General features: G+C 35.8%; 3 protein-coding genes and 1 long non-coding RNA gene across 7 annotated transcripts; 1 reads left to right on the forward strand and 3 right to left on the reverse strand.

Annotated features, from left to right (window-relative positions):
- Nucleotides 1-4921: 4921 nt before the first annotated feature.
- Nucleotides 4922-122363, reverse strand: samd12 (sterile alpha motif domain containing 12). Of its 3 annotated transcripts, none has more exons than XM_015356818.2 (5): nucleotides 121536-121994; nucleotides 96208-96386; nucleotides 84485-84614; nucleotides 75804-75944; nucleotides 4922-7132 (listed from the first exon to the last, which is right to left on the reverse strand). In XM_015356818.2, exons 1-5 carry the CDS (start codon nucleotides 121597-121599, stop codon nucleotides 7110-7112), a joined length of 537 nt encoding a protein of 178 aa, XP_015212304.2. In that variant the 5' UTR covers nucleotides 121600-121994; the 3' UTR covers nucleotides 4922-7109. The 3 variants fall into 3 exon arrangements, with proteins under 3 accessions (XP_015212304.2, XP_015212305.1, XP_015212303.2); XM_015356819.2 differs by lacking the exons at nucleotides 4922-7132; nucleotides 121536-121994 and adding exons at nucleotides 50973-54000; nucleotides 122201-122363; XM_015356817.2 differs by lacking the exon at nucleotides 4922-7132 and adding an exon at nucleotides 50973-54000 and having other exon boundaries at nucleotides 121536-121998.
- A 16065-nt stretch (nucleotides 122364-138428) lies between these two features.
- Nucleotides 138429-142367, reverse strand: abrab (actin binding Rho activating protein b). Its single transcript, XM_006635641.3, has 2 exons — nucleotides 141565-142367; nucleotides 138429-139008 (listed from the first exon to the last, which is right to left on the reverse strand). The coding sequence occupies exons 1-2, from the start codon at nucleotides 142260-142262 to the stop codon at nucleotides 138525-138527; spliced, it is 1182 nt and encodes a 393-aa protein (XP_006635704.1). The 5' UTR covers nucleotides 142263-142367; the 3' UTR covers nucleotides 138429-138524.
- A 40690-nt stretch (nucleotides 142368-183057) lies between these two features.
- Nucleotides 183058-185252, forward strand: LOC107078563 (uncharacterized). The gene is made up of 3 exons (XR_011190784.1): nucleotides 183058-183324; nucleotides 184191-184234; nucleotides 185163-185252. It is a non-coding gene; the product is annotated as an uncharacterized lncRNA (long non-coding RNA).
- On the reverse strand, nucleotides 185149-284880 carry angpt1 (angiopoietin 1). Of its 2 annotated transcripts, none has more exons than XM_006635640.3 (9): nucleotides 284084-284880; nucleotides 225805-225960; nucleotides 225334-225455; nucleotides 221871-222103; nucleotides 217373-217503; nucleotides 216398-216499; nucleotides 210201-210367; nucleotides 191124-191254; nucleotides 185149-187736 (listed from the first exon to the last, which is right to left on the reverse strand). In XM_006635640.3, the coding sequence occupies exons 1-9, from the start codon at nucleotides 284399-284401 to the stop codon at nucleotides 187576-187578; spliced, it is 1521 nt and encodes a 506-aa protein (XP_006635703.2). In that variant the 5' UTR covers nucleotides 284402-284880; the 3' UTR covers nucleotides 185149-187575. The 2 variants fall into 2 exon arrangements, with proteins under 2 accessions (XP_006635703.2, XP_015212314.2); XM_015356828.2 differs by having other exon boundaries at nucleotides 216398-216502.
- Between the last annotated feature and the right edge of the window lie 3478 nt (nucleotides 284881-288358).

Consider the following 288358-nt stretch of genomic DNA (forward strand, 5'->3'; position numbering starts at 1 on the left):
CTTTCAGAATGAATTGGGCTCCTAAATCATTCCATTTATTGTTTTGGACATTGAGAGCAGAATACAGGGCTCTCACGTACAGTATGCAAGTTATTCCTTGAGAAAAGTCAAGTTATCAGCTTTGATGACGTGGCTAGGTAGCTTGTTCCAGGCCGCCACAACTTTTAATGTAAGAACGCTCAGTTGCAAACGTACCTACTCATTGTTTCGACTGCTTTGGTTTTCACCATCTGCTGTAAATCTATACTTTTAACCATGCAGTATATCCTAACATTCAGTTTGTTCTTTATTGCTTCTGTTTTCTAGAAGATGTAAATGATGTGTCTACATAAAGTCCTGCTTAATGTTCTTCAAGGCTTCTTCAAGCTAAGGGCTTCTTATCTTATATTTATTAGCTTATATTTATGTTTTTGCAACCTGCATGAAACACAACACACTTGTTTACATTCAGTGTCATCTGGCAGATGTTTTCCCAGTCTTGAATTAATCTGAATCTTTTTGAATTTCCTTTTGCTGCTGCTTCTGTAGTGTTGACTAATCTTCCTGTTTGGTACCATATGTGAAGATGACCAGTTTATTTACTATTCAGAATCTGGATCAGTGATATAAATCAGGCAAATCAGCAGATGTAATACCGATCCTTGTAGTATTCCACTAGTTACATCATCCCAATATGAATATTCATCCCTTATCTGTACTCTTTGCTTTTTATCCTTTAATCAGTTCTCAGTCCAAACACATATTACCTTGAATGCTTATGTCTGTAACTTGAGAATTAATCTTTCATGAAGAACCAAAATTCGAAATACTGTATATCACATTTGTGCCTCTACTTACTCCAGCAAACTGAGAAGAATCCTATTCTGGCGCATAATGGCTGCCATCGCATCATCCAGGTGGATGCTGCACATTGGTGGTGGTGGAGGGGAGTCCCCATTACCTGTAAAGCGTTTTGAGTGGAGTGTCCAGAAAAGCGCTATATAAGTGTAAGCAATTATTAATTATTATTATTATATTTTCTTTGATAATTAGTCACTGGGTGATACCTACAGGCTCTTGTGTCTGCCTGCATATACTGTGCTTTCCTTACTATATGGTGACTGTAGATTTGAAGACAAGTTCATTGAGTGCCAATTTCCAACCTGTTGACAACTCATGTTTGATCATCCCCTCAGTGTTTCTGTGCTCAGTGGATTTTAATATGTGATGTTGGAATTAAGGGCATTAGGTGCTGAGAGTGCCTGTTCGAACTGGAAATGTTAAAGTACTAGAAGCAAATGATCATATAACACCAATCCCTGCACTGGGCCAGGGAGACAAGCTTTTAAAGAGTGTCTTCAGACACAGGCTTGAGGGAAACCACACATCGAGTGCTCAGAAGCCCAGAAGCTTGGATTGCTTTCTGATTTGAAAAGTTTTTACTCACGCTGCTAATTACATTTACCTTCAATACTTTTTTGCTTGTTCACCTGAAATAAACATCCTTGAACAACCCCTTATTAAAATATCAATGTAACAGAACAGAATACACCTTGCATGGACAATCCAGTGGTCCTTTAAAAGAGTACTATATTGGTGTGTATAAGTTATGATTGATTTTAAAAGTAACTTTAGAAATGTTGAATAGTTGATGAATGATGTATGGAACAATATTGTTTAGTAATATTCTGTAGAATTGTGGATATTTATGGTATGCAACTGACATTGTGAATATTTCCACAATATGTAGTGTTGTTTACACAACAAGCCAAATGTGAACTGTTTGGCTGTTTACTAGTTGTATATTCACAGGGAAATAAACAAATTAACAAGCAAGCAAAACAGAATGCGGACTAAACAATTTCCAAAATTAAAATCTTTTCACAAAAGATATTGGGCAGATATAATTTATAGTCCGTGTACCCTCAGGAAAAAACAGGGTGAAAACAAACCTGGGTGTTGTCAAAATATGCTACGTTATGTCGACTTTTCTTAATTAATTGCTGACTAAAACGCCTTTGGAAACTGGAAATTTGCCATTGTTTTTGTATGAATGTGACATCACCTGCAGCTCATAGATGGGTATTATTTTCTCTCAAGAAATTGCTGACTTCACTAATAAGGCACATTACATTAAGATAAAAATATAATATTATAACTGAATGAAATTCTATTTCTTCAAATTATCCTTTCATCCCTTGTCGTCTGAAACCTCATTCATATGCATACGTAGTATGTTTTATCTTGTCACATTTTAGTCTGTTTTCAATATATGACTTTTCTTTTGCATTTTCAATCTACAGGGTAAACCTCATTGCAATACCCAATGAAGGTGAACAGACTGTCAATAATAATATCTGAGTTTTAAGCTTTGCCTTAACTGATCAATCATGAGAAAAAACTGTTTTAAATGATAAAAGTGCACGGCTATTAACATACTTATTACTAATTGTATACTTTGCAGATTTAAGTGCTGGAACATTTCTAGAGGTTGAATAAAGGTGTCTGCTCTACATAGGAAATTAAGCTCATTAGGTACTGGTAAAGAAATGTGAGAGCACTGATCCACACAGTGGCTGACTGCTAATAACAGCATATTGTAGCACAGGAGTTCGCTGTTTTCAAATCTCTCCAGATCATAACTGGTAGAGCATAACAATTAGAGCCAGTCTGGCATTTTGATTGATTAAGGAAGTGCTGAACTGTGGAGTTATTTTTAAATTCAATAATTGATTCCTATGTTATTTTAAACTGGTATTGTTAACCTACCCTTCTCCCTTTGAAAAATGGCTAGATGTAGCACTTCTCTGTGAGAATGTCATGATAATTCTTTTCTAAAAAAAATGTTTCACTTGACTTTAGAGTATTAAACACAGAAAGTACGATTTAATGCATTAGGTGTGCACTTGATTTGACTACAAGACTTTCACAAGGTGAAGTAATACAGTGCCTTGCAAATCTTACTCAGATTCCAACTATGGTTTCCTATTTTGTGAAATGACCAAGTGGTGCACACACATTTTTAAATGTAATAGTTCTAAATAATAAGGCTCAGACTGAAGCAAATGAAATAGGTTGATCGTATATCAAATCACACAAGTGAACTCATTATTCATTATTCAGCAGAAGCACCTTTAGCAGTAATTTTAGCTAATGTTTAATATTTTGGGGTAAGTGTCTTCATTTCCTCTTGGCATATTTGCTCAAACAACAATCCAGTTGCATTATGGTGGCAGTTTTCAAGTCTTTCCACAGATTCTCAATAGGATTCAGGTCAGGCCATAGACAGACCACTCAAGGACAACTACTTCCTCATTCTCAAGCCACTGCAGTATACATTTGGCTTTGTGCTATAGCAGGCTTTCCTCTAAGAATTGTCAGTACTGTGCTCGATCTACATTCCCATCGGTTTTGACAAGCTTGTCAGACCCTGCTGATGAGAAGCAGAACTTTAACACGCTGTCCGGTTGCTGAGTTTGAAGGGACAGCCTGACCTAGCTAGTATCTGGGTGTGTCCCATTTCTTAATGCTCTGCTTCACCATACAATTTCATAATAAAGAGATATTAAGGATCTTGGAATTATTTTTCTAGATTTCTCTTGATCTGTGCCTTTCTATAACTTTATCTCTGAGCTGTTTTGAAAAATCATTGGCCTTCATGGTTGCATCTTTACTTGAAATATACGACCTGATTGATTGACGTCACAGAGAAAGATCAATTCATTGAGAAATCATATGAAAACCTATTTTTGCTCTTTGACATAGGCAATACTAATTGTGTGACTCGGTAATTTTGTGAACCTAAATTAATTCAGGTTCGCCACAGCACAGTGTTTGAATACATTTGCGATCATGATTTTATATTAAATATCTACAGGTATGTATTTATTTATTTTTGTTTTTTGCACATGTAACAAGTTTTAAATGCTACTTCTAAGTGTCATGACAGCAAGCTTTAAAGCAACAACATTTGAAAACTAAGCAGGGGTCTGAATACTTTTGCAAGGCAATATATGCACCTAAAGATTCACACATAGAATCCTGACAGATTTCCCAACAACACTTCCACACCATGGTATAAACATTTTGCTGTATGCAACAGGGTCTGTATAATGCACAAGGCCAAGCTATCAATTTCCGATGTATTTTTGTTTTATGTATTTTCTTTTATGCCTTTTGATTTGTTGTAAGTGTCTTACCATTATGTGAAGGGAAGAATACAGGAGTGTTCTGTACCACGTGAGACAGTGTAGCATACATGGACAGAACCTGCATTTGACTTTCCCAGAGGGAGAAATTTGTTTTTACTCCTCAGCTGGTCAAACCTGAACCAGCTGGAACATGCTCTTTATTGTTAATGTCTAGCACTGCATTTTTCAACAGACAAATATCCATCTAACCAAAGCCTCCAGAGAAAACCCAAGCAAACATGAGGAGAACCTGTAGAATCCACAGAGAAGACACTCCAGTCTTGACTCAAACCCAGGACCCAAAAGCTTTGATGCAGCAGTAGTGGCTTTAGAAGTTCAATAATTCTGTAGTGGCTGTTCTGAAAGCACAACATTCATGAAGTGCTATAAACCAGTCTCTAATCTTTTCTCCAGGTACGAGGGCCAGGCAGACTCAAACTCAAGCAGAAATCAGTTTCCATGGAAAAGGCTCTTTGATAATAAAAAGGATCCTAAAATTGTTTCCTTAAAAACACAATCTTGAGAAGCGTTTTTTTAAATATAACCTTTAATGTTGTAATCATGTTTGCGAAACCAGATAAACTGTTTGGGGGTGTTTTGCAAGTAAAATACACATTAAAAAAACAAATTTGCAAAACAGGTTTTAACTTCACAACAGAAGTCGCATATAATCATTTTTTGATTTTATGCACTTTTAATCAACAACACAAGTTTGTCGTTTCAAAAATAGAGAACCATATCAAAGACATCACTTGTCTGGATAGATAACATTTATTTTGTGATTTTCTGAGATCAACATAGTGAGGTTCACCTGATGTCACACATGATACTTCTGTTTTTCTTGTTTTGTACCCATAGATTAACAGTAGGATTAAAATTCATTCATAGGCACCTGTCACAGAATTTGACAAACAGTAAGAATTGTGCAGCCTAAGAAGGATTTGTATGCATGCCAGGATAATATAAAACACCATAAAGAAATAGAAAACATGCTGCAATGTCTTTCGTGGCCAAAAATATACATTTTCAAGTTGATTTAAAGGACACAATGGTTCTTGTGTCATGTTTTTATTTGTTCTTTTTTATGAGTAATATGTAAAAAGTACTTAAGTGCATTCCATATACAGTACCTGCCATTAATGACATATATGAAATACTGGATATTGCAGGGCTACCCAAATAGTATGCTGGGTACATTTATAGAGTGACATAGCGTACATGGAATTGTGAAACAAATCTTGCTCTTATTCAAAATATATTAACATATATTATTCACATTTACAACCCTTAGGTGACCTGTGTTATCAGTTCTAGATTGTACGTGTCAGTGTCTAAGATGCCTATCACTTTGCTGGGAAGTGTCTACATTACGAACTATTCTACTAAATCCTTTCTAGTCAAGTCTGGCCAAATAACATAAACAGGACCAAATTAGAAGCGCTAACTGAAAATAAAATTCACTGAAACTCAGAAAAACGACACAGTCTTTCTCTTCTTTTAAAGATAATTGTTTTTGGATAAGGTAGTTGAGAACAGGAAACAAATGTAACCTATATCCTGCAAGATTAAAACCACTTGTCGCCTACAGTCTATTCTGCATGAGCACATTCATTTGGAAACTACTTTGATTCTGTATCTGTGATTGATGGACTTCTCTATATTCTGACGTCCGCTGCATATATTCTTCATTCTAAGCAGTGAATATCTTTTAGAGGTGTTTGTTTATGTTGAAAAATTCAGAAAAATGTTTTTTTATTCCTAATTTCATCTTGATGTCATGCACTATAGAATATGTTTCCTGCTGCAACTGTTGCCGAGTTTGTTGTTGAGCTGAAGGCATTTTTTAAATGTGATTCCAAGTTATGCATACATTTTAATATGAAATATTACAATAATTGTTGATTTACATTTCTTTAGACAAAGCACTAATATAACCGGTCATCAGAAAATCCAAAAAGACGTTTTAAAGTGCCAAAGACAATGCTACATATGGGTGTGTATATTTATCACTATAGTCAGCAACTTACAGTATGCTTGCTTTTCTCATTCTGGTAATTCATAATCATTTGACAAACCTAAGCATTAATGCACACTGATGTGCTTTCAGCTGAAAGTGATAAATAAAGAATGTCTTAAAAACAGTGTACCATAAACAGTTTTCAGCCTCTTCAATTTCCAGTTCTTGAATAAGTTTTAACTGCCTTTTTAAAACTGCATTTAATATCTAAAAATATTAACAAACAGCAATATGAGCTAACAAGCGTATCACATTTTAAATAAAGCCAATTGCCTCTATTTCCATGGCCCACGACACCTAACATTCATCTAAATGATATGGATATAACATGGTCTGAGGTGTTTTCCCTGTAGCAACACAGATTACCAGTCCATTTAAGACATAAGGTTGGAGTCACAGTGAACTTTTCTAACGCATATCAGTTCTAAAAAATACTGGAGACTCAACATTATACTTAACAAAGAAAACCCAATGACTGCCAGCACATTCTACTGCAAAGGAAAGAAAACATACAAGTGCAAAGAATTGTTTGCTGTGTTATCTGTGGTCAGGAAAGAAACAGTATCAAAAGAAAGGCAAATACACCTGATACAATGCAGGCCTTAGACCTTAGTTTCACCGTAAAACTGGTAAACCATAATGTCTAACTGTGTGCTGCATGAAAAATTTTATACCTGCTGGATAGTGCTTAGAGGGTATTTAAAGGAGATAAATATTTAAAGTGCTACTTTGATTTGAAGTACAGTGTTGAAGTAGACAAAATTGATTAATATTGATTTGTCTAAGTACAGTATCTTTCGAGACTTTTTTCTGGTTCCTTTTTGTTCTGCTGTAATACAGTTGACACCTGTTTGAAAGATGGATTCCTTGTGGCGTGTGAAAAGACGCAGTCAAGAGTCTCATGCTCTTCTGGAATGTTCTCGTTAAGGTGAACTCTCCAGTGAGGCTGTAAAGAGAAGACAAGAGTGCACATCTTTAGGACATGAAGTCTAAACACGGCAAAAATAACCTGTTGAGAAAGGAGAGTTGTGTGTCATCTATAATGCCCTGTATTACAAAAATTGATAAAATTATGTTATTTGGAAAAAAAAAACCCAACTGACTCTTTGAAGTTTGCTTGGAAGAGACATCTGATGTTAGTGCCTTTTCTTTTTTATGTTCACAGAATATTGTCACATGCAAATTACCATTGATCATTATCACACTGTAAGTAGGACACGGCAAAACAGAAAAAGATTGCTTGAGAAGATGTCATGAGATGTCTATATTTGTAAGTTATATTGCTATGTTTATTTTTTCTTCCTATAATAAGAGATAAGAGACTGGATAAATAAATAGATACATATGGTACCAGCTCTCTTCAAGGTAGGGTTTTTGATTCTGGCAAATTAGGTTTTTGCCTTTCCTGCTGTATCTGAAAAATTATTAAATTGAGACACACTGCTGGCCATGGCTCCTTTATGAAGATTAAAAAAAGAAAGTTCTCAAGAGGAGACAGTTTCTACAACTCACATTCTACATCACCTGAATTTGAACGAGAATGGGAAGAAATAATCCCTTTAGGTCCTTCAAACTCTTCCATTGCCCCTATCATCATCCTTGCAGCAGCTCCATGGCTCCTTCAACCTAGCGGGGGATTTCTGATAGCTTTTTCTTCATGGCCATCTTGTCATTCTCTCAGCCAAGTGGCTTAACTACCAGCCAATTTTAACTATGCAACCTTGGCTCATTTCACCAAGCGGGAGGGATTTTCGAAAGCTTCTTTTTCATGTCCAGGCTGTAGTTCTCTCAGCCTAGTGGGTGAGTTATCAAAACATAACAATCCAATCCAGGCTTCACCACATACGTTAAATTATAAGGTTGTCTGAAACTACAGAAACAGAGCTTGGCAGTAAAACAAACAGAAAAATAAATTAATTCTGAAAAGAGCAGGTCATATGAGCTTTAAAAAAAATCATACTGCTTCATTTGATTCTATTATGGCTCACTTTGAACTCCAGAGTTTCATCTACAGTATATGGTGAAATGAACATGTCTGTAAACCTCCTGTGAAAATATTACTTGCTTCTTTCAGTAGTGTTAGCTTAACATAAAACATTTTCACTGCCTAGTTTCAAGTTTGAGAAATCTAGAAGGTAGACTCTCCTGGTCTCCTATCCAGCTGCAAAACTGCTGATAACGAACAGCTTGTGAAGTATGCCAAGTCATGTGTATTGTGCATCAGCTCTAATTTGCTAAGGTGATGAAAGCTTTTGCTATATCTGGACGCTAGGGTGATCCTATACATGTAAATAACAATTCAATAAAAGTTGAATGGAATCTAGGTTAGGATAAAACTGTAAGGATAAAAAGGGAGAAATGTTCTAGGTTGTAACTCCCCTCACAAGAGGTATAACTGTTGATGCACAAGATTCTTGTATATTGCTGAAAGCAGCAGCAGGCCGGGCTAATGTGTCAATTCAGACAGCAAGGTTCAATTGGCTGCAGTTGTAAATAAAAAATAAAACCACTAAAGGAAGCACAATTCAAGCCGCAAGAAGATACTGAACTGCCACCCTCATCTAATGCACATCTATGTCATCTGCTTTCAGCTGTTTGGTCCCATTACTCTAGGGACATTTGTGAACATCTAGAGAAATCCATACTGATATGTATTGTTGATGAATAGCCACTGCAGATGGATTTGCCCACTATTCTTTTAGGTTTTGTTAGGGAATTGTATAATATCAATGTTGTCACCAGAGGTGTTGCTTTAAAGTAAACTCAGTATCTTAAATTTGCTAGAAAGTGTGTGAGAAATGAATTGTGCTTCAAGGCAAGGACAGCTTTATCATGATAATAAAGTTCTCTGCAATGTGAGGGACAGGAAAATAAATGCAAAATTTTAGTAAACTGGGAAAAGGCAGTACAAAAGAATCATGTGTTGGGTTCAGAGTATGTACTGAATATAGAAATTGAGCTTGAGGTGCTTTTCTTTGGCAATTCAGATTAAGAAACAGCCTATTTAAGACAATCTCAAAGTGAACTTGCCAGAAAATACTGGTCTTTGAAAAGGCTGGAAACTCACTAGTGTTTGTCTAGAGAAAACAGACAGTGAATGCTACACTAAGGAATACAAATTGAAAAAGTATGTTGCACACTGTTGTATCTGTGGACTACTAAAAGACAAAATATCGAAAAGGTACAACCATATGTGATAACAACTCTTACACAATAGGTTTAATTTTAAACTAGTCCAAAAAAAAAACTTTTATCTTTTAGGTAAGCAAAAAAGTAGATAACTGGCATTGACCATCACAGAAAGGCAATTTATTCAAGAACTTGTGCCTGCACTTTGTGAGGCACCCTTTCTGACTCTGAATGCATTGGTAAAAGAAAGATAAAACTGAAATATATTCTCCTTCCTATCTGAAAGGATGTTTTTCTTTATAGCTGTTGTACAATAAGAACACATGTCCTTCTTTTTACGGTTTTTCAATAGTTTTGGAAGGAAAGACAGTCAGGACAAAAGATGGCAGTGAGAGCCTATATATAAAAAATAACTTGGAACCTAGAAGGTAAAAGCACTTTAGAATCTGTGTGGGTTATACAGTATGTTCTAAGTTTTTAATAGTTCTATACTACAGACACCCTATGTGCACATAGATACAAGTAATAAGTAATAGGTTTATTCCATGCTGAAAAGAGAAGAAAGAAAACACAACGTTTTGGCCGTGGAGCCTACTTGAGGTGTGTCACTTCTCTTGCCAGCATGGAATAAACCTATTACTTGTTCCTTTGCAGCCTACGCATGCTGACGCAGCTACCCACCAGAACTAGATAAAAGTAGCTTACTATAAGATGATATTAGGAAGATATGTAGCAAAGGTGATGTTATATTAATGGGAGAGTTCAAATTTCCACATATAAACCACGATATTGTGACTGAGAAAACAGCATCTGAAACTGATATGGCTGGAATTGTAAATGAGTACTTAACCCAGTTTGTAAAAACACCAATGAGCAAAGACAAACTTATTGACCTAATCTTTAGAAAACAAAAAAACAGGGTATAATTATAAAAACAGACAAGACAGAGCCACTGCGATTTCATCAGCATATTATGCAACCTCTAAAACATGAGCCAAATATCAGGATTTGAATACGGAGTGAACATAAAAAGAATCATACTTTAAAAATACAAGTTAAAGACGCAGATCTAAAGATCAAATCTAGGAAAGTATGATCATACTTCAAAAATTTAAGTTAAAGACTCAGATCTAAAGATTGAATCTAGAAAAGTACAGTCTACATGTTTAATGAAGATATTAAGAAAAAAAGAGTTAGTAGTAACATACTGTAGCTATTACTATTACTAGAGTATTGTGTATTTAGACATTGCCATACAAGTTAAATAAAATAACAATAAATGCATCAAACTGAAAAGAACACACAACAGGGATTTATTTTTATTGCATTTCAATATTGGACGTGAGATAGGGTACTGTCTGGCATCTGGCCACCTTTTGCAATATCACCTGAAACTAATTACAACATCCCTAAATGCCAAGAGACTATCATTTCCCCTGGCAGAACAAAGAAAAAGTGAAAAGATAAAGTTTGAAATGACACACCGAGGCGATTCATATTTCCATTTTCTCATTTGATGGAAAAATTTGCCAATGCCTCATTCTGTACAATTTTACATAGTGAAAGAGCTGTTTTTCAGATAAGAACATAAGAAAGATTATAAATGAGAGGAATGCGTTTGGCTTATCTAGCTCATTTGCTTGCTAGTAGCCTAGTGATCTAGGGATCTTTTCCAGCTCTGACTTGAAAAGAACCAGGTGCAAGCTTTGAAAACATGACTGGGGAACTTGTTCCAGACTCCCACAACACTCTGTGTAAAAAATCACATCCTGGTCTTAGTTTTAACCTGTTTTTAATCACTTCCTTTGATTTTTCATACCTGTCTTCTGACTCGTCAACAAGAAAAGTCCCACTCGGACAAAAAAAGACCGCGAGGTAACATACTGTATGGGGACATTTTCAGAATCAACAGTGAACTTGTCAACTTCACTGTTGATTCTGAAAATGTCCCCATACTGTATGGTTCCTCTTGGTCTTTTTTTTGTCAGAACAGGACTTTTCTTGAAGCCAACACATTCTTCCTGAGACGTGTATAAAAACCAAAATGACGTGTAAACAAAAACTGAAAAGTAGAACATTTTGTGATGCTCAGCATTTGCGACTTAAGATAAGCAGGTTATGTTTCAGTTTCAGCATCTGCAGACTCTGGACTCTTCTTAGTTCTCTGCATCTTAAACCTTTTCCCCAAGGTGCTGAAAACATTGAACCAAACCTCTCACTGACCATCCTTGTATCGTCCCTGATGAGATCCATTATGTTTACATATATATGAACTCATTAAAAATGTTAAAACTTTGCATGCTTTACGAGTGTAATGCTAGAAATTGGTTAAGTTTGGCAACTCTTTCCATTCATTATTTTCACATTCTCTCTCCTATCCAAGCTCTTGTAATAATCTTGTAATAATCTGTCTCTGTTTATTCACACTGTCAATTACGTTGTCATATTTTGCCATTCCAATGGTTTGCCACTTAATTTTTTCAAAACCTACAGGGCCTTAAAAAGTCTTGTCAAAATTATTTCGACAGAAATTGTCAAGGGCTTCCCAGTAATACTGGATCACATCACAGATCACAAATATGAGTGCATATTTTAAGTACATACCACAGTCCAGTGTTACTGTAAATGCTTTTGCAAAAGTTTGGTGTCAGTCTTCAGTGTAAATTGTCCTCATTAACTAAGCAGAATACTAAAAAGAGATTTAGTGGGCAAGTGTGAAAAAAAAATATTACAGTTTTTCACTTTTCAACAGGAAATGAGGATAATAATGAGAGGCAAGACATTTGTTTTCCTTCATAATTCTAAGGTCAAGGTGTCACAATTCATATCTGCAAAGGCAACACAGTACTTCTGTGATGGCCTTGAAAATGAAAAGATTCTATTAATATTAGCACCACCACAAAAATGTAAACAACCGTCCTATAGTATACAAGTGTGTCACAACATTTGCTGAAGGTTTGCATTAGTTCAGAAGAAGGCCTTTTAATATGTCTAAACAGGAAACAGGAAACCACATTCAAAAGGATAACTAGCTGTGTGATTTTTTTCAGTATCTGCTCAGCTCAAGACGTCCTCTTAGCAATAAGCCTGTGGGATAAGAAATATCCTAGAACTTTGCTTGATGGCACTTAATTTTATTAGCAATTGATCATTATTTGTGCATAAATAGGTTTTTCAGATGGCTGTATTGTGTATTCGCCATTCCAAAAATTACATCAGCGTAATAAAATTCACACTAAACACTGGATACACATACAGAACAATATGTAATTATATTGGTTTTAAAGCTGCAACAATGTCTACACTATGTCTTCTTACTTAGCATATACTGTAGCTACAAAAATGAATAAACCTTGTTTGAATAATTATTTGTAAGAATCTAGTAGTCCATAGTGCTGTTTTGATCACTGACTCAGACTCGTCTGGGTAGTGTTGAGTCATTCATTGACACACTCAGTTCAGTAGGACTGTTTCGTTCAAGTCACCCGGTGAATCAAATGCCTGAACCCTTTCAAACGGTTCATGCAACTGAACTGAATTCAATCGCCTGGTGAAAAAGAATAGAAGCTCAGCTCTAGTGAGAAATGTTCAGTGCTTGTTGTAGAAACTGCAAAATATAATATTGTGAAGGAATTTTCCAATAGAAAGAGAACAGGTTAATGCCGAGATGTATGAAGGGTGAAGAACAAGGGTTTGCTCTCAGCATAAAGAGCTTGAGATCTCAGGTGGACGAAGCAGCTTCAGACTCCAATTCATGCTTAAGGAACCCTGTTAGGTTTTGACAAAACCCAGATTAGGGCAAAACCATAATTCCTAGCGACCAAGCCCAGAGACCCCCCACTACAGTTATATATACTATACACACATACCTGTATGTTTTGAGTTATCCCAATCACAAGATAACTGTGAAGAGATGCATTTAGATTAATACAGAGCAAATACATTAAAGAAATGAATAAAACAATATCATGTGGGTCATTACATCACTGTTCCCTTCACTTTTGAAAGCCTTTTTCATTTGTACCCTTTCTTCATTCCAGCAGTGAAAGATTTCACAATATGGAAATGTGTCAGTCTCAAAAAGTGTAGCCTAGTTAAAAATCTTTTTTTTTTCACCCGAATCCTTTCTGTTCTAGTGAAGACAATGAGATAAAACAATCCTGAAGATAAATAGAAGCTGTCCAAACATATCCTGCTCAAAAAGTTCCCTTCATTAGAAGATATATCTGTAAAGATATCAATTACTTTAGGATGTTATAAGGCCTTTATAACCGAAATACAGTTACTACTTCTATACTTAAAGCATGGATACCTAAGGCAAGATAAAGTTTCTCTACATTCCCTACATTTATTTCCTCCTGCATATTTATTGAACAAACACATCTTGACATCTCTGCTACAAAGAGTTTTCCAAAATGCTTATGCTCCTTAAAAAGCCGAAGAATCCATGAACTGTATGTCACATAAAATAGTGTTCATTCCACCATTTGATAATTACAGGAAAAAATAAATGTACGATTTAATGTAGAATGTTTAAAGAAAGGAACAATGCTCTTTCCTAGCTAGCAGATAAAATGCCTGTGACTTTCAAATGGGCTACATAGAATGTTGACAAAGTGAATGAAGTGGTTCATGTAGCCAGCTACGAGTTCATTTAAGACAATTCATAAGACAAAAGCCCACAGCCAAGTATTTATAATGTCATGTTCCGCAGCACATTTTCTTGCAAGACAGCTCACAATGACTTCTTTTTTTCTCGGGCTCCTGACATTTGAAATCATGAATTCCATTCCAATTAGTTGGGAAAAGGCAGGAGTAAAGTTTGGGAAAAAAAATTGCTACATGAAAAGTATAAATATCTAACAGCTAGAAGGGAGTCATCTGTGCTCAGCAGTCATTTTAATTCATAAAGAGCCCTGTTCCATATTTGCTTTAGTTGGATGTCGGTTATGTCATTCTGCAGCCAGTTATAGGTTTTCAAGTTTCATGCAGCAGATGTGGAAAAGAAAGCTGGAGAATATGAGATGGATCAAGATGGCTTTAACAAGGGGAACAGAAAACTGCACGGCTACAAGTTTTGTGAACAAACACAATGAACACTGAACAGAAGTGGGAGGATACCGTCATTGTTTCTCCCATATTTATTAGATGTAGTTCTGTGTGTGGACTTTTTAGCTTTGGTTATATAGCTGCTTATCAGCAACTATCTTTTAGGATGGCTGCCAAAACCCAAAAATAACCATCAAAATAATATTGCACCCCTGGACACAGTGTACGATTGAATAATTGAATTACTGCATAGTGGACTCCTCACAAAGCAGACTTACAGCAAATATAACTTTCATTCGTTAGATTTGTTATTTTATTTATCTTTTCTGCATATATGTGTATGCTGCAAAGTAGGATGACATACCATGCTATTTTACAGTATGTGTTTGTTATCCTATGTATGTTAGATAAATGTGTGTACAATAATATACACTTGTTCGGTGTCAGGTCAACTGGAAAAATTACACACAGATGTTATGAGAAATCCCTATTTTCATGTGAATCTTCCCCCCATCCCAAATCTCCTTACATGCACATTTCAGCTGTTATGAAAAGTAACTCCTGAAATTTGAGACGTTAAAAAAACAAATTATATCTCAGACAATGTCATACTACTGTCATCACAGGCAAATCTATTTTATCATTTCCCCCCACGGTACACTTGCTAGGTTAAGCATGTTATATCAATTCCAGAAGCTGGTACATACAGTACATACTTTTCAATTCCTGAAACCTGTACTAAAACTGATACACTGAATCTTAATGGAAGAACTGGAAAATAACATGACACCAATTTTATTTGAAATAAAAAATACATTTAAGCAATGCTAAAGTAGTAAATAATTCCAAATATACAGAATAACCCCACACTTAAAAAATGTAAATCTGAATTTTACTAAAGATCGTATAAAACATAACAAAAATTATGTTTTTCATTACTTACTTTAAGCCTGTTCAACTTAAGGCTTAAAACATAAATACATTTGTTATAGGATCACATTATTCTGAACAGATCTCTTTTTATTTCCCACAAAGTGCTGACAACTGGAATTCATAAAGTATCTCTCTTGCTTGTCTACAATTTCCTTGAGTGACAATTAAGGGGTTAATATCTGTGCTTTGCCTAAAAAATGATCTTGCTCGATCTCACAGGCAAAGATTCTGCAGAGTTAAACATGTGACGTATCATTAACTTATAGATATTTCAGGGTCATGACATCAGCATCAATTATGTGCAGATTAGTTTGGTTTAGAATATTTGGATGTTAATAAAAAATGTACATCTCATGTGAACATGAAGATAACCAAGATAACTCCAAAGTATGAGAATACTGATGATAAAAACATTTACTTTCATCAGCTTAACCTGCATTTGAGTGTGTTTTGGCAGTGTTTGAACATTTTGGGGCTGCAGCAGGAAATAACACTACAAGGTACCACAGTGGTTTGTGAAAAGGAAACTAAAGAGCCAAAAATAAAAAAAAAAGTTATGAAGAACGGCGTGAATAAGAAAGCACATGCAATCTCAAAAACGAAACAAAAACACATGACAACAAAGCCATCTGCCTTCTCGTAATGTGCTACCTACTCATTTCCTGATGCCTGTTGCACAAATGCCTTTGAAATTTGCCCTGCTGTTCTCATGTCAACAAATACAAGTTTGCTCATATTCCCTGATTCCTGGTATCTTATCTGATCCTTGTCCCATAAACAGCACTGTTGGGCATTTTGTACACCGATTACACAATCTGGATGTTGTTGACAAGAACGTTTCAGCTCAAACACTGATGACATTTCAGTTTAGGAGTCCAGGCGATAGTATGACCCCTGAGATTTGCTTTCTTTAAACAGGATGGTCAATGTATTTAGGGCCATTACCAGGACATCTTTAAACGAGTGACCATACATTGTAAACAGAATGGATTTGCAGCATACAAAGGGGTTTATAGAGCATTATTATAGTATGTGGTATAGTATATAGTAAAACAATGAATTTAAGGAAAGCAGATTATGTAGTAATGAAATGGAGTGGAGAATAGAGAGTGACAATTTAAAGAGAAGTTAGTGTAGACTTGATAAGGTCTCAGAGCCACAAAGATAGCCTTTGGACAGAGCTGGAAAAGGGCAGACAAGAGACGACTACCATTACCGAGCTCCAGTCCAAAGTGTCCAATGCAGCCAGGAGGTCACAGGTGGAGATTCTTCAGTTCCAGCTCAATCAGATTCGTTACTGAGAAGAGATATCTGCACAAGAAGACTCTCTCTGTAAAGTCCCAGCTAGAGGACAGCCAATGAAAGGAACATTGGAGAAAGAAATTCTCCAACTGAAGGAAGAAACTGAACAACAAAATAGGGAAAAATACAATTTTAGTCTGAAAAGCAGGGACAGACTAGCATCAGTCACAAAAATGTTCAGAGAGACACCGATCTTGCTTCTGCAGCTCCTTCTTCATGTCCAGGCTTCACTACTATGAATTTGTAGAGTGACAAAGCTCTGTGAAGGAGAAGGGATCCTTGGACACATACATACAGTACACAAATGCAGCAATAAGGCGCAAGAGTGTTTTTATTTACGGCGCAAAAGAAGATAACCGACTAAAACAAACAACAAAAGAGTAGCTCTCTACACAAACCTCTTCCTAGTTCTTCACTCTACCACTGCAAAGTTGTTTTTTACTGGCTTCCACAATACCCAGCCAAACGAGAAATATCCTTTACCTCTCCCTATTGCTCAAACTCTCTTCAGAGCCAGCGGTCCCTCTCTCTCTAGCCCTCTCACTCATACTGGCAGGGTTCCATTTTCAGGCAGCAGATTCCTCAACCTCTCCTCTGGAGAAGTCTCGGTTCCTGGATTTTTATACAATTGCATGCTATCACTGGACAGTTAAGATGATGACGGATAACCTAGGTCATCCCCCAGATTGTTCTTGACCCTACTAAATTACATAAACGTAGGTGGGGTTTTTTTTTGTACTGTGGGTTAAAAGGGCTAACTAGATTATAAACGAACTGTTCATTGTAAAGTTTACTTTACCCTATGTTTGTTTATGAACTGGGAAAAATAGTGGTTTAAGACAAATGTCTCTTCAGTCTCACTCTATGGACAGGGGTTAGAGATCATTTGCTAGAGTTTTACTCTTTTGGTCATTTAAAATGGGTTCTACCGATAACAAACAGAAGGTCTGTATTAGTCACTGACAGAAACAAATGACTCACTCTGGTAAAAAATGAATTAAAAGAGAACATTTTAAGTCAGATTTACTGAGTGGCTTCAACACATACTGACAACATGGTCAATGTCTATAGTGTAGACATCATAGGATTAGGTAGGAGGTACACAATGTTATCAGATAATTGTGACTGGTACTGTATGCTGCAAGCAGTGACACATCTACAGTAATCCCTTGCTATACGTGAGTTTACCTTATGTAGTTTTGAGTATCCGTGCAGATATTTCTGTAAACTGTTTTACCTTGAGCAACCCCTACATTTTGAGTTTCTGTTAGGTGGAGAAGCATCCTTCAGCTGTGATGCGTATTGGTGAGAGAGTTCTGTTCATGATAAGAGATGACAAAGAGCAACCATGAGGTCTGATCTTGTTCTTTCTCAGTCAGCTTCCTTTGCAAGCGGATGTGTCCGCAATTTCTATTAAAATTGCTCCCAAGCGAATAAGAAGGGGTGAAGAGTTCAGTGCTGCTAAGCGATCTAGATCCAAGACGAGCTTAGAAGAAAAAATGAAAGTGCTTGATCAGTTGTTTGAAGGACTAAGTGAAATGCTGTTGGTCAGTTGCTTGGTGTAAATGAATCTACAATTCACACAATAAAGAAAAGTGAGGAAGCTATCCTATTGAGTGTAAAACGTGGAACAGACACAAAGGTCTCGTACATGCCACATAACCTGATCAACATGGTCAGGTAATGGTCACACTAATAAAGGTCAGAATTATGTCAGAAACTCATTTAACTCATTTAAAAACTGCACAATATTAACTGCACAATATATTGTTAATTTTTATTTACTCTGATGTTATTGTTTTTTTACATTAGAGGTGAAAAAACGTTTGAGGGATTTTAATAGTTTGAATAGTGGCTTTGGTTCCTCTGACCATATTTGTCCCATGAGGTCTTATGTTTGCAAGCGTTTTCAGGAAAGTAACTCTGGTTAGCAAGGAATTAGTCATTATACTGTAGTAACTGTATATAATTTACTTAATAGCTATCAAAGGAAGTATTTCATTCCAGAACAAACCTATGGTTTGCATACATTTTATAATGTCTGATTTCTGTATTGTGATCGTTATTACAACAGAAAAAAGCAAGAAAAGTAAAGAAAATATTGTATGTTCCAAGACATCCATGGGAAAACTATGGAAAATGAACAAACCTCATTTATTTTGAGATGTGCTTTTGCAGCCCATCAGCCCTTCTGTTAAATTGATTATTGCATTTACACTTTGACTTAAAATAGCACAGTGATAATTTAACTTCAGCACTGAATCATACTCATGTTAGAGAAAATATCTTCCTTCTGCTTCATCAGAATATCTTCTTCAGATTCCAGATATCGGAAAGCAAAGTAATCTACTATACCAGAAAATAAAAACAGCTCTATGTAGTTCTTTATGCTGATCTCACACACAAGTTATCTGCTAATGACACCTTGTCCTTGTCAGCATATTTTTTATTTATATATTGCATGAAATTAAGAACATATATTCAGTATATTGAGAAGACCTGCTAGATAACCAATAAGAATTAACACTATATATTGCTACAATTTATTTCTTGTGGTTCATTTAATGCCAAATGAAATATAAGCACAATACAGTGCACTAAAGTTATTTTTATTAGTTATTAGTCAAGTTATTGACTACAAATTCAAATCTGTCATTTCTGCTTCTCATTCAAGTAATTTCCTGTACTGTGCTCCAGCTATTTTTCTTCAATTATAACAATATTTACAGGGGATTTTTCCCATAGCATGTTGCTGCCTTGCTTGACTGTAGGGATGGTGTTGACTGAGAGATGCACTGTGTTGTTTTGCATGCAGCATACAATGTTTGTTGTAAGACTTTGCAATTACTCCAAACGGTTCAATTCTGGCTTTCTGTCATGCTTCCAGAATCACGTAAATGCTTTCTTCCAAACTACACGTTGGATTTGAGAAAAGATGGGCATTCTGCTATAGAGGCCAGCTTTGTGGTGTAACTGGGATATCGTTGACTCATTGATATCTTCTCCAATCTCTCTAGATTTCTGTAGCTCTCTCAGAATTATCGATCGTCTCACAGGGGCATTCCTCACCAGCTTCCTCCTTGCCTAGATGCTCAGTTTGGAGGTTGGTACGGTCAAGATCCTACACTGCATCTTCTGTTTCCTGACATTTCAGTAGAATAAGTTCCTACAGAATTCAATATTTTTGTTCCATTCTCCTAATGTGTACTGTTAAAATCCCTGACGCATTCTTATTATGTAAAACATGTGAATTTAAAATGTAAACGTTTCTAAGATTTCATCTGATTATAGAAGGGCACAGCTATAGCTTTTATGGTACAGCTGTCTGAACAGGCAAACTGACTTTTTTAGCACCTGATCTAAGTACACGTAGATCCAATCATATTTTTTTTACTTAATTTCACAGTATCACCTCACCGCTGCAAGCCACTCAGTTTCAGGCTGAAGGACTCAAGTTTTGACATGCAATTTGACTCACACACGTACCGTAGGACTCGTTTTGAGACAGTTTGTTTAATTAGGGTCATTGCTGGTACTCTGACATGAGAAGCATGTTGTTTAAAGGAGAATAAATCAATCTGGTAAAACAGGAGGCAGAATAGAGTGGTGAATTAACATAGCTAATTATCTTTTAATCTCAGGCATCCTTCACGGCATTGTGCAATTCCCCAGTTTCAAAGATTCGTCAGTGCAATCAGTTACCAGTCATGATATTGCTGCGATCCTCCCTTATTTGCTGTATCTGCAAGTGAGGAAGGAGAAACAGGAGAGCAGATCTGCTGACGCACCGAGGTTTACTGTCCTTTAATGGTTAGCAGGTCATGGGGGGGAGTGGACAGTAAGAGACAGAAACATCCCCAAGTTTATAAAGGGGGAAATGAAATCAAAACGAAAGAAGAAAATGTTCTAATTAAACACCACATATAGAATATACCGTACTTAAAAATATACACACAGCCAATAAATGAGAATTAGTTTAAACAAAATTTTAAAAAACCCTGTATATCCCATTATCCTGAACTGTCCTGTTTCAGTAATTAAAACACACAATACTGTACGCAGCAAAAAAGTGATTCGCTTAGGTGTTTCCCTGACATGATTGCAATAAGGATTCCACACAATTTTCAGTGAAAAAGAGCGAGATAACATGCAGCAGTTTCCACAAGTGCACAAAGGCAGAGCAACACTGAAGTGAAACTCTCCCTACCTAGAACATTTTCATATTGGGACCCTTGGGAAGGTTTTACAGTACATCGCCTTGCACACCTCGGGACAGGGTGCAGTTCTCATTCATGACTGAACCCTGTCAAAATGGACTAAACAGAGGTTTATGCTTTCACTTAGTTGCACTGTTCCTTGATATGGGATTCATCAATAAAAGGGCCCCCACAACTTGAAGGTTTCATCTCAACCAGACTTCACATTATTCAATAGTTGTTCACTTTAAGCGTTAAACATAGCTGTTTTCCCAGGGTTTAGTCATTTGCTATTTTAAAGTATACAGGATTGCTTTTAGGAATGGGTTGATGACTTGTGCAACAAATTTTGTGCACTGCAAAACCACAATCACACAATACATTGCAAACTATCAAAAGAAATAGTTTATCAGCAAATGATTGCTTATCACAATCAATAATAAATAAAAAATAAATTAAGAAAAAAGATTTCTAGATCATATCATTCCGTTTTACGGTTGTTTCCATTCAAAAACAGACTTTTACAAAGCGCAAACCTTTTCTTGAAAACTTTGAGAAATTAGAAAGCTACAGTAATTATGCTTTTACAAACTCAGCACCAAGTCACCACGGCGCTTGCATTGGGGCTGGTTGCTTGTTTGGTCGCTGTTATTTAGGGGCAACGAGGTGGATGAAAGATCATGGAGAGTTAAGCTATCCTTTCTCATGTAAGTGACACCTAATTTACGAACATAAGAAAGATTACAAACGAGACAAGGCCATTCGGCCCATTTTTCTCATTTGCTTGCGAGTAGCTTATTGATCCAAGAATCTCATCTTGCCAGGTCTTGCAGGAGTGCAGGGAATCTGCCAGGCAGTTTATTCTATACTCACATACTGTATATGTTTGTGTACAGACCTATAACCAGTTTCAGCCCTCAATACAGTAGACATCCTCCAAGTCTCTATTTGTGTCATACAGTATGTATCAGTCACCTTATACCTTTCTTACTTTCATTCTTTTAAGACCAGGAATAAACCTACCTGTAGGTAGGTTGTTTGACTTAAACTGTCGTAGTGGGGGGACACTGAGGAAGTGATGGTTCAGTTTAGTGAATTACAATATTGAGAGTGAACAGCAGCATGCTGATGATTTAGATGTCTCTGCTTATATATTTGGTGAAACTGAAAAATGACTACAACACTCACGTCTTCCCAAACGTTTGCTAAAGTGTCCAGATATAGTACGTTTCTCTAAAGAGGGACTGAGATCAGGTGCGTAAATCCTTCTTTGTGATTCAATAAACCTACTGTATATTGCAGACATCTTCAGGAGCACATAACCAAATCTCTGTCAGCATCTGCTCTTGCTGACTGCCTGTGAGCCTGTTTACTGCAATGTGACTCAAGAGTTGTCATCATACTCCAAAGGAATGCCAGTCAAAAATAGTGCTGTTTTCGTTTTTAATACACTCTTATCATATGTTAGAGTATTTTCCCTTCTGGACACTTAAGTAATATTGGAGAGGTTCAGAAATAGCATGGCTGCTAATTTGTCAGGGTGTTGTGATCCCTGGGTAATGAGGCCTGAAGGGTATCATTAATATTATTCTGTCTAGTTTCTTACGGTTGACATTAGAGAAGAAAAAAGTAAAGCATAAAGGATAAAACAGTTAAAACTCTGCTGCTCATATGATCAGGATTACAAAAATAATCTTTTCCGCTTTGTAAAAGAATGAATCTGTATACTTTAATGGTTCTACTAGTTTTGTTACAGTACATGACTCTTGAAAATGAAGTAAAACAACGATGTTGGTACTATTAGCAAAAAAAACAGAGTAGTACTTTTAAAGAAAGAGAAAATGTTTATTAAAAAAGTCACAGTATGGATTATGTTTCTGTTGATGCAAAGGGCAAACATTTTTGAGCATTTGTGCTTTTAAATGAAAAATCTGACTTTTTCTCATTTAGGCCTGCTTAAATATTGACTCATATCAAAATGTTTCAACATTTGGATTAATAATTTACCTAAGTGATGTGCTTATGTGAGCTACATGGCAACATAAATAAGCACTTTCCACAGATTCATCAATTTTTATTTTCTCAAAATGAGAAATAGCTTCAGGCAAACAATGTTGCTAGTGTCAGAATTAAAACAGCATTTCACTTACTGGTGGGCGCTGCCTATGCCGAGAGCTCTTTTTGTTTTCCTCTTAAAAAAATTAAAATTAAAGAACAGACAGAAGTTGCATACGTTATTTTGCAATGAGCTGTACCATTTGTGCTACTCTTTATTTCCACTTGTAGCTTCACGTAGGTCTGTACATGAAAGGATTCTGGAAATTTTCTGGACATTTTCTCATTAAACTGAACCGTTTTAAAGTTGCTTTAAGCTCTTCACCTTTTCCACTAGTTAAGGTGATGCTTGTGCACAGGATATTTTAATCCGACACTTGAAAATAGTAAACCATGTACAGTACAGTACATACCCAAAATGAAAAATTGTGTTATCAATTCATTGAACACAAGCTTGAACACTCCGTACAGCATTTGTAAAACACTGCTGTGTGCTACACAAAATTAAAGTACCAACTTGCTTATCTGTGCAGAGCCACTGACTCCAGAGACCAAGGGCTTTCATAAAAATGCTGTGGTAGGACTTTCGCATTATTTCATACTTGACTCCTCTAGGACTGAGTAAGCAGGTGAACTCTTATTGTGTATAGAGGGAGCCTGGTCACGTGGTTAAAGATGACAGGTTATGCTTTCATGCGCTATTAGGTAATTAGGCATTAGTAGTTAAGTCAAGGGTTGGTTACAGAACCCAATAAAATAAACAGAACAACAAAATAAGGTGACAAATTTGCTAAGTGGTAAGTAAAAGAAAAATCTTAACAAAGGAAGACCAGATCAATGACAGACTAATTGTATTACTCACCTTTTTAAGAAAAATAGGGTTAAGACAAACCAAGGTTTTGCGCAGCACATAGACATGATTATACTTATCAGCATAAATTCCAGGTTAAACATCCTAAGCTCTGCCCCCAGCTTGTCTAGATGGACAGGTGAGAATCCATTTGAACCAGAATGGAGTCAGGGTCCATGCCCAAACACAAAATTAGCAGAACAGATGACAAACAAGAAACATGTCAATGAAAAACATTGTGGATCCCCACTCAATTGTGTATTCAAACACTAATAACAACAGCGACAATGAATATGACAAATAAACTAAAAATAAGATGTAATTTTCTTTACATGCATTCTGGGATGATGGATGATGGTGAAGGAACAATGAATATACAAGTATGAAAGACCTCACGAGGGGTAATGCAACAAAGGCATGAAACAGCCCTTGGTCACCAGTACATTTACTTTTACGATCCAGAAAATACAATCAAGCAAAAAGTGGAGTGACTACTAACACACACAAACAGTAACTACCTGAGGGCCATACAGTATGCATTAGGGAGGTACTCTGCCATTTTGTGTTAGGCATGATAATTCTTTTTATTTTTTAGAATAGATTGAATAGGACAACTGAAAACATTTCATTTGACATCTTACCAAGCTAGTCCAATATTGTTTCACCAAGTAATAAATAGAACAGAACTGTATGTTAAAGATACACATGAATGTTAGAATGTTATACTTCTGAATAAAATTATGGTGAGTCCATAGGTTTTACACGTGATTTTCAGATAGCTGGCAAAAGAATGTAATCACTTGGAATAGATACTTGGAATCATTTGCTTGGCGAGATTACATTTTTAGCATAATGAGATACACTTTTGCAGCAATGCAATGTGTATCACCCCCCCCCCCAAAAAAAAAATACAAAACAAAATAAATTTTTATTAAACTAGATATACTTGCATGGCCCATAACTTACCTAACACGTGCTGAACATTACTTGGTTACAAATTACAAATTGGCATGCATCATCCCAGAAAATGTCCTTTGATGTCTTAATGGTTAATGAAAACTGCAAATGGCAGACGTTATTGCTGTGTATCATTCATTCCAAAGGCCCATACTTATTAATCAGTCATCTTGATATGATATGTCATGGGCAAACGAGAGATCTTAAAAGTACTTTTTTTCCTAAGGGCTATGCCAAGAACTTCAAAAATCATATTTTTACATCAAAAATGCATATCAAACACCTGAAAAACTTCTTGAGGAGATTGCTTCCAGATGCTTAAACTCAATCAGTAGAGAAAGAATATGGATAAAAGACTTTCCCCTTCATTATACCTGCTCTACTGCACCTGCATGACATTGTTAGTGATTAACAAGTTAAGACATGCAAGTATTTGTAATATATTAAAAGAAGAACCCCAAACAGGAACAACTTGATTAACCTGGTGTTCTCACGGGTTAGATAAAGAGAACATATTGAGTTTTGGCTTCAATCCCTTCTCTGTCGGTCATGGAGAACTGTGTTAAGCAATGGATGCCATTCACCTGTGGCCATGTTGTCAGGTTACAGCAAGAAACTCTTACTGTATGTATGAGTGGCCACCAGCATAAAGCACCATAATCTAAATTTGTCCTTAGAAATTTAGAACTGTTAATTAACATTGGCATTACAGGAAGATGCCAAACACAATTAAATTAACACTGTGGTAAACTGAAATACTGTACTTTGCTTATGTTGAATAATATATAATATTACATCTAAAGGTGTGTTTTTGCAATTAACCAAAGACCTGTTACTGAGAGTTGTCCAGTGTCTAGATAAGGGTTTCCCTGGTCTGGAAACTGTTTAGCATCTTGCACTACATTTTAAATATTAACATCTTCTGGGATATGCATTAGAAGTGGTAAATAGTCTTGCAACATATGTAAACAGGAAAAAAAAATAAAATAATTTTCAGAAAACAGTTGAACCTTAATAAGATAAGAGAGATAAGATCACTTTATTGGCCATTTACAATTTCTTGTATTAGGAGTTTGTCTTTTCGCATACCCCAACTTGCTCTCCATGAGACACACAGACAGGGAGAGAAGCTGGGGGTCAGAGCACAGGGTCAGCCATTTATACAGCGCCCCTGGAGCAGCTGGGGTTAAGGGCCTTGCTCAGGGGCCCAATGGAGTAGGATTCCTCTGCCAGCTGTGGGATTTGAACCAGCAACCTTCCAGCCACAGGCTCAGCTCCTTAGCCACAGTGCCACTGCTCACAGATGCTTTTTTGTGGGATTCTATCCCATTCACCTCATGTAGCCTGAACAAGTACAGTATGTGCCCATTCACCGATCCCTAAATCTTAGACGCTAACCATCTCATCTCACAAATGTTCAATGGAGCATACATCAAATGATTAAGGCTGTCACGGCATAACTGATATATTATCACCTGCAAAAGAAGCCTTTTTACTGGAATAGTATAAGGATATGCATTGTCTTGTCCTGCTGTAATAATGTCATGTTAGAATGAACCTGAAAGAAGGTGAGTTTCCAGAAATTGATCACTGTACTGCTGTGCAGTCAACAGAAATTCCTGCCAATGAACTTTTTTATGTGAAACCTGAGATTTCTATTCATTACTTCACTAAGAGTATGACTCACTGTGATATATTTTGGATATTTCAGTGTTACATAATAGTTTGGTTCTGCTCTTCCTCCTATTTTACTGAATTAAAGATTTTTTGTTTTCTAAAGATTAAAGAACATTATTGAGTTTGCCCCTGAATTAATAAAAGTTTCAATGGCATTGTCATAACATTAATTAACAGATGTAATGTAATGTTAATTACCAAAAATCAAATTTTAGTGGGGACTGACTGAACACCCACACTACAGTGATTAGTCACTGAAAGGGAAATCTAGCAAAATTTTTAAAGTACAGAAATAAATCCATATAGCCTAAATTGCCAACCAATAGACCTTTTCTCATTGAGTTTAACTTGTTCGCCTCTGAAAATGCTGACGCAAAGACGTTTCACAAATTTGCATAAACACCCACACACATCCATCATTTCCTAGTCATTCAGGTGAAACTACTACAGGAATGTTCTGTTTTTCCTCAGCAAGAAACACACATACAAGTCCAATTAATAATTGTGTGCAATTTACTTATTGTAGAAATCTGTATAAAACAGAAAACAAATTCAAAGATGTTAAATATATAGATTGTGGAACTTCATTTTTCAAGATTATCTGCTTGTTACTATTTGGGTGACTTGGTTAGGCCTGCCAAAAGGAAGGTGTCGCTCCTTCTCTGTCCTGTCCCTATTTCCCCTGTGCTTTGCTTGTCCTTCCAGTTTGTCTTTGTGTGGGGCTATATATTTCCGGGTCACCCTTTCTTCCTTGCTCAGCATTGAGGGATCGGATGTCTTGAGACCCACCTACAGTAGCAGCAGGTCATCTCCTCTGCGGCCTGAGGGCATGGGTTTCTACCCAACATCATCTGACCTCCTGAGCCCTGGCTAACCCCCGTTTTGTTGCTATGCATAGGGTCTTTATTGCTCTCCTGGCCTTTCAATTCTTTAGGAACTGCTGGCCTTTCAATTCTTTAGGAACTGCTCTATGATAAGAATCTCTACCATCTGTCTGACAGTTTTGGCACTGGATTTGATCCACTTATTAAAACAGTTCCCCTAACCAATTGCAGACCTCTGGAGATCCCTCAACATCTACTATATATATCAAAAGTTGTGGAACTGTTGCCTGCATCTTTCAACATTGATACCATATCTATTCACAATTATGTTTTTAATGTGATATAGTCATTATTATCCCTCTCTAGAGATTCTTAACACCTTTGTAATTAAGTAAAAAGCAAAAACATCTTGTCAAAATAAAAAAGACTACCTTCTTACACCACTATATAAGGACATGATAAATCTTTTGGTAAAGGACTTTTTAAAAAAAGCCTTAAAAAGAACTTCACCAATCAAAATGAGTGTTTTAAGAGAAAATACACAATATTGCACCCAGCAATGCACATCACCAAATAAGCCATGTTGATTTAGAAAGTGTTTGTGGCAATGAATAAGAGCTATTTTTTAAGAACATGAATACCTATGAAGGACAAAAGGATGAAATCCCAGCTGTATTAAATGAAAAATGCTACATAAGAAAGTGCACAAATTATTTCCCTAAACATGGGTTAGAGTCCAGTAATCTTCAATATTTCCTCTTCACGTTTTGATCAGCCACAAAAAAAAATGATTTATGGATACACTGTATTATATGCACAATACAGAAAATTACATGTACACACATGACGACATTGATTTTTTTTACAATATTGTTGTTGTTATTACATGTCAAAGGATTAGAAAGCTTGTGAAAAAATGACACGATAGATCTTAAAGTGTGCAGCATGTGCAATTATATGATACACTTCAGTCTCACCACATCTTTGTGACTTCATGGATAATATTCTGGGTTGCTCTTGGGGAGATCTTGAACAGAAGACTGGTCCTGAATCCCGGCAGTGGATGGGTGGAGCCCCAAATGTTTAGAAATGGATTTGTAATCCTCAACAGACTGAAGAGCATCAACTACTCTTTTTCTGAGGACTTCTGACATGTCCACTAACCTGTACAGTGAAGACAAAACTCTCATATATGCTGATCACTACATAGGACAGGGATGACCAATCTCAGTATCTGTCTGCTTACCAATTATTTAATCAATCAACCTTTTGTTTGTTACCCAATTATTGAACCACCTGACTATAATTACCCTTTAAATGTGCTACATGAACTAGGGGTTATTTCTCATAATCTGATTCTTTATTACTCACTTTCTTCACTTCATACACTGTAGCATATCAAAAACATTAAATTAGGAAATATAAACCTTTTTGTTTAGTTAAGAAAGGACTGGTTTCAAATAAACAAGGGCATTACGGCAAGAAATATAACTCCCATAATTATATCGGAGGTTCCCAAGTTTTTCTTAGCACTATACTATATGTCATGAGTTTGACCACTTTAGCAGGAGCGTATAAAATAAAAGTTGATTAATGTTGTGTAGTCAACTAGCCCTATGAAATCATGGATTGGGATATTTAAGTTGTCCATGGTTTGCCCAACAGACTGTACACTGCTTGAAGAATAATGACAGAGAGGTATCAATTCATACAGCATTGAATTCTGCACATTCCTATTCTCACTGCCTTCGAATCACGTACACATTTTCCTATTATTATGCTGTGTGAACAGTAATTAAATTGGAATTTGCACCACTTTGTCTCTTTTGTTTCACCTCATACTTACACACAGACAAATGAGGGTTTCAAAATGAGACTTTGACAATGTGCTATGCTGAAAAAAGACACAATTAAATACCTCTGTGATCAATTTTAATTAAAACGTTCTCTCTTCAGAGACCTTGCTCATTGACACCACAGTATACTCCAACAAATCAACAAAAACTTTACTTTCTACTTAAGCACCAATGATAATTACATATTTTTCTCCACAGATTACTGCCTCTCTCACATTTATATAGAATGAAACTGAAACATTAGTTAGGGTTCCTATTTTCTTCTGCATATTGGAGAAATGTGAGGAAATAGTTTTGTACATGTTATAATTTTAGACGAACATTTTATTTTTTGGCACAAAAATAGAATCATAGTCATTTCTTGTTAATTACTTGAAATCATAACATTCATTAAAAGGCTGCCCAATAGAATGTTTATATAAGTATCTCAAATATATGCTGTGTATATTAATAATATATTTCCTAACTGACAGTTTAGATACAGAGCTATATAAAGGAAAGAAAAAAGATCTAGGAGAGAATGAAAAGAAGCACAGCACATGCTAAATAAATAAAAAAATGTATGTTAGAGTTCTTTGAGCAAGCAACAACTGTAATGAGGAGACCTAATATATGAAATGGTACCTTTGGAATTTCAAAAGGCTTTTGATAAAGCAGCTCTTAAGAAACCAACTCTCAAATTGCAGGCTGCAGCTCCTTCAAGGTAATGTGATTGAGAACTGATTAATGGATAGAAAACAGAGAACACAGAGAAGGGGTTAATACTCCAGTTAGGGTGATGTAATTAGAGTCCCACAGTATCTGTAGTTGGGTGACTGTTCTTCCTAATTTATATCAATGATCTAGATTATAATTAGGCAACTAATGGGGTTTGCAGGTGATACCAAAACATAAGGGTTAGCAAATGCTGGAGAAGCTGCAAAGGAAATTAAAGGAAAACAATATTGAGACAGAATTCAAGATTGGGCAAACACATGAATATAGAACTGTGCAGAGTTTTACATATAGGTAGCAAAACTATGAAGTATACTTGGATATACATAATTATGATATATATAATGGGAAATAACAAGTTTCAAGAATCACTAATTAAGAAGATGGATATTTATGTTGCACATAATTTAAATTTTCTAAACAATTCTGGACATTCAATCTAAACAATTTTGGCTCTAGCATAGCAATGTGGGAAAGCAATTTCAATAGTGAAGGGTTTATAGCTAAAATTACAGAATTTAAATCAAGGGATGTTTTACACAAATTGTACAATTTACTTGTAAGACCTTATTTTGAATACTGTCTATAACATGGTCAAGTTTCAGTCCAAAGAAGAGCAAGCAGGTATATTCCCATTTGACATGACTGTACAACTCTGACAGGCCAAAAGAATATTTTAGGAAAACAGAGAATACTATCAGGAGCCTCAATTCAAGTACTCTAGTCACAATCCACAAATGTATTGACAATGTCAACCCAATGGACATCTTCAGAACTGTAAAATATGAGCCAAAGGACATAAATGGAAACTGCATGGAAGCACGTTTAAAATTGAAAACATGAGGCAGTTTTTTACAGAAAGTGGGATTATGGAACAAACTACCAAGACACGTGGAAGTAGATACCTTGGCTTCTTTGAAGAAATGGTGGGATGAGATCCTTGTATCAGTTATTCATTTGTAACCTTTCTTCTGCTCTTACAGTACATTCAAATATTTTAACACCCTGACTACATATCCTTCAAGGAGAAGTCATTTAGTGCTCGCTTTATTGAATTAATAATGAGCATGTTTTTGATGAGCCCACATTTCTCAGAGAGATCGGTGGCAGGCTTCCATCTCCAGGGTGTTAACATAACAGATGACTCCTAACAGGTCAGGGGCCCTCACTCTGAATACCCAAAAGAAAAGGTAGGGGCATTTTTAAGTGCTGATTCAAGCAGCAATAAATCCATTAGGGGGAAAACACATTCAAATAAGGCCTTTTGTTTCTTATCCAGCAGGTGGAGATACGGCAGGAACGACAGAAGCCATTAGTCTTTCTTTTACTGCTCCCCAAATTTGGGAGCTGTATTAATCATGGAGATGACAGCCTTTTCAGCAGATTCATTAAGCAAAATAAACCAGTCAGACCCAATCAGAACCCTGCGGGTTTTACTAACTGAACTTCAGCACCTCAGCAGCTCCTCTCAGTCCTAAATTAGTCCCACAAAGCTGTCAATCTGGAAACAACCACATAAATCATATCAGCATTGGCTCTGTGTCCAATGAATAGGCCAGGAACATTGAAATATATTTGTCTTTTGCTCTTCAGCTTAACTCTTCAATTACCTTTCATTTTCAAGTACATTGTAATGAGCAGATTCATTCCAATTACTCAAATTTTCTCCATTTACAATAATCACTAACTTGCCACTTGCATTTAACTCAGTTTAACCATTCACAACCAACTTTCCCTATCTTCAGTTTAATAAGCACTCACCTTCCATAGTGAAACACTGGAGTCTTCTACACTAGACAATGGAGTATTCCGCATTCTTTTCACAAATCATCTTTCCCTAATCATAATCCTTGCCAATCCTTCCTTCTCACTGTTAAAACTTATCTAGTTGTTGTCCAAATTCAAGACATTCAAGAAATACATTCAGTCCACTTTTATGTAGATCAGCTGATCCTGTTTGGCCAGGGACAGGTATCTCTGATTTTATTAAAAACCATTTGTGCCCCTGACACAGCAGCAGCTGCTTTGATGATTTCTCACATCTATCACACTCTCTATTTCACAGAGACCACACATGTTCTCTGGTATTACAGCACAGAAGAACACAAGATCTTCACCCATGCTAGCTAGTCTCACTACACTCACTTCAGAGTTCTAAATCTCCTTCCATTTTTACTTTTCCCTTTTCCTCCAAGCTGTTCATATACACCATCTCACAAATCCAGTGGAGTGACCAATTACACACATAACCAACCCTATTTGTTCTTTTCCTCATGCCGCTCCCTCTGAATGCCAATTATCTAATTAGACCTGGTACATCTTATTTTAACCTACTTTTCTCCTACAGGTAGCTTATAGCTATCTTTCAAATAACGCCATCTTTCACTGCCTCATACAAATTGTATTTCAGTACAGAAGATTCACATACTGTACTGTAGTAATAACTATTTTGACTGCTTGCAACTGGAAATGTTCAAAGCGTTAAGAGAAGGATAACTTCTGGAACAAGTCCAACAGGAACTCTTGTAGATTTAAACCCCTAATAAAACACTGTCAGGCCAATGTTAACACAGCAATAAAAAATAATAGGTAATTTTATCATAGCATTAAAATTGAAAGTTACGATGAAAGGACAGTTCAGAAATCAAGCATGTATAGTAAATACAGTATGCAGGAATGCAGTAAATAGCTGAAACTATGAAAAACCTTGTTAAACAAACATAATAAAAAAGCACATTTATTTTAAGAAGAGAAGTTGGATTTTCTTTGGATGTTATACAAATGGATTTCTGGTTGCTGAAGATTTCTGGTTGCTCCACAACGGCAAACTGGGAAAAAAAAATAATTTTAAGTTTTGTTACACTTGTTTCTAGCTTCTACGGGATTTTGCATATCTAGACACTCTACACTTCACATTCTTTTCTTTTAAATGAGCAGAGAATATTTGCCAGATGTCCCCTTGCCTATCCTTCAATGCCAGCTAACCCTCAGTGTGATGAATGAAGGGGAATGGCTGCAATAGTAGCAACCAAAGGATTCAACAAGCCAACTCTGCCACAGATTGGAACAGCAGCTGTTAGTGAAATACAGTCCATTAATAGCACCTGAAATTGGTGAGGCATCCAGTAACTAAAGTTGTTTTCAGAAAAAGAAATTTAAATTCAAAGCTCCAGCAACCTTAGTGGCTAACACCTGGGACTAGTCTACATGCTCACCTAAATTGGATTTTAAATGTGCTCTTTTCTCTCCTTTTTTCATTGTGTTCATGTGGTTTTTAATTTGGGAAAACTCTTTCCTTCTGCTGGTGCTGCAGAAATGCTGTAGCTGTACCAGAATGATTGATAACTGTAAGTGATGTGTGTTCACTGCTTTATTGCCATGATTAATAGAGTTACTACTGGGAAGAAGTAACTGCAGTTTTTCAGAAGGTCACAGGCTATTACCGACCAATGTCACACATACTAACTAGTTGAAGTTGAGTAAAGGCCTGGGTTATAGTTAAAAAAAATTACATTTGAAAATACAGCTTGTGAAATCTCTCCATACTGAGATATTAAATCTGCAAAATGACGTCACTGTCATTCCTGTGTTTAATAAAGCCGTAATGAAAACATCTGGAAAATTAAAGATTAACAATAAAAAAGAATGAAAAAATAGAACCATAGGTACAGATGTATCGGAAGCCTTCATTTCTAATAAATGTATTCCTTAATTTATTAAGTGTCATGAATTGTTTCTACTTCAGGAAAATTCTGTCCCTAAAAAAAGAGTATCCATCAAACCAATTGAGGATACTGCTGACCCCAATGCAGTGTTTTAAGCATTTTTACTGTACTAACTCAGGCTACACACAAGTCAGGAGTGCACCACTCTCTCTCTTCACCTTTTTCTGTGAGGATATAAGGTTGATGTCACCCACATGTCCCCTTTCAATGGTATGTGTTATATAGGGGTGCCAAGTGACATGAGGAATTTGGTGGCTACTACTTTCTTTCCAGGAAACTAGTGTCTCTCTTCAAAGACGAGCAACCACATGATGTAATAACACACCAATTTTATTGCACGGTCGACCTACCGGAACATCTTGGCCAGTGTGACCAGAACCCAAAATACATTACAGCTGGGACATTTCTCAGTTTCTACAACAGAGACGGATACTGTACTGAGTGAGTCAAGGACCAGGCAGTGGATCCTCAAAAAAGTGTGCAGAGTAACCCAGCACTGATGTTGCATGGAGATGGTGTGGCCATGTTTTGAGTGGAATGTTTCAATCTTCACCATCCCTGTATTCTTATAAGCCATAAAATTCTATCAACATCAAAAATAACAAGAAGTGTTATTTTCACTGAGCCTGGCCCATGATCCTAGAGCAATAATAGACAAACAGCTGGTTAGTATGGCATATTGCCTAAATCTGGTTAGTGTAAGAGTTTCAAGCACTGCAGAGGGCACAATGTGTTCAGTTGCTGGTACTCATCCAAAGTGATTGGTGAAGGACAGAATGCCATGAACTCTAAAAGCTTTTTCATGTGAAAGAGAGTAAAGTCACTCTAGATCCTACAAACAACCTTGGGAATTTAAAATGGACGTTTAATGTTTTGCAGTTACAGTACAAAAGCATCAAAACATTTGCAAGGTTTTGGCGCAGAGAACCATCACGAACAGCTAAATTCGAATATAACCAGGTCCACCCCTAAACCATCACAGAACAGAAATCATTTTTTTTAATAAACTGGGGAACGGTAACAGAACCATTAATAAAAAATAGGAAGAAGACCAATAGAAGTAAGGAAACGTGATCGCCTACTAAATGAATTTCCAGAAGATGAAGGTCTTTTAATCTGCTGTAGTGAAACAAAAAAGTGAACATGGGAGGAAGACCCCTTTCAAATGCTTGTAGGAATAATGTAAAAAGGGATGGGGTATGGGATATAAAAAACATAGCTCGACACTATCATAAAGAAAAAAATAATGGGAGAAAACTCTCGAAAAGAGCTTTTGGCTCATTTTTCTTTAGTCTTCAATTAAGACAAAGACACACAGTGAATCAATCTGGGGAAGAGGCAAGGGCCAGATTCCTGGTGGACACACATACTCAATTGATTAGAGATAGTCACTTAACTGTGTGAAGAAATGAAAGATTTTAGGAGGCTTGCCAACTTTATGTCCCCTTAAGAGATGGAATAGAGATAGGATGTTACTCTCATGACAGACCTATTGGAAATGGTAGGCTAAAAGATTGGTCTTCGGCAATAACCCATTGACTGATGGCTACTCTTCAAAACAAACAGGAACTATGCTAATTTAGCTGGATGTAAACATTAAACAGGACAAATCTGTGTTGTGAATAGTGGAGTGATTTAAATGACCTTTTATGTAATGATTAAGACCTATCAGTAGCAGAGCATGATATGAAGACAGTAATGTGCTCACACTGTCGACTGATTTCCGATGTGGCTTACTGCCAATTGGTTGCTACCTGGAGATTTTATCTAATCTTCTGCAACATGCAAATGTTTTAGTTTATATTGGAGATGTCGGTGGCTTACCACTTTCGTTTCAATGTTTGTAATGGTTGCCAAATTCTGGGTTGTAACAGTCTTAATGGTTTTGTATAAAAATGTAAAACTAGATATTTCATTATATGTTTGAATAACGTGAATCAGGAAAATATCACATGCATGTTCACCAACAGCCCATTCTACATGTGTATGTCTGGCATTTAGGCCTACAATGCACTGTGGAACCAAAGCTGAAAATCCTGAATATAAAAAATGAAAACGGACTACATGAACACAGCATCACCAGCATACTGTAAATTTTGCACATTTCACTCAAATCAATTAAAAAATCCTGCAAAACTACCTACATTCCTTATGACAACACCATTCACATAAAGAGGTGCCATGATGTTTAAAGATAGGTCTGCATTGAAACTTTTGTAGTTGTATCACTGAAAAAAAAACAAATAAACAAAACAAAACAAATGGCTGCTAAACAAGTATAATAACAAACACAGCTATGCAATCTTGAAATGCATGAACCTGAAATCACTTGCCATAGTGCACTTTTCAAATAATAAACTTCTTTTTTTCTCTCATTATTTCTCTGTAACCTGGAATTTGGCACTGTCTTAGGTTCCAATACTACAGAAAGCTGTGCTGATTTTCCCTTCAAACAATTTTTGCTGGCCAGATTTCTCACAATGGAACAACTGGAACAATCCTGCTGTATTTTACAACAGTGAGATCAGCGTTGGCCTAAGATTCTCAATACCACAAATGACCTCAATCGTTATTTTCTCTACTACAACTCCTACAACCCTGAGTGACTTTTTACTGCATAGGCCAAGTTTAAAGATATCACATACTGTATAAACTGTACATACAAATTTGTGGTGAATACAAAATAAGCTTTATGGTGGGGCTCATTTAGGAAAAGGCATTCAACATCTAAAAAGATTAAATCAGAACAGCAAAAGCAAGAAAGATTAAGGTTTATGAAAAAACATCAATTTTGTTGACCTTTTTTCTAAAAAAAAGAAACAAGTACATTGCAATAATGCATAGAGTATCAGGTGCTATAGCTCTAAATAAACTAAAATGTATAGTGCCAAAGTCAGTCAATGATATAGGCAGTGATGCAGAAACAAACAAAAACTATATGGTATTTGTCTAAGAACACAATGATTTGGGTTTCTGATCGGCTTATTCAGTATCCTGTAGTTTCTTTCATAGACCACATAGCCCATTAGTCAGATATTATCCTCTCTGTTTTTCAGCAAACAGTAATGCCTATGTCTTGTGGTTGTCCGCAGGCTTGCAATGATGTCAATGAGTCAATACGGCATCATCCAGAACATTATGTCCAGTTTTGGTTACCACAATATAAAAAAACTGTAAAAATATACTGCAGTTCAGAACTCTGTCCAGAGAATAGCAAACAGAAACATTCATGGGCTTAAAGCAATGGCCTACATTGACAGGCTAAAATAACTGAACCTGTTACACTATGGGGATACCTGATCAAACTGTTCAGTTCAAACTGCTCTGGCAAAGTCAATAAACCTGATTTCTTTGGGCCAGATGGGTTTGCTTGTCATTCCCTCTCACTGGCTAGCTGTAAACCAGCAATGGCAGACCTCACTGCAGTGGACTTAAACCAAAGGACGCACACAGCCTGACTATGCAACAAATATATGACCTTCAAAACTTCATAACGGTATGAAGGATGAAGTGAGGCTCATTAACATTTAACACTTACAAATTATGGGCTGAGGATGTTAGGGGGCTTTAAGAAAAAAACCTGGCAAGATTTCAAATCAAAAAGAAGGTACACTTCAACTTTACAAGAAAAGATAAGTCATTTTAAGTATATCCTTTGTCGAGATTTAGTTTGAGAAACAAAATGTTCGGATTCATGCTCAAGTGGCACTCAAGACCTGTACACCTTATTAGAACATGACTACCTATTAGTGTTTATAGAAAACAGATTAGAAGAAAAGAATCTTAAATAATCAGACAATCTGATTGTAGCTACAATGTGAAGGAGATTATTTCCATGCTCAGCAAAGCCTTTTACAGAAAAACAAATTACACACAAAGCCTATACTTGAGAAATTACACAGGTATTTTATTTGTCAAAAGCTTAACTGCAAACTCTATACTCTTCACTAGCTAAAAGAGTATGAAGCATTCAAATTGGTTCTGAAACACGTTTGTAAAATGTTGTTTGTACTGAAGAGAATTTGTGACAAATTTTTTTCTCTATTTCATAAAGTAATACAAATCACCTCTTCTTCATAAACCCTTATGAGGGTATTTGCTTTTCTTGCTAACATATACCCAGGACATATACCACATATTTCTCATATTCATTTTTGTTTATAGACTACATCCTGACACATGAAAATTTACACAATTCCAGGTGACCATTTTTTCAGTAAAGATATAATAATAATTATAATGTTTTATCAAAAATATAAAATATGTTTAGCTATGAAATGGAGGTTCATCTCTGGGCAAAACACTGACTACAAAGCTGAGAGCCAGCTCTTCCCATTACTCAACAGAACATGCAAATGACAAGGACATGGTTCTTCTAAAAGTAAAGCTACTCATATTTTTCTTCAGTCAATACTTTTTTTAGCTTTTTTGAGCTGACCTGAAAGAAAGTCACTGTCCTGTCATTTATACCAAACACTGGAGTCACTTCAATATCTTCAATATATCCCTTCACATTTTATATTTCCAAATTATGAGCAATCACAAAAAAACAGTTCCTATAATGAGATGGTTTTCATCATTTTAGATGGATGATCCTAATTTATGCATGACAGAGATGGATTTATTGTATTTAGTTTGGCAGGACCATTAAAAATAAAAAAAATAAATGACTTTAAAAATCAATTGCATTCCAGAGTTATGCATACATACTCATTTTCAAGGTTACCAGTAAAAAAAAAACAACAACTATGAAAGTCAATCCAAGTTCCATCCAAGTTTTGATTCTCCATATGAAAACATTAACTTTTTGTACATAATCATTTTTGTCTCAGGGTTTATCCTACTGTTAATGTAATTTTACCCAGGCAAATGTTTATACAGGTATATATGGCAAATCTATTTTTTTTCCTTCTGTTTTATATCTAATTAAGCTGTACTGTGCTTGTGCACCACAAATTAAAATCTGACAGGTGAATTGAATTGGGAATAAATTTAGATCTAGAAAGATCCTATGCAACCGCAGAATATGAAACTGAGCCAAAGCACTAAGAAACAGCTCCATCACATACTGTTCCATCTCATAAAGGAATGGGAACTACATGGGTATACTAGGCTACCACTTCTAGTACTATATAAGCAGCCCTCATGAGGGTCATGGCAACATAGATATTACCCTAAAAGCTCAATGGCTCATTGTGTATTATACAACATTCCATCAGAGGGAATACAATTTATTTTAGAGACACCAATTAACCTAGCCAGCATGTCTTTGGAATGTAGCAGGAGCATGCAAACTCCACACAAGTACAATATTAAGTTCAGTACTTAATATTACCAGCATTGTCAAGTCACTGTACTGCCATTATTTAGAAAAGACGTAATATTATTATAGTTGTACTATATCACTACAAATGTTATTAATTAAACACTGAGAACTACAATTTCATAGACTGTATGAAAATAAGTCAAGTCATATGGCACCAAAAAAAAAACAGCTGCTGAATGATTTCCAAAAAATCACAATTACAATACATAACATAATTACGCCCTAATAAGGGCTTCATGGAGACATAGCTAAAACTGCTTTAAGATCAGATCATTTAAAATCACTGCATTATAAATGAGAAAAACACATTTTGGCTTGATTTTAATGAGATGAGGTTTTCTTCAGGCATTTAATTTCCACTGAAATAACTGCTTGTGCTAACATGAAATTAAAAAGAAAAAAGCATGTTCTTTCACGAGATGTATTCAATAACAGTTACAAAAGCTTTCAAGGTCCAGCACCTTATTTTTAATCGTCCTAAGAGCAGGAAGACTATCTTTTAAACTGTAGCATAGGTACAGTACGTAATATACGTAGTATATAGACACTTCAGTAAGGTTTGGCTCATTAAAAGAGTCTGGGTATAAATATATCCTTCCCTATTGCTAGAGGTACTGTATTAAGTGACAGTATCAATAATCCAAAGCACTACTGTTAGGGGATTTAACATTGTCATTTTATATATCTGCTTCAGAGTTCATTTAGGCCTTAGGTACAGTTTCTGGGGTGCTATGTCCAGCGAGTTTGTATTTTCTCACCAATGTTCACTTTGATTTCCTCCAAGTTCTTTGGTTTCCTTCCACAATTAACCCACTAGTTTATCCAAAGATAGACTTGTGGGTTAATTGGTTTCTGGGAAGAATGATGAGTGTGCACGTGTCTGTGTCTACCCTGTAATACTCGTAAATCCATCCAGGTTGTATCCTGCCTTGATCTTGTTGCTTGCCGGGATAGGCTCAGGCTCCCCCATGACCCTGTATTGAAGAAAGTGTTTCGAAAATGGGTGGATAGACGGATTTTACAAACCTGTCCACCTTTCGCGGACATAGCCTAGCCATTGTGTTCTTTGAGGAGGACATGCAACGAAACCAACGTAAAAAGGAAGAAAGAAGAAAGAGTTTACTCAGATATCATCAACCATTCTAATACATTCTTTGAAACATACTGAGAAAAATCCAGCTTCGCTCTCCCATGTGATCTTGGAAAGAAACTCAACTTACATAGGAATCTTTTAGAGACAAACTGACATACTGTATCTGCCAGCTCTGTAAGACTCAGATACGCTAAAAGAACTGAAGGTCAGATGTCACTTTATACTACCAACTCCTCCTGCTGGCAAAACCTGAAAACTCTCGGAATGCCCCCATCATAACAATTTGCATAGGCACACTCCAATCTAACACATTTGTTATGGTTAGACAATTAAAGGAAATATACATAACTTCATAGTGACCATAAAATATCACATTTGCTCAGATGCATTAGTCAAAGTTTTCTACACATGATGTAGACTGCCAGGAAAGGACAGCCGTACTGACGAAATTAACATACATTTTCTTTGATCAAAATCTCTCTGAAGTCTGTAAATTTCACTTTCCTTTTTCGAAACCGAGCATTGGAAGAGAATTGAAGTGGATTAAATTGGCAGCTGTATTTTAATTGAAATCTCCCTGTTTTCACTTGTACCCAGAAGACTGGCAAATATTACAAACACTCTCAAACTCTTAGTGATAAGTGAACTGCTTTTGTTCTATGAATACTCTGTAAAAATGGTTTTGAACAAGTGCCATGCATCAATATATTTTTAATTGTAGAATTTCTCTATCCAGTTACACATTCTAATTGCAAATCCAAAGGGAATGGACTACATCTAGATCAAAAAGAGAGGGCACACCATTCAACAGTGCAGAAACGTCCAGTAGATTAATGAGAAGAGAAGAAATTTGGGTCAATCTGTCTCAGTGAGATTAGGAGGTTGCTGACAATATTTGTAAAACTCTGCACGCAGCACTGAAACCACAGGACATGGAAAAAAAATTCGGATTTAGCACTCTCTGTTCAATATTTTTCAACACATTTCTCAAATTTAGCATCTCTTGACCTCCTTTTTTTAAAGAAAAACATTTCCGATACAGTACAATTTTAGTGGCAGTAATTCAATAAAATATTATCCTATCCTGGCTAGCATTGGGCACAAGGCGGGATACAGCCTGGACAGGATGCCAGTCCATTGCAGGTTACACACAATCTCTCACACCAGGGCCAATTTTACCGAACCCAATTAACCTACCAGCAAGGCTTTGGACTACGGAAGGAAACTGGAGACCCCAACAGAAACAAACATGAACATGGGAAGAACATACCAACTCTACGCAGAGAGTACCCCAGGTCCGGAACTGAATCCAGGCTGCAATAGTAACCACCACATCACTGTGTCTTTCCGAACACATAATATATCATCTACAGTATAAAGAGTATAATACAACAATAACCACATCCACCCAGATCTCTGCCTGTATATGAAAGAATCATTCACATTAAAGAATGGCAGTAAAGGACACAAACTAAGGGAAACTATGGTTAAATAAATTACACACATTACATGAGTAAACACACTCGTACCACAGGCAGCCTGAAAAAATGCTTTGTACATCTACAGTGGTTGAAAGGTTTAGAATGACTAATTTTATTATTTCAGGTGGATAGCTGCGTCAGCATGCGTAGGCTGCAAAGGAACAAGTAATAGGTTTATTCCATGCTGACAAGAGAAGAAAGAAAACACAATGTTTCGGCCGTGGAGCCTTCTTCAGGTGTGAGGTGTGTTTAAGGTGTGTTTAAGTGAGGTCCTCACACCTGAAGAAGGCTTGTTGTGTTTTCTTTCTTCTCTTTTCAGCACGGAATAAACCTAATAATAACATTACACTTGTAATGTTATTATTATCAGCCAAATGATTGGTGTTTTTTCAGTCCAAGGTGACTCTTACTTCAAAGCAAAGGTTTTGAACATACTGTATGAAAGGGTGGGAAACAAATTGTAGCAAACTGTGCCAACATTTGCATAGGAGTTGCTACACAGCAGTCAAAGTATACAGCAGTTTTTCACATGGCCTCTTAACCTGTTTAGGCATGTGCCCAACCTTATCAACCCTGTAGTGAATTTGGCATAGTACTAATCCTCGGCACCTTAAGTTTTAAAGGGGAACTGTAACTCTATTTTTATATTTTGGGGTTAAAAAATAATGAGTATTGATGAGTGCATTTCAAACCACAATAAAAGTCAAATGTAAGTAACTTTAAAACCTCCAATTGACATCACAAAATACACAAACATTTCCAGGTATGCACAGCGCCATGTTCTGTGATTCAGAATAAGGCGACAAAACGTCTGGTGACGTGAAGCGGCCCTATGACATTGTAAACAAGCAGGCCTGTGAATACGTCTCTGTTAATCCAATAGAAATATACCGATTTTGAGATAGTTTTGGCGACAAATAGTACTTACTGATCTTTGCATGTAGATCACATTGGAACATTTCGGCGGTAAAATGTCCGCTGTACAACCCGTACTTATTCGGTTGTACGTCACACTGACTCTTATGAGCAGGAAAGGCTGCATCACATCACAATTTGTGGGCACTCGAATGTGAGTTCACGACCACATGGTGACTTACTGTACTTTCCCAAATTTCACGATTTTGTACTTAAGTCAAAATCTGTCATTTCTTTCTATAACATCAATGAATGTGTTTTGTTACCGAGATTTAATAAGCGGTCTGAGGAACTGGGGCTGCGATTTCCCTTTAACTGCTTACTGCTCTTGCTGTCCATTGCAAATTGTGTGCGTGTGCTTCTTTATGTTTTCAAATAAATGGCAATCACTGTGCTTAAGGTCAGGTCCCTGAGGTCGTTGATGAATACTGTAAAAACTCATGGCTGCAGTTTGCATTGTGTGGCCTGGTATTATCAAGGACCAAGATGACACTCAGATGAAGCAATCCAGGCTTTTTTTGACAAAAGGTTCCTGCAACCGCTCCTGTACTGTGACAGGAGCCCTCAGTATTTTTTACTACAATTGCACAAACAAGCCATCTACAGACTTTTACTAGGCAATATCACAATCAGGTGACGTGATTCCCTGTGCTCGTGATAAATCTGATGATACTACACTAGCCAGTTCTCTAATCAAATTCACAAGGGTAACTCATTTTTGATTTTAAGAGATCTTGTTTTTGAGACGCCACACATTTAAAAATCTGCATTCAGATGACTAATATTACATAAGCACACATCAGACCACAAACAGTTAAGCAGCGTTTTGCAATACTGGCTAGGTGGGTAGAAAGGACGAGATGTTGCAAGTAAAATGTGGCTCTTTGTCAATCTGCCAGCCACTCTCACTATTCCCCGAAGGAGGACTGTATACAAGTCATTCAGATTCTGACAGCTGTGCGGGTCCCAAGTGCAGGGATTCTAGACGGTAGTTCTGACATGGAAAAAAGGACTTTTGTGTGCACAATTGTCAGACCCTTAACTTTCATCAGTGCTGAATTCTCTAGGTAGTCAGTTCTGTTCCGAGGTGGAGAAGCCTGACAGAAATACACCCTGGATTTTTTAAGCAGAATTAATTACTCTTGGTGCCCAGTTTCAGGGTGGTAGGTGCTGAGGGACTTTGAAGGCTTGTCTAAAAGCCATGCAGTGATCACAGTGCTCTCACAATCATGCAACTTCAATGCTCCCCACAAATTAGCTCATTTAGTCCACTAAGAGAAAGGTTCACCCCTATTTGCTCCATACTCAACCCAATATACTTTTGTATATTGGTAATTTTCAATATGCAAAATATTAATAATACAGATAATTGATATATCATCATTTTGTAGTTCTGGTAATTCTAAACATTAGAGCACAACACTGAAGCTTAGCAGACTTTTTTTTCTGTGTTTGCTCATGCACTATCCTTGGTGTAATGAAAAGTATGACTTTAATTCACACCCAGGCAGCGACAATGAATGTAACACCACTTGAAAAGTATGAGCAAGTACCCCATTAATTTTTATCTGCTTCCTACAACCCTATTGTTACTGACTACAGACCATTACCTGGGAAGATTTCAAGGGAGTCAGCGAATACGTAGATTCAAAATGACTTTTAATAAAAAGCATTCAGATCTCTATAACTAATTCTAAGACATACTAACTGGAAATTAGTCTAGATTTGAGTCGAATGCCTTCCAATTGTTGAATTCTCCCTTTTCCTATATTGAATATAGGCATAATTAAATTATGCTAATAGAAGTGACAAGAAAGTCTTCAAGGTCATACAAGAATGGGCTGAAAAACTACAAGGAAGCAAGAAGTTGTCTATCTTCTTGTGGGAAATAAAACAGCAGAAAGAACAAAATGTGTCAACTGAACTCACTGCAGAGTGACAGAAGAACTAACACCGGAATGTCAGACTGAATCAAAATAAGTGGACTTAACAATAACATGCAGTGGAAATGAACTGCTTTAATTTTAGCACAGCAGCATGCCACGCAGCACACCAAATCATTCAGCTAGCCTTTTTGATCACATCTCCACAATGTCATTTTCTTCGGTGACTGTTCTGGTTCAATACTTCTGTGACTCCAGCAATAAACATACCCTAAATTTATTCATAAAAACAGTCGATTCAGAAGGAGCAAGCAGAAGGGATGTTGCAAAGTCAAACAAACCACCTTGTACAAGCACAGTCTGCAGTGCTCATCAAAGGGAGCACACTTTTAGTGTTTGTAAGGCATGTATATGTTTATCTGGATTTTTTTAAAGATTAAAAAAATCTCAAATATGTCAAAATGAAAAGTATAGTTTTCTAAAGGACAAGGGTCCTTTTTCTATGAAATACTATTAGACTTTATTTGGAATCACTGTATTAAAAAGAGAGTTATTCAAAGAGCTGATGTTATTCATCCACTTTTTAGTGCATGGTCGGTCCTTTCCTCTCACTTCCTCCTGTCAGCTCACTGTAAATACAGAATACCTCATAAGGTCCTAAGCCTTTAAAATTCCAACTGTCTCCATAAAGAAAACACTATTATCAATCTCTTACCCAAGAGAAATAAAATAGATTTGTAACAGTCCCCCATCAGCAGCTGAACAACCTGAAACACACGAGGCCTATACCAATTCACAGCAGGCCAGGAGAGAATGACATCTAGAATGCATTTTTCCATTACAGTATGTATATGCTATAAATGTAATACACTTTCTGTCTTTCGGGAGCGAGCAATGTGCTTCAGCAGCTGCTGGAGTGTGATGGGAAAATTAAAGTTTGAATGAAATGTTGGATCTTATTTAATCACACCTGGTGCTTCAATCTTGCATTGGTGCCAAGCTGACCCAGTGTGTCAAATTGTTGTTTCTGACTTTTTTGGAGAGGCATGGAGACAAAATAGGTTAACCATTAAGACACCAGTTATAAATGCCAGCAGTATAGTCTCAAACTAAGGGCAAAGGGGTCAAAAACAGCACTTGAGGTCCACTTGTCAAACAGTTAAAACCATCAGGCAGCATCAGTCCAAAACTGCTTTTCGTGCTACTGTCTCTATCTGTGTTTCAGTGGAAGGTCTGCTTGCCTTTTATTGCTGCTTATTTTCACTGGTTTGTTTTTTTGTCACTTTGTTCCTCCATGTGGAAAACTATACTGGATTGTACACTGTGCTGCACGACATGAAAAAGAGCTGCCAAGGAAAGAGAAATCATTTTTCTTTAGGGTTTTAGTCTTGTCTCAACCTGTTGAGTTGCTGGGCTACTGTGACAAATGTATCACAGTTCATCTTCTTGCTGGAGACAAACATGGTAGTCGCAAAGGAGCTCTAACCAGGAAGATGAGTTCAGAGTGTTAAATTTCTATTCTGCAAGCTTTGATTCCAGTACCACACTAGGTGTTTGCAGTGTATTAGATGTGCTCAGATCAAAGTCACAAAACCTACTTACTACAGTCAAGCATTTCATCAGAGAGGATTCTGCTGATCAGTGGTGGGAGTGAAGAAATCGAACACAATTCTATCTGAATGAAAAAAGGTATCAACAAATCTATATATGTAGCAAAGTATCAAGTTCATATTGATTTGATTTTCACATTTTTGAGTCTATCTGAATCATATTAAAATGCATCTCTAAAGAGATCAATGCAACTACATTAACCAAAGGATAATTCTGTATGCTTGGGACAGAAAACATACGATTGTTTTTCTGCTTGGAATTCATAAGACGGTGGGAGGATCGTACTGAGCTACTTAAAAATGGATTCAGAGTCCTCCCAAACCACAAAGTCTATCTGGACTGAAGGTACAAAACAATTGAAGAAACTGACAAAGTATTTTGTGGAATCTAATGTTCATGGATGATTTAAGAACAATATCACTGTTAATCACATATACAAAAGATGCTAGTAACCAGAAGAAGGGGAAAATAGGAAGGTACTCTGTAACCTAGGACTGGGACCATGCAATTGGGGACAAACCTACTTACCAAGCCAGATACCAAAATATTTAAACATGAACAATTATTTCATTTTACTACTTCTCAAAGTAATCACATTTTATAAAAAGTAGTATATAAGCCTTATATCAATTATATTAATTAACTACAACATGTAAGCTAACTTCCTTATATTACTGTGCATTTCCAGAGAGCTTATAAATTATTTTTCCATTGCAAATACACATTATAATAAGAGAACAAGGAGGAAAATAGATACATCTTAGTCATTTAAACACAGCTGAAAACCACGAACAGTGAACCAGAAAATGGCTGATGCCCATTTTAAAGACTGCTAGCTCCACAGCATGTTACTTAGCAACCCACAGAAAAAAGAGACACTGAATGGATTCAAAACACATGTAAGGAATCTGCATGCTTGAGAAACATAAAAAAGAAATGGTGTAATTAAAAATTAAAGGTGAACATTCAGAGAAATCTAACTGGGTGGACGCTCTTACAAAACGAATCCCTTTTCTTCTTGTTCAGTAAACTAAGGATGGGTTTTTACTTCATTAGAAGATATCTTTCCAAGACAATTACTAACTTAAACAGTTTTATTTTTTGGAAAGGACTAAATGTAAAAAAAGAAACCCTTAAAAATCCCTAACAAAATCTGAGCACGGACTTCTAACAGGCTGATTTAACATGTAAGGGCCAAATCAAGCACTACTGATTGACATACTTTTTTGAGCTGTCTCATTTTTCTGATGGCTATATTTCCATCTCTTCAATCATGGCTTTCTCTCCACCAGATGAGAAGCATACATCCCTACCACATCAGGGGTTGTGTGAGAGGATATGTTTGACGATATTGACCTAAAAAAATACAGACCTCACTCACACTACTTGTTATTGAATGAACCAATATAAACTTTGAGTCCTTTGTGCAGTATGTGATGGCCATTGACTCATGTTAGAAAGACACTAATGAGCTATTAGTATGTAATTACAATTTGATCCATTTGTTTTCAACTAATTATCACAAAAACAAGGTTGAGGTTAACCAGAGCAGACAATGAATGCAAGGCCAGTGCACTTTAAATAAAAAATCAGTCCATGTTAGTACAACAAAAGTTATTGCTATATCTTACAAAGATCCACTACACAACATGATTGAATGATTGAATTGGTAGATTCTGCTAATGTCAGCCAACTTGGAAAAAAAGAGTATAAAATAACCCATTTGATATGGAAAACTTGGGTGACTGACACTTAGATGATGATACTATTGGTGGTCATATCTGAACAGGATTTCATTCACTTTCTGTGGATCATATGGGATTTTCAGACAACAGTACCAATGCCTTCATATTTCACACATAAGCAGCACTCAACAAATCACAGAGAAACAGTAGGTAACAGCTGGTCCTCAAAAGCTGGCACCTGCCCAAGATATTCTTCAGACAGATGTGAAATATTTAGCATTATTATAAATGACATTGAGATACAGCAAAGAAAAATCACATCAAAATAGACAGTAGCGTAAACCCCTCTTAACAGTTTCACAGATGACAGCAGCCATGTTTGCTAAGAGACCATCGCTTAAGGGTGTGTGAAGACCACTGTGACAATAAACCTCTTAAAAACCGAAATGGCAGCAAAGCAGTTTCTAATAGAAAGGTAAGTAAGATGGAGCGTGTGGTGAATTGTTCTGACTTCTCCATTATGAGCAAATCTGCCATTACGTAGGTCATAGAGAGTTATAGGTAAGGGCTCCCTTTGGATTTTTTACCACATCTGAATCAATAGAGAGTCATAGCATGATGGGATTGCTAGCTTAATCAAACCTGGCACTGGTGTCACAAAGACTCAACACAGTCATCTAAAAGAAAACAAGGATATTCCTTTTCCCATTTCCCAATGCGGAGTAATAAATGAGTAACGAGAAAAGATACAGAGACAAGCCAACATATTTTAATGCACTTCACTATTCTGCTTGGCAATGTCTCAGAGCAGTAACGTGACCTTTGGAAGAAATAACAGCACATGAGAAAAAAAATCCCATGTTGAGATTGTAAGCCCCACGATATTCAGAGATGTTTTCGTATATGAAAGTTTATAATTACAAATTTACAACACTAGGTTATCTTTTTTGCCATTGTTTTGTCATAGATTTGGTGTGGTTCTTATGGGTTAAATGAACCATCACTGTTTTATAACACTATACCATGGGAACACCATGATTTAATAGTCATGCCATGTTATTGTTGTAGTCGAGTACAGTAAAGTATAGTGATGGAATACTGGCAGAACTATGTCAAAATAACAATAAGAGTGTTAAAAACCTAATGTAAACCTCCCTAGATAAATCATTGCAGGGATCCAATACATATTTTAGGTATCAGGCTAAATGATTTTGATACCGTCATCCCAGTATCCTTTAAGCCCTTTTGATGCTTTCGCCTAATTCTTCAGCAGACATGAGTAAGGTGTGTTTCAGTACTTTTGGCTTAGAAATTATAATGACCCTTTCATACATCAGAGACTTATGGCTTTAAAGCTTATATAGCATTGGCATTCTATTTGGGTAATAAGAATGTGTCTCCCTGCTGCAGAATGGAATTAGGACCTTTGGAGAAAAATGCCACATTCTTTGCTTAATGTGAAGTAACAATTGTTACATACTGAAGGATGAAGAATGAACACTTCTCAGTTATATTTAATAGATCTGCCAGAAAAGGAGCTCTATAATTCTTCTGTGCTGCACAAAAAGTGCTGTACTGGACTGTTGTTCTTGACATCTGTGTCGTGACTGTGAGGATGAAACTGTGGACCATTTTTAAAGAAACTAACTAGGCTACATTTGAGAGATGTTTTCCTTGGACAATTTATTAAGGCCAAGGAAATAAAATCACCAGCACACTAAAGCTAAGAAAAAAAGCTAAGAAAACTCACCAGGTGAATGATGGGATTTAAAATTGAGTTGCTCTCACACTGTAAGTGGACCATTCTTATGCTATATATATATTCAGCTCTGTATTTTTTGTGTGCGGCAATGTATTCCTTGCTGTTGCTTTTGCTGTTTCTTTCCAATATGTACTGAATATACTGAATACTGAAAACTACTTTTACTAGACCTTTCCCCATATTTATTTTCATACTTGAGAAGTCTTTGATGCTTTTTTCAGCTTCCATCTTCTCTCTGTATACTAGATCTGCATCTATTAGTTCAAAATGTAGTATTTTAGCATTAGGGATTTGTTAAAAGGAACAAGGAGTCAATCTGATTTTATAAACGTGATGGACTAGTTCTCACAGCATTTCATATTGGCTTCCTTATCCTTCAGTCGTCTACCTTCACTCACTTGTGCCTCTCATACCTAACCTCAATTAACTTTCTTTCTACAACATGCGATTCATTTTCTTTTCTATTTTTAATACCGAAATATAGAAGACAGTCATGTCATAAAATAAATATGCCTTAAGCACTTAAGCATTAATCTTAATTACAACCCAAGGACAACTTTTGTCCTAAGGACAGCTAAAATCCTAAGGAAATATTCCAAGAAAAGTAGAATGACCTTCTTTACTTTAAAGAGTTAATCATTTTCCTTTAGTTACTCTCACCTGGGAAATGCCATTTTTAATCAACCTACATGTACAACTATAACTACAGTATAACTCTTTTATCATCACAGTGTCCTCTGAAACACTCATTTAACATTCACCTCTTTCTGGACTACAATATAGTGCAAAAATTAGAGCCAGGAAATACATTTTAAATGGGAGAGTCTCACTCTCACTCATTATACTGCAAATTCAGCCACCCAGCAGCCACAAGGAAAGTGCTAAACAGCATGACAAGAACGTTACAGTAGACGTTCATCCCTCCTAATCTCACTGCCGACTGGGAAACATACTCAGCACAGAACAGAAGCCTTCAGAAAGTATGAGTCAATCAAAAGCCCCTAGAAGTACATTTTTGTCCCTTTGTGCCAAAGGTCTAGGATCACCTTTATGAAGTGGTGAGAATGTAGATTACTTGATTTACCCACATGAAGGAGGGAGCAGGTGGGAGCAAACCATGTCTCAGCATCATTATTAAAGAAGACTGTAGCACAGCCCTCAGTATCGGCACCAAAAAGCAAAGTTCACTGAGATGAAGTTGGTACTTGGACATAATTTAACAAAACATAATGAATATGGGTAGGCTTCAAAATATTACGGATCATCCTTTAACGTGAGCGAGTGGACATATGATACATAAAAATAGAGTCATTTCATTCAGGGTGGGATGTCAAACTGATTTAAAACACCAAATGTACTTATGAGCAAAACAGAACTGAAACTGACAAGCCTGCCTGTTTGAGTTTGAACAAAAAAAGAGTTTAGGATAAGGACACCAGTATCCTCACTTGCCTCTTTTATGATGTGTACTGTTTCATGACAGCACAGAAAATGCTATGCAGGAGGTAATTCTTTTTGGCACAAACATTATACTAAAATGGATATCAAAGTCTGCATACATTTGACTGGCTTTAATTTGGGCCAGGTCCATATGCCCTTAGGCACAGTTGCACAACATGTTTTTAGGATGAGAAGATTTTAAACTGCCATAGAAAAAATACCAGATGAAAACACTGTAACTCCTGGGAAAATTCACAGAAAGAAATCAGTGAGGTCAGAGTTCTATAATGAAATCTATACATTTTATTCATTTCTTTCTCAGAGTGTGTAGAAAAAGCTTCCACAGAATACAATAAGCCTGGGCAGACATATTATAGGAATTCTACAGGAATAGTAACGTGAGCAAACCATCGTGACTACACATGAAAATGTGATTCATATTCAGGTTTCTTCAGGTTTCACATGTGAGAAAGCATCAATAGCACACCAAGATGCACAGCCAATCAAAGCACAAATAGGGAGTGACATTAAAATCAGAAAGACCTCAACATTCCCCTGAAGAGCACCTGTTTCCAGTAGTGTGAGGGGGGAATTTCAAAACTACAAAGACTGGAAAGAAAAATGGAAGGAGACAAAAGAACAAATAATGTCCAGCAGCCCAAGTGAGCAGATTACTCAAGGTTTGAAGACAAGCTAAAAGAATGAACAGCACCAAGGACACTCCAGGAGATGAAGGGATGAAAACAGAACATTTTACACCACTGTGCATCGCCTTCTGAAGAGCCAAAGCAGAGATTTGTTTTGCAGTTGCAGCTAAATTTAGCTGTTCATATGATTTGTACATTGTATTTTACTTAGTTTTCATATCCGTTGAAATGCAAATGCATTTCATAAAACCCTATGTCACAGCTGTCAAAGTGTCCCCACACATTCTACTTTTCTATCAAGAATACACCTCAGTGTGAATATTACTACATCTGTGTGCACATTTTTACAGCAAATTATATTTTATTCAAATTAAAATGCATGTATATTTTTGGTTATAGTTTTATAACAGTTCACAAAAAAACTTGGTTCCTTTGTCATTGCAGAAATATTTGAAGGTAAGAAAAGTCCCTTGAGCTTTTTTTATTAAATTTCAAATATTTTATTCAACATTTTATCTTTTTGTTCTTAGTGGCCTTGTGAAACTGAAATGCCAATTTTTAAAGGCAGCCTATGTTCCTTGTTAAGGTCTTCCCTGAAAGTGTTACAAGTATAAGTAATTGCAGTTCATTACAGTGGCTGTAAATCCTGCAACTCCTTTTTTTTAAACCACCTTGAGAATGAGCACAGCCATCTCTTGCTTAATTAAATAGCACTGAAGTCAATTTTCACAGTTGTATTACCTTCCACCTTCAGAACAAACATAACCCCCGCTGAAGTCATAGGCTTTATACGTACAATAAAAAATGTAATCCTGTCATGGCCCTGTAGGATAATTAAGTATAAAATTATATCAGTAATAATGCTGTCAGGGGTCAAACATTGTATGACATGAAACCACATGAAAATGATTAATGTCTTAATGTTTCTAGGGAACTGCAGTCAGAAAGGAATGGTGGGGTTTCATGTTTCAAGGCTTTTGAATCCAAATATCGGGACTATTAAAATAATTACCAGCACTTTCTTTTGAATTTTCTGCACATGTTTTACATTTGGATCCTTCTCATATTTTTGAGGTGACCAGAAACTGTTGCCCGTGTTAAGGAGACTTTCTGATCTTATCTGTTGTTCAAATGTTGTTTTAGTCTTCAAACATACCTGTTCATTTGGAGAACGGTACAGTCTTTACCCAATAACAGAAAGACAAACTCCAGACTTTGCCCACACACATCTTGTAACTCCCTTCTTTCAGACTTGTGTGCCATCACAATCTCTCAAGCCTTCCACTCTATTCACACCTTCCTCCAGGCACTAGAACATTTAATTACATTCCAAATTAACTGGTGCACAGTGCTTTCTATGTTCACTGAACACCAGGCCTATGCCCAGCGTTATCAATCTGATTTACTCTGTAATTACCAGTTCTTTCAATCCTTACTCTCCATGTTGAATAATCATCTTGACTCACTCCTTCGCTTGTCACCTACTCTTGTACTGGCTGATCCTGTTTTGCCAGGGACACCTTTCTATAAAAAAACAAACAAACATTTGCATCCCTAACACAGCAGCAGTCAGTTTTGCAGCTTCGTTACTCTCTTTCATTCTCCCTCTGTGACTGTCGACTGCACACGGGGTACTCAAGACTCACCTTGTGCTATCTAGTCTCCTCTCTCTCAATTGCTGGTACTGTATAAGAAACACTGTTACCTTGACATTTACCACGCACCTTAGTTTGGTTTGAATTTTATTTAAAAGCAAAGCAGTATATTCTTGCTTCTATGTTTCTCAAACATATTGAGATCAATTTCTCTTTTTCATAACTGAAGATCATCTTTGGGAGTTACTATATTTTAACTAGATGTAAAACTGTACTTTATTAAAAAAAAATTAAACTGACCCAGCTTTGAATTTGAATTTGAATTTTGCAATGTAATACGAACTGGATGCTCTATCTTGTGTACAGTACATACATCAAGCTGTCATCACACAGAAGACTTTGGGATTAATTGTTGCTGAGAAGAATAAACTTCTATTGATTCACTATGAAACATTAGAATATTTGAAGTTTGGCACAATTTCTTTCAGAAAATTGAGGTTAAATGCTACACTAGAACACAAAGCTTTGAAAAATAACCTAGTAGGCTTTTTTTTTAAATGTTGTTGCAGTTCCAATATACTTTGAAACATTCAATGCTATCATTTAGGGTACTCCCAACTTTTCTCACACTTCAAGGGATGCGAAAGTCAGATCAGCTTCTAATGAAATTAATGCTATGCTACATAACAGGGTCACCAACTTGACAACAAAATGATAATACCAAGGTGGCTCAATGACAATTGTCTTAAAGTTGTAAATTGTTTTGTCATAAGTTTTAAACATACTACGCTCTACTTGTATTAAAATATTCTACCAACACGTAACATCAACTTAATGACAACTGCCACTGGTATGTTTTTAAATAAGGGAAAAAAAAAACACCTAGATCTATTTATTTGTAAAACGTCAGTTTGGTTACCTTTTAAGTTTGAAAATAACTAAAAGGTCTGTCATCACACAGAAAAGCTTCGCTGAATATAGCGTGTTTCAAGTCTTTTTCAATTCCTTTTCTTTTCTTCTCCTTTGAAAATCAGAGTGCTAGAAACAAAGGGATGCCCATGTTCATGTTCATCTGTCCTTGCCACAGTAATCACAAAGGGAGGAAGTGCCTGGGAAGAAAAAATGAAAGTAGCACTTTCTACCAGTATTTTTTCTTAGACTTCAAAGATACGCTGTGATTGCAGCAGTCTAAGCACATGCCACAATTCTTCTATGCAAAAACAAATGCTCAGAATCATGGGATATTTTAAAATTGTATTTTCACATTATTTGTCCTCTTTTTTGTATTTGTGTTTTCCAAATAGTATTGGTGTTGTCCAAACTTTTTTCAAAACATTAAATTCCTCAGTCACCTCAAAGCAGACATTTAACTGCCTTCATGCATACTTCAAAGGCATCTTATGCATGTACTGTATGCTGTATATTAATGATACATCAGAGCCTGTGCAATCCATACAAAGGCATTGCATGGGGATCAAATTATATGTGTTCTGACATCTGAGAAAATGATGTTGTGCCACATTGTTAGTTTTTCACTAATTCATAGAAATTAATTCGATATGGCTCATTGGCTCTTGATATGTGTGTGTGTTTATAAATGGATGGTACATCAATCAAGCTTTCAATGAAGATGCTCTATTAAGACAAGAGCCTAGTACTGAGCACCTGTACTATTATTCTTAATGACTATCTAAAACTAACAACTGCAGCTGCCTCAAGCACAACATCAAACATCTCTTTTCAAGTGGCAATACTTCGGATTTGAAGGAGTCATTCCACCTGTATGATTGCCACTGGACGCGTGACAGTGCCTCTTCTCAGGGTGTTCGTTAAAAGCAATTGCAGATATTTCTCCCCCTCTCACATCCCATTTGTCCCTGCTGCAAACAAAGCTCATAGATATGCAAATATAAGATATGACACTCTTTCCTTCTTATAACTTAAAAACTATCTGGGGGTGCAATTGTGGATCGCAGTATCACAGACGTGGTGATTATGTATTGTTCCAACTCGGTTCTAAATGGAATATTTGCAATAACTTATTTACTCAGGAAGTGCTTTAAGAATGGATGAGAAGATGTTATATTTTCAACAGGAAAAAAAAAGAGACCGTTTCCGCAATGTCTTCTGTAGTTTGGAGACTGCTCATTCAAATAAAAGCTATACCACTGCTCACCATCTGACTGCGTATCATTCTGTGGTCTCACTTGACGTGTGCGTCAATATTTTGGAGGGATGTGAATGTTGTGAATGGTGAGCTGTGATGAATTCCTAGTAGGTACTGTAGGAGAAAAGGTGGAGATATATGATAACTAAAGAGAAAAAAAAAACTTGGTTGTTGGAAGTAATACTGTATTGAACGCGTAGAGACTGTTTCCCCCTGCACTTAATGTCCAGAAAGCTCTATTCCATGTGTGAAAGGTTTATAGCAAACACCTTCAATTTCTGAAGTAGCCTGATAATTTAAAACCACATGCAAAAGGGTAGGAGGAAAACATAAAAAATAATGAGGCTTACTCTAAGCCATATCCGTGTCATTAATTTAGGGGCACAGTCGCACATATATGTGTAGATTTGTGTGGAAAATATCTTACAGCAAATTAACCTCTAAAAATAATTTATGCTAGTTCTGGAAGTTACAGCGTGAAAGCTGCAGGCTAGGAGGCAATTTCCTGTCACACAACATTGCAACAGCGCATATGAAACAGCTTATGAGTCAGGAGCTTGATGGTACCTGCTTTATGGTAGCTGAGAAACTGACTTCCATATTTCCTGGATTAACAGAAACATAATTCCATTTGGCTTGTCATGCATGCTTCTGCTTTGCTCACTCTCTGAAAACCTTATGGAAGAAAAATAAATCTTCAATCCTTATTACAAAATGGCTGACTAGGCACCACTGCTGTTTTCAAACTATGATATTGCCATGTTTTATTGATTTTAGTGACTGAAGACAAATTCACCATTTTTTAGATCAGAGAGGTGATTTGTCAAGAGCAACAGAAAACAGTGCATCATTTTCTGCCACTTACGTTCTCTATCATAAAAGTATGCTCACCAATTAAATCACATTTCCATGGATCCTGAAATGAATTGCAATTCTGAATTTCTTTACAGTCACGTGACAAGCAAAGCAATCCGCAGTCTATACTATATGTCAGCACAAACATTGACCGCACTGATTGTTTCTAAATGATCCACAGACCTAGAAAAAAGAGCTAGCAGATGGCTGTAGCTCTGAAATGTTGCTCTGCTTGTAAAAGAGCACAAAAAGGCAATGTTCCATTCCAGATTAACTTTAACATTTTCACACCACAACACAGAACAAACTGTGATCAATGCAGAATTTCAACAGCAAATGGAGTTTTTCATTCCTAGGGAATTCCCACTGTATGCTAACCACACAAATTACCTTTTAAACACAGTGCTTTTGCTTCAGTTGACTTGTTTCCAAGCTTATACTAATGCAGCTCATGTGGTCAGACTCTGGATTTAAACTGTTCTCACAGGGACAATCCAATCTGTACACTTAACATGGGATTATCTGTTGTGGAACAGTACACACATTCTGAGATCTTCTCAAGAAAATGTCAAGACAACACTGCAAAACATGCTGTTCACTATTTTAGTAATGTGTTATGCTGCGTTTGTTTATTTTGCTTTTCTCATAATGATCTGAGATTCAGAGATTAATGTTCAAGAAGCAAGATCAAGAGTCTCTGTCAAGTAAAACATATATTTAAAAAACAATACAAAGAAATGTTACACACCTATTGAATGTATAAGTGAATCCAGAACAGCTGTAGTCGAAATATAAAAAATGTATGACAAGATGCCTAGTACAGTCATTCACGTTATTATCTCTAATATATCAAACCCTGCTGCATTCATAATGGATAATTAAGCATTATAATTACATCTGAAATGACAAATTGGAATCTTGGATGGCATTAGCAAAGGGAAAGAAGCACTGTTAACTTTTATATCAAAGGCTTAAAAAGATCAATCATCCGGAATAGCTAAAAGACCTTTCAATGAACTTCCTTTAATCACCTCACAATGTTACAATCAACTTGAAAGTTACCATCATAAAGGAGACTCCTGGGTTTAATAACTAGCCTCAGTGAATAAAGTAAATTTTTAATAGAGGGCAAACACAGCCTGAGGCTTATAATACATTGGGAAATAGAACATCAACTACTTACAAACAACAGTCTCATTTATATTTAAACCTTCCAGCCCAAGCGTCAGTAGCATGTATATATTTATAATTTCATTAAAATCAACAATACACCTTTCAGAAGATCAGACCTTCTGAATTCCATCCTACCCGCCTTATGAAAATACTATTTCAATCGACCATGAAAACGTCAAAAGATATTACACAGGAGCTGCATCCTGATTATTATTTAATCCTAATGTAAAGCTTTTAAAAAAGAACTTCTCTTTTCTGTTTCAATTATTTATGTAGTAAGTAGGAGATACATTCTAAGATGTTACATAAATACTGGGAAATGAAAAGTGAAGAGTTTCATTAAATGCAGCGTGGAAGCAAGCAGATCTCCACTGTGCAGCTTTACTCTCCCATTCCTGGTTTTAACATTATCTGTGGCCTGGCCTGGCAATGCATAACCTACATTTAAAATGCATCAGGACCCCAGGTGAAAAAACAAACCAGCTATGCTTGGCAAGGGACTTCACTATAAAACCTCCACTGAATGAACAATCATTCCTTGAACAGCTGCCACTTCAGGGGGTGGAACTAAGCATCCGGTTTTACAACCACACACCACCACCCAACAGGCCATAGAAACAGCCTAACAAACTGAGAGTGGAGAAACAAGTCTTTTAAAACCAATCACATGGAGGAGGTTCTGACCCTGTATCCACAAGTACTAACACATTTGCTTTATCAAAAACCATTGCACGGACAGGACCACTGTTTAAAATACATCAAAGAATGGCAGGGACTGCAGCATAGTGCCTCCTATCACTGAACCTAGGGAACAATTTTGGACCAAGTATTTGGCTACATACAGTCCTTGCCTTCACTGACCTGACAGGATCAGGCTACAGGAAGGCATGATTGATCGATTTACCCTTTTAATACTGAAATAACTATGGTGTCTACATTGATATGTCTTCATTTAAAGAATGCTTTCACTTTCCATAATACAATGCCTCAAACCTTATTTTCTGATGATGGTAATAAAAATTCCACCCATTTGATATCAGAAAGCATGTTGTGTTAATTGTACTGTACATGTTTAGGCTATTTACGGTATTAGCACATTTAATTGGATGCTTAGCATTAGTTGTATAGCAGTCTCACGTCTTCCTCTCACGAAATACCATTAATAATATTATGGAAGAATCTAGGAAGTATAACATCTCCCTTTTGCACAAATGAATGTCACCATTCAAGTGCTGCTGCTTCTTCTGTGCTCTGCATATTTACTATATCATACTATATAGTCATTGTTCAGGGAACAAGCCATATAAAAGCCATATACATTTTTTCCTTTAGATTGTGATGTTCAGTTTAATAATAACATTATTATAATTGAGGCAAACCATTTGCATTTAAATGCTCTTTAAAACACTAAGCAATAGGGGCAATACTTTATTATCCTACCATACTATCATACTGATGCCAGTGCAACATTATCTGGTGATTTGGCATTTCTTTTATCTGACTTTGTCTGAGCAGGGCACTCAACTCCAGAAGCTGCAGCTCAACCGGAGCAACAAGACAGGTTAAAAAAAAAGCGAAGGACACAACAACAAAAAGAACTTTTGTCCATGCTGAAGAACACACAGATGTTTTTTTATACTGTCGAGGAATACAATAATGTAATAAAATCAAAATGTTAACAAATGTAACAATGTAATTAGCACTCTGGGAGGAAGCTGAAGGGGAAACTTATAAAGTATACAGTTGTTATCCAGTCAGTACATCCCTGTCCTATTTGTTAAACTCCAAAATATAAGAAGAATAAAATAATAAGCAGAAAGTTAAAGATACAATTTGGTTTACTTTCTTAGTTGCAAAAAACTAACACTATTTTAAAAAAGTAATGGTGCCGAAATATTGCAAGTTAAGAAATTTTCAATTTTTCAATCTGTCACGCACTGTGAGAGCAGTAACTCAGCAGTATGCTGGAGCACTGGGTTATTGCTGTTTACAAAATAAATCACATTTGTTGGAATCTGAAGAGGGTAATGAGTAAAAAGGATGTGATCTGTAGCTGTAACACTTCTCCCTGGCTACTTCTTGATAAACGTCACTACATAACATTGTTCAGTGCTCTGATTGCTCAAACTACATCTCTTTGTTTTCCATCCCGAGAATCATGTAGGTCTTACGAGCCTTTTCAGCTTTATCCTTTGTTACCTTGCTCATACTTTGAAATTAAGTCATGATATGAAAAGCACTAGTAACCCAAAACACTTTCTTGAATTATACTGATTGTTACCTGTTTGATTTTGAAAAAAGTGGGGTACAATGTGATACTGGGCATGCCTAGACAAAGACTCTCCTAGATTATATTGAACTGCAGCCATTTTGTGGTAAATATTGGAATTTCGAAGCCCTGTCACACTTCTTGTTTTTTGAGGAATTCGGGTATGACATATTGCTTATCCATCCCTTCTGTTTTTCAGGCAGTGTTTTCATTGTTTTATTGGAATAAGATAAAAGGGTTTGTTGTCAAGGGCAACTTTAATGAGTCAATATGTCCCAATTATGGACAATATATGGGGCAACTTTAATGGTTCAATATATTACCCAATACAATACAATAATACCAATACAAAAAACCCGAATGCCACATTTCAGATATGACCAGATTTAACCATGAAGCTTTTATACAAAAAATGAAAGGCACTTTACTTCAACTTTATACTCCATAATTCAGTGACATACAGTACGTGGGCAAGGACTGATTTCATCTCTATTATACAGTATTTGAGCTTTACATCTAATCAAACAAACGCATTTTATAGGATTTATTTTACATTGTAGGGCTATATAACAAGACATATAATTAACCAGGAGTGTTAAAATATCAGATGAATGTAGCCTCATGTTCATATTATGTTTGAGATAAAAGAATAATAAATTACTGGCAATAAGTATTTGTTGCAAGTATTTACCCTATTATGTATACTTTGCTGTATAAAAACTGCAGACTGTGTTAAAAATATTTTACTGTAAGTGCTTGAGGTCAATTCAGACTGAGGTTTGAAAATTACATCATGTTGTTTCTATGTTTTCTTTAGAGGCTTCAGTTCTCCCAGTGATACATTAGAAGAGGGTGTAGGAAGTGGTAGACCTCTGGTTTCCATTGCAACATAAGCTCTCAATTAATTTAATTGACCTAATTATCTGCACAACTGGACATATTTAATATAAGGTCTTTGAAAGGTGAAATTTTAGGAGAGACACTTAATTCTAGGTACAGCAGCTATAAAACCTTTTCAGGTCTTGATCTGAACATTAAATTGTTCCAGTTAAACAAATAATTGCATCAAATTAAGCAAGTGGGGACTTGGCTATAACAAAAGCCAGAAAGCCCTTTGTCCCTCCTGGACATAAATGTACTCTTTGTTGAATAACAGGCTAATGGCATTGAAAAGAGGGTACTGCAATCTGACTGTATTTGTTCATTAGGCAGATGTTTCAAGGCAGAAGAATTTAAAACAAACTTAAACAATCTGGACAGCGGTGTCACTAATGAGTGACGGTTCCTAATGCAAAATGCCTTCCGATTAATGATTAGAAAGTTTTCAATAACAGTTAAATCTTCTAAACCCTGTAAACTGTACTTCAAATCAAGCAACAAAAACGGTGTTAAACGACAAAATGAACAAAAAGGCCAATACCAAGACAGGGTGAGAAAAAAAAAATCTTCAGTATATCCTCAATGTAAACTGAAAGGACTTTCTTTGAAATGCTTACACAATGGACCATAAGAATGGATACCAATGAGAGGAGGCCAATTTGCCCATCTAGCTTGATTGGCAGTTAGCAACTAATGGATCCAAAGTTCTCACCCAGCTGTGCCTTGAAAGAAGCCAGGGTATCAGCTTCAGCAACAAGGCTGGGTAGTTTGTTCAATGCTCCTACAACCCTCTAGATAAAGAACTACCACATTTTCTCAGTTTTAAAAGCATTTACACTGAGTTTACTGTACACTTGTGTCCTCCAGTTTGTGTTTCACTGTTAATGAAGTCTGAAGACTGAAGTCTACTGGATTATATTAGTCAATATAATGTAATATTTGTATCAAGTTCCCTCTGAGTGCTCTTCATAACTCTGTTTCAGGTTAAGAAATATTGATTTTCTCTTAATTTTGAAGATTAATTTTATATTAATCTTGTACTAATCACCCTTTATCACAATGGATTTTTCTGCACTTCATTTCGAAAGTGAAAGCTAATGCTACCAAAACACAAAATATGATACCAGCGGCGTATGAATTTGAAATAATTTTTATTGGCAGCAGAAATTAAGACGTGCACACCACTACAATGGATTCCCAAAACAAAAGATGTGTTTCTAAATGCAGGTTGATACGTTTTATTTCCACATTGTCTACTTCATGTGTTTAATCATGCTAGTATAAACATCATTGTGTGCATTTGTTTCCAAACTAAAATGATGAAAGTCTGGTATTTTAATTTCAACCAATTTTACTACATACCTGTAGGTTTTAAAATTTTACTGCACTAGTCAGAAAAAAGGAAAATCTTACATGTTATTTTTGTTACAAAAAAATTAAAAACGTAAATGGAAAGAAACACACAACCCTTTGATAAATGCAGATTATTTTTTGACTTCTTCAGAACTTTTTTTTTTAGTTCTCTAGGCACTAGCATTTATAAGTTCAAAACAATCTTGTACTGCTGATTTTACGGATGAATGGTCAGAATAACTTTGTTGAATTACAGTTTAGAATTGTATAAGCCTTTTCAGGAAACCTTATTCCACAAAAGCTCAGTTGACAAAAAAAATGTCAAGAAATTCCACTGCTTCTTTGCTTTTTATGCTCTGTCTGCTCTGTTCAGAATAATGATCGGAGTAGCTGTTTTTTAGGATGAACACAGCAGCAAGGTAGATGACAAATGAAACTGTAAGACTTAAAATTCTACAATAGTTTTATTTTGCATTGATTCAGCACAAATAACCAACTTAATTACTCTATGCCAACATTTATAATGAGAGCACTCCATGTTTAACTAAGAATTTAGCACTCTGATCTGTCTAGTATTCCCTAACTTTTCAATACGCATTTCTGTGTTTTGGACCAAGATGAAATTTTGATTGACTGGATCGTAATATATTTTCCTGCACTCAGTGGTTCAATTTTCTTTACCTTTGCCAGCTAGAGCCTTTTATCTTTATTTGCAAGCTTAGATGTTCCTTTTTACAGCCAAGCCAACCACAGGGGGCAGCTATTTCATTCCAGTTAAAAACCAAAGCTTATCAAGAACTTCTGGTGGGTTATAGTTTTTAAAGCCTACCGTATATCTGCACTATGCCATGCACTTGTCTCAATCAACAGCCACAGGGTACTATCAGGGAGCAGTCATGGGCATGAGTATATGTAAGAAGAAATTATTTCATCTAGGGGTTCAGACCATAGCAGACCACAAAAAGGAATACTGCAATGGTTTATTAAGTAGCTGAGAAACCTGAAATGTTTTCTTAGAATCCTGAACATGCTGTGCTAGATTTTATAGTGTACAATATAAGTATGATATGTGCTAATTTCAGGACATCAAAGTTTATTTTAAATATTTTCATTATATATTTAGAATATTTAGAACATACTGTTTTAGGCTCAAATTTAATTCTCTGTCTTTTCATAGTACAAGACTCTAGGTGGACCTAACGAGGGCTGAACACCCAAAACGGTATTTTTCTGCTTCTCAATGTGGAACTTACTTTGACTTGTTCCATTGTAGGGTATTTAGCAATCATCAATAATAGTCTTAAGAACAATAAACCTTCAGTTTGGTCATGCAGATACAGTAACAAGAGATTACTGCTTTACTTATTTTTTGCCTATAGCCCCTCTTCCCAATATCAATTTACTGTCTGTTCAGTGTAAGCATCAATTGATCCTGTTGCAAAATAAAAAACAACAAATGATAATGAAGTTTCTTCTCAGAACGATGTTTTGCTCTTTGAATGTATGTTAAATTTTGTGAGACATTCTTTGCTCAGCTGTATGTTGATAGACATGGAAAGTCAAGTCAAGTAGCCTGTCTTGAAAACAAACTAAATTCACAAAAGCCACTTTGCCATTTCATTTGCTTGTGAAATGCCGGAATGAAAGACTGCCTACTGAAGCCCTGTAGCAGTTTTTTCATATTCTTCAACTGTACATATTAGTAAGTGTATTCATTTGTCAAAACTTCTAGGGTAGTCAATATGAATTACAGTAAAACCACTGCAAACACAGAAAGGGAAACTCCTTCTGTTTCAATTACAATACATACTTTCAGTACACACATGCAGAAATACATTACCTGATACATTTTTCAAAGGGATAGACAGAGTTTTGGATATTTTTGTTATTTTCCATTTATCTGCTGCCTTTTGGACCTCAGTCAATTATTGCTAATTCTTCTCCTTTCTTCTCCTTTCTTCCTGATAATAATCTTATTATGTAATGAATCATGTCACATTTAAGAAATGGATTTGTGATTAATGTAAAATCAGTGTGAGGTTATTCTATGCTCCTTCAATTTGTTTTGTTATACTGTCTCTTCAGGTGTTTGAGTGGAACATCTGTGGACGTCAGTGGATTACAGTTTAAGGTTGTGTGCTCACATTACCTTGCACAAAAGCACCTAGAAATCCTTTACTCACATTGAATGAAAGTAATCTCCAATTCCCATTTTTGCAAATGGTGTATTCGGCATCACTTTCGTCAGGTCAAGTTAAGGGTGAACATGTAAGTAAAGATTAATCTGCTTCATCAGGGTGGCTTTAAATTGTGCCCTCATTAACAAATTAAGTAAAAAAATTAAGAATGGTGATACATTGTGACGAAAGCTGAAAGCTTGCTAGAGCTTTCTACCAAGGTCATCATGCTACCGAAGTCTCGCTGTCTTTGTTTGGTAGAACACTGTCCTTCCAGGAAACCAATTAATAGGATTACTGGAACAAACTAATAATTAATTCAAGGCTATCAAAGACGTTGACAACAGGCCTGCTTTGAATGATGAATGAGACCAAAATTAAACAGAGCACCTTGTTTTTTTTTTTTGAGAATACGAAATGACATCAAAATAAAATGTACCAGTATGCCCTACTGTACCTGTAAAAATAGTGAATGAGGTAAAAACAAAACAAAAAAAAAACATCTGACTTTCCCTCCTTTTTTGTTCATATTAAATTGAGTTTGTAATGAAAGTCAAGAGAAAGGGACAACCAATCACTAAACCCAACTAAAAGTAAATAAAGATAATGAATACCCTTTGCCCATGCTTGTCATTTTGGCATCAACCTCCTCCTGGCTACCACAGTAGTTTCTTAACTCATTCCAACTAGAAAGGAGTTCTTACAAATTCTTTCCTTGTGGTCTGGTCAGTCACGCAAGAGGGACGTACTGTACATACTCAATTGCTCAATACTAGGATTATGTCAGGGCTATCAGATTGAAACAATTCCCCAAAATGTTAAATAATTAATCTGAGAGCAAAAGTTTCCCAAAAGAAAACTTGTTAAAGTGCATATACAATAGTCGGACAGTACAAATTCTCGTGTTGCACCATGTGCTGTGGTTTAATCCCAGCTCCAAATGCATGCAGCCTACATTATGTTAATAGATTACTTTAAAATGTCCCTGTGGGCTCATGTGTGTACACTGTAATGTTCTGTCCAGAGTCTAGTCTGGCGTTGTGCTCTGTGCTTCTGGGATAGGCTCCAGGTTACCCTTAACTAGAATCAGTGACTTTCTGATAATGGATGGATGGATTGAGATAAACAGATTTCTCACCCCTTTGTACTGCTGCTTTGACTGCATTTCAATTCTCAGTGCAGCAGTCAGCTCTAACCTATTACACCTAATAGTGCCCTGAGGGATGTTCTAGACAGCTCCTTTATCACATGCTTTTGGTACTCTTCTTAATTTCATAAAATGTAATTTCAGGAAATTCTAAGAAATTCATAAGTTATACATTTTGTGAAACAGAATCACTCAAAAAACATTTTGCAAAAGTAAAGATATGGCAGATGTTTTCTTTGTTTTACTTCATATAAACTGTAAAGTAAAAGTATTTTAATCTGGATTTAATGATAGAAACGTTTTAGAAAACTTATTTTTTGTCTGGCTTTTCTTATGAGTATAAGTTCATAACAGATCGATAAATGTTTTACATTAATGAATTAAACTCCTTTATCTTTAAGGTCTCAAAATAGGAAATTGAAAGAGATTTTTAAAATACTAATATCTAAATACACACAGCAGAGTAATAAAAAACAGATTGGTGGATTCTAGTAAACTTCTGACTTTATATGTGTTTTCTGGTTATCTGAGTGTTTGTCTATAAAAACCTCATTAAAGCCCATCATCCCATCGTAAAGCTTAGGTGTGCAGAAAGACTGAAAGCTGTCAGTCCTTCTAGTTCACAGTAACATTACGAATCATAATTCATTGTAAAACATCTGAATGATTAAATCTAAGGAAAAATACAACTTTTGTGGCATTCTTTCTTTAATGAAGTGAAAGAAAACTTATATTCTAAAATAATAAAGAAGAGAAACAGAAATGGCTCACAATTTTTTTTAATTTCGCTGCATAATTTTGAAATCAGATGCTTATTAGCAAAACTGAAAACAAAATAGTTGAAAAGTTGAAAATAAATTGCTTATGTAGCCCAGACTTTAATACTTAAAGTGCGATATGAAGCATTTCACATTTAACAGACAGGAAGGTGTGGAATGTCATGAGAGCTAGTGTCGAAATATGTACTTTTTCATTTTTTTAAATTAAGAATATGGTAGGATAGTTATTAAAGTTCTGTGAATCACACAGTCTTGTCACAGAGACAGCCCTGCCTCAAATGGCACTAATTGGCAATCTGGCAGTTAGGGCTCATAACAGCAGAAAGCAGTAGGGGAATGCGAACCATAAAATTGTACAGCTGATGAGTCAGAGCATTCACTTCACAGGTCATGAATCATGCCAACTTCTGGAGCATACAGTACCAATGTCAACTCTCCAGTCCCAAGATCCGACAATCTCTATGAGGCACACGACAAAAATGGTAATAAACTAAAAATAAACTACATTCATGACTTGGTAGTCAAAAATGAAAACATTGTATTGCCTTTTCACATTTCTTGCTGATTTATCTGGTCAGGTTGTAAGTACTGTATATGAGGTATCAGTTTTTATCCATGCTCAATTTTTAATGGAGCACTGCCTACGTTGATCTTTATTTTCCACAACCTCTTATATCCATGTATGGTTTTGTCGTTTTTCCTTTGTCTTTTATTTCAATGTGATGCAATGTGTGTTGGGACTGAGCTTCACAACTGGCAAAAAGCTTTTTTCAATCAATCTGAATTTCAGAAAAATACATTCAGACCCACAATGAGAAATACTTTATAGCCTCATAATTAAATAGCATATATAGGGGTATATTTTTATACCTACAGTACATACTGTATATACACATAAAAAAACAAGCAACAGCTGGTAAAAGCTATGTATGTTGTTAGATAAAAAAGAAGAAATCCCAGACCACTCTATTATTAGTAGATTTGACAATTCTACCATATTTTCTATGTAAAACTTCTTTTGTCTTTCCTCATTTATTGTTTCATAAATCTGTGCATGATTTTTGCATCAGTGAACTTCAATTGGCCTTATACAAGCAGTTCCTATGTATTATTACTCATGCACCATAAAGAGTACTTCTTATACCTTTTAAAGAGAATCATCTTTAAACAAAAAGCACAAATAATAGAAACATGTTCTGACATTTATTCCTTCTATCTGCCCAGTGCCATTTAGAAGAATAACTAAAAAGACCTGTTCAACCACACCTCTCTTTTCAGGGTTCAGTGAGTGAGAAGGTTCTATTAGGCCTTCTCAGTAATCTTACCAAACGAATCATATTAGTCACCACCGCTACTGTCATGTCAATCTGAAAGCATGGCACTAAGCTCACAAAACATCCTCTGGAAAAAAAAACAGCAATTCAAACTAAAAATGTCAGCGACTGACTTTTAATTCCAAGAATTGTGAATGAGCACGCCATTTTCAGTAATGTCACTTAAATTTAGGACTGAATTGTTAATAAATCATCATTCTTATGCTGGAGAAGTACACAAGCGAGGGTCAGCCAAGACAACATGCCTGAGCTGGGTTGGAGAGGGTCACAGATCTGACTGGGCCTCACTATGCTGTCACAGCAATTACACACATAATTTCTGAGCGCATGGTTACTAATTAAGGATCTGAGTACAGCATAACAGCTGAAAAATAAAAAAAAGTCACAACAGCAAATCCTTTTTTTTTTATTTTGTTTAATTTGGATGTAAAGAAGTAAGTCTTCAATAGATGTTCACACTTAATTTCTAAAGTTTTAATTCCACACCAGTGTACACGTTTGGCCTAACCTGTGTAGAGGTCCAAGTATAGCTGCCATCTTGCTAAGATATGAGAAGCCACGAACTACATCACTAAGGCAGCATTCAAAGTATTACTTTAATTATCCTCAGCAGTATAAAATGTTTAGGATCACTTACCTGCCCTTTAATCCCCTTTAATCCTTTATCCCATGTTGTTGCAGTATATAATTGGAATAAAAGACTCTTCCTTCAGTGCTTCATGGATTCAATTGCCCTGAGGTGAAATTAAGGAATCTTACTTCCACGGGCTTTTTGTAAAACCCTTGGTCACCTCCAATGTAGCTTTGCCTTCAGTCAATTCTTCACTATTAATTTTCCATCTCCTTTTTTTGTCATCTAAGTACTGTACAATCACAATTGGCCATTTGAAATAATGATTTAAAATTTGATTTCCTTATTCAGTATATTAACATGTATTTAAGTGGTAGATTTTTTATCCAAAACCAAATACATTCATATACTTGTATGGTCAGGAAGCAGAGAGTATAATACTACAGTATATCACTGGTATTAAGAGTATCAGCTTCTCCTGTAATCACATGTATTACCTACTCATTAACAAAAAAAATAGTTTGTACTACAGTGTAATAAATTATTTTATATATAACATACTAATTTATTCAACTACATTCTTCACTTGATTTGGTTAGGACTACATCAGATTCACAAGGGTCCTGCTTCATATTTGCTCAACTGATACACCCAACTGGATATTTTTCATTCAGAAATAAAGATATCAATATTCACAGCAAGACGTTGCGATTACAAAATGCAGCCTATACATTTTTCAACCTCATTACAAGCATCTTCCAAGGCATGTGTACAGTTAGGCTGGGCAGAGGTCCTGATCTTTTACCATATTTACTTGTGAGTTCACAGCTTTTCAGCTTTTTGTTTCTAAAAGAAGCTATACTACTAGTCTACCAATCAAAATCCCAAATAACTACCTTACTCTTTCTTCATTTCACATAGCCCATAGCAAAGAAAAATATTTTGTATTTTGGCTGTACACTTCAGTGCATATTACAGCACTAAAGCCACTTCTTGCTGAGTACAGTATGTAAAATGCCTTGACTTAACTTGTTGCATCATTAAACTTGAAGGACATCCAGGTCCAGGCCACAGAATGAATCAGAGCTTACTAAACAGCAACTTATGCAGTTTGGTTACTGTTCTCGGGCACGGCTCACTTTTCCATGCAAATGAGACAGAGTTCACCTAGAGAGAAGTCACCATGGTTTAAATAAACAATTTCTCACAATAATAAAACCCAAGAAGCTGCTCCATAGTTCCTGAATCTTTTGTAATGCACAGGAAAGCAGCTTAACATCTTATAACCTTAACATGAATTTCCTTTAAGCTGGAAATACTGATATTTCTGTATCAGTTTGTACTGCAAAAGTTAATGCAATACCAAGGGTCAATTATATGAATAAACTTGTTTCCCAATGTACTAGGAACCCTGTTTTTGTACATGACTTAATCTGTGTTATATTGAGTAGGTGTAGCCAGTGCTGATGTATAAAAGTTCTAATTTTTGTGATGGACTAAAACAGATCAAGCTTCATTGGAATACAGTCTTGATGAAGCCAGCACAACACAGTCATAGAGACTACATTTGGCACTATAGAAACATTTTTTTCTCATTAATGATTGCTCAAAAACACATACTAAGTACACGAGTGTTCATACAAATACACAATATTGTCCCAGCATGTCTGAAGAATAGTTTGAGGGTTATGGATGTTGTTACAGCTAAAGGGTCTTTATGTCTTAAGGTAAATGGATTATGAATGCTACTGTAATATGTGTAGCGTAAATCATTAATCCTAAAATACTAACACTTACAGAATCCCGTTGATTCTCCAAACACAGTGATTTTCATGCTTATTGTCTAGGTAGAATACTAATTGGGACGTCAATGTCTAGTCAGATAAATGTGGTTGTAAAGGCATACATAATAGACACTGTGTTTCCCAAGAAAAGTGTGTTCTTTACAATAAATCAAGTAACAGCAACTGCCCATAAAATATAGAAAAGGGCAATGAAAATTATTATTTTTTTCTTTAAAGCAAACCCATCGCTGTTTATTTCGGAAAATGTTACCAGAAATGTTGGTATTAGGATATACCAATACACCGACACACTGGCTTCATAAAAAAGAGGTTTGTATAAAATATGTCTGACCACATTTATTTTTTCCTTTAATTACTTATGTGAAAGCTGTTCTCTTAACCAATGTCACAAAATTGTAGCGGCGTTGCACAACCAATCCCTTCCCTGCCACAGCAAAACGGTTTTAAATGATCTTCAAAATTATTTAAACTTTTTCGACTCTGACTCTTACCCATAAGCACAGCCCCAGTCCCAACAATATTACACATCCTATTCTCATATTATAAACTACAGCAGGAGAGATACTGTATTTAAAATAGAGAGATATATATACAGGATAAGATCAGAAATGAAGAAATCCGTAGACGATGTAGGGTGGTGGATGTGGTTGAGAAGATGCGAGAGGCGAGGTTACGGTGGTATGGACATATCATGAGGAGGGACGTTGAGGAAGTAACAAAGAGGGTAATGGAATCTGAGGTGGAAGGTAACAGGGGAAGAGGCAGGCCTAGAAAGAGATGGATAGATTGTGTGAGAAAAGATATGGAGGTATGTGAAGTGAGTGAGAAAGATGTGCTCGACAGAGACAAGTGGAGAAGAGCAACCAAAGCAGCTGAGCCCAGGACAGTCTGGGACTAAGGCTGTGAAGAAGAAGAAGAGGAAAAAGAGGAAGAAGAGGAAGAAGAGGAAGAAGAGGAAGAAGAGGAAGAAGATATATATATACAGGTATACAATATAAGTGACATAAGAGAATGGGATTTAAGTTTGTTTCAAAATTTGCTTTTCATTATTAAGATACAATTACAGAATAATGAACTTGATTAACACAAAATCACATCTTTGATGAGATATAATTACTTCATTACATGCCTGTTCATTCTAAGAAACTGTAAGTGAATGAAGCTGCTTTATACAAATTACAGACTCCAAAAAGCAGTGTTTCATAGCTCCATGGTACTGTATTAAAACCACATATTCTAAGTACTTAATAAAAATAGAATAGAAAATCTGTATTAACAGATATAACAACATATAACTATATAGTGGAAAGATATGTCTTATGTCTTCTGCACTTTGATCATTTCCAGTTCTAAACTTTCAGACATGGGGTAGAGAGAGCAGCCACTTGGAAGAGCAAAAAAATCTAATCAAAATGGTTTGGATTTATTTTTCTTATAAAAAAAAGGATTGCAAATCCTTAGGGCATTGGAACGGCATTTGAACCACAGATAATGATTCTTCAAGGTTAATTTCACTCCAATCAGATACATATATAGCCTATACCAGTACAGTTCTCAATAGTAAAATGTGTTTTTATTTTATTGGTACACTGCAGCTTCATGACATCTGAATGTTTTTTTAAAATTATGCAATAACACATTATTACTGTTATTATTCATCCGTCACCCCTAGTTACAGTGTCCTTTTCGAATAAAAAAAATGTCTTGTGACACGTGTGCCCATTTGTTCTTTGAAAAATGAGGTTAGCAGTCTATTATGTACCAAAGTACTGTACATGCTTGCATGCTTGCATTCTTGCACAAAAGATAGGAATATGTAACATAACTAATCAAAGCAACACTTTAGTAAAGTCATATACATACCTTAACATTGTTTTTGTAAAGATGTTAGATTTCTTTTCAAGTGCAATGTACACATATGAATACAAATTCAGAAAATTAGAAAACACTTGACTATCAGAACCATCAATTTTCAATAACCAGGTCCTTGCTGAACTACAGCCAAACACAGATGAAAAGAAGGAAAATATCCTGGATGGTATTCCCATCTGACTTATGCATAGTCATTTGTGTTAATGACGAAGCAGTCCTAGTACAAATCTAAGGTTCTACTTTCCTCAATATTCAATGTGTAATTTAATTTCAGTCCATGATAAACTATGCATTGCTTCTAGTGCTGCGGTTATGGTTTATGATACTGTGGTTAGGATAATGTGGTTCTGGCTTCCCCAGTTAAACAAATAAAAATCATTACAGTACAAACCTGTTCATTTTGACTCGTCGCCCCACATGTACATACTTTATCAACTCACCTGTCAGTTGTCAATACCACCACCCAAAGTTATAGTATTCTAAAAGTTTTTTTAAGTGTTATATTTCAGATGCACCGTACAATAATAAATTTGAGAAACCAGAAATGTAAATGTGGCATTATTTTAAACCTCATCTATTAAAAAAAATGGGATGCATCTTAGAACTATGTTTGTTTGTTTTGTTTTGTTGTTTTTTTTTGGGGGGGGTTAATATAAACTAAGCTTTAAAAAACTAGAGACCGGAATTCAAATGTTTGCATAATGAATTTATTTTTTGGTCGGCAAGAGATGTTTTTTTTCTAGTGGTTACTAATATCTGCTTTACTAAAACTAATATCTACAATGAAATCATACACACAGGGAAAATAAGTGGATACATAAAAGGTATCTATTTTGAGATTTTTTTTGCAGCAACACCAAGCTACTGTACATGGCATGGGAAAATCAGAAATATGTGTTTAGGGCACTGTAGGAGAATTGAAAAGTTCAGTGTTCACATGAAAAGGAAGATTTATGTTGAGACTGAGACTTTAATTCTTTCCATGGGAAGTGCGCAGAGCTGAAATGCTTCCGATAAATACAGCTTTTAAAACTTCATTATGATCACGCATGATTCATTTTGTAAATGTCAATTTAATTTATTTTGTAAATATTTCAGTAGTCATGTCATCTTAAGTGTTCCCATAATGAAAGCAATTACACAGATCAAGGTGTGTAATTATGATCTAATAATTACTATGCAAGTCTCAGTTTGCTGAGCCCTACTACCATGGAACTGATGGGAAGGAATGCATTACGTATTGCACATGCAGAGGCAGAAATGCAATACAATGTACTGTAGGACATTTTCATTTATTTTCTACTGTATCTGTATTGTTTAATTTCTGTTACTCTGTAAGATAGGGTGCAGACAACAAGTAATGGTAAACAAAAAGTACATTTGGCAAAAAAGATTCTCGATTGTGAGGACAAAACACCCTAGGTCTGTCACTGAAATTCAAACAAAGCAGTAAGGAAAACTTTATTCAAAATATTTGGAACTTGATAACTTCTTTTAGAATACCAAGATTCTAGCGGTCTCATTTTCCTTCAGAAGTAATCCTGGATAACAGATGTGGTCCATAAAATGTACACCAAGTATCGTTTTTGGCTTCTGTCCAGTAATTTCATGGTTTATCGTGTTATATCTATACCAGAATCTGCAGAAGTATATTTTATTGGAAAAACTGAAATACACTTACAGTAACATACAGTATACCTCATTCACACTCATGACTCATAGTTCTTTAGCATAGTCGCTTCATGGAAAATATCTGTTTCCTTGCTAATTACATATTACTCTCGGTGGCATGTTTGTTTTATGATCTATTTAATGTTTAATCCTACTTCAAAACATCTCAGTTCCTATCAGTCGCTCTGGTCTGCTTCTTTAGTTCACAACGCATATTAGACTTTAATAAACTGGCACCACAACAACAAAACAAACAAAGGATGGTTACACATTTCAACTATGCTATAGCAGAAACCAGCATTTGCTTTTGGAATCTGACAAATCTTCCTCTTGGGATATACACATGAATAGGCATACAGGTCATTTAAGGTACATCAACATTCATCCATTAATACAGCAACACTGCAACAAGTCTTTAAGGTTAATTACTATCTACACATATAATTTTTAATTAGCCATCTGACCAGGCTGTAGCAGCTCTTAATGCCAGGAAGCATTAATTTTGTATGGCCTTTTAGCGTCGGCAGCTTTTTTTAGTTTAAAGAAAAAAAAAAGCCTTTCTGAAAATGTCTTCTATTTTCTACTGCTATATTTCAAGAGCCTTATAAGATGCATCCTAGATTATGAGCGGTTCCGGTTTCTCAACTGGATGGTGTTAAGAAGTAAAACAATGTACCTTTAACGGGTCTTCCAGTATTAAATCAACAAAACACAATTACTTTATACTAATGTAGAGATTTGCTCAAGTCACTTCAAAATTGTCCTCCTTGTTTTACTACATACTGCTGGAATTCACTCTCTGTCTCTCAGGCAGCTACCAATCCCAAGCCACATAGCAGTGAATACTGTGTTGCAAGGTACAATATTTACTGTTCAAATGGATAATTGTTCTCACTGTGCAGTGGTCAGTCTCAAACCCTAGTGGCAGATTTTCCTGTGTCAACACTCTCACACTTTTTTTGACGTTTTCTGTGGCAATGCACTTCTGCGCTGCGCTGCTTCGGTGATTATCATGTTTCCAATTGTCACAAGACTCCTTTTCAGAGCAGCCTCCCTCCTCAGTCACTGCTCAGCCTTTTGCCGTTCTCTCCACTCCTGTCATATTTGTTATCCTTGACCCTCACTTGTTTCTGACTTTGGCAAATTGTGTTGTTCTCTTGGATTTGACGCCTGTTTCTTGACCACGTATCTGCATTAGTGTTTCCCGAACTCCCCACACCTGCCTTAGAATTCTATTTAACCCTCACAAATACCAAGAATTTGGCCTTCCGTTGTGGGAGAACTTGAGGCTATTTAGGGCTTCGAGGTGATTTTGTCACTGTAAAAGGCTCAAGGAGGGAGGAAGCCTCATCGTATATGAAATTATTATTTTTCTCAAAAGAAACTTTTATCTTGTTGCACTTCACACAGCTTCACTGGAGTTTCCTATATGTATATCTTTTTAATTGAAGCATCTTATGCAGGGAATGTCATTTAAAGCACCTGTCTACATCAGCAACTTTTTTACTCTCTCAAACAGCCGGAAACTTTCCAAAAAGACTAAACAGGTGATAAGGAAGAGACAAATGGGCATGCACAATTCCTGAGGTCATTCTGTGAAGCACTGCATATTGAAATATGTACCCAAGAAATACACTTCCCTTTTCCTTTATATTTCACCTTGAAGGCTCTTTTGATTACTATATTTTTTCCAGTTCATTTATTCGTAACCACAAAAGATGCAAACCAGTGACATAATAACTAAAATGAACTGTAAAGAAAATGCATAAACAGAAATGATATAAGCCTGGAAACGGTAGAAAAAAAGGTTATATGGAATTTGGTACTTCCAACATAAGTTGACCAGATTTCCTGCACAAGACTCGGGCCACATCCAAGAGAAAATAAACAACGCGGTTTTATAGGAGTTGCTCCCTAAGGAAGATTTCTACTGTTTGAGCAAATGGAATTGTTTTCATGCACAGAATTAATCCAAACCATGTAAAATCTAAATTCTACTAAAGTGTATCTTATATTAATTATCATTGTATTATATACTGTAAATACAAAGATATAGGCTTAACATAATAGTATTTTCATGTACTGCAACATATCTATAGGACTTTCAAACACGTTTCCTAAAAGTTTGAATCTATTATTTAGTTTTACTTTACTTTAAGTATAGGATTGTAAATAAGTCACAGTGTAATTCAGTGAAGTTTTGAAGTAAGCTCATTCTGACAGCTTTCAGGAGAGTAAAATAATGATGCAAAAGCATATTTTCTGCTGTCCTCTGAATATGAGCATTTATGAGGCTTTTTAATACATCACAAAATCTTTCTGAGCTATTGTAAGTGCTGTGTTTAAGTTAAGGACACTGGGGCACATATTTAAAGACAAAATGGAAAAGACAAATAAGAATATTTTTAACACCAACACAGAATGACGTTTCCACTTTTCGGTTGTTCTGAAATGCCACGTACTGTACTTTTGCTGCAAACATTCCACAAGACGGGTGCCTGACTCCATTATCCAGCACGCGCTGAGCTTAACCCTTTCACACAAAGGCCAAACTCAACAATATCATCCTTTTGCTTCCTGTTTGCTTCTGTTGTTTGTGCGGTGCATGTCGCCTGAAAATACCTCATGAACAAAACTGCATTATGATAAAATGGAAACATCAGATCATTTATTCTTATGTTTGGTTTGTTGATTGGTTTTTCAGGAAAAAGAAAGAATATTACATGGTACCATATACAAGAATTAATTCGTCTCGCTCCAAAACGACCTTAGATTGCCCGGCAATGTCAACTGAACCATGACACTGAAAAGGGTGACATGCCTGTGTGCTCAGGGTGAAATACAGTAAGTATAGCTGTACCTTGTGTTAACAGCTGCAGGTTACGGACCTCTTCTCTCACTCTCAAGTGCAGGACCTGTTGCAGAATGTATTGTCTCTGGCTCTCCTGCAGGATACCCATCCTCTCCAGCTTCTTATCTGTCAGTCTCATCAGCGCCCGTCCTGAGGAAAACAAATGATTCTAGTGTGAATATAACAGCTATTACATTCATGCGAGCTTCGGACTGTCCGGTATAATTACATCCGTGTCCAATATTCAATAAATTAAATTTTCTTAAGTTAATTTTAATATGAATACACATTTTAATTTGACTGAAAGGCAGACACAGAAGTCTTACATACTGTAGTTTGTATAGGCACCAAATAAAAATAAAACGACACGTAAATTAAGAAGGAATGGCTATTTATGTAAAGTAATAAGCACGTTGGAGTAGTGGTCCCTGGTATCCCACTGCTCATACAGGATCTAGGAGCCCTGGAGAATGGTTCTACAGATATGCTTTGCAGGAATTGAGGCCAGCTTACACAAGCTCGTTTTCCATCTTTATGCTGTATTGGCAATGCGAACTGGGGTACTCTCTTCCACTACAATACTAGATTAATGTGGCAAATTACACCAGATGTTCCAGCTGGGAGATCCTGATACACTGGACAGAAATTCCAGCTCCTTTGCCACCCACCAGATTCAATGGCTGTCTAGCAGTGGCCAAAGGAGAGTCGGATAGCTCCACCATGGCCATGTCAATCACCACAAACAGGCCCTCTGGAGTATAGCTATTAACTCTATGCATCATTGCTACAAATGAAGGATAGCAAAAAAAACTGTATACAGTATATAATTAGCTTTATGTATTTAACACCATGGTATACACAGTATTTACAACTGCAGTTTGAAAGCTCTGTAGGCTCATGGAAAAAAATCTTTCCATTTCCATGAATAAGTAAAATGACACAGTAAATCGGCCACAGTGGAAAGACAAGAGCTTAACTAGACAGGACACATTTCTTGTCATGAGAAGTGCCAAACTACAAACTTCAACTGAGGCATAGATGCTGTTTTAAGATGCTCAATGATAGTGGAGAAAAACCACAAATGTGTATTTGTCATTCTCTATCTCCTCGTTCGGATGTGTAATGCTGCAGAGGTAATGCGTGCAGCTCACTCTGCCCCTGTCAGGATTTGAACTTGGTTGCTCATGAGTTCTGAGCAAACACAGCTCCACTCCCTAGACAATGGATAACTCTGTCATGCCCAGAGACTAGGTCCCCAACCAGAGCTGAGCTTGTCCACTGTGTGCCTTTCAGGGGCTGACGTTACTCCTTAACTGGCTTAGTGCATGAGTTCTGTTACATGCCATTCAGTCTCTATAACCCAATCAATACCTACACAGACAGACAACACAATGCAAAGGAAGACTGAAAGGACCACTTTCAAAGCTGTGCTGCATTCTCACATTCTTTCCTGCCTCTTGCCTCTCAACAGAAGGACCATTGGCAAACAATAATAAAATGTATGTATTTGGATCTTCCATGTTGCTGGATTATATAAACATTTGAACTTCCATTAATGATTATGGATATACTAAAGACTTACAAAGCGTCATGTGATAACATAATATTATTGTTTTGGAACATCGTGATTGGCAGGTAAATTTTATCCAGGTATTCAAGATGGTGAGGAAAGCTATTATTTTGCCCTGGGAAAGGAGACACCTAGCTATTTAGATGTCCACTGTGAGAAATTTTGAATAATTCTAACGAGAATTTTGGAATAATGAGACGAGATGTTAGAACGGTTTGGGGTTTAATTAATATTGTGACCACGAACAAAGCCTATAATTAAATTCCTCTGCCCATTTACATGATTGTGAAAAAGAACTTGCAAAGATCATAGAGATTTTTTTTGTAAAAAAAAAGTTTATTAGCATGCTTTCACATTTAATTTTGAACACGAAAATTAAATCATTTTACTCAGAAAATGTATTTTACAACTGCAAATCATGTATCTTGTGGGACGACTTAAGGCATGGCATGATATCCTCACATCTAAATTATGCTAAAAAAATTATTAAAATTTAAAATATTAAAATAAAATAATAAAAATGATATCAAAAATACAGGATTCTAAATTGGTTTGTAATATTTTGTGCAGCTTACTGTGCAAAAGTATTCAGACACTTCCTATGGTGATATGTGAGATTACATCTTGATTCGCACAAATTTTTTAAACCCGAATGCTCAAATCAAAGACTACTAATGGTAAGAGAGGTTACTGCAAATTTCAGCAAAACTAAAGAGAAAAAAAATGAAATATGTTGATTGCCTAGGTGTTCAGTCCTCAATCGTTAGTGGAAACATTAATGGAAGTTTTTTAGAACAGTCTCTACCAATCTTGCACAACTGCTTAGTGCAATCTTTGCCCATTCTCCTTGGCAGACTTGCACAGGTTCACTCACGTTTCTTGGGGATCATATATGGACAACAGTTTTTCAGTGTTAAAGTCTATCTACAGATTCTCAATAGGATTCAAGTCAGGACTTTGACTAGGCTACTCAAGGATATTCACTTTCTTACTCTTAAGATATTCAAGTGTAGTTTGGCCTTGTGCTTGGGATCCTTTTGTCACAGTTTTATGCATTTAGCATGTTTCACTCTTAAATTTGCCAGGACTATCTATGGAGGTGGCAGAACACACACTTTTCAACACAAAATTCTCTGCCCATATTATTTTTTCCATTGTTAACATAATACATGAAAGAACTATTTAGAAGCTTTTTAGCATCTCAGCAGCCCTTCTAGAATTTCTTCATATTCATAGTGTCAAACGTTTACTCCTAAAATGCTTTGGAAATGTGTTTATAATATTTTTCTATAAATCATTTATTAACAATTGAAGAATTCACAGCAAATATCTAATGAAACAATGAACTAATCCCATGAATTCACAGGAAATCCTTTTATTTAATCCTTTTGTTGTCACATAAAGTACTGTACAGTAGGTAGATATTGTTTTAAATAATTTTGTTTGTTGTTAATTTTTGTTTACATAACTTCATACAAAGAAATGTATAATTTTTAACAAATATTTCCTGATGATTGTCACATAAAAGCATCATTACATTTGGGGAGAGAACGATGGAAGCACATAACTCACAGCCGGCATACTAAAGTTTGAAGAAGAGTTCAAGAACATTTGCATCCAAAATCATTGTCATTTTCATATGCAATATGCTGAAGTGGAATGGATTCAAGGCAACATTCTGCTGTCCACATATTCATATAAAACGGTAAGATATATGCATCATTTAATTCAGCACTTTCGAAAGGAGGGAGATAAATGTAACCGACAGTGCAGGAAACCTGCCATGTGAGCATTTCTGCAAATTAATCTCTTGCTTTAGCTTCCTGTGCCTCACCCCAAGAGAAGACTGGCATTTCTGATAAACGATGAGCCTGTGAGCAGACCTGTGTGCCGCTGAGGGATAATTCATTTCTCTTGTGAACTACGCAGCATCCAAACTCAGGCCTTTGAGACCAAATAGTTAGGGAATTAACCTTGCGACCTGCATCATCTTCAAACGTTACAGACATGGCTTTTTAAAGAACATTTGTATGTATGGACAAATAGAGTAGTGTCAGGTGAAGACCCACTTTATGCTTCTGAACTGGGATTTTTTGGAACAACCACATATTTAGATATATGGAATATATCAATAAAGAATTAAAGCCGTTAAATAACTGTAATATGTTTACACCTTCTATTGTTGCATAGCCTGGCCTACACTTCAAAGCTTAGGACTATGCTATTTTAGACATAATGGATACCTACACTGAACTGCTACCGAACAAATCACAGCAAGAGACTAAGGTTGCTCAGTGATTAACTGTTGTTACCAAAATAGAAGGATAAAAAACCCAGTGGCAAAGTTTCATAGAACATGGAGAGGCAGGAATTCAAAATTCAGCAGAAGTAGTTCTCCTTTTCCAGCGCTATTGATTTGTTTTAATGAAGTTGCTGGGAAAGAGTTAATAAATAGAAGCATTTTTGGGTGAATTAATTCTCGGATGGAAGCTGTATTGATTCCCAAGGAGGTTAAAAAGGAAAAGAAAATTTCACCTATCCAATAAACAGGCACTCTGGTTATATATCGACTCATTAATCTTTTATTTTTATGTCTTATTTAGGTCATAAGTATTTTAACAAGTGTAGGAGAGAGGGAATGATATAGTTTTGAGTGAATAATACTGAAATGCAATTCTTTGAACAAATTGTTCCAAATATGCACAAAGTGTTCCCATAAGGATATGAGTCAGATACTATGGTCGAAATTAGATGCTAATTATATTCCAGGATAGGAATCAGCAGTATATATTCTAGTCTGGTACTTTGCTATAATGAAGGTTAATGGAGGGAATGGCATCTTTGTGGAAAGCAAGATTGCATGCTAGTGTGATTGCTTTAAATTAATCTGGGAGCATTTCTTACTACACAAAAGAGAACTCTACTGTGGGTCATTACAAACCTTCGAAAACTACTGGAACTGTGGTGAAAGAAAGACTTTTACCTGATCAAACTACTATGCCAGAAAGGAGTAAAGTTTTAAAATTTCAAAACTTTGCAAATGGCAGTAGGTCTGGTTTTGTATATATGGAGCATCAAAAGAAACTTATTAAAACTGCTACCAACTCACAAACCTATTATCAGGAAAATGGCAAAGTCTTTTATGCAGCAGGTGTACTGACATTTTATTGAACGGAGATTGTTGATTATTTCAGGAGGCTACTGTGAAAGTCACGGGCTAGAAGTGAATAGTGATCACTGTTGGAAACAATACACACTGTTCATATTCGACACTATTGCAGATGCAGTCCTATGGGATCCTGTCCTATTCCTCTCATAGAGCCAGAAAAAGCATGTGCTGTTCACTCGTCGCCAAGTCCCATAAATGTTCAATGGGGCTGATGTCTAGTAGAGCATCACATTCTCACATTTTCAACACATTTTGCACCGGTCACCATAACTAGTTTATCATGGTCGGTGAAGAATGATCAGTTAATGAACATGTACTGAAAAATATTTAATTAATATCTAAAATCCCTATACTTCCATCCATCCATTTTCTAATTGCTTTATCCGAAACAGGTCCACGGGGGAGCTGGAGCCTATCCCAGCCAGCACAATCCCTATACTTAATGTTTCTAAAAACAGATATTAACGAAGAGTGGCAACTTTCTTTTGATGCTCAGTATACTTAAAAATGGGTACTTGGTAGAGATCGTGTACATCCACTGTAGCGTTCGTGGAAGAAGATGTACGGTTTTATTTTTTCCCCCAGTTGCTTTGGGAGGTTATCTGACCATTTTTCTTTTTCATGTTATTGTTGTGTACCCTCACTGGCAATTCCTGACAGACCTAGCAGGTACTGTAGCACATCACCTCCTCAGCAATCTCCAGACTGCTGAGTGAATTCCCTTCTATAGACGGGGGGTTTAAGCAGAAAAGATCTGTTCCATGCTTTCATGCTATTATTACTAATCTGGTAAAACCTATTTACTCAAGCGAACCATTTCTCCCTATTATCACAACCCCTCAAATCAAAACTGTTCTGACTTTACTTGAAGCTCCCACATTCTGTTCCAGTACTTTAATTAAGTATTAAGTATACTTTTTTCAACATTTCTTTTGCAAATTACACAAAAATTGATATACCTACCAGTAATTATCTCAGTATTAACCACAAGGAAGAAGCAAATCGCAACTTTCTCTTTAACCCATCTCACTCTTATCAAATGAATGACAGACATTGTGACTAATATTCCTTTGACAGCACCAAAACATACTAGTTTCACAAATGTGCGCATGAAAAATAGGCAGTCATTTTGGTGTTCTTCTCTACATCATGTATCATCATAAAAGTGAACTGCCTGACTGAAAATGTCTGCTGTATTACAATAGCTAACATTAATGTTGAATGGTGGAATTAAGTCTGCATCTAACCCATATGCTCTTATTAAGGTTGATTACATATTGTTATTCTTTAGGCCTGCTTTTTTATTTCAAACATCTCTATACAATTTACTCATTTGCTGCCCCAATGTTCTTTTTGTTGGGAATGTTTTGTAATTACATTTCATTAAGTTCTGAATTGTGTTTTTAATCAATTTCTAATGACAGCTTAATCAGACTGATTCAGACTGAATTCAGTGTCGAAGGTCCTGACAGATGTACTGTACTATTACATTTTTAACAGTTTTAGATGTATTTTTCATCGTTAAAGGAAAAAAAAAGAATTAGACCTCAATACAGTCTCATATTTAAATTAATTTAAATGAATTGTTCTGTGTAATCATCATATACCAGTTTAAAATAAACTTCACAATGAATAAAATACACTGAACAAAAAATTCTAAACCACCTTGCTTTATCAAAAGTATTCTATTTCTAAATGCAGGAATCAACAGATGAAAATGTAGTCCCTGAGTGGACATTTACAATGAACATTAATTAAATTAAAACATGACATAGATTCCTTTAATGTTACTTGAATTGTAAACCTTAAGGACAGATGAAAAGAAGATCTTTTAATGAACATTTCAGGCTATAGAATTTGGTCGGCTTAAATATCGCTTCATATCAAACAAAGTTCCTGCCTTTTGATTTTTCTTGTCCAGTTCCTTTGTACTTTGTTGCTGTTTCAGCTCACAATTTGCAGGCTAAAAATTCCAGGAAAAAAGAAAATATGCTCCCAGGGCTGAAGGCGGTGTGACTATGTTGCTCCGCAATCACCCTTTCTTCACCAATGACATTTGGAGCATTCTGCAATTCTAATTGGTTTCTCCTTTCCATTTCCTGGCAACCAGCTTTGAGATATCTCCTTCAGAGAGCTGTTTCTGCTGGGATAGTCAGCAAACAGCCACCTAAGCAGAAATACAGATAACCGTGCAGAACACACATAATTGGATATGCAAAAAGTGTGAAATGTACTAACAGGGAAATGCAGATGAAATCTAGTACTCCTTTAAGGCCAAGAGCTCTCTGTATCCCATTGGACAGGTTTAGATTGCAGCTACTTATGAGAAATCCCTGATCTTATTTCCAATAGTTGCTAGAAGACTGATGTACAGTACACTGCCAATTTTGAAGAAGTAAAATCTGAATATTTTAGCATAAATTCCAGACATACTACCTACAGTACCGTATATGCCAAGAGGTGCGTCATATAGGACATTTAAAGCCTGTTTTGTTTCCAATGTAGATGAAAGCAAATGTAACCAATATTTTGTAATAAAGATGAAAAGATAAAATTATTCACATGAACAATTATTCACATATCCACACTATGGAAATCCTTTAAAGGGAAAAACTGGGATCAAAAAAATTGATGTTATTTCCAGCATTACTGATTGCAATAATTAAATAGCACTTTTCATCAAGGATCCCTAACTGCTTTTATAAAAAGACACATACTGTATTTCTATCCACTACAGTATAGTATCCACCTACTGTAGGTGACATTCAGCAGCCATTATGTACTAGCTACCCCATCACACAGCAAACCAGACAGAGAAGCAAAACATTACTTCACCAATTCAATTAATGGGGAATTTTACAAAGGACAGATTGTGCAAATCCAGACTAGAATTTGACCAGAACTCTTAAGTTTAATAGTCCTACTCTTACAACGCTGACAAAGGACCTTTAATGAGTAATTAGTTAAAACCCCTAAACATCTCATTTGAAGGTCATCATCTCCTGCAGCACAGTGTCTTCTGTCAGCATACTGGGGCGTTGGTATAGATATTGTGTTCCAGAAAGAAAAGCACAACCTACTGGTCCACCTATACCACTTACGGGAGAAACCTGGTTTTCCTTTCAGGTGAGCTCTGAGATGAGGTGAGCTCTGAGATGTTATAAGATCAAGAAAAAAAAGGTGGTAACACTACTGGTGCTGTTGCTGTTTTTGGAGAAATGATGAATGCCCAGATGCACTGCCTTTTTTTCCACCATTCTTCCAATACATTCACATTTGGGTTTGTTTAATTAACTAATTAACTAATTAACTAATTAATTAATTAATTAAGCTTTCATAGACAAAAATACTAAAATAACAGGTTCAAGCAAACAACATTAGGTTCAGTTTTACGGCTAAAGGATTTAGTGAGGCAGAACAACCCTGAGAGCACAAACAGAATTTATTTCAACCCACTTTATGGCTAAAGGTCCAAGGAGGAGCAGTCCAATTAAACCTCTTCTTGAGAATGCTGGACCTGAGACAAGCTGTTTGGGGGCTTGTGGTGAAAAGTACTGTGGAACCAAAATGTGGTGAGAGAGCATACAAATCTACAGGACCCTTATTTCTGTGAAAAGTAGGTTTTGTTTTTAGACTGACCGATTTTCCGGAGGGATTTGGGAAAAAAAAAAGGAAGCCTCACCCTTAAAGGCTGGGTTTGTTTGGCCACAACCCGGGTCCCACAACTTAAAATATACTTTTCAGTACACAGATTCAACAAAGGGATTAGTTTTCTGAATGAAGGTCTGTAAACCAACTCAAAATAACCAACAGTCTTTAATGAATTGCCAATATTCCTAGCTTTTAGTGACTTCTTTGGTGTATTGTTTGATTAGCAATAATAAAAATAAATGATAAAAGGAACAATACCGCTAGAAAGATTTCAAACTTAATAGTATTTTTAAAATGTACCTGTTATGTCATGCTGTTTGAAGGAATTGCTGTAGATCTGGTACTGGTTTGGACAGTGTTTCTTTAGCCACTTACAGACATCTTGTTGAGTCCATAGAGCTACTGGTTTCGATAGCTTCACATTTCCAGGCTGCAGACATAAAAAATAATATCAGAATCAGATGTAGCCACACCTCCCAAAAATATTTTCCATACTGTATTCCTACATAGTAAAAGAAAAACATCAATGTTTCAAAAACAATGGAATTTTTATTTGTCGGCAATCTGTACCTTTACTAGAAGCAGCTTCTCCTGTACATCAAAACAAAGATAAAAAATAAATAATGAAAAGTCAAAGATAAATGTCTTATTGCATTAGTAATTTTGATTGATTAAAATAAAAGAAAACAACAACAAATTCATTAAGCTTATGGAGGCCTACAGTACAGTACATTTGTATTTTTTCTCTATGATAACGCTAATTAACATTTTTATTTTCCTGGCATAAGAAGAATTTGTTTATACTGTTGAGTTTATACTTTTAATTCCTTTGTGATTTAACAGAAAGTGTAGTCCCTGATACTGTATGTATATTACGATCTTCCTGATTTACAAAAGACAAGAAGTACTGTAGGTGGTTTTACAAAGGAAAAGAAAGAAAGTGGGAGCTTTTCTAGACACCTAACAAAAGCTAGAAGCTTTATAATACATCAAAATCCAAGTGATATATTTCTAAATGAATTGCTACAAGAGTCTCAAAAGCAGGCAGCAGTTTCATATCTGACTAAAAATGGTAAGGAAATGAGTCACAATAGTTCCAACAGCTACAGCAGAGAGAACTGTGGGTGTTCCTCTTCATATGCAGTAGATGAAAATCAGAAGACTAAACCATGAACATTCTTTCACATGTGATAAGTGGAAGGCTTGGCTGGAGACATGATTTGGTTTGTTTTGAGACAACTGTGAGCTTTTGTGTTTTGTCAGTTTTAGTGTGTTGGATCTGGTCAGTCACTACATTGTGGGTTAATTTCCCACTGATATTTCAAAGACAGAAAGGAATAATGAAGCAAGCCATGATGACTTGCACCATTTCTGCTTTATTTAAGCAGATATGTCACGTACTAGTTTACAATGGCCACCAGAAAAGCACCCATTTATCCAGAAGACTACCACCCAAGATCTGAACCCACAATCCTTTGGACTTTCCAGAGCCCACACTAGAACTCTTCCTCAGTTTCCCAAACCCCGTAGATTATTATCAAAGCTGCTCAAAAGAGTTGTAAAGAAATAAAGATCAGAACTGTTCACAGGATTAAAGCAGTTAATTTACATTGTAATGAAAAATGACCTGTAACTTTAAATAAACATTTGGAGTAATCAAAGCAAGCGCAAAGCAATTGATTTATGATTAAAATAAGCAGAGGTCTTGTTTAGCTTTTAATTCCTATTTTAGTCATTTCTTTAAAGGCTAATCATGAGGGCAGTATTGCCTTTTTTCGTTTTTAGGTTAATAGAAAGTGCTGCCCAGACTGCCCAGGTAGAAATAAAAATTGCTGGAGCCCTGGGTTCAATTCTGGACTTGGGGGGCTATCTGCATGGACGTTTTATGTTCTCCCTGTGTTCATGTGGATTTCTGCGCACAATCCAAAAACATCCTGATAGGTTAACTGAGTTCTGGGGAAACTGGCTTTGGTGTGAGTGTGTTTGAGTGATGGGCTAGCGCGTGCCACTCAGGAATTACCCTGACATGTGCCCTTGGCTTGCCATGAGAGGCTCTAGCTCCACAGTGGGCCTGAAGTGGAAGAAAAGGATGGATGAACAAATCTGAAATTTCCTACAGCCGTTTCTTAAAACAAACGCCTGACTACCTGGTTACCTGTTTCAAACACCGGTGCAGTATAACAACGTTCCAAAACTAAATGCATCTCTTTAAATTTCATTATTTTGACCACGCATTCTTATTTCACTACTGATTGACCTAGTTCTCTAATTTATCCATACCTCTTTGGATTTTACATACTGTATAACGTAAAAATAAATACATTATACTCTGTACAACATCTCTTCTCAGTTGTTGTTGTGTTAGACTGAAAAGAATAAGATCCCTTAATCTGTTCATACAGTATATGATAATACTCTGAGACCTGGAATCATTCTTGATGCTCTTTATTAAATTCTCTCTAAAGCTAGAAAATTGTATGTGGTGGTGACAAGAATTCAACATAATATTCTAATGAGCATAAAGATAGGTTTAGATTTAGACTAATGAAGTAAACTTTATCACGCATATTTAACATGTACATAAAATAAGAACGTAGAGCAATTAGTGAGGTACTCTCTGATTTTTACTTTTCTCCTGTGGACAAAGTGCTCACTCCGTTTTAAATACAGTAAATAGGAAGGACAAGCCAGGCTAAACCACCCCTAAATGATTGTGGGACTGTTTCCGTTTAGATTGAGAATGACCATGATCATGTCATTTTTTTGTTGTTGTTGAATCACATACGCTGCACCTTCGCTCAATGCAAGTCACATCAAGTCCCCTTTTACTGCTCCTTCAGGGCAATCTCATTTAAACTACAGTAGGTTAGGGTGAGGGTTCAGAATTTCTTCAAAGAATTAATGCAACCTTCCACTTATTGGAGTGCCAAACTAAAGAGAGTGTATCAACAAGGGTAAAATTCTATTCTTCGACAAGTATTCTACTTCTGGAAATATTGTGTTCGATGGTGATCTCATTGAGCATGGTTTCAGGCTTCACTGGGGTAAGAATCAGGAATACATAAAAAATGTGGGCATTATTTTTAAATATGCATGTGATTCAATGCCAAAGGCAAGATTTTGAACTGTATTATCACTTTCTTTCCAACTTCTGCCTTTAGGACAATTTAGGCAAAATTCCCTTTTTGAGCAATGCAGTGCAAACAGTTGTATATGGAAGAAAACAAATCTGAAGATATCATTGAAATAACACTTTTCCTAAGTATAATTTCTTTCCTAAAATGCAGCTATGCCATCAAAATGTATCTATGTTTTGTAGGAATCCTAACCCTAACACTAGCTATGGGTTTGTGCTACAGTAGGCACACAAAAGTTAATTGCTGATATAACAAATAAGCTATTTTTCTGCAGGAGTGTTGGAGCCATATAGCATTTTTGGTTACATTATCAAGCTTCCTCAGCTAGAAAACAACAGGACAGTTTTTCCATTAACTTTGTGTATTAATGTTAATTTCCATAGCCACAATAAAAATAAATAAATGTAAATACAGAAATCATGAATGTTTTAACATACATTGAATCCTATTTAGATGTCCAATATACCATAGAATAATTCCTGGTCTCGATATTATTCATGCAACAACAAAAGGTTCATTATATAGAAAGGTTTTTACATTTATTTGGCAGCAATGGATCAGTTCTGTGTTTTGAACAATTCCTCCACAAATTATGACATGACTGATACACATGAGGAACAGACTAATTGCCTCTTAAATAAGTAAATTTAATGTTGTCTCATCCTCTCAGCTTCTCCTCTGCCTGCCCTCCACAGTCCCCCTGTGGTGTGAACATTGTCAGCCTCTGGCACCTCTATAAATCACGCCTACTCAGAATGGACATTGTATGTCCTACTGCAGTCTTCTCCTGCTTTACTGGACATTTGCTGAAATAAACCACTGCACTGGATTTCTATACATTTTACTACAGCTTTCAGACGCATAAAAGGCCTGTGAACAACATAATGTCTATAGTTAAAACTATTTTAATATACACATCAGTGTTTGCCAAACCCCCATTGTACATTAACAGATTGAAATGTGGTAAACCAATACATCTATGGTTACAGTATGCTTAAAATTGTCTGGGATTGAAGACAAAAACCTTATTTGCTGTTTCTCAGTTGGTCATTGGGTTCCCATAGGAGGTGCTGGTTTTTAATCCAATCCTATTTATAACTATCATACCTGTACATATCCAGCTAAGCTTTACAGAAAATTCCAGCCTCTATCATGCTGGGTTGAATTAAAATGCTACCAGTAAGACTTTCAACTACTGTATACTGCACATTTGCAAAATTTGATGGGCCTTTTCTTACACTACCTTCAGGCACTGGCTTAAATTCCCCAAACTGTTTCTGAGTGGGAAAACAAGCTCAGTCTATTTTCACACCTACAGTACTTTGCAACTAGCTCCTGTAGTTCTGCGTCTTAAAACATTTATAATTCCTTTCAGGTAATCAGGATCAGATTTTGCTCTGAAGCACACGGGCTTTGAAAATCACATGAAAGGCACATTATTTACATAGTCCTCCTGCACGTCTTCCAAATGAGAGACTTCATTTATTTAGACTCCTTTTGCTCAACCACTTATCTGTTTGTGAGCACCATGAGGAAGAAAACTGTACCACTGCCAGAAAAGAGCAGCTGCTTATTAGTTAGATTCCTTGGCAGAACAGAGGGGGCATCTGATGCCCTCAGCAAAGACAGACGTAGCCCCAGGCACTCTAAACAGCACCTGAATTTCTGAAAACCATGAGAAAGTTTGAAAGGCTGAAAATAATTAAATCAGCATTACTTACACCAACAAGAGAGCAAGGCTGTGTAGCCTGACATTTCAAGTAATGAGATATTTTGATTTACAATATAGGATAGAACTGGTAGGCAGTTCAGTACTAGAAGTGCTATATGCAAATGCTACCACCAATAATTGGTGTTTCTTCTGTGGTTGTTTTAATTAATTATACTATTGCGTCTGTTCATTACTTGCTGTAGAGAAAATTCTGCAGTTCTACATGGTTTACTGTTTTATCACTAGTGTTACTTGCAATACTAGCTTACTAGGCTCTGTACAAGGTTCCAGATGCAGGAGACCAGTCTGTTTTCTGTTTTCTGTTGTTCCAATACTGTGGAATGAACTCATATCAGATCTTGCAAACGATTCAGAAAGTCCAGTCGCAAAACTCAGTGTAATATTGTGGCTTTCAAATCTGTTTAACTTAATGCTTGAATTCATGGATATCCATTTCTTTTTTGCACACTATACTGAGATAATCAGGTGGGTAGCTGCGTCAGCATGTGTAGGCTGCAAAGGAACAAATAATAGGTTTATTCCATGCTGAAAAAAAGAAGAAAGAGAAACACAACGTTTCGGCCGTGGAGCCTTCTTGTGTGAGGTGTGAGGACCTCGCTTAAACACACCTCACACCTGAAGAAGGCTCCATGGCCAAAATGTTGTGTTTCCTTTCTTTTCTTTCAGCATGGAATAAACCAGTTATCTATTACTATTACTAATCAACTTTCTTCGTTTTCTCCTTCCCCTTCTTCTTAGTATTACAAAGCCAATTCTGGAAAAAAACAGATATTGATGGGCATACTTTATCAGTGCTGTAGCATCTTAATAGCAAAATGTTTCAATCAAGGCTTCAGATTGTTTGTGTAATGTTCTACTGCTTTGCACCTTTGTAACATAGATTTGTACTGAACAATCACTGTACATTAAGAAATGCCAAGAGTGAATCAAAACATAGAATGCTGCATGTGAAATATGAAATATAGGGGTACGTTCAGGACAGTACACTACCCCTTGAAAGGCCTGTGTAAAATAAACCTGTGGTCGGCCAGTCTGAGCTCCTTTGTCCAATTTATCTTTCTGATGTGAAGGAATAGTTCTACGGTCCGTACAGTATATCTAGAAATCACATGAGCTGCTAGAAGCTCAGGCTTCCAAATGACCTTGAGTGCATGCCAGTATTACAGAGTTCCCTTCCACATATTTTCCTGGCAGCTTCATATTTAAAGATTTTTTTCTACTGATCAACCATCCAATTAAACCTCTGTCAGGCAGAGAATAGGAATAGGCAGACCTACAACCTCTAATCAGAAGTGTAACTACTATTAGGAGTAATGTTTGACTTTTTATCTACATGTGCACTCAGAAGCCTATGGCCTTTATGTTGTTGATAAAATTCATACTAAGCCATAAACTGACCTCGGAGGTCAGGAAAACTACATTAATTGTTATTTTGGGAAAATTATAGCCCTTTCAAACATGGTAATGTTACAGGCAGCTACAAGGGCATTACTGCTACCAGCTTTTCTTCCCACCGGCTGGTGAGAGGAGCCCTTTCAAGGATAGTGAAATGATGCAATTTTATTAATTAAAAAGCACTCTCCTCTCCACTATCCTGTGTGCTGATTGCCCATGTTGCAATGCCAAAGATTAGAAACTGCATTATCTATGCTGTCAAAAACTTCTGCCTAGAAAAGTAATTGTCCAGGATATACAGTAGTATAAACGAGACTGCAAGTAATCTACAGTAAGCCTACAACTAAAATGTGTATGTGATTAAATCATTAAGTATTTATGGTACTCTTGAGTGGCTTAACCAGTAAAAGTTAACCTCTGTCATCACCGGTATGAACCTAGGCCATGTCACTAAACCAGTGTGTCCAGATGGGGGAAGGCTGCACTTATTCGGCCAAGTCTTTCTTGTCTACCAGTGACCTTCCAGACGCTTGCAGACTTGAGGTTCTGTTGGGGAGCGATGTGCCTCCTGCAGCCCCTCTCTGACCCTACTGTCTACACATCCTCATTCTCCCCTGTGTGTGGTCAGGGATAAAGACTGGCTCTTCTACATTATGTTGGTAAAGTATAACAAATCTAATTCATGACACATACACTAAATTTAGAAGGATTTTTGTTTGACTTCCAGTTAACTACTGATTTATCAATTAAATTAAGAAACAGAACTGTTCAAGTATTCTCATGCAACTCTAGAGCCAAAATTCTCTATGGTTATGTAATGTAAAAGACAGTTGATACTGTACATGCCCTTGTTATAAGAGCATAGAGTTCAATTTTACAGAATTCAAAAGCTTTGATTTCTGTATGGTTTTATTTAGTTTATAATCAAGGTATTCATTCCCAACTATTTTTAGGTCTACCAAAGCATTAGAAAATATCACTTTATTTGACGTTTGATGTAGTTTCAGTAAATTCTGACTGCTGAAGGACATTGTTTTGAATGTCAAATTGCTGTTGCAAAGGAAGATTTGTTTTAAACAAAAAAAACAATTTGTTCTTTTTTATCTATTTATCTTTTGCCTCCTGTGTTTTTTTGAAACCTCTGGCTGTTTACGTGTTCCCCACATCTGGCTTGCAGCTTGACTCTCAAATATGAACTTATCTGACAAGTTCACAGTGCCATCTAGTGGATACATTCCCAAAACATTCTCTCCTACAGTTTCAGGTTTTTTTGCATTTAAACTACACACAGTGTAAATATATCAATGATTGTCCAACATATAATTAGAAACAAAGTTTTTCAAATACCTTAATTCCTCATCAGCTTGATTTGTTTGTTAGATTTAATACATTTCTTTTCTAAACCGACCTCTAAATGTAACCTCTAAAAAAATTACTTGTACAGAGCATAGAATATACAAATACACACACACTGTAACCTGTACTATTTAAGCTACACTAACACTAACACTGTAACCTGTACTATTTAAGCACTAACATGTTAAACACCGAAAGACTGAAATTAGTATAACTCTTTTTATTACTTTAAATTTAATTATGGTGCTACACAGTACATTACATTAATGCACAGCACATTGATTAGATGTACAGTATCTAATTGCAGGCTGACTGATCTCTATATATTTAAAATATCTTTGTGGTTCAGATGGTCCTGTATATATATAGCATTTTCCCTTCACTTTTATCTTTACCAAAAGAATGTATTAACCAAATGTACCAAAAGCCGGGAACACAGGTGATTTATAGATTATTTTGTTCTAGAAATGAAAAGAAAATATTAAGAGCAAAATTTAACATTAAGAATTCTCCTTCAAGACACTGCTGTTACACATGACTTGAATTGTTATATCTCAATATTAAAGTTGAGTTCTTACCACCACGCATTATGTTGCTGATCCAACAATGGATCAAGGTGTGATTGCTAGCTATGGATGTACAGTATGAACTGTGTGTGGAAAATATCTATCTTGAAGCAGTGAATGAGACCACAAGTCAAAAGGAGCTGGTGATACTATCAACGTTTATTTTTTTACTGGTTATAGGTACATTGAACGTATATAACAATGTCATAATGGTATGTTCAGAACGTATCTCAAGATAATTGCATTGCTCTTTATGAATATTAATTCCCCTTTCTAATTCAATTAGCTGTAAGTTGCATTACTTAGGAATGCAACCTGGATATATAATGGGAAACACATACTCAATCTAATTTATGATGCCTAACCCGACTCCATTAATTCTTAAAGGAAAACCTTTAGTCACAAGGGCAAATTTATGCTCTTATGGTCCCATAAGCTTCATATTTTTGTTGTTCTCATAGGACAAAGTTCTCCTAAATATGTCATTTTTTGCTATACAGTATGGCATGACTTTCTAGTTCCTAATCCCAAAGAATATCAGCGGGTACAGTGTACTGTACCTTGATATACTACTACTACTGTATAGCACAAATGAAAATTATTGGAGAAAATTACTCTCAGCTACTGGCATTACTAGGGAACTGCAGGCCCAGTTTCTCAGACCAGTTATTATATCTTGGCAACAAAATAAATTAATTGACGGTATAGAAAATTTGTATAAATTTTAAATTGGCATAAAATCGTGAACTTTCTGAAAGTATTGTAGGTTGCCATGTTGTCACAATCCTCCGGTCTTATCATAGGCAAGAGTGAGAGTTTGCAAGAATTGTGACATGAAGCAGCCCTTCCTGCTCACTAGTCACGATTAATGACTAACGTAAGGCGATGTATGAGTGAATAAGAACAGGTTGTGCTGCAAAACCATCTCGAAATCGAGACCAATATTTTTATTGGATTAAGGGAGAGGTATTCACAAACCTGCTTCTTGACAGTGCAATAGCACCGCATCACCTCACCAGAATTTTTGTTGCCTCGTTCTGAATTGCAGAATACGGCGCTGCGCGGACTTGGAAATTGACTCTACTTTGTGATGTAAATTGGAGGTTTTACAAGTTACTGTGTGCATTTTACTTTCTTTGTGGTTTGAAATGCATTCATCAATGCCGATTCTTTCTAACCGCCGAAATCTAAAACGTTTTGCAGTTCCCCTTTCAGTTCTGTGCAGGTGATTCTCCCATACTTTCCAACCTAGAAATAGACTTGTTTTGAAAGACAAAAGCATCCCTTAATCACATGGGACTCCTGTCAGTGGGGAGGCAAGCAGGTTGTGTCAAAGGAGACAGGAAAACAAGAGGCAGGATAGCAATAGTGGAATGAAGTGAGATGACTGAATGGAAAACTGCACCTTTGATACGGATCAGTGACTGAAACTCTCTGCTCTTGAACACAGAGCATTCTCCGGATTTACTAATTAAACACCCCCCGATGTGATTCTTTCCCAGGATGGCACAGATCTGCTATTTTGAGCATAGGTAAGCACAGTCAATACTAATTGAAAATGTAAAATCCCTGCACGATTTGTCAGGAGTGCCTTTCATCTCAGACAGTCATCTCTTTGACTCTGAGCCTCAGCACTGTGGTAATCTTGGCTGGGGGCCTATGAGGGGCATCAGATTGGCATCTGCATTCACGGGTTTCAGAAAGAGAAAATTGGCTGGGGGGCCGATTTGCCTCCAGTCACGCACATAGGGACGCCAGGTGGAAACAGCATGATCTGAGCTCATCGCTGTCTCCAGGGTTTAATAGCATTGCTGCGTCCACCACCAGAGTTCTTATGAAAAGACAGGGTGAGCTAGTGTGCTGGAGGAAATGAAAACTCCTTTAAAAGCTCATACTGTATTCTCATATGTGGGCTAAAGCAATGAGACAACGTTGAAAGGAAGGTGTTTCATCAGCAGTTCTGAGCTCAGATTATTATTGGATATTGATCCAGTGCAGATTACAAAACAGATTATTAATAGATTATTAGTAAAATACTGGTTGCTGAGGGGAGACCATGAGTACTTTTGGTGTTACCATATGTTTAATTCAACAGAACATGACCATGAATGAAAAATATTGCTAATGCAAAATTTAAACCAAGGAGGGTGAAAGCTTTTTGCTGTTTTTGGGCTGCACAAACATCACAGCTGAGGAGGATTCTGGATGCACAATTTAATTTAAGAATAAAGGACAGCCCCATGGCTGCACACAGACTGTGAAGCCATGGGCTTATATGCTTGCTTTAGTCAACTGAAATACAGGAACATTCATTTTACATTTTATGTGAATTCCTATTGCCATCACTATTATTTATTTAAAGTAGGAAAATGAGTCTTCTCTCTGACAGAAGGGGGCAATCATATTCCTACAGTTTATTCTACATGTGAACACTGAAAAGAAGGAAGGTGATTTTTTGTAAATACCAAGTTTTTCCCAGAAAAAAACATTGACATAATTGAATTAGGAGTACATTGAGTGTCGTATTGTTGTCATATGAGCTCACATCTCAGGGAAACAAGTCATGGCCTCCTTTTTCACATATCATATCAGTCCCAATGCTGCTAGTTAACTGTAAAATTAATACTTCTGCTTTGTTCTGCAACCTTTTAACACGAACAGTCAAGGACTGAATTATGCTCCCTTGTTATTTCTGTTAGCAACATGACATACATCATTAAAAAAGGAAAAACCTGCATCCTCTGAGCATAAAAAAAGCCTGCAGTTAAAATTAGATTTACTAACTGTGCAGACACGGTGGTGAAAATCAAACACTTTATATAATGTTTCTAATCCCCCTTGGTTTCTGAGTCATCACACAGAGGAACCATCCAGCAGCTGGAACTATTTTTATCCGCTTTCAGCAAAATGATATGAGTGCACTAAATTTGCTGTTCTTGAATGGTGAAAATGACATAAGTACAGAGGAATAGTCTATTTATAAAACCATACTGCAGGCTAAGGTAGAAGGAGGTAATAAGCAAATAAGTGTTGTTTAACGTCAAATTGGATTTTTTTTTCAAACACCCTCTGGACACCTAACGCAAGAGAAAACCTTAAGGCTGCTTTTGTACTGGTGGACAGTACTGCTTTAAAGCCAGCAGCCATATCACCCTGCAACTCACAACTGACAACCCATTGAAGCTCAGCAGGTGTGAGTCTGACCAATACCTGAATGGGAGACCTCAAGCAGTGATCTGAGGTAAAAAAACAAGACACACTGCCTTAAAATATGGATCCATGTGTACAGTAGGTAACATCCTGTTATATCCTCTATATTAAAACCTGTGTGTTGCAGATACTTGTATAAAAAGGGAAGAATTAACCGAGAAACGTATAATATGTGTTAATAGTGCATTTCTGCCCAGCCCAAAGTGCTGCAAAAACAAGGACATTTATGGTCTGTTTTTGTAGAAGAGCATGAAGCATATTATAGCACAGTTGTCTGTATTTTATCCTCCCTGCTGGAAACAGAAAAGTCATACTGTATCCATCCTGGAAACACAAAATTCATATGGTATCTGCCCTGGAAACAAAAAATTGACCTCAAATATTTAGAAAAGGTGAGGGCTCCAAGTTTCCCTTATGAAAACCTCCAGATAAAACCCGCAGATTAGAAATTCACAAGTAGCATGTAGGGAGCAAACATTAGTCTGAGGCTATTAAGTATTTAATTAATTTACCGTATCTTAATATTTTCAAGATTTTTATATTTAGTACATTACATACTGTATGTACGTAGTTCATAATGCAATGTACACTGGAAAATGTACGTAGGAGTTCTTGATAGTTCCTTACCCGAGCACCATCTGTTTCCGAAGTCTGTTGTTTAGGACTTCCTTTCTTCTCCAGAAGCCTCAGACTGCTGTCCTCATTTCTGACTCCATTCTCTCTCGATTCTGCTTCAAGGTGCACACTGACATCCTCTGCACAGATTGCGTGGTCTATTCCATTCTGACTCAGGTTACAGTGGACAGCTGGAGAAAGATAATCCAAAAATGAGAGGGCCGTTTCAATAACATTATGTTTTTAATTTAACCTGGTTGCTAAATTCTCTTATGAAGTTGTATTACTCTTGCTTCAGCAATCATCTGCTTCTAGTTTAATAAAAGCATAGATTGCTCTGACAACAGATGAGTTTCACCGAATTCTGATTCAATGGTCTGATGAAAGTAAAAAAATAAAATACCAATATTTATTCATTTTCTCCTATTTATTATTGCTAAGCATGGTGCTTTATGGGTGGTGCTCTGTAAATACAGGAAAAAAGAATGTAACTAACAAAGTTTTATGTCCATAAAAAACAATGAAATGCATCTGAAAACACGGTGCAGGAAAATTAAAAAATGTTCAGACTTGGTTAGATCTACAAAATGATCCCAGAAGACATACATACTTACTGTATGAATAAAAATATGGAGGCACCTAGTGTTGATGTAGATGTCAAATGTTTCTGTTCTATCACACACTCAGTGCATCTCATCTGACATTAAATGCATCTGGATAATGAAAATGGGAATTTTTACGTCTCTGAACTGGGCTGTAAAGTTAAGGACTTTGTTTTTGCTAGTTTATAGCCTCCTGCATATCACATACAGGCTCTATAACATGTAAGTATACAAAATCCTTAGAAACACATCATTGATTGGCTATCCCTCACGGTTGGATTAATCATTTTCATTTGCACTGGGGTGTCTTCATCTGGTGCTTTCTGATGAAGACTTCTGGTCTCCTGACTATGTCTAAGTCCAGTCTTCATATGCTGTATGCTTCACTAATACAGGTATGTTGTCTGGAGATCCATTTCTGTCAAAGTAAATATTGGAGCATTCTCAAGTTCGATAAGCGAAGTCAGGGTGGTTGGAGTTTTGGACTGGAGCTCCTGGAGATCAAATAAATTATCATCTATTCTGTAAATCAGCTGCAAACCTGCAAAGACCTTGTTTGATACCTAATTGAGCACGTGACTCAGAATTATACATCACAGTTTAGGTGATGACGTATTGTTAGAATCTTGTCTGGATTTCCAAGGCTCCTGCAATAGATACATCCATGAGGATTACTGCACCGATTTTTCAAGGTCATCAGGAGAATGAACTTCAGGAGAATCTTGCAGATCACCCCACATTTCACAATGTTTCAAATGTTTCAATGTTTCAAATGCCGAGTCTAAAAATGTTAAGCATGTTGAAATGTGAAAGGTAAATGAGACCTGAATATTTCAATAGTCTATACTGCGAAAAGTACACTATATATTTTTATTATATTGTATTTATTATTCTTTGAATGCTTGCCATGATTTGGGACTGTCAGCCTTAGTATTTGTACAAGGAATAGCAATCAGAATAAGAACTACTGACATCTACAGTATGTGAGATTAAACCAGATCTATGAATACCATAAAGTCTTGCACACATTTCATTTTCCACATACCTTGCCAATCATTATTGCTTGTTATGTGATTCAGAGATAATAATAATGCAGACTTCAATAAACAATAAACATAAACATAAACATATATGCATTTGGAAATACAGTTTAAAATGTAAGCCTATTAGTCTCTACTTTAGTATTAGTCAGCAATTTTCTTTTGAAAACTATTAAAAAAAAATCATTTCAGCCCAGAAAGAATTTTCTAGGGTTTGATAAACTATGGTGTGATCACTAGATGGTGCTGTTGAACCTCAATGGAAAAAACAAGTAAACTAGGAATTTTATGTGAGATTCAGTGATCCAACTCCAAGAATCTAAACATCAGGAAGATTTGTATGCATAATTGCACCCAATTATTATCTGAAATATATGTATATAGGCTATGAAATATGTATCATATTGGTATATAAAAATATCATTTGTGTGCATGTGCATATATTGGGGATGGGGGCTGGTAATTTTAGATTTAAAGCTATGCTTCTTCTGCCTCATTTTGAAACAAACAGTAAATATAATAAAATAACAAACAAAACATTGCAGGATTATAAGTAAAGATGTTCTATAAGTTCTATAAGTAATATGCTCCACTGGATGTTCATTTGAATTAAATGTGACATCCCCTAAAGTGGGAAAAAAAGAACAAAAACAATAATAAAATTACAAATACAAAGTCAATATCTGTGGTCTGCCTTTTAATACAAACTTAAAAATTAAGCAATTTGCCATTGTTTATATTAATGAAATGAATAAAAGATTAACATAAAAGTATTCTAAAATATTCCACTTCCTGATTACCATGTAAGTGCACCCTAGGTACTTTTTAGCTAAAAAAACACTATCCTGAATAAAACTAGTAATCACATAAAGCTTGGATTATGAGGATGGAATAAAATATTTACATGGCTAATACCAGGCAAAAAAAAACCTAATTAATTAAAATGTTTTGCTCATTTCAAGCTTATGAATTATTTAACCCAAATATTGATTTCTGAGTTTGTATGCAATTTAAATCCTCTTTCTATTCTAAACAGACCTACTGTACACCGTACAACAAAGAAGAAGCATCTCTGACATACAGTAAATGCTGCCATCAAGTGATGAATTTGAAATTTGCAGTTTAACAAGCAATTCAAAGTTTTGTGTAATCTTCCGTTTAAATGTCATATGACACTAGCTTCTTTTTTTAACATCATTATATACATCAAACTTACAGTTCAAGGAACATTTTCATTGTTTTCAGTATGGGAAATTAGCCCCAATTAACCCCAAGGTTACAAAAACGTCCAACAAGGAAAATGGGTGTATTAGAGATTAGCGCCTAATGAAATAAGCTGCGTCACTTGAAAAAATGAGGGGATATTCCAAGTCTGTAGTTTTGAAAGAGGGTCACTAGGAGGACATTTTATTTAAGCATTCAAAAGCCTAATAAGGTGAACCCAGATGAACAAGGAATCGGGGAAGTAGGATCAGGAGTGTAAAAAAAGTAGACATACTAAAAGTGAAAAGGATTTTGTAAAAAGCATCTTGGAGGTCAGTTAGACACTGTGTTTTTTTGTGATCCTTCCAAAATAACCTTTGGCCACCGAAACCAGCACTGTGCTAAGGTTTTACTGGCTCATTGTCACACTGATCTGATCTATGCCACTGCATCGCAAAACACTCAACTTCAGCTTCTACAGCCATATTAAAGAGTTGCATTTAGTGTATCCCATTTAAGTTGTGCTGCTATTGTCAAAATTCGAAAGATTAGCAGAACTCGGCAATATATCAGATTTCCTTTCTTCAACATACGCCCGCCCTGATTGTTTTTCTCTATTGGTATTACAGTAGGTTTGCCTACTTATTTTTATTTTCATTTCTTGATTTCCTCACTACGGTTCTTGCAAGTACAGTAGTGTATTTGTAACGACAACACAGAGCACAACTGTGCAGAAATAAACACTTTCCAAAAACAAGCCAGAATGTAATGCTATGTGGCCAAAAATGTGCGTTTTACATCATATTTTTGAACTGAAAGTAAATCTGACAGGGAAACTGAAATACAGTAAAGAAATAAAAAATATAAACAACAAGGAGTCATTCAATCTACAGTATTCACCTGGCAGACAGAAGCTCTGAGATTCAAGGAAGGACTTAATGCTTCTCAAATTATCCCAATTAATCAGCTTTGAAACTGTGGTTACGGAACCTTTTCTTAACTCCTGTCACACTATTGACCAAAGCTGTGTCGTTTCCATACATCTAAAAATCCGATCTTGTCCCCTGCTCAAATTTTTTTCATGGATCTGGAAGTAATTTTTGTCAGGTTTTTTTTATTATTTTTTTTTCTCAGTTTGTCAGCTTCTCTCAGGAGAATTTCATTGATTCACAGTCTCAAATATCCTTTAAATCTTTCATGTTCCGGGTCTTTTTCTGTGTGCGATGTACAGTACCTTACGGTGTGGGCAACTGAACACGAGAAGTGAACAATCTTTCTTTGATGTGGTAGCAGCCAACCTGATGGATTAATAACATATTCAAAAAATGAAAAGCCCTTTTGCTAGAAAATGTTCTCTTCCAGTGCCTAAAATCACAACGGCTGACCTAAACAATGTCAGTACAGAGATAAGATGTACACCTGATGTTGGACTCATGATAACTTCTAATCTGACAGCATCGATAATGAAAGCTTGACAATCTCAGTGTTTTCCTCCCAGACATTGCTCCTTACGGAAAGCAGAGTAAATTCAGAATGAGTGAGACATGAGAAGGTTGTGCATAGACAAATTATATATTATTGAAGTAGGTCCCAGCTGCATAGAAAATTACAGCTTCAGCTGTGTTCCTCTACTGCAATGTTATTCACTACATCCCACTGGGGGGAGTTTTTTTCTAAAATTAGCACAGACCACTTGCCCCTGTTCACAGTGACGTCTTCCATGATAACAGCTGAGAGCAAAGCCATGAGAGAATATTTTTGGATACAAAATAAAAGCTACATCATTAAAACAACCTTAAAACTGGGATAAAGAGAAGGTAGAGAAAGTTTTTATGAAGACCTTGGATTCACATCTCAACTTTATCCTAAGGAAGGGAATTCTGAAGATGATTCTTAAAGCTCTGTAGCTAGATATGCTGCCAGGGCTTCGAGCATTTTTAATTAAATCTTTTGAAAGTCATAAAGAATTAATCAGTGGAAAAAGAATAAAAGGAACCATCTGCTGAGGAGTAATCTAAAAATAAAACTGCAAAGATAAAAATGAATATGTCTTAAGTACGTTTAGTACTGGCCAAATATTACGTTGAATACTGTGACTATCAAAAGTATTCAGCCATTTGGACTTTTTCACATTTAATTGTGTTACAATATGGAATCATAATGTATTTAATTGTTTTTGTTTGCCTTTGATCAACAAAAAACACTGTATAATGTCAAAGTGACAACATAAATATACACATCCTCTCATATCATAAATATAAAACTGAAAACTGACTGTATTCATCCCTCTTGAGTCAATATTCGGTAAAGGTACCTGTACCTTTGTTAGAAATTAGATTCTTAGTGGCAAGCAATGTGCAGCTGTCTTGAGAAGCATTAGACAGACCTTCATCACCTTCCATGGCCAGAATGGATTTGAATTCTGTTGGAAACTGCTAGAACATGCACTTCAGTCCCACACCATTACAACTTTTACTATTGCAACTGAAGATGATCCTGCTGAACAACAGGATGGGTCCAGACCACAATTTTTTAATAGCTTGCAAAAACACATGATATGTTTTGTTGGAGCTCTTGTTGTGGCTCGCAGAGACTAAATATGATATTCAGATTAAGATGTTTTTGTTAAAAACAAAAAGAAGCCCTTCAAACCGATCTAGCTGGTTTAGTTTCTGATTAGCCTAACTGACTAATCTGTTTGAATATGAGAGCCTTTGATATATTAGGAGAAAATCCTGAAGCTTGTGCTCTCTTCTTACACTCTTTTCTACATTTAGAGCAAGGAGTAAAAAAAGCCATGATACATCCATGGATAAAAATGTGTGCTTGCGAATATGCATGAACAAAGGTGATGTTTCCACTATTAAAGGCATGCATTTGTCATCTTAAATAGCACTGCAGCAATGCCTCAACCTCTAAAACAGGGAGATAATGCACCCTGGGAATGCTGACAGACTGACTAGAAGCACCAGGTATTGACTTGGACCTGATCAACTGTACATAATGACCAGGCGGCAACACCTAAGGGATTCAATCTCCAAAGCAACAAACTTGAACTGTTAACACAGTTAGCAATTCAAAACTAATCAGTGTCACCACACACCTAAGAGATGTCAATATTTGACACAGATGGGCCTACAATGATAACACCATGATTCAAAGTCACTAGAATACTTGACTCCTATGTGCATCAGCTGAAAATGGCAAAACGATTATCTTTGGTCTGCAGGAGAAAGCACAAAGGGTTTGCTAAAGTCTATAAGAAAAAAACAACAGTTTCGGCAGCTAGCAGTAGCACAGTGATGTGGAGAGTCATTAGTATCAGTGTTAAAGAATGCCTTTGCTATAGCTGGTTGTAATCTCACTGTATGGCATTATGTTGAACATATTTTGAGACCTGTATTTTGACAGAGACACTCATATCAATGTAATCCCTTTATCTTTCACCACCATATGACATTGCAGCTGCCATAACAGATTAACACCTGCTTTAATGATATAATAGATGAACACAAGATATTACTGACCAATCTGCTGTAAAAACACAATGGCGAACACAGATAAAAGCAGCTAAAAGGGCAGTCCAGTACATATATTTTTTAAATGTCATGTAAACCGTATAATGGAATGACATTTATTCCCTTTCTTTTTATGGCTTTTTCAGGTATAATCTATTGATGAGCAAATAATATATAGAAAATAAAATTTCTAGGGTATCTTAAGCACAAGGAGGTGGAAGTAGTGCCATGAAAAATGCAAGAGACAGAGATACTGCTCTGAGGAGCTCCTCATTAAAAAAGAAGACCCTGTTTTTGTGCTTTGAAATTCACCAACTCACCCCACCCCCTTCTTCCCTGCAATGAATACATCCTTCTGTGCATATCTTTGAGGTCCCCACTACCCAGACATGCAATCCCTTGATGAGCAAATCGCTTCAGACAGCTCAGATGCAGAGTCTACTGCTCCGATGCTACTCTTTACCAGTTCTGGAGCTCAGATTTCAGATGTGTTTTGTTTTTTTCAGAGAAACTGCTTCTAGTTTAGAAATAAATTCTCCTTTTACTGTTTGTCCTACAGTATTAGAAGACACTGTAGTTACAATACATGAAGAAAGTTTTTATTTAATTGAATAATTCCCATCATTATAACAACAACCATTAAAATAAAAAATTAGAACTTTGGTCATTACTTAATTTATTAGGATAATACCTTTAAAGATACTTTTTTTTATTTATACACAGCACACCAAAAGTTGATGTGGTCTTTCTTGCAATGGTGATTTCTATCTTCACTCCATTCACTCACCTGTCTTTGTTTTTCCCTGTGTCCTCTATACATTTAGTTAGGGTTAGAAGATTCTTTAACAGATCTTTCAGACCTGATATTTATGATTTCATCCATCATTCTAAATAAGAACTTTCTCTTAATGCATCTGGTAAATACATTCCCAAGTTGCTACTGCATTTGGATCTACTCTTGCCAAATCATACTGTATCAATTATGACCTGTTATTAAACTACTGTGGAATATTAAAAAAACATACAGTACTCTGAGAAGGTTTGGACAGTTTCCTGCAAATAATGGAAAGAGAGCTCTTTTAAAACGCTAAAAGGTAGAGCTTAATGAAAAGATTCTTTTAAATCATTATGCTATAATTGGCACTCTGAATGAAGCTCCAAATCACAATCATAAAGCCTGAATGAAGCAGAGGCTGATGAAACAACTTTATAAATTATTCAGGCAGTGCTGCATTTTCGTGCTATTTTTACAGTATACTGAATGTGACTAAGTCATTTGTAGGCATCAAGCTACTGTAGAATGCACAGAAAAAGAGTTAGGAAGTGTGTTAGAGAGCGCAGTCTTGTTGGAACAGACAACAACATTTTTACAGTTAAATTTGTGCCTTCCTGAGATACTCATACACAAGTTTTAATGTTGCCTACCTTGTGCTTCAAGGTGAGCTGGCCATACTCCTCTTATTAATGCTTCTACTTTACACCTGCATTTTCCATCTGAACCAAACCAAATGTACACTCATGACTTGGGTGACAAGAAGTTTGGTTTTCTTTTGCTTTCTGACCACCTCTAGGAGCTCATTCTTTCCGGCATCGTGCACATCGAATCCAATTGCTTTCAGCCAGGTCTTGCTGTTTGCACTGACCTGAATTAATGTAGCTCTGACAGGCTCCATGCACAATACCTGCAGTGCTCCCGTTACAGTATCGGACTGAAAATGTGTTTGAGTTTAGCTGCATAAAACCTTTATACTGTAAGTAAACTCAGGCACAAAGTGTTTGATTTCCGTTGATTGACTTCTTGACTGAATGTACATTAAAAGCAAAATAAGCAGTCTTTCTCTGCGTTCCTGAGCACAAGAAATGTGACACTGTTTGAATAATTGCAGCTTTACTTTGATTTCAAGTGTGCTAAAATTGCATATGATATTATTAATTAGTGTCTAAATACTGATTAGTATAGTTACTGTTTTTACTGAAACACACATTTTCTGAACAAGTGAAGATCAGTACAACCTGATCACAGCAAGTTTAGCAAGTGAGCTGAAGCAAAAGAATGGTTCTGAACATGAGGAGTCCACTCAGCCAATCTAGCCCGTTTGGTAGTAAGTAGCTACAGTAGTTGTCCCGAAGATCCCATTCAGCCATATTTGATATATCTTAAGAGTATTGGACAGCATGCCTGGGTGTCTTGTTCCTTACTCTCATTCATACTTTGAGTGAAGTAGTGCCTCCTGTTTATGGCTGTAACTGCATTTGCATGCAAATTCCACTTGTGTCCTCTTGGTTTGTGTTTTATCTTTGATTCTGAAGAAGTCCACCAAGTTGACTTTGACAGTCTTTCGAAGACTTTGAATACTTATAACAGATCTTTTCGGCAAATTCCTTGCAAAAAACTTTTCGGACTTTTCTGTTCAAGACTTTAAAGTTTCGGTTCCCTCAGACTGTCAGTCTGGAATGTATCTGTTTTATCTTCTCTCGACTGGTTCCAGATAAAAAGGTTGAGCTACATAATCTTATCAAGCACACAAAAGAGCAGAGGATCCAAGTTACTGTTTCATACAGCACATTTAAAATTGTTATATTGTTCTAAATTTTTCTGTGATTGTTTTCCCAAGCAAGACCTTCATTGTGTAGGGCAAAGTACTTTTCAATATATTTTTGAGGCTAACAATTTTGAATTGATTAGTAACATGTGCTCCCTCACATCCTGAATATGGGAACATTACAAGAAGGATATAGGTATTACTGTATTATAGAATATAGAAGAATTTGAGACTGGGTACATTTCAGTACACCTGGTCAAATTGTAAATTTACTCCCTGTGATTCTCACATCTTAAAAAATCTGAGTTAGTGCACTGACATACTGTAATACCCTTCCAGTACTGTCAGATGCCAACAGACTATTTTCAAATTATTATTTTTTTAATACTGTTGTGTTTTAGGTCTTATTCCTGCTTTTGTAAATTCATTTTTGTCTTTCGAATGTAATTACCTTTTAAACCCCAATGTCAATAACAGATTACAATTCTTCGGTGTTTGTTATTACCCTGCTAGAAACCTTGAATTATGTTATTATTAACTTGCTTGCATGCACGTCTAACAAAAATCTAGAAATAGGACCTTATTTAGATTTCAATAAATATGCCGATACTTGTATAGGAAAAATAATTTAGTTACTCTCAAAGATTTAATCAATTATGAACATTTTACTGTATAGCCATGACTAAGTTCACAAAGCATCTCAAAGCAGTGAGAAACCTTCTCATGCTGGTGCAAAAAAAAAACCTCCATCTGTTTCACTTTAGCAAAGGTGAAACGCAGCCAAATTCCATGGAACCATAATTGATTGCTTATATCTTGTCTGACTCAAAAGGTGCAATGACTTCTCACATCTTGCATGTGTTCTTTTAAACCTTTCAGATAAATCCTTCTAACAGAGTACAGAAAGACTATAGGGAAATGAAGTCAAACGCGTATACAGTATAGGAAGCAATTATATAGGAAAAAAAGTATAAATATATTCCTTAATTAAGAAACACACTTAAAAGAATTGATGCCATTAGGTCTTTAACATCCTAATACCAGGAAAAATTAAAACAAAGAAGTGAAGACAGTGTTATTTGATGAGAATCCAAATCAAATAAGTAATTTAAATAATAAAAAAAAATCTTGAACTCTCTAAAGTTTGAGTCTAAAATTAAGGTTTATAATTTTAGAAAAAGACAACAAAGAGACAAGGCAGAGTTTATAGGTGGTGATCAAATGAATTTAAAGGTTTAAAGCAAATTCATCCCTAAAACTGTTAGGTTCATGTCTAACAAAATATGGCCTAAACTGCAACTTTTTTTCCTTCTAACTTTTTTTTCTTGCAATGGAGCACCTGTCTCTGTCAGATCTTTGTCAGTTCAAGCCACTGGAGGGCAGCTCATAGATGAATCAGGGAGAGGACGCATGCAGGCCTTCACAGGGATCGGATCTTACAATGTTTCCTACACTTCCACAAATCCCCTGGTAGGGATTCATCTCCTAGATCTCTCTTCGAACTTGCTGTCACACGTTTCCCTACCCATTTTTATATTCATTTTCATTTTCAATTCTATTTATTTTGTTCTCCTTGTTATTGCTAATCCCTTTATCACACACCTATTTTTTTTTACTTTTCTGAGTGCTTTTCTCATACATTGACCCAGCTCCTTGCTCTAGCATCTTCCAAATATCACGATCTCAGAGCTGTTAACTGACCGTGTTTCTTTTGTGCTATTGACCCAAAATTAATCATGGAACGTGTACATCAAAAAACTCAAAAACAGATATTGGTTATCACAAGGCAAACAGAACTATGACAACACATTTTAAGAACTAAAAAAACGGACAAGAACATGGCATTAAATTAATTATATCCCATTATACCCGTGTTAAACAAAATGATTTTTCAATATTGCCTTAAAATGTTCCTGCTATCGGTTCTCAGAATGAATTCAATTCCTTATGTTTTTGTATTAGAAGAGATTTTGTGACAAGCGGAAATGGAAAGAAGAGGAAAATTTATTTTCTGACATTCCAATACTACAGGTACATCATTACTATTCGGTCTGGAACAGGAGCAGCTTTAAGAAGCAATTTCTAATGCTGTGGGCCAGACAGGCATTTATTCACCGCCACACAGAGCAGGTCACCCAAGTGCATTGTGAAAATGTGCAATGAGATTTATTCATAACACAGGGATCCAATTCACAAACAGCATTACATTTATTCCTCTGGCAGACACTTTGAACCCAAGCGACGTACAATTGCAAGACACACAGGGTAGAGATAACAGTAGCATCCACACTGGCCCAGCTGCAGACAAGATCTTAAATTATACATAAATGATCCATGATATGGTATGAATTGATGAACTAGAAACGTGTGCCGCTATGGGGAAGACAAATGCAGCTGGTTCTTTATTTCATGAAATAAACAAGTGTGGAGTATGAGAAAAAGATAATAAATGAGATGGGGTGGCTATTAAAGACATTCTTGATGCATGCTGCATGAAAATTATTTAAAGAAAGAGAGTGAATAGGCAGTGTAGTGGGTTAGCCTGCAGGTTGTACAGCACTTAAGCTACAGAAGAGAAAATACTTTGACCTAGATTAATGTTTTAGTTAAAGAAATTTCTAGTATAACAGCCAGGCACATGCAGATATTTGCAGGATTATTTCAGGGCTCAAAACACCTTTGTAAGGTTAACAGACACACAGTCACCTTAAAAAGTCCATAAGATAAAGCAAAAAAAAAAACAGCAAAATAGAAAATTACATTCTCAGAAAGGTACAATTTTCCAGAAGACTTTGTACCTCATCTTTTTGGTTCCATCTACATTATACTCCTTTGATTCAGTAGCATACTTTAAGATAATATTATTGTTCTTATTTTGAAGCATTTTTTTTCCCTCCATGTTTCGAATTATTGTGCATTTATTTTTAATTCTAACAGACTGACTGAAAATGCATTTTTTAAAGATGAACTGAACTGATCTGTAATTTGCTTCAGCAAATTAAAATGACTGTGTGACACTAATTTGTAAGGATCAACAGTGGCTGAATACCACATAATTTGCAGGTGTGCCAAAATCATTATCATACAAAATTTCATTTTTGGTTTCAAAGCAATTTTTTTTTTACTTTTGGGGAGGTGCAGTCTTGACATCACTGCTTCAGTGACAGAGGCCAGAATGTGATAGTTGGTATTGGTCAGTTGCTACTCAGTACTTTACTTACTTTTCCCTTCGATAAGCACAATATTAAATTAATATTTTTTTCACTTTGTTTCCAATAATAGTAATAATAGTAAGATAGAGAATAAAGATCATAAAACATTTGACAGAATTTACATATTGTTGAAGTACAGTATGTAAATATGACTTTATAAATAAATATTTTATACATACTGTATACAGTAATTTAAGCTGGAAACAAGATGCTGCATTTAAATGAAGACTTCTACAGACAACATGTTTGGGGATGTAACTTTTATTTAAAAGTTTTTTTTTTTATTCTAAAGAAATCCCAGTGTCTAAAACACCTCAGAACATCTGGTAAGAGATTTAACAGATTACTAATAGATGAAATCCCAATTTTTACCAATAAAAGTGAAAATATAGGAGTGTGAGCTGCAATAATGTATTGTGAAATGAAGGAGTTAAGAAAGCTCACATTCACGGAGATACAGTATGCACTCTGAATCTTCAGAATGCCAATCCAGAAAAACTAAGAGAGAGGAACTAGTCCCAGGTTTCCAAGGCAAGAAAATTCAGAAGTCTATCAAGACTTCTATCTATCTACACATATTAAATCTCCAAGCAGGTTTGCTCCAATCAGGATCTAGTATAACAAAAATAATAAAGACTTGGAAGCTCAAGGCAACAGCTCCCAGGACGCTCTGATAACAGACACCAAAGTCCAAATACCAGTCCAAATGCCTTCGAGCAACGACAACAAAATGGAGAATGGTGACTCCATTCTCAGAACCACTGCAGCTAAGTAGGACCCCGAGTATGCTGATTTCCTGATAGGAAAATAAAAGGTGCCTAGAGAAAGACAACGCAATTGGTGTTGTTCAGTGTGGAACAAATGACACAGGCATAAACTGCATGCTTTTCATTCAAAACAAGTTCAGTGGACGTAATTCACTGGTCTCGGGGACCCAACCTGCACCACACAAAAGCAAAGACCTACTATACAGCTTCTTGTCCACTGGAAACCTTCGGTAAATGCTATGTGTATAAACATGATGAAGTTATCAGTTAGTTAGGAGTACGGAAGCATAGAGAAATTGTTGTTATATAGTAAAAGTTAAGAGTTTTAATTACTTAAGCCTAATTGTATTACTTAATAGACCAGATAATATACATATATATAAACACTTTGTTTTGCTAATTTTGGTACCATATGTACAGTACACAGAGAAGATCTCTGTAATCTTATGTCCTATACAGCAATAGTGTTTATTTTTTGGATACTTCAGGAAAATATTGCTGCAAAGATTAAACACCAAAACCCCCAAATTGTCAAGGTTTTAATATGCTGTATTTACAGTCCTATAATTTTAGTGATCTTAACAAAGCTGAGAACTTCGTAACTACTTTTACCTTCATTTCCATGTTGTTCTTTTGCATTTGATGTAAATGGTTGTAATGAATAACATTTGTCAAACATTTGTTCCATTTTATACAGGTCACTGATCATTTTCATGCCTATCAAAATCATAACATAACATTTAAAGAATAAAGATAACAGAAACCTTGATTATATGACAGCTAAGATATTTGTTTTATTTTTTTAACGGCAGCTGAACTCAGGTGATCCAAATTATGACGTCGTCATGATTAACTGAACCAAACAATAAAAAATAGAATGATTTAAGTCAGCATCTTTATTGAAAGCTTAACACTGACTTAGAAACCAATATTGAACAATATATTAATTTAATCAGTCATTATACTGTGGCATTGCAAGAAAATATTTAAATGTGTTCTCTCTTTATCTGGAAAAGGCAATTTTTGGTCAAGCCTTTATTATATTTTAATGACATTTAAGGTATTAAGATTGACTGTGACTAATACTTTCTGCTTGAATTGCTAGTGCCATGAATATGAGTACTTAACACTGTGTGCTTCATGGAAATTAATATTTATAGAAGCTAAAATAAGACCGCATTTTTGTTCCAATTTTTTTTTTCCACTCAAAGTCTGCTTAAATTAAAATTGAGCCATTGTTAATGCCAGTTAAAGCCCCTGGTTTCTGTTTCTGCTTTTCAGATTCACGTCGGTAGGCCACCATTCAAGACAAAAAGAGTGGTAAAAGCTGTCTCAGGCACTTAAATTTTCTGGAAATAAAGGTTACAACAGTCAGGCAAAAGACCAAGCCAGGGCTGGTTTGTGATGGATTTTTGTAAAGGTCCTACTGTGCTATTTCAGAAAAATCTATGCCAAGAAAATTCAAAGAGCTAGTAGTAGGGATTCAAAAATCATCTTGTTGTATTACTGTTCTCTATGAGTTGCAAGAGCTTCTCTAGTTAAGATTCCTTTAATTTTGCTTTTCACTGTTCACATGCTGAAAATTGTCTAGTCACGTACATGAAAAAATACATGAGCTTTCTGTGAGTGCTACTCCTGATCATTTGAAAATAGTCCACATTTAGTATAATACAATCCAGTGTGTAAAATGCTTTGTTAAAAGCTTTCAGGCCCTGCTATGTTTAACTACAGAAACCATTTCTACTTTCAAGCTTAAAAACCCAAGTTAGAGTTCAGACCACATTGCCTTCAATTCAAAGCAAAATGCAATTGAGGACCACTGCACCGTGAACAAGAAGAACATACTGTATTTTCAACACTCGGGAGCTACTGTTTAAAATTCGTAGACAGTTTTAAAAACGGTACAAGAAAGTATATTTTTACACTTTTAACCATAAAACGAGACCTCACATTTTTCTCTTTTGCATTTGTAGGAGAAAATCTGGATGGTTGTGCAACTATCAATGATATGATAGAAACAAAACTAATATACTGTACTGTACATGATGAGAGAAAGAGAGCATCTCTGTTCTAGCTATGTAATGTACAACAGAAAGCTGCATCTGAACATCTATTGCTTTAGTTGGCTTTATATCCACATGATTGGTCACAAATGATATATGGGGTGTCTTTGAAAGTTCACATTGGCTTTGATGTCAAATTTACATCAGACATCTAGTATCAGCTCAGCAATTCCTCCAAAACTCTTAGTTGTTCGTGTTTCATTAGAACTCAATCTGTTCTTGTACATGGTAGGGATGAAAAAGTAAAGTTACTGTGATTGGAGTGACAAGCTAAATTCACTGGGATGTCCCTAAAAGAAAGATGAACACACTACTTCAAACTGTCTCAATCACATTCATAATTAATTATAATTCCGCATATCCCTGTACACAGCCTAAGGATAAATACTATCCTGAGGAAATCCTACTATTTTTAGAGATTAATGTCAAGATCCAGTCATCAGGACTATCGAATTTAATTCAAATTTAAAGTATTTCTTAACTTGATTAATGACTCACAGAAATGGTAATCCTATTTACAAATATTACCATTAGCAGGAAAAGAACTCTCTATCAATATGTGCCTTTTTATGCACCATAAATAAAAGCAACATTTGATTTTGACAGTATTTGATTACGGTAAACTGATGTACTTTGGATATCCACAAACTGTTTACAGACACAGAGCCTGAAAGAGGTCAAGGTTAATAAGATAGTGAAAAGAAAGAAATAATACCATTTTTGACAAGCAACAGTTGTAATGGATACAAACAGGGTTTATGATTTGTTATATTTAGAGTTTCAGCAGGATTCTGATAACTTTCCAGTAAGACCACATTTAGAATATTGCCCACAAATTTGGTTATCACATTAATAAAGTGATATTGCTGTTCTGGAATGTTATCTGAGAAGACAATAGTCCACAGAAGAGCAGCTAGATACATTCCCAGGCTTGAAGGAATGCTCTACATTAATGGACTATAGAACTGCACCATTGTAATCTTGAACCAACTGGTTATTCCAAGTCAGATACAGCTTGATTGGACAAAGCTTGGAACAATGGAGAGCATTTATCCCAACTCTAACTTCTTGTAGTATGTTTTTAAATTAAAAATATGCAGTATGGCTAATATCATACAGAACTGCTGTACTGTAACTGTAATGTAACATTTTATTAAATTTAAATATATGAGCCTTAAATGAGCCACTTCTAAACCAGAGTCTTAATTGGCTTAACCTTCATATTTCATTTTTCATTTCGGATCTCCTACATTCTAGAGTTTTCGCTATAAATGAATGAAAATAAGAAACGTATACATACATTCAGTCAGAATAAAGGATCAAGACATTAATTGACTCTCCAGTGCATGTAGAAGATTCCCTTTTCTGGAGCTCAAATAAGAGAAGAAATAGTAGCCATAATTTCAGCATATGTATAGAGTGTACTGTATATCGGAAATATAAGTCAGAGCTTTAACCTTTCATGAGGAAGAAGTGAAAGGATTTCCACTAGAAATATAATGAGTTAGTGTTTCAACTCAATATATTTCACCAGTTAAATTAAGGGGGAAAGTTACTGTAGGTAAGACTCAATTGTGCAAGCCCAGAGTGGAATATAACAATAATAACATGGCTTATACCTACTGTTACAGTACATACAGTACAGTGTCATGGGATCTTTAAAGATCAAACAGTTAGGACCTAGGTTTAATGTTTCTTCCAAAGGATGGCGCCGGCAACCTGATACAAACCGGCAACCTTCCAGCCACAGGTGCAGATCCTTAGACACAGAGCCACCACACCGCCCCACAAAAATGTTCTTGGGCTTGTGCCCTCACCACTCCCACCCCAGTTCATCCCCCACCGCATGGGCTCTGACCCAGGTCTCGGGCATTGCTAAACAGGGGTATTGCTGGCTGAGCTAAAGAAGACCTTCAAATGTTTTTTTTTTTACTTGACTTTGACCTTAATGTCTACTGTATGCAACTAAGTAGTAAGTTTCAGTAGCTGGAAGAAAGCAACAGTAGTATAACATTGCAGAAGAAAGCAAGTACTGATGTGAATTAAAAATGTAACAGACTTTTTGAAGTTCTTAAAATAATATTCCTTTAAGGGAAGATAAGCAAGAAAATATGATGTCAGTGTGGCAGCATTAATTAACTTGCTTCAGCTGGAACAAAGAAATTGCAGGCTTTCAAAAGTTTCACACAGTAGATGAGACCTTGATTAAAAGCACAGGGAATCACATTAAAGATTTCTTGTGAAATCAAGTCTGTAAATGTGCTATGCAGTGGTGTTATCAATTGCAAGAGGACTTGCAAATGTCTGGAGGGCAATGAGTGACAATTATCTATTTTTAATATATTATTTTAATTAAAAAACAGTAATTTACAAAACAAAATCTAAAATCTGTCAAGAAAAAATTATAGAATTTAATTTTCAAGTATTTCTTAACTTGATTAATGACTCACGGGAAAGGCTATTTTCATCATCACTGACAGTGCGATGCCTTGATGTTTTATTTCAAAGTTTGCACATTTAATTTGAATCTCTTTTAGAAATATGACCCTTAGAAGAAACCCATATACACATCTGAGCCCTCTCATCTAGACTGAGAAACAACCAGAGCAAGAGATACTTTAAAAAGCAAAATAATGATCACACGCGTTTTGATCTCTCCAAATGATGTGCTGTATAGTGATTATGTTTCCTGACACTTGTTGAAGAAAAAGGACTAGAACCTCTGACTTACGTTATTAAGATTTCAGCATTTTTTCAGATGTACTGTACAAGATGATCCAGGAGTTTTGGAACAAAGTTTAATGGACAGATCAGACCATAAGAGGATAAAGCTTTACTAAAATTATTTGAAAGTTAAACTGTAGAGAAAGAATGACACTGCTCCAAAGAACACCTCCTCATTGGTAAGGCAGAGTTGAGGTAATCTCATGTCCCAGACATGCATGGCAGCTTCTTAAACTAGCGCACTTGTCTGTATTGACAATACATTGCACATAACAAATGTACTTCCAATATGATCAAATGTATGCTTATAATTGTCAAAAAAATAAAATGAATATTATACAGTACGTGTCATACATATTAACATCATGATTAAAAGCACTAAATACGTTTTACATTTGCGGATCCAAAACATTCAAAGAGCACTGCATATTTGTACATTTTAAACACTTGAATAGATGCTTAAACACCACTTCTGGGCTGTCTGAGTAATGGTGCAGCTTTTCAATGTTTTTGTCAACGCAGCTTAAAATAGGTTTGTAACAATTTCAGAAGATGAACTGAAGAACAAACAATTTTAATAGGTACTGTACATTGAAAAAAATCAAGATAAAAAAGACTATTAGAACATTTTAATCCTAACATATAGTCATGTATATTTTATATATTTAAATGACATAGTTTGAAATATACATATTTTAATACTGTAAAATACTTTCACAACACATTTATTCTACCACACTACGGAAGGAGCAAAAGCAAAGATATTGTTCACCGACACATCAACACTTAAATGGCCTCTGAGTGTTTTAAATCTAATTTATCAGAAAAGTCTATCTGTGAGTTGCATCTCTTTCATTGTATTGATGTTAAGCAAAGAAAACAGTGCAATACTCAAATGATTAAAAAGATTCCAACTTCATTAGCTATAAAATCTGACATTTCGACCAAGCTTACCCCCATCATTAAGGTAAGCAAAACATTTGTCCACCTAAATACTAAAAAACATTCTTATTAAGATTTTTTTCAGTTTGAAATGAATGTATTATGAACAATAAATACAGATAAATTAACACCTTTTCCTAAAAAACATAATAATAATCATATTAATTATAATTATAATAAGCATCATAATAATATCACCGCTTAATAAGTCAAGCAATATTTATGTTAATTATGTTATTTCTAAAGTAAATTGCCTTGGAGCAAACACATTTGTTACAATAAGCGACTAACTTGTTGGGAAAAAAAAGGGTTACAAAGATAAATGGTTAAAACAAGGCGAGTCTGAGATTCTTTTACAGCAATAATTGATTAATTGAAATAAATAACTTTAGTTTTTATTCAGAAAAGGTATAAATTGATCGTTATCACAGATGTTGGTTATATTTTTAGACACTGATAAGGAAACCAGTGGTTTTACATGAGATGACATTCTCATACTTGAAAGATAGCTGTATGTTTCTAAATTAATGAATAAAAAAGGCCCTATGCCAGAACAAATATTATTTGTTCTCCTTGATATTGAATCATTACTGTACTGTAATGTACTATAATGTCTCCCTCAACACAGCATTGAACACTGTGTACATTTTCTCTGAAAAGTCTTAAATATTATTGAAAAGGACGCTGTATTATTTCTTATAATTCACTCAGTAAATAGCCAATATAACAGGCTAGGAAAACGAAAATACTGCAGTTTGATCTGCAAGTAGAGCCTGCAAAAATGGCCTCTAATTACTGTAAATATACACACAGGGTGATGATTATATAATTTGATTAGACTACTGGTGAAGTGTAAATCAGCATATTCTCAATGGGTTCAAATAATAGTTTGATATAAGGGGCAGGCAAGATGATTGGGTTTTTGAGTGTTTTTCTTTAGTTATAAGAACCTGAAAAGGCCTCAAATACAGTACCACCACCTGGACCTCAACAGCCATTGCATGCTTTTATGAGTGTAAATCTTGGAGACTGCCCTTGTGGAAGGCAGACCCTGTAAAAGCCAACTGCCTTTGATTGTTTTTTTTTTCAAAAAAGAAAAAAAAAGTCAAGGTCAGGTGGCATGGTGGAGCAGTGGATGGTATTACTGCCTCTCAGCTCTGGGGCCCTATCTCTGTTTAGTTTTCGATTGGATTTCCTTGGGGCGCCCCAGCTTCCTCCTTCAGTGTGAAGACCTGCTGGTAGGCTAATTGGCTCCTGGAAAATTGGCCCTGTTTGTTAGTCTGCCCTGCGATGGACTGGTGTCCCATTCTCTGCTTTTACCTGTTGCTTGCCAGGTTAGGCTCTGGATCCCCCATGACGCTGTACTGGATAAGGTGGTTTTAGAAAATAAAACTTATATTCTAATCAATGTAATGTCCCTTTGAAATCATTGCCTTCTGCAAATTATAAATGTGGCAATTGTATTCATTGCAGATACACCAAAGAGGCATTTATCACTCATTATCAAGGTAAAGCTATTACAACTTGTGGGTAATTAACTGTAAAACTCAGAATATCTTCCATTTGATGCTTTGTGAATTGCTTTATATACAGCAGAAACTGAGAAAACTTAGAACTAGAATATGTGAATATGGGGACTACTGTAAAATATGGTCTTCTCTATTCCTGTTATTCAGAAAGGAGAACATATTATTGATTTATTTTATTTAAGAAAAGTAGATGCATACTGTATGCAGTAACAACACCAAAGGTAGAGACATTCATATCTTGTGTAAGATTAAAGTAACATACTGGATGTATTTTCAGGATACTTCTAACACTCAAGGGGTTATTTAATTATGATTGCTTTTATAAGTGTATATTTTAAACTTGATATGACATGATTATAACATTTTTGCTTTTTGTACAGTGTACTCATCTGCCCACTTTTCCTTGTCATTGATATACTGGTTTGATTTACATTTCAAGATTTAACATACTGATCTATGTCTCATTCACATTCAATATGAATTCACTTAATATTATCAAACCCATGAAATGAGCTTAAACAAAGTATTGTTTAACCGTGGCTATTAAGATGTTGATTAAAAAGTGTTTATTTAGCCATGTTGACTGTTCATTGTTCAATGTTCAATATCCATTTATTGGAAACAGGTCCACTTCCTGACTTCCAGGTCAATTGAGATTTTAAAATGCATAATTAATAAAGGTTATCTATTTATCTATTGACCGAGTGTTGCAAGTGTTCTTTGGTCATATACACGATTATGTAGACCTGTTTTACAAAGGCACTTAGATTCCATTTTGTTAAACACATATACTTAGTTTTACAAATATTAAATAGATACCAGCTGCTTTTTTGTAAGGCCTTTATGGACAAGTTGGCTACCTCAATATTAATTCCTGTTTTGGAGAGCTTTTCTCAGATTTTCTATATTACACTTTCAGTATGTGGCCACTTTCTCAATATCCTAAGGTAGCACTACTGTATTATTATTGTACTTCTTATTAATGTTGACAAAATGACTAAGGATTCTATAAAAGAGAAACCACATTCTTTACATTCTCAAACAGCATTCCTTAGGCCAAAAAAACAAGACAGGCAACATTATAGTTGTGGCCACTCATACTCAAATAGTTTAGCTCCGCATTGGTTAAAAAAGTAGGGTAACTGCATTATAAATCAGGAGACTGCACACGCAGCGGTAATTCAGATTTTAATGAAGCTCATTATGTAACCCATTTTGTTATTTAGACTTTTAAGAGGACAGATACTGGGACTGAATTCGGTGGATCTCAGTATCTTTTTGACATGAATAGTGTTTTGCATCGTGACAGACCCCATCATTAAATAAGAACACTCCAGAGATTTGAACAGGGATAAAAACAACGCTGGCGATCGTGGGGACTGCAGGAAGCTTTGTTTCAAAGTAGACTCCAAAGCAGCCTCCCTGAGCTAAACCCAGGCATCCAACCAACAACATGGGGCTCTTTTATCAACAGACTAATTATCCCCATTTGAGAACGCAGCATAAACTACCTATAATAACCCCATTAATGAACTAATGCTCAGTTAGTGTCAGGTCAGTGGCTATTATGATCCCTTGCTAGAACAGCCTGCCACTTTATTTTACAATGACTTACCCCCCTTTAAACCACGATTAGCACTCCTATTTGTTTTCACTAGATCACACAATAGCAAAATATATTAATTGCCTTCTAAATGTAGAATGTTTTCTAGGATAACTTATCACCATTATATAAAATATCAGAGTTGTGACTATTGCACAAGCATCTCTGTTCTGTTGAAAAGTATAAAGACAGATGTCTGATCGATTAACTCTCAGAAATAAATGTGCAACTATAAGCATTTATATCAGCAGCATAAAATTAGTGACCAGTGTCAGCTTTAACTGTAAACACTACCTGAGAGATTGGTAAGATAAAGAAGCCAACAGCTGTGACGTGAAGCAAAAAGCAGCTTAACTTGTTCCATAATTAGAAGAGTTGTCATCTTTTTGACAGAGAAATCGAATTAGCCATGGATACTGTACTGTATGTATCTTGAACATGAGAATCATGGTTCAGGGTTGTTTTGGTGCCTCAGGATTCAGACAGCTTGCCATCATAGATGAATCCCTGAATTCAGCATTCGATTAGCAAATTCTACAGGAAAACGTCAGGCCACCCAATTGTCAAACGAAGCTGAGCCAAAAGTGGGTCATGGAGGAAGACAATGACCCTAAATATACAAGTAAAAGATACAAGAGAATGGCTTTCTACTTTCATGATAAAATCATCACATTTTATATCTTAAATATACAAGAATACAGACAAATTTAGAGGGTTTACAAGCTTTTTCTCAGTACTGCATATCAACTACTGGGGTAGAGTTTTGTTTTTCAGTACTCAATCTCATTTCTGAGAGTAGTGTGGTGATATTCTGAGATGTAATATTCTGACTGTGATATTAGGGAATGGAATTATTTTGTGCCTTTATTACTTTCTCTCTGCAAAACGTCCTCAAATAATCACTTTATCACCTATTTTGTACTGTTCTCCACGCGCAGTTGTCATAATGTCTTGTGTCTTTCTCATCCCACACACTGTTTAGTCTTAGAAATGTGGTATCATTGACCCATTAGTGACCATTAGTATCACAAGAACGGTCTTTTCTGATCCAGGTTTATGGACCAGTTCCTATTCTAAATGTTTTCAATTTTTCAGGCTGTAAATCCTCACCTCACAGTAGTGTATTGCAAACCCAACTCATTTTTTCTTTGCTATGAAGTGGTCTGTGATATTATAATTAGAATGGCTAGATTCTAGATACTGAAGGAAACTAATAAGCCTTTAGCTCTGAGCCACCATTTCTTTCTTTGTTTCTGCTTTTTGCTTTAGTCACTTTTTGGGACAATGATCATTATATCTATACCTCTCGATGACACTCTGCGTACTATTATGCAAAATATTGAGTATCTCATAAAATGGCATTCCTTGTGAAAGGTAATTTTGATAACATGATTTGGACGTACTGTATTTCATAATCCATTTGGGGCCATAATATTGTGTACTCCTGCTTAATGGTTTCAGTACAACACTGAGGTTAAAAAAATGTTTAGTTTGCTTTTGCAAGTGTACACAGAAGGGATGAAATAAATTCCAGAAGGCACATTTACTGTTTAAAGGTAGTGAAGCTTCTCATTTGATCAAAACCACATAATATTCCCAGTAAATCGACTTGTAGGGAAAGGATTTGCTCTTCAGAATGAATGGTAATACCACTGAATACAGGCAAAATAACAACCATACATATATTACATTAAGAAGAGGGTTTGAGGTACCTCTTATTCTCTGGTCTCATTCCTGTTTAGACAATATAGGGTGAGACTGCTATGAGGGGAAATAAGGAAAGGTGCAAATCCCATATTTTTTTATAAACATGAGACTCATATGAAATGCGATTACGGCTATGCATTAATAAAGATGTACAGTAGAATTCCCAAAGTGTGAAAAACATCTGCAGCAAAACTGGGAGAATGTGTCTTCTGCTTTATCTTCAGCTGGCCATTTTTCATACAAATCAATATTTTATAATGATTCTGCCCACCTTACTTGCATTTCTCTAAAAATTTCCTTCCAAACAGACAAAGAAGGTAAGGGAGATAAACCTCTCAACAAACTAAACACTAAATGTAAAACAAAGACACGGTAACTTCTCATAAAAGAGCATAGTTTTGACACAAAAGCTTAAAATTAAAAACAGAAATGTCCCTCTTAAAAACATGTAAAATTCCTCTTGAAGATGAGCCACATTTACTGTAAATAATTTTACGTCACAGTGATTTAAAGAAGTATGTTCAGGAATCTACGAAAGAGAAGTACAATAAAAAGTAAAGACATTTCCAGACATAATACTGATTTTTACAGTTATATTAAGCGTATAGGGAAAAACAGCACACTGTTCCCGTGAGTTAGAAAGAGGCCACCCATTCAAAATATCTCTCCATGCTTAACTGTATTTAATGTTTAATATCTGCCCTACATTCCTTGTCTAACACAGTCAGCAAAACTGTGACTAGTGTAATGTTAGTGAAAGATTCAAGGCAATTTTCCAGAACAGTCGCAACAGAAAATCCAGCATTGATAAACAGAGCTCTATTCTGAAACAAAGGTGAGATCAAGGATACATACAGTACAGGCATTGTTATTTATATCATTGGAACTTAAATGCCCATTTTCCCCAGTGTGACGGGATTGGCATTAAAGCTGATGGCATTACTCTAAAAGTGCACAGAACATAACAAGACAGTAAGCTCTAGAAGGACAAAATTACTAAATCTTTGCAACAGAAAAGTAAGACTATATATAACTTTCTTACAGTTGCAGAGGAATTACTGCAGAGGAAACATGAATAAAGGAAGAACATAAAAATTCCACACAGATGGTACCCCAGGGCGTCAGCGATGCTTACCACTGCCCTTAGAAAGTTTATTTTAACTACATTTACAGACATTTACTAATACTTTAATACAATCTGAAAAGGAGCCTTTTAAAACTTGAAGTGCTTACACTTGCTCTGCAATGGGCATGTTATTTGATTTCCTGCAAAATAAATTTTGGAATCTGATACATACTGTACTGTTTAACCTGAAGAGTATTTAATAAACTGAAACAACTTTAAAGTAAATGTCATGGTCATTTAACCCTTTAGGACACAAGTACAGTACCTAGTTATGTAATTATACATATCTCTTAAGCCTTATACAAAGTCAAATTAGCAAGTCACTTTAAAGACTTACTGTACATAATGGAGATTTAATAAAACAAACGTTGGAAAATTCCAGATTGAGCAATAGTTGTACAAATTTCCTTGACCTTAAATTAGAGGTCAAACTGAAGATCTACTAGGTTGTTCATTTATCTAGCCTGACAATGCTAGACATTTGGGAAAACTGAAGGCTATTAAAATAAAGGGTCACTACTACAACGTCCAAAAATATATCCACATTCCACTGCGAACAACTTAAAATATACAGTAGTGTCCATGTTCAGCAAAATATCAAAGACCCTTAGAAAAAGTTTCAGACTCCTGAAATACTCAAAAAGGTTTTACACTCAGCACTATACAGTATATTGTCGAAGCTGTCCCTTATCACAGAACCTGCTTCCAAAATTACAACAGTATTACATTTGCACAAATCTGGCACCGCGCATAATGCCTACCTCTCGCCTGATTTTGTATCCAAAAACCATCATTGATTTGTAGGTGGTGTGACTGACCCAACATCCCAAGCACGCTCAATACTGCAAACACTGACAATTGACTTCTTCGCAAGAGTAGCGCCAAAGACACGCACGTCCTGTAACAAGTCTATTTCAGTCCACTATTAGCAACATATGGCATATAAAAGCGCATCAAACCAAGGGAGAAATCAACTCTCGGGCACACGTAAAGTGTATCTGCAGGTCACATACAGTAGTAGTTAATTTTCGCTATCCGAACGCATAACACGACCCTTGTCTCTTCGCAGCAGAAGCACAGTTTCTGTAGTAAAAATGAACAGCTTGGATAGCTTTACACCACCTATAGTATCGGACAAGTACATGTGAAGACGGCAGCGGTTATGTTCAGGGTTAGTTTCTGCTCTTTAACTAAGCATATTGCTCTACCCACATGACCAGTTAAAATCTGACACAGCGCCTATTTATTTCTCTGAGCAGAACTGAATTTTCATATCTCAGTGATGATCTACTGTACGGCATGCACCGACTGTAGCGCTAACCAATCACAGTCAACTAGTTTTCAGGTGGATATTATCGTTGCATTATTTTCCCCAGTTGACATGATACCCGAATGCTGAAGACTGACATTAACAATCCGTCCTTACCTTCAACAGCCATTCTATCACTCTTACTTTACTTCATTCATTATTCGTGTGGTGGCAATAGATCAGAAGTTCAATGCATTATACCAATCTTTTGCTTCTGGGCATCCGCAGCCAGTGACAAATCAACCTGCACTGCACAAACCGAGCCTTTGTGCCAAAGAATTGTGGGGGTTGTAGTTTATCCTATTTACAGCCTGTACGAAATGCGAATGATTTTTCAGTTCTGATGTGCCCCGTATTAAATTACTGTTCAACGACTGATTATGTAGGTGATATTAATATTTTACGCAAAATAAATGTTTTGGTTATAGTTCTTATACATAAGGTTTTCGTAGATGACGACACTACAACACCCATGCAACAATTCATTTGGATTCCTTAGCTGCTAATTTAAAGGTAAAAAAAGAGGAAGCGCTTTCTCCGTATCTGTGTTTGCTATGACGACATTTGGTGGTAGGTAGGTTAAAGTGTTACAACATAGACAAAACAACCTTAAAATAAACTACAGAGACTTTGGAGTATGTGCAGTCGATGAAGGCTGGACAGACCTGCAAAAAAGAAAACCAGTCTTTCTGCGTACATTGAATGGCACTGTATAAACAGATATATTTAAATATAAACATCTGATGCCTTTAAGTTACTTGGAAATAAAAAAAAACCGTTTGTTGTCATTGAAAAAGTTGAAAATGACTTTTGATTATCTTTAGAGATGATCTTTGGCTACTGAGTATTATTTACAGCTCATAGTACTTTCTCAAAACATAAAATATCAGCATATTTTAGATGAAATAAAAGTATTGTAGCATTTTTTTATTTTTGAATTGAAAATTTAAATATAGGAGTAAAATGTCATCCTGTTGGCAACAAAGCAAAAATAAATACTCTTTATAAATAAGCCTTGTCATAAATGAGCCAAACTAGTCCTATCACATTCCTTAAATGACAAGGCACTGACACAAGGTGAATCTAGCACAGATTAACATCTTGAACTTTTTTTTTATGTCTGACTGAAACTTGTCATCGACAACATGATTGTTTCCTGCTAAACCAGATTTGCCAGCCACTTCTGATTTGGGTTAGAATAAAAAATTCCAGGAGAGGAGAGTGGACATGATGGTTAACATTGCTGATTCACAGCTCTTGGGTCCTGGGTTTGATTCTGAATTTTCTCCTCTTGAATTTGCTCCTGGATGCTCCAGTTTGCTTCCACATTCCAAAGACAAGCTGGCTTGTGCACTTTTCTGGCCGGAGCGGTGGCTCTGTGGCTCAGGATCTGCGCCCGTGGCTGGAAGGTTGTCGGTTTGTATCCCGTGGCCGGCAGAGGAATCCTACTCTGTTGGGCCCCTGAGCAAGGCCCTTAACCCTAGCTGCTCCAGGGGTGCTGTATAAATGGCTGACCCTGTCACGATATTAGTTCCCCCTCCTTAAGGGTGCTCCAGCCCTTTCACTTAAGACTTCATTCTCACATTCCTAATACAAGAAATTGTATATGACCAATAAAGTGATCTGATCTTATCTCTTCCTGCCCGAATGTAATTGCTCTGTGCATTCCTGGGATAGACCCCAATTGCTGTGACCCTTTCTGGGAATAAAAAGCTTTCTCATAATGAATGGATGGCAAATTCTGCAAGCAAAAATAACTATTTTTTCCCTGAATGTTTTTAAATGCTATCCATTTTCTATTTGAATTTTTACACTATTTGAACTAAAGTGGGTCTAAATATTCCTATTGATTTCCAACATTACCCATTGGCGTTCAAATTTTTAGCTGTTTTGGACTGCTTTAGCCTTTTTCCACTGTGCAATGTCCCCACTCACTGTAATGGATATACTGTAGACTTAGTTGTTACTACAGATTCATGACATGGCCAGCAGGTGCTCTAGATTATAGGCTTCTGCTCTAACATTAACATTACCACTAACATTATAGCCCCTGAATAAGTAAACTGTTCTTTATACTTGCTTTTCCTCCTGGTGCTGTATATGGATCAGCTGCACTCTCAAGGCTCCCCACTGAAGGTTTGAGCATAAAGGGAGGAACTGCAGGCAAACTGTTCATTTGGAGGCCTGGAAACATCAATTGGATTCTGTTGTCTCTGCCAGAACGGCCTCTTTTTCTTGTCTTACTGAGAACGGACATGATAATTCTAGGCTTCTGTTTTCCACAGTCAGCTTGGTTGCTGGAGCCAAACTGCTGTTCTGCACTAATGGCCTCATGAAGCTTATGCAAACTTTTTTCTGGACTTTTTTGAAACATAAATTCTAACCTTTATGAGATTTCCAGTGCCGCCTTTCACACTGTGAATTAACTGTTTGCCCGCTTGCAGGATTAACTTGGCACTTCTGGTACTGCCTTTACTTGGTTTGGGTCCTACAGTACCTCCCTAAACAAAAGCAATTTCATAGGCTTCTATGCTGGGACCTCATTTGTTCAGTACACTAGAGGCTAACACTTGCCATAATATTTAGGTGTCAAAGTATAAAAATCCATCTTTGTATGCTCATGTGTACAAACGCTCTTAATCTCATATTGACGTGGTTGTCTCTGTGCTCACAAATTGTATTACTGATGTTAAACTGTGGATGAACCTATAACAAAACTTGTAATCTGTTGTTTACAGAAACCTTTGATTTTACCAAATGTTACATGTGGCCTTGCAATATTTTATCCTTATTTATTGTGCAGCTCTTTAGGATGCTTATAATATGGAAGGTGTTTGTACAGCATATTCAGATGTTGCAGATAAGATGAACATGGAAGACAATCATCCTGGCATTTGGCAGCCATCTGGATATGGCTTAACAGATCAGTCTTGGAAAGACAGACTCTGTTTAAGTCTGGGCGAATGTTCCTTATTCCAATAGGCATATCTAGGCTATTGATCTGCTCCGTACCACTCTGTTTCTGTTCCTACTGTTGTTTCTCCTGTTATTATCATATAGTTTCTACTGTAAAATCCTGTGATCCTTGCAGCAGACTCAATCCTTCCTCAATCAGAGGTCTGTCATGGGCAATAGTCAGTCAAGAGTTGGTGTTCTTCATGCCGGCCTGGAGGTCATTCTAGAAGGGTTTTCTATGCCCTTTTGGACATACAGTATGCTGTGTCAAATCTTGGAGACAAAGACTTACTTTAAGAGTCTGCAGATCAGCTATAGTCTTTGGATCCTTCTGTTTTTTCATTCCAGCCCAATGGTTTCTTCTTTCCAAAAAGGCTTTGTTGAAAAATCTTTCACACATTTTCTGTTGACCACTTCTGTCTAATTTCCTAAATAAATAAAAGGAGATTAGAAATATTGGCTTATTAACCTAAAGGCCTGAATATTGCTCCATGGCAACAGTAACAACACTGAACAGCAATCTCTGAAAATAATTTAAAATGTTATCTGTAATGAAAGAGGCTGGTATTAAAAGCATAAATTCTGTATTGAGTGGTTATTGTTATTTGCTTCACGTTATTGCTTACAAGTTTCAGTGGGAAGAGCATAAAGCTTTTTTTCATTTTTGACTGTAGCCATTTATCTGATTTCCCTAGGCAACATATCACAGCAACTTATTTGTTTATTCATGAAAATTGTTTATCCAGGACAGATCATTTGAGGATATTAGCCTGCTTTTCATTTAAGTTGTACACCTATAAATAACTCATATGTAGAGAACTAATGATACTGGCAGAGATAAAAAGCAGTAAAATCAATTATAGATTAAAACTAACAAGATCTTTGTTCTTCATAACTTCATAGCATAATTTTCAGCGAGTTATTTTGTTTTCAGAATGGAGAGTTTCCATGACATTTTCCTCATACATTTTGAGGACAGGAGGCAGTTAAAGATACAGTAAAGGGTTTTGGAAGTATGGAACATGATACCCACCTTTAGTTGTTACGTTCCACATCCCTTCTCTAGAGGGAGCTCCTACCCTTTTCTGTTATGATTAGGTTCTATTATTTCCCGGTGTGTCTCGTTTGTATTTTGGTCTCCGGAGTTCCTGGCTCAGCATTGGAAGACGGAGGCCCAGAAGCCCACCTACCAGCGGGTCCAGGAGGGGCCCGATGGCGTAGGCTTCACCCCTGCGTCCTGACCTACTGAGTCCGGGGCTCAGAGCACCTGGTCCCATTAAGGTTTTAGTTCTCTGTGTTTCCAGTCTCGGTTTCCCCTTTCCGGGGATTTTAACTGTCTTCGTCTAGGATGGATCTCCCAGCATTTGGATTATGGACTGCGCCCTGATAACCCTTTTTTGGACCCGTTTGGACTTAGTCAGCCTCCCCCTGTCTGTCAAACCGGTCCAAACCCTGCTGTATCTTCCCCTGATGTCCTTAGCCAGACTCTTCCGGATTATACCGTCCTGCATAGGGTCTTTAACAACGCATTTCACGGGAGTCTGCCCTGGCTCCCGTGATATTGTTTAACGGGATTTCTTGACTTCCTTCAAGAAACAGCTGGAATAAATCCTTGGATCAATAAGCTACTAATTGATCTGAATGGTTTACATGGACCAAATGGCCTCTTGTCTCTAACCATCCTTATGTTCTTTATTAAATCTCTAGACACTGACAGACTGTTTCAGTAGTAGGACAGTCTAGGACAATCTTCCTTGAAAAATGATTTGATGGTCTCCACACACATTGGATCTGGGGTCATGTACATTATGTAGCCATATTTTAATGTTTTTTTTTTTCGTTTTTCCATTCCAATTCTCTATTCAGTGATTGTGTATTATTTGGGATCTGCTCCTTTCACTTCATTATCCTCATTCTTCCAAACTTGAAACGTTTCCCTCCTTGCATTGTACCTGTGACGGGCAGTCAGCACAAATCACTGCCTGAGAGAAGCCAGCTGTGAGGGCTCACAATTATTATTTAAACCTCCCTATTTAAACATACAGTATGCTTTCTCTGAGCAGGTGTGTGAGGTAGCTGACGAGAGAGTGAACGCAGCACACCAGGGAGTTCTGCAAAAGAGCTCTAGGTGAGTAACTGAACAAGCCAAAGGTTCAAGCTACTGAACCACAGAGCCATGGGGCTAAAAGCAGAAAATTAGCTTTTGAGAGTGGCTAGACAGTCATCCAAAAGGCAGCTGTTAAGTGGCTGAAGAGTTTGTTTTCTGTGTTCCAAGTTCACACTGTGAACATTTTTTCATGGTACACCAGGACTTTTTTTGTCAAAAGAATAAAGGGCACTGTAGCACTGTGACTGTGCCAGCTCCGGGCTCCGCTATATTCATTGTCCGGACTTAACAGCTGCCTTAAGGGCTGAATCTCACACCGTGTTTCAGTTTAACCTGGTGAAGCAAGCTGTCTGATATGTGAACATCTGTGATGAGAACAAGTCCCAAGCAGCAGTACAGGACTGGCTTAAGAATATGCCACAATCTCCTTATTATAAGAGCATCCACAGCTTTGTGCAAAGGTTAGAGAAGAGTATGGGTTGCCGCCAGGTGCTATGGTTTTCTCCTATGGTCCAAAGACATTCTGTGTGCTCTGATGGATTGTCATCCCAGAGTCCTACCTTGTGCTTGATGCTTGCTGGGATAGACTCCAGCTCCCCTGTGACCCTGAATTGGATAAAGCGGATAGAAAGTCGATGGATGGTTGGAAAATAGATGAATGGAAGAAACCAACGTCTTCTGAAGAAACAGATATGCTGTAGGGACCGGGGTATGTTTTTCTATCTATAGCCTAAATTTCTCGAACAGATGTGTTTCAACAATTGCTAAACATATACTGTAGATATTTCTGAAGTACTCGACTTCAGATACCAATCTTGTCACTGTGATTTTTTGAAACTGTGTAATTGCTTGTTCAGTGTCACATATGTCAATAGTACTGTTTATTCTGAATCACTAAACTGTTCTCAGTCACATTGAGGTACCATTTAATTTACATCACTTTTCCTAACAGCTCTGTCTCAGCTCTGTCTCAGTACTATTTATGGCTATGCATTCAGGGTTATACAGTACATACTACTGCATTTACCAAGTTTGTTGTCTGTCCTTTCACTGCAATGTTTGTAGTTAGTGTACAGTTTCAAATGACGATCTTTTGTCAGTGATGTTGAACAGGCTCACTACTTTAAAAAAACAATATTTCTTATGTTAGGGGATATAGAAAAACTACCCATAATACTGCCAAGAGGAAAATTATCTGTACTTGAAACAAAACGTTTTTGAAAAGACATAGTTGGCAGTTATGCATCTCCCCAGGACCTACAGTATATAAACAACGAAACAAACAAAGTGACTGTGTCTTTTTGTACTTTTTCAGGACTAATATTCACAAATTGCATGTGAAAATCTTTATTTAGACATCCACCGTGTCAGTAAAACATATATGGACAACTGATAAAGTAGTTAAAGATAACTTTTTTATAGTAAATGTATCTAATAGGATTTGGGGCAATTTTTGGCTTCAATGACTGTAGCCATAGAAGAGGTCATTTTAATCACTGTTGGCTCTGTACAATTCTTTTTTTTCCTATTGACAATCAAACATGTACAGTAGTGAACTACTTCTGAAAGAGGAAAAATATAAGGTCACCCGATAAAAAGTCTTCCACAAACAAAATAATTTAAAGGAAGTTGCACTGTCAAGGCTTGCTTTCAAGACAGAGGGCTCACAATTCAAGTAAATTACACTAGGGAGTTATCCGGGAGCACAGACATCAGTTGAAGTCAATCTAAGATGTATGAGAAGCAAATGACATTCAGAACACCATCTTATCTCTTCCTGAAAAACTAGCAGATGGGTTCCGTGTGAAGCTCATGTGTGACGCCGATGCCTCTTTAGTTTCATCTGGATGGGCACAGATGTTTTATTTTTCTTGTTTGCCCAATTAATGGTGTCTGCTTCAAGGACTGGATTTTACGCTTATCGTGCAAGTCCAGAACAGGAACTGGAAGATGGCAGCTTGACCTGTCTGTTTGTAAAAGGGTGGAGGAGTGTGAGGAAAAGAGATATTTCTCTGAATCTGCAGGCTGCCCTAGGTTTTTATATCAGACACCAGTTCCAGCAAGGTTTAAAATGAAAGAACTTTCAAAAGCTATGATTATGAAGCAAAATCAGTCCAATAGCATTCATATACAGTATTTCCCATACTCCAGATGAGTTTGTAACCACATCAAGCTAAATATAGTGAAAGAAATCAGCATCTTAGCCTCCACTGATTATTGATTTGTTCTCTGTGAAAAAAAGGATTCAGGATCTCTAGTTTCCTACTGTGTCCTCACATTTAAAACAGGTAGAGCTATTTCATTCAAGTCAAATATTTTCATAGATATCGCCTTTAAAGACTGAAGGGATTGCATTCCTTCTACTGTAATTCACAGTGGTTTCAGTGGACAAGCTTTGAAACAGGCTGAGACCATGCAGTCATCATTCCTCAATTACTGTAGGGATAAAACATTTCTAACATACAGGAGAAAGATTAAGGGACTGGATTCATATCACCACCACTGTGTGAGGAACACATTTATATATCAGTTGGAAGGAAGAGCACGAACACCAGTGTTCTCTGCCAAGCAACCACCACAAGCATTGAAGCTACTTTCTTAACCTCTGTCATCAGCTCAGTCTGGTTGGTTATATCATCTGGGTGTCAGGCTCCCAGTTTAGCAAGGAAATCGCCCCAGAGGAGGCCAGAAGAAGCATTTCAAAGCAATAGTAAAAGCAAACGTGAGGAAGTGCTACATTACTACCTATACTTTTGTGACTGAAGAATATCTTGGAAGGAGACCAGCAATTTGAAACCCAAAGATGGCAGATGAGATAATAAAGTATAGTGCTGAAGAGAATGGACTATGCAGTACATGACCTATTATATCTCCTGTATCGTACAGTATCTGCTCAACCTGCAAGAGTATGCAGACCCTATATTGGGCTTATCTGTCACCTTCAGGAACACGGAAGACAATCATCCTCAACTCCATGTGATTTACTGTGACAGTCTCTACCTTCATATTGCTGTTTGTCTGAGTCAAAGGATAAAAGAGGTTTTACATCTTTCGTGCAGTTGTGCCTAATTAGCGTATTGTAGAGCTCATTAAGAAAGATAAAAACTAATTTCCTATGATTGGGAATGTTGGTAAAAAGCACGTATATTAGAAACACTACAATTAAGATCAATGTATAAAAATGAGAAAATAAGCTAGCACAACTGGAGAATTGGAGAAACACCATTGATGCCTTATAGAGTTATAACATTCTGCTTAAATTGTTAAATACTCCTGAACTCAAAACTCAGAATAGGCTATGTATTGAAACCCTGTTGAAAACAATATTCCCTTGATGCAGTATTTACAGTAAAGGAGCTAATAAATGATGCTAGGCCATCTGAGTGAGGTGACCTGACTTGTTATTGACTTAGCAAAAGTAGAAGTCTATCAATTTTTGGTCTAAAATGAATAATTAAAACAAGTGTACTCCATCCAATATACTGTATATTTTTTAAAAGCTGTATTATCTTTTCATAAAAATGGTAAGCTGGTTTTATAATTGTAAGAAGGTAGCAGAAAAAAACAGAAATATAGTTCTGCTGTAAGTAGTACTATGGTGCTAAAAAACACAACATATTGTCAGCAGTCTTATGTGCTTTATTAAGCTTTTGTCTGTCATTTCAACATTCTGCCAAATAGCCCAAGAGTATTCAGTGATAAGAAATTCCAGTATTGTTTATCCTTGCCTTCTTGCCTTCTGGGGATATGAAGCAACATGAAGCACACAAGAGACAGCTGTGATACAACACATAAAACTGTTTAGTTGATGCATGCATGTTAATTGCGGAGCATTCAATTGATTTGAAGAAGAGTGATTTCAGAGTTGACCAAGGTGGTGCACTCCATCTTAAGTGCTGTTATTGAAATGCTGTATATGTTTAACATTCTTGAGTGAATAACACTACATTGGAGAAGGAGAAGCAGCTGTTTCGTTTAATGTTTAAACATTGTAGAAAAAGTAATCTTTTGTCAGTGACTAAAGCTACATCAAATTCTCAAAGGGTTTTGAGTGCAACAGGTACAGAGATCAATAATAACATATCTTAAATACTGAGCTTAATTATCATGATCAAATTTAAACTTTTGGTATTATGGTTAAGAAAGGTTTGCATGCTCATGAAAAGTGTTAGAAAATTTTGATCAAGATAACAGCATTGACACATTGACAGCTTGTGTATCTTGTGTAAAATGGTGGCACCTGGTGGCATGACTTAATATTGCAATTTAAAATGTTTTTTAGGTGTATTCAAATAAATACAGCATATTTAAAGTAATATTTTCTGTTAGATTTTAAAAGTTTTGTTTCATATTAACTTGGTTTTACATATTTATCAAACACTATGTTGATAGTTTTCCTGAAAATTATATGGTTCTGTTGAATTCAGCATGTAATGAGAAATGAAAAGAAAATATACAGATAGCATAAAACACAGAAAATGTTAATTCTGTCAAATAAGGGTCTATTCTCAGAAAAGGTATCATTTTATTCACTAAACTCAAACTATAATTCTGAGACAGAGCATCTTAATGTGCATATTTTGGGCATGTAACCTAAACAACTCTTAATCAAATCCCATTAATTATGTCAAAGACCACTAGTTAAACCCAGTTCTCCAAATTAATATCAGAAATAATGACACCAAAGTTACTTTTTATTCTGTAGTCTGAGAATAATCATAAGATACTCAAAAAACAGCATCCCTAATTCTACTTAAATTATAAATTTAACCAAAAAGGTTCTAATGTGTTCTTCCTCTTAAATTATAAATGGAAATACTATGCTATAGAGATGAAAGTGTTCTATTGAGGAAAAAGTGGATTTTTTCATATCACTGTAACTTGGCATCAATCACATTACTACAGTATATGCTGTTGAATGACATTGATCCACTGGGTAAGGCTATATTTAAAAATCCCACAACTCCAGTCAGGGTGCTGATTTAACAACCACTCATCACTCAGACGCTGGTCTAAATATAAATTCTGTGCAGAATGTCACATCCTTTGAATGTTTGCACTAAAAACGTTCGATTTTTATCTGAACTTGTAGAAGCATTAACACTTCTTTATCCAAGCTGTACAGGTATTTCACTTGTTGGTGAATTCAATATGCATACTCCTGAGTGGTAGACTATTGCTTATTTCCTAGCCACTCTGGACTGTTTCAGTTTTATTTAGCGTGTTAACTTCCCAACACTTAAGAATAACCATATATTAACCTTAACTGGTTCTTGTGGTGCTGGCATTTCTAGATTAAAAACATCCGAACTGAGCATTTCTGACCACACATCTCTGTCTGGTCCTTCCTATCCTTCCATCTGAATTTGTGGACTAATTTGCTAAATTGAACAAGGGTGGTGGGAGAGATCACAGAAATACACTCAGTATAGCTCACTTATGCTGATCTTTACAACAGCAATCTAACATACTGTAATTTCTCAGCAATCTGAGGTTTTTCGTCAAGCTGCTGAGAAATCTGCACTACCTCTAAAATTTTAACAACTTCAGACCTTTTAAAATTATAAACATTTTCGATGAATGTACCTAAAATAAATGTGTGTACTGTACCTCAGGATGGGCCACAGAAGAATGATTAATTTACACTTCAATTAGATGGATATACTCAGTTACTTGTTTTTATCTTAACCTTTACATTATTTTTGTTACAGTCACCATCCTCTCCTACAGAGGGGGCTCCAACCTCCGCATTTTAGTCTTTTTAGTTATTCCCTGCGTTATTTCCTGGTGTGCCTTGTTTTAGCTCCCCTATGTAAGTTGACTCCTTCCTGCCTTCGCCGGTCAGCTGTGGAACACGGTAGCCCGATGGCCCGCCTATCGGGAGGAAGCCTGAGAGCTCAGGCCTGTTTACGCTCCCCGACCTGCTGAGCCCAGGGCTTGGAAGGGAGCCCCGTATTTCACGGATTTGCCACCTCACATAGGGTCTAAACATCACTCTCCATGGGAGACCCACCTGGCTCCTGAGCCTTCTTCTAAGACCTCGCGGACGGCATTCCTGACTACCTGGATCTCCGTCAGGATTTTTTTTTTCTTTTTTTTTTCTAGTCTGTGTTTTGGATCTTTTATTTTCAAAGAGAGGACTGCCTGCCCTGTATCTATTGCTGTTTTTTGATGGCCCGCCTATCGGGAGGAAGCCTGAGGGCTCAGGCCTGTTTACACTCCCCTACCAGCTGAACCCAGGGCTTGGAAGGGAGCCCTGTATTTCCTGGATTCATGTCTTGTCTATGTGCCTGTTCATCTGCGTCTCCTGATGGATCTCCCGGCAATGGACTTATGGACTGCTTCCTGACTTCCTCTTGAACTTCCTTGGATATGTCTGCCTTCGTTCCTAACATTTAAATCATTATGACTTGTATGAATATGTTTACTTATACTATACAGTACAAACACATAATACTTTCTAAGTATTTAGATCCTTGCACATTTTTCACACTTTGCTGCTTTAAAGTTTACAGTCATGAGACTTTAATTTAGATATACAGTATTAAAGTAGAAAATAAAAAAATATGGTTAATTTTTCTGTTACATACACAATGATGTCAAATAAGTCTAGGTACACAAAATAATCTTATCGAGCCACAAAATTAGTTGAGTGCAATAAAAGGAGTTCTTACGGTTTCTGAATAATAGTCCCTATCTCTGTGAGGTTCCCTGGTCAGGTACTGAACTTTCAGTCATGAGGTTTAAAAATGGTGATGCATCATTTTATAATTTCACAAAAGGGGCTTAACATAGGAAGGATGTGCAGTAAGTACTTTGCAACATACTGGATAGGTGCTTATAACGTTAGTTTGCCTATTCAAACCACCCATACAGCATATAGTGAAAACTGCAAACTAGATACATGGACGGATAGATTTAGTTTTGGACTTTTGAAAAACTTTAATAACCCCTATTCTCAAAAAGATTCCTCTTGATCTCACCCTCCTCTATACTCTCCTACTTTCCTTTTAATCTCCAAAGCTCTTGAGAAAGTAACTCACCCTCAGCTATCCATTTTTCCCTTGAAACACTCCCTTCTCAATTCTTTACAGTCTGGTTTCCATCATGAGCATTCCACTGAAACTGCTTCACTATCTGTTATTAATTCTCTTCCCACTGACCTTTCAGCTGCTTTTGGCACCCTTGACCTTCTCTTTCTTCTTTCTCTAACCCTGGAATTTCAGGGACTGTTCTATTGCCATATCCAAGATTGTTCCTACCAGATTTCATTTGTGACTCTCCATCTTCACCGTGTTCTTTCTCAAGAGATGTTCCCCAAGGGCTGGTACATCTTTGTGCCATCTACGCACTCCCTATTGGTTCCATTTACTCTTCTCAAGGTTTCTCTTACTGTTTCTAGGTTGAAAGTGAACAGGTCTTCTTATGTAAGTCCACTAATTCGTCACACATACCTAAAAGCCCCTTAGTCATGATGTGCTGGATACAGACACATTTTTCTTTTCTTTTTCCTGTACTGATCTCCTTTACCTTTTTGTGTTATTCTTTCACCCACTCTCTCTTTAACACTGCCATAAACCATTTAACCATCCCTCTCCTACTGAAATCATGTATTTTTCTTTCTTTCTGATCCTGAATCCCTTCCATCACCCTATAGGACCTGATTGCTGCAGCTCTCTAGTTGCTAGTTCTTCTGTCTCAGTGGTCCATCCTTTTCATCTCTTCCAAATTCTGCTGGGTGGTTTATGTTTTGTCTTCCTTAATTCTTCAAGTGTATTCAGAAACCTACAATTCATCAACATGAGAGGACTGCTTGGTATCTGCTGCAGAAGCATCATCATGCACAGTATTCTTTGTGAATCCTCAAACTATGATTATGATTACTGTCATTGGTTATGTTGTTGAATTATCTATTTATCTTCATTGCTGCACTATGTGACTCACAGTAGTTACTGTTTACTGTGAAATTGTTATGTACTTAAACCTGCCTCCGAGAAAGGCGTCTGATAATAAAGAAACCAATTCATTACATTTATATGAACTCTGATTTTTAGTTTGTCATAAGTAGTAGGAGGCAGATCAGTATAAACACAGGAACCACAAAAAGGGGTTTACTTTATTTAGTGTTCTGACTGATTGGTGGTTGGTAGTTTTTGATTCTGTGAAGGACATAGTATTAACAAACTATTTGATGGAAGAATTTGAAACATTGTGTACATGTCCTTAATGTAAAAGTTAGATCTACCAGATAAAAAAGTCTACTTCACATAATAGACCATCTTTGTTTTCAATAGTAGTGTGACTTGTTTTTCAAAAATACTATGGTTCAGTGTATTTTCATGGCATCAGTCAATGCTACAGCAATGCCTAAAAGGCCAAAGATTCTGGGGAAATAGCAGCCTAGCCACAAGGATAAGGCTGCCCAAACCTCCATCATTGCTGTGAGGAATGAGCTAGGGAGCTGTTGCAAGGATGTAGATGGATTGGAGGAGGAAATGTAAGAGAGATCTGTGAAGTCCTGTTTGCTACTGTAGATTTATATATGAAGGTGAGAGGAATTTTGCAAGATTAGGATCTATAGGAAACTTCCTCCTAAACAAGAGACCAGTTTACAATACAGTACATTTGTTATTGGAAAACATGGCAAATACAGTAAATACATTTGACAAAGTTAGTGTTCTGGTCATAACAAAGAGTAAAAGGAAAAATAATATCAGGGGGCATAATTCTTCAACCAAACTTTATATGTAGCCCTATTGTAATGAAAGCAAACTGCTTACCTGTGTGTCGTACAAAAACACAATGTCACATCCATCTGATATAATTGTCTGGCTTCTTGGTTATTGAAAATCACATTTTAAATCACAAAAAAGTCAGAAATTAGCTGGAGCATGATGATGGAATTGAATGGAAGATACTTTACTTTCTGTTGCAAAATACAAAGCCCTCAGCATATTGCCACTGACTTGCAAGACAGTCCTGAAATCAGAAAGCCTGCATCACAGTAAGAGCATTTGAGAACTAACATTTACAAGTAGACAGTGACTATTCATCATTGGTGTTGGTGTAACTGGGGACATAGTTGTATGTACTGTACAGTACATATTTGTAGTTATGCCAGTGGTGGTGTGTGAGGTGTCGCATAACTCTGAGCCACACAGCACTATTTAACAATGGTGGATCACAGCAGGACTCAGAGTGTGTTGATGAGCTGGTAGATCTTTACTTTTCTGCTATGCTTTGTGAGCTGGAAGTAATTCTAAATGGGCAATTGTGTCCTGGTTGTAAAAGAAATCCTGGAGAATCCCAGTCTTCAACTGTGGGTGTCATTGGAAAAGAGTACAAGGTTGTATAACAACAAGTATCCCCTCTAAATTAGTTACAGTATACATTTAAAGTTGTTGGTGTTGGGGTGACCACATCAGTTACAATATGTCTTCTGTTTAGAACAATATAAAGGAATTTTAAAAGCTAAAGGCAATACACATGGCTATATAGTGTACATCTCTTCTGTATAAGGTCTTCCTGTCTTGCATTTTAACCATTCACATTTCCTGATACCAGCTTGGCAAAAGCTTTTAAGCCTCTGTACAACTACCTGTAAATTTCAAAACACCCTCAGAAAAATCTGTTTTTGTACTGTATACTTCACTTTAGGTATAATTATTACTGTATTAAGACACCATTCTGTCTGTTGTCTTCAAGTTTCATCTCAGGCTTCCTGTGACACAATTCCCTTTTCTGTGTCACTGATCATCTGATACATTTACTGAGGTGTCGTGACATTTTGGGGTGGTTCCCCTTGACAAAAAGTACTGTTACAATCACCAAGTTACATTTCCTAATCATGTTTAAATGTACAGCGCTTGTAGATTATAGAAATATAAAATTCATTGTAAATTGTAAATGTGCTACAGAAACTATTGTTGAAAGCACCAGAGTTAGCTTTTGTCTTTATTCAGTATTAATTTGTATGCTATAGCCAAAGAAAATAAAATTCAGAGCTTAAGCCATGATTTGGTTTCAAAATTGGCTGTCAGAAAGAAATATAGTAGAAAGTGCAAAGCAATCAGCTGTATAATACAGATCCTATAAAATACAATACAATAATAATAAAAGATTGAGTCTTTGTCCAAATATATCAGTCTATACAGAGCAGAAGTATGTCCCACATTTTTATAAATTTGTTACAATAACATGAGCTGAACAAAGCTTGGCAACACAACATTACATATTTATAATCTGTCAGTAAGTTAAAAAACATTGCGATTTTGCTTAATTTCCTAAAACAAAATCTTGTAAAAAGGGGGATGTCAGAACAATTTTCTTTTGAATGAAAACAGTCAGGCAGAAAAACTATATATATATATAAAATTATTGAACAATATATTTCCATATGATATACTGTAAGCCTACAAAGCACATAGACCTAAAATGGCTAACCACACAATATTAATTTACTATTAAGCACATACTGTAGCATCAGTACCGAAATGTCATTGATGACATCCTTTAGACCTGTTGCCTTGCAAATAGGATGAAAACAGTTAGAATGTATAATATAGGTTTCATTAAATTTAAAAATAACTTTAAATAGTAATGTTTAATAATAGAAGCTGAAATATGAATGTATTTTCTCAGCAATGCATTACAGTACATACAGTAGCAGAATGTTTTCCTTTCCCACAGTCATGGCTGGCCCTTGGCTTAGGAAAACTAGGTGACTGTCCAGGGCTCTCAGACCACCAGGGGCACCGTTAATGTTCAACACAACATATTGTTTAAATCAGCACATTCACATGTGAGCCAGAAGTTCCCTCTAGTGCCTCTTTCTGTTGCTGCTGTGCTAATCTAGTCTGTTAAAATTTGTTTGTTATAAATTATAATTCTAGCTGTGGATGTAAGTGTAGTGGTTTATCTCCGTGTCAATGTAGTAAATGGCTCTCTTCTGCGTCATCAGATGACGATATCAATCCGGTTTCCGCTGCTGCTTCATTATATCTTAGGACGTTCTTCAGTTTAGGCATCAGGGACGATCCAACTTACACAAAGATACGGTGCAGAGTTACTGCTGTTTAATATGTGTTTGTAATGAGCAACCTTAACAGGATTTTAATAGAATGCCTGCATTGTATCGGTTCTCCAAAATAAGCTCGATCATTTTGGAATTGAATGGGCTGGTGACTGTGGGGTGTAAAGAATTATAGTGAAGGATTATAATTATAATTATAAAATGATTCCACATTTGTGTGAATGTCAGTAAAGGACCAGTCAGAAGCGAAATTAAAATGAATAACTTTATTCATTAAAAAAGGTTTTATGGCTCACCTTTGCGCCTGTTATTTTGGCCTCATGAATGCTCTACAGTTTAAAAAGCAGCTAAACTAAAAGGGTTATTATGACATGGTCATCTCGTCCTTGCCACAACATCTCACCCTCGAAGTGCACTTTCCCATGCTTCCTGGCTCTCATTAGAATGCCGACAACTTTGTCTGAGATGCGCACGTATCTATCAAAAAGTTCCCCAAACGTTACCCGGCTCTTGCCATCGGGGTCTGGATCAGCCATCGTACTGATAATGTAGCACATATCGAGTATCTCTCGATGGATGTGGGCCTCCGCTCTTTTAGCTCTCTCCTCTGTTTTTGAGCCTTCCTTCGGCCTCCCATAACCCTGGTCCCCTTTCCGGAGCCGTGTGGACATGGAAAGCTCATAATCAAACTCCTCGCTGAAGGGGTTCAATTTCTGGTTCACATTGTGCTCTTCCGCCCAGTTTTGCCACTTGCTCTTCAGATTCCCCACTGGGCTGTATTTCTTGGCAATGATGTTAATCCTTTTGGCTTCATCCACGTCTTTGTTCACCCTGCGGAAAACATAGAGTAGAAATGTGTTTTCTACACGTACTAAGTACGGTCAGCTAAATTAGTTGAATCCCTTAACGCTGATGTCTGTCGATTCTGAGTTAATTTCCGTAAACGAAAAAGGGAAGAAGTTATCTAAAACACTATAGTGGATGACATGATGCCTAATGCTGTTGCCTCGCAGCTCTTGAGTCCTGGGTTTGAAAGGACTGGAGCACCCTCTGTGTGGAGGCTGTGTATTCATGCTGTGCACATGTGGGTGTGCTGTAACCCCCCCATGCTCAAAAACATGCTGGCTAGTTTAACTGGTGTCTCTAAATCATTCCTTTGTGTTTTTTGCCCTGCAATTAACTGGCATTCTTTCCTGTGGGTATTCGCACGTCTCTGTCTTTGCAGCTAACCTGCGGCAGATAGACCATACTCTGATTTCACAACACTGCAACCCCCAGATGCTGTAGACAGAGAAGGCACATGTGAGAACAGAGGACTGGATGGAGGATTTGAGATATCAATTGGATGGGACATGCTTCACAGATAACACATGTGTTGGAACCAACACATTCAGTGTTGATACTGCATTCGTCAGGCAGAATTACTAAGAAAGTTTCTGTTCTCCTGACGGGGAAGTGCCCTGGCAGCTACATCATGCCTGCCACAGTTCTGTACCTCATCAGAGAAGGGGAGTAGCAGAAATAGAAAAACATTTCTAAGGTATTGTGTCACCAGCGACCTCTGGGTCACCTATGTTTGTAGGCAGATCAAATCATGAGTGGCTGGACTGAGATTATGCTACAGATTAAATGTGCAGAATGGTCTCCTCCTGTTTGAAACCATTCCTATGTTCTTATATTCTTATTTCTTTCCACTCTTCTGAGTTTGCTAACACATTGTGAGTGTGAAGCACCGTGGCCGAATTGTGGCCTAGATCAGAAATCTGTATCTTAGAGAGGGGTAGGCAGTAAGTGAATGGGTGATTGGTGTGTACTGTATGTGTGAATTAGCACAGGGGGTGCTGCCTGTTCCTGGCATTGTTATGTTCTACAATAAATGGGGTAAAACGTGTGGGTATAGAAACTCACGGCTTCTTCCTGGGCAGATAGTGTGTTTATTCCCACCAGGAATCACTTTGTTCCACCTGCATAACAGCAAAGCTATACCGGAACATAATACCAGTAGCAAAACAACAGCATTATTAACTGATGCTTGTGATTAAATAGACTTAATAAATTGATAACTGTACTAAGCCATACAGTTCAAAAGCACCTGTTCACTTAAAGTTAAAAACAACAAATCTGGAATTTTCTTATTATGAAAGGGAAATATCAGTTTTTTAACGGGTGCATTGACAGTTTATCCAGATGATTTAGTGCTTATACAAAAGTGAGTCACTTGAGTGTATCATGGTCATGAATGAATAATTAAAATAGTCAAAAGCCTTTAACCAATATATAAAAATTGAAATATCCTGTTTTTCTAAAAACATGCTTATATAAAGTTACCATTTCTTCTGACACTCAGTATCCACACAGATGGATGGATACTGAATGGATGTACAGTATATACTATGTCTGTGTGTATCGATATATTACAATATGCTAATGTTAATTGTTTACAATATGAAATAGTTATAATTTAGCATCCTACATACTGCCAATCCTGTATTTATTCCAAAGATTTCAAAGAAAATTTATTTCAGTGTTTCTCAACACTGTGAATTTAGATTGGGTGAAAAACATTCCTGTGACCACAAAGAAATTAGGTTATTTTTATTGCTTAATAATAAAAGACTTAATTCTAAGTTGCTGTTAAAGTTTAGAATGACCCACATTTTTTTTTATAAAGTATATAATGTTGCTTCTTTTTTACATTCAAATTGGAATATAAGAAATAAAATTGTTTGACTTTCACTACAAATGTTGCAGAACGAATTATAGAATCTAAATAAAGACTATTGAGAATTATTTTACATTTTTTTATCAAACAAAATGTTGTTGAAAGTATTATTTCAGTCACAGCTGTTTTATTGTATATAGCGAAACTATTATAATAAAAAACCTCTATAAATATTTAATTTAGCATATTTTTTAAAATTCTGTTTTGAGGTATCTTTTTTTAAACTGTGTGTTCATAGATAATTATTGTCAGATTTCTTTCTGTCATGTAAAAAAGAATTATTAGAGCTCATTGAAATTCTACAGATATCTATGGACCTTGTTGCACAACCTTCGTCTACAAATTCAGAATACTCCCCGTTGGAGTTCATTTGGGACTTTTACTTGTTTATTCCCAAACTTTCATTTTACTTGTTTTAACTAAAATAGATATTGACACCTACTCCATATTGTGGCTGTGTTGGAACATCTTGCTGTGCTTTGAACCATATTTTTTGAAGTGCAAGGCTTCAGATGATTTGCCAATATTTTGTGATATGCTATCCTCTGGGCTACGTAACCTTCTGACAACATAATCTGTTTGAAATAGTTTGGTGAGAAGCATATTTGTCAAACGCTAATTATGATGTTAACGTTCAGTTGTTTAACACACCATAGAATACTTACACGGAAACAGAAGGCCGTTTGATCCTCACAGGTGAGATGTCTGGCTCTACCTGTTTGTCTTTCATCTCTGTCACCTCCTGCATTTTCTCATCGCCCTCTGAAAAACCACTGTCCTCCGTGTCCATACTGTCTGTCCTCTTTGGCCCAGTTGGGCCCATAGAATCCTTGCTTTCTTTCTCCATCACCTTCCAACCCTTGGTGAGTTCAGAGACCAGATTGGAGCATCTTCGCCTTCGAGTTGGAGAACTTTTCGCGTTCAGTATTTTATCCACCTCTTCGTTTTCCTTTTGGTATTTGTCAGTTAAGTAACCAATGTTCATTCCTTTCTCCTGCACTTTGCTGGTCACCGTTTTCACCACTTGCTTGCTTCTTATTTTAGAGTCCAGAGGTAAACTTTCAGAAGTGTTTTCTAATTTTCCTGCTGCTGGATCGGGAACTGCAGTTTGTTTAGTCCCAGTGTTTTCTTTGGAACAAGTTTTCTGTTGTAAGGGTTGTTGATACTTCTTCGTGTTCAGTATTTCCCTTTTCTCTTCAGAAGGTGTCCATCCAGATGGCTCACTGGCCTGCCTTTCCTCGTTCTCTGAAGCCCATTGCTGCCAGCTTTTCGCCAAGCTACACACCATACTCACTGTCCGCAGCTTCTTGACATTTTTGTTGGGTGGCTTCTTTTGATTAGCTTTTGGATTTGATTCTGACATTTTTCTGTTCCCTTTTGGGTTTAGGTATACAGCAGCTTTTCTCCTTCTTCAAGTGCTGCTACTCTGGCTTAGCATTACGTTTTAAACATGGAGAGGGCTCTTCATGATGATGGAAAGTATTCAAAGCATGTCTGCCCCTTGATCATCTTTCTCTGACACCGCCACCTTAAAACTCTTCGGAGATCATGTTTCATCACAGGCAATGACCATTGCAGATGGTAAACAAGGCTAGGTATTAAGGCACTTTCTCATTCGCAGTGATAAAGATAATGGAAAATCAGATTTTTCATTAGCACAGGCAGCTGCATTATTAAAGAATGTTTGCTTTCTGTGTTTGTTAAACTGCAGTTTAGGAAACAAAAAATCACATATATCACAAAATATATTTATGATCAGTTTTTAGTAATTCAAATCCATTTTGTTACTCTTTATAAAATGCAACATATATTAGGAATACATTAAACATTTACTCATTTGGTTTAAACATAAACTTAATCATTTGTAGTTTTATATTATTTTTACACACGTGGGTGACAAAGAAAATAATACACTTTACCCTTGCCTTACAAGCACAATTGCTTGTAGGCAAAAACACTAAATTCCCATTAAAATACATGTACTGTAAAAGTCTCTGAGTCATTCCAAGTGCTTTCAACTAGACATAAACCAGATGAGTTTAGGTTCTTTTCGGATGTGTTTGAATAGTTTGGCACAATAAATTACTTAGAATATGTTACAACAATGCATAACTTTCTTTACTTAGCACTTTAAAGTAAAGTTCTAGTTTAATGAAGGATGTATATACTCCACTTTTGTTTTCTCCACTTTTTGATAGCCATAGAGAAGTGAAATCTTACAGCACTTAGAATTTCATACTCTTCTTCTGGTAATTGATTTAAAAATATTTTTGGGAAGTATGGGACATTGTGTTCTTGGTGACCCTGATACTAAGTCTTTTACGTTTCACTAAATATCCATTAAGCATGAGCTCCTTGTAATAACTACCAATTCATGGTCATGTATTTCTTAATATTGTTTGATAATAGGTGTAATATGCAGCAAACAAAATGTTCTACAGTGACTAGCCATGATTTAAGTGCTGGTAAATCAAAAAAAATAAACTCCTAGCATCTGCCTGCTATATGATACTTAAAGGTTTACCTTGATATATCCTTTAGCTGGATCTCAAAGTGGTCTCAATGGATGTGGAACAATTCCAAGAATACTTCAATTTAGTTGAAATTGGCATTGGCAAATGTATCCATTGAGATGACTTTTTTGTATCTTGCTATTTTAAAAGTAACTTTAACACACATATGGTGAAGTTAATGTAACGGTGATCAGCATGTGATGTCTCCCAGAAATTTAGACAGTGTGGGTTTGAGAACCCAGCAGTTTGGCATAGCAGAGTCTAGGGAGTGGTGCTACTGTACAGTATGTGTGCTTAGAGCCCACCAACGACTGGGATGGCTCGCACTTGTCACAGAGATGCATATTTGTCAGTTTTGACGACGCTTATTGGAATCTTGCATCCCTTTCACCCTAGTATCATTGCACAGTGTTTCCTATCATTTGGCAAGTCCTTTGTTAACTGACATGAACTTCAGCTGCAGGATCAGCTTAACCAATGAAATGAATTACTAAATGAATGGGGTTAAAGTGCTGGGTTTCCTAACCCTGGCCTCAAGGCAAAAAGACACTGGGTTTGGGAAGATGTTTGTGGTGGGGTGCACGACTGGGATATAATATACTGTAAAGCAGGCTCAAAAACTGTTTACAGATACAACTGAACATGATTTCCGGGTATAACTTTTGAAGTTGGGAATTTTCTACTACAGTATTTCTGATATGAGGGCTTATTATTGTATTTACAGTACTTCTCACCCAGGCTTAAAAACACACAGTCATCTTGGTCAGTAACAGTATTAACTCACATTACGTGCTTATTTATAGTAGCTGGCTGGCAGAGGCTTAGTACACAACGTGAAAAGCAGCTGTTAGTTATCAATCACTCACTATCAAAGATATACAGCTATGGCCAAAAGATTTGTGCCACCATAGCATTGTTAATAATGAGAAGATGACACAATGTATTTGGCTGTAGTTGTTGATTGAGCATGTGCTGATGATTACCACAAATCCAGTTGCTAATGCTCATCTAAATATAGTGATTGGCGTGTCAAACATTCTAGAAATTTTTTGTCAAAAGGGAACGTCCTGTAAAGTCAACATACGAATCTTAAAATATGGACATTGTGACAGCTGGGGTTTCTGATCTCCATAGCCAGGTTAAATTTGGCATCTACTGTAATTAGGAGGTTTTAATCACATTTGTTTAAGTGAAAGGTGCTTTTATTTAGAGAGTGGATGTGAAGACACATTATTTACAAAGTTCCCCTACAGTTTAAATAGAAAAAACATTTCAAATAAAAAAAGTAGCAGGACTCTTTGTACAGTGTTGTCTACAGGGTTAGGGGACTAGTCCTCAGATTAACTCCAAAACAAAACCAACCAACAGACATTTTCCACAAACACTCTTGTCTTTAAAGCCACTTGTACTGTGCCAAACAGCCTTCCAGCTACAAGCTGAACAAATTAAATACCTCATAACTAATAGCTTTGTGTGCCTCATCATCTTCTACACAAACACACAGACATAAATGAAAGCAGCTGTGACTCATTGACCCAGGCCAAATGATCAGTGGGCCATCAACTACTCCCAGGGCCTTCTGTGAGTTGTAGATCAAGAAGCCTTTGCTACGTTCCAAAGTGCTACAAATTGGTACTGGCAAGGTTAGAAGAGGTGTAAGCTTTTCAACACCTCGGTCCCACGGCACTCCCCTTCCACCACCAAGCTCTACATTCTGTCACAACATGTATCTGTGATGGAAAAGGCCTTAGTATGCATTAACGGGGTAAAGTTTTTTCTTTAGTCATTATCATCTCAATAATTATTCTTGATACATTTGTGAAATTGGGGAAAATGTGTATTTCTTGATTGTTTTTATTGTTACCCTTTTTAAGAGAAAAATGACCCCTGTTTCTAGAACGTGAATTTATACATCACAGAATTTGACCCTGGGTGGTGGCTGGAGATTATAGGAGGTGGAGGGATAGGTAAGAGGCAGGTAGAAATGCGGAAGTTGAATTGTGAACTCTCACAATAGCCCTCTTCGGAAGGATGACAACAGCCAAGTTCGATCTAAATTTTTCAGTAATTTGACATCCTCACATCCTGACAATCCTGACATCTTTTCCTCACCTAAATATTATAAAACCTCTACATAATCTCACCCTCGCACACCTGTTTTTTGCATTCCAACACTGCGTAATCTGTGCCTCTGCAGTCGCCTCTCCTCAGGAGGGATCCCGGCCTCCTTGTCCTATGGCCAGGAGGTGAGCCTGAAGCTTAGCTGACGTAACTTTCACCTAATCCTGATGTAACCGCCTCAGTTCACATATACAACCTTCTCCTTTTTCTCACTCGTTTTTGCCTCCTCCACCTTTGCAGCTACCCCTTGGTTGCCTTTTCACCAAGTACGGGGATCCTAGCCTCCCCAGCCTATGGAGGTTGGCCCTCAGCTGAGCGAGTTAAGCCAAAGTTTTCACTAAATTCAATAAACAAATCTACCATTACACAAACTTCATATTCATATTCATAAAAGTGTCAAGACTTACATGTAATTCCAGTCTTGGCTTGAACTATCAGACCTATATGACCTAAAGTTCCCCCTTACTTGAACTTGTAACATAATTTCTCACTGCTTTACTTGATCTGCTATGTAGTGGGACTGCTGGCACATCAGCTCTGTGCATGATCTAGCTGGGGGCTGCGTGATCAATGAGTTCCCTCCTCAATGCAAAGTGCTTTGGAATCCTGTGGGATGAAAAGCACTGTACAAATGCATTCAATTCTGAATCATTTCCAGCTATTACTATTGTTGAGCTAATGCAAAGAAAGGTAAAAATCTCACTTAAGTAAACACATATTCCATGGAATTAAACTCCATTGTTTTCACAACCATTTAGTAGCCCATGTAAAATATGAATGTGCTCCATCAAAACTTCAGTTTTTTACAGTCATTATACTGTACATCACTGCTCCCCCTCCAAACAAAGTATTTCCACTATATCTTTAGATGAGGGAATTTTCCTTTGAGCACAATCACTGGCTTAGCCAGTAGATGTCCCCAGTTGTATGTCCAATGACAGACTGACAGTGGATCCCAGATTTTCAGCTGATAGCAGTTGCTTGTTTATATACTGTATTGCCTGCTGTAGTGGAAGAGGAGAGGGGAAGATGAAAGGCCGGACAGGAATGAGACTCTTGTGGGAGACTGGGGAGGTAGTGACAGAGTGAGATGGAGTACCTCAAGCCGACAGAAACATGATATATAGTAGGCTTGATAAGGAGACAAGGACGATACGAATGCAGGCAAAAGACAGATGACACGCAAACGGGGTCAGATAGGAGCTGGGGAAATGGGTCATGACACCTCTCACTTTCAATTTAGCTTTTCAGAAGCTTGATCTATTTTTTTTTTGCCCCGCAGTTTCATGGCCTCACGGAAAGAACAACAGACCTTTACCAGAACCACAGGAGAATTTACAGAACAAAAGAGGCGTTAGCGAGAAAACTATTTTCTGTTATAAGGTAAACATTACAATGAATAATGTTGTTGTTCTATACTGAAACACAATTCTGCCTGCTGCAATCTTCTGTGGCAATTTACTGTATGATTTGGAAAAGAAATGTAGCTTTATACAACAATAAACAACAAAAAGTGTTACCCTTTGGTAAATTTAGTGGATTTAATATATACTGTATTAAGAAGAAAGCTCCAGACCACATACAGTATGTTGAATGGAACACTGCACAGTGATTTTCTAAGATTTCCATACAAAGAGTTTAGTTAGGGAAACATTACCAATGCTAATCTGTTAGAACTGGTTAGTGCTGTGTACTGGTCATGGTTAAAGAGGAGTTTATACTTGAGCACAGCAGTTATAAAAGTCAGTTTATTAAAGATGTATTATTATCTCTTCAACAGTTCAACTACAGTTGAAGTACTGTAGATACGACAGTCCAGATGTTAAACTATTAAAAAAAAACTTTTTTTCCATCAGGTTTACATTAAAAGAAACACGGAAGTTTCTGACTGTCTTAATCAATAACACGTGACCAGGACAGTGCAGGTTGGCCAGGGAAACGTTGACTCGCAGTGCAAAAGAGACTAGTGTACTGTAACTTTCAAGGTGCCTGCAAGATTATAGCAGCAACCCCATGAGAAGAATAGGCCAAAAAACTCTCACGTGTGTCCTTTCATACACTACTGTGTTGTGTGCATGAGCTGTGTCTGTCCCCCTCAGCTCTTTCAGGGGGTACAGGGGGTCAACAGTATGGATAAGGATGATAAAACCTCAGAGGTGCAACGTTATAGGGAATGAGTGTGTCTATTCATTTCTTCTGTCTTCTTCAAGATCATCTCTTACTAGCCATGCACTGTATCCCCCAAATTTGAAGACAATCAACTGACCCTTGTGAAAGGATATGCAAAATGGGAGCCATAATAATAATAATAATAATAATAATAATAATAATAATAATAATAATAATAATAATAATAATAACAATACACTTTATTTTATATAACACCTTTAAAAGTAGCTTCTCAAATCGCTTAAAGATTGGCTTCACCAGGGCTCAAACCCAGGTCTTTCTGCATATAAGGCGAACGTGATAACAGCTACACTATGGCACCACACTGTAAAAGCATCTACTGCCTCTCACAATGTAAACATACAGCAAGGAAAGCATCAACTGGAGCAATAATTTGGGACTTCCTGGGACCACTTAGGCTTAAGCTCTCTGCTTAACTTTAAGCTCTGTTCTACTGCCAGGTCCTTGGGGTCATTGCCGTCTGACAAGCATAAGATACCCTCGATGCTTGAAGTGAACTAAATCCTGGCAGTGCTCAGCCAATTGTATGTCACCATTTGAGGAATCCTGTTCATAGCTGGTTACTTAAATAATTCAGTCTTGAAGGGCTATCTGGACTCTTATATTTACAGATAGACTTTTTAAACTTGTATTTATAGACTCTTAAATGTTTTAAGTTTTAAAGTTATTGTTCGACAGTTCTAAAACAAAACATAACACAATAATAAAGAGTACAATACAAGAGTACAATACAAGTGTTACATATCACTGTTACTGATGGCAGAGGAAAAACCCATGACCTGTTATCACTACAGATTTTCGATTTACTGTAGTTTGGTGTGAATATCTCATACTCATACTATATTTCATACTTATTATAAGAATGTATTAACACGTTCTTTGAAATGTATGTATTTTGAGGGTGTTTCCAGGGTGAAATGAGGTAGGTTCTTACATTCATGAAATTTGGTAAATAAATTGAAAGAAAATATGAAATTTGGATTCTGCATATCAAACAACATTTTTTAATATTTATTCTTTCTCTGTGGCATAAACTGATTTGTTTGCTTTTTGTTTAGAGCCAAGCTATACTTCTCTTTATGTTTATTTTTATTCAAACTTGATTTATTTCCAGATTTAGTTCTTCCTATTGTATTTTTCACTTTTATTACTCACAGCCTTAAGCCTAACCAAAACCTTATTTTCAAGTCATAACTCATAAAGACTAAAAGATGATGAAGTCCAAAGTCACTGGCAAAAACTCAAATGTGTAAGAGGTGAAAGGTTCACTTACTACAGTATTGCTGTCACTGACCTTTAAACCTCCTAAGATGTGCGAAGCAATGCTCCATCATTCCTTTTTTTCTCAAATTAGTGAAGTATTTTAGTTGGAGAATGATGTTTTAAAGCATAATGGGGCACCTAATGTAAAACAATTTCCCCCTCATTTAATTGGAATCATTTGTATTTAACTCAGATTTAACTCAATATTTCCACAATCTGTGCAAGCTCTTTTAATTGATTTTAGCCCTGCTTTTAACACCATACACATTCATGTTCTTTTACATCATCTTTTTGACTTGAATGTGAATGGGAATGTTATACACTGGAATCAGAGATTTCCTTACAGATGCAGGTCAGACAGGCCACATGAATGGTGTATTCTCAGACAAACTGGTTTTAAATACAGGTGCTTCCCAGGGATGTGTATTGTCACCTCTGTTTTCAATATATACTAATGAGATGCAGATTCAGAGTAGTACAGTCAGTCTAATTTAATATGCAGATGACATGGTTTTTGTCAGACCCTGTTTAAAGGACCAACCTCCAGGTGAGTAGACTTACTTTGGGCACATCAGTATCCTTGAAAACTGGTGCCAATCCAGCGCATTCAAAATAAATGTGACCAAGACTAAAGAGCTTCTCTTCAGTGCTAAAACCAATGATGGGCAAACTTTGCAGCCAATAGTACTCAATGGTCAGTCTGTAGAGGGTGTAAAGAATTTTAAATATCCTGGAAGACATATTGACCAGAGGCTGAGGTACACTGAGAATATAGACAACATTTTAAGGAAAGCAAATCAGAATGCTGTTTTTAATTCAAAGACAAAAGAACTTTATAAAAGCCTTGTTGAGAGCATCCTGGCATTTAATATGACAGTTTGGTATGGAAACCTGGGGTTGGAAAAACAAAACAGAACTGTCCAGGATTGTGAAAATGGCAGGAAAAATAATTGGGAAACAGCAGCCCCAGCTATATCATAATACAGCTCTCAGGATGGCAAGCGACATCACAGCTGATGCCACACCCCCACCCCATTCTCAATTCATAACGCTCCCATCAGGGAGAGACAGCACAGGGCACCAGATTCAAATACTTACAAGAAGTCCTTTGTCCCCTGTGCAATAAAACTGCTCAATGAATGTATGTAAATGTAGTCCCACACATACCACTACTTATTTATTTATCCACTTATTTATGTATTGTTGACTCTTGTTGTGATTTAATGTACTTTATGTGACTTTTATGTTTTGCTTGTGTGTTTTGTACTTTTTATGCGAGAAGCCAAAGACAAATTTCTATAATAGTGGACAATAAAGTATCTATCTATTTAGCTGAATATAAATATAAATATTTCAATATTTTAAATAATACATTGTGCTTATCTACCTTCAGATAGAGTTCACAAATCAATGTCGATATCAGATATTACTTATAAACCTTAAACTTATATTTAAATCCAGGATATGAAGTACTGTATATTTTAGATTTTAAAATGTTACCTAAAGATAAACCTAGCCAGCTCCATTGCAATTTCCTCCCCAGGTAGGACATGTTAAGGGCAATAACACACTACAGTACTTTCACCCCCTACCTTGATGAACTTTAAGGGTAGTTGATTCATTACACTTCCTAAGCAATTCAGTGGCTACTTTTTAAGAAGCCAAATGCTTCAAAGAGTAGCCGCCAATGGGATAGTACCCCAATGTTCTCAGATAATAGTCCCAGTCAAAAAAAGGCAGCCATATACAGTAATTTGAAGAACCAATCGCATCCAGGTGGTCAAAAATAAAAAAAAGCATATAGACAGCTAGTCATAGCACAGATGTTGGGCAGTGATTCACCCTGAAAGAGGTCCAATGGCTTGGCCATGTCTCTTGTGGAGTGTGCCCCCTCCTGGAGGCGGTGATCCACAGTCTTGTAGGTCACACTGTCAATCCAGTGGAAAAGGCCCAGCGTCAACAGCACCCTGGAGCCTTTAAAGACAAATAGCTGATAAGTAAACCATATGTACTGCAGAAAGTCTGCACGGGGATCGACATATTCAGATGTCAATTATATACCACATAAGATGTCAATAAGGCGAATGGAAGAGGTAGAACCAGGACCTGGTTCACATGGAAAAGGAAGATGATTTTTTGGAGTAATACCAGGTTAGAACATAATGACTCTTCAGGATCATCAGAAAGATGTAGGCGAGCATTCTACACTGAAAGGGCATGTACTGTAGAACACTAATATATTTTGCAGATATGATAGCTACCAAAAACAGTAGATTTTTTTTTCCATCTTCCATTAGAATCCCCTGAAGATGGAAAAAAAAATCTACTGGAAAGCTAATAAGTGCTCTTGGATTGTGAATGCTTGTCAGGTTCTTAAGGAACTACATAGCCAAGAATTGGGTCCCAGGAGATGTCCTCTGTATTCTGACATTATATGCAGAAATACTATAGTGGCCATGTACATCTTCATGGTGGATGATGACTGTCTCTTATCCAGTAGAGACTGCAAAGGGTCACCCCAAGTGGGCAACAACCACAGTCCAGAAACTACTGCTGGGATCATTGCCGCCTCTATTAGAGCTGTTTTGTAGAATGTGGTTTATCACTCTGAATAGTAGCAACAACAGGAAATAGCCTAATAGTCATAGTCTATTAGTAATAGTAAAGCCTAATAGTCAAGCCTAAAGATGAAATATATTCCTTTTTACAGGCCAGACTCACAGTTCCAAGTGTAAGAGGGCTCAGTGCGCTGAGCATATTACAGAAGTGACATCTCCCCCTTGATACCTGGATGGTGTAGAATGGTGTAGAATTCTATCCCAGTAGTGGAGTTTCTTGCTGTTGACATTGTGGTGCTGTGTGGCTCTGGGCCTGCTAGTGATCATGATTGAATTCTTGCCGGGGAAGAACAGACCTGCACTCACCGTTTATATCATGTAGAATTCTCCTGCAGTGGAGAGCATGGTCTTCTTGGGTTGGTGGACTTGGCTACTGTCTAGACTCTACAGTGTGGCGCAGCGCATGCTTGGAGCCTGTGAGCTGTCATGTTCAAATCCTTGTAGGACTAGAGCAGAGCTGTACTTGTCACACAAGTGAAAAAATTGGGTTTTTGGCTCAAGTAGGCCTAGGAGCTGTGTGCTCTTTTTATTAAGTTAACCAAAATGTTTACCAAAAAAGACATCCAAAACTCTCTAATGAAGGCAAAGAAAGCAGTGCATTAGGACCAAGTAAAGTATTACCATTGCAAAGGGAGACCTGCAATATTTGAATGTAAATTCAAGCAAAAAAGATTCCATGCAAGAAGAGTAGTAGATCACAATTAAACGAGCATGACGACAGTAATAAAGTGGTGTTTTGTAAACGGGGTACAGATACAAGGAGCTCATATAAAGCAAATGCAATAAGAATTAAAAAGAACACATGCTTGTTGGGAAAATGTTCACTGGACAAAAAATAAACTATAGGCCCTTGAGAGGTCAGACAAAGCTTTCAGAGAACAGCCGGGAACATTGCAAGGTATTCAGTCTACAATTCATGTTGCTCCCGATACCACTCCCAAGATTTTTTCAGTTGAAATCAGTACCATATGGGATGAAACCTAAAGTTTAAGAACACATTAATAGCCTATTAAGCGGGAGATTTATCACACGTTAAAAATTCTGAATGGGCAGTGCACATACTGTAATGTCCACACTTAAACCTGATGGATATATTCAATTTTGTGTATAATTTATAACACTAATACCCCACCATCGTTTGAATTAAAGGGTTTGGGCGCTTCAAGGCTGTGCCTGAAGAGAAGCATGTGTACATGCTGTATGCTCTCAGAAAATGAACACTGAGAGGTTGAAAAACATCTGTATCCAATGAAAGCCATTGTTAACGCATCTGCCTAGACCAGTGTAACAGAGCTGGAGGCATATTTAAGCATGTTAATTTATTACAATAACTTCTTTCCACAATTAGCTATTGTAGTTCTCCTGTACAACTGAGGATGTTATAGGAACTATTGGTGGTGTGGTTTTGCCGAGAGATAGGCAGAAAGGAGGTGACACATGCATGCAAATGCACATACTGCATACAGAATAACAAGCCTTAATCCAAAATCAAAACCAATATTTTCCCCCCCAAAACTGGAATATTTAAGCCTAAAAGACTTAACTGAGGTGTTTTACCCCAGTTTCATTTTTTAAGTGATAATTCACAACTTTATCCAATTTATTTAATTTTGCACAAAAATCAGCAGGATCCTCGTAACAATTTCCTATAGCACTTTGGAGCCTAACTACTTGAGAGTTACTGGAAATACCCTACGGGGTATGTGGGGTTTATTTCACTGGAAAAACAATAAAGAATTCCTGAAACAGTCCCATAGGAGACCTTGAGGAATCCATGAGGATTTTTGCCCTGAAATACCGTGGAATTTCTTCATATACATTGCTGGATTTTCTGCTGGGTATGATTTGTTGTCTGGGATAGTCAACATCATGAAATGTTTAAACGTTCCTCCTATTCACTTCCTTTAAACAAACAAACAAACAAACAAACAAACAAACAAACAAACAAACGACTTTAGATACTGTATATTAGCATATTATGTGATTTTAAAGTACACATTTGCAGAACGAACTTTCTTCTTCGAAAGTAAAACCCAGCTTCAGGGGTAGTTTGTTTTGAAACTGTATTGAGTACAGTGATCAATTGGAATCAAAGGGTTTATTCTCATTACTGAGATGTCTTGATACAGGAGAGATAAGCGGGCTCAAAGAGAAAAACAAACATTTGAGAATAGATGTCACTGGGCTAAAGGATGCAGTAGATAACAATGGCCTGTTGTGTTCAGCCAGTCAGCCTGTAACTAATGGAGCATGTAGAAAAATAACACTGACATGATGGTAGAAGCAGCCTGCAGCTGTTTTACTGATATAGAGGTTGTTAAAGTATTTCCCCTGCTTAATGATGAAAATACCATTAGTGGTATTATTACAAGTATAATTAACTCAGGGATTATAAAGACTTTCATACAGTTTTATTATCACAAAAATAAACGTACGCACATCTTAGGCAAATCATCCATGTATATTTTTCATAAATTGTACAGTAAAAGGACAGTAATTGAGCTTGCTTTGGAAGCTGAAATAAATGGTCAAACTATTAAGGGTTTTAAGGCTTTGGGTTTATGGGTTTGGCTTTGTATGATGTTTGTAGTTACAAAGCAGATAATTTGGCAGACATTCTTTGATGTGTGTCTTATAGTGATAGTTTGGAGCATGTAAAAATGAGTGTAAAATGAGTAGTCCGATGGCGTGCGAGAACTATCCGGAACCAATAAGACACATTTTTTGACCAGCTACTACAATACTTTCCAAATAGTACAGAAGTTTTTATCATTATCAACCTTATTCTGTTTATACTGCCATTATTGGTTATTTTTGGCTCTCTTTAGTAGCAGCACATCAATAAGGTCTCTAAATCAGTGATAGTCATAACAGGAATCAGTATTTGCATCCAGGAAAGAGTGATAATGTTCCAAAGATGCTGACAGCCGGAGAACGTAGATAAAGGAACTGAGATGATCACATTAAGAAACAAAGGAAGAGCACATCTGAGTTATTGGACACAAATGAATTCACCAAAAGAGGAGAGGCGGCTTACGAAACTGAAGCAGAAGTTTCCAGGTTTGAGGTCTTTGCTGCCGGTGGACGTACAGTAGTTTGAGTAATGTTCTGCATGTGACCCTGCCAAATGAACACATGGTCACTCTTTGAATCTCCTGCATTTGAATATACTGCAATATTCAGAATCACGTCTACTTCACACTAAAGGTTTTCTTCTCTGTGGCTCTGTTCCATTTATGTGTCAGTACCGCATTATATTAGCGGGACTTTTTTGCATTCTATTACTCTCTGTCCAGTGGTTTTTCCACCAAACATTTGTGCAACGGTTGCAGCTCTGCTGACCTTGTAGATTACATTAGCTGCACTGCATGTGCACAGCAGCTGGGAACTTCACCTCACACATTAGAGACCTCAACATGTCTATTGCTGTTCTAATCATTCCCATTGCGCAACAGTTGTCGATCCCACAGAACGGTGTTAGGCAGATAAATTCTTTTTCATTTCTGTTATATTTTCAAGGGTGCGTGAACACTGGTAGATCATTTTCATTCTGTTTTTTTTTTCTTCAAGAAAAGGTAGTGCTAGAAAATATGTTGGAAATAAGATATCAAATATAATATATGATGAGTAACATATTGTTAGTGTAACGTTTACAGACTGCTTGTGTATTTAAATGGATTTTACCTGATATGATAACATTCAATAAGACTCAAGGTTATTTTTCAAAGCGTCTGTAACAGGACCCCCTGTTTATTAAATAACTTCAACAAATTTAGAATGTTATAAAGTATCAATAATATAATGTGAAAATTATGACTCTGTAATGCTATAGAGTGACATCACAAATAAAACGTTCTTAAAATTATTTTTAACAATAATGGGTCTTGTTGTACAGATTATTCTATAATAATCTAACAAAAAGCTTGGGGTTTTGCCAATATGCATTTGTCATGCTGGTGAACATTTGCCCTAATACAGTATAATTCATAGGTACCTGTCTAAACACTTTTAAATAACTAAAAAGTTTGTTTTAATCCCTTTAATTATTTTTTAAAAATCCCTTAGGAATGTTTTGTTAAAAAGAATTTTCATGATAATACATGATCACATTCAAAAGTCTTGCTCAATATTGTCTCAGTGAATTTCCACTAAGTGAATTAAAAAATTCTTAGTAAGGTACACAAATCTATACAGTACCTAGCTCTAAGTTAATGGGCATTAGAAAAGCAAACAGAATATAAAACAAAATGCTGTACATATTGAGGACAGAATTTAGATATTGTAGTATAAATGCCCTTTGGAAGTAACCTGTTATAGTACATATTCTCTCAAACAGCATTGAATACAGCTTGATATATTCTCTCAAACAGCATTGAATACAGCTGTGAGTTGGGCTCCAAACCACAGTACTGTAGGTCTGTGTGCATACAGTATGTAGTCTGGCAATACCACAGATCATATCAATAATGTGGCCACTGCAGTATTTAAACATGGTTCTTTGGTGTGAAGTTTTTATTTAATTCTGTGATTCTGAAAGCTTGTTTCCTTTTCTCTTTTCTTCCCATCATTGTCTTTAAAGCATTAAAGAAGTGAAGACCAAAGCTAGTGTTCAGCTTTCATCTTCTATTTTAATCTGCCAAAAATCTAATTTAAAGGTTTGTTGAGTGATTGAACCCACTGAGTTTCCTGGCATAGCTGAACCCCATCACCGCAGGAGGAAAAGACCAGAAGATAACAAATCAAGGATCATTTTACCTTTCTATCCACATGCACACTTTGGACAACATGGCATTTCCCACAGGCCAAAATTTAAAAGTCTATTTACACAAGAGTCCTGCAATGTCAAAATCATTGAATACTGCATTGATGAGCAACAGGCTACTGTCACCTAAGGGTGATCTATAGCACACAGGCACCGGATTCTAGCTTTTGAACTCACAAGTAGATGAAATGAGTTTACAGTAGATAATGGGTGCAATAAGTCATGCAAGATTGAGATCACTGGGAACACTGTATGAAATTTCAAGTAGCAAATGAGATCACCTCCTTACCAAGATTTCAGTTTTCACACAAATATTATGTGGTAAAAGACAAACATATAAAACAAACAAACATAAGTATTCTCCATCTGAGAGAAACTGGCATTCTGGAAATAATCAGGTGGCTTTGGCATAATGTCACTTTAAATATCTATTTTCCTTCAATGATCTATGAATTTCCACAGGAGAACAATGACATAGAGCTTGCAGCTTCAATAGTAAACATTGTGCAATGCACCAGCTCCATTGAAGGCTTTAATTTAGTGGAGTCTGTACTGTTTTCCACCATTTCTTTGTAATTGAAACTGAGAATATAAAAACTCTTTGTGGACGTTAAATTAAGTATGAGAACTTGATGAGAATGCTGCAACAGAGGTACCGATATTTTTCGTGGATGGAGAAATAATCACCTCTGTGAGCTGGTACTGTATACAGAAAGCTAGTTTACTTCAGCACCACCCAAAGCTTGAGTAAAGGTTGTGACTGGAGAACTATGAATTAAAGCAACCAGTGAAAGGCTGGACCAGAGTACGTTGATCTTAATGACACAGACGTTATGAGTCTGAGTCTAGGCCATTCCACCAACCGTAATTGTGTCACTGTGCACAATTTGCAGATTACTGTTGGGTAGGGTTGACACTAGCTAAACAGGAATCTCTCCGATCTCAAGTAAAATAGAGATGGGCATAAAATATCAGAAGTCTCTAGAGTGGGTACAACAGTCATTTCCAGAGAGCTAACTCTTAAAAAGAAACAATTGGGTGGGTGTATGATAAAAACAACAATTTGTGTTACTGATTGTAAACACCCATTTTTGGGTAAACCATTTATTCCTGGTCATTCACAGACTCCTCTGGAAGGACAGGGCACAAGCCAGGACTACACTTGAGATGGGACTCCAGTACGTACTGTACAGTATGCTCACAAGGAAAATCTAGAGCCATCAATTAACCTGGCAAAGATGTCTTCGGGACGGATGTGAAAATGTATTAAAACGTCAACATTTTTTGGGCTTTAGAAAAAAAAGAATACATAAGAACAGGGGTGTTACCTCTAACGTACCTGCCAATTCCACTGTAGAACCGCTCTAGAAAGGCTACCTAAATTTCGCCATTAATTGTTTTGGTGAAGTAATTTATTATCTGTGTTAATGTGTCATATGCTCTTGTAAAGCACTTTGAGATACTTCAGGATACAAAATGCTGCTACAAGCAATTATTATCATATCCATTATATTACATTTTCAAAGAATTTAGAAAGCAGAAAGCATTGCGTAGTTCAGAATTCAAATTTTCCATTCAGAGTCAGTTCAAAATTCTTTGATCTTCGTAGGGGCATGTTGAGGCACGTCCATTTCAATTGGCTTTCAACATACACCAGAATATGGTATTATTATGGCCTGCATCATCTTTTAAAATATTGTTATATGTATATGCTTTATTTTGTTTGTAACCCAACAAAAAGACAAAAGATACATTTGCTGATCTGATTTCTTTTTAAAGCTTTACTTTGCAAATTACACCCTTGATGTACAGACCTTTGTTTTCCTGTCTTCCTGAACATTAAAAGTTGTTTTTCAAACATTTGCCACTACCAACATTCCAGCTTACACTCCTATAGTGTATGGTAAGGAACCCTTTCTAAAAAAATCTTTCCTTGTATTTCTTCTTGAAAATGTATGTATACACAAAAGGACACCCTATATCCATAAATAAAAAAGATGAAAAGATAAAACGTTATTGTGGCAAAGAAGTTGTATTATAGAGAGAATATTTTTTGCTGTTTAATTGGAATGGTCTGTTTTAATCATAACTACCATACGTACTTGCACGGGTTTTAGTTCAGTATCAAAATAAACATGTCCAAAAATATTTTTTGTATTGCAGAACTTGTCCTTTACATTGTTGGTTAGCAAAGAAAAAACAAAACAAACATTTTTCTTTCCTGTCAGGAACCATAGTAAACAACTGTGATATGTTTACATCTCTAAAAAACTTTATAAATATTTTTTAACAATTTAAGACCTTGTTGTCAAACCTGTGCCCATTTCTGTTTTGGTTCTTAAACTTTCAGGCCTTGTTTGTGCTTCAAAAGAAAGTGCCCTGAACAGATTGAAAAACCCTGGTAGTGAGGACTTTATTCTAAGGCCTTTAAAGACCACATAAATTCAACTATGCTGAGAAGCATTAAAAGAACAAATATGTACTGGAACCAATTTTCCATCCATCCATTTTTTAACCATTTTATCCAATACAAGGTTGTGGGGGAGCTGGATCTTACCCTGGCAAGCAATGGACGCACAGCAGGATACACTCTGGACAGAATGCAAGCCCACCGCAAGACTCATACTTACAGTATACCAGGATGAGTTTTCCCAGAAGCCAATTAACCTACCAGTATGTCTTTGGACTGTAGTAGGAAACCACAGCACCAGAAACATCACGAACCAGCTTGTAACGTGGATACGAATCTGACTCATGAAGATACCAGTACTGAAGGTCTAAAAACCGCCACAGCATCTCAGAGATGATCTCCTCATTTTCCGTCCTCTTTGAAAATGCGCTGGCTTGGCTGAACCCAAAAGCACAAGCAACCTGCCTCTTTCTCTCCTGTTCTTAAAGTTCTGTCTTCCAAAGATAAAGACACTGTCGCTGAAAGTTATGCTCAATCCAGGCCTCTAAGAACTCAGAAGAGAGGTTTCAGTCTCGGGCAGTAGAGATAGGATTTAAAGACAGCACGTACAGTACATGCATCTGACAGTCCTGGATGAATGATCTACGGAAAGGAATTAGTTGCTAAGATAGTATGTTGTACTCTTCACTGCAGGTCACCCATTCTCTACTGCAGTGGATTTATAGAGACTGTGGTACCCTTTGGCTCTTGTGTATCAGGAAAAGCTTTAAAGTAGCTAATAATACTTTATCTTTACGCACAATCAATTGGCCTACCATTTTTTCAGCAAGGTGTAGCTGTCCCTAAGCTGTAGATGTTTCCTGGGAAGTCTGCTCTAAAGCTGGTGTGACTTGCAGCTCTAACTGAGCAGTTCTGTCTCAGTTAGGGCTGTAAAAAAAGTTTTAAAAGTGCCTTCCCATTAGGGCTACATAAAAAAGTACTTATGAACCAGAGTGAGTTAATAGACAGCTCAGCAGCTAAGCACTTCAGGGGATGTCTAGTACATGTTTTGTCTATGTCTATCAGGTCAACTATTTTAGAGAGTCTTTACTCAGAAGGAATGTTACAACCACAACTTTTACAAACCAGGGCTGGATTATATACCAAATGTTGTTTCAAAAGAGGTCTATGGATTTAAATAAAATGCTAAAAATCTAAAAGCCTTTAAAAAAACCTTGATAAAAAGTAGGCCAACCAATTAGAAATTGTGTAATTATCTCAAATCTCCCAAATCTGATTAATATGAGATTGTTGTTCTGTTTCTGTGGAGTTATTCAATCACACTACAGTTAATATCACCTCAAACCTAAATCTTAGCAGAGTTAAAATAAAAAAAAACTGCTTGCAACAACTGAAATGAAATTCCTACTTTTTGAACTACATTTTTATACGTTTTCCAGATATTATTTGGGACAAAATTATCTGCTAGGTGAAAATAAAATGACAACTCCTGTATTAACATTTTTCATTGACTGAGACTGAGAAAAACTTTGCCCTTCCATTCATTAAACGATCATTCTTGTTTAAACCGTCAGTACACTACAGTATGTGTCCCCTGTGGGAAAGCTGTAGTAAACTTTTTCAAGAATAAATGGTCACACTTGGTCAGAAACTTTGCTGTATCTCTCCCCTACCCGAAATTCAAAGTGCTAACCTGGAAATATTTGCATTGCAAGAGAAGAAAAAGGTGAAAATGCAAAAATGCAGTATTGGAGAAGCAATAGGTGAGGAGAAAATAATATTCTGAAGGATGTAAACAACATTATCTCAGATCAACATGAACCTTACTCAAAGATTTTGTAATCTGTCACTCTCTTTTTCTTAATTGCTAGCGTCTAAGCTTCTCTCATCACATGCTGTGCAAAATTCAGAAACAAACACAAAGAAGTAGGGAAATGATTCACTACTCTTTTCTCTTGTTTATTCTTAATACAAGCCAGAAAGCATTGAATACGCTGCTGACTCTAACCTCCTGTGAAGCTTCCTGACTGGAAGACACCACAGAACTCGTTAACAAGTCAGAATCACTAACCCTTGTGTTACCGTCAATGTGCTGTCTTCTGCAGCACTTGCTTCAATACTTTCTGTGCAAGCTGAGACACTCAGTCACCTTTCACCAGTTTACTTTATTTGCTGGTTCAGAGAGAAGACTGTGTTTTGCACAACTACCAGATGTTTGAATTTGCTCTCTCAGAAGAAAGAAAATACATTCAAATTGATTGTCTTTGTGCATTCAGTTAGATCCTAATGAATGGAAGAGAAAGGTGGTACACAAAATATAAAGTACCCTTTCGTGTAGTATATATTTTCTGTCCATTGTACACGTGAGAATCTCCTTCAGGTGAAACCTATTAGTAAACCAGGTTTACAGCAGTTAAGCAATTCTGTCAGTTGTGTAAGAGCTGGATAATTACCAGACTGTTAAATTGGTATTTTTCAACATTAAAGCAAGTAAAAGCATTTTTATTAGCAGGATGTATTTACCTAAGAGAAGAGAAAAGGGCATTGACTTCATTATCCCCAGTTCTTGTGAATGTAATTTCAAGTTGATTTCAAACATGTACAGGACTTGGAAAAGCATGTTTTTTTCTAATTCACTCTAGCACATGGATATAAATGAAAAATGACACTTCATTTCTGATTAGGTACTGTAAATCAACAAACTGAAAGAAATTGCCCTACAATAGCATGGCTCAGCCTTTAAATGGCATGTGTTGGATAGCAATATGTGTACAGGCTGCCTAGATAGCTAAATGACCAAGATGTAGACCATGTGCAGGTACTAGCAGACTAGAATGAAAAAGAGCAACCAGAAGACAAAATCAACAGGCAAACTCCAAGAACGGGCCGAGTTCAGAATCCAGGAAGACAATTTAGGAAATCAAACATGAAAAAGAGGAGGAACAGAAATAAGAGAAAACAGGTACTGTAAGTAAAAGTCGAGAGCTCAAACCAGAGGCTCTGGTTTTTACTAGACTGAGTGCTGAAGTGAAGGTTTGCACTGAATATATAGAGCTGAGGAACGGAAGGGTCGAGTCCTAAATACACTGGTCAGTCTGTGATTGGCTAAGACTTAACGCAGCCATCTGCGTGGTCTGTTCCTCTGTTGCGCAGCCAGGCCAGCCGCCAGTGCTTGGGGGCGCCCCCTGGTGGCAAGATGATGGAACCGTAACAGTTAGTACTGTGAATGTGTGGAACGTTGAAGCCAAAACAGTTTTGAGATTTCTAAGCTGTAACCTTCAGGACCTCTTCAAAATTCCCTTATTTCAGTTTAAAACTTGTCCCAGAAAGACAAAACTATGGTAAAACTACCCTATTATGTACTATAATTATTTTTTGTGGTCAGATCCATAGATAACATTACTTTCCTTTGTATTTCACTTACATTTCTGTGTAAAAAACTCTAGAGTTTTATGTCATTAGTCAGAGGATGAGCGAGTTTCCTTGTCCTTTTGACCGACGTCTTGTACCAGAATCAGAGCACTTTGTTATCCCACAGAAGTTCAATATGATTACAGTCTAGACTCTCAAAACACCCACTCATTACTTTGTGTGAATGAGCCTTTTTTCTTCAGTGTATGTACTGTATCCTGAAGGTCCCGATCTTTTTGAAACCAAACTTGAGAAACACACTTCTTCTACTGTAACTCAGCGCCACATATGTGGCCATAATATCAAACTAATAATTACACTTCTCTTCTTGTTTAGTAAGATTCACATGGGTTTGTGACACTAATTCTTTCCATTATAATATACTGTAATTATACATCAAAATGAATTTTAAGATGGAGTTAAAACACTTCTAAGAACTTATTCAGCAGATATTCTGTAAATGTTTCATCTCTCCTGAAATCTTTGTAGATTCCCTGGAAACCAGGAAATTCAGCTAAATCTGAATCATATGACCTCTCCTTGATTTTAATTGTACTCCAAGTGGGCCACACAAATGCTAAATCCTCATTTTCAAAACAATATAGCACTTCATTGCTTACAATGTTTGTTTGACCACAAAATAAAACAGATGTACGATTTGTTATTGAAAACGTTCCATTGGCAAAAAAAACAGCTTAATGTACTGCCCGTTTGTTCTCATTCCACAGTAGTAAAGTCAAGAAAAGATCCTGGCTGCACCATGTTTTATACTTCTTAAAACATAAATTTAACTGACTTCGTTTCTTTACAAATGCTATGGATTCCCATCAAAACTAATGTTATAAATTATCCAGAATTATTAATTCCGTATTTCACTTCATAGGTATGAGGTTAATATACCACATACTGAACGCATAATTAAAATATTCATGGTGAAGGTAGAAGGTTGTGTACTTTTGTCCATCTGAGCAATCTTGCTTTTATAAAATATACCGACTTTATAATGTTTAATGATTAACGTGCTGTAATACACAGTTTAAGATTGTTAAAAGTCTAAAGATTATACAACTTAAAATTCATAATTGGAAAAAGATTGTTCCTCAGCAGTGACCGGGATTCGAAAACTGAGCATTTCCTGGCGACAGCTCTAATGCTGTACATGAGACCTTCAGCTTTATTAGCTTCACCTGGGGGTTTAACAAGGTGCTTCAGGATACTATTATCGTATATCAATTAACATGCGGTATGATGAGGTATGTTGGGATATATTGCGCCACGCCCACTGCGTTTTAACACAGCGTACCTCTCACATTTTGAATGGCTGAATCTGAAGATGATTAGATGACACAGTATCAGTACATACTGTATAGTATGTATTTACTGTATTGGAAGGTGGAGATATAATAGTAGAAACCTTTACATAATATACTCTCATCTTACTCTTAATTTCTGTTAAAAAAGGGGATACATTTCTCTTAATATTTCCATATCAAACAATAATAAAAATCCTTGCAACTTTTAAGTTGAAGTTGCACTTTTAATTGCACAGAGGAAATTGTGATCTTCCCTGCCGTAAAACCCAATAGCGCACAAAGCAATTTTAATTTTGAATGAAAAAGCATAGTATTCACGTGCATTTCAAAAGTTTTTGTTTTTCTCTGTGCAAACCATAAAGAAACTTAAAAAACTGTCATTTTAATCTCAAATAATCTAAACAGAAAAAACAAAATAAAATTAAGCACAACACTAAACACACACAATGGATAGCACGTCAAAAGCGCATTTACAGGAGAAAGCACATTGTGTACAATAAATTACACAAGTCTTTAAAGATCATAATCTGTTTTTTTAAATATTTTGAACAACATTTCCTTGTATGCTTTCATGGTTTTTAAGAGTCAGCGGCTCATCGTTTTTATTTAACACTATAGCCATGGAAATTGCAGGCTTGGTGGTTCCAGCTGCAATGACCAGAGAAAAAAAGATAAACACAGAGAGCACAAAAATCATTTCATATCCTCTTCCTCAGTTTGGAATCAGCAAATGGTCCTCGCTTTACAACCTTGCTTTATAGCCACAGTACTCCTCTAGTACCAGTATGGGTAGATTGGGGGGCAGTTCAGGACTGTACACCCTTGCCTCTAAAACATGTCCTTATCAGTCTTATCTTATGAACTTATCATTGTTCATCATATGGATCCCACGGTCTCTACAGGACAGTAAACATTAATTTAAGGAATGATGCTGCGGCTCTCAGTGAAAAGCAGCCATTTCACAGGCATTCATCAAGTGACATGGGTCCAGTGTAAATTATGACGGAAATGTCAACAACCTGTTTTTCATTTTAGGCAATGACGACGAAACGTTCACGAACATCATGCACAATGACGATGACGAAGCTGTGCGGTTTTGCTTGAGTAAATTAGGACGAGACGATGTTACCTGTTTGACGAAAACTCCTACTGAAATGAATTCCGTCACATTGAGTTCACCGTTTGTGCTTTTACTTTCTGTCTGGGAAACAACAGGCTGGCTGTAATGGGTATAATCCTATGGCTACAGCTGTATGTGGACTGCGTAGTGCCTCGGGGCTACTAATGTGTGAGAATTGCAAATATGGGGGTGTGCCGTTTTCTTTTCTCTTCTGTTTTATAACTCCCTTATTTCCAGCTGGTCTTTTCCACACTTCATGTCATGAATCTTTATTGTGTGTGCCTAGATTGGCACCCAGATAAACAATGTATGTGTTGTACTAATTAGATTAAAGATTAAAACAAGAACATCTTGATTACAATAAAAAGAAGCTGTGGAGACACAAGGATTACTTGTAGTATTACTTTCAGTTGGAAGAAAAAAATCTGTAATCTGGCAAAATTTCCTTTTTAAATTGGCCAGTCACAGCATGATAAAGGAGTTCTGGATTTCTGGGATTAATAATCCCTGTCACATACAGTATAACCTGTGCCTGAAGGATTGATGAGGCAAAGCGGTCAGTGGCAGAGATGTTAAAATGAAAAGCAACGGGCCTTGTTTTGTTCTTAGCCGATTTTCAGTGTTTTAACATTAAGTTTAAAGTACCCTCACATGCCAACAAATATACAGTGCATACAGCAGAACATGTAGAAGATTTACTATACTGTAGGCCTCAGTCAAACCTGGTCTCAGAGAGCCCAGATTCAGCAGGTTTTGTAATTCACGGTTAAAGCAATAGATACAATGTGGAACAGTTCCATTTTGATAAGTTAAACACATTTTGCTAAATTAAGTCTTAGAGATTACATAGAACTCAAGTACTCGCAAGCCCTCAAGGACCAGAGGTCTCTTATCTGAACTCATTAATTTTTGGATTCATTAGGAGTTTACAGGTGACCTACTATATAGGACTAACTGGATACACTTGGATTGGGGATCTCCAGGACCACAGCTGAAGACCCCTGTTTTATTTTTTTTTAAAAACGCCTTCATTGGATGAGTCACTTGGGAGCATTATTATTAATAATAGCAATAGTACAAAAAATATAATGATGAAACAATGTACACAGTATATTGAGTTACAGAGAAAGTATTAAAAACCCTGTAAACTGACTAAGGGTTGTTAAACTATGTTTCAAAATGAGCACACTATGCAGGGGAACATATTTTTTTTAATTGAATGCAATACACAAGTAAAGGCTTTTGTACACATTAACATATATACTTTTCAACTGCACAGCCTTTTGAACATGCATACATATTATAAATAGAAGTTCTTATTGGAAGTTCAGGTGGGATCATGACAACTAAGTCTTTCTTGTTCCAGCTGTTCTAAATCATTATCAATCCAGACATCATTTTTCAAAAGCTATATATATATATTTCAAAAGTGAATTTCTGTCTTGCAACCCTCTTCTTGTTCTCTGACTTTGCAGCTACACTTTGTTTAACTAGTCACTTGTATGAAGGTACAGTACTAGCTTCATTGTCCAATGGCCAGTGGGTTGGCCCTCAGCCAAACTTCACTGTGCCTTAATGCTTAATAAACATCTAGTTATCGAGTGTCTTTATCCCCCATGAAATACAATATTATGGTTATTCTGTTTTTATAATCTCCTGTAGCACGTAATTTCAGTGAGTGCACCATTTGAAGGTACTTAATAGGTGCTCATGTTACAAGAGGCTGCAGTAAAAACATTATACTTACAATCAGTAAAATCTAATACAGTGAAATAGTACTATATAAGTGGAATTGAATTGGTTACATGAAGTCAATTCACTGTTTTTGTGTGCACATGAGGGTTTACGTACAGTAGATGATTATCCATTTCTTTTTCTGTGCACACTTAAAAGTTATTAAACCTTCTGTGTTTTAATGGCTGTGACTGTGTACTTCTCAGTAATTTAGAGTTTGACTTGACACTTGACAAAGAGGATAAATAAACAGTAGAATTAATGTTGAAGATGCCAATACAAAACTTCAAAAACCAAAGGTGGTATTAAAACAAGCAATTACTCATTGTTCTTCAGTTGTTTTGTGTAAGAATCATAAATACTGTATATGGTAAGGTTTTTTTTCACTAGTTCACCAGAGACACTGTAGGCTTTTTAAGTACAGTACCTTTTTACAATAATAAAATTGCCCTTTTGAAATCTTTCTTTACAGGTACAGTATTTTGTGATCGACTGAATCTAAATCAAAAACTAATGCTGAGTAAAATAACCAACATGCCTTAAGGCTCACTCTAAATTTTCAAATTTGTTCAAATGAGAACGTAGGCAATACTGTAATGACCATTTTAGAATGTATTTTTCAGAAAGACACATTCCTGATAAATACTACTTTTTAAACATCTAATGAGGCCAGTAGAATTACCTTTATGCATCCATTGACTAAGTCACTGATTTATTTTATTCCTCTACCCTTCAAGTCATTATTGCCTGTCTACTTTGTTATACAGGCTTCGTGCCAGCATTTCTTTTGGGCTTTATAAATCTGTCAAAGTAGAAGGGGCCAAGAGGATTTAACAGCAACTTACTTTGCATTGTAGCATTTCTTTTTTTAAACACAACCCAGGAGCCAAAAACATCTGAGTATAATGCCACAGCAAAATCAACAAGCACTGAAACCCTTCCACCTCTGGGGTGGAATGTTTCTGCCATTATTTTTTAAAACAGCCGGAAAAACCAAGTTTACTGAACAGGCAGGGTAAGGAAACTTGAGTTAGAAGAATTTATACATGCAAAGGATAAATAACCTGTATTTCATTTAGAAATGGCTCTGGCGTTACCAACCAGAAAACAAAGTATTGTCATCAAAACAGTTCAAAAGACTCAAAAGAAAAACAAAAAATCCCAGTTTACTTTGTGACTGTTTTAAGAATTCCATTGAACTCTTTTTTCCTGAAGCAGCATGATCATTCCATTTTAAATTAAACTGAACTCGGGAAGAATGACTTTGAATTCAAATATTGCAGAAATAGAATTATTCTCACAAAGTAATATTTTTCTCACATCTGTTGGGGTGCCTATTTATAGGAATCATCACTGCTTTCTAAAACACATCACAATGTTAAGTCCACAGATACTGTATCAAAGAAATTAATGTGTTTTTTTTTTTACAAAAACATTGGCTCCTCAATTCAATTTACAAGACAGTACAAGATATGTAAGAAATTTTGAATTAATGGTTTGAATAATTCCATCTACGCTGGGCCAAGAAAAGCAATTCTGCCACATTACTAAAGGATAAAAAGGAACACACATTAACAGTAGGAAAAGAAACTGAGGAAGAAAAGCTTCCTGAAAACACTTCTCTGATTATGACAGATATGTCTTTGTAATTTTGGATGGTTTTAGAATATGATATCACAGAAACACTGGTAAAGGCTTACTAGAATATTTTCTTTTTCTGTCTTACTGGTGTATACGTTTGACATAATCATTTACAATATTTGCCATTCCATCTTCTGCCCTTTGCAAATAACTTAAACAGTTTAGTCTTTCATTTTCCATACATATTTTGTTCAGACAGTACATTAATGAATTTTGCCTTATTTTAAATTAACTTTGATTGGACCACCAAACAATACCCGGTAACACTAGTAACTATGACGTTTCATCAGTCCTCAGTCCATCCTGATAACACATCCCCCTCCGCTGAGCATCAAAAGTAACCCAGCCATCCTACCCCTTCCACCCCACTCTCTCTTGTTCCTTTTCTCTCACCTGTTTTTGTCTCCTTTTCTATCCCTGTCCCTCTGTTCCACAGGAATTCTCCGAGCTGCCATTGGCTGCTCCGTGCAGTGGCTCTGTGGCTAATGATCTGCATCTGTGGCTGGAAGGTTGCCGGTTCGTATCCTGCAGCCGGCAGAGGAATCCTACTCTGTTGGGCCCCTGAGCAAGGCCCTTAACCCCTTTATTGCTCCAGGGGCACCGTATAAATGGCTGACCCTTTGTGCTATGATGCCCTCTCTGTGTGTCTCATGGAGAGCAAGTTGGGGTCTGCGAAAAGACAAATTCCTAATACAAGAAGTTGTATATGGCCAATAAGGTGATCTCCCTCACTGCTCCTTCTGTCCCTAAGGATATCAGAGAGTCACTCTCCCTGCACACTTTTAAATCAATACTCCAAACCTTCTTCTTTAGAAGGGCTTTTATTTGATTGGTTCTGTGTGCCCCTTTGCTTTGCTACTGTATTCCTAACCCTTATCGTAATTGTATAATTCTGCTGTCTCCTCTCCGTGTGTGCTTTGAGTCTTTCAGTAAAGAGCTCTGAGAAGTTATGCAGTATAAAAGTGTATTATTGCTGTAAACAGAGGATTAGACCATGTTGGGTTTGGGCTCCTTGTTCACAGCACTTGTCCTCGCTCCGTTTCCCATGGGCAACCACGTTTGAGCAATCTTCCTTTCAAAGTGCCACAAACAGGATCATAATGACTCCTTTTGTTTTACAGACGTTTGGCATTATTTAGGTTTTTCATTCTTAATCTAAGGAAAAACGTAGCATATTCTAATTGGTAGAGAACAGATGTGCTCTTTGACTGAAGTCATTAAAAGGAGGAATGTGGCCTTTAGCTGGGGAAAAAATGCAAACAAAATCAAGTAAAAACATTAGAAGCAAAGTTTACATTTATTTCCTTTCAGATTATTTACCATTTTGATCATGTTTCAGTCTTACTTTCAGCATGATGAATAATGTAATTTTAGCATTCTGTAAATCCAATGTTACACATTTCAAAGAACCCTTCAGTTTAATTTTTTGAACTGGTCACTGGAAGAGTCTTTTGTGATTAAGTGTTTGGAGAAATTTCAGATAGAGGATACTCATGTGTTCCTTTCCAGATATTCTTCAGATTAAGTAATTAAGATAATATTTCTCCGCATTTCCTCATATAAATGTGCTTTAGCTCCAAAACGTTTCATCCTAATTTACTGTAATCTGGATGGGTCAGGATGAAAGCGGCTAAATGAAAAACATATTTGATAAATATATTTTATAAATGGCCGTAAAGACAAATTGAGTTACAGTATGTGCTCTATGTTAAAGCTCTGGTTGATTAAAGGTAAGCAGTTGCTTTAATTGCATGGCTCAAGACTTATTTTTTTAACTATCCAATGTGTACACGGTTATGTGACTTTGATTAAGTACAGAGTATTTACTGTAGTTTAGAAAAATGTAGACCACTAGTAGAACTACGAACAAAATGCAGTTAAGAAAACATTGTAGCTCACAGAATTATCTATAATGGTACTTCAGAAATGAAACGTTCATTCATAACTACACAATTACAATACTCCTTTAGACATCTGATTACCTCCTGTTTCAAAATGTCTGGAAACATACACTGATTGAAAATTTCACATAAAAAATAAACATACAGTAGTTGTGCAAATTCTGATTTATCTGAACATCTCGATTACCTTCCTTCTCACTTAAAATTTCAATTTTAAGGTGGCATTCCTGGTCTTTTTCCAGGCCTAGCAGAAAAAGAAACCTTTTTTCTTAAAGTGAAAATTTTCAAAAGATTTTCAAAATTGGAATGCTCCAACTGAACATTTCTGTGGGATTCAAGAAGAAAGTTAGCAAAAACTGCAAAGAAAATTTTAAAACTGAATGAGGTTTGCATTAAATATTTACATTTACATTTACATTTAAATATTTACACCCCTGGAAGCACCATTGCCAGCAGTTACAACTACAAGTCTCTATCAACATTGCTTAGTGGGATGGGACACTATTAACTTTTCTTCTTTGCAAAACTTTCTCAAGGTCTGTCAGGTTGGTCGGAGATTGTTGATGGGCTGCAATTTTCAGGTTTTGCCACAGAGTTTCCAATCAGATTCAAATGAGGACTTTTGACTAGGCCATTGAAGGACATTCTTTCTTGTTGTTAAGACACTCTACTGCAGCTTTGCCTTTTTGCCTTGGACCATTGTCCTGAAAGGTGAACGTTAACCCAGTTTAGGTCTTTAGCAGTTTAGGTCTTTTGAGTCAGGTTTTCCTGTAATATTTGCTGTTGCATTATTGTAGACTACATAAGGGATTTGAGATGGGTTTGACATACAGTATGTTCTGTAGGCCAGCTTTGTAGACATACAGTATATTGTTAACTCATGGACATTTTATCCCATCTCAGTCATTGCAATGTGTATCTCTTTCAAAGTTGCTTTTGGCCTCATGGTGGCATCCCTAGCCTGTCTCCACCTAGTTTAGTTTCAACAGACAGTATGATCTAGGCCAGGGGTCAACAAGTTTTCAAAAGGGACATACCAAGAGTTAGCTCATGCACTTGTTGGAATGGATTAGTATGCCATTTTACCTTTTTAATACCTATATTAGCCCTACTTACAGTTTGATGAATACAAATTTAATATTAAAATAAAACATTAATACAATTTATAAATAAATATGCATGTCACGCCATTTTAGTGTGATCTTTGTCTTTACTTTCCTTTGTTGAGTTATTCTCCTAACTTTACACTTTAAGCAGAGTGTTCAATTAATTGACTAAGGGAGGGAGAAGAAACTGACATCTTGTGTGAAAATACCTATTCACAGAAGTATGCTGGTGCAAATGCTGAAAAAGTACCAAATTGCAAACCTTTTAAACATCAGTGCTTTGAGATCTCTATGTATTTTCTTCAAAAAATTATTGACATTTGAAACATCAAAAATAAAAAGGTGTTTGAATGATAGAAAGTTTTGAACAATTCTCAAATCAGTCTCAACAAAACGCAAGGAGTTTGACATTTACTGTACTTGACATGGTTTTGATACGACACTTTTGAAGTTCCAAAACATGAAAATCAAATTTTGAACTCCAAGCGTGCTTTTAAAAATCTTCAACATTCATCCAGTTGTCACTTGTACCATACCATGTTGGTGTTATCAAAACTGTCTGCATAAATAAGAAACATTGGGCCAAAGTGTTGGAAATCTTGAAATCTGAAAGAAAAGTCTGATGCCATTTCTAGCATGGAAACTCAGCAACATGGATTGTGTAATGTTTTGAAAGATCTTTAGGATGTTGGAAAAGCATAAAGTTGAGGTGTCAGTGTCCCAAGACAGAAAGTTCTAAAAGAAGTGTCTTCCATGTTTCTCAAAAACACATAACAGTTTAATTCTGTATCCTGAAGACGGAGGTCGAGTTCATTCATATGTGAGGTGACGTAAGCAAGAACCAATTTTTCATCTTGCAGTTTGGAGTAATTTGGACTTTTTTTCTGACAAAAGAAAAAGGTCTTGATTGCTTCAAGGCAGTCCACAAAGAGTGCCAAAACCTTTCCAAGGCTTTACAATGTTTGACTGTACACTTGAAGTGTGAAAAATGTTATCGGGGACAGATTACGAGCTTTCCAGTGAAAAGAATATGCAAGCCCTGTGCAAGAATATGCAATATGCAAGAATATTATAGTGCACAATCTGAGTGAATCATTTTTTAATGTCAAGGCGCTTTCATATTGTAGAGAATTACAGAACCGTCAAGCATAGAATTTTTATCACTTTTTAACATAATTTTTTCATGGCTTATTAGACTTCTACTGCATGTGCCGTTAAAAATCCCTTTGTGTGCCAATAAGTACATGTGTGCCATAGGTTGCTGATCCCTAACCTAGGCTATGTCTAGGTGGTCTGATTCATCCTCCCATTGTAGACGATGGACTTCACATTAAATTGGTTTATACCCTATTTCTCATAGAGTGCCTTTCTGCAACTTTATTTCTACATTGATTTAAAAGCTCTTTGGTCTTCATGGTGGCATCTTTGGTGTAAACCCGCTGATTTAGAAACTACTACCCCGACAGAGGCCGTTAAAACCATATTGTGATGTGTCAAAGTAAGTTTGTACCGGTGCACTAATTTTGGTTTGCCTTAGCAAATACGTATGGAATACTTATGCAATCAGATTGAATTTTGTTTATTTCATTTTCCCGGCTTTACTTTGCAAGGCTGCCATGTGACCTCTTTCCCTTGTAGTTTTACTTAGAAGTATTCATTTAAACAAAATATGTATACGTCATTTCTATTGCAATTCAACAAAATGGGACATTATCGGAATGAGGTGAATACTGTACGTTTGCAGGGCTTACTCTGCTTTTACCATTGTATACCACATACTGGGCCACTTCAATAAGGGGAGATAAAAACTACAGTACAGTACATAGAGTAAAAAAAAACTTTATTGCTGTTCAAACTGTCATTTTTTGCACTAAAACACTTTTTCATCACTCTTGTTGCTAAAAACATGGGAACTAATTGCTTCTCTGCCACCTATATTTGAGATGACATCAGAGCGGATGTAAAGTAACTCTACAGATCACTATCATGTGTAAGAAGCATGGAGATGAAACAAGGATCCGTGAGAAACATCCACCTCTACTATCGTACAATCAGTACAATCAGTGTCTGGGAGCTAAAGCCCATTTCAACCTTTCCAGTGTTTTTCTGTTGCCCGAGTGACTCCCAACAACAATCACAAACTATGCAATGTACTCAAAGTATATGATGATACTTGGAGTAACAGATGCTTTGTATCTGTTACATCTCTCTGTATGTACTCTATACATAGTGTTTGCATTGTAGTTAAGTCATGGAGCCATGCTTATCCATATTTGAGTTCTGAAGTTCTTTCATGTGCACAAAAAACATCCTCACATGACACAGATCATTAACCATGAGACAGGAGGTGTACGTCAACTGCGTAAGATCACTTTAGCCATTGCTGTGATACACGATCCATTTCAGTATCATAACAGGTCAACAATAATTTAGATAAGAATAACAACAGTTTTCCATAATAGGGCATTGCTAAAGTTAGGTTTCCATAAGACAGTATGAATCATGACAATTCGTTCATCATACACGGGGAATAAATTATTATTCATTGTGGTTTCTGAATTGGTATGCATTTCATGTTTTAGTCATAAATTCTAATCTTGCTAAGAATCTTGCAATTTTAACCATTAAAAATCTGAGGAGAAAAAGCCAGGCACAAAATGTAATATACATACCAGTGAAAGCAGTCATTTGAAGCTTACATAAAGTACTGCAAATCAGCATAATCCAAATATCAAGTAGGTAGCTGCGTCAGCATGCAAAGGCTGCAAAGAAACAAGTAAAAGTTGATTAGGTATCAAAGGCACCACAGCCGAAATGCTGTGTTTCTTTTCTTCTCTTTTCCCTTTGCAGCCTAATCCAAATATCACTAGCTAAGTTAGGGCTATAACATTAGGGCTAATTTTTTTAACTGGTGTCACCAGTCTTAGCTCTGCTGGGGTAAGGTGGACTTTTTTCAGCGTGGGTATTGTTTTATTGCTGTGGAACAGCAACTCCAGTGACTTCCAGTGAAGTTCTACATTTATGAGCTCATTTTATCTGTCCTTGCTCTACCAGGACTGAGAGTACTGAACAAGGACAAAATTCCAAAAGAGACTTGTTTTCATGCAGGCTATCTCATCCATGGAACAAAGGCGTAAAATGTAACTGACAATTGTGCAAATGGTTGTTTCTAAAAAGTCCATACAAAATAGAAAATATTATTAATTATGGTTGAGAGTTTACCCTCTAAATATTAAGTACTGTACATAATACTGTACTGGGGAGAGTCCATAGTTTAGGAAAGTTTCAACCATTTATATTTTCATATAATTTAGTTTCTTTGTGGAAAACATTGTATTTTCCATTGACTAATTGTGAGTAATTTGATTCTGCTCCATGCTGCAATGTGGAGCAATCGAAAAAGTTATAAGTGGACTTATATCTGGAGAGTTGTGTGGTGAAGCCCCAGGTGAGACATTGCTGTTGAACATTTGAACAAGGTAACTAACCTGAATTACTGTTGAAAAATACCCACCTGTATAAATGAGGACTAATATAAATCTCTTTGGATAAAAGCAAAATCCAAGTAAATTAAAAAATAATGGCTGCATTTAGAAGTGCTGAAAAAAACATTTAGTGCAGAAATTAAAAAATATTACTCATTATTACTCATTTATGGAGTAGGATCTACTTAGTCCTTGACTTGATGTTGCATAACGACAAGCATGGTTAGGGTGTTACGGTTGGATTGGGGGTATTCGGCAGTTTTATGTAAAAAGCAGTTTTGTACTTAGATATTACAGATATCATAATATATATCTGAATATGAGTGATCATGTTTCATCCTATTGTTGTTTTTAGACTGCTTCAACTGATTTATTTCTTCCGGTTTGTTATCTTGACAAAATCATTAGACCACAGCTCTTTGTTTACATTTCCACTCAGAAAACCACAATGTATTCTTAGTTGTATAATTGCATGAAAAAAAAAATCAGAGTGAAAAAAAAACAATCAGAGGTCTAGAAACTTAAATAAATACTGTACATTTTCTTCAGACGTTTCTGGAGCTCTGAAATTAAAACTGAAACACTCTGTAACAATGCTGCTTTCATCTACAGGAGTCCAATCTGTTTGAGGACTATTGAAACTGAGGAATGCTCTTAAGTGTTTGTTATTCTAACATTAAATGATTTATTTTATGATTAAAAACACAATTCCAGTTTAATCAAGCCTATTAACCTTGCACACCCGTGTCTAATGCCTAGATTCTGGATCAGATTAATAGGGAACATTATCCAGAAGTTTGGCTTCATCCCACAAAACCCTAGGTCCCATTATACTGTATTTCACATGAAAATACTGGAAAACAGTTTGTTTGTTTTACATCTACTGTATCTGCCTGCTTTCAGCTATGTGTGTTTGGATATGTTCAATCTAGTCACAAGACTACAGTTTAATTTTAGATACAGGAAAAACATTTTAAATATATGTTTCATATGACTCCAGTGTTACAGTAAAGTGTTTTACAACAAAGCCAACAGTGTGATATTTTGCTTGAAAGCTGGTATGAATTTGATCTGAATAAGCCAAAATGTTGCAAAATGTAATGATTTAGGGATTGTATTCTGTATTTTTCACCATTTTCTCCTTCACTGTATGAAGCAAAATAACAATTTTTTACAACAAAATCAAGTATTACAGTCTGAAACTCTGAAGAGCCATCTTAAACATATACAGCAACAAGTATTCACTTTGGATAAAAAAGCAGTGACACAAAAGATACTAGGTCTTACTGTTATATACTTAAGGTTTCATTAACAATATATGCACTCATACTAGTGCACCGCTGTTTTACACAATGGATGTAAATTAAATACCAGGGACTGTTTGCGAAAAGTACCTTTGGTAAAGTATTTGCTTTTAGCACAGGAAAAAATTAAGTTAATTATTAGAAAATTAATACTTTCCTAATGGTAGAGCTCATCTCTTTAAACTAATAACTTTTACTTGTCTTTCTTAATTATTATAACTGGGGGAACACACTATAATTGTGTGCACTACGTGTGTTTACTGAATTGCCCTGTGTTATCTCTTTACATAAGTAAAAAAGTAACATTATATGGATTTAAAGAGAAATATACTGTTTTGGTAACTTTACAATTGTCTTTTATCTTTCTTTTTTCATTCAAGGCATAATATATTAATAAGGTGTGTTTTTCTAAAAGAACCCCAAGAGAGATTTACTTGTCTGTACCGAGTCTCATACCACAGAAGAATAAAAATCAGCCCCTCAGAAATATCTGCAGAATCTCACAGTAGCTGCTTCAAAAAAACTCTGCTGTGGGATTGCTCCTGGGAGTTCCCCTGGGGTTGATCATACTGCTGCTAACTTGAGAAAAAGAGCTAATAAACAATTGCTCAACTGTTGGTGCCCTGCAGCATTAATGTAATTTATCCAATCTGCTAATCTCAGCCCTTATCCACATATCAATAGCTTCATTCAAGCCAGCAGTCTTCTTTTACACATGTGTGTAACTACGTGTCATTTTTTCAACTGCAAAACATCCATCATTTCAGCTCACGATTCCTATGTGTTTGTCATTTTCAGTTATCAAAATAGTTGTTACCTTTGACAAACCAATTCTTAAGCAATATGAAAGCTGTTTTGGAATGTTTAATGACAGTTTTCTGTAGCACACATATTTTAAAGGCGAACAAAGACCTGATTTATTTAATCCCCATGACCCTATTTCGTTAAGAATGTGTGTGTTTATTAATATACAGTACATTAACAACCAGTTTTGCATGGGGCAGAAAATCCAACAAAAGGGAACATTTTCAATTGAAATTGGAACACCAAAACTGAACACTTTTGTGGGATAAAGAAGTTAAATGTAAGCAAAGATTGCAAAGTAAAACCTAAAACTACAATATGTTGATTGCATACTGTAAGTTACCCCTCTCCCCCCGAACACATGGTGGTGGAGTTTTTTTGGTCTTTTTCGATTGGTACCACATTTGCACATCAGGTTTTTTCATTGCATACTTGCTCATTTGGTATCATTCATTGATGGAAATGTTTCTATTAGAGTCTGATCAGGTCCACTCAAGAACTTTCACATTCCCCTGTACAGCTCTGGTCTTGTGTTTTGGGTCATTGTCCGGATGATAGGTTAATTAGCTTTAGCTGTCTGATGAAGGTTTCCTTTTAGAATTGCCTGTGCTTTGCTCCATATATTTTCCTTTTAATTTTGACAAGCTTTTATGTCCATTTTTAATTAGATGCGGTCCCATTACATAATGCTGCCGTTACAATGCTTGACAGTAATGATGAGGTTTATTAGGTGATGCACTGTAGTTTGCTTTTGTAAGAAACGATGCTCTGCATTTGGAGCGAATAAGTTCTCATTTGGCCTCGTCACACCTCAACACATTTTACCAAAGATTTGCAGTGCTACTTAAATGCTTTGTCGCAAACTCTTTGTTAGATCTGTGATACATTTTTCAGTAAAGCCTTCCTTCCTGCCAAAAATGTCAGCTTTGTGGAGTGACTGGGATTCATGGACTCTTCCCTCTTCCCTTTTCTCTTCTCAGTCATTGACCTCTGTAGCTTTTTCCGATGCAATTGGCTCATGGAGGCAACCCTAATCAGTTTCCTGCTTGCCCAGCTTCCCAGTTTGGAAGGATAGCCCGATCTTGGCAGTGTCTAGGTGGTACGATACACTTCTTTTCTGTAAAGGACCTTACATAAGTATATCTGTTCTGTAATGTTGTCAGCCACTATTGCTCAGAGCCAACTAATTATGTGACTCGATAATATACTATTGTGCACCTGAACTAACTTATGTTTGGCACAACAAAGGAGGCAAATAATTGCACATTTAAGCTATTTTCGTTTTTCAATTTTATCCTTGTTTTTTTTTTTTGCTGAAATGTAAATTCATTTTATGAACTTTATTGATTAAAAATATGGGTATACAATGTTTGCAATTAAACAACGTGGGACATCATAAAAGAAAAGTGAATACTTTTGCAAGTCATTCTACACTTGATTCTATGGAAATGTCAGCATGCATTTAGAAAAGGAAGATGTAGCTCTTCTCATATGATAAAAATGTTCCTCCTGTCACCTCCCAGGCAGACAATACACATAATTTGCTGGGCCCACTCTGCATAAGATTCTACAAAAGGGGTAAGGAGTAACAAGACTTTCTGTTGAGTAAGAATTTTTCTTTTCTGTGTCTGAGGGTTGCAGTGGGTCTTTTACGCAGTTTGCACATTCTGAAGATATGGTATTCTTGTCTCAAAGAGAAGTACTGTAGTTGTGCAGGTGGTCCCTCATCTGTATCACTCCCCAGCTGAGGGAATCTACAGGAACTGCTGAATTTATCCTGAAATCACTACAGTCATACACAGGTGGAGGCCAATCAACTGCTTTCTAGGAATTGTGAGTCAATATTTACTGTACCGAAGCATGTAATATACTCCAGTTAGTTGGAAAAACATGGATATCATATCCTAGAAGCTCAGTGGAGATTAGTCTGCCTTATACTGTATAACAAAGTACTGAAAAACAGATGACAACAGATATTTACAAGTTTAAAAGAATAATAGAAAAGGGTTCCGATTTTTAAAAGAAGAGTTCTATTGTGAGCTACAGTGATTCGAAAAAAATATTCGGACTCTTATTTTTTCCTTTAAGGTCACAACACCTTCACCTACTCCGCACATTCAAAGCAAAAAAAAAAACACTGAAAGAATTATATAACTAAAATGAAAGAAAAGTGGAAAAATCATGATTATATTTTTGTAACGTTGAGGTGGCAAAGTTAAATTAAGTGCAAAAATATCTTAAGGAACCACACGATTAATTGAGCAGCCTCTTACTTGAGAGTTAAGTAATTCACTCTTTAACTGAACAGATCACTTCTTTAACTAAAAAGGTATTCAGGTCTCCAGGGATTTACTCCAGAAGTTACTAATTTAATGGCTACCTACTGTATAAACCTATCAGGCAAGATTCAACTCTTCAGGACCAGGGTTGGATACTCCTGTTTTTTACTTCATCTTTACACAGTATGTATTCAGTATTAATGGAAAGCTTCATGTCTGATAATGTCTTTTTGGATTTCGTCTTAAATTGAAGCTATATGATCACCTCTGGTATACCCTTTATGTAACCACAATCTGATTTGATACAATGTTACACCAAGCTGAAAGCAAAAAAATCTGTAAAGGTATACAGTAGCAGGACCTGAAAGGTGGATTATGGAAACAGGAAGAATTTTAAATATGTGAAACACATACATATTGAAACATATCTATGGATTCAAACTGACCACACCTTAGGCTTAGAAAAGAGAAAAGAGGTCCAGTTGGGAAAATGAGTTTGGCGTTAGAATGTTAGAACGTATGGTAATTGCTAAATAACATAATTGGTAATCACCTATGTGACATTAAAAAAATAGTGGGAATGGATGTAGCACCTAAAGTCTTCTATGTAATTGTACTGTTTTCTGCTGTAACATTAAATCACAAGCATATTGAAGCACTCTACATAAACATGTCTCTGAGAAGCTAACTATTACAATGTAGTTAAATCTCATACTATACTGTAACTGTAGATGAATGCTAATATACAAGAGTTAAGAATACATCTCAACTACGTTTAAACACTTAGATATTGACCTTTGCAGTAAGGATTATTTGAGCTCATCGTGAAAATTGAAACAAAGGATATAAATTACCCATAACAAAAATTATATCTCTATTTATGTAATGTTTGCATTTTTAAATTTGCCAACAACAACTATACCTTACTCTTTTCTTTAATACCTGTCTTCCCACCTAACCTTTGTTAAATTGCAAGCAGCTGTTTGGAACAAGACTGTAACATAAAATTACATTTATTTTTATCAACCACATCACCTTGTTTAGCTATTGGGATATTAATGCTTCAAAACAAATGTCTCCCTTAATTAGTGTTTAAGATATGACTCCTGTATTGACATCGTTTTTTCTTCACACCCACAAGACAAACAGTCTGATTTTCCCCATGGGTAAACTCTGTGGTCTGTCCATCTAGCGCATTTACTGTAGAATGGGCAATTTGCCCAGAGGGAAAATAAAGACCCAAGTCACTTGGTGATCTTGCCAAGTGGCTAACAAGCAAGATCTATACACTTTTAATCTAGCGGTGGGAACTATTCTTCTATTTCATATACAGTTCTCAAGTGCATTACGAACTGCCTGACCACTATGCCCTGCTAATATAAAATGCTCTTTGAACCTGCTAAGTAGTGTGAGAATAATGTGAATAAAATGTCTTTAATTTTGAAACGTTGGAACATATGTGAAGGAAGGGCATAATTATATATTTTTAATGTTATAATATTATTGCAGCTGACTGGCAGGGAAAAGAGTTCCAATAGGAAGGCCCATCACCATTATTTTTTGCCTGTGAATGCTTATATTCTGAAAACATTTCCTCAACCTCCATACTTATTAGGGTCATGGAACAATGGGGGGTTTAGCATACTCTCTTAAAAAAGTTTGTGTACTACTAAAAAGATCAGTAAAAACCAAGTAAAATACGAAGACTTGCTACATGATATGCTTTGCTAGAATTCATGCAGTATTATTTTGGATATGTTTGTTTTTCTTTGTTTCAGTGTTTCTAAGATACAGTAGTCAACTGAACAAATCTGTAAAAGGGAAACGGCATGACCTTGATTTTTGTTATTTTGTTTAAACAAATGATGTAACACAAAGTTACGGCCAATGACAATGGCGCAGGTAACTCTAGTCTTATCTAATAAAGACTTAGAGCCAATTGTTTTTTTCCAGCCAAACTGTCCATCCCTGAAGACCACTAGTCCCTAAGCTTGCAGAAGAGGAAATGATCAGTCTCAGGAATAGTCAACAGCCCATGAAAATGAGCGCAATGGAGCTCGAGTCTTGATTCAAGCTTCTCAGAATCCTAGGGGCGTGTGAATACTGAACTGGCTGGATTTGTCTCGTTACGTTGCCATATTAAAATGTTTACAGAATCGTTTCTGTGCTCCAGGGTTCTGCATCTCACATCACGTAAGCAGTTTTATTTCACAATTAATTTCATTAATATACTGTACATTACTTCAGTACATACAGTAAAAATTTAATGTGAAAACAAATCTCACAATTTTAATAATAAAAATTGACACTCATTAAGGTGATTAGGTCAATGAAAGTCATTTTACAGAATATAAAGTAAAATCAGCCAAATTTTCTTTTTTATCTATTCTTTCTTAATTGTGAATTGCACTATATAATCATAATTTTATTGTGTTTGCAAAATTGAAATTGTCAACATTTCACAGGAGGATCTATTTTAAGGGAGATGAGTATCTCCCTTAAAGAGGTCGTGTTTACCTGTCAAAAAAGATCCCATGGTACTGTTGGAAAGAGAAGGGATATTACAGCTACAAAAAATCCATATACAGTACATGCAGTTACATTGCTGGCACACAATTGAAAACACTAAAGTACATTTATAGACAAATGGGTGATTTGCTTTAGGATTAGTGATATTTTAAATATTGGGGCTTGGAGTAGGGTTGGAATACATCAGTGTATTCAGATTGAATATTGAATGTATTGAATTAGTCAATCCCACAATTTGTGATAACATTGAACTTGCTATGTCTTATCTTGTGCATACTGTCGGTATTCTGCTACATGCAAAGGCATTGTTCTGAATTTCCTTTTCTGTTTACACCCCTATGTGGGCATTCCACCTGAAGTCCTAGTCCTTTTGTTAGTAAAAGATAAGACTGACTTCACAGCCAGCAATAATTTGTTTAACCTCTGATTAGGTCCGGGAATGTTAGGCTTCAGGCCTGACAGCATCAGTTGACACCTCAGCAATCTTTCTTTACAGATAATTCCAATCAATGGAAAAAACGTGCTCAGGATTTAACCTTGCTTGCTTCTGATTGCAGACTGAAAACCTACTGTTGCTTCATTTTTTTTACCGTTTCATCTTTCACATTAAGCCTAACTTAACACTTTCTCAATTACAACAGACCACAGAATATTGCTTTATGGCAAACATGCAATGATCTTTTATTCTGAGAGTTTTTGAAGGAAATAAAATAGGAGAACAGGAAATGACATGCAAATACTTGATTGACAGTGGTTGTAGTGACATTTCAATCTAATAAATGCAAAGGAGTAAGATCATCACCTCATTAGTAACAATCCCTTATTGACTCTTAGGTCTTGTTAACTTCAGATCTGCTTCAAAGTATAGAATTCAAAATTCAAAAACGGCATTGTATACACAGAAGCAGACACAGTGTGCCAATTGTTTGCCAATTGTTGAAGAATAGAACATTTACAATCATGTGTGGAAGAAAGAAAAATGCTTAGCTTTAGTATTTGCTTTTAGAGAATAAAATTGTATGGTTCATAGCCCATTTTAGACTTTTTATGAGCTCCCCCACATGTCAGTAGAGATTTTTGAGCTGTGTTTCTCCCCATTATACAAGTTTCTTGAAGTCATCATTTTACTATTTCTATTGCTACATTGTCTTAGAAAGCCTGAAACCAGAGTGCCTTACGCAGTAGGTCACCATAAAACACTTGTTTCTAAAGACCAGGAACACTTGTAAGGTACTACTCAATTAAGCAGGTTAAAAGAGCATGTAATTGCTCTGTCATGGGAACTCTGGTCTTTGAGCGGTGATCATTTCTATTTAATGTAAAAATGGTTTCCTATATTCCTATTCAAAGTAATGGTTTCCTATAAAACCCAATGGATGGGCTCCATTGGGAACAGGTTTGGAGACACCAGTTATAGAGAGATTTAATTTGGAATTTGGACCACAGCGTTTGAGTGCAGGTCATCCTTGTCACTCCCTCTGCCTACCACATTCTCACATGGAAACGCACTTGTGCTAATTACTCCCCAGCCCTGAACACTTCTGCCAAACGACACCGTTCCTGCAAATCAGCCAACCACGACACTCCATCAATGCACCCGCTTCCTTGCACAATACTTAAGCCCTTCAGGAGCCTCTGTTCTTTACCTGGTATTGGTTGTTCTTTGGAGCTTCTACCTTGGCCTTGTTTCTGTATCTGACTTGCTCTTTATGAACCTTGGAACTTTCCTTCAACCATGTCTACTGTCTGGCCCTTTTAGATTGGAAGCCTTCCCATTGACCTTCACCTTTTGGATCATGGAACTGCCTTTTGACTATGACTTCAGCCTTGCCCTCTTCTGGATTGGAAACCTACTTGCCTACCTTTGGTTACTAACCTCGGAACTGGACTTGGAACTTGACTCTCATCTAGCCCTCCTAAGGTACCGCATAAGGTTCATCTTCCCATTTGCTCAGTGGGTCATTTGTGACAATCCTAGCTTTCAGCCATGTCCACTGCTTATAGTATTTGGCTGTTAACTTGCTGACTATTGTCTGCATTTACTTATAGCGGCATGCCATCTTTTGTGGTGATGAGTAATTCCAGTGTGTTCTATCTTTAATGGTAACTTGCTTATCATGCATTCTCCCTGTTCTGTCTTTCAGGCATCTTATTTAAAAGAATGGAAGCCAAATGTCCCCTTTATCAGCTGTTGGCTTGTCCCAGATGTTTACATATACAGTAGTTGTTTATTGGGGAGGGAGGATAACATTTATATAAGTAAAAATTGCAAAGTCATTACAAATACAAAATTAACAAGTGTATGTTTTTGTTTTTTTTTGGCAAGACAGGGTAGTTAGGGGTAGTGTGGTGTAAAAAAAAAAAATAAAAATAAATGTACAAACAAGGCATGTTTAGAATCTAGGAAGTAAAATTCTAATGCCTTAACATCGTATGCAATAGAGTAGACCTTGGCATTAATCATTATACACAGTATCACAAAGGAAATGTACACTGAAACTGACAGTTTGAAATGTTTAATGATTGATTTGTAAGGGGAGCTGCTGAATTAATACTCTAATTCAGTGGTTCTCAAAGTGTGGTCCATGGACCACTGGTGGTCAACAAGCGTGCGCCAGGTGGTCCGCGGACTGTCCTAGTCATCTTGCAGCAAGTCTAAGCAGCTCCGTTCATCACATGAGCTTTTTAAGTATTAAAAGCATAAGGCATTTTGTTCATACAAATATTAGTACTTTCATAAAATTTAATTCAATATGAATTTTAGTACTTTTTTTTTTTTTTTTACAGGGTCAGAAGTGAACATTGGTGGTCCACTGCATCTGTGACTTGGTGTAAGTGGTCCGTGGACCATAGGACTTTGAGACCCACTGCTCTAATTAATCTTTTTCCAGACTCTAGAATAAACCAAATTAAAAGAACAATATTGATTCTGGAGAGATCTCACCTGATCTTGTCTGACATTAAAAGAAGAGAAACCACTGCTATTGAAATACTGTAAACCATGGTCACCAGGCAAGAGTAGTTTCATGTTTTCCCTATTCATGAGTCCTAATTATTTGTACTGTAACTGTGAAAAGTTACTTTTTCAATTTTTTTGCAGTACAAAAATATTCAGCTTTTTATTGTTCACCAATGTTACATATTTTAGTACCATATTTTTATTTTACATGAAACCTTCATTAGAAAATATTACAACTTTTTCATCTGAAACTCAGATAATTAAAGAAATGGTGCATCACATGCTTTTATTTAATCGCAGTTCATAACAGGATTTGACAATTGGTTACAAGAGAATTGAACAACTTTGGGGGGGGGGAGAATCTACAGTTAAATGAGGTAAAAGTAGTGACATTAAAAGTATTATTTATACATAATTTAAATGTTCTGGGGGAGGAACAAAGCAGACAACAACAGCTTTCCTTAGGAAAGCTCTTTTAAATAGAAACAAAATTACATTTTTTTTTTTTTTTTAGTAGGTTTACAAAATGTACTGTATAGGTTTTACAAGTTTAAAAGATTCTAAGGCCACAAGTACCTGTTTTCAATAATAGTATGCTGACATATAATTATCTTTCATCACATAAGTAGTAAATGAAATTGCCCCTACCTGAAGTAAGCAACATCTTTCATGCCTTGTTATAGTACTGTATGTGAAGAACACAAGTACAGTAAGTGAGTATTTGTGTTCTATACAGCAACTCAGAATGAATTGTACATGAGAATTCCTTTTTAGATTTGTTCCTACTTTCTTCTTTTCAGTATTTGAGAGATGTGATGTTGGAATATTTAGCAACGGCACCTCCACCCATGCAATCCCATCTGAAAGTCCTCAGCCATCCAACATTTTGCCCTATGAGTGTTATTTCTGTGTCACGGTATTGTCAGTAACTTTGAATATAATAATGGTATTGTCAGTTATGAATGGAGACAACCTAATGAACTGGACATCAATGGAATGAACTAAGCATTAGAACATCAGAAAGACCAAACACAATTCAGCCTGTCAAGCAAATGTGGTTCTTTTTCTGTGTCCTATGGCCAATACTGTTTGCACTGAGAGCAAGAACCAATATCACTAGAACCATTAGGGGACAGGCAATTTAAATTTAGCTAATTTAATTAAGATTTTGTTTTGTAAAGTCGGAGGCAGCTAAAACACATTAAGCCCATACAGAAACAGGAGTGCTTGTAAACTTGGCACAGACAGGATTACATCCACAACCTGGAATTATGAGACTAACCAGCAACCAACCCACATCAACTGGAGCAAATAAAATACATTGATAAAATACATTTAAGTACTTTGTGAACCACCATTCTGTACTGTAGCAGTCTGAAACACAAATTTATACATCTCTGATAAAGTACATTTGTTTTAAGGAGACTGTAATTGCAATAGTAATTAATATGTATTTTATGCTACATTATTTTAAAACCACAACAATGAAGAAACAGAAAACTATTACTTTTGTTTTGATGATTTCTAGAATACCACAATATTAAGTACCTTGGTTTTAGCATGTATTTCAACCTGTTTTGGTTATCGCGTCAAAAACTATTTGCACAATTGTTATGGGATTATATGCATTACCTTACATAGAACATTTTCAGATGTGAAAAACGTGTAAAATGAAAACTTGTGACTGTTCAAGAGACCTAATGTATATGATCACCAAGTAGTTTCATTTTCTTCCTTTACGGACATAGTAAATGTGAGGTTTAAATGGATATGAGAAAGCGAGATTCTACTGAAACAGAATATGTCAGTAGTGAATTTCAGCTATGTCACACAGCTGAAGTACTAGTAGTTACACTAAAAAGAGGGCAGCTTTTTAGAGCTCTCATCTCAGAGCGCAGACTCAAAGCTACTGTGCTATACATCATAGAGAATAAATCTAAACTTTATAAACACTAAACGACATTTCTGCATTCCAGATTTGTTCTGAAGTGAATTGTTCACTTTTTTTGTACCTTATATAAAAGAAATACATTTTTTTCTTAATATTTCACTTGTATGTTTGAAAGATACAGTATCGTGCAGTACTTTGAAGTTGCTGTACTTATTTTTCTGTCATGGTAAAAATTGATCATTCAAATTTATTATAACAATAAGATTATATTACTTTCTGTAAAGGTTTTCTTCCACAGGCACATTACATTTGAAAAAATGGCAAAATGCATTTCAAAGGCAAAAATGGTTTCTTTTTAGAAATCCCAGAATTCTTTAATTAGTTTAAAACATTTTAATAAAAGCAACTGAAGTAGATATTAATCTCCTGTAGCAGATACTGTAATAAAAGACTTGTCACTAGATTCCAAAATAGAAACTAATATTAAGACCCCTAAATAAGTCAAATGAAAAAGGAAACTGCAGCAAATAATAGTAATGTACTCAACTAAATCTAAATTTGAAAAGGATTGCTGTAAGTGATAAATGTTTTATTTGAGGAAGTAAATAATATAGCCAAATGTGATGTACAGTACATGGATGCATCTGAGACATTTTGAGTTTTTTTTTTACTTTTTACAGTGAACTTAAAATAGTAGGCATACTAACAAGCACAAGCACAAGTACAGTTATGTACTACAACAGCATGAAATGTCATGTGGAGACTGTATTGTTAGAAGGGGATTAATTTAACATCATGATATTTCTGAAATATGTCAAATACAAATTTAAGTATATGGGTATAGTGCAAAAAATACCTTATATGTTGTAACGCAATCAAAACATCTGCACATTACTGTTTAGATCATACCGAAACACTATGCAAAATCAAATGGTGATTACTAAACTTGAAACATTTTAAACATAATTGCTACTAATTTGTCTTGTTTACATTATTGCTATTTTTCAGCCATCAAAACTAACACAACAAGGTCTCAGATGACATACATGTTTTTAGTTATCAAAGTCAAAATATTGATAATGTGATACAATGGTTTTCCTTCATGGATATGTCTAAAACAGCAGTCAACAAGTCCATAGTCCAACAGCTAATGTAAGGCTCAAAAAGTATTGATTTAAGAACTTGAAAAATGTTTGAGAGTCATCATTGTGCTCTATGAGTGAGTTTTTTTTTCAGACTGCTTAGTCATTGCAGGGCAGACGCACAGCACAGTCCTTTCTGTAGATGCCACTGGTGTCAACAGCATTCATGTGAAGATAAATTCAGAAGTCCAAAGGTCGAATCATCATGGTTGTTGCACGCAGGGAATAGCTGGGCCCTTTGAAGTAATGCCATTTTATACCGTTGAGTTTGCCAAGATTGTGTCCTAAAGTGTAATACATCCCATTGAGATTAGATGGTCCGCAGGCATCAAACCACCAACCTGGAAAAGTGGAGCAGTCAGTAAGTCTCTGCGACATATTGTATACAGTAATATATATATATACATTTTTAACAGTTCAAAATAGCTGCAAACTGAGTTGAAAAGCAATATGTTCTAGCATGAAAAGGCTATTTCTTTGATTGTAGTTTAGCTCATTGATATTACTTCAATGTTATTGAAAAGGATTACTGTCTACCAACGTGAATGTCGTATTACAGAAATTTCCTGATTCTTACTAAAGTTCAGAAATAAGAATTAAAGCTTAGGTTTTGAGACAACATTCTGAGAAATACAATATATGTTGACACTGTTTCATAATGTGTAACAATTATCTAAATACCGTGCAGGTTAATACAGTGCTGTTTTACATTTGTTTTAAAAATAAGGATGACTTTTGTGAAACTAGAGAGTGGCGTTAAAATGTACACAAGGCCTGAAATGTCTGTAGAACCTACACTAACAATCAACTGTAAAAGCAAATGACACTTATTAAAGTCAATCTTCACATGGAAACCCACCACACTGGCTTCAGGTAGACACCCCTGGATTGGACTACTGAACATTCAGTTAGATATTAGTGCATGTTTGATCAGTCATTATATTGTACAACTACTTACATACAGTACCTTCCCTGGTCTGGATGATTAGGACATCAGTAGGGAGGGTGAGTTTCCTTGTCTGAATGTTCCCCAGGGAGTGGGTTTCCCAGCATGCTACACTCACAGTTGTCACAACAGGCAGTTTGGAACTGGCAGAACACAGCCCAGATGAGCACTTAGGCTCTACAGTCTCATTTTGTACATTGAGTCTATCCAAAGAATGATGTAAAAATCCTCAAGCTGCCATCACTAAAGACCATGTTCAAAAGTCACTGCCTCAGCTCTCCCTGTGCATCATCCGTAACCTTCAACCCATGCACTGCTTGTGTCTTTCCATTGAAAGACCACCTTCTCAATGGCCTATACCTACTGTACAAAACTGGTGGCATGGATCTCATCATAGCCAAATATATTTCAGTTATCTAATAAAGGTGATTGACTGTACAACTTGTCTGCAACTTTGGTTCTCCATTAACCATGTACTTTATATTTCGGACAGGTGTGCCACTGACAAAGATTCAAATGACTTGTATAAAATACAAATAAATCTTTCACTCTATGGGAATTACATTTAAACCTTACACTTCTAAAGAGCATACAGTATAAAAACCTTTTTTTTTCTTTTTAGGAGGGAACTTCTACCAGATTCTCTACAGTAACTGTTTGTTATGGTATTTGGCATTCAGAATCTTTACTTGCTTTAGTATTGAAAAGCTTATGAGAGTGCCATGGTTTACTTTTGTAAACCATTGTGAAACAATGGTTTTTAATTCAGTGAATCATCTCTTGCTTTTATTAGATCTATTACAGTTTTTTTTTCTTTTTTCACACTTGATAAGGCCAGAGATATTAAGTTCTTCTTACAAACGTGTCAATATGTTCTGGTGTTGAGTAGCAAATGAAACACTGGCAGAATACTCGTGTGAAGTACATTTGCCAGACTGACATATGGCAGTGCACATACTCTACAGTCTGAGGAGTTTGACATACCAGCTACAGCACTTACATTTCAATGCTGCTACTAAAAGACAGCCTGGAAATGTTGGTCTCTTCCCATGTTAAAGTCATTTGCTGTCCTTTGGAAACCACAGCACTCCCCATGTGACAAGATGCCAATATGAGCACATGCAGTATTTCTATAACAGGTTTGAAACAGTGTTCAGTAGCACTGAGTAGGAGAGCTTCACATCTGAAATTAGAAAAGTCTGTTCTTGCAGCAAATGTTTTGCTTTTCATGCTTTAGAATGAACCAGCTACTGTTGCTTTTCTTGCAGGTGGAAGTCAATGATTTTCCCACATGAAAGATTATTTTTTTGACAATTTCATAACATAACCAGAATACATCTGGCTTTAAATACTCACATAGTCATTACCTCAAGTGTGACACGTTCAGCTTTATTCAATTTTTAACTTTCAAGAGCCTTAATTCTGCTGTATACTTAATGATAAACAGAAGGAATTCACTAGTAAATTGTTCCCTCTGTTTCAGACAGCACCCTTTTAAAAATTTCCCAAATTAATGTCCTTTCAATAATTCACTTATATGACGGGTCAAAGTGTCTATTCTCATTCTGTATTGGTTTTATGTCCTTCTGAAAGGAAAACGTTCACAATCAACTACTCTAGGGTATGTGATTTCAATGCAACTTTGGAAAACCTAGCCACAGGGACATTGTTTTCAATTCAGCAATATTACTTTGTTAGTCTTCAAAAAAAACGTTTGAATAACTTGGTATTCAGTTCTACATAATAAATGCATCTCGTGAGCATTTCAAACCTGAATGTAATAGGTGCAGAGTGCACAGGATGTGATGATCCGTATGGACTTCATTATTTTCTTATGGATTGTGTCCTGAGCCTCTTCCTTTGCCAAGAATAATATCCAACTGACAGTGTTCCATGAAGGATTTCAAATTGTTAACACACCCCTTTATTTTACATTATTCCACCCCTTATCTTATGAACTTGCGTTCTAGTTCTTCTGTTGCGCAACATAATTTGTGGATATATGCTTGGTGTAGATAGCCCCCACCCCAGGTTAAAGAGTTCTTATAAAATTGTCTTGTGAATTACACTTATGGTGGTTGGAGCTTTTTGGGAGTAATCGCTGTATTTGGTCTTGTTTGGAAAGTTTTACAGAGCTCTTGGTAAGCTTAGAATTGTAATCTGTTATGCTGCATTGTGTTTTTATAAAGCATGTACAGTATATTGTGACACATGCTTTTCACCAGATAGCCTTGGGTGTCACTCCTAATGACGGCTATGAAGCACTCCTACAACACTGGGATACCAAGAAAAGTAAGGAAGAGACCAATTCGATAATTGCTGCTGAGTGCACAATTATAGAAACTCAGCGATCATTGAAAAAGATAGCAACAGCCTCTTGAAAATAAATGAATGCAATGCAGTGCAGTTCAGTGCCTCAATGAAATACAACCAAACCATAACCAAAATGAAAATATATAACCAGAAATGACATCAGTGTGTGTTTTCAGTTAATTATCATTTGCACAGTCACTTTAAAAGTACAAGGATAGAGATAATCCCTTTTAGCAATTTATTTTTTTACTTTTTTGTGTAGAGAAAAAAACCCTTTTCCTTTTTAGCATAAATCAATACTTCATAAAGTACATACTGGTTTAGCGGCAGGTCTTTTTGTTAGTTTCTGTTTCTGTAACCTGCTGGCAAGGAATTTGATCTAGTGGCTGATATTCAACATTATTCATGCATTTTCAAAGTCACTAATTTAAAATGGGGTGTAACTGATATCTTTTGCATGCTGCATTACCTCCTGTTAGCATCACAGCACACTTGCAGATGCAGTTGTCATTGTCCACATCTTTTGTGCTGAAATCTGCTCCATGTATCACGAGACTACTTTGCTTCCCAGCTGTTCCGCTGTGACTTTTTAGGAACAACCTAGGTTTAGATAAGGAAGAAGAGAGGGAGAAGATTTTTTTTCATAACAAAATTATTGAAAATATTCTGTACGGAGAAGCATTAAAAATGCAACAAGTGTTCTTATTTGCCATTTAAATAAGGTTGTTCAATTCAATTATAATACTGTGATAGATAACAGGGCAATGAGCCCTTTTCTGTTGCTCAGAGCTCAAAGATGTTGTATATGTGTCACAACTGGAAACAGAATTGAAATGATAATCTTCTTATTACAACCAGAGATTTTCAACTATACAATAATACAGGCAGTGTGTACTGTAGTGTACTGTACAGAAGATTCATGATGAGCAATATTGCCCCATTATTGCAGTTTTAAGTTCTCATATCAGAGCTTGTAGTTCCTAAATCTAAAGCTTTAATGTGTGCCGTCTAGTGTCTTAAAAGGGATTTTTCATGTTATCTCCTTAAGAAAATAAGGTTCGTTACTTAATATGACCAAGATGAGCATGTGCAATTAATGTGGTTATTGATATCTGTATTGACCTTTGGTGGAAATGATAGGAAATTTCACTGCTACCATCAATTATCAGGAGGTGTACTGTGACATTGACAAATACCTCAGTTTATTAAGGTTTAGAGATACTGTACATACACCCTGCACTATAGATTAATCATTTTATGGAAAAGGACATTATAATTCTGAAGTTTTGGCACTGTTTCTGATTATGCTTCTCAAAGTAGTTAAAAAGTAGTTAAAAAGTCTCACAGAAAAAGAAATATCCTCACTCAATTGCCACGGAATGGCATTCCACAGACTTGGAAAAACGAAACAGGCACCAAAGCAATAACCGAAGGGAAAGTTAGATATAATATGTGGTTTTTAACAAGAAACATTTTATGGAGTGTAGAGTTTAATAAAAATAATGTATAATGGTACTTTAAAATACATCTATTGTTGAATGAAGAGATTTTTTAGCAATGTTTTGGTAAATTTCTTAGCTATGTATAAACTAATGGCCTTCAATGGGATGTACTGTATGGATGTTTCCTGGAGTCTGCACTGTTTAAGATAAATAAGAGAATACAATTATTTCAATATCTAAAATAGGTTTCATAAGTTGAAAACTGGGTGTCAACATACACACATAACACACTGTATGACTAATACAGCACACCATCTTGGTTTTCACTTTACTTGTGAGGCATTTTTGTGTACTATTTAACTTATCATTATGCAGCTGATCAAACAGAACTAACCAAAAGGAAAATTAATCAACAAAAATTAAGAAACTGAATCTTAATAGCATCTTAATTTATTCTTATGTTAAAACACCAGAAAGGTTATAAAAGTCTTCCCTGTAGTCCATTATCAATAGTTAACTGGCCCCTGGGACAAACAACATTAAATCAAAATGAAAAAGAAACAACATAATTAAGCAATTTGTCTTTCACTCTCTTGCCGCTAAATGAAAAGGTCTTATATTTATAACTTGTTTGTAAAATAAAGGCTTCGTTAAAAAAAAAATATTTGGAAAGAATCTGTAAGTTTTCAAATTAATTGTTTAAGGGTATGCTTAATGTCATATTGCAGCTTTTACTGTTAGTCTTGTATAATTTTGTTTATAGTTCCTTTCATAATAAAATGTCTATTGGTCACACAAGTTAAATACATGAAGTTAATCTTTTTCCCTCTATATTTTTGTTATGTAGGAAATCATAAGTTATTTCACAAGATATATTTCAAAGAAAGGTCAGGCATCCACATAATGAATACTGAGTCCATAACCTCTGCCCTGTTCCAAATCTAATTGAGTTCAGTTTAATATCTCACTAAAGTAGCCAAACTTCATCTAGGATTGGAGTAATAAGTAGTAAAGGACTTGTGTAGAATTTCTTTAGATTTGTAAGTATAAACCCTAAGGGAGAGTGTATTATTGCCAAGGAATAACATTTTCAAAATGTCTAAAGGCAATAATTATGGTTTTTATTCTTTGCTGTTTGGAAATGTGCCAGGGCTATTACATTTCAGACAGAAATCATCCCCAATAACATTGCAATTTTTATTTTGCATTACAGTTTGTTTAGTACTCAGAAGATACAAACAGAAATAAGATGATTGAGGGCCAGGTATTTATTGTTATTTTAGCTTAAACCTAGTTACTGTATTTTGATGGACTGCTGACACCACTACAAAAAAGTACTGAAGTACTGTACATACACAACTACACAAGACATTGTATGTTTTTTTGCTCCACTGAATAAGAAATTAAATCTTACATAAAGATGTGGTTGCTGGACCCACAAAACAGGAAAATAATGGAAACACAGAGAGCATTAATTTCAGTAGACTATACACTGCATCTAATAGCGATGGATAAATAGCTGTAAATGAATGCAGCAATGTGATTGCTATGGATCCCAAATGTGTGCATTACACATACTGCAATGTACAAATAAGGCTTTTGGACCCCAAAAGAGAGGAAACATGCAGGCCCTCTGCTCTATAGTGTAACACGTCTATGGAGAGAAACAGCATTCATTTGTCATGGATGAACATCACGATGGGATTGCATATGTAGTACATTCTGGCTTTTTAAAACATATATTAAAAAACGATAGCCCGGAGGTAGCCCAAGCCCCTAAAGAGTGATCTAAAGTGGTCTTTCACATACTTATTAAATACAAGATTAATGAGCATCCCTTAAAATTGTTGCATCAAACTTGATAGATTATAGAAGGGAATAATTCATTCCTTTACTCTGTGCTTGAGGTAGGACAATCTGTAGTGAACAGAACTAGAAGAGGTCTTAGGGATAGAAACTGGAGCTTAAGGCTTACAGTAAGTTGTAAATTTACTGAGCTTGAATTTGGAGCAATAGATATGGTGCTTTTGTCAGTCAGTGAATCTCTTTGGGTTATTTGGGAACTGAGAGGTTCTATCTAAAGGTATTACAGATCCAGTGTGCGAGAGCATCATAGTAGTTTCATACACCAAGGGAAAGGGTATGGGATTATCTCACTTTTTATTTTTTTTCCATTAGGACCTTAAAGATATGGTAATAAACGTTTAGGTAAGTCCAAAATAATGTAGAACAGGCATCAGGCAGGGAAGGAGAAGTGTATAACACTTAACACTTGCAATAACAGGTATGGTACCTACCTAATAGCATAGAAACAGAGTAAAGTTAAAGCATTAGAGGACACAGCCCTAGCATGAAGCATAAAACACGGTACGGAAATCTTAGAGCCCTTAAAACGAAATATGGGAAGGTAATGCTGTGTTTTTAATAGACATGACACCTTAAACCCTATGTGCTTATAATGATGCACGTATTTTAAATCTCCACACCGTTCCTGACCGTGGTCCTAGAACACTGTGTCTCCACTGTTTTTTTTCAAACTCAACATCTGAAAAGCTGATGGCAGACAGTACTTTAAAACATGCCTGAAAATAGAAAATTGAAATTAAAAACTTGCCTGGAACAAAAACCAGGAGACGCAGAGGTTTCTCTGGGAACCAGGGTAGAGGATTATTGCCAGAGAGCAAAGATGGAAGATATTAACACTACCTAAAATAAATCATGATCCTAGCATGAAGCATCATCACTTCATTGCACTTCCATAAGACAACAATGTGCTAAATCTGGACAACCTATACAGAACTATAAGACAATACTCGGCTACTACACAAAGAAATGAGGAGAGAAGCACATATATTGGGTAGGAGGGTGGTTTTTGATCTAACAAGGTGTCTAAAAGATATTTGAGATTTAGGGGTGACATAACACCAAAGATGTTTTTTTTTTCTGTGCCAGTAAAAATTACAATTGTGGCAGAAGTTAACAAATGGGGTTTAACTTTGAAATAATGAACACATTTCAGATTCCATCAGCAATGTGATCATGTGAAGGCTTTTTAATCATTTGAAGCACAAAGAGGAAAGAGATCATACTGTAGCTAGGAATAATTTGATTCCAATCAAATATAGAAATAAATTGTGGAGTTGAAAAGCTATTTCCACACGAGCTGCTTTTTGAAATTATTTGTGGGTAGCGACATCAATAGAATGTGAAAGAGGAGGGATCTCAGAAGACCTAATTTGCTGCCCACAAATTTGACAAGTTCAACAAAGATTCTTGAAACTGTCAGGAAGCAGTAGATTGGCAGAACTGAGTGGTGAAATTAAAGCTGGTAAATTGTGGTAAGGAGACGTATATTTATACCCTAGAGCCAGTGACAGGAAGAAATTGGGGCTTCTATCTTATAATGGTTATTCAAAGTTTTATTAATAAAACATTAACCTATTTGCTTAGTATAATAATACTTTCAACTGTCAGACTATCACTGTAAATGTGATATCACTGTGTATTATTGTGAGATATCTTTAAAATGCATTTTTATTTTTAAAACATTGCTCTGCAAAATAGCTTTTATTCACCTCTTTAGATTCACTGCCTTTCACACCTTTTGTTCTTTATGACGTTAAATATGAACAGCCTCTAACCTTAAACAGGGTGGTCACAAAAGTCTAGAAGTCTACAGGCAATAGCTGATAAAACATTTAAATCTAAGATGCTTTATTGAAGTCCTCTTTCAGAATAAACAACAAAAACCCTTTAAATACCAACAAACAACAAATAAAAGCCTAATTACAGGAATGTGAGAATATGAAATTCTTAGCTCTTTAGCAATTATCCAATAATTAAACCAATCACCCCTTCTGTGGCTATTTACAGTAACCAGGTGCCATGAAATGGCCTTTCTTAGTAGGGTGGCTGTAACTGCAGCCCAGTCTTCAGCTGGTCTGCTACAATACAGTGTATACAGTAAATATAGGACTAAAACAATAAAATAAACATCAATTAACAGTCAATTTGAGCAATTATAAACATGGAATTCAAAATGTTTATTTTAAAATTTAATATGAGCTCTGTGAGAAATCATGGTTCATTTAAATAATGCATTTGAGTTAAGCACTACCAGTTTTATAGTGTTCACAGAAAAAAAATAAATTGGACATCAAAGTCCATTGTAGATGTTTTGATTTTTTCACACTGGTTTGAATACCGCAGAGTTTTGGAACAGAAATTATTAGTAAACTACAGTGTAATGGGAACAAGACATTTATAGTGATAAGTTATTTTGGCTTTGCCTCTGCTGTTTATACATTAGGGACCATTCTGGTAAAAACAACATTTCTTAATATATTTATTTAAATCATGAATAATTATTTGACTAAACTAACTTTGACTTGGACTCAACTTAAATATTCACAGATCAGTGTTAGCTTTCTACCACAGGCAATGCAAATGTTCAGTTTTCTTAAAGCAGTCATTTTTTTAAATGCATGATAACCCTCTTCACTTTTCTTGTAAGGCTTTTTGGCTGATCTCAGCATTTCATGTTTTTTAACCTAAAAAAGGAAAGGGGTCCAAGCAAAAAAAAAAAGTCCATGTTTATTTATATTCCGCAATCATTTTAAACACAGTACAGTGCATACAGCTTTAAGTATAAAATGAAAGATCCATGACATAAATTACTAAACACAAACAGAATCATTGAGTAGCACTAAGCACCTTGTTCACAAATAAACAAACTCGATTTCAAAATGTTGCAGCATATATACAGTATGTGATTTCAACTGTGAATTCCACAAGGAGCTGAACATGTTTAAAAATATTCTGACAATTTAAAACTTAATTAGTTTTAGTTTGTGTCTTATAGAAATGTAATTAGAACATCTGCACTACACTTGTTTTACAAATTTGAGTTTGTAATGAAAGTTTGGAAAATTAACAAACCCTAATGTCTGGTAACTGACTGTGATTGAAGTACAGACCTTTAAGACCATTAGATTACTAGCAATCAGGTACTGTAATACTCATCCAAACTTTAGTACATACAAATAACACTGTCTTCTGTCTTTTTTAAACTTCCCTTCATTTGTATGCACCACAGTTCACCAGATTTTATATTTCATAATAATTTGTGAATTCGTTGAATGCAACAAGATTGCATAGTTACTTTTTTTTTTACCAATTTGCAAATATATGTAGCTCATACACATGTAAAATCCTAATGTAGGCCTTTGTTTGAGGCAGCAAGTTGAGACAGCAAGGATGCCAGCAGAGTGAAGAAAGAAAATGTCTAGCAGGCTCTGTGTGACAAATGATGTTTTGTAAGCAGAATACACAGCCGAACTCATTTCCCAGGAGAGAAGGATACAGAAAAAAGAAACATATAAGAGTCTGGAAACGCAGAAGTTGAGGAAAGCCAGAGTGTTTTGTCGCTGCATTTGAGCTGCAAATATCTAAATACAGTGGGATCACTAAGAAAACACAGCAATTGCACCGTGCATAAATTATTATCAAAGTTCGGAGAACTCTTTTTTAACTTCTCTCTTTTTTACTTTTTTCCCATGCTGATAAAAGATGACTTGAAATTGTTTTCCTCTTAATAACTGGTCTGACATTTTTGTCAAAATCTCCCTCACTTCATTGCAAGATCCGTCTCTCAATATATTAGCCGCCTGTTTAGCTGACATTAAGTTATCATAACAACTCAATTATAAATGTATTTTTAAAAGGTTAGACTTAGGGAGGAATTAAATGAATATAATATTTATGAGGGTGGCGTGGTGGAAAGTGGTTAGCATTGCTGATTTGCAGTGTTGGTGCCCTGGGTTCAATTCCTGTTGTGCTCTCTGCACAGCTGGAGTTTGTATGTTCTCACTGTGTTCACATGGGTTTCCTTTGAGTTCTCTGGTCTACCACCACAGTCCAAAGACATACTGGTAGATTAATTGGTTTCTGGTAAAATTGTCCCTGGTGTTAATGTGTTTGTTTGTGACTGTGTGTCCTTCAATGGACTGGTTTCCCTTCCAGAGTGCATCCTGTGCTGCGCCTTTTGCTTGTTGGGATAGGTTTAGGCTTTGACATGACCCTGTCATGAATGGATGGAGGATACTAAGGATATATGAGTTTCTCAACTCATGAAAAAAAAATACTGAAAAAAAGCATCAAGCACACCCTATACACAGCCTGTACAGCCACCGTACTAAATTGTATTTGCTTTCTTTATAGTTTCTTTATAGTTATATTTAATATCTTGAATTATTGTAAGAGGTTAGTAGGGTTTTTTTATCAGGGATATAGGGTAAAATACATTACGTGCTACTCAAAATCCCTAACCCCTTTGTACAGTAAGTTATGAATCGACTGTATTTATGAGAAATATATATGAGAAATTCCCAAATGTGAGGAAACTGCGTTTCAGGTATTTATGGGGGCGGTGGGCAACCCTGCTGTTAAAAAAATGTGTCATCTTGCAATTTTCTTTCATTTTCTGAATTAACAGAATTCAATGCTAAAATGAACAACTTAGGCTTTATTCTAAGTTTTGAATAAGATAGATAGATACTTTATTGATCCCGTGAGGGAAATTGCAGTGCAACAGCAGCTTAACACACACAACACAGCCACAGTGTAACGAATTATATAATAATAGTACAATACATACAATACAATACAATACAAGAGTTACTCACAGTCCGGACACACAAGAACAAACTAGAACAGAACAGTACACAGAAAATCGTATCACACGTATGAATATAAATATAGATGTAACCATAGATATAAATATAAATATAAATGTATTGCACAGGTCCCTGGCATATATTGCACAAAAGTGGTTGTAAACGGGAAAAAGAAAAAGAAAAAGAAAGAGAACAGATGTAGCAGTAGATGTGTATATGCGTTTAGTCCAGAAACAGGTCACTGTCGCTGTTGCCTCTGCCAAGACGCAAGGTGGATGCGTTGTACAGTCTTATGGCAGACGGCAAGAATGACCTCCTGTAGCGCTCCCTGTCGCACCGTGGATGAATCAGTCTATTGCTGAACGTGCTCTTCATTCCTGCAAGCCTGTCATAGAGGGGATGGGAGAAGTTGTCCATGATGGCCTCTAGTTTGGACATCATTCTCCTCTCAGCCACTACCTCCAAGGGGTCCAGGTCAGACCCAATGACAGAGCTTGCTCTCCTGATGAGCTTGTTCAGCCTTTTGGAATCCACTGCTCTAATCCCAGAGCCCCAGCACACCACTGCGTAGAAAATGGCCCTCGCTACCACCGACTCGCTATGATTTAAAGGTTCCTTTAAATCATAAGCTATGATTTAAAGGAACCTACAAGACCTGCCAGACGACTGCGCCACAGAACAAGACTTATGCCTGCATGTTTATCCTGAAATGTGAAAACATTTAAGATTACTGTAAATCCCAGCCTTTAGAGAGCCGATGAAAGTTTCAGCTGGAAGCTTATTAAGGAGAATGTTGATCCACTCTTACTGTACATTGGACATCTTACTGCTTACTTTGTAATGAGAGTACAGAAGAATTCCAGTGGTTGTATTACTGACTTTGTGATAAGTAGTGTTTTCACTTCAACATTTTCAATATCAGTGAGTGATAATCTCCATACATCATAGGTGGATGAAGGCAGTAAGTACAAATACCAAACCAAATAGTAGACTTTTTCACAATGTGGGCTACTTGTAGCTTTTGTTCACACAAAAGGCCCTATCTACAGTAGCTTGACAAGTTTTATCAGTAAACACAGCAGAAATCGTTCTGAAGAGCTGCATGCTAAAGCAGTTGCCATTTTTGGATCAGAATTCAATTATTCCTCTTCATGCAGGATATGGATATATCCCAAAAGGGAACACACACCTAGTACTGTAGTTCTTCTTAATGGAATATGAGTGGTGGGAACTGGAACCTCCGGGAAGCTGTCTTGATATTATATCTTATCACGAACTGGCTCAAGCATTGCAAATTGGACTGCGTTCTCTTTCTGAGTTCCAAATCCAAAGAGTGATCAAACATATGCGGTGTCTTTGTTCTGCTGCTCGCCACCACAGAGACACTAGAATAAAACTACTAGCGGTTTACCTTTGAAATTGTCATTTCAGTGGAACAGAACAAGCTGCAAACGAATACTTAGTCTCATGCCATTTGTTTTCGTGCCATTATTAAATAAATGTGTTTTGGTAGCTCAGTTTCGAAAAAAGGTCTCGTCAGATCATATTTGGATTGGCGCTTTAACCTGATCAGAGGAGAACACAATCTTGGTGAGAACTTGTTTAGAAAAAAATAGATAATTTCCCATATAACTTGTCCAAACAGATGAAAACCTGGAGAGGTCTATTTAAATTTCAAATTAGTGGATCTACTGTGAGACTTAGTTTTGTTTTTTACCTTGTTCAGATAGAAGGGGAAATGCAGCAACAGAGAACAGAAGCATACGGTATAACCCTTGATTTCACAATAAGGTTGTACTCCGTTGGTCTTGAGCAATGCAATCTACTGTCTAGTTCAGAATCTACAGAACAGTTCTGTCTTCTGGATATGTTGTAAAAGATAAATGTTAGGGAAAAGACTAAATGAGTATTTACTTACAGTAGGTATTGCATTTACTAAGGAAAAGGACAACGACATGCTGCAGACAGAGGAAAGATAACATTCTCTATTAAATGGTATTAACAATGAAATGTTTCAGGTAGCAGAAGATCAATACATCTTCAGGGCTAGATGGTATTCTATAAAATAGACTTGACGAAATATCCAAAACCAGTCACAGAAGACAGGGGCAGCACCCATGAGAATTGTTAATGTAACGTCAATTAATAAAAAAGGAGAAGGAACAAAGTACTGTAATTGTATACTCATATGTCTTCTATGACCTACTGCATAATGTCATGGAAACCACTATCAGAACTAAACTAAATGGATCGCCTGTATAGAAATGGGATCCTTGTAGATATTCAACATAGATTTAGAAAAGGTAGGATTTGCTTAACTAACTTGCTAGAGTTCTTTGAACAAGAAACAGCCACATGGCACACCATATGGTGGATTTAAATTTGCACAATGTTTTTGGAAAAAGTTAGTAATTTAGGATTAATTCTCAAATAAAAGATGGTATGCAAACTACCCACCCTTGTTACTGAAATTGATCCCCTGGCTTCTTTCAAGAAATAGCTCAATGAAATCCTTGCTTTAATTGCCACTTAGTACTAGACAGGATAGATAGGCATATCCTAAAGAACCAATCACAGACATTTATATTTATAATTGTTCACTACACTGAAATTATTTACTGTATTACCTTATACAGTATATTACTATATTTCTTACTTCAATTTATGTGTGCACAATTTTTTTTTGTTGTTTTGCAAAACATTTTATCTTCCTCATCAGATTTTCCCCCCAAAAAGAAACTTGGTAAGATGTCACAGATGACTGACGATTTCTAGGATTTATGAATTGGCTTATGGGAGAAATGGAAATTCGATAAAGAGGTACAGTTCTGTCATTCAGAAAAAAAATATGCACACTATAGAAAAAGAATAATTTTCATCTGAATGCACTGCAAATAGAATTCCCCTGGCTTTTACTGTCATTTATTTAAGTTCTGCAATTAGTCTTTATAACTTCCTGGGTCAGAAAGTCTGGTCTGTTAAAAACTAGAAATAGTTGTCACATTATGCAGCTTTTGAATAGGCATAAAAAGGAAATGTTGGTTTTACTTGAGCTTTAAAATAAATAAATATCTCTTTCCCCATTTGTCTGGTTTACAAGTCCACCTATTAATGAAACCACGTGCCTAGATAAGTTATGTAGCAGTAAGACTCATGACAAAATATACAAATGTACTGTCCAAACATAGTTCAATTCCCTCTGCGTCGCTTCAGGCTGATAAACAGTCACATATGAGGAAACGGATCACTACCTTTTTCACAATTCAGCGCAGAAACATCACGAAAGCCCGGCCAAAAGGCTTTTTGTTTGACCTCGTTTATGTGTTAAAATAAGGATGTATCTTGTAATTGCTGAAACCAAGGAAATGTTTTATTTTCCTTCAGAGGCCTTAAACATATATACTCTTCTTCCCTAGAAAAGACAGAGTCGGAGACTTTATGGTGTTTGCTGTAATATATGAAAACAAATCCCTTGGCTTGCAGCATTGAACTTTAATAACTATAAACATAAATTTTGCAGAGGATGATAACTTGTGTAAATATTATTACCCTCCTGTTTTCTTTACTTCCAAAGTAGATTATTAAGATTAAGATTATTAAAATGAAATTACGTGCACGTGTATCATGTAGAAGGAGTTTCTTAATTCTCTGGCAGCCTCACTAATGCCTTTGTCCAACATTATCCTTCCATCCATTTTCTAACCACTTCATCCAATTGAACACTTCATCCAACAGAGTCAGAGGGGAGCGAGAGCCTGTCCCAGCAAGCTCCAACACATTAAGGTCAGACTACGTAGTGTAGACTTCATGACAATAATAATTTGAAGATGCAGTTGCTGAAAAGCATCTAGATCTCTTTCTTGCAATACGTGCACGACACATTAGTCTTGATAATTATATTTAAATGCTTTCTAATTTAACAGGGTTTCATGGAGCTATTTTTTCATTTATTATAATGATGCATTGTAGTTTTTTTTCTTTATTACTACACTAATATCAGTGGTTTCTCCAAACATGACCTTAAAGAGACATTCAGAAATTCAGGTTTTAATCACTTTATGCATACACTCATTTTCTCTTTCCAACAAGTCATTGGATTGAAAAACTACACGTTTGCAGTTTTATTTAACTTTAATGTATATAGTGCTGCATGTGGTTTTAATTTGCCTTTGCAGTCTCATTTACCATAATTGTGTGAAACACCATATTCCACTATTCCATCCGTATGCTTTAGCTTCTTTGTTTTTACAACTTTTCACTAAAATTGCAAAATGCACCAAAGTTTTATCAAAACTTTCAAAATTGTTGTTTTCAAAATGACCAGCACTTTTGTTTATCTGAAGGGAACAATTGACTTTACCTTTATACAACAAAGACCGACATAAAATCTGACTTTTTTTTACTGAGTAAAAGCAAATCAGACACACCTTGCTTTTTGGCAAGCTGAACACCACTAACAATTGGTTGAAGGTTCGATTAAATGATGTAAAGTAATCTGAGCCATAGAAATAGATAACATTAAACATTACTATATATTTTAAAATGACCAGTCACTCAAAACACAAACATTTTACAAAGATACTGAAAAAGATACTAAAGAGGCACATTGTGTGATTTTAACACTTATGGCATTATTAATTTTTCAACTCATATTTTGTGTTATTGTTATTATCAGAGTTTTTGAAAATTTCTTGTATTTCCATTTGAACTAGTAGATCACTATAGAATATATGTAAGCTATAATGGAAATTACTTTGTCTTACAGTGCTACAATGAACCCAGACTTATTTTGAGAATGTAGACTGTGAAGCTATTTGAGTATTAAGTACACAGCTGCCCTATATACAGTATTGTATGTGATGTGGGTTTTTCACATCTGTGAATATCTTTTACATTATTTTCAGTATTACAGATCACATACCGGTAATATGATTAAAATATTTCACAGATCTAAAATCAACTGCCTGAATTTTAAATGTTATGATGGTCTTACTCAACTTACAGTTTCTCAGTTTAAATAATTGTATAAATATATTGATAAAGAAAATTGAATTTTCCACATGTATGGTATGGTACTCCAGAAAACGTATTTATATAATTCTCTAAACTAAGAATTGTCTATAAGAATAACAGAGTGCAGAAATCAAACTCTATTCATTTCCACACAAGCAGCAATGGTATTGTGATAATTTCCTTTTAATGTATGTGTACCATTTCCTGTTCTTTTATTAGTTGCTTGCTCAGTGTAACATACTTACTTTACTTCTACTTATATTATTATGTTGCCATTATAGCTAAGAATATATTACCAACATTAGAAGATGAATAAATGAAATATGCATGTACTATAAAGGACATGGGTCTTGATTTGCACCAGGGACATTTTTATTTTTGTGATTTAACTGGGTAAGGGGATTGAGCTCAAATTCACATTTTCAATGATGACCTGGAGACCTATTTATACACCAGGACTTTTACTGGAACTGAGTCGAGAACCTTGCTCCAGGGTAAAACAGCCACATCCCTCTTGGGGTTTGAGCCTTCGACCCTTCTGTCCACAAATTTAAACGTTGTGGAGCACAGATTTGCTTCTCTCTGTTTTTCCTTCCAACAATCCTTGGAAAATCTTTATAAAAATGTTTATTTCTGTGGAAGCTTTAGCTGGTATGAGAAATGATAATAGAAACAAAGATTAACAGAGAATTTTGCACCAATATTTTTTTTCTGTTTTGACTTTTGATGACGGAAAATCTCCAAAAAATTGAAAATCTAATGTCGTGCAAATACAGGATAAAGGTTTGTTTTTCTGACTGCTCAACAACACAACTGAGGACAATAGAGTCCCCTGAGAAGTGCTCTGCAGCACAGTAGTTTTATAAAGATCATCTGTCAAATAAAAAGATATGCCATTGTGGGATCCTAGTAAAACACAGTGGCTACTTTGCAAAGAAGGAACTGCAATTAAACTTTACTCTGTGGTTTATTGTTGGTGAAGAGATTTCCTTGTAAACATCCCCCGGCATGTACTTCAGCAATGAAAAAAAAAAAAAATTTTGCTAAAAAATGTGGACTTTGGAGATCTGATTTGTCAATGTGTCATTATTAAAACAAAATAAGTATAATCAAAGGAAAATGGAAGCAATTACTTAGACACTGTTCTATCTCCCAACTCCTAGCCCCCGAGACACACTGGGGCCTGGATTAATTCCAGACGCAAGCCCACTCACTAGTCACTTCTAAACCAAATACTTGATGACTAAGGGTACCAGATTTCCAAAGGTCACCTCTGGGACAAGGTGGATGCCAGTGTGTGAATGCGAGCTAGCTGTGTGGGTGAGGTTGGTATCCACATGAAGGGGAGGTTGGAGTTTCCTTCTGTGTCCAAGAGTACTATTGTATTATTTTACAAATAAAGTTTCTTGTGCATTCCCAGGCACTGCCGCCCCTCAAAACTGGGACAGTGTCATGCTTTCACTGTTCCTGTTCACGATGCAAAATTAACTGGATATCAGTTATAACAGCTTACATTTTAGTGACTAAAAGCAAAATGTCTCTGTGAACCATATAGCCACCATCATGTACTGGTCTGACATTTGTGGGTCAGTTTTGATTTAACCTGGATCTGTATTCTGGATCTATGCCAAATGAGCTCTCAGTGACCTAACTAGGCTTCTTTTATTTAATGTTTTTGATCTCTTAGGCATTTTATTTTAGCAGTAACGTTATTATTTTCCATCTTGTAAGGGCTGAAATCAATTGAAATGGTTTATTTTCAAAGTGTAATGGAAAGGGTTACCATAGAGACTGGTCACATCATTACATACTGTAGTGTGTTCTTCTTAGAAGAATCTAATCTCTAGATCAGTAATCTTAACTACACAGTCTGTGGACTGTGTGACATTTCCACCCCACTAAACTTGTCCTTTCAAATTACCTTATAGAGCTGTTAAAGAAACAAAGAGCAAAAACCTTTGAATTAATTGACTTGTGTGGATGCGCTACAAACTGAAATAGAATTGAGTTCTGAGAACTGTTTTCTACACATTTCCCACTTACAGATCTTTTGGGGAAAAAAAACTCAGTTCTCTGAGTAGGATTTGGTTGCTGTTCCTGCTCTTAAAGACACCAGGTCCTTGTCAGGATTTTTGATGAAAAATGGCAATCACAAATGTGACAAAAAATAATCTCAGACAGAGATTATGACCAGTATAATACACCTCAGTACTACAAGTAAAGAAGGTTCAGTCATGTTAGGATGTGTCACGTATTTTAGGCAAAGTGGGCAAATATTGTTTGCATTTAAAAACAATTCTGACAGCCATTTTGCATTTCATACATGCCTGTATTAAACAGCAACAAGAAGGAACTACTTGTTCTTAATACTTAATACTATTGTACTAATATACTAATACTATAATACATACTAATATACAGTAGTGTATATATAATATATTAATATAACTTATTAATATTACTATACTATTATTATATTAATATAATAATGTACTAATAGCATGTATGGAGAGCTAAATAAAAACGTATTCACCCCACAGTTAAACCAACAATTAACAAAGGCGATGGTAAAAGGTGTAGTTAAAAAAATAATCTTTTTTGTGTTAAATATTTTGTGTGGCCTTTAGTCTCTTTGGAAGAGTGGACCTCTGTTAAAATGACTTTCTATGTTCCCCTTGTTCTCCTACTGTACATCCTGTGTGCACTCACTGTCCTCCCTTGCACTGCTCTGGTGGAACGAGCTGCTGCACCTGTAATCATTGGGACCATATAATCTCTAATCCCCTTCTAGGTCATCTCTTTATATATTACAATCTATGGCACTGTCTTTCAACGACCAGCAGTACGTGACAGTGGCCCATTAATGAAGATTTAAAGCTTTTGGCTGACCTTTATCCATTTTGCTCAGGTGTTTTGTATTGTAACCCAGAATCATAATTACAGTACATAGCCTGCTTGTGCTATAGTTTCCAGTGTGTTGTTTTTCCTTGAAAATTAAAGGATTATGGCATGGATTATGCCATGCTGTACAGACTTTCCTTTGAATTTATTATATCAAATAGTGTCTAGTTAAGTGGACAAAAATGAGTCATAATTATACAATGAATAAACAGTGGTCTTTGAGAACTCTGGCTAAAGAGCTATGCTATACTGTACGTTGTGTGGTGAATAGTGGTAAGGAAGAGGTTAAATACATATCCATGTTCTTCCTCAACTTCTTAGGATGGAATCATGGAAGATTTTAAGTCTTCACTGCCATGTAAACAGAAAGATTAGGCTGAAATTGTTGCACCAAGATATCTTTGATTATTCTCATCACTCTTTCTATAGTGATACACACAAAAAAGGCAGAAAAAGACGGGAAACAATGTACAGTACATTGAGATTTTGACATGATTGGTTATGGGAATTAGTTTCTTGTTTTTTTTTTACTTTTATGTTCATTCCAAGGTTGTTATTTTCTTTAATCTTTATAGATAGGCTTGGGTTTAAGAGAGGATCAGGCAGCACTGAGCAAATAGCCTAACTGGCATATATCCATTTAACTGCAATAAATGGGAATAATCTTAAAACATAATACAGTGAACTTTTACATTGCTTCTGCTTCTTTGTGTGTTGTACAGTATTCCAGCCAGAATATCTCAACTTTCAACTTGATAGGACCAACATTAACAATACTACTGTTCAAAACTGAATGGCTTTACAATTTAATTAGTAGAAATATCATGACTGCAATATGAATAAAATGTGACTGAATAGTTAAGATTGAAAACACCAGTGCCAAAGCACAGGCAGGTGCTCTCAGTTTCCTTTAATCTATACTGGAGCTTTTCAGCTTGTTTCGGAGCCAGGAGGTTATCACACTGCAGACATCTGAGAGAGCAGGTCTATTTACAGCATAGAGACATAGAAAGTGATTGCAACTTCCAGAATTTCTCATATGCTTCACTGTATTACACAAACGCACACATCAGATAAGCATATTGTACTTTCTTAAACATACAGTAGTCACAATCAAATAAGTGTAGCAACAATGACACCTTAAATTGGGGCACAAAGGTGGCACAGTGAATAGCATGCGAGTGTGTCTGTGTTTGTGTGTGTCCGGCAATAGTCTGGTGTCCCTTCGTTGGTGCAGCCTTGTGCATGTTGCTTGCTAGGATAGGCTGCTGCTCTCCAGAGTCCCTGAATTGGATGAAACTGTTAAATTACACTATTTCTTTTATATAGACAGTATGTACTACTTCTAATAGTCAATCCTAATTTGTAATCTAATACCAAATGTATCCATTTAGATTTATGGATGTGTAGAGCAGAAACCAACTCAGATGTGTTGATAAAGCTCCAAAGTAGTTCTAACGATACAAAATATATATTGCCAACACTTCGTTGTGTCTAGACTTTTACACAGCTGTGTAGATTTTATATGTATAATGTTAAACTGTATATTTGTCAAATTATAGTTACAGAAAATACATTTTCATTTAAAAGAGATAAATGTTTTCTGGCACTCATGATTCATTTGAATCCATGTGAAAACTCCACATTTCTTTGCGATAAAAGCTTGTGAAAATAAAAAAAAGTGACAGTGGTAGTTCTAATGTATGACTATAAATGTTCATTTGGGACCATCTGCACATATTACACTAATTTAAACCTAACAGGAAATGAAATTTATAGATATCATTTTTCAAAATGGAAAATAATCCATGATATGAGAACATATACTAAAGTACTGCACGCACGTCATGTATGAATCACAAGAAAAAATGTCCATGTTTACTTTATCTTTCCTTCATACAGTATATTCCATATACAGTACTGTATATCCTTGTATTAAATTGGGAAAATCACCAATTAAAATTATTTTATTTTTCTGTATGCTAAATGTTTCAATAGAAATTAATACATTAAAAAAGGTCTCTATTCAAATATTGTTCATCATGTCATGTTTGTCTAATTATTCAAATGATTTAAAGATACTTGGAGGACAGTATTTGACATTCACAAAATCAATTATTTTCTTTTACCTTTAAAACTCTTTAAAAATCTGGATTCAAAATGTAAAAAATGAAACAAGGCAACGTAACTACCCAAATTAAAAGTGACAAAAGTATGAACATACCTGTTATTGGTTACGTCTTAAAACTATTATTTTGTTGAAAACCTGCCAGTCACTGTTAAATACCAAACAATGGTGTGGTATGTGGATTTTTTCTGCTTTGACTGCTTTCTGTCCCCATAGGACTTGAGCATGTAATTGCATTAAGAGAAAAACAAATAAAAGTCTATTTGCAGTTGAAAATTCTTATCAGGAGAGACTGTCTAAATCTGAATTCAAATCATTCTTGTTGGGCCTTGGTCTGTTCAGACTTTTCCAGAATTGTCCGCTTATGTGGTCTATCTACTGTACCAGTTCTGCTATAGACAAAGTAATTACAGCTCCTTACTCTATTTTACCCAAGTATGTAAGACCCCAGATTTTGAAATGATTAAAGTAAAATGTGGCAGTAATTGCTCACAAAAGGATATAGCTGTAAACGACATCGATAGTATACCAACAGTTGTTACGATTGTCCTCTATTGTTTGAATCGGGAATCCCCAGTTATGCTCTATTAATACCTGTGTTTAAAGTCCACCTTTTACAGCTACAGCACCTGTACCATTGAGGGGAGACCAAATACCAGTGGACATGCCCACCAATATTTTGAGAATGCTGCAACCTCTTTCAGAATCCTGATCATAATTGGCTACTAACTTTGTCTAGGTTCAGATAAGGGGTATCTGGAGAACTGGGTTCAACCTGCAGTCTAAGAGAGTGACTTCACTGTCTGCACATGTCATAAGTTGATTTTTCGAAAGTTATTTTGTGAAGTAAAGCACAAGCACGGTTCTTAGTAATCGTAATTGTGCATCTTAAAACAACAGGGGGAATTTATAGTGGTACAGAAACAGTACATTTATTTTTATGTTTGACTGAAGGTAACTTCTTTAGTGTGTATTTAATAAATGAATACAATGATAAAACATTCTGTATGAGCAAAGGGTATGTTAGGACGTCTTAGTTTTAGATGTTTTTATAGTTTTTGAGAAAACTCACAGTAAAAAACATTTATGTACCAAAACGTAGTGTTGCTTTTCACCACAGACAGTATTCAGGTCACTTCCATTTTTACAGTGGTTTTAATACTGACCACCACATTACTAAGTCACTAAGTACAGTTTCTAAAGTCTCAGTACTGTAAATCTGATCAGGGCTCAGACGAAAACCAGTAATTCAGACAAAAACTGTATCAAGGGAAGCAAGTATGACTGCATCAGTACTGAGATTAGTCTGTGATTACATATTTAAAAAAAAATCTTTTTAGATTTAGGTGTGTGGTTCAGGTGTTGTGGTTCAGGTTTTTTTTTTTTACCTGTATTTTTGCTTTTCACTTCCCAGATGAAACCTGTCGTATTGAGAAAATGCGTGATTTCCGTCCCAGTCTGTCAATTCGATCCTCAGTGCATACTGCCGCTGGCTCGTAACCAAGAACATAAATTCATTTCCAAGCCAGTGTTCACCAGAAGGACTTCCAAAACCCTAAAAAAAGAAGGTAGCATAATCAATATATTTTTGAGTAAACCACCGTACACCCCCTTAACATCATAATCATCGTTTAAAACACAGGAAACTTGGTCTTTATTTTAATAAAGAAATAGTAATTCAATCTATTAATGTTTTGTCTCCCTTTACTATACATGTCATTAAAATTCTCTCATTAAGCTGCTTGCAGTTTAAAATAAATCTATTCACATGTGAACTGAAGTGATTTGCTACAGAAATAAAATCAACATTGAACAGACCTTGCCAGACCTTTTTATGAGTGCACAAATGAAGAACACATGAAAACTATGTATAAAGCATCAACTTTTTATATTTCATTTGTGATTTTTTTCATCTGCAATAAAAACAGCATTTCCTTTTACAGAGTTTAAGGCATTAACTATGATAAAATAGAATATTATGCACGTACATTTGTCTAATTGAAACAATTATGAACTACACTGTTTCTGACACATAAACATTAGTGTTTGTTGTTAATACATGGAAAATAACAGCATTGTCTACCAGTGCGATCTAGATTTTTAGCTTAAAACAGGACCATATGTTTGTTTAACATGTTTATACTGATTGTATATGAAGTACTTGGCTGGCTTTCTGTAAGAGTGCATTTAAAAAAAACCCCATAAACCTCTTTTATATGTTTTCTGGAATTCAATAAATTAAAAATATGACTTTGTTCTGTGAAATGGTATTACAAATGAACATTTTTAGAATTTTTCACATCTACTATAATCTATAATTCACTGTTCTGTTCCTATGTGATTAAGAATATGAATAATTCTGAAGGGCACCGTATAAGAAGTACAGTATGAAATAACTATACCCTTAACATATTGTAGCTTTCAAAACAGAATGGGCAGGGCTTGACTTGATGAAACAATGTGGCAGAGAGGAAGAGCACCAAGGGGCACACTCATGAGATCTCCATTTTTTCTTTTACATTCATAGCACTTTCTACGTTTTTCAAGTTTTGGCTAGCTTGTACGATTTCCAGGGGTCCTCCTTGCTTCAGTTGGGATTACAAGAAGGGTAGACAAGGGGTCATGTTTCAGGAGAGCCAATGCTATCCCTTGCATCCCCATGGTATTGCTACTGTTTTCAAAGCAGGATCTCAGAACCGACAAGAGGTACTGTAGGTAGTTTAAAGGACAAATATAAATGATAATGAGAGACAAAATAAGTTAAATACTAAAGAAGAGATCATCCATTTAATCTGTTTGTCACACGAATATTTCTGATGGTAAATTTTGGATGCATGAAGGGTTCTCGACACCTTGCAGGTCAAGATTAAATTTTTCTCGACAGGGCTATTCTGGTGCAAGTTCTGTTGCACTCTTGGTTGCCGAAAGCTTGTGAGCTCAATAGTGTATTTGATGTACAACGTTTTGTGTTAAACACAAATAAACACTGATCCAATCAACCCTTTAAAGGGTTTAATCACTGACCTAGCCTGAAGTGATTTTTGACACTCACCAACATCAGGTGAGTATTAATGTATTCATTGGCAAGAGAACATGTCTTGTGGTATTTAATTGTTCAAAACACCCAGAATGTTCAATGCTGTCTGAAACTGACCAGATATAGTCCTTAGCATACTAATAATCACCTTTCTCCAGTGAAATATAAAGAAAGAAGCAATTGTATGAAAGTGTCTCTGGTAGTCAAAAGATCTCCCTCTTATTTACTTCTCATGCGCTATCCTATACTCAGTACCAAATACTATACCAAGTCTGAGGTCAACCGCAGTCTTAAGCAGTTTTGGGCCTCAAATCAGAGTCCAAAGCCATAATTTTATGTTCTTTCTCAATTGTTTTCAATATACATGTCAAATTCTTAAAGCAGTATGATCCAGATATTCTCCAAAACTGATCTACTGTAACTGTGCTGTTATAGATGTTGTATTCTTCACATCATGGGACAATATTTGGAAAAGTTTAAATCCCGCCTCCAAAAATCCTTACTATTGAACAATCCACTTATATTTGCTTCACCAGTAAGTATAAATGTGCCTTACCTTTTAAAAAAAGATATCATAAGAAGTAAGTTTCTAGGCCTCTTTGCATACTATGTTCAGAAGGCACATTGATAAGTATTTATGTACTTTTTGGGAGTAACTAGATACAGTATACAGTATACAGCATAGTAGTTGAATTCTGGAATCAGGTTTTTTTTTTGTTTGTCCATACATACAGAGAAGGACAGATTCCTGATTTCACTTTGTGTTACGGTTAGATCATGACTGAAAAATCTGAGCCTCTCACAGAAACAGATTTGTTACTGATTGACATATCTGACTGCACTTTTGGTGGAGCCTCTGCATTCCCTCTCCTGGCATCATTAGATAATAATGTTAATAATAATGTAATAATAATAATAATAATAATGTTTCTTTATTAGCCCTATACAATTTCTTGCATTAGGAATTCGTCTTTTCGCATACCCCAGCTTTTCTCCATGGAGACACAGACACACAGACATGGAGAAGCTTGGGGTCAGAGCGCAGGGTCTGCCATTGTACGGCGCCCCTGGAGCAGTTAGGGTTAAGGGCCTTGCTCAGGGGCCCAACGGAGTAGGATTCCTCTGCCGGCCGCGGGATATTGTCTCATCTTAGTATTATTTATATGGAGCTGCTATAATTCATGGTGCCAGTGGGGGGAAGCCAGAAACGTGCAGTGCTACAACTGATGTAGTCAAAATGCTGGACTTCAACTGTAGATATGGTCCACATTTGACCATATTTTAGGATTTTTTTAAATAGAAAGTCGGAATTGTATACAACTGAGAGGGGTGGTATATTTTTTTTGGGTTTTTTTTTGGTGTTATTGTTATAAACATAAACATCTCTTTACAAAAAAGTACAAGGAGAACTTCTTTACACAAAGGGCAGACGGAGTAAGGAACAAGATACAGTACCTAGCTACTGTATATTATTGAATCATTGATTCATATAAAAGAATTCATATTAAAGAATGGTGCTTGCCAGGATAGGCTCCGGTTACTCTACAGCCCCCAATTGGATGAAGGGCTTAGAAAAGGGATAGATTGATAAAAGAAGGGTGTTTAAACAGTTTATCCCATATAATGTCATATTACAGGATAGTTATCATGGACAATAGTATTAATTAGATTTGTGGTAGTATAGATTCTGACATTATTGAAAAATATTTTGTATTTCTATGAACTGTAATTCTCTCTTAGTTCCAGTGATGGTGAGTGAGAAGAGTTTTGCAGGTACCCCCTCCCACACACACACACTTTTCACCATTGTCTTCTTTGTAAGGTGTTAAGTTCCTCTTGGGAAATTCTGCTTCTTAACCTATATTCTGTCTATCAGGGACCTAGGGAAACTTACTCTGTTTCTGGCAATCTGGACCTGAGGCCAACGTTTTGTTTTCAATGCCTTGGCACCTTAGCTAATTGTATTAGAAATGGTTTCAAAGTTATGTTTTATATCATCTGCACTTTCATTTCATGTCAGATCATTCTTGTTGCATGGCCTAATGCATGTCTTCTGAGTGATTTTCCATTATTGTTTTAGCTAACTTTGTTATTTCAGTCAGGAACTAGTTATTCTATCAAAATACTACTCAAACATTTAATGGGGAGCAATATAAGTATTGCATCATGTGGATTAAGCAATAGCAAACCTTTATAAATTTAATTCTACAGAGATTCAGTGTTTCTTCACAACACTGATTAAAGCACCACCCTCAAATCCAGCACATTTTATATTGTGTCTAGTGATTAATTTAACTTGTTAAGAAGATGTAATACTGTAGTGAGTTTCAATGACATAAAGACAACATTTGTCAATACTTCTATTGTGAAGTTCTATTAAAAGTTCTGTTTACTGCAGTCAGTAACAATATGTAACTAACACAACATATAACCAAGGAGATAAAAGATTATAACTAACAATTCCATGTCTTTTTGTGGAGTTTTTGTCTGATAGTATTTTTTAGCATTACATTCGTGCAGTAATGGCAACAAATTAAAATATCACTTTCCACTAAAGCTAATTCTGAAAAATAGTTTCTAAAATATAACCTGTAATACAGCTGAATCACTAACATCTATCTGTATTTTAATTTTTCATTTTTATTTAGAAGGCAAAGATTTAAAACACACCACAGGACTCTTTAATCCACGTTATCCAAAAGATAGTGTTAATCTGCCCAATATGCTAAACCTCAATAAATACACTAAGTTATAGTAAATATATTTTAATAATGTGCACATGTCATAAATGTACACCTTGAATTTTTGGATTTGTGCTAATGCTTGAAAACACAACTCTACCCCCCATGTGCTGTAAATGTAACACAGGAGAGTACCTCATCCTTTCAGAACTTGAATGAACTCCAAGGACTTTTGCTTTTTATGTGCATTGCTTTTAGAATTACATGTTCCATTAGGAAGATATAAAAAGGCATACACACAGTTGTTTGTTAATCATAAATACTGTACCAGCTGTTACTTTCACCTTCTTTAAAATGGTCTCAGAAGTTCATTTTAAAGGTTAAACTGTTAACATAGTTCATGATGTTGACACCATTAAGCAGCCATAGCAGCCATATCGCCCTGCAACTCACAACTGGCAACCCATTGAAGCTAAGTAGGTGTGAGCCTGGTCAGTACCTGGATAAGAGACCTCCTGGGAAAAACTAAGGTTGCTGCTGGAAGAGGTGTTAGTGGGGCCAGCAGGGGGTGTTCACCCTGCGGTCCATGTGGGTCCTAATGCCCCAGTATAGTGACGGGGACACTTTACTGTAAATAAGCGCCGTCCTTCGGATGAGATGTAAAACCGAGGTCCTGACTCTCTCTTTGCGCTTCTCGAAAAGAGTAGGGGTGTAACCTCGGTGTCCTGGCCAAATTTCCAATAATCCCCCTCTATGAATTGGCTACATTACTCTGCTCTCCTCCCCACTGATAGCTGATGTGTGGTGAGCGTTCTGGCGCACTATGGCTGCTGTCGCATCATCCAGGTGGATGCTGCACGTTGGTGGTGGAGGGGATTACCTGTAAAGCGCTTTGAGTGGAGTGTCCAGAACAGCGCTATATAAGTGTAAGCAATTATTATTAACATGAACAGTGCACAGGTCCACCTGAGTATATATTTGTACTCCAACCCCAACCACAGTACCCTTGGCATTTTTCTCAACTTTAATCAAATAAACAATCTTGTTTTATAATCAAAATACAGAAATTTAGTCAGCTGCAAAAGACTGGTTCCTAAATCAATAGCTATAGAATGAGTATTAGTTAGAAAACATTATTTATATATTATGATTTCTACCCAGGAAAAAGTCTTCGATATCCAGACTAATTGTAATGTGTCAATTACGATTTCAAGACCTCAGGTGAAATGGATATCAACAGTAAAGTCCCAAACATGTACTTAATGGTGGCGTTTAATTGAACAGATACAAGAATACACTGAAACAGAAACCTGTCATCCTGTGTCATGAAATTTGCAATTTTGTGAAGGCTGGGTGGTAATATTTTGGCTTAATCTGATTCCTTAGTATCCAAGAGTGAGTTTCTCCATGATACAATAGAGGATATCCTGGCTACTGTGTATAAAATAGGATAGCTGATGTGTGTAATAAGATTGAAGCATACTGTATTATGTATTCTGGTTATACCTTTTTATTACAGAGCAATTTCTTAATATTTAATAAAGTTTTCAAGTCTCCTAAATCAGCAAATATAACCAACATTTAACCTGTGTAAAATGTTTACTATTTACAAATGATTCTTGTATTAGGAATGCACTTTGTAACATGCAGTACTACAAACTTTAAGCTTTCTAAACAAATGATAAATGAGCAGTCTTTTTCGATTTCTAATTTTACTAAGTGATCTGCTAGAGAATATTTCATTATAATGATGTAGTATATTTGTTAATTTCCTGTTAAATTTCCACAATGCACTATAATAACATTTAATCAGTATTTTGGCCAGGCCTTATCTTAATATAAGGGAAATTAATTCTCTCCATCTCACCATTTTGTACTCCTTCCAGGTCCTCTGGAAGTCTACACTGCCATCTTCCCTGCGTTGAATTACTGTCCAGCCCCCTCCTGCTGCCTCCATGTTACAATATACCTGCTGGGACAAAGAGCAAAACTGAGAAGCACAGATTTTCCCTTAGGTCTCTGTTGCGAACAAAATCTTGTTTATGAGAAACAAATTTAAAAATATAATGCCGATCACACTGTTATCTTTTTTAGGAAGATGGTGTTAATTTACATTAGTCTGAAAAAAACACATTTTGCACCGGATTTAACCACTGTGGAATTTTGTTAACTAGAAAAAGAAAACAACTTTATAGGGTCTGTTCCCTTGACCAGAAGTCAAAATCAATACTCTGTAAGCTTTCCATTATTAATGGGATCAATCACCCTTACCTGGATACGATAAAAATCAATAAGAGAGCTACAGGAACTTTCCCTGATCAAACTCTGCTGAGAACAGTAAGCATACTACAGTGATTAGGGAAGTCCTACTGACAGGAGACCTCCTGAAACTAGATTAGAAATGACTGCCAACATTCTGTGGTCTGGCAGTCGCTTGTGTCAATGAACACCTGTTGTTCATACAGGGTTGCCAGATATATTTCAGGCCTTAGATTAATCCCGAAAGAGCCAATAACTACCCCCAGACTGGCTGGACTCCAAAAGGTCACTGTGGCTTTCGGAAAAAAAAAATTAAATAGAAAATGCATGCAAAATGAGCATTTCAGTGAAAATGATATTTCAGAATTCTAAAAAAGAAAATTGCGCAGAATTCAACAGCAGACAATCGCATCGATGAGTCCAAAAATCGTTACAATGATACAAAAAATAATACATCAAATGTACACAAAATTAAAATCACACTGTCTTATTGAAACGACGTTAATTTCAGGGAAAACAAACCTCATTGATGAATGCTTAATTTCACTGCATTTTTGCAGCATCATTTAACACTCCAATTTACCTTCTTTGTCTCCAGCATGTTGTTGATATTGATTGAGTAGACTCCACTTTTGTTAAAACCAGCATGATAAATGTCAGCACAGTCTCTGTATCTCTTCTCTTCTTCTGTTCTTTTTGTGCTCCTTGGTACCACTGTTGAAAAACAAATGATATTTCAATTTATATTTTCAATGATATCACTGATATCCATAGTGAGGTTACCAAGCTCCTGCTTGTGTATCACTGTTTGAGTAGAGTGTATAAGTGTGAGGCTGCTATAAAGTTCACAGCAAACCAAGGCCTAGGGATTTAGAAAAACAAAAACTAAGAAAATTATTGTCATTCGGTTTTTAATTTAAAACAATATGAAGAATAAACATAACTTCACCTCCAGACTAAATAGGGTATCCTTTGATTTTTCACTGAAATATCTCAATGTGCACAGCATGCACATGGCAAAATGCACACAAAGTGTTGCAAATGCACATCTGACTAGTAAAACTGGTACTGTAATACAACAAGTGCAATGAAAATCTGTTTATCAGCTGTAAAATCTTTTAACTCAGAGCAAAGGGAATCACTAACGTTGACAGGACCTTAATACAACAGCTGTTAGTCTACATCCATCTGTGTATAATTATGGCTTCAGTATTTTGAAACTAAGCTAAGGACAAAATATTACAAGCTATAAATTTCAAGATCCTGTTATAACAAGTGGCTTATATTTACCTTGTGTGTCTCCGTTTTTTACATAGAAATTCTCTCTGATTTTTATAAGTTTGTTAATCTCAATGTCATAGGATTGTTTTTATTATTGAAACTGCTTATAAAGAGAGATATATCCAAAACTTGAAATATGTCAGCCTTGTTTAAATTGTTTGATACTTTATGATCTAGAGATTCCTTAAAGAATGCGGTAAGTATTGTTTTAAGGATTTTACAAGATATTGAGTGTCAATGACAAGAATTTAAAACAGTGTGGAGCTGTCAGAGTGTACCTTTGCATTGTGGAGTTTGATGACAAGGGCACAACTAAAATGTACAATGGATTCATTCAGATACATAAATTGTTTCAAGGCTTGGTGAAAGTTTTGAGTTAGAGCTAAACTGGATTTGTTGTAAAATACTGAAAAGAACCTGCATTTATTGTAGGTAATAATTTAATAATAGTAATAAAGACATGGCCCTACTGACCTTTCCAATGGTGAGCCTACAGTATATTCACTCTCTATTGAGCCCTTCTACGACAACCTACAGTTTGTCCTGGAAAACTTTCTCAGGACATTGGTCAGGTAATATCAGCTTCTACTGTCACTCAAAATATACCAAGAGGTTTTCAAATTTAGTATCAGAAGGCAAAATGTAACTTTAACGCATTTAAATAAGGTTCAGTTTAGCAATATTTTTAATATTTAACAAATATTAAAAGAAGAAAATACAATATATCAACTTATATAGTATAATATTTTCCCCTAGATTTCAGAGATTTTTCCATATAGAGTATGGAAAGTATGGAAAATGATATACTGTACATAATGATTTACATTTTTATATCAGCCTTAAAACTTCATTCAGTTATCATTTATGTTGGTTTTCATTATTCATCATTAATTCATATGTGTTTAGTGTTATTGTAAGTAATATCATTTGTTAAATCACTTTAAGTTAATCTTATAGTAACAATAAAAAACATGAAAATGACATAAATATGTTTATTATCTGGGTATATAGTAAGCAGTAAATTAGTATTATACCATTTCATAGTGACCGCTGTTAAAGCAGTATAGCAGAACCTTATACTGTTTTCCTCAAATGTGTTTCTCTTCTCTAATTTTTGTTACTGTAAATCATTTTAAAATATTAATTTGAGTGTTGCATGTCAAATAGAAATGTGCAACAGAAAACAAAAGCAACAGACTTGGTAGGAAGCATAACAGGATTTATAACAAAGCGGAAATGTAGATAATATATCAACAACTCCTTTGAGTGATTACAAAGAACTCAGAAAATGTATTTTTCAGATCATTTAATGAATTCACTAAGCCACTCCCAGAAATAGCAGTAAACCGTTTAGATCTCTTGAGGTTTGGGTAACTTGGTTGTTAATGTGATTAATGGGCTTTATTAGATCAGTAATCGAATATTCCAAAATATTGTGCAGCCAGAGAGGTAAAAGGTAAAGGTCAGTTGCCATTATTGTGAACAAGATTCATATGTGTTATTGAAGTTTTGGTAATAATTAAGTGAAAACTGCGGCAGTAATTTTCCTTAGCACTTCAAACGAACAAGAAAAATCATCATTCAACGCAAAACTGTCTTGAGAGAAAACATGAACTACATGCTTGCAAATGTTATGAAAGATGGGGATAGTTTGTATATCAAACATGGGACTGAATGATCTCAGGCTGTTTTTGGTATTCCCAGTATATTTTCTTTACATTGATTTAATATGTTATATTGTGTTATACAGTATACTGTACATATACAGTAGGTATATTTTTGTGTGGACAAGATGTAGAGACTGGTTATGATCCTGGCCTTGTAACTGAATGTGTTTAAACTTCATTTAAGGTTGAACAACATACTTCATGAATAATGGGTGACAATGTACATTGCTTTGGATGAAACATCACTCAGTGCATTCTGTAGGACTGAACCTACAGGAGCTAACTAAACTAATGCTATTAGTTTTTGTTGCCAGTGTATATTTGTTCATTTTAAATGAACTGTAAAGCAAAAACTGCTGTTTTTATTTAACCTGTTCATGTACTGTATGCTTTGTTTGAATATACACTTTTATGTAGAGAATTTACAGCATGGTCTCTTCTAGCCAATCAATTTTAAATAATACTATTCTTTTAAATACAATTCATTTACATCTAATTTAAAGTAGATATGCAATTACTCAGTATTTAGAAGACATTTTTCATCCAGAAGTTCAGTGTATTGTATCTGGGTAGAGGTGTGGTGATTATAGTTTAACACAACGATATGATGGCTACTTAAAATATCATTCACTTGAAAACTAAAACCACGAGGAACTTTTCTCTTTGAGGAATTTTGCATTGTTTTCAATGACAGTTACTGAAAGACACAATCAATATTTTAAATTCTATCAACTCACTGAAACATCATGCAAGGAGCATGTTACATAATTAACTTTATCAGACATCTTTCTCCCAGAGGCCCCAAAGTTGAAATCCAGAATGAAAAATTTTAGAAGGGATGAACTTGTGACCTTTGTACACCACACAGCTTGATGTTGCCATGTTGGAAATAATGACTGACCTCAAAGGGACAGTCACAATGTCTCATTTCACTCTCCCTACATTAAGTGAGCCATTCATCTTAAACTGTTCTTTTCAGTACATTGAACAGAAACTCTGCACTCTCGGACAAGCTCAGGCTGAACCGTGTCACCCGACAGGTTCTTATTTTACCTTAAGGGGGGTCTTCTCATTTTCCTGCCTTAGGGGAGTTTTAGAATTTCAGTTTCAATCGTATATTATGTTTTTTTGTGTTTTTAAATTATTTACTTGATCTACAAAGCAGTATAGAAAGGGTGCTAATGTTGAGGACTGGATATGTGTTTATTTGCATGTGATTGTCTACAGTATAATAGATAGAAACTGTGTCCATTTCCCTTACATTTTAAGACACCCAAAAAACCTAACACAATTTAAGAAGATTAATTAAGCTGTAAAACAGCTATATGATTGGCCAGACTTTTTCTGCTATTCAAATGAAGCCACTTTACTTCCAACCCTTATTAAATCACATGTGGCTAATGGACAGTGCGAATCAAATTGATGATAGTTTTAACTGCCCCTTACTGTTCAATTCCTGTTGCCTCTTGAGTTTAACTGGACAAAAAAGAAAATCCTCATTCCCACATGATCACCCATATAGGGAAACATGCATATTATGCCAGGATATGTTACAGTAGATGTAGCTATTGGTCCAATACAGTATAAGACCACAAAAATGTTTGTTGCTTCACAGGAACTTTTCAGATATTGCTCTGTAGGATATATAATATTAGTAAACCGCAGAGTAGATTTAAAATGCAACAAGATCAATTGAAATACTTTACTTTCAGGAATGTATAGAGCTATATAAACTGCTTTTAGGAATGGCTGCAGTGACACAGTATTTTGCCAGAAACTAACAGTAGGACAGTTGTATACTGATGTTTAAAATATCCTTATTAAGGTTAAGATTACTGACGAATACTAAGTATCACTAAGTCTGGCATTCAATCTGAAATACGCATGCCACATAAAATACAAAAAAGTGTCGTCTCGCACGGCACTAGTGTTTATGAATGGCTCTCAGTTCTTTTAATGGCATGTGTCACTGGAAGAGTGAAAGTAATTCCCGATAATGCCTGCTTATTTGGGAAACAGGAGACCTTTGCTGAAACATTCTTGGTTTTGTATGGGAAACGCAAATTGCACATTATGACCCGAGCTAGACCCTAGTCTGGCTCCTTCAAAGGAAACAAGGGAGCCATGCCTTACCTCCTTCTTTGGAGCAGAGGTTAACGAGGCCTTGGACTGTCTCCATGAGGTCTAACTGCTGCTTCTGCAGGATGCTGTTGTTCCCCGTGGCCTTGTTGAGCTGGTTTTCCAACTCCTGGATTATTTTACTCTGACGTCCCACCAAGTTCTGGAGACTGGCTTTCTCATTCCTCAGAACCTCCAGCTCCTCCTTGTGCCTGTCCTCCATCTCTAACATTTTGTTCTCCAGGAGGCTGAAAAGAGGTTATTTGTAGTGTCTTGTTTTTCTCTTCAATGATGGTACTAACAATTTGACTTCATATTCAAATACTTTTCAACCTTTTCTTTAGACATTTTATGTCTTTATGTCTTTACAAACCATGAATCTGCTTGGAAAGTGCATCTATTATTTTACCTCTAAGCAATAAACAAATAGCATGTTATCCATACTCGGAGATACATCAGTAGCACTTTAGTGGAGGCATTTCTGAATTAAATCACAAATTTGAGATACAATTTTAATAATTCATTCCTTTACAGAAAATGTGTAGGTTTTTCCTGAATGTAAGCTTTAGCGAAAATGTACACTCTGTAAAACACTACTTAAATTGAAAAAGTTGGGCATTTAATCACAAGTTTATTCACAGAGCAAATCATGAATGATTTACCATCATTATGATATGTTTTGTTTAAAGAAATGCCTGTTGTTCAAGGTAACAAAACGAAAAATATATTCATTAAAATGCTAAAAAACAAATAGGATTTAGTATGAGTTTGCTCAAGTGAAACAGGACAATTCTCATTATTAATCGTAGGGTTTCTCAGCACAAAACAGTTATTTTGTTAGAATACAAATATCTTCCATGTTTTTGGTCAAGTCACACAATCAAATAATATTTTTTTTTCTATACAAAGAACAATGTCTTTGTAATGCGTAAAGTTAAGATTCTGGCTATTAAAATGATTGTTCTTGTCATTTGAAGGGTTTTAATACTGAAGGAAGCATACGGTATGTCTCAATTTCTGCGAAACAAGAAACATGGTGCTTTGAATTAATAAATTAATCTCATTGCAAATAAATAGGTCTTAATGAAAGCAACCAATTTTTGCCTTTTCTAATTATACAGTACTTACGGTACATATTGATTTTCTCTTTGGTAGTACTTACAGAACATAATGTACTTATGTTCCAAGTAAAAAACTACAATACAAAAGCAATCTGATTTTAAAACAACATTTAAAAGTATTTGTTTTTCAAACAGGTGCCACGGGAATTTTATTACAATCTCAGCAGGGATTTTCTTTTGTTCTGTATGGAATGTCTCGAATAAGTGTAACACTTTACCAAAGGGCCATGCTTCTTTTCCAAACAAAACAAAATAAAAGCCAAAAAAAAAACAACAAAACTTGTATGCCAACTTCAGTTACAGCTGTATTTTCATTTTGTTTGGACAAATTATTGCACCAGAGGCAGATATATTGAACTTAAAATACTGCATTTTGCTAGACAATGGTATATTTTATATATTTATTTTATATAAATGTATTATAAATTGACAAAGATTTTTGTTATACCCGCCCAATCTGGAACAGCCAAAACAAACTCTGAGACCACACACAGGGGAGCATGAGGAGCTGTATGCAGACTCCTCAGGCAGACGCTACTTTGACTCATTTGTCTTTTGACATGTCACAGGAAAATCAGTCATTGCCTGAGTTTTGCCACTTGGGGAATCCTGGCCACAGACAGCTAGATAAGTGACCTAGGCCCTAACAACGTGCTTGCTCATGCTCCTCTGTTGCTTCAATCCTGGCAGCAGTAGGTTTGTAATGAGAAATTACTCTGCATGGGGATGCTCATTTGATATTATCTTTTGACATTAGACTTGACTGCGACTACACTACAAATCACATACTCCAACAGGCATTAAAAATGTAGAAAATGTTATTGTTTTAAAGTACGACATCTACGAATGCCCTCTCTTCTGATGTTCCTCTTTTATTATTATAAATTATATTTCAGATACTATTTTGTAGTACTTTTTTATTCTTTCTTATTTAATATTAATTTTTTCACATTCCTTTCTCATTCACACTAGTAACTCCTTTCTGTGTTGAACTTAATGAGGCACTTCCGATAGTCTTATCCCTGTGGCCAGGCCACCTTTCCCCTAGCCAAGTGGGTTAAAGTGAAACCTGTATCTCAAGTTGCTCATCCACTAAATGTCTTAATACTTGCAGTGTCTGTCCAGAGCTATTGAACCACTAAGCTCAGTCTCTTTCTGGGTTTGGAACATGCAGTGAAATGTAAATTAGACTGGAAAAGAGGGGGGAGGATAAGTATAACATTAATAATATCAGACATTTCAAGACAATTGTGCTACCAGGATTGTTGAACACTTCTTTCTAATAGGAAACGTAACATTCTTTGGGATTAACCAAATATAATCATCCTTCTCTGAACCATATGTATAGCTAGCAGAGTTGGGTGGAGATTTTAAAATGTAATCTATTACTATTACAAATTACTTGTGCTAGGGATTACTTTTAATTAAAAAGAAGCTGGGAAACATAATTTAAAAAAGGTATCAGTAACACTTATAATTACAATGTAATTACTATATAAAGTAATTAATTAGCTGTTAATACCCATTCTCCATACCTTCTTATTAATTAAAAAAAAGTAATCGATTGTAACTGTCCCCAACACCGGTCACTGGGAGAGTACCTTGACATCCTTTCTTCCTGAAAGTACTGCACGAATGAACAAGTTGTGGAATGGAGCTCACAGCTGCTAACATCATTTTCAAAGATGCAGCTCTGAGGTGAATTTCAGAATCAAGTGATCACAATTTCATAAAATGTTGTACAAACAGCTTGATTAATCTGGCAAAAATAACTTATATTATCTAATCGTCACTAGGCATTTATGTCGCCAAATATTATGTGTAATGCTATGGCAACTAAAATTAAGCTAATCTATCTTATTTTCCCCCTACACAGGCCAGGTTTACAAAGAAACATATAGATGTGATGATTAGATGCTCATCAATATAATCCATTCTTTTCTGTAAGTGCCAAAACTGTCAGTTTCCTTGTTCAATTTATTCATTTTATTTGTACAGATGATAGAAGTTTTTATTCATTTAATCAGTGTTGATAACAGCTTTATCATCCATTTAAAGTCTTGCATTAAATCAAACCAATGATCTAATTTAAGATTTTGTGCGTATTCTGAACCATATTCTTACTTTTTTTTCTTCCACATCTTAGCATACAGTGTAAGAGAACTAGTGATAACATGATAATTGCAATTTGACAAACTAAACCTTTCTGTTACTATTTTGAAAATGCTAAAAACTTATTTTTACAAAATACAACCCATCCATATTTTAATTTAAATGGTTAAGTCTTGGAAAATAATATATTTATATATATCTATATATATAAAATGGGATAAGGGCACAAGATGAACTAATTGTACCTGTTTTTTTCATGTAGGTTGCTGATTTCATTTGTCTGTAGCAGTAACTTATTTTCCAGCTTCTTTGTTGACAACGAATTCTCTAGCAATTGAATCTCCAGTCTAGAAGTCTGATTTAAAACCTGTCAAAACACATGAAAGGGAATAAAAATAGCCCCCATTGCATTTATGGATCACAAAAATACAAAATTACATAGATATTACAGTGTGGTAGCCCCAAATGGCTTTCTAAACAAATACTAAGGGTGACATCAACAAACTGAATGAAAGTTAATCAGAAAATATGAACAACTCCAAAAATATACAGTTAATTTTGTCTAGGAAAGCTTTTTCTAAATGTTTTTTATGATGAATGTGTAATTGAACAAATATTTTCCTTGGACCTTTCAGTCAAAATCCTTTCTGCTTTTGGGTCGTTAAATGTGAAATAGCTGAATAAATGGAGTGTGGAATGTGTCCTTGGGGACATACCTGCATCTCAACATCTGTCAGTTTACGTGTCTGCTCTGCTGTCTGGCTTAGCAGACTGGTCCCAATTTCCAGCATGGTAGCTGTGTGGTTGTGGACCGCATTCTGCTGTAGCTGTGCCATCTCTGTCTTCATGTTCTCCTGAATGTAGTTTTCAATCTGTAAAATCAGGCATATGTACGCACTTTAGACATGGTAAGGACCTCCTTTGACATATACTATTTCCCTGTAAAGGCAAGATAAGTGTACCATCTACATCTCTCACAAAACGCAAAATTGTTTTACATCATTAACAAGTGGATGCAAGAGTATCCAAACAATCACATTCTCAATTGGTGTGGTGTTAGTCATGATTCTGCTACCAGATACATTCTGTAAACTAACTGATATTCCCCCAGGAAAAACAGTTTTCCCGATTGATCCAGGGCCACGTAGCTATACACCAAATGACAATCAATTGTTAACTTCCAATGTGTGTCAAATTAACTCTAAACCCATAATAAGAAAAGTTAAAAATGATATATGAAGAAGGTACTGTGCAGTATGCCATGACTGCACAGAAAATACAGCATACAGGTTTTAAAATGTAAGGCCCCATTTAAATTCTATACACTTTTATATTATGTAAACTATACAAAGTCTGGAGAAAATAATGGAAAAAAGCTTCCTTACAATTTGACAAGCATATTCAATATCACTTGGAATTGGCTAAAACAAATGAACAGCAATAACAACAAAATGTCCACAAACTAGAAAAAGGCAAAGGATTTATGTAATTTACAGTGGAGGAATCTAGTACCATGAATTTGGCAATTATTTTATTGATTCAGTAACACATCCATTATTTGTTATTGCCTGGATAGTTTAAGGGAAGTGCATGGAGATTTAACAAGAGGCATAAAAGTGTAATGGAGGTGTTTTCTGTTAAGAACAAGTGCATGCCAGTACAGTAACTGTGAACATTTGTGATACATGTTAATATTTTTAAATAAATAAACCCATCCTATTCATAGGAACTGTTTAAATTTTAAAAGGACAGCTTTCCCCATCCTTTGACAAAACACATCATGATGAGACTTTGGGGAATACAGAACAGCCAATTAGCAAATGAATGATTAGTCCTTTAATTTCTGAGTTGAATTTGAACTCAGTCATTCCTCAGGGGCAATATAAAATTTTACATCACAGCACAATAATATGCCAGTTTCACAGCATGCCACCCAGGGTTTGAAGGGAGTGTTTAAGCATGTAGCTGAAAACAGATGTAAGTAATTCGCTAAAGAACAAAAGGAGACAGATGCTGAATATTCAGCAAGACAACTCCATAGGCGAAACTTCATATCTTTCAGCAGCATGGCTGACACTGCCACACAGAACTGTCACCAAAACCAATGAAGTTAAAAATGGGAGAAAAGAATTATGATTCATTTACTTCACTAACGTACAGTACAAATACTTTGTCTTTTCTAACATTCCAAACATACCTGGAAAACAGTGTGATTAGCCACAGATTAATATAAATATATATTTTTTTATTTGCCACTGCAGAAGAAGATGATAAATTTACTACAATATTGTATGCCTTGAAACAATTTTCAGATTTAAGTTAAAAACACAGAAAGGTTATTTAGACAAATCCATTGTTATTTAGACAACCTGCATTATTAACAGTTTTATTTTTAATTATAATTAATGCTTCTGATGCAAAATTGGGTGAATATGATCTGTGGTTTATGGTCCAATCAAAACAAGGTATATCTCTTATCTTATGCCTGCACATTGCACCATTATGACTTATTATACACAACCATTATAACACTATAATGGTTTATCAAACTGAAAATTAGTTTATCAAAATAACATCTCTAAAATACTACATTTATTAAAATCTGCATATTTTTTAATAATTTAAAATGAAAGATGGTTATCCCCATGTCTGTTAGAAATTATTACAGGCAGTAGACATTTAGGATAATTGAGTGTTTGCACTGAGATTTAGTTTATTGAGTAAGCAAAAAATAGTGCAAATAATAGGTGAATGTTCAGATTGAGGTGTTATTAGTGGTGTACTAGGACCACTGCTCTTCTTAATTTATATAAGTGATTTACAGTATATTTTGATATACTGTAGTTAGTGCAGTAAATCAGTCTGATTATCAAATTAGGGGAATTAACAAACTATATAGAAGCAGAAAATTCAAGGCTGTGAAAACACATCTGGAAGATTGTTAAATGTAGCAAAGAGTTATGTGTACAGGCGGCAAACACATAAACTATCAATACAGATAGAAGAGGCTACTTACAGTGTGAAAAAGCCTTAGATGTTTATGTTGACACATCACTTACAATGTGGGGAAGCAATGGAAGGTATTTAAATCAAGCAATGTTATGCTGAATTTATACAATATTCTAGTAAGGCCTCATTTAGAAAATGTGCAATTATGGTCACCATGTTATAGAAATATTGCTGCTATGGAATCAGTCCAGGGAAGAGCAACCAGATACTGTACCATACCAGGCCTAAATGGAATGACCTACACTGACTGACTAAAGGAACTGAACCTTTTGGTATTAGAGAGAGGATAACAAGGTAACTTGATCCAGATATCTCAAGTCCTCAAATGTATAGACAAAGTCAACCCTGGACTATGGACTTCTTCAGAATGAAAAGGGAAATACCAACCAGAGGACACAGACAGGAACTACAAACTAGAGTCTTTGCAATAGGGCTCAGTCTTGTTGTGCTCTTCTCCATAGTGATTTATTGAATTGGAAATCCTATTCTTTGTATTTCCCCAAGTTGTGATTGATCCGCTCCACACGTTAATGAAGCCCTTGTTTCAGCATGGGGTGAAACATTAACCATGCACACTTTCCTCTGGAGACATGCAGTTTTCCAAATCATCTGACAGTTTTCACACTGTGAATCCCATAGTTCCTGTAAAGTCGAATCAAAATTGTTTGGAGGGATGGTGCTGTTCTCACTTGCATTACAAAAAAATGTGCCTGGCAAGTCCCAGGAGTCACTATTGCAAGTCAAGTCTAGGATAGGCTTCCCACCTCAAGACCACCCAGTCCACATGGCTCTCAGCCAACTGGACAGTACCACTTGTGGAACTGCAACTTTGAGATGTCACTACGTGTTTTGAAAGATAGCTCAACACTCAATATTTTATATTACCACACTGCACCTTTATTATTTTTACTGTCAAACCCATTTAAAATCTAGTTTACAGCTGTCATAAAACTGCAGAGTTTCAGACATCTAGGACATATTCTCAAGCAGAAAGAAAAAACTAACAGTACAGCTATAAGATCTAATCTGTTTTGCAAACAAAATGTACTAGGGTCATCAAAAAAAGACAAAATTATGAATAATTTGATTCAGATACACATAATATCTTATATCCATTTATTAGAGCTACAGGTTTATTTTCTCACATTTTTTTTGTTAGATTGGGCATTTGGTCTAAAACTGTTGAAAAGAATAAGCTCTATGGCGCTTAAAAGTACTGGATCTGCACTATATATGCATCCATCCATTTCTTCCCTCACTGTTTTATCCAGTTCAGGGTTGCGGGGGTGCTGGAGTCTATCCCAGCAAATAACAATGCCATTATATCACAGAACATATAAATACACAGACACGGACACACTCACATCAGCCAGCAGCCATATCACCCTGCAACTCACAACTGGCAACCCACTGAAGCTCAGCAGGCGTGAGCCTGGCCAGTACTTGGAACTGAAGGCGCTGTCCTTCGGATGAAACGTAAAACTGAGATACCGACTCTCTTTGGTTAGTAAAAATCCTAGGGTATTTTACAAAAAGAGTAGGGGTGTTACATATCACTCCAATCATAGCCTCCTAATAGTCCCCATCCATTGGCTCACTTTGCTCTCCATCGCATCATACATGTGGGGTTACACATTGGTGGAGGGAAGTCCCCATTACCTGTAAAGCGCTATTAGTGGAGTGTCCAGAAAAGTACTATATACTGTAAGTGTAAAGAATTATTATTATCAGTGCCAGTTTTCTCAGAAGCCAATTACCCTACCAGTTTTCTTTTGACTGTGAGAGGAAACTGGAGTACCCAGTGAAAAACCCACGTTAACATTGGGAGAATAAACAATCTCCGTGCTAACCACCATGCCTTCCTATAAAGATACATTTGCTGTATGTTTAAATGTTTTGAAAGAAATGACTATATTAGGGAAATACATTTCAATTAATCCAAATGTTGCATGGATCATTTGTGCACCTTTTTGGCCTTGATAAATAAGGTTGTCGAATTAATACAATAGGACAAGTAAAGGTTTATTCCATGCTGAAAAGAGAAGAAACACAATATTTCGTTTGTGGAGCCTTCTTCGGGTGTAAAGGTTTTTGCAGCCTACGCATGCTGACGCAGCAGTAAAAGAAATAAGTCAAGGAATTAAGTAGATGCAAATGTACTGTAGTTTATATTAATTATGATCTCATTCAAGTCAGATTTCTGACCTCCAGTTTAATAAAACTGTTAGTGAGTCAAGGTTACAAGCAGATCGTTTAAATAATTAAATTTTAAATCCTCAACAACAGCACTTTTAAACTACTAACATATCATCAATGAGAGAGGTGTTATCACTGGCTGAATGATCTTAGTTTGTTGTTTTTTAATGTATCACTCTTTAGTGTTTCATTAAGGTTTTCCTTTTCTAAAATATGGGCGTATTGTATTATAAATTTTCCTTCGAAAATGCAGTAAAGTTTCCTCCTATGTATGTCGTACTTAACAAAGCAGTTACGATTATCTGAAGCCAGAGATTTCATTTGATCTTTAGAACATTTGCCAGTGTGCTTTGAATATTGTCGGTCCATTTTTGATGAACTATGCAATGTAGATTGCTTGGCAGAAAAAATGGCATCATGCAGAGTCTACATGCTGAGATTTTGTTCAAATCTTATGAGTTTAACCCACTTGTTGGCCCAGAATTCAGGGTGTGGTTTTCATAAGTATGTTGAAAGTAAGCAATTGTGACAGCAATGAATTCTTGACTATTTATGTCTGGACAGACCTACAAAAAAAAAGTCAATAAAGATCTATTACAAATTTAACATACACTATGTCTGACCCTGGTAGGTTATCAGATGGATCTTTAAAATCAGAAGTAAATGGGTTGGACTGGGCAGACATCAGTATCTCATACAGTACTTACCAATAAATCAATCCTATCATAACCCGGAATCAATTGACCCAAATCAACATTTTTATACTATATGATTCTGAGTTTTCTCTTCCATGTTTGATCTTGTTTCTCCACTTGTGTGAAACTCATCTTGTCTTTCACCACCCAGTGAAGCACTACAGATTAAGACACTATGGGTATTTCTTAGTGTCCTTTTGGGGTATCTGTGGATTAAGGCACATTAAGATCTCATGGAGTTCAGCCATTTACTGTATACTGTAGGAGATGGCACTAAGTTCTGTCCATTGTCAGATTGTAGCTCCTGGATAACTGACAAAGAAAAAGTGGAAAGAGACTTAATTGTTGCAAATAATGTTATATAAATGTCGCGCACTTTAGATAAAATCAGGGTTTGGAGTCCATACAATACATCTTCTAATTGCCAAACCATGAGCTCTGATACAATCTAGACGAAATCGCACTGCACACATACAAGGATAATTTTTGAAGCCTATCCCTTGCTCCGTTTCCCTAAACTGCTTTAACTCCACCACGGCCTTTTGGCTTTTCTCACTTTCTGCCTTAGACTCAAAAACTTTACATCAGGCTTGAGCATCACCCATTGTAGTCAGTATATTTAACACCACAATGTACTGTACTATAATGAGAAAATAAATCGATTATTATAATGTATCATATTAAAAAAAGATAAATTAATATTTACAAAAATAACCACAAAACAAAACAAAAATGCGCATAAACACTTTGTAAAAAGACATTTGTAAGTTTGAATTTTGCCCAGAGTGTCATCCCAGACAGATTTCTGACTCACCATTCTAAGAATTCAGTATGAAGAACATAAAAACACCAAATTCTCTATTCAAAAGAAGACCACTTTTTTCCAGATTTTTTTAAAGGCAAATGTAGACTCCGCCATATCATTCAAATTATATATTTAGAATAGCCGATTCTTTTAATATGATAGTGTTATCCTTGTACTTACGCATTAAATCCAACTTGTATTTATGAAGTCACCTTGGATAAGGACATTAGCTAAGCAAATAAACTAATAAAAGTACTCATTTCAAGTATGTTTTTTCGGCCATAATGATTAACAGAAAGAAATAACACTCTTAAAAAAATTGGTACCAAACTAAATAAATACACTGGCTTATGACTGTAGTATGTGTAGTATGTTTTTTCTGTTACTTGTTGATTTCAAATACCAATAGATTCACTTAAAGTGATTGAGTAAAAACAGAAAAATATTTTATGGAAACAGTCTGAAGTCTAGAAGGAATATTATTTTACCTTTTATTATATGATTTAAGATACATTTGAGACTTACAAAAACATATATAAAATTTATTTAATATGGAGAACCTTCAAAGGCTATTATTATAAACAGCTTGTGAAACATACGAAAGGGATTTGTATTATCGTCTTCATCAATATCAGGAAGTTACTTTGTCAACCAATATTTTGATGTGGGATTTTTAGAAATAAGACGAAAGGCATTTCTAAAATATTAGTGAGGTACACTGCTTTCAATCTGCAATATTTATCGCTCTTTGTACATTAAGACAATACAAGCAATTATTATGATCTAATGGGAATCAGTCTGACTCATATTTAACATTCACGACTATCATAAATGGAAAGTACCAAGGAGAACCAAGGGCATACAAACATGCTTTGTGCTTTTAAAATACATATTTGCAAGCCATAAAACTATTTAGTGTGGGTGTCATGCTGTTTTGCCAACCAAAACCTTTTTTTCTCAGAATGAGCAAGTTGCTTTATATATTTTCAGAAACAATGACTAAAATGGAAAATAAACTGAGTTTAGTGTATTTTTAGAAGAAATATTGATTCCTTTTTTATTAGCTTCAGAAAGTAAAGTAAAATGCCACACTGGAATTTGAACACTAAACTAGAACAAAGAGTGTCTCAGGTTCATCAGGGGATGAAATTAAATATTAATGTAAACTGAGCTGTGTTTTTCTTATAACTCATTTTAAAATGAACTATTCTCTAATCAAATAAGTGAATATAAATGCATTCCCAAGCTAATCTGGCAGTGAACTACGCATACAGAAATCCATTCAATCTTGAAACTGGACTATCTAATTTCTTTTAAGAGTAATTGACTGCATGAATACCCCAGTGATAAAGCAGCAGATTTCATTTTTTCCATTAAACAATATGTACATTTAAAAAATAGTTTTAAACTATTCTTAGTGATCCTCCCACTTCATTCTTAAATTACATATCCGTGTGAATTCTACAAAACATCTTAGGAAAGGATTAGGTGTCTATGGAAACTAATTAAAAGTTATGTAAATACTGCATGAAATTTGTATATGTATGAAAATACAATAAATCCAGACAGGTTAAACACACATCTGTGTACTTTTCATCGGGTAATGCTAAAATATCAAACAGCCCGGCATGAATCTGGAGCACTTGCAACTAAAAAAAAAAACATTTTAAAAATTCAGTAGTTTGGTTAAACCTTAATCATGATTGAGAAGAGACGAGAGTTGAACTAGTTTACTTCATTGGTCATTATTAACTTTTCTGCTTGACTGGCTTTATTAACATGCCTGATCAGAGGATGACAACCTGTTTGTGACTTAGAATTCCCAAAGTGATGCAAAATGAATTGAAGATATATTTACTAGATGGACTGAAACAAAGGAAATGTGAATGGTCTGAGGGAAATTTTAGAAACGTTTCCCGTAAGAAGGGAGAGTTCTGACCAGAGACGAGTCAACATGAATGATGCCAGAGCTTGGCTCTATAAAGAACCACCTGAAAAGCGGGAAAGATCTCAGATGTCTATGAGGAACCCAAAGGAGCAACTGGAGATGTTTCACAAAGCCAAGGGGCTGAAAACCAACTGGCAAGCCCAATTGCCACTACTTTCCCTGAACTGCCGAAACACCCTGTGGCTGAAGTGGAAGACCAGTTGAGGGGGTCATGGGCCAAGTAAACAATGAGGTAGAAAATCACATGTCAGATCCTGTTTGGTTGCAGGGAAAAGTTGAGTTCAAGAAAAAAATTAAAGATTGACAACATACAGTAACACTTATCGTTGAAGTGAAAAGGTACTACACAAAGACCTCTGTGATTCCAGTAGTTCTTCATTCAAGGACAACGCAAAAAAAGATAGAATTTGAAATACAATTTAATTTGCCATCAGTGCACATACTGAGTATTGTATTTCACAAGGAACACTGACACCCAAGAATTATATGCATTTGAGCATGTTTATTTAGGTATAGTGAGATTTGAGATCTGGCCATAGGACGAGGAGGCTAGCATCCTTCCAGAAAAACAAGAAGCAGGATCCTAAAACCATCAAATCCTCATGACAAAATGCCAAAAGAGAGGGGGTTTTGTGTATTATACTGTACAACTGTAGCTCTCAAGCAATGACATCAGGAATGATATGATTTGGAACAGCTGGGAAGAAAGGGGCTTTTGAAGTTGTCATCTCTCCTGGTCCTCAGTGATGAACTTCTATTGAATGAACTACGTGATAGTAATATACAGTAATGGAATTAAATATTATTTTCATTTAATTTTGCAATCTGTTGTGTAGTTGTTGAATATGTTCTGTTGCCAGATGGGCCAGATGGGCCTGATTAACCTATTGGTTAAGGCCCCAGGCAATCGCGTCTGCTGCCCCCACACTCCTCCCTTTACTACACTGTAATATCGATGCAGTTTTAAGCATACAATAGTACGTTAGGCTCTGCAGCTATTTATCCCATATTTTAAATTGAATTAATTCTCAGCTCAAAATTATTATACACTACTGATGGAATATGAATGTAACATAATTGGTTTTATAACAATACCTTTCATACTCTGAGTTTAAATTGGACCAGTGCACAAGCAATGTTGTAATCTAATAGTACTATTACTGAAACTGAATTTCCAGTTATTTGAAGAAGAAAAAAAGGCTTTCTTTTTAACTCTTCGCTAGCTTCATCAAAATTCAAAGACTCTTGTATAACGCTGTTGGCAACTGCAAGAATAATACCAAGGTATTTCCTTTTTCATTCTTCCTTGTTGATTGAAAGCAATTTTTTTCCACACATTTAAAAAAAAGTAAATAATACAACATCTTAAAAAGAAAGTGATACTGCTAGGGCATTAGTTGATGCTTCTGTATTTCAAAATTTTTCAGAACATTTGAAATCCTCTGCAGCTACATGAACTTCACAAATGTTCACAGAATTCTTTATAGTTTTTGTTGCAGTTCAATCATTGGGCAGTACAGATTACATAATGCCTTTTACAAATGCACACTTCTCATTGAATGAAATCTGTGAGTTGTATAGATTTCTTTATTTTTCTTTTCGCAAAGGAAACATTGTTTCGTGGTAACTCAAAGTGAGCAAATTTAGCCAATACACTGTGTTTTTTCCTTTGTAGCTAGCAGCAACAACTAATAATCTGGAACTTGTGAAACCATCTTTGCCCTGTTCATCAGCAGAAGACAACTCAATGCCCTATACAGCAAGTCTATACAGTATGTATGCAGAAATCAATTACAGCTCAATATTAATGGCCCGGAAAAATATAATTTAGTTTGATTTACCCTGTATATTAAAATATGCCCTGTATATTAAGAGAACAATGCTTTTTGGTACTAAATTCTTGCACATTTGTTTGCTTTTGTTTGCCTCCAGCGATATCGATATCGATAGCAATATTTGGCAAGATACTACAGCTAAGAACAATCAGATAATGTTAGAACATGATAAATGAGACCATAAGACATGACTCCTCTCCATGACTGACTTGTACACACTCAATTAAAGCTCAAATAATCAATTTATGTGCAGGGTTTTGGCACTTCAAACATTATGTATCACTGGCACCGTACATCTGTTGTTGAATATTGTGCACTAGCTCTAGCAGAACACTGCTTTCTGATGGGGAACTGAATGCGGTCTGCTTTGCTGGGAACTTAACTACTGTAAGTAAAACATGGGGAATATAGGACAAGTAACACTTTTAACCACTTGGGGCATATTGTATTGGACCAATTGGAACTAGAATTCATTGACATTAGATCAGGTGGTACATGGTGATGCAGTAGTTAGAACTGCAGTATCTCAGTGCTGGGGACCTGGGTTCAATTCCAGTCCTAAGATGCTGTCTGCACAGCTGTATTGAGTTTGTATGTTATTTCCATGTTTGAGTGGGTTTCCTCTGGGTGCTCTGGTTTCCCCCACAGTCCAAAGACATACTGCTACAGTATGTTAATTAGCTGCTGGTAGAACTGGCCCTGGTGTGAGTGTGTGCATGTCTGTGTTTATGTCCCTGCAAAGGACTGGGGTTCTGTCCAGGATTTATCTTGCCTTGTGTCTTTTGGTTGCCAGGATATGTTGTTGCTCCCCCAAGACCCTGTACTGGATGAAGTGGTTAGAAAATGGATGGATGTACAATACTTATCCTCCAAAAAGCTACTAAAATTAGGGCTTGTACCAAAAGACTAATTTGGTGAAGTAATGGCAACATTTCAAGGGATACAAGACAACATGACAAGAGATAAAGCAGCAATGACCAGGAGTCAAGTTGTATTTTCACTTTCAGGAGATGTCACCGATCACAAGCAAAACTTTTTTTAATAAGGTACAGTTTTCATTAAAATACGGCAACAGATCTGTAGAATTTTTACACATTTTCCTGTTTTCTACATACATGTAGGTACAGTAATTGTATAATATGAATTTTATAAGCATTTAAAAATTCTCGTGGAAAACAAAAGGGCTCCAAACGTTTGATGTCCTTTAATTAGCACTCTTTCAGATTGAACTTGTTATTTTTCTGGATAAGTAATGTAAGAGGGTATGGAAAGAACAGAATGTCTTGAGCTTGAAAGACCTGGAGAGAATTGATATACTGTATGGAAAAATTTTAATGACTTGATCCACTATCTCAAATACAATGCTGGGATCTAGGAACACTTTAACCTTCTGTCCCTGCACGCAAATTGAGGAAAAATGAAAAAGGGTGACACCTTTCTGAAATATTTCTGATTGTGTGCCGTAAGTTTTAATGCTGTTAGTTGGAACCTTGGTTTAGACTTTTTTTGTGTTCGGATTTTCAAAAGTAAATATCTGATTTCTCTCTAAAAAAAAGATCATGTCAGAGAATGATGTCTTTGTTCACTTACTTGCAGAGACTGCAATTAAAATAAATGGGAAAATTGTACAATGGCAATAGCAAAGAGCATTTGCACATCAAGTGCATTCCTTTTTACATGTAATTAGTTTTTATTAACTTGAGCCTTTGTATCCTTGTCGGGGCAGATGCTAGCAATGATTAACATGATTGATTCCAGTTGTAAAAATCCAACAATCTTAACATACACAAATACAGTATATTCTGGAACAGCAATGATGAGATCGACAGAAAACGTTCATGTGATATTATTGTAAAATGTAACAGTTTAGAATTAATGATCCAGAAAAGAAGAAAAAAAATCATTAAAAACATGTTTAAATAATTTTGCCAAACTCTGTATGTAATGATGAAAACCAGCCTCAAAATATCGGAAATAGTCTTATACAATATACTGTATAAGAAAACTCTATTACTACAGCACTTTAACATTTTCATGCAGAATGTGCTCTGAGAAAATAACTTGGTTATGTGTTTGAGGAACTTCAGACTTTTAACATCATCTGAGAAAAAAGAAATCCAGTGCATCTAGCCTTGCCTTTTTTGGTCTCTGGAGAGTTTTATTTAATCTACTTACTGACCACCAACTGTGGGTCACCTAAAATGAGCAAGGTCACTAATCTCACAGGGTTGAGATTTGCCATTTAAGAAGCTGAGTCCCTATTAATTTCAGTGCTAGAGATACAGGAAAAGGGGCATTTTTAAGATTGATTACAGCCATTTGTTAACAAGTTAGAAATAAGAGATTATTTGGGGGACTTTGGGGAGTGGGGAATCAGAGTGGACATTCACATTTCACAGTGCTGCTTTTTATTTTAAGAACACTCTATTGTGACTTTAAACAAAATGGAATTTCAATAACAATCAAACAAACAAAAGCATATCTCGGATACGAATGAATCAATTTAGCATCTTTCTAAGAACAGTTCATGTCATATTGTGGACTAATGAAAGTGATTTATTTTCAAATACTTAAAAAATAAAACATCTTATATTGAGGCATCTCAGAACCTCTAAAATTGGAGATGCTGTGGAGATGAAGTGCTCTTCAATTGTAGTTAAGGAAAATAAGAATACACTGAGAAAAAAGTGTATTGCTAGCAACAGCATATTTTCATTGACATCCCCTAACAATATTTTATTTCTATATGAAGTTTAAAGCCATGGTCAAATAATTCAAAATCTGGAGAGGCATGGTAAAAAGGCAAATGTACTGTATGATAAATTCATTGGGAAACTGCAAAAAAGAATAACAGTGATGGTGAAATAGATGTAGGTAGTCTCTAACAATTCCCTAGTATAAGGTAAAGACATTTACAAAGTAGGTTCTGTTCAACTAAAAAATAATAATTTTCATGTGTGGGGGAAGAATTGTCCCATTCTGTAGATGACAGCACTAATTTATGTATCTGAAATTCCAGAAGCTACCAGACATTATGCCCTTGCTTAGAAAAAAACAGTAAATCTTGTGCTTTTATTTAATCACCATTAGCCTAAGTGATATTCATATAAACAGAATTTTATGTTTCCCAAACTGCTACTTGACAAAAGCTGTTAATGTTTGAGTGAATCTCCTAAGGTTGACTAATGTACACCAAGACCACCTATGACTTTTCAAAGGTAAGTAATGATTGAGATTGACATTATGACCTGTAAAGTTTGAAAAAGTTTGTAACATTCCATAATGTACCTCTATCATTGAACTGTGTCATCTGTATAGTCACTTCTTTATTCTTCATTAATTAATCACTTCTCACCAGCACTTTTACAAGCAGAAAGAAATCAGTTGCTGAGAATTGAATTATGGCTCAGCCATATAATAAAAAGGTAAAATAGGTTAGCAGCTGTTATCTTATTATAATGGAAGTGTTTGTCGTGAGGTTGTTTAGAGATAATGGTGTCAAGTACTTTCTTCAGTAAAATTGAAATACTATAAAATGAAAGGAAAAAGCAGTCCAACAACAAAATAAAAGGGTTTTTGACTACAGGAATATTTAAATTAAATTACCCTGTCTTGTCAAAAAACCGAATTACAAAATAAAGGAATCAAAATTAAATTTAGTTCAATCTCTTTTGATTTTGTGAAAGAAAATGGTCTATTTAATTTATACAGAGGCTTTTATCCATAAATTAATAGAAATAAACTGAAAGGCATAGGTTTGCAATTACAAGGAGAAGGAGGACAAAATGACACTTAATTGCTTTATGGGCCACTTGTGAGCTGTTAAGCACCCATTGTGAATTTAAAAAATAAACAAATGATAGCCATTAATTTCCAACAGTAAGTGATTGCCACTAGTCATTTAGCATCTCCAATTACTTCCTGGGACCTGCCAGATATACCCTGGAGCATATCTGGAAAAAGAAAGAGAAGACTTCACCCCACATTTTTTTATTATTAAGCCTATTTATTTGCTTAGCCGATGCACTTATTCAAGATGACTTACACCATAAAATAATAAATGAAGTTAATGCAAAAAAGAAATCATTCAAATAAATCAAACAAAAGTACAGAGGAAAGGAAAAGCAAAACCTTGAGCAAATTTATGGTACGGTAGACGTGCAGTGAAAAATTAAAATAAAATCAATTTAGTCAAAACTCTCACTAAATAATAAGAAATGCATTGACTAATTTAATGTCAATCGGTAACTCTGCACTACTGCTTTTATTTTTATCTGATGAATGTTATCATGAAATGGCATTTCCAAAGAAAACATCTTGAGCCATTCTTAGCTTGGTGTAGTGGTGGCAGAGTGGCTGTAATCATCTCAGAAAAGATAAGATAACTAAGACTGTACTACTGAGCTGTTATAGTCACTTTTTAAAAATACATTATACAGTAACTCTTTTTTGTTGTAATACTTTGCTGAAAAAGAATATCCCAGTCCACTGCTATACGGTACGGTTGTTGCCAAAAATAATTAAATTCTACAATAGTTACACAAATGATGCAATAATTATGGATATCCTCCATTTCATGCAATTTACAATAGGATGTGCACACCACTAATCCCTGTTGCACTTCATGACTGTCTAAAAAAACTTTTGTAGTTAATATTCTTTATGATGTACTGTACAAAAGATTTTCTTTGATTTACTAATGGGGATAGACGTGCTATGTACTACTTTCAAGTGCATCAAGACAAACAGCTTTCCTGTTGTGTCAACCATAAGTTTCAATTGGTTTTAATTTCAGGGTCAGAACAATAACTATTTTACTGCCACTCCCTCACTGCAGAACTCCCAGCTAAGTCTGGACTACGTAACACTTATTGAAAGTGTTATGTCAAAACTGCTGAGTTATCTACCAGCCTCAATGTGGTCTGGATGTCTTCTCCGAAAACATGAGGAAAATTGAAGTAACTAATGGATGTAGTCAGGAACCAAAGAGACCACCATCAAACTGGAAAACAGAATGTATTTATAGAGCAATGACAGAAGGGGTTACTGCTTCCTAAACTGTTAATATCTACTTTAAATTGTTAAAAGTATCAGAAGAATGTGGCACAAACCTAAGTTTATTTCTAGATTATATAAGGAGATGGTGGACTAAAGTAAATAATGCAATTGTTTGCTAATCAAAATAATATAGTAAGTTCTATAAAAGAGGAGATCATGTTTAATGTATTTACTTGTTAGGTGCTTATTGAGAGCAGTCATATTTATAATTTCTTATTTAATTTTAAAGATCAGTCCCACATCATAGTTTTGTGATATGTCACATAAATCAGACATTTGTAGGTGTGTCAACAAAAGATGTTGAGACAGGGCACACACATTCTATATATTTGTATGATATGAAAATCTGATTATGTGATACGAAACCAACAATATGTAATTGACTTTTGTAAAAAGCTATAGTACCAAGAAACTATCCATGAATATGTCTGGTACTTGCTTCTCCACGTAATCTGCTTTGACGTGGGCATCCCTATACATGTGTAAAATGCTTTAGGATCTTCCAGGATGAAAAGCACAATATACAGTAAGTGCAAGGAATTATTGTCAAAATTATTTCTGCTTTTACTTAAAAATATTAGAATTCTAAGTTCTAAATCCAAAGCCCATAGAAGCTCCTGGGAGTTAACCAGGAGACTTTAGTCTTATTCTAATATGAAAAAAAAATAATACAAATTCAATGTAATAAACTAAAGCGTCTCTGCCTTGTTCTTATTGTTTCAAGTTTTGCACTCTTTTAACCTTAATGAGAACAGGCAGCAGCCCTGTAAAATGTTAGTTTAGTTTTTATGTGAAATTAAAATATTTAGAAAATTGTTTCTGTTGACTTCTATCCAAAGTAATAATCATGACATCTTAAAAAATCTACATACTGTAATATGTTCAAACAATGACATCTGATCCTGCTCATGTGTAATTTTTTCTATAACACTATAGGAAAACCAAAACATGATTTAAGACAGAAAGACAATACATAAAATAAAGTTTATGAATGCTTTTACTGAACAGAAGTAAAGGTGTAGTTCAAATTCTGATTTGGAACTTCTGCTTCCCTAGGCATGAATGCCTCCTGGCTGACAATGGAATTGCACATACTGTAGAGTGTCTGTCACTCAATGTTTTGCGTCGTTACAGACGTGTCTCTCATTCTGCACTGCTGGGACCTATCTTCAACGGCATTCATCTCCTATATACACAAGAACCTGGGTCACTTTCTTGCTCCTTCAACCTCAGCCTTCTCCCGAATTTAAGTGACTCTGCCACTGCCATTCAGTTTGTGTTTTTCTTTCAGGTTCCCTGATGTTGTCAAGCCCTCTGTTTTTTTCTTATCCACTCTCGCTCCACTATCTTTTCTTTCCTCTTTTTTTCTCCATTTTGGGTTGAGCATCCAACCCACCTCACTTATGGTCAAAGTCCATATACTGTAAGTTGTTTGTCTCTACTCTGTCCAATTCTTCTTTTTGCTTTTCCCACTGGAGCTCCCAGTCACAGACTCCGTGGTGCCACTGTATTCCAGATTTGGGCATCCTCATTCATCCCAAAAACTTTCACTAGTGCCCATGGCCTAGGCTGCTACAGTGTTGCCCACCTCCCCCATTTACCCCTCATCCAGTTGGCGTCCAACAGGTATGGTGTTGGCCCTTGCCCTCCCAAAGCTTCTTGTCACATACAAATCTGATATTATTTTTCTTGGGGGATCGGCTTGGAATACATTCTCATCCATTCCACCTAGAAAGTTGCTCTTTTTTGGGTTTTGCATCAGGATACTCTTTCAGGTCACACCAACGTTTTGCTAGCTGTTAATGGTGCCACCTGTTCGCTCACTTATCTCATTTGAGTGCTTCTCCTGCACTGCATATTCAAATCTATTCATTCAAACAAACACAGTCATTACATCATACATGCTTTTCAGTCATTCTGTCATTTCCTCAGTCAGCAGAATTAAAGCCAAAGTATTAAGTGTTCTATCCCTTTACATGCATCAGTTCATTTAGTTATCATTAAAATTTGACTACACAACTGAAATGACATTTTTGAACAGAAGTATAGGTGGAGGTCTAATTCTAATCTTGTACTTCCACTTCCCTACTCATAAAAACTCCCCGGCTGAACATGGAACGGCACCCATCTTTTCTAGCACCCCTTCCTCCACCCCAGAATCACCATAGAGACACTTTTCCCAGATTCATACCTAGTAATTGAAGTGAAATATGGCAGCACTGAATTCTGAAAACTGCTGTCATTTTGTTAGTCAAGGGAGTTAAAGCCAATGTATTAAGCCACCTATCCCTGCATGTTCATTAGTTCATTTTGAATTTGATCAAACAACTAAATTAGAAATCGGTACTGTGGCATCCATGTCACTGTCTACACACTGTACGCTTGTTTTACAAAATAAATTCTGAATTAGAAAAGTAATCTAATTCATTCAAACTAATTTATGTTTGCCCTCAGCCTCTTAAATATGAAAGCACACTTTGATGTTAAAGGGTGGTCCCAGCTATGCTTGGCTTCGTGAAATTCGTCAAAGACACACATACACACATTCACATTCTTGTTTCTATTATTATCATCTCTGTACTTTTTATTTAAAAAACGTTTAGAATTCCTATTATACAAAGTGTCTTGTAATTTTGTTTTTTTATTCATTACATCTTCAGAGGGCTGATAGTTAATTCAGGCATTCATACATTATCTGCTACGGAAAGTGTGACATAATTTTCATGAAACTGGTATTTACACAATATGGCAGACAAAACATGTAGGAATGGAGTTTTATTTTGATAAAACTTCTTTGTGTGGAGATTATTTAAGAATATAACAGCATAATAAAGTTTATACTCAGCTTTATCCAAACCACAGAAACCTCTTCCAACCCTCTTTGGAACAAGACAATACCCTAAGCGTTTTGGCAATTTAAATGATGACCTAGATTCAGACACACAAAAATCTAATAGATAGACTATAAGAAAAATGGGTTTATTGACCTCAAACTTGTAAATCCCTGCATAATGTTTATACAGTGTATATACAGTATATATAAATCTTTTTGTCCATCACATTCTAAGAAGTTATCATAATTACTTCAACCAAACCTTAATTATATATTTGAAAAGAAAAGCCAAATTATTTTCATAGAGAAATACTTCAAAACCTTATTATACTGAAAATGCTACTGCATATCTTTGAGCTTTTTTCTGTAGGAGACACTGGGTCTAGCGCATTCAAGTATAGTGCATCATCATATTAAGCCTTGTAATCATGAAACATTAAAGTACTGAGGAGGAGTAATTCAGATTGTACTGTGGGAGAGCACGAGTAAGATATGCTCTGATTAATAGCTTTTGTCTTTTTTCTCCTCAAACATTTTCTGTGAAGCTAGCTTGAAATGTTTGTGCTAAGAAGAAATGGCTGAGGATTACAAAGTGTTGTTAAGATGTCAGAGTGAATGATAGGATTTTATTAATGGCCTACTGGGATTTTTTTAGTTTTGTGTTAGCTAAAAGGCAGGAAATGTTTTTTTTTTTACAGTACAGTATATATATTGAGGGGACGGACAGCATTGCAAGATTAAATGTATTGTTTTTTTTTCACAATGGCCACTTTGCTAATAATTAGACTTAAAAACATGGAAACCTCAAGTTATTGTAAGATTTATTTTTCTGTTTTTGTTTAAGTCACACCTTTCAAATTGGCCCTGGTGCAACATCAACTCATGATCGACTTTATTCTCAGGTAATGTAATGCTCATATACTGTATACTGTATATATAAAATGCATTGTAGTGGTGCAGACATTGCACTTGACATGTCAAAAACCGTGTGCATTTTCAGAGAAATACATTTCAAAATGTTCTTCTTGGAAACTGCTATACTGATGAGCAAAAGGGCCAAAAAGCTCTAAACCTGGCTAGTATTTTTATAGTACCAATGCAATTAAAATTTGGTAAATACGATTTCTGCGCAAACCAAGATGGCCTCCCGACCCGTTCTCAAATTTCACCAAGCCTCTGTTAAAAATGGTTGTGTCACAAACCGCACGCAGGGACACAGACACCGTCACATTCTCACGAGCACCCGATCACTCACGAATTAACTTCACTCACCTTGTCTATTTAAACTTCCACTCTGCATCTTGTCCTCACTTACTATTGAGGTTTCCTCATCCTGAGCTACAGTTAGCGACTTACTCTGACTTCCCGCTCATTCTTGTGACCCCCCTGGATTTCTGACCCACCGCTTCTGATCTCCAACCTCGCTCTAGCCTCACGATTTTCGCACAGGGTCTTTTCCCTACCTTTTTCCCTTGGAATACGTTACAGGTTAAGGCATTTAACTCCATCTCTGGCAGGCATAAAGAGATTCACAGTTTTTAAACCTTTGTCCAAAATAACACAATGTAACCATTGGATCTGATTGAATTCTGGCAAACATATGTCTGTTACTGCTTAGCCAGTTAATATAAATTTGATTGGTATAATTGTGGGGAAAATTCAATTAAAATAAGGCACAATTTTACTCCTAATCAAGATGGTCATTTTACTGTCATTGGTTATTTGCATCAATGCATTCTGAACAGAGTGTGTAGCCATGAACTTTAAAATTTGAAGGAGTTATCTCAGGCACTTGCTAATTGATTTGTGATGACGGTATTGCTAATGTGTCAAACAAGATGGTACTCTGAACTGTGTGTTCAAAACCCTTTGAAAGTTTTCTTCTTCAGGACCAGTAAACCAAGTGTCAATATATCAACGTAACCGAGGTAGCTTCTTGAATTCTGATTTTAATATAGTCACATTTTCTGAAATTGTGTTCCTGTGTAACAGATGCACTGACAAAGATCAGAACTTTGCTTGGAAATCAAACTGCTGTTGCAGCTGAATAACTGGTTAAGCAATAATTTCCAAATTTTGTATACAGTATATACATATGCAGTATATATGTAAATCATACAATATAATTGTAAAAACATTTCAACTTCCTTGATTGCAATGCTCATACTTATAACTTAACTCATACTTTAACTTAAGTGTCATATTTACACACTTTAAAGTGAAAATATTTATTCAGTACTGTTGTAGTTACTGTATATAAAGCAGTAGTACCATATTGTGGTTTGTTTTGTAACAGCCAGTGTCCTTGGCATGAAGCAGACAAGGTTTGAACTTGAATTCTTGCAGATCTTGTCAGTCCTGAAGCTGAAGCCAATTCAATTAGAAGTATAAACTAATCTGATATCAATGAGTTTCTTACCCAAGACACACTTTTTTACATTGTTCATAACAATAAACATACGTTTTAGAGTGACATACTGTAGCTACCACATTGCTATACCAAAATATCTCAACAAAGACTTTTGTTGGCATGTCATGGTTTTCATATTGTTGAAGACACGTAAATCTTATACAGTACACCATTTCTTGACTACTAACATCTGCTGGACCACAACCTCATTGTCACATTGCTATGCCAAAGTACGTCATGAAAATAAACCTTGTTGGATGTCTAAATATTACACTGTACCTCAGACCGTTTGTGATTGCCAGCCATAAGAAGAAAAGGTGCACAATCTACTGTAGATCAGTTCAGATGGGTTTAGGCATGAACCCATTCTGCAATATTAAAAGGAGGCTTTTGCTGTGTTGTTCCTGTTTTCATATTTGAATTTATTGAAAACCAAAATCTAACATTTCTGCTTCTCTTGCCTTCCACAAATACAATTCATAACAAGCGTGAGAAACGTATCATTGAATGATGGTGACATGCCGGTAGTCGCTGTACCATTAAGAACCCACAGCTAAAGGGAGCTGGTGGTTTGATGAGATACAGCTTAAATGGCTTGCCCTGCTGTTCTGACAGAGGCTGAGGCCTCCCTGTTGTGTAGATTACATAGAGAGAGAAGAAAAATCACATCTCCAGAGTGCTATTTCAGTGGAGCACTCTCTCATCCCAGGGCAATTGTGGTATAAGTGTGCTGTGAAAAAGTGTGCTGTGAAAATAAGTGTGACAAAGGGTGTATTTGTCAGAGGGCTCAGCTGTCACATGTGGGTCATGGCAGTTTGTCTAGCCTTCCCCAAATTGCTTGTGTGCTTCCGAGTGGGTTCACCTGACACGTTTGGAGGCGTGAAAGCAGGTCTAGCAGGTCCCCAGCTACTGAGGTTCAGGCACGTGTGAGAAGTGGGTTGTGTCCGGCCATGGTGCCAGTGACTCTGACAGTCCATGAATGCCATGGTGGTGGTAATAGACAGCTGAAAGGAGTCCACGCCCAACATCAGGGGTCTGGCAGAGGGTCAGGTGTTCGCAGACGTGTTTCCAGCAACAGTTGGTAGATATGGCAGAGCTACAAAGCAGGGTGCCATGGCCTGTACGTACACATGACAGTGTGTGTTGTGCGGGAAGACAGCAGGCTGCAGAGGCCGCAGTATTGGCCGGAATGGGAACAACAGATCGGAGTTGGGAGCCTGGAGGGGTTCCGACAGAAGATATGCTGGTAGAGCACAAGGTAGAGCTGATAGGGCGGAGTGCATTCCCTGATAGTCTGGTGGACTGCAGAAGGTCCTTGCGCCTGGATGATCTATCCCACATGAATCTAATGGTGGCTGAAGACCAGAGGGCAGTAATAAGGCTGGAAGAACCCAAAGCTCAATACGTTGAATGGCGGAGGATGTGAGTCTAGCTGCTGGCTGGCTCTCTGGCAGTGAGTAGTGTCTGGCATGGCTCCACACCAGGGACCGAAAAGGGACCCGGCAAGACGGAGTACACGCCAGACTGGGAGATGGGGCATGATTGTTGTGGTAATCTAAAAAAAAAGGAAGACTGGTTTTGAATGTGATGGTGATTGGGCCATAAGGGAACGGAGGGAGGAGAGGGACGTCAGTAGTCACAAGTTGAGTTTTATGTTTTTAGCAAGAGAATAGTGAGTGAAATGTTTTTTGGGGCCGCAAGGGCGTGTTAGGGTGCTGTGACATAATGGAAATGGACGTGAATTGAAAACTGTGGAAAGAAAGAAAGCGGACCGAGCAGTGAGTGTGGGAGAGTTTATGTACAGAGCAGACCCACAACGAGTTCACCCAGTGAGGGTGGGGCTTGCATCGGTGACAATGATTTATTAACATTTTATGGTGAGTAGCTTCCAATCAACAGCAAAGTGAAAAAATAAACTTCCCTGTGGATAAACAACTTCATGCCTTGCATATTGTGGTCCAAAGAAAACCCCTGAAGCTGCAAAAAGTTGGTGTTCTGGAATGTTAGGTGCTTACTTAAAAATACTAAGTGGAAAAAAAAACTGATCAATAACAAAACATTGAAGTAGCCCAGTAATTAATTAATTAAGTTGTTGTGAAAAGATGTTTGAGAGAGTAATATATTAGTTTAAATATATGTTTTCACCATTTCTATATGCATATTGGCTATTAACTTAACTTCAGCCACCAGAAATAAAATCTAAAATAATTGAAAAAAAGATAACCACTGGGAACTATTAATACCATGATCTAGTGAAATCACTGTCTAGAATATCAACAAAGTAAAAGAATAAAAAAAGTAAACTTTTGCAATGGCTATAAAAATAATCTAAACTTAACATTTAAAATATACTTTATATAAAATAAATAGCTCCACTGGGATTGCCAAAAATTATACTATTCAGCTTAACAGAAAAGGAACATGTTTTAAAACGTATGTTTAGGAGAATAGTTATATTTCAAATTTGGGACCCAGAAAAAAATATATTTATTTTGGAAGGGCTGACAAAAAGCAGAGAAAAGAAATGCTAACACATTGGACTTCTTCTGAATCAATGGTGTAACATGAACCAGAGGATACAAGTGAAAACTAAGGGGAAATACATTTAAAACTGAGAACAGGTGACACTTCTATGTACAAAGACTATGGAGCAAGCTACTCAACCCTGTCCTTGGACAGATAAAATTGCTTCTTGTAAGAAAAGGCTGGATGAATTGGGTATCTTATACTATATGTACTTCCAAATAAAAAAGAACAATGAGCATTTCATGTGCACTGTCAAATAACAGTCATATTTACATTTCTTCAGCTTGATATAAACTTGAAAAAAGCCCTTATTCCTTATTATGAGATAGTGGTGTGCAGCACAAAAGTACACTCCCTGTTATTACTTTTAGTTAATAATTAAAATATTTTCAATGCTATTATGTTTATTTAATACAGTGATATTCTGAAATGGCTGAAATTGCATTTTCTTCCCACTTTTTATTTAAACATATACTGTATACAGTATACAGAAAAGGAATTGTTTTTTTATTGATGATGTTTCAATATATTTATCAAGTGCAAAACTTTGTAAAAAATAATTGAGTAGCAAGTCTGTTAACTATAATTCAAACTGAACTGCACCTCTCCTTTTAGGGGAAGTGTATTTACAGTGTGATCGTTTTATTGAATTTCAAAATAATAGAAAAAATGAATAGTACATTAATTATTCAAATTGAAATTGCTTGCTTTAATGTAATATACTGTAGATGTGTTAACAGGCTAACAAAACAATTGATGAAATTTTGATTGCTTAATTAAGAATAATAATATATTTATGTACAGGCACATTTTAGGCAGAGTCAAAATTCCAATTGTACAATTTAGATGAATAGATAGTACTTTCTATTGGGATATTACTGTATTTTGCACATTTACAAGAAAAAAATGGTCAGAGAATAACAATTGGTAGTAGTAGTAACAAACCATAAGTGACATTTGCTCATGGATTAGAGAATTTAAATTAAAAGATCTCTTTCACGTAAAGATGGGAGAATAATAACCCACAGTAGCTTTGAATTGTGATGTTTCCCTCTAGAATAAATAACAATCATGTAATTCCTTATTAAAATATGAAACAAATTACAATTAAGATGTATCTTTTTTTCAATCAATGTACCATTTGAGGAATGTGCACTTCAACATTTTATTTGTAAGAACTTATTTTTTCTTACATCAGCACTGCATTGTCCTGTTCTTCAAAAACACAAGAAACCTACAGTATATTTCCCAATAATTCGGCTAGGTTGAATTTCTTGACTGGGTTACATACACACAAGACTGTGAAGCTTTTGCCAGTTAAAATAAATAGATTTTAGCACTTTATCGTGTAACTGTTTTTGCAGCAAATTGTTTCAACATTAACAAGGGCAGTGAGTAACCCACATTTTATTACATTTACAGTTTTAATACCATAACTGACTGTGCCATTGTAAGTTACCAGACTTGAACCTTTCTTAAAAGACTTAATTTGAGGTCAAATAAACCATATCTTGCTGTCCTGCTGCAAAATGAATTTATTCTTGTATACAACAGAACTGTGTAGATAAAATAATAATTCAATTTCTCACCTCTAAGGGCAAATTACAATAGGTTGAAATACATTTTTTTTTCTTAGTTGAAAGTGGTGTTTTGTACTATTACACACTGTGCCTCTGAGAGGTGTCCCAACAAACTCTATACAGAAATCTAAATATCAAATTAGACAGAAGGACAACACTGAAAACAAGAAAGGAAAAAATAAATGGAAAAAAAATCTTTTAAATCTGTTTTAGTCTTGACGTTTTTGAAAGATACCATTTTTTTCCACTTGTCAACCAGTGAATAAACTCCATTGCTCTTTAGAAACATAAGCATATGCATCCAATCTTTTTTATGAGCCTGTTGCTGCTCACTTTTTAGATAACAGTACATTTTGTTAAATGACATTTTAAACTGTAAATTTTACAGACCATACACTGCATTTTGAAAAACATTATGTGAATATAATTGATTCCTATAAATTGAATTGAACATACCCATGTCTGTTTTTTTGGATTGCTCTTATCGAATGCCTTGCTGGAATAAATTATTTAGAAAAGTCACAGTTTATAAATTACAAGTTAAAGTCAAGTCTAGACTTGGCTTCCTTTATTGCAGAAAGTCTTGTTTTAAATGTTTCTCTTGGGAAACAGTGATTCACATTTCCAAACTTCCCGTATTGGTTTATGATGATGTTGTTTACAAAATGGCCTCTAAAACTGTTCTTGGAAAACTTGATGTTTTATACATATTCTGCCACAACAATGTTGGACTTGCAGTCTTTACTCTTTCATTGATCGGCACTCCATATTAGACAAATGCTTCACTGGTTTCAAACCAGGTGCAAACGCCTCCATGTCTTTATAATTTATTGTCTCTTTCTTTGCTATCTTGCACTTATTAGATAGCAATACCTTCAAGAAAGTGAACCTCCCCAAAAGCAACTACTGACTTTGGGTGCTAGTCTTTTCAATTTGACTCTGTTAATGACTGGAACAATCTGTAGAGTAAACTTAAACTATCATCCTTCATATCTAAGGATGTTTTCAGTTGCATGATTACATCTTTTCTGGCCAGAGCTTGCAACTGTCAGCACTTGCACATGATGTAATGGTGTGCCCTGTTATGTTATTCACATTGTATTGTATTGATTGTTGCTCCTTTTCTTTTGTTGCTCTGTCTTGTATGCCATAGTAGTGTAAGTCTCTAGGCTAGGTCATCATTGTAAATGAAAATATGTCCTTAACTGATGTCCAGTACTGCATATGATTTAATAACATAATGTTGCTACAGTTTTATTTTTAAAACAATCAATGCTGTATAATGCAATTGCCACTGAGTGTTTATTTTTTAATTATTTTAGAAGGGGAAATGTTCTGATCTGAATTAACTTCACAATGCACGTGAATAGGGAAAATGTCCCTTCAGAAGAATTCAGTAAGAAAGAAGGGTCATTTAACTAAAAAAACACCCACTGTTTTTTTATTTTTTATTTTGGAAATTACTAATTTCTATAAAATAGGCAGGAATGTACTGCATATTAAATCATTGATGGTTCTTTAGAATTTCTCGCACATGTACAGTACATGTAGTCAAAAGAGCAGGATGTTTCAGAAAAAAGTTCTGCTGTTTGTACAGTAGTAGCACAGAAAACCAAGGATTAAACAACTGAACTGAAATCTATCTTATTATCATAGATAATATAAGATTTGCGTAGTATAGATTTTTGTAAAAGCCTGTTTAAGTGCAGAACCTGATCAGCAAACTGTAGGCTGCTTTTTCAGTGTCCTAAGAGAAGTGATTTTGAATATATTTATTGCATATATAATACTGAATATAAATATATGTTCATATAAAATATACTGTCGATTTTTTTTTATTTCAGACCAGTCAAAAATCATCACAATTGTACTGTAATTGTATCAATTTTTTCTACATTTTATTGTGTAAAAACATCACAGCATTGATTCTTTCCAAAAAAACGATTAAAAGAAAAAAATATGAAACATACCTCTCTTAATCAATAAGCTGTTTCTAGCTCTTCCTATCCATTCTAATGACTGTGACTAAGTGCCGTACTTAAAAGAGAAATATGAAAATATTTAGAGGTTACTCAATTGTTATGCAAGAGATGCCAATGTAGATTGAATCCAAAACTTAGCATGAGTTTTATGTTAATTATGTAAGTTTCATGCATATTTATAGTATAGGAAAATCTGTACTGAATGTACTGTATGGAAAAAAACATTTATTTTCTTCAATTCCTGAACTTTTTCTAACTAAAAAATGTATATTTTCTGTTTAAGCCAAAACTTTAATCTACTTCGTGTTCAAAGACTATTCATATGAATTACTCTGAATGCATTAAATATCTTATGAACTCATAACATTTTAACAAACAGTTTAGTAAACTCACCAATATTCACAAACTGTACATATCTGCTGTAGGAACAGGATTGTCTTACAATCCAAAAATCTGGTTGACCAAACAATGACAGTATGACAGTATGATTTAAGGATGGGTTATATTTAGAATTCACTACCACTGTACATGGTAATAACCATGAAATCAGTTATTAGTAGAGGTCAGTACCTACTGTAGAGTTATCAACATGCTATTAAAGTTCTGTCAATTTGTCTTAACTGAAACTACCATCAATTAGATCACGCTGAGCAATGTAACTCAGAACTACGCTAGAACAAAAAGCATGATATTATTTGAAATTCAGATTGTGAATACCCTTGTGAGATATGGTTGAAAGCAGTGGGAGCAGATCTACATCTACTAAGCACTGTCTGTTCTCTGCCTCATTTTATATAAAAAACAGGAAAGCCTTGAGGAATCTCATGAAGACAGCTACTGTAAGTACAATATTTTGGAGCATGCTTAAAATAATAATAATTTATCATAGGTTTAAAAAATTTAGAAATTGGCAAATAATCCATTCCTTTCCTTCTTTGTCATTTACCCTTACTACTGTAATGAAGCTACTAAAGTCTAGTTCTTAGCTTTGACCCTTGTGACCATTATGACCAGAAACAGTGATTCAACCAATTAGGCTTAAGGTCCATTTGGAACCACTCAGATTTTACACAGAGTAAAACAATTTTTCTATAAATTGAACTTTCATTTAAATATACATGAACAATTAGATTATGATAGTTCAGGTGGGTAGATGGGTCAGCATACGTAGGCTGCAAAGGAACTATATTTTTATCAAAGGATAATATGCAAAGGATCTATATTATTATCATTTTTTAAAAGGTAGCATTTTTTTAACAAAGTAAAGAATAATTTAAAATGTGAAAACAGGAATTTAGTTTAGCTGAACAGCAAACCAAACTGAACTACATGCGTGATTCAGTACTACAAACAATGGAAGTGCCCTTAAGGTATCCCACTAAGATCATTCCCACTATTATCCTAAACAACATTAAATCTGATACACATCTGTAAATATTTCACAGTACTCCTGTGCTGTGCTGCTGTATTTGTATTTGTGTAAGTTACAGTAACTCTAAAAACTGTTCACAGCAGAACTGAAAGAAAGCTTTTCAGCTGTTAGAACTGGTATTTTCTTTCATGATGCATGTCTGTGCAATTTTCCTTAAGCAAGAATTCACTAGAACAGGACTTTTCTTATTTTTCTTTTTTCTTAACTGTTCTAACTTCTTACATTTTCTGGTTGCTGTAACTGCATTTTTGTTGCTTTGGTTTAATGTTTGTTGGGGAGAGCAAGAGGTGTGTCTTCACAAATTATTGATTTTAAAATGAACAAAAGTCATCTTAAACAGATTTGTTTGAGATTAATGTTAATGTGGTGTATGCACTACACTCGCAATGTAAAGGTTAAATTTACATGTCCTGTGTTTGATTTGGTTAAATGTGAATGGTAATTGTGGGAGAACATATACAAAGCAAATCCATGTTTTAGTGAAACACATACAGTACAGTATGTACTGTATACAGATTTGTTTAGAGCTAGATATATCAACTGACAGATTTTGGAAAGGGCTATGAGAGAGTGTCATATGTTTGAGCTCTATTTCCATGCAGGATTTTCCCATTATGATACATGCTCCTAAGAGGATGTGTTCATTAATCAAAGCATTACTCAGTGAAGTATATTATTGCATTACTCTGTTCACACATTCTGTTTTCATAGGACATATTGATTTTGAAAACCATTACATATGTTTTTCCTTCCAAAATTTTATTTGATTTGCCACATATATTCCATTAATTTCAGTCTCACAACTTCACATAGCAAATAGCTGTGCATGATCCATACAGTGCTGTATATATGTATGGCTGTTAAGACCTGAACTAATATACAATACTGTATGTATCATACAGTACTGTATATTAGTTCAGGTCTTAACAACTATGTATCATACAGTACTGTATATTAGTTCAGGTCTTAACAACTGTACATATATACAGTACTGTATGTATCATGCACATACATATAGTACTGTATATATGTATGGTTGTTAAGACCTGAACTAATATACCGTACATGTACTGTATTATTGTTTAGGATCAAGCATTGCAATGTCAACTGATTAACTGTGTGAAAAAAAAGAAAACTACCTTCAAAGACAAAGACAAAGTTCAAAGACAAAGTTAGGGGAAATGGAAATCCAATAAAGCATTTGTATTCATTTATACTGAATTTATGGAATCATGTTTTATCTGTGAAATCCATCCTGCACACGTTTCGTTTCTGAAAGCTCAAAGGAGAAAGTTTCAATTGCAAAATAATGAGATAAAGATTCCAGTTTGCCAGAAGATAATGGAAACCACTATACCCAAAATAAAAGGTATAAATGTATAAATGTTTGTTTTTTTGCAAACCATTTGTGGCCTTAAATATAAAACAGAATATATTTAATGTTAAACAATGTAGTACATTTTTGTAAAAAATGTTCCTTTAGAATACAATACAGGAAATATATATATTTTTTTTTATTGAAATAAAACTAAAATGTTATAGTAAGTAGTTTTATTTTAAAAAAGCTACTTCCACAAATACTAACAAAGGTATCTGTTTGTTTTTAATTAAGGAAGTATGGGTTGTCATTGTAGTCTACTGTATATACTATTTTGTCCCGAAGAAATGTGGTGTGTATTATTTAAAATAAAATTACTGTATAAAGTCATGCCTGAAAATCAAATAGACTTTCTTGTTTACATTTCAGAAATTCACATGAATCTTTTTTCTTATATTTTGTTGTTGCATATCAATTATATGGGTCTGTAGGTACTGAAATAAATGTTAGATTATCTGAAATCAACATGTACAGTAAATGTATTCCCTTATAGTATATTAGTGTTAAATCGGTCTAATATATTCTGTGTAGAATGACATAAGGGTGCTATTTTCACATCAAGCCATTTTTGCTAAATAAAAGCTTTCAAGGCAAATTGAGTAATGTAAGAGTTAACTTAAATCTCTTATTAGCTAAAATAATTTAAGCTAAGTGAATGATTGCTTATCGGTTTTCTGCTTTCATAAATGTTTTTGGAAAGGCTGCTTTTAGTTTCTAGTACATTGCAGCTAAAATATTCTAGAACAATAGTTAAACACAGAATATGCAAGACACATTTTCCGTTAATCATGGGAAAACAATTTTATGTAAACAATTAAGGCAGTTGAGGTCATTCTGTTTTGTACTACAATCAATTACAGTATATATCGTACAGTACATACTGTATACAGTACCTTACAAAGGTATTTCCCCTTCTTTCTTATAATATTACATTCTGCTGAATTGCAAGAAATGTATACATTTGTTTTTTCAAATTAAGCTTTTTTCTTCAAGACTGGTAATCAAACGGATTACTATTAAACGTAAGGAAGGTTGAATGTCATTAATGCCTGCAAAGAAGATACACAAAGTGAAACTTACTCATCTGATCCTGTTTGGCCAGGGATCTTAAGTTATACCCGTGCTCTTGACACAGCAGTTACAGTTGGTCTTGAATAGATATAACTATGAAGGGACGTGTTCGAAATCCATAAAGATACTGACAAAGAACGCTATTTCAGAATGAACAGTAATATACAGTACAATCCAGATAACACAGATGGAAACTCAGGGGGAAATCTTTGAATGGCTTCATCACTCTGTTCTCCTCCCCACTGAGAGCTGGTGGGTGGGGAGCGTACTGGCGCACTATGGCTGCCGTCACATCATCCAGATGGGGCTGTACACTAATGATGGTGGAGGGGATCCCCATTACCTGTAAAGCTCTTTGAGTGAAGTGTCCAGAAAAGCGCTATAATGTATAAGTGTAAGCAATTATTATAATTATTAGTAGTAAAATGATACAGGAGGCAATTAATATATTTTACCAAAAGGTTGTGGTAATCTGGAACAAGCTACCCAGCCATGTTGTCAAAGCTGATATCCTTAACTCTATCAAGAAAGAGCAGGGCGAGATTATTTAGCAAATAACATCCAAACAACCTAGAAAAGCAGAATGGCACCTCTCATTTGTAGTCTTTATTTTCTTATCTGACTGTATCAGCTGGCAAAGAGCAGTAGAGTCAAAAAACAAACCTCAATACAGATCAAACACAGCAGCAGGGGCAGATATTGTACAGTGGTAGATCTCTCTACTCTTGCATTGGAGTCAGACAGCACTAAACAGAAGTGAACCACCTCTGGTGAAGCCAAAACACAGCAGCAGAGGCCTGTTTATCAGCCTCTCTTTTTCTCAGAAGTTAGCTCGTACACACAGATCAAGATAAAAGTGCATCAAAAAGGAGAACAGAAGAACTGTAATTAACCATACAGATGACTCTTTTTGAAGTTTGTTTTAACTAAATCTTTGAAATAAAGAAAAAGCAAAAGGCCCTTCAGCTGTCTTGAAATACTGTGGAGATAATTTAAAGATAATTCAAAACCTACTAGTAAATTGTAGCTAACACACACCAGGACTAGCAGTGTGCTCCCTTTGCATTTACAGCTGTTTTAGAGTGACGTTATTAACTTTCAGGGAAGAAAGCTCATTTTTATTTTTGTAGAAATCTGTTTTCTTAAAATAGGCATTAAAGTCTTAGACTGCACTTCACTCTCTGTGCAGAGATCATTGTAATCATTTAATTTTTCACACTCTAATATGTATCAGGGGAGACTTTAAAATTGAAATATGGTTGCAGTATCTTGGTTATTGTACAGTATCAATCCTAAGATTGGTTGAGTGTTCTTTGTAATCATTCAGATAAAGGCACCCTCATTATTAATAAGATTTATATTGTTTAGAAGTGTGCAGCACCACAACGAAGTTCATGTTATGTTCTACACTATGTCAGGTAAGCAGTCTTCCAACCAAAGCCAGGCAGTGGCAAAGCTTTCTTTTGAACTGGCAGCACTGTGATTGTGGGTGAGAAACTGTAGCCTGAGAGGGACCAGTTACTGTGCTATCACTGGATACTTGTTTTGTGGTCACTCCAGCTGTAATTTCTACCAACATATCATTGTCAGTGGTGTCTTGTAAATCTATGAGTTACTACAAACTAAGGTTAGTTAATAACTCATGTTAAATAGCATGTACTTTATCTAGGGGAATTCTAGGTGATACCTGCTATGAATTAAAGTACACTTTACAGCCTCTTATGTGCCACTTTTTATCTTCTCAGGATAAACAGTATTGTAACTGCACAAACCAGTGTTATTTGTCATTGCCTTTGAATGGACTGGGCTAAGTAAACATCTTTAGCCCAACTAGCAGAAGAGACAACTTTAAATAAACATCACTACTGTTCCAAGTCATAATTACAAGCACATTTTGTGTTCTGCTCATGTCCCGTGCAATACAATAATAGCAGATTTATTTCCCTGGTGGGACTGTCATGAAATTACAACCACTTGATATTTTGATTATATTTACATTTTTGAAAAGCCCATGTGTTAAGTTGTTCTTTCTTTGTAGAACCATGTGGTGTGTATTTTGCAACAATTATGTATTTCCCAATTAAGTGAAAGAAAGAGAACGTTGCAGTAATAGATACATATATATTCAAGGGTCTGGCAAAGTCCCCAACTACTGTGTTCCTACAATATAAGAATTAAACAATACAGATCCATTGTTCTGTGAGTGAGGTAGAGATTAAAATTATACACAGATGATCATGAAACACTAAAAGAAAAGCAATAACACAGAAAGCATGTAAACCCACATAACTAATGCACCCTTAGGGTGATATTTGTATACACTTAAAAAAAAGGCTTCAAAAACCTTTGGTTCTTGATTATGTACAGTATGAGAGATATTCACATATTCACATTGGCAGAGAATTGGCAAAGAACATAAAGGGCTTAGCTGTCCTATTTATTGAACAGGAGAGGTTTTAAATTAAAAATATTTTAATATAACAGATTAGGGTGTTTAGTGTTCTGACTATGTACACTAACTTGTAAATGATGTGCATGAAATAATATAATTTGGGTGAGAGCAAATATATAGCAAATAAAAATGAACATAACATTTCATTGAACAAATATAAAACTATAGACTATAGAATTTCATGTATTTATAAAAAAACAAGTACTTTTGAAATTGTTTATTTCAATCATTTGTAAAGCACCATTCACAATAATTACCAATTAATATTATATACTGTACACATAAAAATCATTTAAAACTCTTGAATTCACAATTAAAATGTAGTGCCTTTCCTTCCTAGATAAATGGAAACATCAAGTGCAAGAACTAGTCTCTGTTTCTGTACCTGTCTCATAACAATTCCTTTATATTTTCCTGTTTAATGTGTTGTCTGATTGCCTGTTGAATCTTAGATCTTGAGAGAAAAATTGGGCAGCAGGGAGAGAGCCAAGAAAGACTATTATTGTTATGTCTAGGTCAGTTAATAAGCAAATGCCCAGCTGAAAAGAATGCATTTTGTGTAGCTAAAATGGAGTTACACAACTATTAATACATTAGGTTTAGAAAGTACATGCCAGTTTTTTCAATTTAAACAAAAGGCTTTGCAGTATCACAAAGAACATTTATTTAGTGTGATAATCCTGAATGTATCACATCATAAATATTTTATATATCTCCATTTAGAGCTCTTGGGAGCTCCAGCTGTACTCCAGAATTAATACAAGGGTAGAAGGTATGAGCAATTTTGTGCTCGTTTGTTCTTGACATTCTACATCAGAAAACAATATTGTTTTATGTGCAGCTGCATTTGGGTTTTCCAAACAATTGGTGCCCCTTGCCTGGTTCAATGAATTTAGCTGTCACCAAAATAAAGAACATCAAAGGGGTTAGTTGAGACTTGACACAACAGAATTTCCTGGGACCATTGAGAGCCGGTCTTTCTTGTTTCTGTCTCATACTGCTGTTCTGAACGAGCAAATCACAAATAATTTAACCATGATGTAGAGAGTATTCATGTCAGATTGCTGCTGCTGAGCTGATGTGCTAGCTGGAAGGTGGGGGAGCTTTAGAATTTCCACTCCTGCTTCCTCATAATAGCTACCTTGGTGCTTGGAGTCTGCATCTGAAGGAAGTTGGCTAATTAGCCTGAAACTTTCAATTGGTTTTGAAATCAAGACAATGCTGTACATGTTAATGATAAGCATGTACACTCTCTATCACTCCTTGGTTGATGAGATGAATGCATTATTACAAGCCTTTGCAGTGTGCGCAATACTGTCTTTGTGCCAAAAGATGATTCAAGTACTTTTTTTTTCTTGCTATTTCAATCGGCACACATTTCTTCTCTTCAGCGCAGCACGTGGTTTTGGTGTAGAAGTTTAGGAACAATATCTTCTATGACACTGAGTTTAAAACTAAAGTTGGCCCAGAAACAAGATGAATGGAGTAAGGAATGTACTTTATCATGAGTCCATTACTTGGAAAGTAAAAGACATGTCCTCCCTCAACTGAAAATTAAAATCTTAAATCCGAAACACTACTGGGGTTTTCTGCAGGGAAATATTTTGTAAATATAATAACAGTACTTACTGTCAAATATGGCCTAAGGAGGGTGGTGTTAATCCTCTTGATGAATGAAAACAAAAATCTTCACAGTACTAAGCAGAGTTTGAATATGGTGAATGAAAGGCATTTTCTCAAAGAAACTAAACAGCCATGCCAAAGGGATTATTGGACCCCAAGTGGCACAATTGTTCTTACCGTCTGACCTTCTTTTTTATATTTATTTAAATATATTTATCTAAATATTTAAATAAATATATATTTTTGACATGTTTTATTTTTTTCGAATATGGGGAAGAATACATTTATATATTATCTTTATATGATATTTGTTGTTTTCAGTCTTTGTTTCCCAGATTTTTCTAAGCGTGTCTGGCAAAAGTACATGGAGAGAAAACTAATAAGGTGACCTTCTGCTTATCCTGAGCAGACATTTCCCACAGTTAACATAATGAAATCTGAAGATTATACTGTAAACCACAAAACCATTGCACAACAATAGTAGCACAACCAAAGTAGTTATACTGTAAGTGACTTGCTTGTGTGCCATATATGTGCTTTCCTGCACATTCAATCATCCTCCCAATAGCAACTCCCAGCCCCCAAGTCATACAGCATATTCATAAGGCAGAAAAGCAGACCACAGCAAAAGGCCAGCCAATCATTGTGGGAGATAACAATGTCAATGTGAGAAGTACTGTGACTATAACATTTTCATTTTATTTATTAATTACATAATTATTTATCCTTAATCTCGCATCTGTGCCTCAGAATTGGCCTTTTAAACATACTTTAAATACTTTGTAATATTTTTTTTTCATTTTGATTGTACTTGTTCATTAATAATACAGAGAACTGTCTTACTCAGATTAGGGAAATGTAAAAATTTAACTTCATAAATGAGTAATAAGATATGAAATCACCAGTTAATACATTTATAATACATTTATTAAATATGGAACAAGCTTCTGAAAATAATTCTAGGGTTAAGGGTCTTGTCAGTACAGTTACTGGTTACTTATTAGTTTAGTTACTAATATGACATTAATGTGCTTTACAGCGCAGACTGAATATACCCACATTTATGTCACAAGGCGCAAGGAACTATTCTAACAAAAGAGAGTGAATGTCATTGAGCAGTAACACAGTGTAAGTCCTGATTTAATCTAAAAATAAAATAAATAAATGGTGAGGCTAATGGATCTCAGTCCAGGGAAGCAAAACTGGTAGTGATCCTATTCAAAATATAGGGATAGAAGGGAGCACCTTTACAAATAATTGTTGCTGAAAGAGCTCCCACCAAGTACTGACTTAGGAAGATGTACTGTATAAGTGAAATCTTAAAGGTTTATGCAGCACTTACTAGTGGTTAATGGAACTTAAGGTAACTACTGGTTAAAGATTAGTTTAAGATCAAGGGAGAGACAGGATTTAGTTTTCACTTCCACTGAAAGGACTTCCAGATAGTCTGTGACTGTGACTGTGGAAGGGTGACAGCTCTAACGTGTAATTCCACTATTTACATAGGTGAAGCTGCAAGGTTTCACTGCTGCTCAGTTGTAGGGGAACCATGTAGGCCCTTGGGCTAGACCAAGAGCTGGGATGCTGGGAGCACTCCTGCTGATCAGCGTATTTTTGACCAAGCTTGAGCTTCCTGGCAGAGGGAACCAGGTATTTGGCCAACATGTTCTGATGTGTTATTGTTCACGATTCCTTCTATTTTAACAAGGGCCTGAAAAACAACCCAAAAAACACAAAAGACCCCCCCCCCCGCCATGCCATATTTCACAGCAACCTTTAGAGTATTCTCAGCATGAGCTTAATCTTTTTAAAATTAAATCTAAGATGTCCAAAAACTCAATTTTCATTTCACTGAGCATAAGACATGGTGCCAGTCGTGATACAGATGTAGTTGTGCACATTTTTTATGGTTCACCCTCAGAAGAGTAATCTTCCTGGATTAGTGAATCATCAGTGAATGCCACATTCATGCAAATGACTTCAAATGGTTGTTTTCAACACTTTATATCTGTAAACTGCCAGCTTATGTTATGTATGAGATCTTCAGCTCTTGCCTTTGTAGATTTTAAGGATATGAAATTGTCTCCATACTTATTTATCTCACAACTCATGGTGGAAAGATATACTTTTGTCCACTTACTGGCAAGGCTGTCACTATACTAGTAGCCTTAAAGCATGTTACCCAATTGTATACCCTAGGGAAACTGGAATCTTCTATTGAGTTCCATAGCTGAATGTTATTTTAGATTTGTTTGATGGATTATACTTAAAGGACTACTTTTTAACAAGTGTGACCCTTGTGTTTTCTGAAATTCAGTTAATTATCACAAACATCATTTTCCTGTGTACAATTCTATTTCAGTTACAGTATAACTTATTTAATGTATTTTTAAAAATGGTCACACTCCCAACGGTGTGTGTCTAGACCTTGCCCACCACCCAGTGGCTCTGTCTGCACGGTTTCTTTCTCCTTTCCATTAACCGTATATCCATTCTCTCACCCCTTGAACTTGTTCAATACCTACTCTGCCCTGGGTGCCCTGTTTTTTGCTCTACCTTTTGGGAGGCTGCACTCTATTAAGAGAAAGATAGTGTTTCACATTGTCTTCTGTTCTGGGCCTGTACCATCTTTATCCTTTTTTCCTTCTCATCTCCTTTTAGTTCCACCATCCAATCCTCCATCAAATCCCACTGCCAATATTTCTCTTTATTCTCTTTCCAGCTCAGCCTTTCCTGACTGTAATATCCACAAGGCTTGTAAGCACAAGCTACAGTACCTATCTCAACATCTCCTGTATCAATCTGAAATTGAGTTTTATCGGCATGGCCAATGTGTTAGTGTGTACTGCTATTGGCAAAGCAATAACAAGAAAACATTTACATTTATAAGGCAAATAATTACTATCAGACAATACAAAAAGGCATGATTAGTATTTTAGGCTCACTCTATCTCTTGACCTCTTCTGTTATGGTACCTCTGTCCCCCTGCTATGGTCCTTTTTGCTATATGTATTTAGACACTTCCCCTTTATTCCACAGTCCATTTATACCCATTTTCATTTCTTGCCTTCTTTCATCCCTTGGTTTGATCCTGACCTCAGCCTCTTTCCCCTATATCAGAGGCCTTGAACCAGTGCCTTGGATGCCATCCACATTCCTCCTGACCAAACTATTGCTCAAGGTCTTTTTCGTTCATTTTCTGTCTCTTGTATACTGTATCTCTGAGATCTTTGGCAGTGTCTTTTTGGACTTCAGGGAGGCCTACATTAACCTTGTTGTCAAGGAGTATACAGTACTTCATTTCTAAGCATATGCTGGCCCTAACATTATCGAACAGACTAAGCCTTTTCTATTCATCTTCCAGTCATGGTCTCTAGAGCAGGCAAATGCAACTTTCTCCTGGTTGCTTTTCCTGCATCCCTCATCTGCCTTGTTTAACTTATTCAAACCTCCAATGCTGACATTAGGAATGCCTTCATATTTGATATTCAGTGATCTAGTATTGTGCTTTCTTTTTAAAATATTTGAGAATATGAGCTAAATTGTACAAACAAATTCAATTCTTTTCAGCTTAACAAGAATTGTAAGAATATTTTAAGAATGTTGCAATTCAAAGGTACTGTATTTCAAACAAATTAGCAAAACAATTTTTTCAGATTGACTCAGTACACCTAAACCAATGTCAAAAACTGTGAAGTATAATACTGTATAAAAATGTCTCTCCATTTACAGTATAACTTTTGTATTTTTTCAAGATTACATTAAAATCTCATCAGTACAGTAAACCTACTTTGAATAATTATTAAATATATATCTGTATAATATTGTGTATGCACATGATAAATATGAAAGTTACTAGAATGCATTTAAACAAAGGAGCCCTATTGTAGCAGATGAAAAGAAACCAAAACTATGTCCCAGTGGGTTAAATCCTGCTATTATGTCAATAACTATCCTCGGTCTCAGACTGCAGACTCAGCAGCAAAGATTTACATTGTTATCACAATGTCAGATGAATCAACGCTTGCAGAAGCTCTTTGCAGGTTTATCATTTAGCTATGGGCTTCAAGAAGAATTTACTCTCCAATGGGTCACTTCTCTCCATGGTGTACAGAAAACTTTGACCTGGTTATAAATCATTTAACTCTTACTTTAAAAGCCTATATTTCAAAACCTATCCATTTTAGTCTTTACATTTCTTGACGTTTTATGAGCAGCATGAATTTACCTTTTGAAAAATCAGCATATAATTGTCACGCTCGTAAACCCCTCCTTTTAAAGACGCTCCAGCCCTTCCTTGTTTTATACCTGCCTCCGGTTCCAGCCCCCCGTGTTATAAAAGCCAGACGTTCCTGCCAATCTGGGCTCAGCTTTGGAAGATGGATACCTGGAAGCCCGCCCATCCACGAGTCCAGGAGCGACTGGACGACACAGGCTTCATCACAGCGCCCTGACCTTCTGAGTCCGGGATTAGGGAGCGTCTGGTCCCATGACCCCCTTTTATTCCCCCGACCCTCCGCCGGATCCCGCTCTGGCTTTTAACTCTGTCAGGATGGATCACCTGGTCTTGGAATTTTGCTACACCCATGGATTTGCCTCGGACTCCCTTGGACTGTTTGCCTCGGCCACACCTCCTCCGAACACCAGCACACCATGGACATGCCCCCTGTTTTCCTGCCAGCCCCTTTGCATGCTGTTTTCCCCGTGTTTTCCTCACTCCTCCCCGGATTGTGTTGTCTGCATAGGGTCCTGAAAGAACGCTACATGACAAAATACTTTAAATGTTTCTGATGATGAGTATGCAGTAACATGACAGGGCTTTTTACAGAAATAGGAATCTAACAAAAAGTTGTTTTCATTTTTTCATTATACTAGAGTGTTTCTCAACTCATAGGTGCAGAATTATAATTTTAATTGCTATAAATTGAATGATGTGTACATGGTGCAGAGTTGTAATGTTTTGCCTTTTTAAATCTATTTTTAAACGCAGTAAAATTTAGTATACAAAAACTAACAGCTGCAAAATACAGGAGCTGTCATGACATAAGATAGCATACAGTGTTTAAGATCCCACTACTGTAGGATTACAAGGACAAAAAATGTTTTCCTCAGAATCTGAGATAGATTGTTGGAGGTACTATAGTTGGCCATGCTTGAAAAAGAACAAATTTTAGAATTGGTTATCAAATCAGTTTTACATCATTTTCATTTAAATGAAAAAATTATTAGTTGATGTCTGACGTCCATTTGGTATTAAGGATTATAATCTTGACTATTCCAGTCTACAGGTGATATGAACCTGATAAAGAAATATTATCAAGATGAGGCAAGCCTACCATTTAACTATCTGATTATATAATGCACAGTATAAAGGAAGTCAACTGGTAAAATTCCAAAAAAATCTGTGATCCAAGTAAAAGAGGTTATAGCTCTAGATTTGGCCTTGAGATGAAAATGCAAGTCAGTTAAAGAAATGCAGTAGATTCTGAGGCATGCTGAGTATCAAGCTCTGTATTGCTCACAGCATTCCAAACGATGTCTTGCCAGAATACTTAAGGATTATCCTCAAAGATATCCAGGCTGGAGTCCATCTCATAAAGTGCTCAAAATAAATTTTGTCTTTATGTTGTTTGCGTTTAAGGACAGTTTCTCAGATACTGCTTGGCTGAGAATTTCTAGATTCAGGAACAGATTAGGTCTGTTTCTGTCTGGAGGCATGAATGTGTATTTGAAATGTGTATTTGAAAAGGATGATCTTCCTTCCTTGTTTTCAGATGATCTTAACTGTTCATCACTGAAAAAGAGTTTACATGGCCTAAATGCTGATTCAGCTCAAATGTTAAAAAAGCCACACTCACTGTGGCCAAGTTATTTCTTATACAACTGAGATAGTAATTTTATTTATGTGCTTTCAAAAGACAGAGAGAGGAACAATAAAAATCCATATGTTCTGGACTAACCATAGTCATTCATTTCGTAAGATGAAGCAATCATCCTCTGTTTATTATATTTATTGAATTTATATTTACATTGTCAGCCATAAACTTCACTTGCCAATTAATAAAATAAGCAATATATGCTTATTTTGCTGTATTTGTAACTTAAAGAGGCAGTGGACTAAAATTCTCTGTATGAAACAACAACTGCAAAGTACTGTTTATATGGCTATGCAGTAATTATTAATTTTGTGTGTAAAAATGTGCCTATAATGAGTGGCACAAATTATACATTGATCAAAATACTATATCATCCTTTACTACTGAAAAGCTTAGCTGAAAAGGGAGACGCAAACCTGCACACACTCACAATCAAACTGACTTGCAGTGTCTGTGAGAGATGAGAATGTGCACAAAGGACAGTTGTATGGGATGAAAAAACTTTTTACAACATTACGCAGTATTGCTTATTGGCTTGTTTAATGGAAAATGATATGCCTGTAACTCACGTCAAGAAGTGCTTGCAAACAGAAAAAAATCTGCAAAACAGGGAAAAGTATGTCTTGTGTTTTCAAAAGTCTGATTGCTACAGTTAAAACTATAATTTTAAGCAAAATGATTGAAGTCTTTAGTTTCCAATCTGTGGAGTGGCAACCTGAACTTTATTAAAGTGGAGAACACCAAGCCAATGCATTCTATTTATTCTAAGTGAATATTTACATTATGGGAGACCTCCAAGACAAGATGTATTAGAACACCTTAGAAATGTAACTCCCAGATTTAAGAAAAACATTAGATGGGATAAATCAGGTTAAATTACACCATTTCTGACAAGAGAAATGCAATTTTCCTTTTAGTAAGACTCTTATGATACTTTGTACAATTAGGAAACTCTACACAAATCATCAGTATGAGGTGTTCATATTACTAGACACAAGAAAATAAAGACTTGATGGTGTCATAGACTTGATGAGATGTTACACCCTAACGTACTGTATAAAGAATGCTTCTCTGTTCAATCTGTAAAATTGGCAGATATCCTCTGCCCAACAGGACAGAAAGCCCTCATTTGGATTTAAACCTGTAACTAAATCTGACATGTGCATGACATTGAAACCACTTTAAAATACTTGAATGACCTTTTCCACATTGGGAAGAAGTTTGTTCCCACATTGACAGAGAAGATTATGTTGATACTAATTTGTTGCTATAAAAATGGGTATACCAAGGACCACCAAGAAATGTACTATGAACAGCAAGTCAACTCCTGACACAATTACATGACCACCAACAAACAAAATGCTGTTCTCTTCCAAAGATCTCAGCACACTTTTCATAGGTTCTGCTGTGTGCAGTGCATATGCTCTATTATTGCAAGATGAAACACAAAACTAAGATTCATTGGAACACGACCTTCTTAGCAAATGTCCTCAAATATGCTATCCATGTTGATCTGCAAATAGCAGTGGCACAGTCTGGTTACAATGTGTCACATACTGTAGAAAAGGTTTTATTGTCTGATAACTGGAACTGGGTTTATGGATGTGCTGTGGTGTTTAATTGTGTTAAAAGCTGTCTGTAAGCACCAAGTCTGCACCAAGTCTGATCCCATTTGATTGCCTCCTTAAAACTCACTATCAGACTGTGCCTGTAGGTCCCATGGTCTGTCTCTCTGCCTTGCAAACAATTAGCAGTTATCACCAGCACTGCGTGCCTGGTAATATTCACTAGAGAAGATAAGATCACAAGCAACATTTGTCGAACCCTTTGATCTTAGGAACACTCCCAATCCCAATGTGTTGTTTCAAAATCTTTTATCTTATTTACTGTTTGTCCATGTTGCATTTAGCAAAGTATTTCTGTTTCCCTGTGTCTTATTATAACATGAGGTCTGTGCTGTAATCCACTTTTTGTTACACCACTACACAGTCCTGAAAAACTGAATTTTACTTCATTACCCAAAATTTTAAAATGTATTGTTAAATGTGAAATCAGACAAATGAAATATATTTTAAAGATTAAACTATAAAGGCTTACAGGTATGTGTTATAAAGGATTATGAAAGGCATTTCTCAGTGTGATAGATAAAAAGGACTAAGGTGGCATTTCAATGAATAGTATATTACAATAACAAATACAGGAGTAATTACAAGTATATGTTAAAGAAACGTATCTGTCATTGCTTCTAAAAATATATTCAAATGAACAAAACATCCTAACTAATAATAATATAATTTATACAATTACACTACATTGAGAAATAATGGGTAGTCAGTCAGTTTCAGAAACAACAAATTATCAGATTAATTGCCATTTCAATATAATCAATTTGTGAGAGAGTTCACGGCCAAGAATACTGAACACTCAAATTTATAAATATGGCTAAGAATTTTGTTTATGTTGGCAGTCCAAAATTAATCTCCATTGATTGTAGTAATGGGATCGCCACAATGAACAAGATTTCTGTAGACTAAACTGTCTGATCTAAGAGTTGTACATTCATTTGCTTTAGGTCCTCTTCAGCCAGCTGGATTCATTTTGTTTTGAAGCTTTCCTGCTCAATCATAAATCACACTTTTCCACTGCCTGCATCTAAAGCATCTTCTTCCCATGGGTCTGATATTATGCCAGTTTTTTTGGATTGGTCTTCAGGCAGTTCAGGTACTGTATTTCCATAACACACATTAACCACATTTCCTCTTGTAAATTTTGTAATTTATTAGATTGTCTAATATGAGGCATTCAAGTTGTGTCCAAGCACACCTTTGTTGGTATTACTACTTCTGTTCCTACCACTATACTACTACTGATCACACCTTAATTTTGTCCTCTCCTTGTAAACTGCAACACCAATCTAAGAGGCTTGAGGCTGCAGTCCTATTACAAAGAATACCATGTGGAAAATGCTGAAATCCAATATTTTCCTAATTAAATTAATGGTGATCTTTAAGACAGCCAGATTGTACAAGCACAAAGATTCTGGACATAGGATCGTGTATCCCTAAATATCCCTACTCTTACAAAACATGCCATTTGATCTTTAATGACTGATATAGTTTGATCTTCATAAACATCTCATCCAAAGGACCTTCTACAGTACCTCTCTCTGGTCATCATACTAGGACATTAGATTGGAGATTGTGAGGGAAGTGCAGAGGGAAGTGTAGCATTTGCAACTAACATCTTCATTGCCTTTAAACTTAGCAACTGAATTAATCTGAGGAGCGTGATATCTGGAACATGGTAAATATTTCTAATGTACGAACAGTGTGAAACATGGTGAAGCTTGCATTCTGCAAAAAGTTATTTCACAATACCTTTCCATGTTGATACACTTGCTGTTATTTAGTGCTTTTAAAATTATTTCCTATGTGACTGAACAATTGTTTTAATTTTATATATTCCCTTTTTTATTTTACTTAACATTCAGTAAATCATAAATCATCTACATGTACTATATGTTGAGAGTCATTTGACAGTTGCTGGATTGGCAGTTTCAAGTCAATTAAGGAAAAAACGAAAATTGGGAACAGATTTGCCTTGCAAAAACCTTCACAAAGACTAATGGTCAAAATAAAACAGGCTACAATGCATTGTTGTGGAGAACTATTTTTCCCAAGGGTTTTAAACAACTGAAAGTCACTTTGTTAGTGTTTACTGTTATTACTCATGGTTTGGATCAACTCAATTCAAATAAAAGCAAACTTTAGGTAAACATTTCCAATTAGTGTCATTTACTATTAAACAATATTCTTAAGATTGAAATAAAATGGCTTTTTTCTATGTATTCATACAGTTTGATATATCAGTTTATAGAATGCTGTTTTACAAAAAAAAGAAAAAAAAAAGGACGAAACTAACATTCCAAAATGTCAAATAAATAACATTTGTAACATTTAACATTTGTGTTACAGTGACTTAAAAATGTTCAGATCTTTTTCATGGTGTCCCATTTTGTGAAATAACAAAATGATGCAGACATTTTTAGACTTAATATTTTATTCAAAACCCTCATTCTCATACTGAAGACTGAAGACAAACTCAATTACAATGAATGTCGACAAAAGCTTCTCAGAACCTTCTCAGTAGGATTCAAATCAGGACTTTGACTAGGCCATTCAATGACATTAAGTTTCTTATTCTTAAGCCACTTCAGTATATTCTGGATCTTGTGCTCTGTATTATTCCCCCCAAAAGGTGAGATTTTGGCTTAGTTTTAAGTATGAAGATTTTTCTCTCTAAAAAATGCCAATTCTTCACATCTGTCATGACAAGTTTCCCAATCGCTGCTGATGAGAAGCAGAACTATAAAATCACACTGCCACCAATGTGCTTGACAGTATTGATGGTGTTCACTGAGTGATGCACTATGATGGGCTCATGTCAGATGTAATCCTTTGCACCTACTGTAGACAAAAAAAAGTTCACATTTTGTCTTGTCTGATCACAAAACCATTTACCACGTTTGCAGAATTATTAAGGTGCTGTCCACGGTGTATTTCACCTTGTGCCTAATGCTTTCCAGGATGGGATCTGGGCCACTGTGACCCTGAACTGGATAAATGGCGATTAAAAAGTGTTATGATGATTTGACCTTTGTGGGGGTACTGTACCTGGATAGTGCTGAGCCATGCCTTGTTTCCTATCTCAGCCACTAAAATCTGTAAGTCTGTTCAGCTTATTTAGGTAGTTATCTGGTTGTCTTCCACTTCAACTTCAGCATATTCAAAGAGATGCATTGAAAATGTTGTATACCCTTCTCCTTATCTGTGTTTTATATTGAGTAGCTTTGTCCCCAAGTTGTTCTGAAAACTCCTTGGTCATCATAGTTGAATCTTTGCTTGAAATTCACTACCTGATTGAGAGACTTTGTAAACAAAGAACGAATTATTGTAAATCATGTGATCCACTATTATTGCATTCAGACAGAGGCCAATTAACTTTTGTTAATTGTTCATTAGCTAGATGTTTGGCTCATTAAGTCAATTGCGCTTCCTTAAAGCAAATTATATGGATTAGAAATACACAGGGAGAAACCCCTGCACACCAGTGATATTAATTTTGATGTTAACCACATATTTCATACTCTTATTAGAAGAGTTTTCTGGGTCTTAAAATAACCTCTGTCTTCACAGAGGTTATTTTAGAGTTTTATTTATGCTTTTTCACAGAGTTTTATTTATGCTTTTCCCCTGGGAGCTTGAGTGGCTAATCCTCTTATAACATTGACACAAACAAACCAATTCTTATTAGTAGTCTTGTTCCCTTATGTAATCAACAAACTGTAGCAAAGCAACCTCACACTACATTTCTAGCCTCTATGAAAGAGACACGGAGGTCTTGTTTAGTACACCCTTATACAGCTAGATCACAACCCTTTATTAACAACACCTGTGCACAATTAACTTGGAGCAAATATCCAATTAGCCTTAGTTGTATATGAAAAGCAAGGAAAGAGATTTTTCCTCCTTTTATGCCACCTAGAACCACAGAGTTTTAGTAGGTAAAGTTACAGAGGGTAGATACCATGCTAGATTCTGAGTCTATAATAGTTACAGTAACTGGCATGGTTCTATATTTTGTTACAAACTGAAAAAGACACAGAGAATTCCAGCATTTCCATGAGCATTACTACTGTGTATCTCAGGTAAGACCATGCACTTTGTTTAGTTTTTTTAGGGGAGTTCTATAAAACAGCATAAAGAGGTACCCTGATAAAGAGAACAGGCAACAGACATTCCTACAAATACCCTCTTAGTTTTAAGTAAATCGCATATCAGGATGAGAACTCTCATGCCACCAGTCTGCAATGTCTTTTGGTTATCTGAATCGTAACAATTAGGACCACTTTGCCCATGACATGTTATTCCTCAGAATGTGAGAATGCTGGCCTGTGTCCCAGACAAGGCAAACAGAACACTGGACAACATTCCGTTTATCCTAACACTAAGCCAAGCAGTGAAAACAGAAGAGGTGCAGGGATGTTTTCTTAAGGACAAGCAGTCAGAGAGTAACACTCATCACGCCGAAACAAAAACTGGGTAAACAGATACATTTTAGCACATCCAATGACCTGCAAAATAAATCAGTCTTTGGAGTCCCTTGGGCATGGGGTACTAACACAATGAATCTTTGACTTGCTAATATTTAAAAAAATATAAGAATTTTAGAATCCCTTTCATGTGACGTAAAGCAGAAGTAATCATGTTATTTTCTGCACTTCCCTATAATCTTCTCTTTACACTTTAGAGAACAAAATCTTAATTATTAAAAATTAAATTGGACAGGCAAAAGTTTAAAGGTTAAAAGGTTTTAATGATTTACTGAAGCAATCTTATTTTCCAGTAATGATTATATCATATACTGTATATATATTTATACCAAATAGCATTTATTCGTTTTTCATAATTGTAATTTGTTTGTTCAATTAGTATTTAATGTTGGTCAGCTGAATGGAGAGTGGATGATTTCCCATGCTTCCATTTTCATGGTCAAACTCAACTGTCCAGTTAATGTTTCAGTACAGCAATATAACTTTTCTTTGATCCTTTTGTTTTTTCCATCTACAAAATCATGAGTTTAGCTTTTCAAATCACAGACTTTTTTTGTTGCTTGGTATGAATCCTCCCTCCTCACAAATGAAGGAAAAACAACTAAATATTCAAACAGCACATGACTGATCATTCTCTGGGCATGTGGAGTAAGTAAAAAAAAAACCTTTCACTTTTCCACACAATGACTGAGTAGAGTATTGCATTCCTTTTACATCCAGGACATTGGAAACTATATTTTCAGTGCAAAATTGAACAGCAAAGTTTGAATTGTTATTCTATGGTCATTGGCAGAGCTAGGAATACAGTAATTGATTACTTCAGTTGAAGCAGAGTTCCATTTCTTACAAGAGTATGTGATTAAATTGTGCTTGCAATTCAAGTCAACCAAAACATTATTTTTCAAACTCTATACAAACCGTAGCCACCAATAGATTTCTGACAATAAATCCTTTGCATAATAAAATACACCAATAATAAAATAATCCAGTGAAAGAATAAAAATCAGCCACAGACAGTCAATGTTCATTGTACAGATGAATAACTTAATAAATTAACTCATTTAAAAAATATGTAGCAGAAAAAAGGCATTTCTCCACATGATTCAAATTGCTTCCAATTTTTTTCTCAATTGGACTAAAATAATGCTATACTTACTAAATTTGTACTGTTCACTTTCAGTAAATTCCAGCTGATAGAAATTGGTGTAGCCATTGATGCTAAATGCCGGCAATACTGGCTAGAATTCAGCTTGTTAATTTCTTTCATCTGAAATATTGGCTCTTCTCAGTCTCTGATCTGCTGACTTCCTATGATCAAATGTGCCCTGTAAGATCTTACTGCAGCCACCTGTTTAAGTATTTTAAATTGCATTTCTCGGGACATTTTACCCTCTTGATTCGTCTGTTAGTAACTATTAATCTGGCTCTGCCTTGTCCTTCTTCAAACCTAAATCTAATTCAAGCAGAACAATGAAACAAAGTTACAAGAACATGTGTGAAAATTAAAGGAATTGCACTTGGACAATTCTACTACATTTAGCAATGCTTCTGTCAGTACTTATCAGTACTTCTTTGAATAAGAGGTTGACATAGGCATGGAACAAACTACTGTATTCAGCCTAGCTGCTGAAGCTAAGATTCTGAGCTCTTTTGAGACATGGGTAAAAAACAACAAGCAAGATGTCCTTTTGTAGTACTGAACTTTTTTAAACTACAGATATTCATATTCTTAAACTACTGCTGTGTTCTCCATTTCATTGGCGACATCCTGTTTTTCATTTGTCTATTTTTCTTGCTAAAAAACTAAACGCGTGTTTATCTGTGATTCAGTAAGATGTGTAATTTATTCTATGACCTTGAGTACACAGACCTTCGAGCACATAAGTTGTAATTCTACTGCTGTATTTTACAATGCCCTTTTGTAACACAAGCCATTTGAAAGAGGCTTGAGTGCTCACCATGAACAGGCACAGACCATTAATAAAATACCATCATTGACATCCTCAATCTGGTTTTCTACAAATCATACAGGACAATAATATTCTGCAGTCTTTCAGGAGAAAATGTAAAGTTAATTTTTTAGCCTGACGTTATCAAGTCCAAAATCCAATGTTTATACAAAAACACATTATAGACCTTTGAGGCTACAGTCTGAGAATTTCTGTTTCTCCTAATGAATTGACACATTGAACCATGTGCACACACTTATTCTTCACTTGCATGATCTCTGAAACAATTGATGGCACATAAGCACAATCTCAATGCGCACAAATGACAGAACTAACAGAAATGTGACAATGCCAGCTTGTCAGTGAAACCCATCAGCCTTTTAGAGACAAATAATCAGTTTCTATAATGCACGTCTGGTTCTTGCAAAGAATACATTTATTGAACAGAAACTCAAATATATAGCAAATCTTTCAAATTAATTTCAATACGACTTCACCTATCGTGGTACGTGTTAAAAAGAACAGTAAACAGTAAATGCATTTCGATTTACACAGTGAATCCCTTGTTCTTATATGGGTTTGTGAATCAAATGACATAAGTCTGGTTGTAGCACCCATTGCCTGAAGTTTTACAATTGCTGTCCCACACGGCACTGCTGTAAAAGCAACGCTTAGCTGTCATACAAGGAAAAATATCTGAAAGCATTACAAGGTATGTGGGAGTGAAAACTGTTTGTCTGTAATCGGATATTCCACATGCAGATTCTACTTTCATTTGCTCAGATTTTCCAGTTATGTTTATTTTTTTGCACATTATTTATTAGCCTTTCCTCATTGAACTCTTCACTATTTGCGTTAAATCGGGCCTTTGGTTCTTTCCAAATGGGGTGTTTTGATTTGCAATCAGCAGGGAAGTCTAGGAAGTAGTTCTCAAGATAAGAAAAGAGAGTTCTGGATAGCTTTGGCAAAGTTTCCAGTGTGGACAGACAGAACTGTTTTGAAGAACCCAGCTCTGTTCTTTATTACAGAGCATAGAAATATTGAAGGGATACTTGATCATAAAATACTTTTGTTTGTTTTTAAATATAGCTGAGAGCTCTAAGATTTAGCAGCCTTTCCTTTCTTTGGGGTAATAAACTCTGATTTTATCACAAGGTTTTACAATTGCCAATTAGAAGAGATTTCCAAAAGACACTACCGGACTAATCATTAATACAGCTAATCTTTCAAAAGCTATACACCACATAGAGAAAAAAGCATATGCAATGTCTGAAGTAACAGTATGGGTTTTTATATTTTCATGAAAATCTCAATTTAAAAAACTGCAGGAATTGTGATGGGGAAATATCAACTAGCAGAAGTTCATTTAACATTGTCACATACTTACTCTATACAAGTAGGCTAACTGTATTATGTTTATTGCAGACTTAAATGAGTTTAGGTCTACTTAATGTCGTTAATACCGACACAAAACGGAGTTTCATGTTGGACATGCCATTTGCACTCACAATTGAATCAGTATAATTCAGTTTTAGATGCTTGTAGCATTTTGTGCTTACCTGTACCTGTTAGTCGATAGTTTGATAACTTTCACTCAGAAGCTAACTGATTCCATCCATCCACTTGCAGTCTGCTTGTTCTGGTGACCACTGCAGCCTAAAGAAATCATGAATCGTACCTGTATGTGTAAATGGTTCTGTGCTTAAACGGAGGTGTGCAATAGTTGACGATGATTAATTTCTGATATCGCCAGCTTAACATACGTTGAGAGGCAGTAAAAATGTGACCGATGTTCTTACTTGCACTACTGATTTTTTTTTTTAAACTCTCCATACATCAGACCGGATTATTTTTTTCAATTTATTGCACTCTATTAAATGGGAAAATTAGTTGCCAGTTTAACAATCTTAATTTATTAAAAATGACAGTTTAATTTGAATGTTACAGGAGAGTATAAATATAGCCATTACAAAAGGAGTGTTTATTTTTCAAACCCAAGCTCCGGATGTCACACTTTTAAGGGGTCATCTTTTAAAATGACTGCAATGTTTGAGATTTAATTAATTGGCTTCTTTATTAAGAAGAACATGTCTGATTGAGGTGTGTCAAAATCTAATAACATTTATGAAGAGGACTACATACATATTGTACAGTAGTTCACAATTTTATTGCTACAGTATAATGTAAAACATATGAATTCATTTTTATTGCTACAGTATATCAGCTGGGTCTCACTAAATAAAATGATGCAAGTAATTAGAGCACTTGTGTTTTTAATATTTTATTACTATTATTTTTTAAAGTTATTTAACTGAGTGTTCCTCCAGATGATAATTAATTGCCACATCTTTTGTAATAATGGTCACATGGAATCTTACAATGTTATGCATATGAATTTGGACATAGGTTGGAAATCTTTCTGATTTAAAATTAATAATAAAGTATTATCCATGGCTAATTCCATTCATCCACTGTTTTGCTTTGTTTTAACATTTGTCCTGTAAAAATGTCTAGAACTACAAAATGCTGAATATTCGTAATACATCTATAAAGGTTATTCATCTATCTATTTTCTACCCACTTCATCCAATTCAGAGATGCAGGTATAAAGATTCTTTTTAGTAATATAAACATATTATTTAAACATTATTTTTTAATAATAATCTGTTTCCCTAATTGAAAAATGACATAAACTGTACTGAAGATACCTGTTGAAAGCATATTTTAACAGAAAAATAAATAAATGTTGCTTAGAGGTAAAGGACAAGTAAAACAGATTGCAGGAAATTCACAATTTATTGAAAACACATAATCAATTACATATTGCCTCAAGCTGAATGTTAAAAACTGAATAAAATAAATATATAAAGCACTTAAAAAAACATTAAATATAAATGTAATTAAAAATGAATCAATCTTGTCCACAGCGTATGCATGAGGGTCATTAATTAAGCTTGTACAGGATATTTTAAAGAATACATCGTTTGCAAGGAAACTGGCAAAAACTCAACACTCCCTCTACATAGAAGAAAATGAACCCACCCATTACTTTGTGCTTAAGGAGTAAGGTATAGCTGAAACATGTCAAATGTCAAACTGTCAAATGTCAAAAAAGCCAGAAACAACATTATTAAAAGTAAGAAGAAATATCAATGGATTGGAGGTAATTATCAATTTTTCAAATCCATTCTAACAATATTGTACAACTTTATTCAAAATGTTCAAAGTCATGAAGGCTGGTGGCATTGTAAATCCTCTTCAGAATCAAAAAGGACCTTGTCACAAATGAAAATTCTGAGGTTTTGTACATAGGACAGAAAATACAAAGGAAATCTTTACATGTCTGACACATACAGCCCACACAAATTGTACAGTACATGTATAAACTGATTTCATTGGATGGGTGATTCTCAGGAAACAGGCTGATATCTCCAGATCAGTAACAATCTATTATTCAAGCAAACTAGAATGTCTTTCTGGCCTCTTCTTGTTCATAACATTTTTAATGTTCGAAATAAGAAATGTTTCAATTTTTGGTAAAGGCTTCAACAATGTATTTATTGGTTTGGTTATATTTCACATATAAATAGGTATACTGTAGGTGTTAAGTGTTGGACAGTGTTTGCTTTTTCACAGTTACTGATGGTACAAAGGGGTTGAAGATTGTTTTTGCTCAACACACTCCATTTAATTTCTATTTATTTATTAAGGAAGACAGGAAGGAAAAGCTTTTCAGTCGATTGACCGTCAACCAGTACTGCATCGTCAATTTGTTAGTCTTGGACCATATAAACAGCAAAAACAAACTTTGATGCAAAGGAAGTTGTGCTGGAATTAGCAAGCTCTTTTTCCAGTGTTCACTAATTCTGTGTGGTCATCTGACAGCGATATAAGAAGGATTGCTTTAAAATTGCCCCTTTCTGACATGATATCATATTAGAATGCAAAATTCAGAAAAAAAAAACAACTTGAACTATTTGTCAAAATAATTGTAACGCTTTACGTGATGCTCATTTTAGATTTGCAGTCTGCACTTCCACCTTGTTTGTTAGTGGAAGTCGGCAATGAATTTATCAAATGCTTTTTCTATATATTTGTCAAAATGGCTGTCAGTGCCAGCCACAGTGTAGCATTACTTTGCTGTTTACATTGATATTACTGCCGCACAACACTATAGTAGGAGTAGGATTCCTCTGCCAGCCACAGGATATGGCCAGTAGAGGAATCCTACTCCGTTGGGCCCCGAGAAAGGCCCTTAACCCCAACTGCTCCAGGGGCGCCATATAAATGACTCCGACCCCAAGCTTCTCCCCCTGTCTATGTGTCTGTGTCTCATGGAGAGCAAGTTGGGGTATGCGAAAAGACAAATTCCTAATACAAGAAATTGTATATGGCCAATAAAGTGATCTTATCTCATAATGACCTTTCAAATAATGAAGAATTGCACATCTCTTGTTGTCTTCATTGGTCCTGCAGTTTCTGTGTTTTATAGTGTACTAGAATGAAATGGAATAAATACAATTAAATATAAAAACATGGGTATGCCTACTCATACACTACAAAAGTATTTGGCAGGCAATTTCACAGATTCCTCGATAAAAATGAAGAATGTGACTTGAGGTTTCTTGGTTTCCTATGCCAACTTAAAAAAAAAAAAGCCTATATTTCCCAGAAATAAATGGTCTGCAGTCCTTTAAGGGCCAGCTGCTCATTAGATAGGTCTAAAAATCTTCAATTACTTGTCCTTGGGATAAAAGAAAGGGAGCAAATGAGTATAAACGTTTAAGATTAACTTTAGGTTTCAAATCGAGTCACTCATAAAGAAGGTCAGTGATACTTGGTTAAAGTGTAGGGAAACATGTTTCTAAACACTGTAGGAGAACCTAGCATTTTTTTGTCTGAAACCAGCTACCAAAAATATATTTTATCTTCTTCCTACATTCTTTACTATTTTGTCACAGAAGATTAGGTCAAACTGTAAGTTTTTTCCTATGCACTATGGAACTTGTTCAGAAGGTAAGGCACTGGAGGGACAGTTTCAAGTAATAAAAGATCAAAAGAATCTTGTGAAATCATTCTTCTTAAAAGAAGAACAGTCTTTTAACAAACAGAAGCCACATTTGACTGCACTGGAATGTTTTCATGAATCACATTGTTTCCTCTACTTTTGTTTTTGCAAAGGAAGTTGTTTTTTCTTGTATTTTTGTAATGGTTAATTTTGTAACCAACTGACTAAAAGTACCAATATCTAAAACACTTTTTCAGTTTCGTCTACATAATATTTCAACTATGATATGCATCTTTACTTAATAACTTTACAATAAATTACCCTTGATAGAGCAGATCAGAGCTTCTGTACATTAAACATCTGACAGGTGTACATTAAACATCTGACACAAATTACTTAAATTTGAAAACTAGGAGTAAAGAACAAAAGAGTCATTTTATTGTGCTTTCATACAAGTAAGCTCGAGATGGGTGCTATTTAAATTACTTTGTTGTACTGACTTATTATCATGAACAAAATAGTGAATCAGTGTTGTCTTTACATTGTTTTTCAGGAACCATTGACCAGGGAAATAGTTTTTACTTTGCTTTGCATGCTCTGAACTAAATTATTTTTTTATGGTCCTAATGTGCATTATTTTCCATCTCTGTTCTGATGGAGGATGTTTAAAAACTTTTCAAATTCTTTTCCAATTTGCATTTTTTGTCCTTGCACTGTGAATGGCCTCTATTTCCCTAATTACCACAAGGTAAACACAAGTTTTTAGTTTGTTCTGTGCATTTTTCAAAGTGTGGGGTAACTTTTCCATAATCATGTAACCTCATATGTATTAGTAGTGCGTTGCTCAGCAACATTGCACTACAGTGTTGTTGCACTTGAATATGACATTATTGCATCACAAAGCCATATACAGTAGCACATGTTCTTGCAATTACTGTTATAGATTTGTTGCCTCTTGTTGTTTCCATTTTACATTTCATTTTACCCAGTAAAAGAAGGGGAACGATTCATGCACTTTTCAATACTTTGTTAATCTCCATTGATTAAAACTATTGAGTAGAATTAATTGTCTGTTTGTGCACAATGACAAAACAAACCCAGTATGTCCTTTATCGAAACTGTTTCTTCACAGTACAGTAAGTGTCTAAGCAACCAGGACGCCTGTCCGTTTCAAGGTAGACCCCCCCACAACAATACAAATTAAATACAACTTTCTCCTTGGAAGGTAGGAGAAACCCATAGCAGAGAAAAACATTCAGAGAAAGCCAACGTGCATATGGTAAGACCATGGGAAACTCACACACAGAAAACACACAGGTGCCCCAGTCAGGAAACAAATTCAGGATCCAAGAGGCATGAGGCAGCAGGGCTAATTGCTTTCCTAACATGCTGCTCTGCAAAATATATCATGGAAACGTAAGACAGTCTGTCAAAGGCACTCACTGGCTTTCAGAGATTACCCTGTTCTCCCTATTAAATTAACAGAGGGAGCTGCCCTCATTACCTCACTGTTTGGCAATGTCACACAACCACAAAAAAAGACTTAATTGCCCAACAGCTTCATTTGTTTCTAAGACACTGCTTCGCAGGATAATGTGTACTTGTTATACACAATATTTGGCTTGTTCTCAAGCACACCTGAGTTATCGGTTGAGTGCTTCCACAGGTATGGGCAAACCCCAATGCACCCATTTTCATGCCCCTAAACCTTGTTTGACAGACTGAGGGCAGAAGGCTGATTCACGCAGAGCTGCACCCTAGCAATCCCTTTTGTGTATGTGTGTTCTTGTGTATGAAATGTTCTACTCAATAAGATAGGATAAATCACTTTTAAAATATATATATATATATTCAAGCTTGATCATTTTAAAGCTCACCTGGAAGCTTTTTGTGGAACAAGCATTATCTGTCGTCACTAGTCATCAGGAATATGGTGCTGCTGGATCTGATTGCCTCGGTTTTGTTATGGAGGTTTTTTTTTCTTTTGACATGCTAGTGATTCTTACATGAGGGGACAAGTGTGCTGTTATCAGATTGCTGGTGATGGCAGACATCCTTCATGTTTTGTGACCAGAGTAAAACAATGCTAGAAAGAATTAAGGATTGTTCTTTTAGTACTAGGTACAGTATATAAACAGCAGTTTTATATGTATTTAGTTGTGACAACTTAATCACGTCTGTAATAATTGAACAGCTTGGAGTTTGAAGGTATACTAACCTTTACTTTCTTCCCAAGGAATTAATTTTGTAAAACACAGTAGAGAGAAAGTGATGCTTCCAACCAAATCTCTATTTCTTCCATCTTGTCATTTATAGGAAAAAAACTGCTTCTACAAATATTCCTATTCCTCACATTTTATTAATATGATGTTCCAATTTATTATGACATGATTCGGTCTTTTAGTTCTTATTTTTGGGACAACTATTTTAAATCCATAGCGTACCATAATGCAGACTTAAAGGAGCTTCAAGTGCTAGATTTAGACTCTCTCCACCATCTTTTTATCAGTTCTTAAGCAAAGATCAGCAACAAAAATTAAGAATGTTCATCAGACAGCATTCCATAAATACCCATCAAAATGTTCCTGAATTTGCTTGAGGAAAAATTTCTCAAGTATTAATTCATATGACAGAATTTTAATAAGACATGCAGTCAGCATGTTATTGAATGCATATAATTCAGATTAACTGAGTAGGTTTTGCTTTGTCAATATTGATATCAGTGAGAGAACAGGTTTTAAAAGCTGTTTCATTCCATTTTAAGCTGAATTCAATGTAGTTTGGATTTTTTAAATATAGACAGTATACACAATAAATGCACCACAACTAAAAAAAAACATTAGAAACAACTACAGACTCAAGGCTCCCATGGAAGATTCTCTTCTGCCAGCTTTGTAAAGGCAATTGAACCAGAGGAAGACGGAAGAAGCTCTTTAAAGGTGTGATAAAAGCAAATATGAAGAAATGCAACATGGATATCAACCATGGATATCAGTCTTTAGCGCTTAAATGAACCAGATGGAGGAAGAACCCAAAAGTGTCAAAAAAGAGGAAGCAAAGTGAGAACATCAAAAAGATCTCTCGCCAGATTGCACAGTACAGGACCTGATATCTCTAGAGACCACGCCCACTCAGCTTGCCAGAGAGTGTGTGCTGCTCCCAAAAGTTACTTTGGGGTTCATGGTAGATAATACTTGACAATGAGGTACAGCCCATGAATTATTGCTATTGATAACAATCATTAAGTCTCGACTGGTGTTTTCTTCATTTATTTAGCTTTAAATGTTATTAAATACAGTTTAGTTTCGGCGAGAATAAACTGATCTTGCAATTTAAAGTACTGTATCAATAATTTTCATTGATCAGAGTCATCTACAGTATAACCTGATTACAATTACTCAAGGTAAAGTGTACAATACATGAGCAGGGGACATGTATTGCTCCAGGAGTTAATGCGTCACATTTAGTAGTAAGATTGCACCTCTCTACGCATAAAATTAAATAGGAATAAGTAGAAAGAAAACAACGTTTCCACTGTGGAGTCTTCTTTGGGTATGTGCAATATACTGTAAATACCCACTTGAACTCCAGGAGAACAGACTGTACAAATGTCACACAGATAGCACCGAAGGAACTGAATCCAAGCTCCTAGCAATGCTAACCCCTGTGCTACTGTCATGCTGTACAAATTCATATCTTATGAAATGAAAACTGTTACAGCAGAACACCTGTTCATTGTAACATCTTTAGAAAAGCCGCTAGGGTAAAATTTCTCAGATAGAAAATCCAAACAAAAAAACAAAACATTAAACCAAACAACAGAACAAGATTGAGGATACAACTTTGTTTGGCACTGCTGGGTGAGAAAAGGATTTGGCAAAAACATTCTACAGGTATGTATTACACGATGAAATGTGCCAAGAATATAGTTATAATGACATCACAAAAGTGTGGAGGGGATGGGGGAAAATAAGGCTTTCATTCTGCTGTTTAAACCAACTTCAAAAACAGTTTCCTGAACACTCCTACAGTATATTAGATGTGTTTTTATTTAACCAGTTCTGTACTGTATATACTCTGTATGCTAGCACATCTTAGTGTGGCATGTTTGGCATGTGCATCCAATAAATTCTACTGATGATGTCAGGTATGATTTTGTTTCACCAAAGCAAATTCTTTGCCAAATTAATGTGCCAAGAAACAGCAGAAAGTAGTTCATGTATCTGCACCGCTTCAATGTTATTTTAAAGCATATGCTCAATGCTTTGTGGAGGATTCTTTTTATTTCCTGCATCTTCCTGGAGTGTTACATTTAGGAGTGTGTGTTATATTTAAAATGAAGCACTATGGTACAAGGTATAATGAAGTCGAGTATGTCCATTAATGTAAAGGGAATAGAATTAACTTTACTGCATCTCAAAGGAGTTGTACATGTTTAAAGAAAATCAAAATGTCAAGATTTAAATGAAATAGTTAGCAACTATATTATAAAAATGTTCACACATTTGTTAGGATTTTAGATTTTTATATTAAAACAAAAAGAAAAACTTTATTTTATCTTCTCCTATTATTAACTATCATAGGACATTTCTGATTTTGTAATTAAGAAATGTTTTACAGTGAATAATATTCCTATTTCAAAAGGTCTGTCACACAGAATTTAGTATCCATTGCTTTATCCACTAATTGAAAATCCTTCTAAAGACCTTTATCAGAGAGTCACTTATCCTGGAGAAGAACACAGCAATGGCATGTCATTTTCAAGAAAAATAATTTAAATATACAATAGTGATAGGCATATGAATCTAGGACATGAGCATAATAACACAGAGCATAACATAATTGGCCATGAATGCATTATTTTAACATGAATTCACTGCTTCTTTACATGGGGATTATTAAATTGTGCTTTGATATTTAACACAGATTTCTGTTAGGTTGTTAGCAAAAATATTTTTTAGAATTTTTGCCCAAAATGTACTTCTCCAGCCCCCTAAGAAGAAAGTAAAAAAGAAACTTAAAACTGTTCAGTACATTCAATACATGCTTGACAGTATACTACGGTAACGAGAATCCTGTTTACCAGGAAGAAAAAAAAGGAAAGACAGTGATGATGTATCACTTATACTGTGCTGTCTAGACAATCCACATCCTAATACACTGAAGAAAAACAGCATAATTGTATCCTGTTGGAGGAGACAAAAACATGCTTCTTACCTTCTGTAGCCACTGTGTATAATTTTCCATGACATGCTCCAGATGCTGTATCTTCTGTGTGGAGAACTCGAGGTCCACCTGCGGAGCATCTCTCTGAAGAGAGTTGGTGTCGTACTGCCCTGCTTTGCCTTCTAGGCAGTTGCTGTCATTTTCAGGAAGGATGAAGGTGTACATGCACTGTCCATGTTGGATACGGCTGTATCGCCTCCCATTGCTATCGGCACCCCTACTCCGCTGTTCCACTACGCTGGCGCTCCCCATCAACACCGCCAGAAAGACAAGTGAGAGGAAGTGATAGGCAAACATCTCCCAGATCATCGTAATGAAAAGCAACAAACAAACAATGACCAGCTGAGGTGACTTGTTCCTTTGCTGGTCTCTCTCTCTCTCTCTCTCTCTGTCCTTTCTTTCTGTGCCTTTCCTTTTTCTCAATTAGAAAACAGTGAAAATGTCATAACAACCTGAATGGTACCTATACCCCCATGAGAATAAAGCAAAAATCCAAAATGTTTGTGCAGGCGAACATTGATATTCACAGCTGCCTTTGGAAATGCATGGCTTAAATGAGGTGTCCGGCGTCCTGGTTGAAGGATTGGTAACTTCCCCCGTGGACGGTGCAGAAGTCTCAAAGCTCCTCTCCAAGATAGCTTTTAGGACTGCAGTTCTCTTTGTGTCCTCAGTGAGATTTATAAGGGCTGCGCGTTTGAGCCAGGCTTGAGGCAGACTCCCTGCCTTCCCCACACGTTGACTTGAGAAGAATGTGTATGCGAACGTGCCCCTGTGCTGAGGATGTGTGATCAACCTCTGCTGGGGATCGTCTTACAGACCGAGTGGTTTGCATGACCCTCAAGCATGTGTGGTAGTCCGGCCCCCGTGCCTTACAACTGTGAGGGGATAGGTAGCCCTAAACATAACTTATTTAACATCCTGAATCTCTGTTCTTTTCCTAGCTATTTTACAGTGGAAAGTGGCTTTACAGCAGGAGCAAAAATGTTCTTTTAAAGACAAAGATTCCTTTTAAGACATGATCCTAGAAAGAGGGATTGAAACACTTGTTGAATGTTTGGGTATACAGGGACATTTTTCCAAAGTGTTTTGCTCCAAAACATATTTTCCTTCATCTTTAAGTATTCATAAAAAATGTATGAGGGCAAAACTGAAAAGATATGGTGGACTTTCATTTTAAATATCAGATTACTCTGTATATTTACAATTAGAAAGAGCACTTTTTCCACCAGAGCAAAAGGCTTTGAATTTTGACATAATAGTGTATAGTACATGAAAGCTCGACCATTATTCGTCAATACACACTAGCTAGCTAGACTCCTATATTATTTATTAGCTGATGGTGATATTACACCAGCTCTTCCAGACACTGTTCAGTAGGAAGTACTGCTATTAAAAAAAGATTTTCTGAGCTGTGAACAACAGCAAAAGCTAAAGTCATGAGAATAACTGCCTTTAGCACTAAAAGGTGAAATTCTTGTGAGAAATAAGATCAAGAATGGTTTGTTCTTCTACAGATATTTTAAGACATACGTGGAAACAAAGAAATTACATTTTGACTCATTGAAAGTTTAGGAACTAAAATATTTTGATCAGCTAGCAAGGTTTGCCTACAGTTTACAAACTCTAGTGTTTCTTTCCATTGTCAGCAAATGTTATTAAAGCTGGACTGTGAGTTCATAAGACTTAATAGCCTAATAAGTTAGCTTAAACCTTAAAAGTACTGGCACTGTCCAGCAGTGCATGTCACACCTGGTGGCAAGTCTAAAATAGAAGAGGAGCTCCCCCTGTGTAACAGAAACAGCAAGGAACTATATTCACTATCTGACCATCACAATCGCCAATTTAATCAGTGCGTAGATTAAAATGTCCCCGGAAACAAGAAAATTGAAAATGAGTTCCTGACATTTACTGGGGTAGTGGAATTCATATACATTTCCAGCAGCAACACATCTGCAGGGAGTTTGAAATGTACTGTACAGTAGCATATACAGTATATTCTGCAGTGTTATGGATGCTAAGAAATATGTATATTTCAACTGACATACAGCCACATTCTAACAGAAGGTTAAATATTACCCTAACATTTTACTAAGGAGTAAAATACAAATGAAGCCCAGTGCCTTTCCACCAGAAAAATTAAAGAACTTGTATCTATATTCATCCTTTGTACACAAAGGGATGGACTGTACTGTAGAGTATGTAACCAAAATGAAAAGAACTAGATATTAAAAGTAATACAACAAAAGCACAATTTATTGGTTTCATCCCTGCATTCACACTTTTGTTGATAACGTAATTTAATTTATGTAGAGCCACTCCAAAAATATAAAGGGAAAATCAAATTTTACTGTCGAGACCACCATGCTGTCCGAGGTGCTGTCCTTTGGTTGAGAAAATAAAGGTACTGACAACTCAGATCATTAAGATCCAATTGCTATGACAAAAATTTCACTCAGGGCTTGCACAATTTGATCTACAGTACCTAAAGTTTCCCATTAATTCAGTCGGCAAAGCAAATTATCGCATGATGTGATCTGCTTTTTATAAGGACAGTAGTTGCGTAATAGATGCCACACATCACTCTGTTGTGTGCTACAGTTTAGTGGTACAGTGAAGCTGGTTTAATATTTTTCTAAAAATGTCATATTTTGTGTGATGAAAAGTGTCAAATTAATGTAATATTCTTCAATCCTATTATATTCTTTGGGGTATGATTTGCATTTTACTTTCACTACAGGATGAGGATGTGTTAGATCTAAGGACAAGTGTGGAAAATACAGTGAGGCATAAAATGTGCAATTTATGACATTTGCAGCCAGAGGTGGTGGATATTTTATCCTTATTCTGCATAGGCCTACATATGTAAATGTAGAAAAAAATGCTTGTCTGCTTCATCTACTGTGAACACTTCTACAAAAGTAGGAAATTCAGTGTGTAATACCTTTGAATCTAAGTTACCGATTAATTTAGATTACAGGCAATTCCTCTAAAACGAACAGTTTTTAATAGTTGTGAATTCTGTTTTTTAGATAACAGAAGTAAATAACCTTATTTTTACAGAAAATCAAGGAAAAGCTTTTTTTGTGTGTCTTAACACTATTTGGAAATATAAAACGCTTATTATAATGGAAAAAATCTTACTCTCTAGTTTGTCTTGTGCCAACAATTACATTTGCATACAGTAGATCAAGCCTTGATGCTGCAAAGTAAGCACCTCTCATTGTGTTCCAATTTTTAAATACAAAGTCTAAAATGTGGTATATTGTAAACTGCTCGGTTAGAGCTGTACTGTTAACATTTTCCATAATCTGCCACTCTCTTCACCAAAGTGAAGGTTAACGTAATCCATAACAGCAAAAGCAATCCAAATCACAGAATAACTTAAGCACATAAAGAGATGTAATAATGACCAATGTCCAGGGAAAAAGGTGAATGGATGTAAAAAAGTTTAGGAAAGTGGTAATGCCAATTTAGAGGCAATCTGCCTGGAGCTATCTACAATTCACTGGTGTGGTATTTGAACAATCAGTCAAACATGACAGTTATCTGGCTGTTCCACTGACTAAATTTACAAGACTACAGAGTCTTATGTACAAGCTGTCTTTATTTACTAGAATGTTTACATTTAATATCTCAATGCCAAGTTTCAATTTCAGGTTTTTAAAGCACCATTTCCTAACACTAAATAACTTTAGATACTATAAGTAAACTGCAGGATTTAAAAAGACTCTCCAAGTTTCAAACATGAAATATTTAAACCAACAAAGGCATTTAAGAGTTATATTAAATGCCTTTAGGAGTCAATGATGTTTCTAAATAATATTTACCAGGTTTCACTAAAACATGATTTAATTGTTCATTCATTAAATACAGTGGATTATTTCACATTACTAAATAATGAGTCTGATGCATAAGGTTCAGGTTTTTTTAATACTGTGGTGCTGAAGTATCGAACACTACACTACATACAATAAAACCACCACCGTCACAAACAACATAACATCACAAACTGTACAAGAATTATATAAATGGAAAATGTTCTAATTTAAAAGTTAAAGGGATGTAATCCAAAAGGCAAAAATGGAATCTCAGTGGGAAACATGTGTGTGTTATTCATGAAATTAATCATTGCTTTCAATAATGTAATGCAATAAGATGTGAAAAAGTCCAAGGAGAGTGAATACCTTTGACTCTGTAGCAGTTGTGCTCTGAATATGGTAGTGTTATTGCAGGAACACAGGAAGCTGCTGGTGCACCATATACTGT

The sequence above is a fragment of the Lepisosteus oculatus genome, chromosome 10 (assembly GCF_040954835.1).
Source record: "Lepisosteus oculatus isolate fLepOcu1 chromosome 10, fLepOcu1.hap2, whole genome shotgun sequence".
NCBI lineage: Eukaryota > Metazoa > Chordata > Actinopteri > Semionotiformes > Lepisosteidae > Lepisosteus > Lepisosteus oculatus.

Excerpts from the sequence above, each read along its gene's own strand:
- samd12 (XM_015356817.2), bottom strand. The coding sequence starts at position 121,599 with ATGTTGGGTCAGTCACACCACCTACAAATCAATGATGGTTTTTGGATA. Across the intron at positions 96,387-121,535 it reads GATACAAAATCAGGCGAGAG|CTGTCCACTGTAACCTGAGT; the intron begins GTAGGCATTATG and ends ATCTTTCTCCAG. Across the intron at positions 75,945-84,484 it reads CAAACAGCATGACATAACAG|GACGGGCGCTGATGAGACTG; the intron begins GTACATTTTAAA and ends TGTTTTCCTCAG.
- abrab (XM_006635641.3), bottom strand. The coding sequence starts at position 142,262 with ATGTCAGAATCAAATCCAAAAGCTAATCAAAAGAAGCCACCCAACAAA. Across the intron at positions 139,009-141,564 it reads AAACGGCCTTCTGTTTCCGT|GGTGAACAAAGACGTGGATG; the intron begins GTAAGTATTCTA and ends TGTTTTCCGCAG.
- angpt1 (XM_015356828.2), bottom strand. The coding sequence starts at position 284,401 with ATGATCTGGGAGATGTTTGCCTATCACTTCCTCTCACTTGTCTTTCTG. Across the intron at positions 216,503-217,372 it reads ACATGCTGGAGACAAAGAAG|CAGGTATATTGTAACATGGA; the intron begins GTAAATTGGAGT and ends TCTTTGTCCCAG. Across the intron at positions 191,255-210,200 it reads AGTGAAAAGCAAAAATACAG|GTTGTTCCTAAAAAGTCACA; the intron begins GTAAAAAAAAAA and ends ATCTAAACCTAG.